This window comes from Salvelinus fontinalis, chromosome 14 (genome assembly GCF_029448725.1).
Source record: "Salvelinus fontinalis isolate EN_2023a chromosome 14, ASM2944872v1, whole genome shotgun sequence".
In the NCBI taxonomy this organism is placed as follows: Eukaryota; Metazoa; Chordata; class Actinopteri; order Salmoniformes; family Salmonidae; genus Salvelinus; species Salvelinus fontinalis.
In genome coordinates, this window is record NC_074678.1 from 33,547,743 (window position 1) to 33,836,100 (window position 288,358).

The following is a 288,358-nucleotide window of genomic DNA, read 5'->3' on the forward strand; positions in this document are numbered from 1 at the left end:
GTGAAGATGAAGAGAATTTTCTTGAATCTATGATTCATGATATTTACAGTATGCATGCAAGGAGTGGACTTTCTGGAACTGGCGGAGTCACACAGCTGATGATGGCAGTGTGCACTGCAGTGTAGGGGAGAACAGTGGCAATATCTGGAGGAACACATTGAGCAGCTAGCCCCTAAGCAGCACAACAACCTGGAGTGAGCTTGAGAGAGATGCCTAGCGCACACATCATTATTTGAGTTAAGTTGCTTGTTCAATACGATAGCATATATGCCTTGTTATTAGCTTGTACCTAGAACTGTTGATCAATTAGGTAGCATATTAACTAACTACCAATACACTGCTTAAAACTAAACTCAGCAAAAAATAAATGTCCTCTCACTGTCAACTACGTTTATTTTCAGCAAACTTAACATGTGTAAATATTTGTATGAACATAACAGGATTCAACAACTGAGACATAAACTAAACAAGTTCCACAGACATGTGACTAACCGAAATGGAATAATATGTCCCTGAACAAAGGGGGGGACAAAATCAAAAGTCACAGTCACTATCTGGTGTGGCCACCAGCTGCATTAAGTACTGCAGTGCATCTCCTCCTCATGGACTGCACCAGATTTGCCAGTTCTTGCTGTGAGATGTTACCCCACTATTCCACCAAGGCACCTGCAAGTTCCCAGACATTTCTTGGGGAATGGCCCTAGCCCTCACCCTCCGATCCAAAAGTTCCCAGGCGTGCTCAATGATATTGAGATCCGGGCTCTCCGCTGGCCATGGCAGAACACTGACATTCCTGTCTTGCAGGAAATCATGCACAGAATGAGCAGTATGGCTGGTGGCATTGTCAAGCTGGAGGGTCATGTCAGGATGAGCCTGCAGGAAGGGTACCACATGAGGGAGGAGGATGTCTTCCCTGTAACACACAGCGTTGAGATTGCCTGCAATGACAACAAGCTCAGTCTGATGATGCTGTGATACACCGCCCCAGATCATGATGGACCCTCCACCTCCAAATCGATCCCGCTCCAGAGTACAGGCATCGGTGTAACGCTCATTCCTTCCACGATAAACGCAAATCCGTCCATCACCCCTGGTGAGACAAAACCGCGACTCGTCAGTGAAGAGCACATTTTGCCAATCCTGTCTGGTCCATCAACAGTGGGTTTGAGCCCATAGACAACGTTGTTGCCGATGATATCTGGTGAGGACCTACCTTACAACAGGCCTACAAGCCCTCAGTCCAGCCTCTCTCAGCCTATTGCGTACAGTCTGAGCACTGATGGAGGGATTGTGAGTTCCTGGTGTAACTCATACAGTTGGTGTTGCCATCCTGTACCTGTCCCGCAGGTGTGATGTTCGGATGTATTGATCCTGTGCAAGTGTTGGAACAATCAGCTGTCTGTCCTGTCTCCCTGTAGCGCTGTCTTAGGCGTCTTACAGTACGGACATTGCAGTCCTCATGCCTCCTTGCAGCATGCCTAAGGCACGTTCACGCAACCTGGGCATCTTTATTTTGGTGTCTTTCAGAGTCAGTAGAATGGCCTCTTTAGTGTCCTAAGTTTTCATAACTGTGACCTTAATTGCCTACCGTCTGTAAGCTGTTAGATTCTAATAACCGTTCCACAGGTGCATGTTTATGAATTGTTTATGGTTCATTGAACAAGCATGGGAAACAGTGTTAAAACCCTTAACAATGAAGATCTATTTGGATTTTTACGAATTATCTTTGAAAGACAGGGTCCTGAAAAAGGTTTAGAGTTACAGTTTAGAGTTTATAATTGTTCAGAATGTGTCATGTGTAATTGTTCAATAAAATAAAATATCTGATCATATAAAATGTGTAGTTTTTGTATTACTTTTACAAATAAAAATGTGATAATAAACAAACAAATCTAAACTAACAAATGTCAAATCATATTTTTTGCAGAGATGGCCAGTCAATTTGAGTAACATTATTGCATGATTACGTATTCTACGTAATGACGCGGGTTTACGTTATTACGTAATGGCGTCATCACGTAGAGACATCACATCGTCATTTACCAACTTTTATCAACAAATTGACCTGCCTCAAGCAACTTCCCCTGAAAATTAGTTGGCAACACTGGGCCGTACATTCTGACCTAATGACAATCGGCAAATATCATTACACTTTCGTGTTTTGTGTAACAGATGTCTCTTTCCATCCACCACTGTTTGGAGTAGAGGTCGACCGATTAGTCGGAATGGCCGATTAATTAGGGCCGATTTCAAGTTTTCATAACAATCGGAAATCGGTATTTTTGGACACCGATTTGGCCGTTTTTATTTTTTACACCTTTATTTAACTAGGCAAGTCAGTTAAGAACACATTCTTATTTTCAATGACGGCCTAGGAACGGTGGGTTAACTGCCTTGTTCAGGGGCAGAACGACAGATTTTTTCCTTGTCAGCTCGGGGATTCAATCTTGCATCCTTACGGTTAACTAGTCCAACGCTCTAACCACCTGCCTTACATTGCACTCCACAAGGAGCCTGCCTGTTACGCGAATGCAGTCAGAAGCCAAGGTAAGTTGCTAGCTAGCATTAAACTTATCTTATAAAGAACAATCAATCAATCAATCATAATCACTAGTTAACTACACATGGTTGATGATATTACTAGTTTATCTAGCGTGTCCTGCGTTGCTTCTAATCGATGTGGTGCGCATTCGCGAAGAAGGACTGTCGTTGCTCCAACGTGTACCTCACCATAAACATCAATGCCTTTCTTAAAATCAATACACAAGTATATATTTTTTTAACTTGCATATTTAGTTAATATTGCCTGCTAACATGAATTTCTTTTAACTAGGGAAAATGTGTCACTTCTCTTGCAACAGAGTCAGGGTATATGCAGCAGTTTGGGCCGCCTGGCTCGTTGCGAACTGTGTGAAGACAGTTTCTTCCTAACAAAGACAGCCAACTTCGCCAAACGGGGGATGATTTAACAAAAGCGCATTTGCGAAAAAAGCACAACCGTTGCATGACTGTACCTAACCATAAACATCAATGCCTTTCTTAAAATCAATACACTGAAGTATATATTTTTAAACCTGCATATTTAGCTAAAAGAAATCCAGGTCAGCAGGCAATATTAACCAGGTGAAATTGTGTCACTTCTCTTGCGTTCATTGCACGCAGAATCAGGGTATATGCAACAGTTTGAGCCGCCTGGCTCATTGCAAACTAATTTGCCAGAATTTTACGTAATTATGACATAACATTGAAGCTTGTGCAATGTAACAGGAATATTTCGACTTATGGATGCCACCCATTAGAAAAAATACGTAACGGTTCCGTATCTCACTGAAAGAATAAACGTTTTGTTTTCGAGATGATAGTTTCCGGATTCGACCATATTAATGACCTAAGGCTAGTATTTCTGTGTGTTATGTTATAATTAAGTCTATGATTTGATAGAGCAGTCTGACTGAGTGATGGTAGGCACCAGCAGGCTCGTAAGCATTCATTCAAACAGCACTTTCGTGCGTTTTGCCAGCAGCTCTTCATTGCGCTGTTTATGACTTCAAGCCTATCAACTCCCGGGATTAGGCTGGTGTAACCGATGTGAAATGGCTAACTAGTTAGCGGGGTGCGCGCTAATAGCGTTTCAAATGTCACTCGCTCTGAGACTTGGAGTAGTTGTTCCCCTTGCTCTGCATGGGTAACGCTGCTTCGAGGGTGGCTGTTGTCGATGTGTTCCTGGTTCGAGCCCAGGTAGGAGCGAGGAGAGGGACGGAAGCTATACTGTTACACTGGCAATACTAAAGTGCCTATAAGAACATCCAATAGTCAAAGGTATATGAAATACAAATCGTATAGAGAGAAATAGTCCTAGAATTCCTATAATAACTACAACCTAAAACTTCTTACCTGGGAATATTGAAGACTCATGTTAAAAGGAACCACCAGCTTTCATATGTTCTCATGTTCTGAGCAAGGAACTTAAACGTTAGCTTTCTTACATGGCACATATTGCACTTTTACTTTCTTCTCCAACACTTTGTTTTTGCATTATTTAAACCAAATTCAACATGTTTTATTATTTATTTGAGGCTAAATTGATTTTATTGAGGTATTATATTAAGTTAAAATTAGTGTTCATTCAGTGTTGTTGTAATTGTCATTACAAATAAATTAAAAAAATTGGCTGATTAATCGGCATCGGCTTTTTTGGGTCTTCCAATAATCGGTATCGGTATCGGCGTTGAAAAATCATAATCGGTCGACCTCTAGTTTGGAGGCTGGAGATTTCTTGCGAGTGGATGAACGTGTGCCGGTAGCCCAGCCCATTGAAGTGATTGTTTGACAACATATGAAAACATGACTGCTTGTGTTTATGCCACAATAAAATGTAATAAATTGTAAAAGTTAAATGACAAATATTTACGACTAGGGCCACAGAGATCCTATTGAATGAATAGGGATTCTATATGTAATTCTATGATTAGGTACATAAAAAATGTTGGTCACGTACCAGGAAGAAATTAATTATACTTTCAACCCTGTACTAAACACACACACATATTGATTTGTTTAATTGAACTGAAATTACATATAGCAAATGTTACACTAATATTGGAGACCCAAGAGACCATCCAATCATGCAATGGTGTGTATTCATGGATGCCAAGGGAAGCCAGGCTTCCCCCAAAAATGTACAAATAAAAAAACAAATACATTTTTCTTTCGTCTCTGTGTTTCATAACTTTCTTTAAATTCGCAAGATGCTGAATGTATCTCACAGGAGAAATCATCTGAACGAACGAAACAGCGCCCCTCTGTCTCTCTACGTGTAGAACATCTATGTGATGCCATCTGATCCAAACGAGTTTGACATTGGTGCCGCCGGTAGCATTGAAGACAAGGGAAGCCAGCAAGCATCTGGCCTCCCTTGACAAAAAAGTATAAAAGATTAGCCAATCAGCATTGAGTTAAACTGAGCGGCCTCAACTGTGAATGGTCCTGGCGTACCAAAAAAAATTGCCAAGGGAAGCTATCATGGATTTGGCATCACTCCTATCAAATCCCATTGAGAACATATCTCATTGACAGAAAAACTTGAAATGTTGCATATCATTGTGTTGTTGTCCTCCGGTGGCTAGCTAGCCAGCGAGCTAAAATTGTCCCTTTCCTAAATTAGCCATGGATGGAGATAGGGATTTGGACTTGTGGTTTAACTTAATTCTCCATACTGGCCAATGATTATAATGGCAATTCTGATCCAACCATTAATTCATACATTGTTGTGCCACTGGTCTGAGAGGATGGAAGTTCAATATGTAGCTAGATGTAGAAATGTAATGTTAACTAGCCAACGTTGCCCATGAATGGAAGTTAGACTCGCGAGCAAGCATTTTAGCCAGGTAATCTAGAACAACAAAAAATAAAAGTGTGTACTGTATAACCGATTGATAGACCGTTTCGTCAACATGAGAGAGAGGAGGATGGTATTGACGTTTCTCTATAAGCACGGTGAGTCAACATGTTTTTCTACTTGCACAAACGCACACACACACAAAAATCCGAACCATGGACAGCCACATAATGTTTAGCTTACGTTGATTTTACTAAATTGTTTTTGGTATCCTTTAGTTGTCACTCTATTAGACTAAGCATAGATGATTTGATGATGATGTTTTCTTGCGACTTTCGGTAACTCTCTGTGGTTCTAACGCTTCGAACACACCGACTGTGTTTACGTTTCGATTCACCAGAAGTACGTTCATTTCCAATGTAACCCTGCGTTTGCCTTTCAGCATTGCGTTGCAGAGGCAGTTGCAGTGCGTTCTGTGTGGACAGAAAGTAGCAAAATGTGAATGTTGAATTTTTGTTGCACACATATCCAGTAAAACAAAATTTGGGATTACATAGTAAAAACAGTTTGACTGGAGAATTTATTTACATTTTTTATTCATTTATTTGCCAAGTATATTATTTATTCGATGACATCCACAAATTAATTGTGAGAGCCTATAATATAATTTCCCTCAAAATCAGTGGAGCGAAATGCAATAATAAATAGTCAAGATAGCAGAGTAGGCTCTTTCAACAATGAGACCAACGTTGAGGAAGGTGGTCTTGATCGTGCTGTTGGGCCGGGACCAGCCCCGCCGAAAGCGCAGGTCTGTGTGGGTCCAGAGATGGTTAGAGTCCCGAAAGCAGGCAGGAGAGTTCCACAGTCTCATTCAAGAGCTTCGAATGTTTGGAGAGGAATTCCGAAGTTACTTTCGTCTGAACCGAAGCCAGTTCGATCACCTGCTGCAGATGGTTGGAGCCAGGATCGCCCGGATGAATACCAACTACCTGGAGTCCATCAGCCCAGTTGAACGCCTGGCGATTTGTCTCCGGTAAGCTACATTCTAGTACATTTTTAAAGCCTTTGATACCATAATTGATTGATATTTGATACATTGTTTTTATGTGCAACCTAGCTAGCTAAAGGGCTCTCTAGTTAATAGTCCCTATTTGACACCAGATGTACTTTTACAGAATGTTTATTAGGACTATAACTTTTCCCAAAGTTGATTTATAATCCTTTTTTAATTATTCAATGTTACCAAATGAAAAGAAAGGTGCCTTCTGCCCTGATGAAGGTAGGCTAGTCTTCTCTAGGACCCATTTTTGTTCAAGACAGTTAGTCATTCATTACATTCTTATTGGACTCACATACACTCTTAGAGAAAAAGGTTCCAAAAGTGTCCTTCTGCTTTCCCCATAGGATAACCATTTTTGGTTCCAGGTATAACCCTTTGGGGAAAATGTTATACATGGAACCCAATAGGGGTATTACCTGGAACCAAAAAGGGATCTCCTATGGGGACAGCCGGAGAACCCTTTTAAGTAGATCAGGGGTGTCAAACTCATTTCGCATCGTGGGCCACATACGGCCTAGGGAGATGTCAAGTGGGCCGGACCATTAAAATTATACCATACTCTGCTATAAATAACCAAAATATCATGTCTTTCCTTTGTTTTGGTGTAAAGAAGCACAAGAACATTAGGAAAATATTGAAATTTAATGAACTATCCTTTTACAAAACATTTCATGAAACACCTCATATTTCCTTAGACAAATGTGCAATTTACTTTTATCATTCACAAATATGCATTGCAACTGATCCCACTGATTGTACAAAGGCACAAAACTTTAATTGGTACTGAAAAATATAGTAATGCACTTTAAGATTAAATGAGACTTTTAAAGAAAGGAATTTTTAAACCACTTACACATACGCATATAAAATCTAAATGTAATCCCTGCGTACACCTTACAAACTAAGGAGAGTGATTTTAAATGTGTAATGAAGAAAGTGTTCGCCAGTCCTGTAAATCTGTAAACTTCATACATGAAACATACATACACATACAATACATACTGAAAATTTATGGAGTTGTATGAACAGTAGAATTCCATCACACAACTTTTGTTTTGAAGCTGCTGACTAACATTAAAGTGCACATTTTTTAAATCACCACAGTAAGGATTCATCTTCACAGAGCTGTATTCTTTCAATGCAAACAGTATCTAAGGCAGCATTTTAAAGGTGTTAGTCTAGTCTGGACTTGTATTTGTTCCTGAAACTTGGCATCTTTTGGCCTGTACAAGTGCATCAACACCAGGTGTCATGTCCTGACTAGCTGTCACTTTCAGAATGTCATTTAAGTGCTTGTTTGTGAGCCTTGAACGCATTTTTGTTTTATTGATATTCATCACTGAGAAAATTTGTTCACAAAGGTAGGTTGTCCCAAACATGCACAAAATTTTAGCAGCCAGGGCTGTTAATTTGGGGTACCCTGGTAGTAGATACTGATCAAATCTGTCCAGACCTACAGAGGCAAATTTGCCCTTCAAATCTGCATCACACTGCAAATCAATTATCTCTAGCTGAATTTCGACCGGCAGATCAGAAGCTTTAACTGTGAAAGGTGAGCGAAAAACTGAAAATTCTGTCTCAAGTTCACCAAATACCTGAAAACGTTTCTCAAACTCCCGCAGTAGTCCTGCAATTTTGTCTTTGTACCGTTTCATGTCCGCATCAGGTCTGGTCACACACACATCTCTCAGACAGGGGAAATGAGCAGGGTTGCCATTTGCCAGTTGCATCTCCCACAAAGTCAGCTTCAACTTAAATGCATGTATGTTGTCAGAAAACTGTATGACAACTTTTTTGCGGCCTTGCAACATTTTGTTCAGATTGTTCAAGTGTTCAGTAATATCAACCAAGAATGCAAGGTCCCGTAGCCATTCCTGAGATTGTAATTCCAACACCGGTTTTCCTTTTTTCTCCATGAACTGTCCGATTTCCTCTCGTAGATCAAAGAAATGCCTCAGCACAGCGCCTCGGCTTAACCATCTCACTTCAGTGTGGTATGGCAGGCTGTGGGTAATGTTGCTGTCGCTGAGAAGTTTGTCAAACTGACGATGGTTCAGACCTCTGGACCGGATGAAATTTACAGTGCGAACAACCACCTTCATGACGTGGTCCATTCAGCGACTTGCAACACAATGCCTCCTGGTGCAAAATACAGTGAAATGTCCAGAAACGATCTCCTCCATTAAGGGCTTGTACTTTGTCTTTGAACTTTGTCGCGACACCTGCTTTCTTTCCGACCATGGATGGCGCGCCGTCTGTAGCCAGGCTGACAGCGCGGGACCAGTCCACTCCAACTCTGTCCAATGCAGCAACGACAGAGCCGAAAATGTCCTCGGCTGTTGTGGTGTCCATCATTGGCACCAACTCAAGAAACTCTTCAGTAACAGTCAATGTCTCATCAACTCCTCGAATAAATATGGCCAGTTGGGCCACGTCTGTGATGTCAGTGCTCTCGTCAATTGCCACGGAAAATGCAATAAATGACTTGACTCTCTGTTTCAATTGACTGTCTAAATCTGCCGATAGTTCCGAAATCCTCTCTGCTATAGTATTCCTCGTCAGGCTAATATTGGCAAAAGCTTGTCGCTTCTCGGGACATACAAGTTCAGCCGCCTTCATCATGCATCGTTTAACAAAGTCACCGTCGGAATACGGCTTCGATGCTAATGCTATTTCGCTAGCAATTAGGTAGCTGGCTTTTACCGCTGCTTCACTGACTTCTCGGCTCTGGATGAAAGTTGACTGCTGTTTCCTCAGACCCGCCAGCAATTCGTTAATCTTATCTCTTCTCAGTTGTCCTTGCAAGCCGTCATATTTTTCGCTGAGATGAGTCTCGTAGTGGCATCGAATATTATATTCCTTCAATACCGAAACTTGTTGCAAACACACCAAGCACGAAGGTTTTCCGTGCATCTCTGTAAATAAATAGGACGTGGTCCATTTTTCTTTGAAAATTCTACACTCCTTATCTACTTTTCTCCGTTTGGATAACGACATTTTGGCTAATGAGGGTGTAGCGGAGAGGTAGAGACCAAGGTATTAACAACGTCGTAACAAGCAGCAGATGGCGCATTGATACCGTCTGCTGTTTTCAGTCTGTCTCAGTGATGCGGCTTGTCTTCTACGCCCCTTAGCGGATAATCCATGAATTGCAGCGAATTAAAAATATTAATTCCATGTCTTTTATGCATTTTTTCCACTTTCAAATTATCCTGCGGGCCTGATCGAACCTCCTTGGGGGCCGGTTCCGGCCCGCGGGCCGTATGTTTGACACCCCTGAAGTAGATAGTACCATTCTTTCTAAGAGTAGAGTTGGCCTGGGCTACAGTTTATTGATATAGTCATAGACTGAATTGTACTGTTTCAAGGCATTGTTAATGATGGTTGAGGAGTATTACAATATAATTAGTAGAGCATAATAAACAGTAATGAGGTAGCTATATGAGTAGATATAATATGTGGGTGGAATTCAAGTTACACACAATATTGATCATTATTTTGAATTATATTTCAGATTCTTGGCGACAGGGGACTCCTACAGGACCATCGGATTCAGCTTCCGAGTTGGACTGTCCACGGTGGCAGGCATTGTTCCCTCTGTGGCACAAGCCATTTGGGACTGTCTGGTTGGTGAATACATGCCTGTCCCCAAGGAGGAAGACTGGAGGGCCATTGCTGCCGAGTTCCTGGAGAGGTGGAATTTCCCCAACTGTCTTGGCTCCATTGACGGGAAACATGTAGTAATCCAGGCTCCACCATGCTCAGGTTCGCAATTCTACAACTACAAGGGTACATGTTCAGTTGTACTCTTGGCTGTAGTAGATGCCATCTACTGTTTCCGTGTTGTCGATGTTGGTGCTTACGGCAAGGGAAGTGATGGTCCCTCCGGGACTCTGCCTTCGGCCAGGCACTTCAGGATGGCACCCTGGAGATTCCACCACCTGCATCACTCACTGGGGCTGAAGACCTGGGATCTATTCCCCACGTCTTCATCGGCAACGAGGCCTTCCCTTTAAGACCCAACCTCATGAGGCCCTGCGCTGGACGCCAGCTGCCATTGCCAAAGCCTGTAAGGATCTTTAACAAATGACTGTCCAGGGCAATGCGCCTTTGGGATTCTGGCAGCCCGGTGGAGAATGTATTGGAGAGTGCTTGGTCTCAGCCCCTCAAATGTCGATGCCTGCGTGAAGGCCACATGTGTTCTCCACAACTACCTGCAGAGGTCATTCCAGGAGCCGCTCCGGATCGAGATGGGCACGCCAAATGGTCACCTACCTGATGTCACCAGGGCAGGTGTCAACAACGCCCCCAGACAGGCACTCCAGGTGAGGGAGAAGCTGACCACCTACTTCTCATCGTCAGCAGGTTAAGAACCATCCACCGTTGTCCATAAAATAGCATTTTTCCCCCAGATTACTTTATGTATCATTGTCTCTCTTCATTTGGAAGCTATATTTAAGTGACATTTGGGAGTAAAGACCACACCTTAACCCCTTCCTTAACTCCGTTTACGTCAGTATTATACACACCTGGCATGGTACATCAGGTGAGCAGGAGCACTAATTAAGGTTATAACAAAGGGAAAGGGTAACCTAGGGTCCATACAAATAGTACAGTTTACCACCATGTTCACTGGCCTGACAAAATACAGGTGGAAAAAAAACTAATTAGGAAGAGAATGCAGACAGATACAAGGACTACTCATAAATGTGTTTTTACTTTCATCTTGTCTTAGATCTGCAAATATGTAGGGAAGAAATAAGCAGATTAAGTCTAAATTAGATATTTTTCAAACGGAGAAAAGTAGATAAGGAGTGTAGAATTTTCAAAGAAAAATGGACCACGTCCTATTTATTTACAGAGATGCACGGAAAACCTTCGTGCTTGGTGTGTTTGCAACAAGTTTCGGTATTGAAGGAATATATGTATTATATGTATTTTTGGCACAACTGCAGACAGATACAAGGACTACTCATAAATGTGTTTTTACTTTCATCTTGTCTTAGATCTGCAAATGTGTAGGGAAGAAATAAGCAGATTAAGTCTAAATTAGATATTAATAAACAACTGAAACAACTGATTATGAAAACATAATTTATTAAGTATTCAAATACAGGAAAGAACATGACAGGTGTGTGTGCGTGTACATTTTATTTTTAAATGAATGTGTAGCCTGTAATCTGTAAGAGAACAACAAGAGAATGTAAAAAGCCTTTATGAGTAGTCCTTATATCTGTCTGCAGTTGTGCCAAAAATACATTCTCTTGTTGTTCTCTTACAGATTACAGGCTACACATTCATTTAAAAATAAAATGTACACGCACACACACCTGTCATGTTCTTTCCTGTATTTGAATACTTAATAAATTATAATGTTTTCATAGTCAGTTGTTTCAGTTGTTCCCCTACGTAGAGAGAGAGGGCAGGGCACTGGAGATCTGAGGTACAGAGAGGAGAGGTGTGTGTGTGTCTCTGTCCTGAAAAAAATTAAATAATAGGTAGCCGTAACACAGCTAAACAAACAAATGGCCCCTGGACGTCATGGACCAGTCGATGGAACATAACTTCACAAACAGTTTCAACACCCTGGTTTTCAAGTGGTTTTAAATTAAAGAAATATTGACCTTTAGTCTCGTAAGAGACCAACAAGAGCATCTGTGAATTCTCCGGTGTATGAGTTTCAATTCAGAAATCTATGTAACACTAATAATGAATGGTATCCTAAGACTTTATAAACAAATGACTTTATGAATTGACTGAATTTAAACAGAACTGATGTGTGTGAAAAGAAAGGTACAATGAGGGAGGTCAAAACACCCAGACAACTCCTCTTCCTGTCCTTCCTGTCCTCTTCCTGTCCTTCCTGTCCTTCCTCTCCTCTTCCTGTTTCCTGTCCTTCCTGTCCTTCCTTTCCTCTTCCTGTCCTTCCTGTCCTTCCTGTCCTCTTCCTGTCCTTCCTGTCCTTCCTGTCCCTGTCCTTTTCCTGTCCTTCATGTCCTTCCTGTCCCTGTCCTCTTCCTGTCCTTCCTGTCCTTCCTGTCCCTGTCCTTTTCCTGTCCTTCATGTCCTTCTTGTCCCTGTCCTCTTCCTGTCCTTCCTGTCCCTGTCCTCTTCCTGGCCTTCCTGTCCCTGTCCTTTTCCTGTCATTCATGTCCTTCCTGTCCCTGTCCTCTTCCTGTCCTTCCTGTCCTTCCTGTCCCTGTCCTCTTCCTGTCCTTCCTGTCCTTCCTGTTCTTCCTGTCCTTCCTCTCCTCTTCCTGTCCTTCCTGTCCTTCCTGTCCTCTTCCTGTCCTTCCTGTCCCTGTCCTTTTCCTGTCCTTCATGTCCTTCCTGTCCCTGTCCTCTTCCTGTCCTTCCTGTCCTCTTCCTGTCCTTCCTGTTCTTCCTGTCCTCTTCCTGTCCTTCCTGTCCTTCCTCTCCTCTTCCTGTCCTTCCTGTGAGCTGGTCGGCTAAATGGACTCCATCTCTGGAAGGAAAGAGAAAAACAACACATACAAGCTTAACATAATAGAACACCATAAAAGGTGAGATTTATGTTAACTAAATACTGCTTGTATAGTGTAGTTAGAAGCATAAATATTGGAACAGTGCGGTAAAGTTGGTATTACTTGCTGTTTACTCATGGAATTTGTATTTCAGATCAAAAGATGAATATGACAGGCAAATATTTAGACAGCAAACTGTTGTTTTGGGATATTTTCTAACCTAGAAACAGCTATACATTTGCCTCATTAATACTTTGATCTGAAATACCAATTATCCTACATGACTATACTGTAAAAATGACCTACTTTACTTCACTGTCGCAACACTTATGACACTACCTGTGATGTGGAGAGAAAAACAAACGTACCATTGAACTCGGCTTTGAAAAGCAGCTGATACATTTTATCCTTGACTGCTGCTTTTCTTTGCTGAGGCAGCCTCTTCAGGGTTGGCACCAGGCTCATGGCAAAGAGGGTCTCTTCATCCTCCTTCCTGTGAGCATCAGGTTGGGCTGCATCCCTCTCGACGGCTTTGAGGAGCCTCTGCTGAAATGAGTTGAGTGGATCTGGGGGCTGGTACCTCCGATGACGCCTGGTGGGACGTTGCTCCTCTTTTTGTTTCTCTCTGTTTCTCTCCTTGTTTGTCTCCACGGCCACATCCTGTTCAACGATGTCCTCAGTGGTCACTTCCGTGAGGTTCATAATAATCTCAGGTGGTCCTAGATCCAGAGGTGCTTCCTCCATTTCATCATCTTCCATGGCTGCATCGGTGATGGTCATACTTGTGGATGATGTAGATGTTGTAGAGGGTCTCGCTGCACCGGTGGAGGCGATGGTCGCACTTGTAGATTACGTTGAGGGTCTTGATGCACCGGTGGTGACAACACTTGTGGATGACGTAGTAGAGGGTCTGGCTGTAAAATTGCCACTCGTTGCCATAGGCACAATAAATGGATCCAGAAAAGAATGTGGCAGAAGGGCCAAGGCTGCTGGCCTGAAGCTGCTGACCCAGACTACTTCTTCTCTTTCTCTGCACTTCTCTCTCTCTGATACCTGTCCCTGAGTCCTCTCCACTTCCTCCTACAGTCTTCTTCGACATAGACATGATAAGTCAAACCATTACCTAGTGTAAAGGGTTGCGTCAATCGAATCTGGTATCAGGATAAAATGTGATTCAGAGTCACCGAATATACTTTAAGTATTTTTATTTAATATAAGCAATAAATGGTAAATGCAATTTTCGTATATACGGGTTCACTATATCACCACGCAGGGTAAAGCAGAGAACTGACTGAAATAGTACAGACATCTTCTTTTATACTGTGACAGAGGTAGTTCCAACTTTTGAGTTGGCCTTTCACAGTAGAGGCTTAGCGTGGTTTAAACTTGCTAGCCTATCGGTGGTGCCCAGGCTGGTCCCAGCCTCACAGCACACAGGATCCAGATATCCGGAAGTATTTGTTTTGAAGTTTGAGCTGAGTTGTCGGTGGCTACACATTCCTCAGTTCCTATTTTCTTGTTATTCAGCATTTTTCCATCTTGTCTCAACCTTCTGGTTAGCACAGTCGACACCCTAGATTAGCAACAGCTTTTCTGCAGTCACGCTATGTTTTGTGATTAACATGTCCTATTTCTATAAGGCATATATTTTTGTTAAAAAGAGAACAAAACCATCCTTTACACTAGCATAACTATAGTTATTAGATAGCTATCATGAACATGTCACATACTGTACACACACACGGTTATCTGACCAAATGATCAGGGGTACAGTAGTATCTACCATTTCTATTACTATTTATCTAGCATACACACTCACACTCTTTCAAACATGATTATTTGGGAAAGTTATCAGGGGTAGTAACTAGCATAATTTATGACTATTTCTTTCACACACACACACACACACACACACACACACACACACACACACACACACACACACACACACACACACACACACACACACACACACACACACACACACACACACACACACACACACACACACACACACACACTCCTCATTGGCTAGGTTAGCAAGCTAGCTAACGTTAACTAGCCACATCTAGCACAAGCTCACTACTAAACTGACCTGGCAATCCTACTATCGTGGACAGTTGTCTTCAAGCAGCATTTTTTGTGTTTATGTCCCTGTAGCTGTCAGCAGTTGTGTCAAAAAGACACGGTTTTGTGAATACTGCGAAAATGATTCTCTCCTCCATGTGTCCATCCGCATGCGACCATCTGCAAAAGATACCTGCATCAGTATAGTTGCCTAGCTGCGTAAAATGTTATGCAGCAGTGATGCAAATGCAACAGTGATGAAAGACGCAGTCGGTGTGTTCGAAGCGTAAATCAATAGTTGTTTAGTGGTACGAAAATGTCGGAAACATTACTTGCTTGACCATGCTGTCATGTAACTGTCTGTTACTATACATGCAATGTGCTTTGTGGAATTCACTGGACAGAGGTTGCTACCCCCCCTTGCTGCTGAGGATAAATGTACGTTCTATGCCTGTGATAAGTGGTTGTCCCACATAAGAGAATCTGCTAAATGGCTAAAATGTAAATGTAAATCTAGAATTAGAGCACTGTCAGGGTTACACCAGCCCTATCCCTCAGTCTTGTTTTACAATGGAATTTGCTCCAGTACATGACCTATCCTATTACTGAATTAGCAGCCAACCTTTCCAGATCAATATCCCTACAGTGATGATGCTATAATCCTATCTACTCCAAACAAACATGCAGGACTTCCACCCTCAACCCCTTACTTAAGCCTTGAAAACAAATCTGATTTCTGGCCATGCGACTTGTGTCTGAACAGTCAAATCTGATTTATTTTCCTTGAAGTGGTTTTAATACTGTTATTTGGCATATCTAGCTACTCTGTTAAAAGGTTGACAAGAACATGTGGTTGCTAACTAGCTTGTGATCCTCTATGGGATCGGTGTCCTTATACCGGGACGGTTGTTGCTAACGTACGTTAATGTGACTAGAATGATGTTGTAAGTCACAGCCAACTTTCCACGACAAAGACATGTCTTATATGGGCAGAAAGCTTAAATTATTGTTAATCTAACTGAAGTGGCCAATTTACAGTAGTTATTACAGTCAAAAAATATCATGTTATTGTTTTAGGAGAGTGCGCAACAACAAGAAACTTTTATCATGGCAACTGGTTTGATACATTCACCTCTGAAGGTAAATTATGTACTTATCACCCTGAGGGTCCCAGAGATAAAATGTAGCATAGTTTTGTTTGATAAAATCCATGTTTATATTCAAATGTAGGAACTGGGTTCTACAGTTTGAACCTCTGCTGTTGCTACAGGCAGTTAGATTTGGGTATGTCATTTGAAGCGCAAATTGGAAAAAAAGGGTCCAATCCTTATTAATTGTTTCCCTCCCTCCCCTGGGTGCACGTTTAGTTTTTTGACCTAGCATTACTTACACAGCTGATTCAAATAATCAAAGTTTGATTATTAGTTGGTTATTTGAATCAGCTGTGTCGTGCTAGGGCAAAAACCAAAACGTGCACCCAGGGGGACCCCTGAGAAACCCTGAGCTAGTTGACTGCTGTGGCTTGTCAAAAATGACTTGTTTTGAAGGTTGGATCATCTTATCCATTGAGGCTTTAAAAGTGTTCTTACACTATGTTTTTGAACATTCAAAGCAACTGGGAAATGTCCGTTACAGGAATTGTTGTCACCTTAGCTTGCTGCATAACTTCTGAGTGATAGGAACCACAAGCACCTCCACCCGCCTACACCACAAGCACACACGTGTCATTACTATGACAACTAGCATAGCCATCATAGCCATGTCAGCAAATGACTGCTCTCTGAACACACACCAATCCGATTTGGTCACTTGTAACTTGTTGTTTGGAGAATCAGTATCCCTAAATTAATTTGAAAACCAAAACTGAGCATTAAGGTATGCTTTGTGAGCAAGGCTTTAGAGACAGGCTGGATCCAGGAACAACTCCTAGTCCAGCTATGAAATCTGCCTGGCTGTAAAGCTCACTGATTGGCCAGAGTCCACACACCTTGTATCTCATTTCCCTGATTAGACAGAGAAAATGAGAGCTAGCAGTACTTTGGTCCTCTAGTGTACATTTGAACAGACTCACTTTCAGCCAATTATGATGCAATCTGGATGCAACCTAGTAAAATGGATCAATTTGACTTTTTAATGTGGTTAAATTCTGAAACATCTATTAAAACGTGTTTGTCTTGTTTTAATTACAGATCCTTGCAATACCACCACCTTTCACGCCCTGACCTTAGTTTTTTATATTTTCTGTATTATTTTGGTCAGGTCAAGGTGTGACGAGGGTGGGTATGTGTGTTTTTGTCTTGTCTAGGGTTTTTGTTTATCTATGGGGATTTTGTATGTCTAGGTAATGTATGTTTATGGTGGCCTGAATTGGTTCCCAATCAGAGGCAGCTGTTTATCGTTGTCTCTGATTGGGGATCCTATTTAGGTTGCCATTTTCCATTTAGGTTTTGTGGGTAGTTGTCTATGTGTAGTTGCATGTCAGCACTCTGTTATTATAGCTTAACGTTTGTTTTGTTGTTTTTGTTAGTTTGTTTAAGTGTTCTTCGTTTTATTAAAGAAGAATGTATTCACATCACGCTGCGCCTTGGTCTCCTCACTACGACGATCGTGACAGAACTACCCACCACCAAAGGACCAAGCAGCGTGGAAGAAAGGACTCTACATGGGAGGACATCCTGGACGGCAAGGGATCCTACACATGGGAGGAGATCCTGGCTGGAAGGGATCGCCTCCCATGGGAACAGGTGGAGGCAGTCAGGAGAGCGGAGGCAGCAGGAAAAGGGAACCGGCGTTATGAGGGAACACGGCTGGCAAGGAAGCCCGAGGGGCACACGGGGAGTGTGGCTGAGTCAGGTTGGAGACCTGAGCCAACTCCCCGTGCTTACCGTGGCGGGCGTCGTACTGGTCAGGCACCGTGTTATGCGGTGGAGCGCACGGTGTCTCCAGTACACGTTCTTAGCCCGGTGCGCTACATCCCAGCTCCCCGCATCTGCAGGGCTAGGGTGAGCATCCAGCCAGGAAGGATTGTGCCAGCCCTGCTCTCCAGACCTCCAGTACATCTCTACGGCCCAGGATATCCTGCGCCGGCTCTGCGCACTGTGTCTCCAGTGCGTCTGCACAGCCCAGTGCGTCCTGTGCCTGCGCCCCGTACGGGCAGGGCCAAAGTCACCATCCAGCCAGGACGGGTTGTGCAGGCTCTTAGCTCGAGACCTCCAGTGCACCTCCACGACCCAGTGTATCCGGTGCCTCGGCCAAGGACAAGGCTTCCTGCATGTCTCCCCATCCTGGTGAGTCCTGTGCCTGCTCCCAGAGCCAGGCCTCCTGTGTGTCTCTCCACTCCAGTGATGATCCATGGCACGAAGCCTCCAGTGATGATCCATGGCACGAAGCCTCCAGTGATGATCCATGACAAGAAGCCTCCAGGGGTGAGACATGGCACGAAGCCTCCAACGGGGGTCTCCAGCCCGGAGCCTCCAGGGACGGCCTCCAGCCCGGAGCTTCCAGAGGCGCCCTCCAGTCCGGGGCCCGCTACGAGGGTTTGTTTAAGTGTTCTTCGTTTTATTAAAGAAGCATGTATTCACATCACGCTGCGCCTTGGTCTCCTCACTATGACGATCGTGACACCACCAACTGGACCAATGTTCCCAAGACAGTTGGTATGTACTATATAACTTTTACTGTCTTTACAAATTGTCTTGTCAAACTTAGATTATAATTGTTGGTTAGGGTGCTCATACACCACCGCTCACAGTCTCATGAGACTGGACTACCAGAGACCAAATGTCTTCAGAAAGGCTGAGGGAGGCAAGACCATATCTCATCACCTCATCACCCAGATGTCAACAGTGCGGTACCAACCCAGCTGTCGTGTGCTGTGGAGACCTTCCGTGTCCCTTCTTCAGTCCCATGGTGAAAGGCTTCCTACAGGCAACTGCCTCCCACTACAGGCATCAGTCATTGACGGCAGCCCTGCTCCAAACCAACTTGGCAAAGATCACTAATTCTATTTACCTTCCTTGCCATGTTGAATATCCTTTGTTGTTATTTGTATTCTGATATCTGATGTTTTTATTTAGCTCTTCTGCCTGTAGAGATCCTGCAAAGTTTTTGCCTTTCCACAAGCGGCAATTACGGTTTGCCCTGGCAGATCTGTTGCAATTCTAGCCATAAATACAGTATATCTTTAATTAGTTTCTCATTCCAATATGTTTGACTTTTAAACTGATTACCTTTACTGACCCATTCCTCACTTTAGGTCGTTTAAAGATGTCTTTGCCAGAGTTCCACTGCGAGACCTGCAAGGTGACTGGTACAGCTCTCATTGAGCGAGACAGGTAGGTGTCCACCCTACATGTCATGAGCGTGTTTCAGAAATCTAGCGTTGCCATCCGGTGCCTCCTCCACGCACCAGGCCTCCTGTAGGTCTCCCCAGCCTGGTGGGCCCTGTGGCAGCCCCACGCACCAGGTTGTCTCTCTGTCTCCTCCCTCCAGGTTCTCCCTCCAGTCCGGAGCTGCCAGAGCCGCCCGTCAGTCCGGAGCTGCCAGAGCCGCCCGTCAGTCCGGAGCTGCCAGAGCCGCCCGTCAGTCCGGAGCTGCCAGAGCCGCCCGTCAGTCCGGAGCTGCCAGAGCCGCCCGTCAGTCCGGAGCTGCCAGAGCCGCCCGTCAGTCCGGAGGCGCCAGAGCCGCTCGTCAGTCCAGAGGCGCCACTCACTCCAGACTCGACCATCGGTCCAGTGGCATCCTCTAGTCCGGGGTCGGCGGTGAGGGTTCCCGCTCCAGAGGCATTATTAAAGTGGGCCGAGCCAGAAGTGGAGCGGGGTCCACGTCCCTCACCAGAACCGCCACCGCGGAGTAATGCCCACCCAGACCATCCCCTATAGGTTCAGATTTTGCGGCCGGAGTCCGCACCTTTGGGGGGGGGGGGGGGGGTACTATCATGCCCTGACCATAGATTGCTTTCTATGTTTCTGTTTTTTGTTTGGTCAGGGTGTGATGTGGGTGGGCATTCTATGTTTGTATGTCTAGGTTTTGTATTTCTATGTTTTGGCCTGGTATGGTTCCCAACCGACTCATTCAAGGGTTTTTCTTTATTTGACTATTTTCTACATTGTAGAATAATAGTGAAGACAAAAACTACGAAATAACACATATGGAATCATGTAATAACCAAAAATGTGTTAAACAAACCTAAATATATTTTATATTTTAAAATCTTCAAAGTAGCCACCATCTGCCCTGAAGACAGCTTTGCACACTCTTGGCATTCTCTCAACCAGCTTCATGAAGTAGTCATCTGGAGTGCATTTGTAATGGTCCTGTGTGTAGCTGGTGTAGAGAGTCAGGCGCAGGACAGCAGTATGAGTAATCAACGTACTTTACTCAAAAAATACAAAGCAATATAGCGAGCCCACAATAACGGACTGATGTACAATGAACAATCACTCACAAGCAAACATGGGGAACAGAGGGTTAAATAATAAACACGTAATTGGGTGAGTGAAGCCAGGTGTGTAAGACAAACAAATGGAAAATGAAAAGTGGATCGGCGGTGGCTAGAAGGCCGGTGACGTCGAACGCCGCCCGAACAAGGAGGGGGACCGACTTCAGCGGAAGTCGTGACAGCATTTCAATTAACAGATGTGCCTGTTAAAAGTTAATTTGTGGAATTTCTTTCCTTCTTAATGCGTTTGAGACAATCAGTTGTGTTGTAACAAGGCAGGGGTGGTCTACAGAAGATAGCCCTATTTGGTAAAAGACCAAGTCCATATTATGGCAAGAACAGCTCAAATAAGCTGAGAGAAACGACAGTCGATCATTACTTTAAGACTTGAAGGTCAGTCAATGCGGAAAGTTTCTTCAAGCGCTATGATGAAACTGGCTCTCATGAGGACCGGCACAGGAAAGGAAGACCCAGAGTTACCTCTGCTGCAGAGGATAAGTTCATTAGAGTTACCAGCCTCAGAAATTGCCACCCAAATTCATTCTTCACAGAGTTCAAGTAACAGACACATCAACATCAACTGTTCAGAGGAGACTGCATGAATCAGGCCTTCATTGTCGAATTGCTGCAAAGAAACCACTACTAAAGGAAACCAATAAGAAGAGACTTGTTTGGGTTAAGAAACATGAGCAATCTGTCCTTTGGTCTGATGAGTCCAAATTTGAGATCTTTGGTTCCAACTGCCGTGTCTTTGTGAGACACAGAGTAGGTGAATGGATGATCTCCGCATGTGTGGTTCCTACTGTGAATCATGGAGGAGGAGGTATGATGGTACTTTGCTGGGGACACTGTCTGTGATTTATTTAGAATTCAAGGCACACTTAACCAGCATGGCTACCACAGCATTCTGCAGCGATACGCCATCCCATCTGGTTTGTGCTAAGTGGGACTATCATTCGTTTTTCAACAGGACATGGCCCAAAATACACCTCCAGGCTGCATCAGAGTGCTGCATAAGATGTGATGCATCACATGATTGAGATTGGTTTGGGATGAGTTGGACAGCATAGTGAAGGAAAAGCAGCCAACAAGTGCTCAGCTTATGTGGGAACTCCTTCAAGACTGTTGGAAAAGCATTCCTCATGAAACTGGTTGAGAGAATGCCAAGAGTGTGCAAAGCTGTCATCGAGGCAAAAGGTGGCTACTTTGAATAATAGAAATATTACATATATTTAGATTTGTTGTTTAACACTTTTATGGTTACTACATTATTCCATATGTGTTATTTCATAGTTTTAATGGCTTAACTATTATTCTACAATGTAGAAAATAGCTAAAATAATGAAAAACCCTTGAATGAGTAGGTGTGTCCAAACTTTTGACTGGTACTGTAAACACCTTTAGCATCTCCAGGCTTCCATGCATACAAGCTGCAGATGCACATATTTGGTACATCTATATTTTAAAAAGACTAATAAATAAATTGAATATACACCATCACAATAAATCCATAATTTTTTTTAGTCAGGTCTAAGGAAACATTATGACATGAAGACAATGTATTTCAGAAGAACAGAATATAAGTTGGCATACCCTACTGTATGTTATCTGGCTATGCTCCATGGCGTAAGCTTGTTCATTTTGCTGACAAGATATGCTTATAAGTCCCATGCCATTATTTTATATTACATGATTTTATAGTAAAAATAATATAATTCAACTTAACTGAATAAATTAGAAAGGATATTTTCCCCATTCCGGAGCGAGTGCGCATAGGAAGTGACTCTGTTGAGCGTAAACGTGATCATTTGAAACAGGTCCTATATGCTAGATTTAGAGTTATTTGTTAACTTTAGTTGTGAATGATACAAACCTTAGAATGTGTTAGAAATATACAATATATATCGGAAAGTATTCAGACCCCGTTACTTTTTTTTGTTACATTACAGCCTTATTCTAAAAAAATATATCCTTTAAATTATTTTAATCCTCAGCAATCTACACACAATACACCATAATGACAAAGCAAAAACTAGTTTTTAGAAATGTTAGCAAATTTCTTACAAATAAAAAACAGAAATACCTTATTTACGTAAGTATTCAGACCCTTTTATATGAGACTCAAAATTGAGAACGGGTGCATCCTGTTTTCATTGATCATTCTATTTTTTTATTTTTTTATTTATTTTTAACCCCTTTTCTCCCCAATTTTCGTGGTATCCAATCGCTAGTAATTACTATCTTGTCTCATCGCTACAACTCCCGTACAGGCTCGGGAGAGACGAAGGTCGAAAGCCATGCGTCCTCCGAAGCACAACCCAACCTAGCCGCACTGCTTCTTTAACACAGCGCGCCTCCAACCCGGAAGCCAGCCGCACCAATGTGTCGGAGGAAACACCGTGTACCTGTCCCCCTTGGTTAGCACGCACTGCGCCCGGCCCGCCACAGGAGTGCGATGAGACAAGGATATCCCTACCGGCCAAACCCACCCTAACCCGGACGACACTAGCCCAATTGTGCGTCGCCCCACGGACCTCCCGGTCGCGGCCGGCTGCGACAGAGCCTGGGCGCGAACCCAGAGACTCTGGTGGCGCAGTTAGCACTGCGATGCAGTGCCCTAGACCACTGCGCCACCCGGGAGGCCCTCATTGATCATTCTTGAGATGTTTCTACAACTTCATTGGAATCCACATGTGGTAAATTCTATTGATTGGACATGATTTGGAAAGGCACACACCTGTCTATATAAGGTCCCACAGTTGACAGTGCATGTCAGAGCAAAAACCAAGCCATGAGGTCGAAGGAATTGTCCGTAGAGCTCAGAGACAGGATTGTGTCGAGGCACAGATCTGTGGAAGGGTACTATAATGGAATTTTTTATGTTTATGCTTTTCTTATAACTAATTTCTGTGTTCTATTCATGTGCTGTTCTATTAACTAATTTCTGTGTTCATGCAAGTAGCTAACTGAACGAATCCTCACTATCAGTAGCTGCAATTTGTCAGTTCGCCCAGACCTTGTTTTTAAGAACAAAAGATATCTCAGTTTCAAGGTTTCAGCTTACAGAGAAGAAGCCTTGTGATATATTGGTCTGTCACATGTTATGTGACTTGGCTATGTGACAGTATTGGTCGGTCACATGAATCAAACAAAACGGTAATGATGAATTAATTATGTAAATATAACTTGTCTATGTACAGCCGTAAACAAGACAACTGCTGGGACTTCCCAGGCAGAGCTCCTGATTGACATGTGTACTATGGTGCATTGAGTTGGTTGGAACCTCTCCAGCGCGCTAACAAATAAACTATGATTCATATTAAGATTGACTTCGAGTGTCACTGTGTAAGAATTTCCACAACAGTACCAAAGCCAAGAAGACAGTGGCCTCCATCATTCTTAAATGGAGAAAGTTTGGAACCACCAAGACTCGTCCTAGAGCTGGCCGCCTGGCCAAACTGAGAAATCGGGGGAGAAGGGCCTTGGTCAGGGAGGTGACTATGAACCCGATGGTCACTCTGACACAGCTCCAGAGTTCCTCCGTGGAGATGAGAGAACCTTCCAGAATGACAACCATCTCTGCAGCACCACCAACCAGACGGAAGCCACTTCTCAGTAAAAGGCACATGATAGCTTGCTTGGAGTTAGCCAAAAGACCATGACAAACAACATTCTGTCATCGGATGAAACCAAGATTGAACTCGTTGGCCTGAATGCCAAGTGTCACGTCTGGCGGAAACCTGGCACCATCCCTAAAGTGAAGTATGGTGGTGGCAGCATCATGCTGTGGGGCTGTTTTTCAGTGGCAGGGACTGGGAGACTCGTCAGGATTGAGGCAAAGTACAGAAAGATCCTTGATGACAACCTTCTCCAGAGTGCTCAGGACCTCAGACTGGGGCGAAGGTTCACCTTCCAACAGGACAACAGCCCTAAGCACACAGCCAAGGCAACGCAGGAGTGGCTTCGGGATAAGTCTCTGAATGTCCTTGAGTTGCCCAGCCAGAGCCCGGACTTGAACCCGATCGAACATCTCTGGAGAGACCTGAAAATAGCTGTGCAGCAACGCTCCCCATCCAACCTGACAGAGTTTCAGCGGATCTACAGAGAAGAATCAGAGAAACTCCCCAAATACAGGTGTGCCAAGCTTGTAGCGTCACACCCAAGAAAACTCAAGGCTATAATCGCTGCCAAAAGTGCTTCAACAAAGTACTGAGTAAAGGGTCTGAATACTATGTAAATGTGATATTTCAGTTGTTCTATTTTTTTTAAATTAGCAAAAATGTATAAAAATAGTTTTTGCTTTGTCATTATGGGTTATTGTGTGTAGTTTGATGAGGATAAAAAACAATTTAATCGATTTTATAATAAAACTATAACCTAACAAAATGTGGAGAAATCAAGGGGTTAGGCTATTGATGATTTGAGAAAGTCGCAAAAAAAGCTTGCACTCTTTTCCTTGCCTCAGGCTGCCAAAGCTGTTCTCTCATCAAGTGATCATATTTTCAGATCAGACTATTCTCAATTTAATCTTGTTTTTACTAATATGTCAAATTTGTTTAGCTTTAGAATGGCTCATTATCAAATGGGCAGGAACATGGGTGGGGGGGGGGGAAACATGTAATCTGTATACACTCAAATAGAAAATAGAGGCTTTCCCACCAGTCCGTTTGTCAATGATGCCGGGTAGGCTACTTCAGTTTTATAGTGGAGATATGCTTAATATGAGCTGCTGAGAAATAAATATAACAACACTTATTTCACTCCAAGCATCATCCACTGTTTGAGGAGCATCGCTGCACGACAGGTGATATTCGGTCCAAACTCTGTATGCCATGGGCTCTCCAACCCTATTCCTGCAGCTACCCAGTGCTTAATTTGGGAAACCAAGTGAAATCTGTTCGGGAACATCGATAGTAACATGTTTTCGCAAAGGAACATAATTCACTAAAATGTTGACAGCACCTCTGCGCACTCGAGAAATGAATAAATTAGAGAGAGGAGGAGATGGAAATGCATGGTGGTGATATTCTGTATAGCTGAGGGTAATGTGTTGCCCAATTAATTATGAAAATATAAAAATTCCCTATTACTAGGCTATTCAAAATCAAATATAAATTCACTAATTGTAGGCTAACTGTAAGCAGCCCTGCACAATCAATGAACCAACAGCATCGCCTAGGGCTATACTTTCTCTCCCAGAGTCGTGGATTGACATTTTGGAGTGTAGCATAAGGTAACCAGTCCATCCAGTATGCATAATAATGAAGTCCACACTCAAAGACAATTACTCAAATGTGTTTCATTTTGTGGTATAGGCCTGACAAATTATGTCCCAAAGACATTTGAAAATCAGTTTTGTTTTATGTTTTTCTGCAATGCGTAATATATGGTAGGCTATGTATTGTACAATGGCACAATCATAAAAATAAAAAAAATAAAAAACGGCCTTGGGCTCATAAACACATGCGTATGCATAACCTATAATATGCATATGGATGTTTTGAATTAATCATCATCTTAGCGCTGTCTATTTCGTTGTGTTAGGCTTTCAAACAACATCCAGAACTCCTATGTTTTACACTCAGTTTCAACCTGTTGTTGAACTTCTTTCTTCAAATTGATCATCACAGTTATGTGAGTTTGATAGGCCTAAGTGTGTAAGTATGATAGACCTCCTGTTTTGTGTGATTGATGTGATTTTAGATAGCATTTGCATTGATGTCAGAGTGGTTAGAGGAACAATAGAGCCCTGAGTACCAGGCCATTAGGACCTGTTGGTTGTTACTGAGTTGGGTACTACCAAAGCATGTCCAGAGTGCATAAAAGGAGATTACCGTGACTCAATGGTCACATGGAATTTTACTGTGGTCATGACTTCTGATGACTGCCGGTGTGGCAGTAATATCATCACTGCAACAGCCCTAATAAGACCCAGAGAAAATGAAGGAAGATGGAGAGAGTACAGAGGTGGACTGAGCACATAGTAGGCTGGGGCAGCAGGGTAGCCTAGTGGTTAGAGTGTTGGACTAGTAACTGAAAGGTTGCCAGATCAAATCCCCAAGCTGACAAGGGAAAAATCTGTCGTTAACCCACTGTTCCTAGGCTGTCATTGAAAATAAGAAATTGTTCTTAACTGACTTGCCTAGTTAAATAAAGGTTAAAAAAAGCTGCTCTATAGATTCTAATTACTTGGATTTATTTTCACGTATTATAAGAAGTGAAATACAGACAGTGAAAGTAAAACATGGTGAGGTGAAATGACTATTAAAACAATTGTTTAGTTTTACACTTTTACAACGAGGACAGGATGAGAGAGGATGATAGACAAATGACAGCAACATAGAATACTAAGAGACAGCAACAGAAGAAGAGAGACAACAACAGACGACACAGAGAAAGTGAAGGAGAGAGGCAGAGGAAGGGTGAGCGCACAGTAGACTGTATCACTTAAAGCTGCTCTATGGATTCGAATTACTGCACAGTGTGTGTGTGTGTGTGTGAGAGAGAGAGAGAGAGAGAGAGAGAGAGAGAGAGAGAGAGAGAGAGAGAGAGAGAGAGAGAGAGAGAGAGAGAGAGAGTGTGTGTGTTTGTTTGGGTACTGTGTGATTCTTTCATCAGTTTTGGCTTATTGGACAGGTCAGAGTGTGTCTGATGTTGAGTGGTTTTTGGCAATAGCCTGTATATGTAGGCTATGTGTTCCAGAGTAGAGAGTAAAGAGTGTTCCAGAGTAGAGAGATCCACAGTAGGAAATGTAATTGAGTACTGGCAGTGTCTGCTGTGGAAGGTTCAAGTTACCTAAAAAAATATCTAACATCTCAATGTTCTAATCTCTCAATATTAATCTCAAAGTGCAACAAATTAATGCATTTAGCTGTTGAAATTCCGGAGGAGACCCCCCTACTGGCTTTGGGCTATGCTCCCAATGTCTTTAAATCCTAGAAAAGCTCCTGCTAAACACTGAATTTTGTATTCACTGATTACATTTGTATTTAAAGTTTTGCAAAGATGGTCTAAGATATGCAAGTCGGGTACAAAGGCAAGAAAATTATCAAAAGTTCTGTTTATGCATTTGAGCATTTGATAATTGCTGTTCTGCTATAGATACGTTTCAACATAGATCCCAAAATTGCTTGTACGCAATTGAGAATTGAAACGTATTTATTTCTTTGGAACGCAGCCGCATGATTGTACATCCAGACCACCAGAGACCGCTGTACATAATCTATCACAACTTCGTGGATAGACCCGTTTATCGTCCGTTTCCTCTTCCTTTGAGTTTCCACTAGATAGCATAGCCACAAAGTCCAAATGTGCTATATTGTAAAAATTGATGAAAACAAAATTTGCTTTTTGATCTTAATTTACGGTTAGGCACAAGGTTAAAATTTTGGTTAAGGTTAGGTTTAAAATCACATTTAAGAATACATTGTCGAAATAGGCGGAGTATGACTTTGTGGCTGTGGTAACGACCCTTGCATTTTGATGTAAAGAATACACTAAGCTTTTTTCATTCAGCTGTGCTGTATTTCAGGTTATTTTCTTGTGAAAAACAGTAAACAATGAAGAAATTTTTCGAGGACATAAAGAAAGATATAAAATTCAAGTCAGCGGGGCCAGGAAAGAAACTCGCAGAAGGCGGCAGGTAAACAAACTTTTCTAGTGAGCTAGCACGCTAACGTAGCCAGCTAACGTTAACGGCTTTGCTCATGTTGTTGACAGTTCAGTTGTTGAAAATATGTTTATATAATCGACACAGCAAGTATATGATATGTCTGATTCGTAGAGTTGCCTTCCCCGTGACCTGGATGGGCTCCGTTATGTTTGTTTTTCTAGTGTTCAGGACAGGGTGCATCATCGTTACATTAGCCTGGTTTACGCCACCACACAGCGAGGAAGACATAGTCAGGAATTGTAATACTTTAATTAAATTCTAATTTAATAGGGTCAGTGCTCTCCGTTATCCTTGGGACGGCCCTACCCTAACCAGTGTCAACTTCAATGGGGACATCCCGGGTAGCACGGACCAATTTAAATGGATCTCTATGGAGGAAGAGCTGTGACTCACTGGTCTGGAAAGGAGGCTGTTTGTTAATGCAATATTCGCTCAGTAATTGAGCGGAGGCATTGATTGGTTCTCTCAACAACAACAAAAATTCCTGGGGGGTTGAGAACAAAATATAATATTTCTATGTTTGAGACCTGATAAGAGAATGATGTTCTCCAGGTACATAACCCCATTTAATTATATTACTCAGTCTGCAAACCAGAATATGTAAGATCCTGGTCGAATGAAACAGACGGAGGCCCAGCTAAAACAGTCAAAAAGGTTTATTCACGGGAACGTTCTGAAGTCAAGAATACAAAACAATTAATTTTATACTGACTTCCCACGCACACACATACACACAAACAGACGCACACAATGTCCTGCTACCCACACACTGTCTCACTCCCCAGCCGACAGAGATTAGGGAGACCTTGTCTTTGAGACGTACTCCCCGTTCTCTCCCAAATCTCTAGTCAGGTCGGCACCGAGCTCAGACAGTCTGTGTTTAAAATACCATAAAGACATATTGTTTTACCCTAATTCTGACTAGGACTACACATTTATTGATTATGATTTTATACATTCTAATGAATTCCATACAATTATATGTTTCAGGGTGGAATATTCTAATCATTCAATTAACAGATAATTCTCAACTAACAGACCTCTCGTTTGGATTTGAAACTGTAACAGATATAATGGAAGGGGCAGCTCTCTGGGGCTGTGGGTGTTTGAGAGTATTCTAATGTAGCAGGCGTAAAAGAAAGACACATAGCGTGAGAAAGAGCCAGAGGAGAACCAAACAGTAAAAGCACAGCCCACTTCATTATCAACTCATCGTGACAATAAAATCAAAACAGCCTTTCCAGACTCTGAAGTCAGGAGGACTTTGAGTTTGGAATCAGCTAGACTACATCATCATAGCCTGTTCTATTAAATGCAAACCCTTGTGAGTTTAGCTAACAAGCCATATAACTTTATATTTCACAGCATGTAGTGTACGTGCAGTCAAATGGTGAACGTGTCCCCTTCTGTTCCCTGCAGCTCCAAGCCCCGAGTTGTGCAGAACAGTGGCCCTGCCAAGCCCCGTCATGCTGCTCCCACTGAAGGAGCTCAGAAGGCAGGGGCTGCAGCTCTGGCCAGGATCGATGGGCAGTCACGCCCACGGGCACAAACCTCACAGGATGCCATCCGGCTCCAGGGTGAGCGATTCCTATGCATCCAACAACTGCTGCTTAAATGACTGATGATGTCAAAGCCGTGCAGGTGTTTCACATCAGTGGTCAGAAATAAAGAACTGGGTTGTGGGTTAATGGTCTTTCTTTATTTATCACTCCACAGTGAAAAGAGAGCTTGAGGCAGAAGCTGCGGCAGTAGCAGCGACCGAGAAGGAAAAGATAACAGCTGTTGAGGCAAGGAATACATTACATTAATACATTTTCTCTTACATGCTGAACAGACCGCACACTCCATCGCGCGCATTTTTATTTTGTCCACCCACACCAGATGCGATCAGGACACGCAGTTTGAAATATCAAAACAAACTCTGAACCAACTATATTAATTTGGGGACAGGTTGAAAAGCATTAAACATTTATGGCAATTTAGCTAGCTAATTTGTCCTGGGATATAAACATTGGGTTGTTATTTTACCTGAAATGCACAAGGTGCATACTCTGACAATTATTCACAGATAAAAGGGTAAAGTTAGTTTCTACTAATCTTTCCTCCTTCAGGCTTCTTCTTTCGACTTTATATGGCAGTTGGCAACCATCTTTAAGGTGCATTACCACTACGGACTGGAGTGTGGACCTCAGTTCATCTTTCAATCACCCATGTGGGTATATGCTGCTAAAAAACAATGAGGAGGCGGGACTTGCAGCGAGTCAAGCGTCACAAATATAACCAAGTTCTATTTTAGCACCTGTCTACGCAGACGCGCGCGCACGACCAGTGTGGGTGCAATGATTGAATAACATGTATGTGTACATTTATTTACCAACGCGAGCGGTGTGCTCAGCATGTTACTGTTACTCACATACAAATTATTGTGCCACTACTGCCATTGAGTTGTTATTTATAGCTAGTATGTGTCATCTTTTGCAGGGCTCCAGTGTTAAGGATCCGGTATTTCTCTCAGTAACAGGTGTGTATTTCACCTGCCCGCTTACTGGAGCCACCTTAACTAAGAGCGGGAGAGAAGTGCACATTAAAGAGGCCATTTTCATGGTAGGTCTGAAAGTGATTCTTCTTTTTAAAGTCATATGATGTCATGATTGTATGATAATCATGATTGCATTATCTGATTTTGACTGACATGAAGAATTGATGTAAAAAGCCTTAACACTAATTTGCCACAAACCCTCCTTTTTCATTAGTATGGTCCTGACTGAATACACATGATAAACCTTGTCTTGTCCAACAGCGGTTTGAAGAGGATGCAGTGGAGGCTTCCATAATGATGGTTCATACCTTCAACAAGGACAGGGAGAAAGTCAAGGCTGCAGTGGACATCATAAGCAAGTGAGAAATGGAACTGTCCTATAATGCAGGGTTCCCCAAACTCTGTCCTGGGGCCCCCCTGAGTGCACGTTTTTGCCCTAGCACTTCACAGCTGATTCAAATAACCAATTCATCATCAAGCTTTGATTCTTTGAATCAGCTGTGTAGTGCTAGGGCAAAAACCATGTGCACCCAGGGGGGGAGCCCAGGACCGAGTTTGGGAAACCCTGCTATAATGTGTGATTTACATTGTCATGTTGACAAGAGTTCATGCGATGAGTGTCCTGACATCCCATAATTTTCTCCCATCTTTTCAGGTACATTGAAAACATCTGTAAGAACCCCACAGAAGAGAAGTACAGGAAGATCAAACTCAGTAACAAGGTGTTCCAGGTACATTTGAGTCATAAGGAGGGTAATGTGAGACTCAATGTTTTCTGTTGGTGTGGTCCATTCACCTCTCTCCCTGTCTGATCTCTCTCTCTCTCTCCCCCTGTCTGATCTCTCCCCCTGTCTGATCTCTCCCCCTGTCTGATCTCTCTCTCTCTCCCTGTCTGATCTCTCTCTCCCTGTCTGATCTCTCTCTCCCTGTCTGATCTCTCTCTCTCTCCCTGTCTGATCTCTCCCTCTCCCCCTGTCTGATCTCTCCCCCCCCCCGTCTGATCTCTCTCTCTCTCTCTCTCTCCCCCTGTCTGATCTCTCTCTCTCTCTCTCTGTCTGATCTCTCTCTCTCTGTCTGATCTCTCTCTCTCTGTCTGATCTCTCTCTCCCCCTGTCTGATCTCTCTCTCTCTCTCTGTCTGATCTCTCTCTCTCTCTGTCTGATCTCTCTCTCTCTCTGTCTGATCTCTCCCTGTCTCCCTGTCTGATCTCTCCCTGTCTGATCTCGCTCTCCTTAGGAGAAGGTGAAGACTGTGGAGGGCAGTCGGGAGTTCTTGCAGGCTGTGGGCTTTCAGAGCATCATGCTGGATGTGCAGGGACAAGGTAAACCCATCCAAATGCAACATCTGTGCTTCCTATTGTCTGTGTGGCCTAGTATGTTTTTGCAGAGGCAGCGATTCTCAGCTGGTGTGTCGCGGGAGGTTTTAAATGAGTGTCTAAAAAAAAAACGATATATACAAAAGTATGTGGACACCCTTTTCAAATTTGTGGATTCGGCTATTTCAGCCACACCCATTGCTGTTGGGTGTATAAAATCGAGCACACAGCCATGCAATCTCCATAGACAAACATGGTCAGTAAAAGGGCCTTCCCGAAGAGCTCAGTAACTTTCAACATGGCACCGTCATAGGATGGCACTTTTCCAACAAGTCAGTTCGTCAAATTTCTGCCCTGCTAGAGCTGACCCGGTCAACTGTAAGTGCTGTTATTGTGAAGTGGAAATGTTTAAGCGCAACAACGGCTCAGCCGCAAAGTGGTAGGCCACACAAGCACACAGAACGGGACCACCGAGAGCTGAAGCGCGAGGCTCGTAAAAATCGTCTGTCCTTGGTTGCAACACTCACTACTGAGTTCCAAACTGCCTGCGGAAGCAACGTCAGCACAATAACTGTTCGTCAGGAGGTTAATGAAATGGGTTTCCATGGAGCCGCACACAAGCCTAAGATCACCATGCGCAATGCCAAGTGTCGGCTAGAGTAGTGTAAAGCTTGCCATTGGACTCTGGAGCAGTGGAAACACGTTCTCTGGAGTAATGAATCACGCTTCATCATCTGTCTAGGAGAACGTAACCTGCCAACTGTAAAGTTTGGTGGAGGAGGAATAATGGTCTGGGGCTGTTTTGTAATGGTTCGGGGTATGTCCCTTAGTTCCAGGGGGAAATCTTAACACTACAGCATACAATGGCATTCTAGACGATTCTGTGCTTCCAACTTTGTGGCAACATTTTGGGGAAGGCCCTTTCCTGTTTCAGCATGACAATGCCCCCATGCACAAAGCGAGGTCCATTCAGAAGTGGTTTGTCGAGATCGGTGTGGAAGAACTTGACTGGCCTGCACAAAGTCCTGACCTCAACCCCATCAAACATATTTGGGATGAATTCGAATGCCGACTGCGGGCCTAATCGCCCAACATCAGTGCCCGACCTCACTAATGCTCTTGTGGCTGAATGGAAGCAAGTCCCCGCAGCAATGTTCCAACATCTAGTGGAAAGCCTTCCCAGAAGAATGGAGGCTGTTATAGCAGCAAAGGAGGGACCAACTACATATTAATGCCCATGATTTTGGAATGAGATGTTCGACGAGCAGGTGTCCACATACTTTTGGCAATGTAGTGTATATTATACTCAAGTCAAAACTAAAACCAGGTAGAAAGTTAGTAAAAAAAATTACAAGAAACCTATATTTTTTTTAACCTATGATTTATCCTCTGAACAATTTTACTCGCATTATTTTCAATATAGAGTTATTAGCGGCACTATTTAGCGGATTTGTTAGAATTTTTGGGGGGTTTCAAACCAGTGAGCTTAACATTTTTAATCAAGAATACAGTTGAAGTCGGAAGTTTACATACCTTAGCCAAATACATTTAAACTCAGTTTTTCACAATTCCTGACATTTAATCCTAGTAAAAATGTCCTGTCTTAGGTCAGTTAGGATCACCACTTTATTTTAAGAATGTGAAATGTCAGAATGATAGTAGAGAATTATTTATTTCAGCTTTTATTTCTTTCATCACATTCCCAGTGGATCAGAAGTTTACTTACACTCAATTAGTATTTGGTAGCATTGCGTTTACATTGTTTAACTTGGGTCAAATGTTTCGGGTAGCCTTCCACAAGCTTCCCACAATACATTGGGTGTATTTTGGCCCATTCCTCCTGACAGAGCTGGTGTAACTGAGACAGGTTTGTAGGCCTCCTTGCTCGCACACACGGTTTTTCAGTTTAGCCCACACATTTTCTATAGGATTGAGGTCAGGGCTTTGTGATGGCCACTCCAATACCTTGACTTAGTTGTCCTTAAGCCATTTTGCCACAACTTTGGAAGTATGCTTGGGATCATTGTCCATTTGGAAGACCCATTTGCGACGAAGCTTTAACTTCCTGACTGATGTCTTGAGATGTTGCTTCAATATATCCACATCTATTTTGTGAAGTGCACCAGTCCCTCCTGCAGCAAAGCACCCCCACAACATGATACTGCCACCCCCATGCTTCACGGTTGAGATGGTGTTCTTCGGCTTGCAAGCATCCCCCTTTTTCCTCCAAACATAATGATGGTCATTATGGCCAAACAGTTCTATTTTTGTTTCATCAGACCAGAGGACATTTCTCCAAAAGGTACGATTTTTGTCCCCATGTGCAGTTGCAAACCGTAGTCTGGCTTTTTTATGGCAGTTTTGGAGCAGTGGCTTCTTCCTTGCTGAGCAGCCTTTCAGGTTATGTCGATATAGGACTCGTTTTACTGTGGATATAGATACTTTTGTACCTGTTTCCTCCAGAATCTTCACAAGGTCCTTTGCTGTTGTTCTGGGATTGATTTGCACTTTTTGCACCAAAGTACGTTCATCTCTAGGAGACAGAACGCGTCTCCTTCCTGAGCGGCATGACGGCTGCGTGGTCCCACGGTGTTTATACTTGCGTACTATTGTTTGTAAAGATGAATGTGGTACCTTCAGGCGTTTGGAAATTGCTCCCAAGGATGAACCAGACTTGTGGAGGTCTACAATTGTTTTTTTATGAGGTCTTGGCTGATTTCTTTTGATTTTCCGATGATGTCAAGCAAGGAGGCACTGAGTTTGAAGGTAGGCCTTGAAATACATCCACAGGTACACCTCCAATTGACTCAAATTATGTCAATAAGCCTATCAGAAGCTTCTAAAGCCATGGCATAATTTTATGGAATTTTACAAGCTGTTTAAAGGCACAGTCAACTTAGTGTATGTAAACTTCTGACCCATTGGAATTGTGAATTATAAGTGAAATAATCTGTCTGTAAACAATTGTTGGAAAAATTACTTGTCATGCACAAAGTAGATGTCCTAACCGACTTGCCAAAACTATAGTTTGTTAACAAGAAATTTGTGGAGTGGTTGAAAAACGAGTTTTAATGAGGCCAACCTAAGTGTATGTAAACTTCCGACTTCAACTGTATGTGCAAAATGGAATTGTTGACAATGAAAACGGTGGGACTGTTGTTCCCTTGTCATATAATTGCTACATTTACTATCAAAATAGTTTTCCAGATTGCATCTTTGACGACATCAACAACAAAAAGCGACGCAAATATGGGATCGAGACAACCTGATTCAATTTGGATCCCAATACAAAACCAGTTGAGAACCACTGCTATAAGTGGTACCCGGGATAATAATTGCGGATTCATCTTGCCTTCCCAGAGGAGAGTGAAGAGTTCCTGGTGCTGATGGAGCATGACCCGGAGGCCCTGGAGGTGATGAAGGAGAGTATGGACCGGCTGCAAAGGGGAGAGCCAGTCAGAGCCCAGCTGGACCACCAGCCCCAGGCCTTCAGACCCTCCCCCAACGCCATGTGTTTCGAACTACCCCCAGAGTTCTACAACCTCACTGCAGAGGAGCTCAAGAGGGAGCAGCAGCAAAAGTATGGACAACTCACTGATGGCACTGATACTACTTGTATTTATTGTGTAAGGTACACTCCATTAGTGCACATGACATGTGTATTATTGTTGGGTGGTTTGTTCCAGTTATGACTATTTTGTTTGTAAGATAAAGTCATGGTGGTTGTGTGGTATTCAGGAGCGAGGCGGTGGAGAAGAACGCCATGCTGCGTACCAAGGCCATGCGGGAGAGAGAGGAGCAGAGGGAGAGGAGGAAATACAACTACACCCTGCTGAGAATACGACTGCCTGATGGAAACATACTGCAGGGTCTGTATCTGCCAGCAGACACCTACTTTATTGTGATAAGCAGAAATAGAGTTTTAAAAAAATATACATTTTATTTCACCTTTACTTAACCAGATAGGCTAGTTGAGAACAAGTTCTCATTTACAAGTGCGACCTGGGTAAGATAAAGCAAAGCAGTGCGACAAACAACAACACAGTTACACATGGAATAAACAAGCGTACAGTCAATAACACAATAGAAAAAAAGAAAGTCTATATACAGTGTGTGCAAATGACGTGAGGAGGTAAGGCAATAAATAGGCCATAGTAGCGAAGTAATTACAATTTAGCAAATTAACACTGGAGTGATAGATGTGCAGATGATGATGTGCAAGTAGAAATACTGGTGTGCAAAAGAGCAGAAAAGTAAATAAAAACAATATTTATTTATTTTTTATTTTACCGTTATTTTACCAGGTAAGTTGACTGAGAACACGTTCTCATTTGCAGCAACAACCTGGGGAATAGTTACAGGGGAGAGGAGGGGGATGAATGAGCCAATTGGAAGCTGGGGATTATTAGGTGACCATGATGATTTGAGGGCCAGATTGGGAATTTAGCCAGGACACCGGGGTTAACACCCCTACTCTTACGATAAGTGCCATGGGATCTTTAATGACCTCAGAGAGTCAGGACACCTGCTTAACGTCCCATCCGAAAGACGGCACCCTACACAGGGCAGTGTCCCCAATCACTGCTCTGGGGCATTGGGATATTTTTTAGACCAGAGGAAAGAGTGCCTCCTACTGGCCCTCCAACACCACTTCCAGCAGCATCTGGTCTCCCATCCAGGGACTGACCAGGACCAACCCTGCTTAGCTTCAGAAGCAAGCCAGCAGTGGTATGCAGGGTGGTATGCTGCTGACTTGCCTAATATGATGATGAGGTAGGTAGATTGGATGGGCTGCGTTCAGCTGCAGCGATCAGGTTAGCTGCTCAGATAGCTGATGTTTAAAGTTAGTGAGGGAAATATAAGTCTCCAGCTTCAGCGATTTTTGCAATTCGTTCCAGTCATTGGCAGCAGTGAACTGGAAGGAAAGTCGGTAAAAGGAGGTGTTGGCTTTGGGGATGGCCAGTGAGATATACCTGCTGAAGCGCGTGCTACGCGTGGGTGGGTGTTGTTATCGTGACCAGTGGGCTGAGATATGGCGGAGCTTTACCTAGCATAGACTTATAGATGACCTGGAGCCAGTGGGTCTGGTGACGAATATGTAGCGAGGGCCATCTGACTAGAGCATACAGGTTGCAGTGGTGGGTGGTATAAGGGGCTTTGGTGACAAAACGGATGGCACTGTGATAGACTGTACCAGTCAAGTTTAGACACACCTACTCATTCAAGGGTTTTTCTTTATTTTTACTATTTTCTACATTGTAGAATAATAGTGAAGACATCAAAACTATGAAATAACACATATGGAATAATATACTGACTAAAAAAGTGTTAAATAAATCAACATCTTTTTTTATATTTGAGGTTCTTCAAAGTAGTCACCCTTTGCATTGATGACATCTTTGTACACTCTTGGCAATCTCTCAACCAGCTTCATGAGGTGGTCACCTGGAAGCCATTAAAATTAACGGGTGTGCATTTGTGGAATTTATTTCCTTAATACGTTTGAGCCAATCAGTTGTGACCAGGTAGGGGTGGTATACAGAAGATGGCCCTATTTGGTAAAAGACCAAGTGCCTATTATGGCAAGAACATCTCAAATAAGCAAAGAGAAACGACAGTCCATGAAGGTCAGTCAATCCAGAACATTTCAGGAACTTTGAAAGTTTCTTCAAGAGCGTTGGGCCAGTAACCGAAAAGTTGTTAGATCGAATCCCTGAGCTGACAAGGTAAAAATCTGTTGTTCTGCCCCTGAACAAGGCAGTTAACCCACTGTTCCTAGGCCAGCATTGTAAATAAGAATTTGTTCTTAACTGACTTGCCTAGTTAAATAAAGGTAAAATAAAAAAGTGCAGTTGCAAAAACCATCACGCTATGATGAAACTGTCTCTCATGAGGACTGGCACAGGAAAGGAAGACCCAGAGTTACCTCTGCTGCAGAGGATAAGTTCATTAGTTACTAGCCTCAGATTGCAGCCCAAATAAATGCTTCAGAGTTCAAGTAACAGACACATCTCAACATCATCTATTCAGGGGAGATTGCGTGAATCAGGCCTTCATGGTCATATTCCTGCAAAGAAACCACTACTAAAAGACACATAAGAGACTTGCTTGGGCCAAGAAACACGAGCAATGGACATTAGACCGGTGGAAATCTGTCCTTTGGTCCAAGTCCAAATTTTAACTTTTTTGTTTCCAACCGCTGTGTCTTTGTGAGATGCAGAGTAGGTGAATGGATGATCTCCGTATGTGTAGTTCCCACCGTGAAGCATTGAGGTGTGGAGGTGCTTTGCTGGTGGCACGTTTGTGATTTATTTAGAATTCAAGGCATACTTAACCAGCATGGCTACAACAGCATTCTGCAGTGATACGCCATCCCATCTGGTATGCACTTAGTGGGAATGTCATTTTTTTTTCAACAGGACAATGACCCCCAAAACAAACCCACGGGCTGTGTAAAGGCTATTTTACCAAGAAGGAGAGTGATGGAGTGCTGCATCAGATGACCTGGCCTCCAGAATCACCTGACCTCAACCCAATTGAAATGGTTTGGGATGAGTTGGACCGCAGAGCAAAGGAATAGCAGCCAAGAAGTGCTCAGCATATGTGGGAACTCCTTCAAGACTATTGGAAAAGCATTCGTCATGAAGCTGGTTGAGAGAATGCCAAGAGTATGCAAAGCTGTCAAAGGCAAAGGGTGGCTACTTTGAAGAATCTCAAATATAAAATATACACTGCTCAAAAAAATAAAGGGAACACTTAAACAACACAATGTAACTCCAAGTCAATCACACTTCTGTGAAATCAAACTGTCCACTTAGGAAGCAACACTGATTGACAATAAATTTCACATGCTGTTGTGCAAATGGAATAGACAACAGGTGGAAATTATAGGCAATTAGCAAGACACCCCCAATAAAGGAGTGGTTCTGCAGGTGGTGACTACAGACCACTTCTCAGTTCCTATGCTTCCTGGCTGACGTTTTGGTCACTTTTGAATGCTGGCGGTGCTTTCACTCTAGTGGTAGCATGAGACGGAGTCTACAACCCACACAAGTGACTCAGGTAGTGCAGCTCATCCAGGATGGCACATCAATGCGAGCTGTGGCAAGAAGGTTTGCTGTGTCTGTCAGCGTAGTGTCCAGAGCATGGAGGCACTACCAGGAGACAGGCCAGTACATCAGGAGACGTGGAGGAGGCCGTAGGAGGGCAACAACCCAGCAGCAAGGACCGCTACCTCCGCCTTTGTGCAAGGAGGAGCAGGTGGAGCACTGCCAGAGCCCTGCAAAATGACCTCCAGCAGGCCACAAATGTGCATGTGTCTGCTCAAACGGTCAGAAACAGACTCCATGAGGGTGGTATGAGGGCCCGACGTCCACAGGTTGGGTTGTGCTTACAGCCCAACACCGTGCAGGACGTTTGGCATTTGCCAGAGAACACCAAGATTGGCAAATTCGCCACTGGCGCCCTGTGCTCTTCACAGATGAAAGCAGGTTCACACTGAGCACATGACAGACGTGACGGAGTCTGGAGACGCTGTGGAGAACGTTCTGCTGCCTGCAACATCCTCCAGCATGACCGGTTTGGCGGTGGGTCAGTCATGGTGTGGGGTGGCATTTCTTTGGGGGGCCGCACAGCCCTCCATGTGCTCGCCAGAGGTAGCCTGACTGCCATTAGGTACCGAGATGAGATCCTCAGACCCCTTGTGAGACCATATGCTGGTGTGGTTGGCCCTGGTTTCTTTCTAATGCAAGACAATGCTAGACCTCATGTGGCTGGAGTGTGTCAGCAGTTCCTGCAAGAGGAAGGCATTGATGCTATGGACTGGCCCGCCCGTTCCCCAGACCTGAATCGAATTGAGCACATCTGGGACAACATGTCTCGCTCCATCCACCAATGCCACGTTGCACCACAGACTGTCCAGGAGTTGGCGGATGCTTTAGTCCAGGTCTGGGAGGAGATCCCTCAGGAGACCATCCGCCACCTCATCAGGAGCATGCCCAGGCATTGTAGGGAGGTCATACAGGCACGTGGAGGCCACACACACTACTGAGCCTCATTTTGACTTGTTTTAAGGACATTACATCAAAGTTGGATCAGCCTGTAGTGTGGGTTTCCACTTTAATTTTGAGTGTGACTCCAAATCCAGACCTCTATGGGTTGATAAATTTGATTTACATTGATCATTTTTGTGTGATTTTGTTGTCAGCACATTCAACGATGTAAAGAAAAAGGTATTTAATAAGAATATTTAATTCATTCAGATCTAGGATGTGTTATTTTAGTGTTCCCTTTATTTTTTGGAGCAGTGTATTTTGATAACTTTTTTGGTTACTACATGATTCCATAGCTTTGATGTCTTCACTATTATTCTACAATGTAGAAAATAGTAAAACATTAAGAAAAACCCTTGAATTACTAGATGTGTTCAAACTTTTTACTTGTACTGTATAAACATTTGAGCAAAGAATGTTTAGGGTTTCCAACAGCTGGTGTACTGTAGGTGTTCACCAGTCAAATGCATTGGGGTGCTTCTAACATGACACTGACAATCATTCTTAGATTAATTTGGCAGTAGGACTCGTAGCTCTGTGAACCTTAATTGCACAAAACTCAAACTGCATTACAATGTAACTTCCATAGTTCGTTGGCGAATCAGCTTGAATAAAGTTAGGTGTAGGATCACTGATCTACAAATAGTATTCCTGACAAATAATAGGTTTTGTGCGATTTTAAGATTTGCAGTTAGGCGTCCCCTGGCTTAGGCGATTCCTCCCAAACTCACATGCACAACCAGACATTGATCGGAGACCGCTTGGGTCAAATACAGAACATTTAGTAGAATTTTCTACCTGCAGCAACGCTAGTGGATAATGCTGTAAATACCAGTAAAAGCACAGTGCCTCCATTTTCATTTTTTTTTTGCCTTTCAGGCACCTTCCTGGCCTGGGACAAGGTGTCTGTGCTCTTCCAGTTTGTGCGGGACTCCCTGGTGGACGGCTGGCAGCCCTTTGAGCTGGTGGCGCCAGGAGGACACAAACTCAGGGAGGCCCAAGAGTTGGCCCTGAATGAATGTAGCCTGGTAAGCAGTAATTTTCAGAAAATGTACATCAGGCAAAATAAGCAATGCAATCAATTTACTTTTGTTGTACAAAGGTGCTGACTAATGCTTCTCTCTCTCTCGGAGGTCCCTGCTGTTCTGCTGACATTTTCTTGGGATGCCGCAGTGCAAGCGGACATTTCTGCTGCCGTTGGAAAGGGTCCTGCACTCCTCAAGCCAGAGCTACTGAAGAATATTCGAACCCTTGGCTGAACTGTCCCTACAGGTTGGAGATGACACCATCTCCAAACCACATTTCAAAGGCTGTAGAAATACACAACTAATCCTTTAAAGGAAACAATAACAGGGGTTTCTAAAGAGGAGACATGCCATGCAGTGTTTTTTTGTATTGTACCTTGAATGTAGGATGATCTGAAATGGCTCCCTTACTCCCACAGAGAGCTCAGCATGGTATGAGATCCTGTTGTCAGTGTCACCCTTCTGCTCCGCTTCAACGTGCATCCTGCTTACGCAACAAATACTGACATACAATACTAGCTTTACATATGAGCGAATGGGTGATGGAGACCAGACTGGTTGTTGAGTGGTAAGGTTTCAGTTGCTGTTTTTGTGAGCCAGACTAGCTGTGGACCACAATGTTTAACGGTTAAGCTATTTTATTTAAGAGAACTTGTATTCTATTTGACCTCACTAACACTAAGGTTACAGCAGCAAGCATTAAGTTATACCAGTACCTTAAGTGAAGGTTACTGGACAGAGGTCCTGATGTTAACTTTCTTTATTGAATAAGGGTTTTGTAAGTCATTCAATTGAGTAATTTCCCAAACTATCAATAATGTGATTTGATTTCAGCAGCATGGAAATCTGTGATGGTTGTTTTTGGTTGGTTTGTACTGTATGTAACCAAAAACTGTTTTTTTTTGCTGAGGCTTATACCAGGTGATGCTGGAATGACAACCTACTTCTCCTCACAGCATGTCCACTGCTTCTGTATGCGTTCAGGCGTAACCTCCTATGTTTCAGTTCAGTCCGGACATGAACAGCAGCAATTAGCAAATGTACTAAGAAATGTTTTCCTAACCCTGTTTAAGAATAACTAGAAAATGAAGGTCTAGGTATCAAAGCTCAGTCATGTTGTGTTGCTTTTAAACCTGCCTAAACCTGTAATAAAGATGAAGGTTGCATCAAGATATTGCTGTATCCCCCATAAAAAAATTAACATTTAAGATTTGCAAATGGCTGCACATAAAGCATGTTCATTTTTAAATAATGCTTTATTTAAAGAAATTGAGACACCTTAAATCATACCTGCAAACTGCAACAGTTGTGACAGGAGAGCATTCTCTGCCACAAATGTAAGGCAAACCGCAATGTTTTTAATATTGGACAGCCATTTACTATTCCACCTCAACCATTATTAACACAAAATAGAGGTTTAGAATAGTACAATAAGCACTACGTTAGCAGCCTGAAAGACATCAGCACTTGCCATATTGAATGAAACCCATTAACTAAACATGAAGTACTTCTTGAAAGGATGGATGAGTGGTGGCGTGTTGATAAAAACATCCAGATAAGGCAGGGGGAGGGCATATAAAAGTGCAGTACATTTAATCATTATTTATTTTTAATTAATTCAACCAGTTCAAGTATATATATTTTTTTAACAAATACATATATAAAAGTTACTGGGCCTACGGTGAAGCAGACAGCAACTACTTCAGTGGGCACTGGTCCACCCAATCGGCTGTGGTAGAAGAGCCTTGACTGTCGGAGTCATCTCCAACTCCTCACCAAGCAAAGACATCCATATAAACATGTCTGACATTCCAACTGAACCAAGTAATGAATGGTTTAACATTGGAACAAAATACACCAATGAGTTTCTTTGTCAGACACTTTCCTTTTCACAGGCACTGTCTGGTACTTAACGGAGCAGAGAGGGGTTGTAATACCGTGTGGGTGGCATGTGTGCCACTACCAGTGTGTTATCTTGATTGAAGACCTGATTCTATTTCTGACAAACGCACACACCCAGAGTCAGGGGGCAGTCCTAGGCCAGGGTGGGAGTGGCCCGAGGCAAGAAGAGAGCAGCTGTGTCAGAGGGGGTCACCTCCATTTGTTCTGTGCTCTCGTTCTCTGTGGGGGAGGTATCTTTTCTGGAAGATCCTGCAGAGTAAGGCATTCAATGTCAATGCCTCCCCTCCTAGAAATATCTAGGACAAACTATTACCCTGTCTCTCAATTCCACTTAACTCCTGTCTAAAGGCAGACCATATGCCAGGAAACTGACCTTTCTGTGTGCTGATTATGACACAGTCTGCTTCATCCTCATCTTCCTCTGTGTCTGCCTGGAACCCATCTGTCTTCATCACCTCCGCCTTAAAGAAAGGAGTACTCATTAGAATCTGACATAACAGTCAAAGCAATAGGATCAGAACAAAGCAACTTCATATGAAGATTTCACCAGACGTGTCCAACCTGCTCAGGGTCGGCAGCCTTCTTCATGAACTTGGTGATGGACATGCTGCCGGCACTCTTTCTCTTGTTGGAGGAGGGGGTCTTGGAGGATGGCGTGTGGGACGGCTGGTGGGTGGTTGGGGAGTTGCCCTGTGAGCCTGTGGCCACTGGGGCCTCTTCACGGGGCACATGGGTCCCTGAAGTGAGGTAGTTCCACTGGCAGGGTACAGGGAGGGCTTCCTGGAGGAAGCGAGCCAGGACGTCTGATTTGACGTACCAGCAGCAGCGTCTGAAGGCTGAACGCTTCTCATACACAGCATTCCCCTTGATAAGGCGCTTTAGACGGATCCTAGAGCAGAAGCAGATGGGAGACCATTTCAGTAATGAAAAATGTATACTTTCATAAAGCATCTGCACAAGTTTAATAATGACCGTACATGACTTGACTAATTCTGTAAAATAGCAAGCGTTGAGTAAATCAGGTTTGAAGTCACCTGGTGGGGATGTTGTCTCCTGAGTTCTGAGGGCTGGAGATGGGCGAGGTCGACTGCTGGCGACAAAACACCTGGAACTCTGTGATGATCACCTTATTACTGTTCACATTTCCATGTAGCAGGGGCAACAACTGGAACAGCACTGAAGATATGGTTTGGGAAGGGAGATATGTAGAATGTGTTTTAAAAATCTTCCTCTAGGCTTATTCACGCAAGGTTTGGGCAAAAGGTGTCATTCAATATGAACAGATACTCCCTCAGGCAGCTATTGAGCAACTCAGGTCAGCCATGAAGAGTGTTGACAGTTCACAATCACTTGTAGCACAGTAAATACTAAGTAAATACTTTGATGACGCATATAAAGCTGGTCTGAAAACAATACAGATCTCTTATGTGATTGTGAATGGCCTTTAGTTTAGATGTCTCCCTTGCAGTCTAGACAGCTATCAATAAGTGCTTCATGATGAGTACAGGTACATCTCATATCAGTCTCGGGTGTTACATCCATCACCACAATCAAAAGATAGATTTTGGTGTAGACCAGGGGTGTCAAACTCATTTTGCCCCGTGGGCCGCTTTCGGTCTTTAACGAGGTCAGGAGGGCCACACTAAAGATGGGTTATATTTCCTTGCCATCAATTTATTTGCCATCAAAATTAGCAAAAAGATCTATCCCTTTGTATTTTATTTCAATTCTCCCTGACTGTCTAGCTTTTGTTTTGGTGATTGTTACCAAGCGGACAGAGTAATTATCATTATCACAATAAAAATTCCTCAGTTTCGAGTTGGTTTTAGTCATTTCAATGTAGATTGAGTTCATTCCCCCCAGGAAAAAGGCATAAATGCATGCTGGAGTCAGTCAGTGCTCAGGTAACTACAGTTTGACCATTCAGAGCTACTCAAAAAATGTCAGCCAAAACTAACCATGTCTCCATCGGAATGACTTTTCCAAGTTAAACCGTATACATTTTTTTTTTTTTTAATCACAACAGCTGTGATGGAAACAAAAAGTTTTGGTACAATTCCTAAATGCAGACAGATCATTTGTTCATTACACATTGTAGGATCTTTTTGTCTGTAAAATGTATTACGCGGGAAATGGCAGTGGAAATGCCTTTGTGAAAATATTGATATAACAATCATCATATCGAAGTAAACTTGTAGTCACGCGATGATATGGTGTGTTTTCCTCCCACTACAACATGGGAAACCATTTATTAGACTACAAACTAAATCAGTTCTGATGAACTTCAGTGGTGAAACTGCACAGTGATCTTGATGCTCCTTTCCAATAATAATGTCATCATGTAGACTAGCCTACCTGCAGTGTATCTGTGAGCTGTTGGCTAGAGTGCACGTGCCACGACCAGAGTAGCACATTTGCTAATTAACACAACAGCATGTGACAAAACTATCAGTAGAGTTGAAAGTGCGATGGAAACACACAGAACTTTAGATTTGTATTCGGTACATGAAAACTAGCACGAAAAAGTACATTGTGTGCACTACGTCATCATGCACATATTTTTTATCTGCAACAAGTCTGTTTGGTGGAAATACCACATTTTCTTCATGCGTATTTTAGAATATTCGTATGAAAATCTGTAGCCAATTGGATGGAAACCTCGCTAGTGACACTATTCGAACAGCACATGGCTCAACCAAATTACCAATGTACATCATTCTGTAAGAACTCAGATAAGCATATCAAAGACAAGCACACCTGGTCAGTTTTTCCATGCAAACCAAGACCTACATTTCATTACGGTTCAGTCAGTAAAACATGACTCAGATGATCACTTAGAGGTGACATGGCTAACCTAAAAAGGTTCTAAAGGACAATACTGCAGAAACAAAAGAACGCCGCTTACCTGCGTGATGTTCCCCCAGGCATAAGAATGTACTCACGCTGCTCATCTTCTTGTAGTTTCTGTGTGTTGTCCTCTGGGGTGGAGGACTCTGGCTTGGGCAGGGGTTCCAGCAGGCACACCGCAAACTGCTGCAAGAGCTCCAGATGGGGACCCTGTCCCTCCCACACACAGCCCCTCACCACAGCCTCTAGCACCTTAACCTTCTTCTTGGCCATCAGCTCATCCCACTCCCGGGCCTTCAGCTTCTGATGCACCTTCTGCTTCTCTGGGTCGCCACCCTCCTGGAATCACACCACAGGGATAGGAGCAATTAAGTGTGCTAAAAATAAGCCGTGGATAATGTCTCCACCTCTTACAATGTAAAGCACGTCAATCATTAGTCAAACCAGTCCACTGGAAAAGAACAGTAAATAAAGACATGAATACGGAATGACGGGCAACTGAAAGTACCTCTTCCTCCAATGCCCCCTCCCCGTCTGATAGGTATCCATGTGGTACGAAGAAACCATCCTCATCATCGTCATCATTTTCACCTCCATCATTATCATTATCCTCCTGCAAAAACAAGAGTCAGTTTAGGTCCTCACAATCAGCTAGAATGATTCAGTTTGTAACAATGAGCTAATCTTGATATCAAACAGAACAACAGAGCATCAAAAGCGGTGACAGAAGTGTATTGAAAAAGAGACCTACCCCTTCACTGTGTGACAGGGACTCTCCTGGCTCCTCTTCCTCCCACTCCTCATCACTGTCCACCTCATAATCCAACAGGTCCTAGAGGAAACACAGACTTTAGTCCTACATAGAAAGCGCATGAAACATGGAAGTCACAAAACAACTGACATCACCACCAGTTAGGGCTGGAAATTACCAGGGACCTCACGATATCACAAAACTTAGGAGTCGATATGATATGCATTGCAATTATCACAATTCTATATGTATTGCGATTAAATGATTGTGCTATATATGTCTGCTGCAGAGAGACAAGAGAGCATGACAAAACGAGTTTCGATCAGTCAGGGAAATAAGTGCTGAAAACATGTTGGCTCATTATTTAAAAAGATGGGAACAAGCTATAGGATGAAAAATACCAGAGTTTTGGCGCAGGTACATCTGACTAGCGCTAGCTAACGATACCTACGGTAAAAATAATAAAATAAAACAATTACAAATCTAAACCTTGAGTCAAACATGAATATATCGTGATTTGTAACTATCGATTGTAATATGGCAGAAACTAATAAGTAAAGAAGTGAAAGGATTGAAAAGGATCATGGTCAGAGAATGAGGGAAGCCTCACCTTGTCCTGTCTGAGAGGGCAGCGAGGGGAGATGTGGGGGCTGTTTTTCCTCCACGTGCCCCAGTAGGCAGGCCGGTAGTTCTCACGGAACTGAAGGAGCTTCATGCGGCCGTAGTGCTGCCGGTCAGGCACACCGTCCGGTTTGGGCCCCTCCACCACCGCTATACACTCCCTATGCAGACAACAGAAATAGGGGCCAACGTCAAAATAGGAGAGTACAGAAAATGGCTTCTTTCCAGTAGGAATCCCTGATTCTTCAGTTTCACAAAAATGTCAAGACTTGAGTAACTCAAGTCACCGCTGATTTTTTTTAGGGTGTGGTGGTCTCACCTCATAGGGTATGTGTTTCTGGCCTTGGTCTGGCCTGATCTGCGGGGCTTATTTCTGGTCCAGTCACTCAGGCCATCCAGGCTTCCATCAGGTTTAGCCAGGTACCTGTCCAGTTCCTCCAGGACCGCCTCCGCACATTGGACTCGGGTCAGCGGTGCCAGACACATGTGCTCCTTTATCTCAAACGGGGCAAACTTTTCACAGGCAGACGCAAGGGTCTGAAGTAGGAGAGACAAAGGTAAGAAATGTTTTACATTAAATGAACACCATTTTGTGTTCTTCTTGTTCAATTCAATCAGAGGTATCTTACCTTTGTGGCCTGCTGGGGAGTCTTGGGTTTCTGTAGAAATCTTGTGATCTCGGCTTTCTCTGCTTTGAGCCTCTGTATAGAAAATGTTAAGATGCATTATCAGGTCTGTTACAATTAAGTGGCATTTGTCAAACTTAAAAAATATCAGTGTCAGACATTACATTTAATTTTAGAGAATAGAAACAAAATTATCAACTCACATCCTTCTCTTCTTTCAACCGTTTTTCCTCCTCTTTCTTTCTCTTTTCTTCAAGTTTTGCCCTGGAGGACATTATATGTGAATATGTCAATTGCAAGGATTACATTTGCTTTAATAATTAAAAAAAACATTCAATCAATTTTTCTAGTCGAGTCAATATAAAAGTAACAAGACATTTCAGATCTGTAGCTAGCTGGTTTTTGATCAAGCAACACTCACTCTTGTTTCGATTTGCGTTGCTCCTCTTTCGCTCTTAATTTCTCTGCTTTTTCCTTTTCCTCTTTCTCCTTTTTCTCTCTTTTTTCACACTCTTCTTTCTTCTTTTTCTCCTTTCTTTCCTTTTCCCGCTCCTCCTTCAGTTTGCGAGCCTCCTCTTTCTTCTTCTCTTTAGCATCTTTAGCCTCCTCCCGCTGCCGCTCTCTCTCTTTGCGCTGGTGTAGCCTCTCCTCTTGCTCCTGCAAACTCTATGGAGAGAAGAAAACACAAATTCCGTTTCAGTGTCTAGATTAAGATGTTTAAATAGGCATTTGGATGCAAAAGTACGCCAAATACTGAAGTGACTTATTGCCGCTAATTATACCTTTAAAGATAGTCTTTTCACAGTTTTCTGCTCTATTTTAGGGGTGGTATTTGGCTCCTGTAAAGAGAGAGGAAGAAAGGTAACCTATACATTTATAATTTTTCATTTCAGAATAGTGATTTGAAAAGTTAATAGGAGCTTGCTGATGTACATTTATTCAAAAATCACTGCTGACATTGAGTGTTTATTGAATTTAATTGCCATTTTGTACTCACTGTGACAGTAGGAGTATTCTCTGTCTTAGCAGCCTCTGGGGAGCTCTCGGCCGCTGACAGAGAGCTGGTGGATGAAGGAGAAAGCATGGACCCATTCCCATGACTGGACATATCAGCCTCCTCTTGTTCTTCATCCTCCTCCTCTTCCGTGTCAGAACCCTGTGTGGTGTCTAACTGTGAGATGGATCCAGTGTCCCCCCTGTCCTTCTCCTCATCCTTCTGTTCATCCCCCAGCTTGTAGTCTATGGGCTCTGTCTTGGCAGTGTGATCTGTTTTGGTGGCTGTTACAGCACTTAGGGTTTTGCTCAGGTGGTTGTTTTGTGTCTGAGGACACGGGGCAACAATGGGTGTCGCAGGTTGCTGCTTTAAAAGGTCAGTTGAATTGGAGTCCTCAGTGAGATCAATAACTATGCTTTTGGCAGGGGACGCTTGGGTACTGCGACTCATGAATCCATCCAGGGGGCCGCGGCCGTTAACCAGGGCCGGTCCATGGCGCACAGGTAGGGGGGAGCAATCGGATTCATTCTCCCCATCTGAGAGCCCAGGCCGGGAAAGGGTGCAGGTCCTTTTGGGCTCACTGATCTCCTTGGGCTCTGGGTTTAGACGCTTGAATGGAAGACGAGCTGAGGAGAAAATATCCTTTATCATCACTGATGTTTAAGTTGGACTAATTCTATGTTATATTAACAAATCTTTGGGCAAACAATAATGATAGCTTTGAGTGATAAAGCAAAGACACTAAATTATTATAACAAATTTGATTCATTTGAAATATAATTTACTAAATCAGAATTTCATTGAATTGTTTCAAATACTTTGATAGCATTATGTATTATCAGTCTCCTTTTGCAAAATAAAACCATCTAATATGCATTCAAAACACCAGATTAACTTACCCTGAACAAGCTTCTTGTTAGCATTGCTGGGTTTGACTTTGCCATCCATACCTGTAACCAAAACAGGGTATGGAAGATGAGACGACAACAATCCCACAAGCATTCTCCTGTCATGAAACATTTTCTGAACAAAAATATAAAATACAACAATTTCAAAGATTTTACTGAGTTACAGTTCATAATGAAATCAGTCAATTTAAATATATTCATTGGGCCTTAGTCTATGGATTTCACATGATTTGGAATACAGATATGCATCTGTTGGTAACAGATACCTTAAAAAAGGTCGTAGATCAGAAAACTAGTCAGTATATGGAGTTTGGCGGGAACTGGAACATGCTGTCGCACACGTCAATCCAGAGCATCCCAAAAATGCTCAACAAGTATGTAGGCCATGGAAGAACTGGGACGTTTTCAGCTTCCAGGAAGTGTACAGATACTTGCGATATGGGGTCGTGCATTATCATGCTGAAACATGTGGTGGCTGCAGATGAATGGCATGACAATGGGCCTCAGGATCTCATGACAGTATCTCTGGATTCAAATGGCCTTGATAAAATGCAAATGCGTTTGTTGTCCGTAGTTTATGCCTGCCCATACCATAACCCCCCCGCCGCCATGGGGCACTCTGTTCACAACGTTGACATCGGCAAACTGCTCACCCACACAACGGCATACACTCTGTTTGCTATCTGCCCGGTACAGATGAACCTGTGATTCATCCGTGGAGAGCACACTTCTCTAGCAGGCCAGTGGCCATCAAAGTTTAGTATTTGCCTACTGAAGTTGGTTACGACGCTAAACTGCTGTCAGGTCAAGACCCTGGTGAGGACGATGAGCACGCATATGAGCTTCCTGAGACAGTTTCTGACAGTATGTGCAGAAATTCTTTAGTTGTGCCAGCCCAGTTTCATCAACTGTCCAGGTGGCTGGTCTCAGACAATCCCGTAGGTGAAGAAGCCTGATGTGGACCTACTGAGCTGGTGTGATTACACGCGGTCTGCGGTTGTGAGGCCATTTCGACATACTGCCATATTTTCTAAAATGACATTGGAGGCGGCTTATGGTAGAGAAATTAACATTAAATTATCTGGTAACAGCTCTGGTGGACATCCCTGCAGTCAGCATGCTAATTGCACGCTCAATCAAAACTTGAGACAGCTGTGGTGTTGTGTGACAAAACTGCACATTTTAGAGTGGCCTTTTAATTGTCCACAGCACAAGGTGCACCAGTGTAATGATTATGCTGTTAAAATCTGATTATTGATATGCCACACCAGTCAGGTGGATGGATTATATTGGAAAAGGAGAAATGCTCACTAACAGGGCTGTTAAACAAATTTGTGCACACAATTTGAGAGAAATAAGATTTGTGCATATGGAAAATGTCTAGGGAAATTTATTTCAGTTGCACAACACGTTGCATTTATATTTTTGTTGTGTAGATGGATTTGTTTTTCAAAGCACTTTTACTTCACTATCAATAATTGCAGTAGTACAATGGCTCCAGCTGCAAACATGTTACCAGTTCCTTTGTTGCATAACACTTACTAGAAGAAAGCATTCAGTGCAGTATCTTTATAAAATGTCCAAAATCAAAAGGACAACTACAAGAATAGCCACTACACATATGACTTAATCACCAACTACTTTATCCCCCACTGAACTGTATTATTGCTATAAGCTGACGTTAGTCCTTTGTTCTTAGTTTACTCATACTGTTAGTTTGACAAATGCATCCAGGTTATTCAAGGACATATGTAATAAATACTTGTCAGTCAACTAGGGAGCAATCAAAAGTTATCTAGACTTGCCACCAAACAATTAAACGGACAATCGATGCCGTTCAAATATAATTTTTAATCAAGTAGTAAAAATTAACTACGAGACGATGGCACAAGTGGTTGGGCAAACCACTGAGGTGTTAGCTTTGCTCTCCCGCCATTCGGTGAATCAATCGAAGCCCAGTGCAAAGGCCCGGCTATAGCTAACTTTACGGGGAAAGAAGGGGTTGCCTCAAATAAAAACATGCTTGTTTGTTAGTTAAGTTAGCTAACAAGCAAAGTTTGTTACAGTACGATAATATGTGACTCGATGTCTAATTAAACCACCGAAATCATTGAGTGTTTTGGTTCATATTAGTTAACGTTAGCTAGCTGAAGGCAATGGGGTGTCTAGCTAGCTAGTAAGGTTAGCACCAACTCATCACATCAAAGCCAACTGACGTTAGCTCCCAAGCTGGCTGACTAATAAATTATAAAGATTAACTAAAGGAAACTGCAAGGGTAGCTAGCTAACGTTACACGAAAGCTCATTTTACACTAACCTTACGAGCGTGGGAATCTTATGAGGGTCTGGCCAACGACAATAACTAAGTGTTAGCTAACTAACCTTACTTGAGGTTAGCTAGTTACAACATGCTACTAGTACAGTAGTTAGCTGGCTAAATACAGCATGCTAGTTAGCTAAACTAGCTAGCTAGACAGAAGTTAGCGTTGACTTGCTATGTGGTCGTAGAGAAATGCACATCAAACAGTATAAAGCTACCTTAGTTAGATAACTAAATAACCAAAACATTTGAAGGTTAAAACATAGCAAAATATCGTCGCTACCTCTCCTCCGTGGAGTGGATGCTAAATACCCGTCCACGGATGGATCTTCCGCCGCCAGCATCACCATCCGAGAACTTCCCTCACTTTTGATATCCTTGTGCGGAAAAGCGTTGAATTAACACAAAACCATATGAAGTAGCAATATTGACAGGTCTTCCAGAGTAACACTAATATCATGCAAATATAACGATGACTGGGTTGTATTACTTTTAAGACTAAGTTAATTTTATTCTAGCGGCATCTCCCACACACTCCCTCTGCCTGGATCCCGTTGCTGCCTCGCGCCCGTCAGTCAGATTTGGCGGGAGCGTGTCGCTGTCCTCACAATCCATTGCTGATTGGCCAGAACGCTGGATCACTACCCGACCGAAGGGCGGGATCTAGAAGTTTTTTTCTGGATATTTTGTCAGTCACTCCTTCTTTTGAGATTTTGTTCTTTATGATAGGTTGCTTTCTCTGTTTTCAAGAGAGTACGATCAGTGATTGGATGTCACTGAATAGTGTCGTGGAACAAATTCTAATAAAGTTGTGATTGGACAAAATCACTCAGTGGGTTTAACCAGTAAATACTCTAAACACGTTGACAATCAGAAACGATGTATGTACTATGTAGTAATCAAAACAATCAAATGCAATATTAAATCAATTAACATAATGTCTGTCTGAATGTCAGTTAATAATTTTAATGGGAAAATAAAAGGATGCCAAAACAGTTGACAATTTAGAAGAACTGAAAAATAATACAAAAGGCAAAACCTCTCTGACAAGAAGACACATGAGGTAGACACGTTGGACAGATGTCGCTGAAAGATATGGCAGCTCTGCTTCTAGCTCCTAAGCGCAAGGATTTCGCTACACCTGCAATAACATCTACTAAATATGTGACCAATACAATTTGATGTCATGTTTGTTTGACTAGGTAAGTCAGTTAAGAACAAATTCTTATTTACAATGACAGCCTACACCAGCCAAACCCAGATGACACTGGTTCAATTGTGCACCACCAAATGGGACTCCCAATCACAGCCAGTTGTGACACAGCCTGGATTTGAACCAGGGTGTCTGTAGTGACATCTCTAGCACTGAGATGCAGTGCCCTTAGACCACTGCACCACTCAGTTTTTACACATATTCTGTTTGGGTTTCTGCTACTGTGGAGTGCAAAAGGTGTGGTAGAAAATATTTGTAGGACACAGTATGGTACCAATATGCAGCCTAACCATATGGTATATACAATATAACGTATGTCAATCGGGCAATAGTAAACTCCTGACAATAGAAAATAATATTCAACATCAACTCCACAAAACTGATAGTTGATCAAGAAAATACATCATTGCCAATTTTCCATAATGTAGCTGTTATCATATCAAGGGACAAGAATCATCCATCTCTCTCTGAAGTCACGCGTCTTCCCTCCACGCACTATATAGGTCACGTGATCTGTAGTTTCACAATCGAAACAATCGTATTCAAATTTGCCTTGGTGGGACCTGTATTGAACTACCACTCCCTCAATGCAGTGCGGGAGATTTGGTTGGACGCGACCCCAACGGTTTCCTCTACTAGCTAGATAGCACAGACACAAAGTCAACATAGGCTATATCGTAAAAATGTATGAAAACAAAATGTCGCGTTTTGGTGTTAATTTAAGGTTAGGGTTAGGCATAAGGTTAGCAATGTGGTAAATGTTAGGATTGAGGTTAGGTTTAGCTGTAAAATCTGTTATTAAGAAGATAGATTGTAGAAATGGGCGGGGTTTATGACTTTGTGGCTGTGGTAGCTAGTGACGACCATCCCGAACCGAACTGGAGTTAGTGGTTTTCAGGTAGGTGCTAGCAAAACATTGAATTACAAGAAAATAAGTTACAGTCACTAGCTTTATTTCTTTAACATTCAATCTATTATCAACCAATTCATTGTATCCGCTCGGCAGCTTACCTTTTCATTACATTTCGCCTGAAGACCGCTAACAAATCATCATCTACATACTACTGTAGCTAATTAACGTTAGCTTGCTAATTTATTCTACGCGTGGTCTTATATTTTCTTGCCAAATTATAGCTAGCTACTTAACTTAATATAAGAAATGTATCAAAGTAGCGTACCCGTATCTAGTAGGGGCACGTGACCTGGCTATCTCATGCATATAATTTCACCTTTGTCATCATCTTGATATGACTGAGTGTTTTGTTGTTGTAAATTAGACACTGCACGTTCCCAGATAATTATTTATACTTTTTTTTAAATTTAATTTTATGAGATGTAAAGTATGCCAATTATTTGTATTATGTTGCAGGAAAGGACACGCATAGGATTTCATAATGACAGGTTTGTATCTAAATGTTTTGCAATTCGATCATGTTCTTCATGAAACATGACATGTACCTGCTACAAGTAATGCATATGCATGACACAGATTATAAGTGACACACTCAAACCTTTTATTCAAATAGCCATACCATACTCAGTAGGGGTGGGAATTGCTAGGGATCTCACGATATGATATTATCGCGATACATTGGTGCCGATACGATGTGTTGCAATTCTCAATATTCTATATGTATTGCTCACCATATGTCTGCTGCAGCTGGACAAGAGGGAGCCATGAGAAAACAGGTTTTGATCACTCATGGAAATAAGTTCTGAAATCTAATTGTCTCCCTATTTAAAAAGATGGAGAAATACTATTTATTGTCAAATAATATCCTGACATGTAACTGTATTTATTATTTTGTTGTATATTATAATTTAATCACGAATTCTCATAGTTAAATTGTGGACATAAAGATCAACTGATAACACTGACCACTTTCACTATTGTGCCTCACCATTTGTTATAATATAATCAAAAAAATCTCAAATTTCACTGTATTCTTGTTTTCCTGTGCCATCTGCACTGACATCCTGTTTTCCCACATGTAATCATCCGTTTTCAGAGCGGGTCAACAACTTCCCACTGCTGCCTAAGTTCCTGCGAATCAAGCCCTGCTTTTACCAGAATGTGGAGGAGGAGATCCCAGCCCCGCACCGACAGCTGGTGCGCAGGGTCTACAATCTCTGGATGTGTGAGTTACACCAACAAACTTTCTTGATTCACACATAGGCCTACTCTGGGAACTGGACTGTGTTTCATTCAATGCTGAGTGAATATGTTATTTTTTTCTGCTGTCTCTGCTCCTCTCTGCAGTGTATTCAGTCACACTGTGTGTGAACGTGGTGTCATGCATAGCTTGGTGGGCAGGAGGGGGAAGTGCAGCCAATTTTGGCCTTTCCCTGCTCTGGCTTCTTCTCTTCAGTCCATGCAGCTACACATGCTGGTTTAGACCTCTCTACAAGGCCTTTCGGTAAAGTCCACTCAACAAACGTCAAGCCGAACATCTATTATTTTGCACTCCAAATACAATTTTCTTGACTGACTTCATAACTCCCTTTGTCTTTCTTAGGGCTGACAGTTCCTTCAACTTCATGGCCTTTTTCTTCATCTTCTTCCTCCAGTGTGTTCTCGCTCTCATTCAGACTGTGGGCATCTCTGGTTGGGGTGCTTGGTGAGTATGAACATTTTATTTCCTCAATCCTGGAAGGGACTGTCTAGGACGCTGGCTGCTATATCTGAATGGCTTGTGTTTCACTTACCTCAGGAATATAGAAAAATCTTCAGTTTAAAATCTTCAGTTTGGCAATAAAGATCACCTGTAGATTATGTATCAATGCCACCTTAATTTTACTCACTGCAGTGTCATGCTGTGATAGGTGAATAACTACAGTTGATGTAATCCAGTATTCATGCCATTGACAAATACTAACCCCACTGCTCCACCACTCTGACGAACCCCCAAAGTGGTTGGATCGCGACAGTGCTGTTTTTCAGCCACAACGTGGGTTCTGCTGTAGTCATGCTATTCTCAGCTCTGCTCTTTACTCTGGTGACTGTGTTGATGGGACTGGTTCTCATCAGGGTGAGTCCAATGCGTGCACATACACACACCTGAAAAATGCACGAGCACCTGGAAACACACACACAAACCAGAAAAAATACACAGCCGTTTTGACAATTCTCATTGTAGGCAAGGAAAGATAATGAACTTTCATGACTGTATGACTGGTTGGTTTGTCTGCTCTGCTTCTATCAGGTTCATAGGATGTACCGTGGCGGAGGGGGCAGCTTTGAGCGTGCACAGGAAGAGTGGACCACTGGACTCTGGAAGAGCGCCCCTGTGAGAGAGGCCGGCTTCAATGCTATCAATGAAACTGGCCCAAGCCTACCCCAATACCCTGCTGCTGTGCCAAGCTACCCAGACAATGGCCCCTGGTAAATAAAACCCTAAGTGGACTCTAGATGGAGACAGAGCACTTTTTTCCATGGCACGCAAGATAGTCCACCACACCACACTAGTACAATCTCACCATGACACTATACGAAATGCATAGCTGGAATTTAAGTAAGAATGTTAAGGGAAAAAAGGCATAATCAGCTGATTTTATTCAGCAGTACTTTGTTTTAGATTTAAGAGGCCACTGTTATAGACATCGTTTACTGGAGTAGGAAGCTTTTCCAGGGAAACACATCTAAGCCTTATATTGTTGGAAAAATATGTGATGAAGATCCAAAATATGATCCATTACATGTTTACATTTATTATTTTCTACTCTCAAAATGAATCTGTTCCCTCATATTTGAAAGAGCGACTGAAATTTAAAAAAAATATGATTTTCATTTGTACTTGGAGAGCTAGGGGTCTTTATATTACAGTAGCAGAATTAATACTGTTCAACAAAATTGATATGTCTGAAACAGAAAAGAAGCAAGGTGATTCCAAAGTTGTTTTTGGATCAATTTTGGCACCCATATTCAGTGATCAATTCTTGCCAATACAATACTGTACTTCATGAAATCAACAAAAGCCTTAACACTACTGGACATGACTGAAGAATCAGGGTCTTCTCCTTGAAGTTGGAAATATGGATGTTTATATAGTGCACTTTTTATTTAGTGATGAGATGTATTTAGTTTTTTATTGATATCACAAGTGTTTGTTTTTGATACCTTTTCTTCTTGCTTGATCTGCTTTTGCCTTGTTTCTGAAAACTAAATGCGCCTTGATCGTACATGAGGTATTTGCATGTTAATTTCCCCCCCCCCTTGACTGTCGCCTTAAGTACTGCTACGAGATGAAGCCAATGAGAAATGTGCTTATACACATCACTAATGCTAGATACTGTAGCCTTCTTATTCAACTTGAGCCTTTTGTCTTTCACTCATCCTGTGCAGTGCACTGATCTTTCTTTGCTTTTGATGGTCAGTGTCCTGTTGTGGAATACCCCTTCTCACTAGCCAGTGCTCCAAAACAGCTCATCTCAGTCAGTGTGTTCCAGGCTGGAGCCTTGTGTTTACAATGTGGCTGGGAGAGCGGCAGCAACTCATCTTGAATAGAAAAATTTAAGTCACATTTAAGTGTTCCTCTCCAGGGTTAACTACCATAATGAGGTTTATTTTGAGTTTTTTGTATGGCTTGTCTGTAATGAATATTTAGAAGACATTCTTGAAAATGCTTCAAATGTGTTGCTGCAATGACTAAGCCTAGCACGAACCACCCTGATCTTGCAAGCTTTCATTCTGTTTTGCTACACAGATACTGTGTCCGTGTAGTGAAACAATGTAAGCTTGCGAGATCAGGGTGGGTCGTACGAGACTACCAATGGCTCACTACCTTAAACATTTCAGTAAATATTCTTATTCAGACCTTCTGACTGTTGTTATTCAGCTTCTCTTCCTCATTGACAATTATGTTTACTTCATACTTTAAAGTATGCATTTATTTTCAATAGAATCAAATACAGTACAAAATGCCATACCAATACTGTATTCACAGCTTTCAGTAGATCATAATGGCAGGGACATTATGACAGGCAGACCTCATCTGTCCGTCATTGTGTAAAACAAAAACAAATTCCCAGAAGGAAAACAAATTCCAGTGAAGTGACTGACATTACGTCAGTTGCTATACATTTTAATTTTTGTACATTTTTACCCATACCACTGAGGACCCTTTTTATTTATAGCTTTTCTGCTACATATACATACAGTACCAGTCAAAAGGACACAACTCATTCAAGAGTTCCTTTATTTTGACTATTTTCTACATCGTAGAATAAGACATCAAAACTATGAAATAACACACATGGAATCATGCAGTAACCAAGTGTTAAATCAAAATATATTTTAGATTTTTCAAAGTAGCCACCCTTTGCCTTTGACAGCTTTGCACACTCTGGCATTCTCTCAACCAGCTTCACCTGGAATGCTTTTACAACAGTCTTGAAGGAGTTCCCACATATGCTGAGCACTTGTTGGCTGCTTTTCCTTCACTCTGCGGTCCAACTCATCTCAATTGGGTTGAGGCTGGTGATGTGGAGGCCAGATCATCTGATGCAGCACTCCATCACTCTCCTTCTTGGTCAAATAGCCCTTACACAGCCTGGAGTTGTTGGGTCATTGTCCTGTCGAAAAATTAATGGTAGTCCCACAGCACAAACCAGATGGGATGGTGTATCGCTGCAGAAGGCTGTGGTAGCCATGCTGGTTAAGTGTGCCTTGAATTCTAAATAAATGAGACTGTCACCAGCAAAGCACCCCCACACCATCACACCTCCATTCTTCACGGTGGGAACCACCCATGCAGAGATCATCTGTTCACCTACTCTACGTCTTACAAAGACACGGCGGTTGTAACCAAAAATCTCAAATTTGGACTCATCAGCCAGATTTCCACAGGTCTAATGTCCATTGCTCATGTTTCTTCGACCAAGCAAGCCTTCTTATTATTGGTGTCCTTTAGTAGTGGTTTCTTTGCAGCAATTTGATCATGAAGGCCTGATTCACAGTCTCCTCTGAACAGTTGATGTTGAGATGTGTCTGTTTCTGAAGCATTTATTTGGCCTGCAATTTCTGAGGCTGGTAACTGTGCCGGTCCTCATGAGAGCCAGTTTCATCATAGCGCTTGATGGTTTTTGTGACTGCACTTGAAAGTTACAAAGTTCTTGAAATGTTCCCGGATTGACTGACCTTCATGTCTTAAAGTAATGATGGACTTTTGTTTCTCTTTGCTTATTTGAGCTGTTCTTGCCATAATATGGACTTGGTCTTTTACCAAATAGGGCAATCTTCTGTATACCTCCCCTACCTTGTCACAACAACTGATTGGCTCAAATGCATTAAAAGGAAAGAAATTCCACAAATTAACTTAACAAAGCACACCTGTTAATTGAAATGCATTCCAGGTGACTACTTCATGAAGCTGGTTTTGAGTTCTTCACTTATGCTACAATGTAGAAAATATTAAAAATAAAGGAAAACCCTGGAATGAGTAGGTGTCAACTTTTGACAAGTACTGTATATATAAAATATAGGAAAATCACATTGACTGCACTGGGCCTTTAATAGAAATACATAATATTTGAAATACCATAACTGTACAAAATATTTAGCACAGTACAGTGAGCTCCAACAGTATTGGGACAGTGGCACATTTAGTTGTTTTGGCTATGCACTCCAGCACTTTGAATTTTAAATGATACAATGGCTGAGGTTGAAGTGCAGAATGTCAGATTTAATTTGAGGGTAATTTTCATCCATCTCGGGTGAACCGTTTAGAAATTACAGAACTTTTGTACATAGTCTCTCTCTCTCTCTTCCACCTCCACCCCCCATTTTAGGGGACCAAAAGTATTGGGACAAATTCACTTGTGTATTAAAGTAGTTCAGTATTTGATCCCATATTCCTAACACACAATGATTATTACATCAAGCTTGTGACTGTCGTTCTGCCCCTGAGCAAGGCAGTTAACCCAGTGTTCCCTGGGCGCCGAAGACGTGGATGTCGAATTATGGCAGCCCACCGCACCTCTCTGATTCAGAAGGGTTGGGTTAAATGCGGAAGACAGATTTCAGTTGAATGCATTCAGTTGTACAACTTACTAGGTCTTTCCCTTTCTACAAACTTGTTGGATGCATTTGCTATTTGTTTTGGTAGTGTTTCAGAAAATTTTGTGCCCAATAGAAATTAATGGTAAATAATGTATTGTCATCTTTGTCACTTTTATTGTAAATAAAAAATAAAATATGCTTCTAAACACAGATAGTCCTGAATGAAATTGTGAATAATTATGAGTGAGAAAGTTAGATGCACAAATATACCCCCCAAGAAATGCTAACCTCCCCTGTTATTGTAAAAGGTGGGTATGATATTTGATTTGTAACTTTTTCTAATTATTCACAATTCATTCAGGACTATCTGTATCCACATTAACATAGAAGTGTTTAGAAATATTCTATTCATATTTACAATAAGTGACTCACAACAATGCATTATTTACCATTCATTTCTACTGGGCACAATACTTTTGGAGCTCACTGTATATTTGCATTATGGCATGACTATATAAAATAAATTCAACCTGGTGGGAAAATGTTTTTCTGGACAATTCCTAGAAAAATATAAAACATTCCCCTCTATCGCAAGTCCAATGTACAGAGCTTGACATTGCCATAGTGTCCTAAATCAGCTGCCTGGTGAGAGAGAAAGAGAGCAAACCCCAGAGAGTGGTTAACACTCAGGGTCAGATCTCTGACTCGTTGTCAATGTAACCCAACCCATCCATAGTGGAAATGTTGCCTCCCGGAGAAAAGTGGTGCTCCCCATTCCCTTTGAAAGCTATGACCGTGTGATGGTTATTGTTTGCGTTATGACTGGGTGTAGGTCCCAGCAACTTAATCACTGATGTCCTATTTTGAATGTAGTCAACTGACAGCCTTTTCACCTGGCCCGCACCTGAGTTCTCTGAAGATCTGTTTCTAAAGCTTCTTTTATATAGATTCCAGGCTACTAGACCAAGCAGCATCAGAGACAGGAGAGCTACCGCCACCTGCAGGCCTACCACCCTGCTGTCTACACTCCGTGACTCAGGAGGGAGAGGGGGCTCCAAAGTCTGTGGCACTTCTGGTAGTGGGGTATTGTGGCTATGGGGGGACTCTGTCGTCGTCTCACTCGCCGCCTCCTCATCCTCTGCGTTAGTGTGGTGCTGCAGTTGATAGACTGCCATAGTCCTGGTGTGTGGTCTGCTTTTCACCTGCTCTACAGACTCACAGGTGTACTGGCCCGCGTCGGAGGCAGAGGCATTAAGAATTAGGATTCCTCCATTGTAGATGTAATACTTAGCGTCAGCGTGCAGCTGTTGCCCTAAGAAGAGCCAGTGTACCTGAGCCAGGTTGGAGGCAGGATGGCACGGCAGCTTGATGTTGTTCCCAGGGACTAAGGTGTAGTTCTCTGGCTTCACAGTCTCTGCAACACACACACAAAAAACAATTATTTCTATGTGTATCTACTTGTCAAAGGAAGTGATGAGTAGATCTGTTCTTTGTTGGTAATGTGCTGAACATTTCAATATTGTGAAATCAATTTACCTGATTTTGGACATTTTGATATATCACCATCTTTTAGACTTTGAATCATATTCCTGAAAGACAAATATCAAGTGTATACTTAAATTCTAACATATAGTAAACACTTGTAATCTTTATTTAAAGTCAGAGGTTACTCTCCAGTGAAAATGCTAGTGGGGAGCGTACGTGTCAGAGGATGAACTGGCGACAGCAGAGCAGATGCCAGTGGAGAGGTCCCATCCACAGTAAGGGTCTCTGCCCAAGACACAGTCCAGACACGACTCATAGCGCCCACAGTCACTCAGAGGCATCTGTACTGCTCCAAAATCCGAGCCTGCATACAACTGACCCTGGGGAAACAAGAATACAAACAAGCAAATACCACATGAGTGTCAGCAGCTCGGTGAGTCAGCTCCACCCACTGTTAGTAACAGCAATGACAATGCCATTCTCCTTGAATACTCTATTATAAGTGCCAACGAAATAAAACGTAAATGAGTAACCATCGGTCTGCAGAAGTGCCTGTAGACAACAATAAACTGACATTGATCATGTAAAACCATTATGTTTACATTGTATGAATTACCTTTATCAGTAAAATGTTGTTTTGCAAAATGCTTTGTAAAATGTTGCTGCACCTTGGGGGTCTAAACCCGAGTTGCCAATAAGAAATTTGAAGAACGCATTTGTTAAATGCGCTATACAAATCAAGTTTGATTGACTTGAGTTAGTGTTACCGTGCTAGAGGAGAGGCGTAGCGTCCTGATAGCCTCTGGGGTCTGGTACAGCTGTATTTCCTCAATGATGAACATCTCCCCAGCATGGTTCACTGCCTTCTGCACATAGCCGTTCTCTGTAAGAAGAGAAGGACACCCATGTCATTGATATCCACTGCCAGAAGAAGTCTGTTCTGGGGCTGTGTGTGTGCTGTACAGTACCTGTGCCGATGAACATGACCGCGTATCTCTCTCCATCCAGAGCTAGCACGTTATCCACCACCAGGCGTGTGAACATGGCACCTTTTTTGACCAGCAGTGGACCCCTGGTCAGAGGGCGCACGGCCTCGTCCATGAGGGGTCGGTCCCTGATGAACTGCAGGGTCTTGTCTGGCAGGTCCAGGGAGCGCTCCATCCCAAGGCCCCGCGCTACATTGTTAATGCACTGAAAAACAAAGGATTGATGAGTGGTAATAACTTGATAATGATAATACATTTATTAGTGCTGAGTTAGTAGTTGAAATGTAGAAAAGTTGATCATTTCCTTTTGTGGCCCTAAACCATTTAGAGATTCACAATGATATTAAATTGGGACTTACGGCTCCTGGTCTGGGGGTGGGAACCTCTCCACTGTACATTACCCACTTCACATGGGATGTCTCCACAGTCACTGGCGTCTTAAACTTCCCCTTATTGAACACGTCTCCGATAGCTGACACACTGTACGCACACACTGCAGACATGTCGGACAAGCTCCTAGCGCAAACACACAGTCAGAAAAACATGTTTGATGTTTTCAAACCACCAGTATATATCATGGTTAGGGCCCTATGTCTTTCCTGACCACGCGATAAATACCCTAGGCCATAGTTAGCCCTCTATTAGCCGGGGCTTTTACCTGGTAAGGTCACATGGTCGGGGAAAACTCCTGGCCCTATGATTATGGTAAACATGCGTGTAAAGCAACCATTTAAAGCATAGTGAGAATCTCAGTCCACTTCCTACTGAAACAATGTTACCAACTTTAAAGCCACTGGATTCTACTGACAATACTCACGACTGTGGAGTGAACACCGCGTAGAAAACACTTTTGCTCCAGTCATCATTTTTGAGTAGGAAGACATCCTGTACAACGGAGGGCAGGCTGGACTCTGGCAGAGAGCAGTCCAGACGAGCCTTCAGGAAAGACGTCCACTTCCTCTGGAGCGTCCGCTGGCCGCCCATATCCCCCTACACAGTGAGTTCTAGTCAAACAAGTGAATACTTTTGGAGAGAAGAGACACATGCACACACCATACCCTTGCACTGTTTAAACAGTGTACACATACTGTCCTTTCTTTATATTTAAAATACCATGTATGGACCAATGAAACTTGTACTTCTTGCAGCTGAAAGTAAATTTGTAGCAAGTTGTTACCTTGCATACACGAGCCACTCGTGACACCATGAGCTTGTTGTAGAAGTCATACTCCATGGCGTTCTCGCTGAAGAACAGGTAGACCTTATCATCATCGCCCTCTGGGTTGTTTTTGCTCTCGGGGACAAGGTCCATGTACACAAAGTTGGGTTCTGAAATCAAACCATAATGAGCACTTATTACGCTACCTATCAGGAACTTTTACAGGAGTAGTTGAAGTTCAGTTTCATAATTCAACAACACAGAGACCTATAGGATCTAGGCTATTACACAAGGCACAAAGTATGTAAAATGCTATGGATACATTTTGCCATTCAAAGTTCATCTGCAGGTGTTAGGAGATATGGTGCACAAATTAATAGAATATAAGGCATGGTGTACAGCAGTATACAAGTTTATAACAAGTATGAACAGAGAAGGAGAGCTGACCGTTGAGCCAGGAGCTCTTGAACTCGGTGCGGAGAGCAGAGGAAGAGCTGCGGAGAACAACAGGCTCAGAGCCCAGGAAGTTGATTGAGGTAGCAGAGTACAGGTCATTTCCTGGCAGATCAGAGACATAACAAGAATTACAATGGGGAAACATAATGGATCTTCAAGCAAAGTAAACAATATTGTAAGTATTTGGAGAATTACAGGTGTAATCTTTAATTTTGCCACTGGCAACGCAAAGTAATACAAAACACATTGAGCCATAAAGCAGAAAACTTGTTCAATTCAAAGACCCAGCCCCCCCCCCCCCCCCCCCCCCCTTAAACAAGTGCAGCGGCAGCATTTTCAATAGAAAATGAAAGTTCTAGATTGCACCTCTGAAACCCCACTTTTCAGTTGGTGCACGTTGAACTTCAATGGATGCACAAGTCTGTTATTGTGTGAGAGCAGATAACCAGAAACAGACAGAGGGGCACAGTACATACCGACCATGATGGAGGAGTATCTCTGGAAGGGATCAAAGGGGCATTTCCCTTTTCCCTCCTCCTGCGCTTCCTCTAGTCTCAGCTGTCCTTCAGAATACGTCTGTCAGGGTCACAAACAAAGCCACTATTTAGTTGTATTCATTCACACTGTTTCAGGGAGTGAGAGGTAGGTATATACTTTACACTAATCCCCAGAGGTCAAAATGTGTTACTCTCAGTAGCCACTAACAGTAGAAAGAGTGAAAGCAGGTGTCTGTAGTATGCAAACATTTCACACTCACTGTAAATATTCAGTGACAACTGCCTGTCTGCAGCAGTCACATGATAGCTTCAAACACCAGAGCTATTCTTACAGGAAGATATCCTAGCTGTCCTGTTCTGGCCAAGCTATACTTACCATGTAATCACAGGTGGGGCTGAAAGCATTTGTCCCGCACACATACATTCTGCCATCATCCACTTTATGCAGCGTCCGGATGTAGTTACGGCATTCGATCTGCAAGAGAACAGGGATGAGAAATAGTCATTTATGGATTTCAGTGAATTTATCTGGTTCTGTTTGTCCTGTCTTCAGTTGATGTTCAGATAAACAACTCACTTCACAGATATCTGTGGGGAGAACCGTTTCATGATTGATGGAGCCACTTACTTCAGCATGTTTCCCTTTGTATGTGCACTCCACCTGTTTCTCCTTGGTGACCTGCCAGTACACCTAACAACAGAGAGCTGCACATCAAAGTATGTTCTAGGTAATGGATTTATGATTCCAAGGCATTGGTATTAGGTCATCGCAGAGTAGTTACAGGATTATTTTATTGCAGTCCATTTGTGATTTATAAAATGATGTATGCAAATTATACAGGATAACTGATAGCTAAAGATGATAACTGAATACCCATGACTTCTTGATGGAGATATCATTGATATCCAGGGCATACACAGCCTCTCGAGCCCCGAGCAGCAGCAGGCCCAAATCCTCTCGAACCAACATGGTGGAGTAGTTACAAATCCCTTCCTCTCTGAACAGCTTCATATTGTCTAAACAGGAAACCATTAGAAAACTCAATGATTGCTCTGTATCACAAACTGTGTGTGTGTGTGTTCATTCCAACTTTTTAGTATTTGAGGAAACAGATGCACTCCACTACACCGTTATGAGAAAACAGGGGACAAGTGAGAGTGAGGAACTTACCCTGGTAAAGGACACTCTTCCGTGGGATACAGTTGTGAGTGTTGTATTCACTGAGAGACAGAGGAAGGAACAATCCACAGAATACACCCAAAGCAGAGAGAGGAGACATGGCGTAGTGCCCAGGTGGGAGGGGGTGTGTGGGTGCACTGCTTAGTCCTGCTTACACAATAACACACTGTAGATCAAGGACAGCAGCTCATGTCTCTATAGAGAGACATGTATTAGTGTTCTGATGGTCGATAGCTATGTTGGTATCAGCCTCCAACATAAACACTTGCCGCTGCTGCTACCTCCTCTGTAGCTCAGGAGAGAATCCATACTGTCCCAGTATGTTGTAGGATGTGGTAGTTCAAACTTCCCAATTCAGGGGATCTTTATGCTGGTCCTGAGGCTCTCATCTAGGGACATGAGAACACAATACATGAGTGAGAGCGACTCAACACAGACGGCATGAAGTAGTCTACAGACAAAATATAGATCATAGTGATGTTATGATCCAACTGGCTAAAAGAAAGAAATTAAGAGGTCTCCACCTCCCTTACTCTCTCTTCCTGTCTGTCTGCCCCCAATGATAAGGACCTGGGTGTGTGCCGCTTCCTTCTGATTACCAGGATACTAGCAGCTGGGAATATGCTCAGGTTGGGGCATGCATGCAAATCACACTGATTATCTCATTTAACACTCAGAGGTTCCTGTGATTCACTGGTTTTAATAATTGGGTTGGATCCCTTCTGCTCCTATGACTGGAGCACTTGAGTTTTTCCTTACCATAAGACCTGACTAGGACAAACCCTGGGCCCTAGTTAAGGGCTCTCCACAGTGATTTCAGTCTACGGAAACAGAGTACAAAAGTACTAAGAATTATGTAGAGAGCTACACAAACGACCCTCCGTTGGATCCGTTGCGTAGACTGTGCTTAGACTGTCCTTTAGACTAAACAAGGGCCCATGCAGAGTTTTTCCAAGCCAGGTCACGTGCACAAGAAAAACCTAGGGCCCTATCCATGACAGGCAACACAAAACACTGAGGACTTATTTCTTTCGAAGATCAAAAACACAGAAATGCTGTTAAACAGACAAAAGAAAATTGCCCCTTGCAACAGAAGCTGGTTCCTTGTTGTTACTTTAAAAACACAGAAACGAGCTGGTGCATGCTAGCGACTGCTCAACTGTTGGCAGAGCAGGGAGAGCACACATACTTTACGCCTCAGGCGAGGGGGACTACAGTTAAGCACTACAGCTGGTTTGAATGACTACAAGTTGTTATTCACTGTGTTTGACAGATATTTTCAAGCATTGAAGACAAGCAGGAATGCCTACAACAGGGATCATCAACTAAATTCAGCCGCGGTACAACTTTTTAAGTGGATGTTTAGGGGGCCGGAACATAATTACAAATCATTTGTAGACTGCAAATTGATCGCAAAAAGCCCAAACAGATATAATATTTGACCAAAACATCATTTCAAACCTTGCTTACATTTGTATACGATCTCGTGTCTCTCTATTATGCGTGGGAATACTTGGGAACAGATTTCCGAAATTAAAATCACTTGGAGTTGAGTTCCTGGTGTTTTTAGTCTTTTATGGCCAACAATGAAACATTTAACAAGTTGAGCGAGTCAATGCTAAACACGTCGTCAAATGATGTCACTGGCCCTCCAGTCTGGTTTCACTATTCACATCACGCTGTTGATTCGTGAAGCTTTTATGTCACCTAAGCCACATCCATTCACATGATCAACCACCCTCACTTTTCGGTTGCTTTCAAATGATGTATGAGTTCCGATGACGAGTTCTTTTAATGGAGATGAATGGTAATTTTTCTAGTACAGCCAGTGAAACCAGATTGAGGATTTATATAACAAACTTTAGAAATTTAGAACTACGCAAAGCCCAAGTTATATAATTTGTACAATTTAACTTCTCAATTTGAATACATTTTTTAATACTGATTGCATCATGCCTGAATCAGTAAGCAACAATCGACAGCTCCATAACTGATGCAATTCACTTACATAGCAGATGTTGAGGGTAGGCTAAATGAGTAAAGTAGGCTACCTGCTGACTTGGTATACACTGAGTGTACAAAACATTATGAACACCTTCCTCATATTGAGTTGAACCCCTTTTTGCCCTCAATTCGTTGGGGTATGGAGTCTACAAGGTGTCAAAAGCATTCCACAGGGATGCTGGCCCATGTTGACTCTAATATTTCTCACACATGTGTCAAGTTGGCTGGATGTCCTTTGGGTGGTGGACCATTCTTGGCACACACGGGAAACTATTGAGCGTTAAAGACCCAGCAGCGTTGAGGTTCTTGACATGCTTATACCGGTGCGCCTGGCACCTACTACCATACCCCGTTCAAAGGCACTTAAATATGTTGTCTTACCCATTCCCCCTCTGAATAACTCACATACACAATCCCTGTCTCAATTGTCTCAAGGCAATTTTTTTATTTTATTTAACCCGCTTCATCTACGCTGTTTGAAGTCGATTTAACAATAAGGGATCATAGCTTTTACCTGGTCAGTCTCATGGAAAGAGCAGGTGTTCCTAATGTTTTGTACACTCAGAATATCATACCATCAGAAAGTATTCATACCCCTTGATTTATTCCAAATTGTGTTGTGTTACAACCTGAATTCCACATGGATTACAGAGTTTCTCACTGATCTACACACAATACCCCATAATGATATAGTGAAAACATTTGTAAAAAACATTTTGGGAAAATGAAATACAGAAATATTTAATTTACAACAGTATTCCCACCACTGAGTAAATACTTTGTAGAAGCATCTTTGGTGGCAATTACAGCTTTGAGTCATATTGGGTATGTCTGTATCTGCTTTGCACATCTGATTTTGGGGATTTTCTCCCATTCTTCCTTGCAGATTTTCTCAAGCTCAGTTAAATTAGATTGGGAGCGGCGGTGAATGGCGGTGATCTTCAAGTCTTTCCACGGGATTCAAGTCTGGGTCACTCAATGACTTTCACATTCTTGTTCTGAAGCCATTCTAGCATTGCTTTGGCTGTATGCGTAGGGTCATTGTCCTGTTGGAACGTAAATCTTTGCCCCCAGTCCAGTCTAAGGTCGTTTGCACTTTGAAGTAGGTTCTCATCAAGGATTTGCCTATATTTGGCTCCATTCATTGTTCCCTTTATCCTCACCAGTCTCCCAGTCCCTGCCGCTGAAAAGCATCCCCATAGCATAATGCCGCAACCACCACCATGCTCGCGGTAGGGATGGTGTTAGACGGTGATGAGCTGTGCCTGGTTTTCTCCAGACATAGCACTTTGCATTCAGGCCAAATAGTAAAATTGTTGGCTCAAGGCAAAAGATTATGCACTCAGTCTTTCACGTGCCTTTTTGAAAACTTCAGGCGTGCTGTCATGTACCTTTTTCTCAGGAGTGGCTTCAGTCTGGCCACTCTCCCATAAAGCTCAGATTGGTGAAGTGCTGTAGAGACTGTTGTCCTTCTGGCAGGTTCTCCCATCTCAGCCAAGGGACTTTGGAGTTCTATCAGAGTGGTCATTGGTTTCTTGGTCACCTCCCTGACCAAGGTCCTTCTTGCCTGTTTGCTCAGTTTGGTCGGACGGCCAGATCTAAGCAGTCTGGGTAGTCGCATATTTTTTCCATTTACCAACGATGGAGATCCTTCCCCAGATATATGCGTCATCACAATTCTCAGAGATCTGACAGTTCCTTGAACTTCATGGTATAATAGTTTCTGCTCTGACATGCACTGTCAACTGTGGGAATTTATATAGACAGGTGTGTTTCTTTCTAAATTATGTCTAATTGAATTGGTCACAGGTGGACTCTAATCAAGTTGTAGAGGATGATGAAAGGAAATTGGATGCAAGAGCTCCATTTGGAGTGTCATAGCATAGGGGTGTGAGTACTTTTGTAAAGTATTCACAACCCTTATTTTAAAAAAATTTGCAAGATTTTCTAAAAACATGTTTTCACTTTGTCATTATGGGGTATTGTGTGTAGACGGGTGAGAATATATTTTTGAAATCCATTTTGAATCCAGGCTGTAACAACAAAATGTGGAATAAGTCAAACGGTTTGAATATTTTATGAAGGCACTGTATATAGCGACAATGACATTGACATTCATTGAGTGTCAACACTATCGGCCTAGAGGGAGAAAGGTTGGAAAGGATTAGGGTTCAAAGGCCACCTGTAAAAAGCAGGAAAGTCTTAAGTGAGAAGAGATGTGGAGGTGATCAGACAATTTCAGCCAGAAAAGGTTTACAGGAATCAAACAGGGGTCAAGACCGCCACGCTCTCTAAACAGTTCTGGACTCTCCTGTCATTAAGATATTTTCAGTCGTGGATATTAAGTTCAATCACCTCTGGCATAGTTCAATATGTAGCGTTCCACTAGACTAGGCAAAGGGATTCCAAATGTGTACTTTGTGGCAGACCTGAAATGGCAGCCCCCAGAATACTAAAACCCAAACTTGTACTGACACTACAATTTCATAATCTGGAGATTGATTAGGTGCAGATGGTCTGAGAATAGGGCCTGGGCCGTAGAGCTTCTACATTTGACTTGAGCAAAAATGCCCTCTCTAATCTGTAGGCTACTGCAGCCCAGAATTGAGTTGTACTGTAACTGATTTACCAGAGCAGTGAATGGCAGTGACAGTGTGTTCCATGGGGCTGGGTTTGAACAGGAAACTGGGAGTTCACCTCTGACACTCCTTGTGTCATAGCCACTGTTGTGAAACACCATTGTGTGGAAAAAACACACCCAGTTCAGGACAAGGTTATGTTTTCACTAGCTCAGATTACTAAAATAAATAATTTTATCAAGATGACAATGGGCCACCAGATGTGTTATTAGGGTGATAAAGTTAATTAGCTGGAATAATACAACTAATTGAAAAACATTTTTTTCCATGAATGACCAGGGTTATGAATGACCAGGGCTTGTCGTCTTGTCCCCAAAAGCACTCACAAACTTCTACAGATGCACAATCGAGAGCATCCTGTCGGGCTGTATCACCGCCTGGTACGGCAACTGCTCCGCCCACAACCGTAAGGCTCTCCAGAGGGTAGTGAGGTCTGCACAACGCATCACCGGGGGCAAACTACCTGCCCTCCAGGACACCTACACCACCCGATGTCACAGGAAGGCCATAAAGATCATCAAGGATAACAACCACCCGAGCCACTGCCTGTTCACCCCGCTATCATCCAGAAGGCGAGGTCAGTACAGGTGCATCAAAGCAGGGACCGAGAGCCTGATAAACAGCTTCTATCTCAAGGGCATCAGACTGTTAAACAGCCACCACTAACATTTAGCGGCCGCTGCCAACATACTGACTCAACTCCAGCCACTTTAATAATGGGAATTGATGGAAATTATGTAAAAATGTACCACTAGCCACTTTAAACAATGCCACTTAATATAATGTTTACATACCCTACATTACTCATCTCATATGTATATGTATATACTGTACTCTATATCATCTACTGCATCTTGCCATCTTTATGTAATACATGTATCACTAGCCACTTTAAACTATGCCACTTTATGTTTGCATACCCTACATTACTCATCTCATATGTATATACTGTACTCGATACCATCTACTGCATCTTGCCTATGCGGTTCTGTACCATCACTCATTCATATATCTTTATGTACATATTTTTTATCCCTTTACACTTGTGTGTATAAGGTAGTAGTTGTGGAATTGTTAGGTTAGATTACTTGTTAGTTATTACTGCATTGTCGGAACTAGAAGCACAAGCATTTCGCTACACTCGCATTAACATCTGCTAACCATGTGTATGTGACAAATAAAATTTGATTTGATTTGGGTTATGAATAGTGAGATCAGCCACTGGGGACTTCATATAGGCTATAACAATATTTTATACAATGTCTTGAGTATAAACAGACAACCTTTTATTTACTAGGCCCTGTTCTAAAAACTGGAGCACAATCAGTGAAACATGCATGGCTAGGCTGCCTACACAAACACATCATGGGCAAGTCTCAGCATGAGCTGGGAGACAAAGGAAAATATGAACTCCTTCAAATCTCAGACTGCTCACAGAGGCTCCTCCTTACAGTTTCATGGGAATACCCAACTTCTGCCAACTGACACATTGACTATTTAATTGACCAGGTCCCACTTTGCCACTAGGAATATTGGCATACCAGGCTGGTCATGTCCAATGAGTTTCCACTGGTAAAATCAATCCCTATTGATTTAGAGAATTTACACAAATGTTTCTTGCCTCTGAGCTGTTATGCAGCGTACAAATTGCACTGGGATTTGACATCATGTGTCAAATCCCAGTGCAATTGTGTGTCCATAATACACAACAATGACAACATGTTCATAAAATCTCTTATGGGCAGATTACATAAACATAGAGCATTCTACCAATTATGCAATATGTTTAATGGGTTAATTACATATTCATTGACATAATCCCATTTCCATATTACAATGTAAACAGTCTTAAAATAAATTGAAAATATAGCTTATTGTTCAGATATTTAATGTCAGTCTGTGTTGATGACATCTTTGGGAGAATAGATTAAAAACAGTGGACAGCTAGTCAAAAATAGGTTCCATTTAATACAAGATTGAAAGCACTTCTCTTATAATTAATAGGACATATTGCATAATTATCTTTAGGACAGCTGGTCAATGTTTCCGACTTGACTGTGATGCAGCTGTTGATTCAACCTCACACCTGGACTATGTCATAAATCCGACGTAAAATATTACATTTCTGATTCCGATAAAGAAATTAAAGTAATGACAGGTGGGAAAGGTGAGTTATAAAAAGGACGTGCTATAACACTACTTTATTCGGACTAATATTGAAGTTTCTTAAATTATGACTGATTAGGACAGGTCAAAATCACTAACGTTACACATTAAAAATAGCCAAAGGTGTTCACTAAAATGAGTGCATGACGTTTATAATAATCTTGTTACACCACTTTACCTGCTACCAAGGTTGCTGGCTAGTTAGCTGAGAATAATTTCACTTGTTACAAATTGACCTCACCCTTGAAGAACAACCCAACAAATGCTGCTCGCGAAAATTAAAATACCAATAGGCCTACATGACTTACCTGTAACAGGTATATTTATTCTCAGTCTACACCGTTAGAAATTGATCCAAAGTATCTTCCATTTGACATCGATATTATCTTTCGGCTCCACTTGTAAGGTTTGCTGGCTAGTGTGCACGTTAGCGCGATAATCCCATGAAATTCGTCTCTACCAATGCCACATTCGAAACAACTGGGAACTCGGAAATCTCTACTTCCTACTACAGTGCATTCAAGACAACTAGGAAAAAACAAACTCTGACTGGGCAGAATCTTTTGAATGGTCATCCAACACGGAATTCCAAGCTGGAAACTCGGGCATATTTGTAGAACTCTGACTTCCGACCTGAAGGTCACAGTTCCCAGTTGTCTTGAAAGCACCACAAGTACCTAGCTGGGGCAAAGTATCACGTGACCATGTTTTTCTATTTTCGAAGGATGGACGTTGATTGACTGATACATTAGACTGATTCATTTGCTCTGTTTTTAGGATGACACCTTTGAAGTGGTCGTCTAGTAGGCTATCATTTTAAAGACTTTGTCCAAAACGAACTTGATGTATGTTTCTGTCCTTGCATACATGTATAGAACAATTGCCAGTCGCATAGTATTGGTTCACAATTTTGACACAACAATTGCAAGAAAATATTGAAATATGGAATTTAATTAATGCACTATTAACAGCTGTAGATATTTCCTTCAAGCCCACAGTGTGTTGTCCAGTCTTTTTACAAAGGCTACTGATACAATATACTGTAAATTCCAGAAAATAGCACTTATTTTCCTTATTGCTAAATTACGCTTTATAGAACTTGGAGAACTTTAAATGACCCTGAGAATAATAATTACACAACAATAATTTCTCCGAATTTAGTAGGCTAGCATGGCATTCCAATTGCTGGAGAATTAATCAACAGCAGTCCCCGAAAGAAAACATACTAAAGTGATAGCTCATGTAATAGAACAGGATAGGAACAAGTCAGACTACACTCACAAAACACGAGATAACAAATTATTTTCTGACATAGTTTCAGTAGAGGAAATATGATTAATTGGAATCATAAAAAGTCTTAGAATTTTAGGCTGTATTTGCTGTCATGGGCCCTGGCTGGAGTTGGGGTCCTGACATGTTCGCTGTAATGGGCTGTGACTGGGGTCCTGGTGTGTTTTAAAGGAGAAGGAATCTTCTGGTTGTCCATCTGTATTCCTGGTTGCAGAGAGGGCTGTTTTATTGCAGATCTTGGTGGAGGCATATTCGAATAGATAGGATTTTCTGGAAATACACAAGAGAAAAAAATACTCCAAAGTCATTGTCACACCAACAAATATTCACATCTGATTAACTGTTCTTGCTCAGCAGCCTGCACTGCCAAGAAGGTCGTAGACTGGTCAGAAAGGACAAGACACAGCTGAGAAGCTGCAAAGAATGAACCTGAGATGTTCCCCTATCCTTCGTCGCTCTGTCTCACAGCTTCTAACCACATACCACCTGCTCTCTCATTCAACCTCACTTTGTGAAAATTAGCTGCTCTGTAAATGAGTGCACAAGGCTTGCTGTTTTGTCATGTCTCTCTCTCTCTTATTCTCTCTCTCTCAGTGCTATGATACAGTTGAAGTCGGAAGTTTACATACACGTAGGTTGGAGTCATTAAAACTTGTTTTTCAACCACTCCACAAATTTCTTGTTAACAAACTATAGCTTTGGCAAGGCGGTTAGGACATCTACTTTGTGCATGACACAAGTAATTTTTCCAACAATTGTTTACAGACAGATTAACACACTTATAATTCACTGTATCACAATTTCAGTGGGTCAGAAGTTTACATACACTAAGTTGACTATGCCTTTAAACAGCTTGGAGAATTCCAGAAAATTATGTTGTGGCTTTAGAAGCTTCTGGTAGGCTAATTGACTACATTTGAGTCAATTGGAGGTGTACCTGTGGATGTATTTCAAGGCCTACCTTCAAACTGAGTGCCTCTTTGACTGACATCATGGGAAAATCAAAAGAAATCAGCCAAGACCTCAGAATAAATGGCAGACCTCCACAAGTCTGGTTCATCATTGGGAGCAATTTCCAAACGCCTGAAGGTACCACGTTCATCTGTACAAACAATAGTACGCAAGTATAAACAGCATGGGACCACGCATCCGTCATACCGCTCAGCATGGAGACGTGTTCTGTCTCCTAGAGATGAACGTACTTTGGTGCAAAAAGGGCAAATCAATCCCAAAACAACAGCAAAGGACCTTGTGAAGATGCTGGAGGAAACAGGTACAAAAGTATCTATATCCACAGTCAAACGAGTCCTATATCGACATAACCTGAAAGGCCGCTCAGCAAGGAAGAAGCAACTGCTCCAAAACCGCCATAAAAAATCGTACTTTTTGGAGAAATGTCCTCTGGTCTGATGAAACAAAAATAGAATTGTTTGGCCAAAATGACCATTTTGCAAGCCGAAGAACACCATCCCAACCGTGAAGCCACAGCATCATGTTGTGGGTGTGCTTTGCTGCAGGAGGGACTGGTGCACTTCACAAAATAGATGGCATCATGACGAAGGAAAATTATGTGAATATATTGAAGCAACATCTCAAGACATCAGTCAGGAAGTTAAAGCTTGGTCGCAAATGGGTCTTCCAAATGGACAATGACTCCAAGCAAACTTCCAAAGTGGCGGCAAAATTGCTTTAGGACAACTAAGTCAAAGTATTGGAGTGGCCATCACAAAGCCCTGACCTCAATCCCATATAAAATTTGTGGGCAGAACTGAAAAAGCGTGTGCGAGCAAGGAGGCCTACAAAACTGACTCAGTTACACCAGCTCTGTCAGGAGGAATGGGCCAATATTCACCCAATTTATTGTGGGAAGCTTGTGGAAGGCTACCCAAAACGTTTGACCCAAGTTAAGCAATTTAAAGGCAATGCTACCAAATACTAATTGAGTGTATGTAAACTTCTGACACACTGGGAATGTGATGAAAGAATTATAAGCTGAAATAAATCATTCTCTCTGCTATTATTCTGAATTTTCACATTCTTAAAATAAAGTGGTGATCCTAACTGACCTAAGACAGGGATTTTCTACTAGGATTAAATGTCAGGAATTGTGAAAAACTGAGTTAAAATGTATTTGGCTAAGGTGTATATAAACTTCCGACTTCAACTGTATTAATATTACAGAGCTTTCTTTCATCTGTTTCATATGCATTTCGCTACACTCGCAATAACATCTGCTTAACATGTGTCTGTGACCAATAAAATGTGATTTGATTTGATCATCCTCCCCCTCTACAAACTACTCCTCTCTGCTTTAGGTCACAAGATCTGGTTTGAAATTAAGTTCAAAGTATGTATACTAGGTAAATATATTTTTGGAACAAAAACTGTCTTGTACCTCTGCTCTTGCATTCCCTTCGTTGTAGTAAGATCCAGATGACCACTAGCAGTGTGACAAGTATGGCACTCACTGCTCCCACTGCTACCCACAGCCTCCAGTCTACAAGCATACCCCGATTGGAAGGGCGAGACAGAGTTACTGTTTGGAGGGTGAGGAGGGGGTAAACAGCAGTTATTTCATTCGACATCATCTCACCCACAAACACACACATTAGTGGTGTGCAGGTCAGCTGTTTGTTCACCCTTAACCATCCGCAATAGCTAATAACCCTACCGCAATCGTAAATATGTAAAGTGAAAATCTGAGGCCCGCACACGATCCTAACCCGCTAATATAGAAAATGCGCTGTCAAAGCAGCGGATTTAGCAGATTTTGTTTTTTACAGTTGAGGCCAGATTTTTTTGCCTGATTTAGATAGGCTTCTGCTTATAATTTCTGACATTTTGGTATATTATTTGTTAGTCAACTTCTCTTCTGTCATTATATGCTACCCTAGAAGACTAAATAAACCCTTGCTCACCAGAATAATGTCATAAATAGGTAGCATTAATGCTTCAATCTAGTCAATCTGGTCTCAGAATATTTGTATATTATTTTGTACATAAATCCGAGACAGTCCATTTAGTAGGATATGTTACATTTCTTATGGATGTATTATTTTGTGTATGTCCCATCACCCATTTCGTATGATATGTTACAAATTATAATTCATATTATATGTTACGAATTTGAAAAACGTACAATATGTTATGAATTTGCAAAACATAGTATATGTTACGATTTGCAAAACATATATGTTATGGATTCTAGCTACGTGGCTAACATTATCTAGCTGGCTAACATTAGCAAGTCTAGGGTTAGGGGTTTGGGTTAAGGTTAGTGTTAAGCCTAGGAGTTAGGCTAATTGGTTATGGTTAGGGTTAGGGGAAGGGTTAGCTAAAAGGGTTCAAGTTAGGGTTAGGGGAAGGGTTAATGTTAGGGGAAGTGTTAGCTAACATGCTAAGTAGTTGCAAAGTAGCAAAAAAGTAGTATGTAGTTGCAAAGTTGCTAATTAACTAAAATGCTAAAGTTGTCCGTGATGAGATTCAAACTCACAACCTTTTTTATAATGCAAACGTCTAGCAACTCAAAGGTTCCGAGTTTGAATCTCATCACGGACATCTTTAGAATTTTAGCTAATTAGCAACTTTTCAACTACCTACACATTTTTTTCTACTTTGCAACTACTTAGCATGTTAGCTAATCCTAACCCTAACGCTCCCAACTTTTGTTTTTGCCTTAACCACACCTCTTATGTAACCATACCAAATGTAACATATCATACTAATTTGAGTGTCCCAGATTTACATTTACAACGTTATGTCAAGTCTCTGAGTCCAGGTTGATCTAGTTGACATCAGCAAAGTTCTCTGTGATCTCTGCTTCTCTCAAGGAGCAAAGATGGTTAGGGACCAGGAAGAAAATGCAATAACAAAAAAAACAAAAAAACAGTCTTGTGACTGTCGAATTTGTATAGCGCAACCATCACACAATAATCTCATAACATGCTATCCTCCTCTTTTACCACTTCACCAAATCTTTCCCAAACATTTATTTTCTGGGTCTCCCTTCTCTTTATTTTAAATTTTAAATTTCGCAGCTTTTCTCTTACTGAATGTAACTTTTTTTTAGCCTTGATGGATCGACATCAACTTTTTCTGCCTGTTCCCAAAAGCATTTGGCAATTGACATGTAGGCTATTTCACATATACAGTTCGTTTCTAAAGCTTAGGCTTATGCACTAATGCCAGGTAACCTAAAATAATGAAATAAAAGCCTCAATGAAATTGCACAATAATTATACATTTATGGATTTTTAAGGTATTGTTTTCTCTTTATTCAACCCGCAGAATATTTTATGACCCTAAATCTGCCCGCGATGACTGCAGGTTGAGTCAACCCGCGCATCACACACACACACACACACTCACATACACACAGTGAAAACGCCTATGGTTTGGAGGATTTACCTGTCATCAATGGAGTATAAGTGGTACTTTTCATCTGGTTGTCCGCTGCAATAGAAAGACCATAATGAGGTTTTTTGATTATTTACAGTATATCATTCAGTAACAATCGTAGTGCTGCCACTGACGATACTGTTGTAAGACTCATCATCATAACATTTCTAAACATTTCACAGAGACTGATGAATGAGATAAAAATGGATTCCCTTCTCTACTTACATATATTAACTTGAGTTCCATTGCTACATGCTTGTTGAAGGATGGGAATCTCTACTGAGACTTTGCAAAAGTACCATCCACTGTTATTGTATGTGACATCTTTAAGAATGAATCTGGACCAACTCTTTCTAGATTCTTTAGATACATGACCCCCAGCATCCAGCTTCACAGTTTTGTCAGCCGAATGGGTACTGCTGTTCAGCAGTGTATTGGAGCTGCAGCTTGAGAGGCCAGTTGGGCTGAAATACCAGTTCACCCTGACACGAGTTTGGGGCATAAAACTGCAGTTCAGGGTAAGAGAGGAACCAAGATGAACTTCCACTGTCCTTGGTGGCTGATCCAGGATCACAGTGCTCAGACCAGGCTTCACCAACGTTCCTGTCGCAAGAGAATGCACACAATTGAGGGATTAGTTGTTTGATTATTTAGAAGCAAACAAGAGATTGTGTGAGTACAGATCAGGGAAAAAGCAAAGGAAAATCAACGAGCTATGAATATAATTGCAAAAAGCAAATGCAAATGTTTGTATGACCATAAAGGTTAAATAAATAATTATATAGTCAAATTGAAACCATGTATTGATGAGTTGAAGAGCAAGGAATAGTAATCCTACCTATAAGAAACAGCAAGAGGTTCACTTTTCTCCAGATGCCCATTTTATGGCTTAATGGTGGGCTTCTTAGTGTGTCCCCACATGTCATAGCTACAGTACCTTCCTGAGTGAGATGAGGAAGGACTATATGTGTGGGTGGAAGGAAGTGCTCATCATTTACCACATACTGAAACCAGACATTGAGGGGTGATGGGGGATGCACATATAACTACAAAGAGTGGTAGACTACACTACATTTGCTGAGTTACTAAACTCTACACACATAGTTGTCTTGCAGTCACATGTGTCCTCAAACGTTGGTACTGTAGGTGTGCACTGTGCAATTCAAGGGCATATTGTAAGTATGGCTCAGAGAAACTGGAAGGGCTTCCGAGAGTTTTGGGGTTTTGGTCCAAATGTGTCAACTCACTTCGCCACTACAATCATTCTAGAATATCCGTGTGACTTTCGGTCATAAAACAATACTAAGATCAAATAGCCATGCAAAGTTTCTGATTTAAATAGTTTATCAGCTTGGAGTGTCATGAACAATGAAGTAAGAAGATGAACCCACACAGAATGTGTATAATGTGATAATGAGTAAACAACATTGATGACACATTGTGTCTTTTCCTTTTCATTAAAATGTGTCACTTCTTATGGTAGGGAGAAGAAAGGGGTCAAACACAGGACAGGCAGCTTACTAAACCATGAAAAACCTCACGTGTTATGTAATCTATTTGGTGGAAACCCTGAGGGTAAACTAAAGAATACCATTTAGTATATGAAATAGGCCTTTTAAATTAATTATCATTTGCATTTTCTCCATAGCTGCTTTTCATTTACAAAGGAAAACGCATAGCTTTCACCCCCAGAAACAGACTGGAAACAATGTTTCACATACAAACGACAATACCCAGAGTTCTCCTCTACTGCGTCTGCGCAATACACACTACGGCCCTAGGCGTTGGACGAAAGATGCAATGCAGCCCGGCAGCATCAGTACCAGCCCAGTAGAGTGTGCTGCAAATAAACCAAAAATAGGGGACGGCGGCGAATAGCCTTTATAATTACTGATACACCGGTACCGGTTTCTTGGTCTGACAAGATGGGAGATCAGAAGGTAGGATAGAAGTGGACGAACAGGTGTTTTGTGTTTGCTGCGGTCGCAGGGCGTACAAAGAGAGGGGAGTAGCGCAGCACCGGGACTTTGTTGCTGTTATATATCATTGGATTGTATTCTGTCCTTTTAATACAACGTTGTATGTTTACATATTTTAGTTGATTTAAAAGACGATGCGTATTTCGCGGAGGCGCGTCGTCATAAAGATTTGCAGTACATCAAACAGTCGATGCACATGAGCATCACTTTCCGCCAAGAAGACTCCAATTCGTGCGCGAGAAAAACTGCGACAAACGAGGTCTCAGAATAGTCTTTATTGATTTAACTTGTAAATGCATACCAGTCCAAGACACATTAACAGCTGTCTGTTTTTAGATTTGACCGATTTGCAATAAGTGTAGTGTGTGTCGCATTATCCCTATTATTGGGGCCTGGCGCATAGCCTCTCGCAGGAAGGAGCATATTAAATGCTTCTTGGGCTGGGAGTGTATGATTCTATAAACCTGACGGGCGTGGGACTGGACTGTGGAAATGTTTAACATATTTTGCCTAGATCTTCTTAAATCAGTATTATATTGAATTTAGCTTGGCTGCTGCAGAGATAGGGTGCCCATGGTGCCTAGTGTATTATGATGGGTTAAACCTAACCACTGGAGAGGAGACACATTATTAAATGATGGATGCGTATCCTTATGGTTATGTAGCAAGATGCCACCCTTGTCACAATTTACACAGAAGTGGAAATTACTGGGAAGAGATTCGGGGGACTAAGTAGCCTACTAACCATTTATGATTCATCCTTACTTCTTTAAATGTACGCTAGTATTGTTAGGAGTCACTACTGATGTGTTATCTTGAAGCAAGGCATCTCAAGGAAATGTTATATTCTGCGTATTGAGAACTTGGTCCAATGTGATATGTAATAATGTTCTCTCTAATATATTCTTAGGCTTAATAAGCTTTTGTATGTTGTTAAGGAATCGCTTCGTAAGATCACCACCACCCTGGCCCTGAAGAATGAGGAGATTACAAACTTCATTTGCTGTCAGAAACAGAGCCTGGAGAACCTGGAGGTATTGTACAACGTGTCTGGATGTTCTAACATTAAGATGACAGCCTGACAGTAGGATATGTGCACAACACAATAGACACATGGTTTTATGAATTTGGCATGGCGTGACATACTAGTCAGACGGACTGGCTGGATGTACATGGTATCTATCAGTGCACTGATTCCTTCTCTATTGACCCCTGCAGGGTAATTCCAGCCGTGTCCAGGAGGACCTGGAGACAGAGTTCAGCTCCCTCCACTCAGTACTGGACGATATAAAGGACAGCATGGTCACCAGGATCAAACAGGAGAGGGCCAGCCGCACCTATGAGCTACAGGTCAGTTCAGCTTTATTGGGCTTTTACTGGATAAGGGCTTTACAGGCTTTTGCTTTGCATTTTCTTGAGCTTTCAAGATTTCAGTCATCAACATTCAACATTGGAACAATATTTTGATGACTTCTCCAGGCTATCCGATCATAAGATCAGCGTATGATCAATGTAGCGTGACTCATTCTCAGGCTCACAATTTGGGTGAACTTTTTGTGAAGACCGATTCAGAGTTGCTATGAAAGAAATGTTGCCATGAAAGGCTGTGTGTGTTGGGGTTCGCAATGTTATTATTCCTAGAGGATTATTGTGTCTGTGTATAATCCTGCTTTATCTCTTAGCCTCTGACTGTCAGTCAGTCAGACAAAGCCACGGCAGGGGCAGCTTTGTAATGACATCACTACACTGCATCCTTCTGTGCTTGATTATGTGAGTGGGTAGCCAAACGGATATATTGTACAGTTTCCAGTAGGTTAACTGAAAAAGAAAGTGATTCAAAGCTATTCAACCCAAATAACTTTTCTTATGAACTTTTCCTCTGATGGAAAGAAACAATACAGCATAGAAGACATTCATTATATTGAAAGGAAACAGTGTCTGGACTGTGATTAGATATATCATGCATGCTCTCTCTCTCAGAGTCAGCTGAGTGCATGCTCCAAAGCCCTGGAGAGTTCCGAGGAGCTTTTGGAGGTAGCCAATCAGACTCTCTGCTCCTCGGAAGCAGACGACTTCACTCAGGTAACGGTTGGCAAAATTTTCTACAACCTAACTTTCATTTACATATTTTATGCAATGATGCCACGATGGCATTGGTATTTAGCGTGAGGATATCCATAATGGTTCATAATGGTTTTAGTGGCATGACTGTTGTTTTAACACAGTTACTACGTGTTTCTTATCTTTATTTACATTTATTGTAAAGCAGTACAGTATGTTGATCTGATGTGGTTCGTGGTGATGTGTGTCAACTTATTAACACAGATGTGTTGTTTTTATTGTAAGGATGTGGCTGCAACTCAGTTCTGTTTGTCTGTATCTCCTTCATTTCCTTTTCCTTTCCCTCTCTGCTTCTCTCCAGGCGGCCAAAGACATTAAGGATAGGTATAGTACATTGCTGCCCATTTCTCAGAGTATCTTCTTAACTCCCTAACCATCTGCTCACCCACATGCTTTCCAACAAAATATAGATTCGATACAATCACTCTGTAGCACGCTCTTTCATCACCACTCTGGCATTTCATCTCCGCCTTTTCTCCCTCACCTCACCTGTCCTCTCTGTCTCAAACAGGTGTCAGTCCCTCATGGCACATGCACCAGTCTATCCCCTCTCTGGCAGTGTCAGTTTAGCTTGTATGTTTTGTGTATGTCAGTTCATGATTCATTAATGTTTTTGTGAGTAGTTAGTATGGTATTTTAGCTCTGTGTAGTGATTAGTTATGGTAGTACTACAGTACAACACTCACTGTCCCGTCATTTCTTCAGTGGGTTGAATAATGAGGCATGTCTCATTCTCTGTGTTTTTGTTTGTGGGAGAGCAGTGTGACAATGGCCCCAGCCTTCCGTTTGTCGCTGAAAGCCAAAGCCACTGACAGCATGAGTCACATGATGGTGGACTTCACCCAAGAGAGGGAGATGCTTCAGGCCATCAAGTTCCTCCCAGGTCAGTCTGTGAAATGTCATGTCTTTAAGAACTGAACTTTGTAGTTAATATGAATTGGGGTTTTTGAAATACAATACTGCTGCCATGTAAGTGTACAATTAGTTTGTATTTTCACTTGTGGCTGGTAGTCACAAATGAGTAGGACAATAAACCTAATCTCTCTCTTCCCCAGTGCCTGCGACCCCAGAGATTCTGGTGTCAGAGTGCCAGGTGTGTGACAACACGGTGACGGTACAGTGGGCTCTGCCTGAGCCCGACAGCAAGATAGACCACTATGACCTGGAACACCGCCGCACCAACCACGAGGGGCCGCCCCGCGCCCGAGAGGACTACCCATGGATGGTAGTGGAGGGCATCCGCGAGACCGAGTACACCCTTACAGGTAAGAGTTGACTCGAGAAGAGAAGTAACGGTTAGAGTTATGGCTAGGGTTAGGGTTGAACCGGAATGTACACATGAAACTAGGATTCATGTTAGAAATAGGATTATGTTTAGGATTAAGTTTGAGCCAGGGTGTGAACATAAAGCTAGGGTTAGGGTTTAGCCTGGTTGTGGACATTAAACTACAGTGAGCTCCGAAAGTATTGGGACAGTGACAATTTTGTTGTTGTTTTGGTTCTGTACTCCAGCAGTTCTGATTTGATTACTATGAGGTTAAACTGCAGAATGTCAGCTTTAATTTGAGGGTATTTTCATCCATATCGGGTGAACTGTTTAGAAATTACAGCACTTTTTGTACATATTCCTCCCATTATAGGGAACCAAAAGTATCGGGACAAATTCACTTATGTATATTAAAGTAGTCAAAAGTTCAGTATTTGGTCCCATATTCCTAACACACAATGATTACATCAAGATTGTGATTCTACAAACTTGTTGGATGCATTTGCAGATTATTTTGTGCCCAATAGAATTGAATGGTAAATAATGTTTTGTGTTATTTTGGACTCACTTTTATTGTAAATAGGAATATAATATGTTTCTAAACACTTCTTTTTATTTTTTTACCGCTTTTTCTCCCCAATTTCGTGGTATCCAATTGGAAGTCACAGTCTTGTCTCATCGCTGCAACTCCCGTATGGACTCGGGAGAGGCGAAGGTCGAGAGCCATGTGTCCTCCGAAACAAAACTCAACCAAGCCGCACTGCTTCTTGACCCAATGCCCACTTAACCCGGAAGCCAGCCACACCAATGTGTCAGAGGAAACACTGTGCACCTGGCAACCGTGTCAGCGTGCACTGCACCCAGCCCGCCACAGGAGTCGCTAGTGTGCGATGGGACAAGGACATCCCTGTCGAACCCTCCCCTAACCCGGACGACGCTGGGCTAATTGTCACCGCCCCATGGGTCTCCCGGTCGCGGCCGGCTGCGACAGAGCCTGGACTCGAACCCAGAATCTCTAGTGGCACAGCTTAGACCACTGCGCCACTCGGGAGGCATTTCTAAACACTTCTACCTACATTAATGTGGAGGCTACCATGATTATGGACAGTCCCGAATGAATTGTGAATAATGATGAGTGACAAAGTTACATACACACAAATATCATACCCCCAAGACATGCTAACTTCTCACCATTACAATAACAGTTTAGCATTTTTGGAAGTGGGGGTGATTTTTGTATGGCTGTAACTTTCTCACTCTTCATTATTCACAATTTCATTCAGGACTATCCATGATCATGGTAGCATCCATATTCATATAGAAGTGTTTAGAAACACTCTATTCATATTTACAATAAAATTGATACCATACATTATTTAAGTGTATTCATCCCAATACTTTTGGTCCCCTAATATGGAGTGACTATGTAATTTCAAAACAGTTCACTTGATATGGATGAAAATACCCTCAAATTAAAGCTGACAGTTTGCAATTTAACCCCATAGTCATTGTATCATTCCAAATCAAAAGTGCTGGAGTACAGAGCCAGAAAAAATAACAAATGTGTCACTGTCCCAATACTTTTGGGGTAGAGGGTAGTATGAAAAAAGGCCTGTCTTTGGATGCTGTAGCCTAGGAATAATACGGTGACTCTAATTTACCAACTGTAATTATCAAGTAGCCATCATATTCATTATCATTGTTATTATTATGTATTTTCAGGGCTTCGCTTCGACACACACTACATGACGTTCCGTGTGAAGGCGTGTAACAAGGCTGTGGCAGGAGAGTTCTCTGAGCTTGTAACACTGGAGACACATGGTGAGTGAACTGAACATAGTCTTCCACAGGGAGAATGTATGTAGCTGATTGTCCTTAATGTCCTAATGATGTCAAGATAAGAATGAGTCAGAAAACACTCTCTCCATCTCTCCTTGCAGCTTTCCTGTTCAAGCTGGATGCAGGCTCGGCTCATCAGAACCTGAAGGTGGAGGACCTCAGTGTGGAGTGGGACAGCTGCGGGGGGAAGGTTGTCCAGGACATCCGCAAGGACAAGAACAGAACCAACCAATCTCCAATGCACTCACCTGCCAGGTCAGAAACACTTTCTGACAAATCCTTTGTGCACACTTAACAGTTTATAGAATGAAAGTCGATGTTCAACTTTGGTGGCCTCCTCTCCTAGGACAGCCATGAATTCACCTAAGCGAGTGCCATCTGCTCGGGTCGGCAGAGACCGGTTCACGGCTGAATCCTACACTGTACTGGGAGACACGTTTATCGACGCAGGCCAGCAGTATTGGGAGGTGCGTTTCGATAAGGAAAGCAAAGCGTTCGCTGTGGGCTTGGCCCTGAGGAACCTGGGCCGCTTTGACCAGCTGGGGAAGAGCAATGCATCATGGTGCATCCACCTGAACAACTGGCTGCAGCAGAGCCTCACAGCCAAGCACAACAACAAGGCCCGCACCCTGGACTGTCCCATCCCGGACCGCATAGGGGTCTACTGCAACTACGAGGAGGGTGAGATGGATCTCCTGTTCCCATTGTAGTAGGTTTCCTCCATTCAGTTAGCATCACTTAACTCAGACTGACATACAGCACGTTGTTATCTCTACTTCATTAAAATGGTCTGAATTAAAGATTGGACCAGGAATGGGTTGGGTAATGTAATCAAATGAACACTAGTGAGTGGCTGCAGTCTGTATCTAGTCTGGAAGACACATTTCAGTTGAATGCATTCAGTTGTACAACTGACTAGGTATCCCCCTTTCCACTCTGTGTTCCTTAGCTATGCTGCTGTATCAAATTTCAAGCTGCGTTAGAGTACTGGGACATTCGTGACATTACCTTTCTCTCCATCCAGGTGCACTGTCTTTCTACAATGCCAGAACCAAGACACTGATGCACACTTTTAGAACCAAGTTCACACAGCCTGTCATACCAGCCTTCTCGGTGAGGAACTTAGATTTTTGGGTGGCTCACAGAGCAAAAAAGTTATGAAACCACTACTGGTAACTTAGATAAATCCTGCCTGTGAGTTAAGCATGTGCTTTATCTCCACCTACAGGTGTGGAATGGGAGTTTCTCAGTGCAGACGGGGCTGCAGGTGCCCAGTGCGGTGCAGAGCAGCCAGAGGAAGAACAGTGGTACCAGCAGCTCCAACACCAGCCTCACCTAGACCCAGCCAGAACCAACCGCTGCAGCAGAACTTTACCCCATTCAGGCTGTGTGGTGGTAGGAGCTCAAACTGGTCCCAGCGCTGCCGCTGCTCACCCAAACCCCCCCAATACACACCACACCTGCCTGGGGTGATGGGTCCTACTCTGCCTGATCCCAATCAGCTCACTACACTCCCTGTGTCTTCCAGACAGGTGCCCTCATCAGTGTATCAGGAGTGAATCATAAAGTAATTTAATTCATATCCCTAATTCAACAAAGGCCAAATGAAGATAAACCAGTTACCAATATATTAGGAGCTAGACACAATATATGTTAATATTTCAATGCAACAGACAGACCCCAATGCAACTAAAAACAGTCCCTATAACGTGGTTGTAGTACAGTAGTCATTAATACATACTGAATGTATGGATCCTCTGCCTCTTATTTTGCTAGTTGCTTCTCAGTACAGAAGCACCTAATTTACCTGTATAACCCAAATAACTTTGTAGCAAAACGACCTGCTTATAGTCACACAAGTTTATTGCTATCTAAGAATGTATTGAATTCTTAAATCACCAGCAGCTGTGTGGACCAGTGGAGACACAGAGAAATACAGTACTGCTGATTGGATTTTGGGGAAGGGTTGGTATGGGTCAGAGGGTCTGAATATTGTATTCTAACATGTGTCGCCCTGACATGTCACCGTTTAATCACCACCTGAAGTGAGGAGAGAAACCATTTTATGAGCTGGGTGAGGACTACCTGGAAGAGAGACATTCTGAGATGTTGTTGCTGCAAGTGTTTACCGATGTTACCACCAGTCCTTATTCATGTCACCTGATGTCAAAACTCAGTGCTGGGGTGCTATTATTTTAAATATTGTCTACATTTTTGTCATGTTGATGGTACGCATCATATGAATATAACCTGCAATGCGTTAAAGCTTCCACTGGAGAATATGTTTTACTTCACAGGTTAAAACATTTGACATGTAAATATGTTCCTTTAATTTTTACACTACAGTATGTATGTATGTCTGTCACACACAGTTAATAAAGCAGTAAGACAGCCCTGTGTTTCTCTCAGTCGGTACATTGAGGACCAGAAGTAAATTTCAGGATTCAAGACTACTACATTTTCAAAGATATCAGATCAACTCTGTTCTCACAAGAATAAACACAGGATATAATACCGGTGACTCCTTTTATTTCATTCAGGAGACATTGGCTTCATTGCCTTTGACAAAAGTCTGTTGTAGAATTGAGAGACAAATGTATAGCGATATCATTATAAATATAGAATACCGTAGCATGTCAAAAAACGACAAAGAAACAAAAACACTGACAGGTTTAGAATTGATACTGTAGGCCTATTGGATTACATAAAAAAATATCTTTAAAAATTACGTAGTTAGACTTTTTCAATAAATGTGCAAATATACAAAACAACCGTGGTGCGAATGTGACAATTAAATGCCGATTTACAGTCTGTTAAATTTGCTAGTGTCTGGTTTGGATGAAGCGATACTGGAAGGAGCAATCGATAAGTCATTCATCTCAGAGTCTGAGCATACACAGCCCAGCTGAGAAGGAACAGGGAGACCCAGGCACCCGGCCCAGGGGAGGAGGCGGCCAGAGTAGCCCAGAGCCTGAGTCTGACAGAGGGAAATACGGTCCATGTCTCTCTGTCTACCAGAGAAAGTGACATGTTTGGGCAGTAGTAGTAGAATGTTGAGTGTCCCCATTTTGTTGTGAAGCCATTGCTGTAGCAGGTTTTTCCACTTGCTGGTTGACTAAGCTGCCAGGAGAGGTTACTGTTATTGCGCCCGCCTCTTCTCCAACTTCAACTTGAGCTCCTCAGATATGGCTGAAAGGAACAAGAGTCAAGAAACCAGCATTTAACTTTGGAATGTTTTTGGTTTAATTTATATTTCAACAATACATACGCAACAAGTTCCCTGAGCGATTACCTCTCAATCATATTCCAGATGGATGGAACTCTTCTAAATGACGAGATAGTAAAAAAGGAAATCAAAATGGTTGACATACTCTGAGCCACAGCGTGTGGTGGGAGAGAAGTCACAGTGATGCTTCTCAACCTGGTGTCAGGGGTATCTGTGGAGGTCGAGTGGGAGGTATGAGGTGTACGAACAGAGGGCACCAGTGGTGGCATCAGGGCCTTCCTCTCAGGTCCTACAACACAAGGGAGAACAATTTCATTGACTGATTCCCAAAGGGAAGATTCAGTGGATAGCCTAAAAAATAAACACACAAGACAAAAACACCTCAGGGTGCCATGATAGGTATTTAAAAAAAAATATTTGCATGTCGACTGCCTTATAAAATGATACAATGCATTCGGAAAGTATTTAGACCCCTTGACTTTTTACACATTTTGTTACGTTACAGCCATATTCTAAAATGGATGACATGATGACATGTTAAATAGTTTCTCCCCTCATCAATTGACATTTTTGCAAATTTATACAAAATAAATAACATTTACATAAGTATTCAGACCCTTTACTCTGTACATTGTTGAAGCACCTTTGGCAGCGATTACAGCCTTGAGTATGACGCTTACAAGCGTGGCACACCTGTATTTGGAGAGTTCCTCCCATTCTTATCTGCAGATCCTCTCAAGCTCTGTCAGGTTGGATGGGGAGCGTCGCTGTACAGCTATTTTTCAGGTCCCTCTAGAGATGTTCGATTGGGTTCAAGTCCGCGCTCTGGCTGGGCCACTCAAGGACATTCAGAGATGTGTCCCGATGCCACTCCTGCGTTGTCTTGGCTGTGTGCTTAGGGTTGTTGTCCTGTTGGAAGTTGAACCTTGGCCCTGAGCAGGTTTTCATCAAGGGTCTCTGTACTTTGCTCCATTCATCTTTCCCTTGATCCTGATTAGTCTCCCAGTCCCTGCAGCTGAAAAACATCTCCACAGCATGATGCTGCAACCACACTTCACCGTAGGGATGGTGCCAGGTTTCCTCCAGACGTGACGCTTGGCATTCAGCCCAAATAGTTGAATCTTGGTTTCATCAGGCCAGAGAATCTTGTTCCTCATGGTCTGAGAGTCTTTGGGTGCCTTATGGCAAACTCCAAGCGGGCGGTCATGTGCCTAATTACTGAGGAGGGCTTCTGTCTGGCCACTACCATAAAGGCCTGATTGCTGGAGTGCAACATAGATTGTTGTCCTTCTGGAAGGTTCTCCCCTCTCCACAGAGGAACTCTGTCAGAGTGACCATAGGGTTCTTGTTCACCTCCCTGACCAAGGCCCTTCTCCCCCGATTGCTCAGTTTGGCTGGGTGGCCAGCTCTAGGAAGAGTCTTGGTGGTTCCAAACTTCTTCCACTGTGGTCTTGGGGACCTTCAATGCTGCAGAAATGTTTTGGTACCCTTGCCCAGATCTGTGCCTCGACACAATCCTGTCTTGGAGCTCTACAGACAATTTATTTCACCTCATGGCTTGGTTATCGCTCTGACATGCATTGTCAACTATGGGACCGTATATAGACCGGTGTATGCCTTTCCAAGTGATGTCTAATCAATTGACTTGACCACAGGTGTACTCCAATCAAGTTGTAGAAACATCAAGGATGATCAATAGAAACAGGATGCACCGGAGCTCAATTTCGAGTGTCATCGCAAAGGGTCTGAATACTTCTGTAAATAAGATCTGTTTTTCATTTTCAATACATTTGCAAACATAAAAAAAAACTGATTTCACTTTGGTATTATGGGGTATTGTGTGTAGATTGATGAGGGGAGAAAAATATATATTTAAACCATTTTCGAATAAGCCTTTAACGTATCAAAATGTGGAAAAAGTCAAGCGGTCTGAATACTTTCCAAATGCCCTGTATCTACTAAGACCATGAAAACAATGTTTTAAAAAAAATGTCTTTGCAAGACAGCAGAGGGCAAGCAAATAGGCTGCTCAACAGAGCTGAGCAGCACTTCACTTGGCAGAGATGTTTGAAGGGGCGTCTGACGGGGCATCACTAAAACAAAATGTTTCAAAACCTTGCTCCTCTAGATGTTTGTTTCAAGTACATAGTTCATTAAATATATTTCAGTTAATGGCTGAGGCAAGGTTATTATAGTTGTGATTTTATATTTGTCTTCATTTCTATTAGTTTATTTAAAAATTCAGTGTTCTGGACCTGTTAGTTGTTTAGCCCCTACTAGAGGCAGTTTAAGTGCAGCAGAGTAGAATTTACCTGTTTGTGTCATGTGACAGAAAGCAGTTTCAGAAGTGAAGCAATGTGTAAGATGTGACAGTAGTTACAATCCTTAAACATCCTTTATAAGCTTTGTATGACAATGTCTGTAAGTACATTTGTTTATTAACACATGACAAATGTTTCACATAATTACAGAAACATGAAAATTCAGTTAGCTAATGCAAAGTAGCTAACAGCTTCAACACTATTTCTCCCTGGGGACACCTAGCTGAGCAATATCAAGCATACAGTTGCATTCTAGCAATTTTATATTCGGCTCTAGATTGAGTACTCGTATTCCTTATTTCGTACATTTAGTGCAGTTATTGTGGAAGAAATTCTGTGCTCTATACCACTGTAACTGAAAACATGTACTTTTGTGTTTGTTGCAGTTTCACACTGATTCAAGTAAACTTCCAAAAAAGGCACCCTGCTTCTCACAGAGTTATATGAATGAGTGTTTAGCTAGATAAGGGCTACTGTACATTTAGCGAGTCCAATATATTCAGTTAGTTCAGATTTAGTCATTTTTATTTCGTTTCAGTTTGATAAAAACATTTCTATATTTAGTTTCAGTGTTAGAGACAGAAAGTAGCCTATGGATGGGAGGCTAGGACCATATATGTGTTGTAGGCTTATAGCAGGGCTCTCCAACCCTGTTCCTGGAGAGCTACTGTCCTATAGATTTCTGCCCCAAGCGCAGCCGAATCTAATAATTAGCTGGTTGATTAAGACGAATCGGGTTAGTTACAACTGGTGTTGAAGTGACAACCTACAGGAAGGTAGCTCTCCAGGAACAAGGATGGAGAGCCTTGGCCTATAGTTTGTTGATGCATGCACCATCTGAGCAGGGGGACGCAACCATTCTCTGCTTATTGCGAAACATCTCACTGGCAAATGTTTCTGGTCGGGGCGTGGCCACACTAGTCTGCTCACTGCCCCAACCAGAAATAAATAGCTAGCAAGATGTTTAGCTCTGGGGAACACCCTCAGTGGGGTGGGGGCAATAAGCAGACCAGAGTGGCCCTGATCAGAGAGAAAAGAAGAAAAAAAAGATGTATTGCTTTCTTTACAGTCTCTGCTTCGCATTTCTTTCCTGTTAGATAGTGATAGCAAAGATGAACATCTTGTCAATATAATAGCTCAAGTAACAGCTCTAACAATGAAAATACATGTCCTCAAAGATGGAGACCAGATCAGGTGGGACCATTCTAGCCAATGAGAGGGCAGATACACATGTGAACAGGCACAAATAAGTTGTTTTGTCCTTTGAGGAAAAACAACCTAAACATTACTCTATTTAACACTCATACACCTACTCATACACCTCCATGCAAACATGTCTGCTCATCTAGCAGGGAAAAATTTTGGGCAGATATAATCCTCTTGCTTCGCCTTATCCTCTCTGGTGATAGCTATCGAGTGATACACAAGCTAGGCCTATTTGAAACATTGCCATCTACTGGCAGCATTTACCTGCCAGAATCAGAAGCTCAAAAACCAAAATACAAAAAAGCTTGAAAACCTTATTTGATTTGCCAAAAAATGCAAAAAAAAAATAGCTGAGCAATTTGATGCTTTTTATTTTATAGTCAAAGAGAAGTTTCAGTATAGTTAACATTTTTTACAATTTTTATTTCAGTTTACCAGTGGTGTAAAGTACTTATGTAGTACTTCAAAGTATTTTTTACTTAAGTAGTTACTTTGGTTCTGCACTTTGTGTTTTACTTTATTCCAAAAGAAAATGATGTGCTTTTCACTCCATACTGACACCCAAAAGTACACATTACATTTTGAACGCTTAGCAGGACAGGAAAATGGTCTAATTTACACACTTATCAAGAGAACATCCCCTGGTCATCCCTACTGCCTCTGATCTGGCAGACTCACTGAACACATGCTTTGTTTGTAAAGTGGTGGAGTGTCCCTGGCTATCCTTATATAAAAAAGAAAAATGGTGCCGTCTTTAATTGAAGGAATTTGAAATGATTTATACTTTTACTTTTGAAACTTAAGTATATTTTAGCATTTACATTTACTTTGATACTTAAGTATATTTAAAGCACTTTAAAAAAAAACACTTTTACTCAAGTAGTATTTTGCTGGGTGACTTTCACTTTTTCTATTAAGGCATCTTTACTTTTACTCAAGTATGACAATTGGGTAATATTTCCACCACTGCAGTTTACTAAAAAGTATTTTCTCCAATTTTATTTTTTGTTTACTACAATAACCTTGGTCTGAAGTTGTTAGAGTAGTACGGTACCAGTAGTTAAGACAGTGGGACTCACTTGGCAGACGAAAGCGTGTGGGAGGAGTCTGAGAGGGGTGAGCAGGCTGCAAAGTAGTGTCTTTCTTTTCTTTCTCTGTAAAAGCACACAGACAAGAATAGCAACCGAGAGTGAGAAATTAAATCATACTTGAAGTGTGTTTGAAGACAAGAGGGGAGCGGGACAGAGGATAGTACTCACGGGTATCATTGAGGTCAAGGCTCACTCCTGTATCGGACTCAGGTTCTGGAGTTGGTACACGCCCTCTTGGACCTGGGATTAAAACACAATATTCCCTTTCTCTCTTCTTTAGCATAACTCATTGAATCTGTTCATTACTAAGGCAAAACATTAATTATTTGAAGCTTGAGATAGAAGTTGACAAGTAGATCTGGGATCAGATCCTTTCCCATTGTCTTACGTCAGATAGTCCATTTGCGTCATGTTAGACTCTATCTGTCTTGTCTACTTGTAAAAAATGTTGTTAGTGGCAACTACCTCTAATTCCTAATATGAATGAGAGCTATAAGTGGTCAAGTGCATTTGGTGACATTGTAAAGGTGTGGGTGTGTTTGTTAACAGGGTCAAGGAGGTCCCAGTAAGGGAGGTATGTATACCTGGTTTGGGAGGTAGAGCAGGGACTGACACAGGGTGCATGGGAGTACTGGGCACACACTGCAGACTCTCTCCATTCTCCTCATTTGCCTGAACAAACGCTGGGGAGACAGAGGGCATGAATGTTATGACCATGACTGATAAGCCAGAGCTATACTTAACTCAAGATGGACAATGAACAGAAACAGAGGGGAAAACAGGGAGAATGAGGAAGAATGTAAAAGAGAATGTAAGAGCGAATGAAAGAGCGCAGTAGTAAGTGCTGTGTGCTCAGTCTTACTGATGCTCTCTTCGTACGGTCCTTCCATAATGAAGGGTGTCAGAGTTCCATTAGTCTTGTCGACCAGACAGTTTATGACATCATGCAGTGTGGCACAGAAGATCTACAGGCAGAACCATCATTAACATTTTGCACACACCACCTCATACTGGAAATACAGTGAAACAGCTGAAAACAGTCAATATGGCCCATTTAGAGAAACATTTACCACGCACTCTGTGCCAGCAATCAGAGAAAAGTGCTCAGAGATTGGCTAAAGCAGAACGAAGCTATTATGCAGGTCATAACATCAAAAAGCACCAATAAATGTAAGATGTATTATCACAGTGATTGATTTGTCTGTTTTTCAGGAGAAAACAGGGGCAGGCAAAGACAATCTTATTGTTTGTCCTGTGACTACCAGCAGAATATTTCATCAATATCTTCCTTAACACTCCCTCACATTGGGTTAACCTGAGGTTCAATGCCTCTCTAGGGTCATAATGAGAATTCCCATTCATAACTTTAGAATGAGAAAAAGTGTAAGTTAACTGCCATAAAGAAAATAACTTTAAATTGATTATTTTATGTTCTATTATACAAATAAAACCTCTTTAAAGTATTGTGTTTAAAGTGTTGTGTGTGGCAGTGGACAAGCAGGTGTTCAGCAACAAGGAAGCAGGAATAATGATTCAGGAATCCCTTTGAAACACTCACTGGAGTATCTACATCGATGACGTATCCTCCGTCATGTTTCCTGGTCACGCGATAGTGTCTGAACACAGACCTGCCAGAAGAGAGAGTATCAATGAGTGGCACATTAATTAATTAGAAGAAATCTGTCACATGAACAAATAAGTACAGGCTTTCCTTCACTTGATTCAGCATGTGTTGCTTTCATGGACTATTAATCAAACTATCATGTGACGTGTATTTTCTTTGATTGAACTGGAGACAACACTGTCAGGAATTGAGGGGAATGGGGGAGCGTACCCATTGAGGTCCTGTCGAGTGGTGACAGCCAACGAGGCGCCATCCCTGCTAGGCCGAATCAGCAGGTTCCCACAGTCAGAGTGTCTCTCCAAAGTCATCTCTGCCTCAGTACGAGACACGGGCTGAAAACACCTGCACATAGAACATCCACATAACACATCTGAACAGTAGAAGAAAATTGGGCAAACAGAGCTAGCCAGACACCAGTAAACAGCCCAGCGTAAACCTCCGGCTACCAGCACTTTTGTCCCATAGATTTCTAATGTACATATAGGGCACTCACGCAGGCATGTCCCCTACGAGGCTGAGGTAAAGTTTGGAGCTGGATGCTGCAGCAGGGGTAGGGGACAGGGTCTTCAGTCTCTCCCTCTCGGCCTCTACCGTCTCTCTCATCATGTGGATCTGGCCTGGCAGCAGGTTGAGTGAGCTTGGCACTGAATGCTGGAGGGAGAGACAAGGAGTATTTACCATCATTTAGACCAAAGGCCATGAAACACTGGAAATGTTTGGGGCAATATTGACTAAGCTGTGTGCCATTATGCCATTGTTACCATTGCAGTTTCATCAAATTCCCCACAGACAGATAATTATATAACACCAATAAATATATGGCATGATATTATACTGTCTGCGCATGCCAGTGAGACAGACAGCTTGAGAGATGGGAAGCAAGCCAAGACGAAAGTGAAAAAAATAGGGTAGGAAAGAGAAAGATCAGGCTTAATTAAAATGCGCAATCATAAAAGTGTGATTTGGGGCCTCCCGAGTGACGCAGCGCTCTAAGGCACTGTATCGCTGTGTTGGAGCGTCATTACAGCCTGGGGTTGTTTCATCCGGCTTCCTGGTTAAGTGAGCGTGTTAAGAAGTGCGGCTTAGGACGCATAACTCGACCTTCACCTCTCCCGAGCACGTTGGGGGAGTTGCAGCGATGAGACAAGATCGTGATTGGATCGCAATTGGATATCACAAAATTGGGGAGAAAATGGGGCATAAAACAACAAGAATTTATAATAACTGACTTGATACATTTTATTATAATCCCTGCCAAGACTGGAGATAAGCAGGGCTTGATAAACTGGGCTTGAACCTGAGATAAAATAAATTATTCTCAGTTTACTTACCAGGTATTACCAGGAAAACTAGCCTACTGAGCCATATGTGGTATGATAGTGAATTAGCTGTATCATGTTTCACTAACCTCAACTACAGAGTAGATGAAACCTTTCCATAGTTCTCGAGCCTCTAGACTTGGGGCCTGTACAGTGAAGGAGAGAACCCATTAAACCATTAATAAAACAATCGTAACGCAAAACAAAAATAGTCATCCATGTCCTTACAGTGATTTTGATCTCCCCATCCTCCATGCGCAGGATGAGTCTGGCTGCCTCCAGGTTTCTGTCCCGACTGCAGTCATCCATCAAGGAGATGAGGCCACGGAGCTCTAGTTTCTCCACATACTGTTGAAAACACACACAGATGAGTATGCAGTGACAAATGAGTGGCCTACCATCCCAATACATCGACCACTGAGCTTTCCTCTATCTGATGTCCCACTTGTCCCATCGTAGGCCCCTTCTCTTGCCCATTCCAGTTAACTCACATAATTGTCATTGGTGTTGTTGTAGAAGAAAAGAATGTTTCCACACAAGCATGTCCATAGTCTCCGAGATGCCTAGAAAGACAGAGAGAGATGGCGGAAGACAGACAATGGCTATGACAGGCTGTATAACACCATAAAGATTTACAAGAATACTGCATGAGATGAACTATAGATAATGAATTCCAGTTTATGTCAGTATAGTTATGTGTAATGAGTTGTGTCATTTGAGTCACCAGTCTACACAAAGTGGCGCATAACATTATTGTTGAAAATCGTTCTCCCAGTGTAATTCATGTAAATCCTGTTGAACTGACTGACCGTGTCTAGTTCCCATCAAGCCTAACTTTGTGACAGGACTGGCTTGAATTATGAAGGCGGCTTTTGACCATTTTGGGGGATTCCTCATGAATTTCTCATTGGTAGGAAGATGTTTGGTCCATTTCAGAACTTGGGTACTATATTTAATATTATCTGAATCTTATTAATTAAAAAGGGTCAATTTGGGTGCAATCAATTAGCTACATTTCTCAGAGAAAATGTCAACAAAATAATGGCATTCCTGAAACAATCTTACCTGTTTCTAACTACAGAAACAATTTCATAACAATCTGAGATAGTGGGTAACCTCGCTTGCTGAAATGAAATGGAACGACTCTGGTAGTAGATAACAGAACAAAACAGGCTGAATGACAAATTAGGAAAACAACCACATATCATCACAGGATGCCAGTATTAGAGCCCCAACACTGTCCAGTCATGTCTGAAGCCCGGCCCATTGCTCTAAATCGGACAATACAGCAAATAATAATAAAGACCTGTCAATCATCTAATCTGTTACACCAGCCTGCTCCAAACTCAATGCCTTGTGGCAATAAGTAGTCTAACCAGTTCTGTCTCTGACATCCCGTGGCTCCTTCAGAGAAAACAAAGTCCAAAGAACCACCCAATTTACCAGAAACCATTTATAATGTGTGCTCCACCCATAGCACACATACTAGAGCCGGCATGCAGACATTCTCTGTGTTAGTTACCCAGGAATATTCCTGGGTAACTATCTCAAACAGTTAGACAATGTCTCAACTTTGGTGAATATGGCTTAAAAATGTTAAGGGGATTAAATTGTTGGTGCAAAGACTTCAGGGGAATCAAGACAACAAACGTTGATCGCACAAGACAACCCAACTTTAATTGTCCCATAAAACAAATTGTCAGCCATTTGGCTCAGAGGGATATTGTTGTGTTTTAATTGTTAAAAGTAGTCCTTGTGCAGAGTAGGGCTGGGAATTGCCAGGGACCTCACAATACAATATCACATTACTTAGGTGCCAATATGATATGTATTGCAATTCTCATGATTATATATGTATTGTGATTTGATAGTGATTTTACTGCAATTCGATGTTCTAAACATGTTGCTCACAATATATCTGCTGCAGTGGGACATGAGAAAACAAGTTTTGATCAGTCATGGAAATAAAAGTCCTGAAAACAAAATTGGCTTTCTAAAAGATGAGAACAAGCTATGAAGCAAAAATACTGGCGTTTTGGTGCAAGTAAAGGCAACTACCGCTAAAATAATATTGCTAGTCAAAACGATACAATATTTAAAAAATAATATTTTGATATCTACTATTTATTCCCCCTCCCTCCCATCACTAGCATAGAGTTCTATGGTTTGTTAAACTTTTAAAACAATGTTTTTTTTTTGGCATACATTTTAAGTGAAAAATCTAAGTATCAGTGCAATTTCGTAACCATGGAATTGCCCAACATCTCAACATGTAAGCTTTGTGTACCATGACGATAGGAAATATTACAGGAAACTCCAGGGAGTTTCCAGCTTGCTCAAGTAGTGGCCCAGGCTCATTCCACACATTAGTGAGATGTAAATCACTCATCTGGATCAGCCCTTCTTCCCCAGTCAACAACAATAGCCCCAAGGTTCGACAAAGTATATGTTGTCTGGTCTTTGGCATCCCAACGTAAGTAGCCTAGCAGGCAATAGGGCTGGGCGATACGGAAAAATATAATCTTATGGTATTTTTCAAATTTTTGACAACATTTTATGTTTTTGATTAATAAAAGTTCTACATTTTCTTTATGAATAGTGCGTGACCCTAGGGTGGCGACACATATTCTAAATTAATTCAAATGGGTCTTTCTCCATTCTTTATACTGTTCAATTCAACTTCAACCTAAAATAATTTCCTGCATTTCCATCAATTTCTGCATTTCCTGCACTCATTTGAGATAATTTCTACATTGCCACAATATGGACAAAAAAACAAGACCTTATTTTTAACAAATGTTACAATTGCGATTTAGATCAAAACACTTGGGTGAACTTTTGGAATCATGGAAATAGAATGTTTATTCTAGAATATAATGAATAGTGGGCACTTTGAATACAGTGTTGTTTGACATGACAACGAACGAAAATGCCATGAATGAGTTATTGTGACAGGGTAGGAACCAAAGTGATGTTCCACGTTTCCCAGAGGGCCCTACAAACTTTGGCTACATTAAATCTTTATTCAATAGCTAAGATATTCACCCTTCACCTAGTCCTCTTTGTTTTAGAAGATACTGTTGCATAAACAACATGCTGATGTAGGCCTCCACCAGCACTGGTATTAGGCTGTAATAGCTAGCTACGTTTGCTCTGACTCAGTACTTTTATTAGCTAGTTAGCATTAGTAGCTAACATGATTTAGCTTAACTTGCTAAGAAAATACAAACTAGCTGTTTGCAGATGTAAGAAACACAAACTAATATTGAAGTTATAGAACGCTTGTGGACTTCTATTAGATCAAAGTGGAAACAACATCGTTGTCATCAACATTGTTGCATATGCTGCATTGAACATGCAGACTAAACAAAAGGGTCTTGTGGTCAAGCAACAACAAATGCGTTCCTTGAGTGACAGGGGGTGGGACTAGGTCTGTGTGGAAAGCGGCATAGACAAAGAGAGAGAGCGGAGAGGAATGACTCAAGTAGTGAAGTAAACTATGCAAATGGACATTACCGCTACATTGTAAAATATGGTATACCGCCCAGCCCTAGCGGGCAATACACTCCTCACCCTCCGCATCCAGCGAGTATGTGTTTGACCAGATACAAGACTATTTTACAGTAAACAAAGTGACAAACTTTCAGCGCGCTTATAGGGAATGACATTCAACAAGCACAGCACTTAAATAAATTACTGATGATTGGCTGAGAGAAATTGATGCTGTTTTGTTAGACTTCAGTGCAGCTTTTGACATTATCAATCAGTCTGCAGCTGGAAAAATGTATGTGTTTTGGCTTTACACCCCTTGCTATATTGTGGATAAAAAGTTACCTGTCTAACAGATAGGGATGTTCTTTAATGGAAGCCTCAAACATAATCCAGGTAGAATCAGGAATCCCCCAGGGCAGCTGTCTAGGCACCTTACTTTTTTCAATCTTTACTAACAACATGCCACTGGCTTTGAGTAAAGCCAGTGTGTCTATGTATGCGGATGACTCAAATAAAGGTCGACCGATTAATCGGAATGGCCGATTAATTAGGACCGATTTCAAGTTTTCATAACAATCGGTAATCTGCATTTTTGGACACCGATTACGGCCAATTACATTGCACTCCACGAGGAGACTGCATGGCAGCTGACTACCTGTTATGCGAGTGCAGCAAGGAGCCAAGGTAAGGTGCTAGCTAGCATTATACATATCTTATAAAAAACAATCAATCTTAACATAATCACTAGTTAACTACACATGGTTGATGATATTACTAGTTTATCTAGCTTGTCCTGCATGGCATATAATCGATGCGGTGCCTGTTAATTTATCATTGAATCATAGCCTACTTCACCAAATGGTTATTTAACAAGCGCATTCGCGAAAAAAATCCCTGGTGCAACAACGTGTACCTAACCATAAACATCAACGCCTTTCTTAAAATCAATACACAAGTATATATTTTTAAACCTGCATATTTAGTTAATATTGCCTGCTAACATGAATTTATTTTAACTAGGGAAATTGTGTCACGTCTCTTGCGTTCTGTGCAACAGAGTCAGGCTATATGCAGCAGTTTGGGCCCCCTGGCTCATTGCGAACTGTGTGAAGACCTACTTCGCCAAACGGTGGATAATTTAACAAAAGCGCATTTGTGAAAAAAGCACAATCGTTGCACGAATGTACCTAACCATAAACATCAATGCCTTTCTTAAAATCAATACACAGAGGTATATTTTTTTTAACCTGCCTATTTAGTTAAAAGAAATCCAGGTTAGCAGGCAATATTAAACTAGGGAAATTGTGTCACTTCTCTTGCGTTAATTGCACGCACAGCCAGGGTATATGCAACAGCGTGAGCCGCCTGGCTCGTTGCGAACTAATTTGCCAGAATTTTACGTAGTTATGACATAACATTGAAGGTTGTGCAATGCAACCGGAATATTTAGACTTATGGATGCCACCCGTTAGATAAAATACAAAATGGTTCCGTATCACTGAAAGAATAAACGTTTTGTTTTCGAAATGATAGTTTCCGGATTTGACCATATTAATGACATAAGGCTCGTATTTCTGTGTTATTATTATGTTATAATTACGTCTATGATTTGATATTTGATAGAGCAGTCTGACAGCAGACTGGCTCTTAAGCATTCATTCAAACAGCAGCTCTCCCCTGTGCTTCAAGCATTGAGCTGTTTATGACTTCAAGCCTATCAACTCCCGAGATTAGGCTGGTGTAACTGATGTGAAATGGCTAGCTAGTTAGCAGGGTGCGCGCTACTAGCATTTCAATCGGTGACGTAACTCGCTCTGAGACCTTGAAGTAGTTGTTCCCCTTGCTCTGTAAGGGCCACGGCTTTTGTGGAGCGATGGGTAACGATGCTTCGAGGGTGGCTGTTATTGATGTGTTCCTGGTTCGAGCCCAGGTAGGGGCGAGGAGAGGGACGGAAGCTATACTGTTACACTGGCAATACTAAAGTGCCTATAAGAACATCCAATAGTCAAAGGTATATGAAATACAAGTGGTATAGAGAGATATAGTCCTATAATAACTAAAACCTAAAACTTCTTACCTGGGAATATTGAAGACTCATGTTAAAAGAAACCACCAGCTTTCATATGTTCTCATGTTCTGAGCAAGGAACTTAAACGTTAGCTTTCTTACATGGCACATATTGCACTTTTACTTTCTTCTCCAACACTTTGTTTTTGCATTATTTAAACCAAATTGAACATGTTTCATTATTTATTTGAGGCTAAAATGATTTTATTGATGTATTATATTAAGTTAAAATAAAAATGTTTATTCAGTATTGTTGCAATTGTCATTATTACAAATAAATAAAACATTTATTTTATTTAAATGGCAGATTAATCGGTGGGTTAACTGCCTGTTCAGGGGCAGAACGACATATTTGTACCTTGCCAGCTCGGGGATTTGAATTTGCAAACTTTCAGTTACTAGTCCAACGCTCTAGGCTACCCTACCGCCCCATGACCGATGGCTTTGTCCATTATACAGTCTTGTTTTGTTAAGCGCCTGGACGCTCGTTCTGAACGTTAACACGAGGGTGGGTATCCTTTCTGGAACGTTCCAACAGTAATATGTTCCAAAAACTTCGTATATAATTCAACGACCCTGGGTTTATAAGCGTGGATATAGACTGCTGGACTACGGGCTAGAAGGTCGAGTGTTCGAGACCTGCTTCATTACAATAACAAGCTTGACAACAAAGAACGCATACAAAAAGTTATATAGCGGCAGAATATGATACCGGTAAACCGTAGGGCATTTAGCCTCGGGGGATGCCTTGCTTGACCACACCCTCCCTCCTTCCTTGCTCCTGGCCTGCCCTGCCTCTTCCACCAATCCATTTGTTTTTATGGACTGAAAAGAGCAGAAGCTCTGAGCTGTCCGATCAGGTCCATTGTCGGTAGGGAGTGGGCTATTTCGTTATGTTTTTCACTCACCACGTTTATTCCGAAACATGTCTGTCCTCGTTCCCTACGGACAAACATTTAAGAAAAAGTTACGTGGTGATTTGATGCCTATTCGGTAGCTACTTTTCTAGGTGAATTGATGCCGTTTTTGGAACAGATTCCTGTTGAAACGTTCCAAAGGTTATACCCACCCCTAAATGTTAAATTACTACTCACTTATAGGGTTAGTGTTCCCACAGGACCATATATCCAGGTTGTTAACGGAAAACACACAAGTGCCACCTGTGCTAATTAGCTAGCTAGCATGATGGAACACCTGTGTGTAAGCGTAACTGGGTAGGAAGTGTTTGGAAGTTTAGTTTGTAGGCACACAGCCATATGGATCTGTGCAAACATGCTACAGGAAGTATATTTGATTATTTCGTGGTGTCTTAATCGACACCGGAAGCCTGTCTGACCCCAGTGTATTGAATTACTACTACATAATGAAGCAACATCCTTATACCTTGTCTTCGAATGACCTTTTTTCCAGGAATCCTTCGTAGTAGCAGTGTGGAAGCTGTTCGCGCTGTCGCCCAGCTCGCTTGGTCGCCGCCATCAGTGCCGAGTGCGACGAAGAGTTTACGCACGGGGACAGTGATTCCCCGCTCTCCTGGTTAAGTGGTTTAACAACACCTGGGTGGACTTATGGCTTGAAGTGAGAAAAAAAATGTATAACATAAGAAATCGACAGTCCCTGTCAGAGAAAAGCCACGAGGATTGGTTAGTCGTCCAGCTATAATTTGGAGAAGCTTTTGTTATGTGCTTAAGTATCATCTGGCGTTCCTCTCTTGACTGGAAACAATTGCTCTCTCTGTAGAATTGTCCGTAGAGTACTACAGGTGCCACTTGAGGCATGTGTCTGTCGCCAAAACACGCCCACTGCTGGCAAAACGCTCATCATTGGTCTATTTCACATTGGGCCATACCCATTTTTCCAGACGAGGAAGCGCACAGACGTTTTTACAAAAAGTTTCGGTGAGTGCAGGAAAGAACCGTAATAAAAAAAAAAGTTTCTCACTATAGTTTAAGTTTTAATTAGGCTACTTATTTAGTCTACTAAGCTCAACGCGTACAATATATCATACGCCTGTGTTAACCTCAGACCTTATTTTCAGCGTTTATTCCAAAACCCCATTCTTTCCCCATTCATGTTCCCCATAGGGATGGCTGAACGAACCAGAGGTAACTCATTTCCGTGTTTTAGAACTAGGCTACAAGCTGGCGAGATCTATTGTCACAGTGAAGGTTAACTTGTAAGTGGTGGTTTTGCTGCCCCCCACAGGATTTGTTTCGGTAATTTGCTCCTTTTCGAGATAGAGGAACCTCGCAAAGGAGGAAAGAGACGAGGGGGAGCGTGGGACTGACTGTAAGAGGAGGAGATTCTCTAGTGGCTAAATATAGGGGAATTAAGGGCTAGGGATGATGCGGTTTGGACAAGGTTAACTTATTTTACATATGTTTGATTGTAAATGTGTCTTTGGCTACTTGTGGTACGTGTTTATAAATGCCAGCAATTAAATGTTTTTATTATTTTCTCTTTGCTAGAATCATCGAATGGACTGACTGGCCACGTACATAGCGGCTGTCTCAAAGCACCGAGCGACACTATCTTTCCGGAAGCAGGAATTTATAAACTGATGATCTAATTCTACCATGTAATTACTAATTTATAGAAAAATATATATTTTGACTATAACAAACTATGTCCGATACCGAGTGGACATTGCATAGTAGTAGCCGAATAGTAGCCGAGGAGACATAGGATCAGAGAAACATCGCTTTTGTTTACGGGGAGAGTGACAAGGACGGGAGTGAGAGAAAGAAAGGGGAGGGGAATTGACATTAAAGCAACACAACAAGGAAACTACACTGCAGATACAGACGCCTTCATTTTATGTTTTTGAATAATAGCTCGCCAGCCAGTGTGGCGAATTGTGTTTATTGAACCTATTCTGTGCATTGCTCTAAAGTGGCCCGAAAAGAAAACCTCTTGGCGGAGTTGGAAATAAAGCCGCTCTCCGACGCTTTCAGAGAAATGGGTGAGAATGATAAAATAGTGATTTTAATTATAATACTCGGTGAAATTAATCTCGAGCAGCAGGCCTCGTGTTGCGGAGAAATGCAGAATGACCAATGGCCAGAAAAACAACAACAAAGCGCATACATATTTAATCTACTTTTAATAGTGGTAATTAATAAAATAGCAAATGAGATCAAATCAGAAGGCTATTCTTTTGTCCCTATGGAATTTCTTCTGCGTTTTTGGTTTCTTACTAACCATACAAAAGGAAGGTGTCTCACAAAGGCTCCGGCGTTAATTAGGGGCTATCACAATTATCACAAGTGGCAACTAATTAGCTATGTCAAACATCTCTAAATGTAACATGTCCTACATATTATTACTACATTTAAACAGTGACAGTAATTTATGTGCGTCAGTGGGTGACTTCTTGACCTCAGATGTCATGACCCCTGTATTTGTATTTATTAAGGATCCCCATTAGCTGCTGCCAAGGCAGAAGCTACTTTTCCTGGGGTCCAGCAACATGAAGGCAGTTATATACAATTTAAAATATTACATTTCATAACACTTTTCACAACACATTAAGTGTGTTCCCTCAGGTCACTACTCTGCTATCACATATCTACAATACAAAATCCATGTGTACTTGTGTGTAGAGTGTGTGTCTTATGTGCCTGTGTGTGTGTTCCATAAGGTGTATTTTTATCTGCATCAGTTACCGGATGTGGAATAGAGTTCCATGTAGCCATGGCTCTATGTAGTACTGTGCACCTACCATAGTCTGTCTATTCTGGACTGTGAAGAGACCTCTGGTGGCATGTCTTGTGGGGTATGCATGCGTGTCCGAGCTGTGTGCTAGTAGTTTAAACAGACACCTCGGTGCATTCAGCATGTCAACACTTCTTACAAAAGCAAGTAGCGATGAAGTCAATCTCTCCTCCACTTTGAGCCATGAGAGATTTACATGCATATTATTAATGTTAGCTCTTTGTGTACATTTAAGGGTCAGCCATGCTGCCCTGTTCTGAGCAGTTGAGGGAATCCTTTGTTGGACTCAAGGATATAATATCTTATTTTGGATTAATGACCATCTTTGGTTCTTCATTTCATGTCAAAATCATGGCACCTTATCATGTTTTCATTTGGACATGTTTTTGTTACATTGTAATAAGAGTGGTTCCTCTCTCTGAGCTCACCTTTATATTGTATACATGGCCTACAAATGCATCATACATAACATTTAATGTGTGTGTGTGTTTTCAGGCTCTGAGCCACCCTTGTCTCCACAGGTGGTGGAGGAGGGAGGAGAGGAAGAGGAGGAGGAGCTGAGTGGAGGAGAGGAGTCTGATCTAAGGACCCCTTCAGGGCGTGGCTCCCTGCTGACTAGGCGAGGCATCACCTTGAGAGTGCTGCTGAAGGACGGCCTGGTTGAGCCTGGGGATGGAGTGCTGTCCATACACTACCTGGTAAAAATACAGTAGTTGATAGTAGATGTCTTTACATTACCTGGTAAAAAGATAACAGTAGATATTTATACACTTTCTGGTAATAACAGATTAATGTACACTACCTGAAAATACATGTTCACACACTATCTAGTAATAATGGTTATTACTAACGCTACATACGTAATAAGCCTAATTGCATCCTTCTCTACCTGTTCTCTCCCCAGGGTAAGAAGTTTGTAGGTGACCTGTTGAATGATGGGAAGATCCGCTGGGTGGAGACGGGGCAGATCTTCAATTCTCCCAGTGCCTGGGCCACACACTGCAAGCGCCTGGTCAACCCTGCCAAGAAGTCAGGCTGTGGATGGGCCTCGGTGCGCTACCGGGGCCAGAAACTAGTGCAGTACAAGACCAGCTGGCTGCACAAGTATCAGCCCAGTGCAGACATGGTGAGAAGGAGGGAGAGATGGATGGTGGTGAGGAAAAGAGCAGGGTGGAAAAGAGGGGTAGTAAAAGGAAGCGATGGAGGTTTGTTGATACGGAAACTAAAAGCTAAAAGGGGACGATGAAAGAGGGAGAGAACTGCTGTAGAAGACTGTTAGTATGAATACTAGCATCTCACACCCTCCCTCTTCCTGTGATGTCAGAGCCTGGTGAGCGAGGGAGAAGATGACGAGATGGGAGATGAGGAGGAGGAAGAGGGGAAGACGGCAGTGCCGACAGATGACAAGAACAGGAAGAACAAACCTGAGCTGCATGGTGAGATTAAATCCACCAAGAATCTCTAGAAATGGCATTATGTAATTTTAACTGTGTATAGTAGAGAGTGATATGGGAAAGGGATAGATGCATCTAATGTGCTTTCTCTTACAGATATCAGCCTTGTGCCCAGGAGAGGAGACAGAGAGCGAATCCCCGTCAGATACTGCACTCTGGGTACCAGGGATGCTGCAAGGTATAATTGTGCTCATCCTAGCCTATGTCACTGTAATGCATACAAGTAAGCTTCAACACTAATCAAACACATACTGTATATCGACAGGGATCCACACACATTGGTGGAGTTATCAGCTTTCTCAGCCATTAACAGGTTCCAGCCTTTCAATGTTGCTGTATCCAGCAACGTGCTGCTTCTCATGGTAAGCATGAGTCACACAGTGGTAGTAAGAGAGGAAATGTGAAACCGGGGTGTAGGCTACAGCTTGAATCTGTCTTATTGGGGGAAATTGACAAAAGCGTGATTGTGTGCCCTCAGGATTTCCACTGTCACCTGACCACCAGTGAGGTGGTGGGCTACCTCGGAGGACGATGGGACACTAACACACAACGTGAGTATTTCCTATAAAAGCAGAGACCGTGAGCAAACAGGACATTGTACTTCCCCTCTGACATTACAGTAACGATCTTCAACATGTATGATGTTCATGACCTGTCTGTTGTGCCCTTTGCTTGCAGTTCTGACAGTTTTAAGAGCGTTTCCCTGTCGTACACGATTGGCAGATAGAGATTCGGCCTCTGCTGTTGAAGAAGAGGTAAGTCCTACTAACACTGCTAATACCAGGATGTGGATCAACATAAGTCAATTCCATAATATGATACAATCATACATGTTTGTGTAAAATACAAATGGTCTCTTCTTCCAATTACCTTACAGATCTGCCAGAATCTGTTCATGCGAGGGCTGTCATTGGTGGGCTGGTACCACAGTCACCCTCGGGGCCCCGCCCTGCCATCCCTGCAGGACATCGACTCTCAGATGGACCACCAGCTGAGGCTCCAGGGGAGCAGTAATGGCTTCCAGCCCTGCCTGGGCATTATCTGTGGTCTGTACTGGGCAATCAGTTGGCACCAATGGGGAAAAAACTTTTCATATAGAAAATGAAAATAAATAACCAGACATTGAACTAACATTCAAATGTGCCCCTGATTTTTAGGCCCCTATTACCATGGGAACCAGGGTGTGGCGTCCACTATAACACCGTTCTGGGTAGTGCCACCCCCTGAGGTGAGTGCAGTGGTAGTACATGCCTTAATGAATAAGAACATATTCCTCTAAGACAAGGTAAACGTCTATAACACTTATCACCATTCTATCATCCACAGCAAAGGCCCAATGACTATGGCATTCCAGTGGCGGTGGAGGTGACCTATGTACAAGATAACTTCCTAACTAGTGATGTCCTGAATGAGATGGTACTGTTCGCAAACTTATACTGAAGAAAAATATAAACGCAACACGCAATAATTTCAACGGTTTTACTGAGTTACAGTTGATCAGTCAATTGAAATAAATGAATTAGGCCCTAATCTATGGATTTCACATGACTGGTTCAGGGGCGCAGCCATGGATGGGAATGGGAGTAGGCCTATGCCTACCTACTGGGGAGCCAGGCCCAGCCAATCAAAATTAGTTTTTCCCCACAAAAGGGTTTTTATTACAGAAATAAATACTCCTCAGTTTCATCAGCTGTCCGGAAGACTGTTCTTAGGCGATCCCGCGGGTGAAGAAGCTGGATGTGGAGGTCCTGGGCTGGCATGGTTACACGTGGTCACACTTGGTCTGTGGATGTGAGGCCGGTTGGACGTACTGCCAAATTCTATAAAACGACGTTGGAGGCGGCTTATGGTAGAGAAATTAACATTAAATACTCTGTCAACATTCCTGCAGTCAGCATGCCAATTGCACACTCCCTCAAAACTTGAGACATTTGTGGCATTGTGTTGTGTAACTAGACTACACATTTAAGAGTGGGCTTTTATTACCCCCCAGCACAAGGTACACCTGTGTAATGATCATGCTGTTTAATCAGCTTCTTGATATGCCACAACTGTCAGGTGGATGGATTATCTTGGCAAGGGAGAAATGCTCACTAACAGGGATGTAAACAAACTTGTGCATAACATTTGAGAGAAATACGCTTTTTGTGCATATGGAACATTTCTGGAATCTTATTTCAGCTCATGAAACATGGGACCAACACGTTACATGTTGCGTTTATATTTATGTTCAGTATAGTTATAATCATAGTAACCATACCTATGCAAATAAATTCAGTGGTAGGACATTGGCCACTTTGTCACTGTTCTATGTTCAATTATTGTTCCACAGATGCTGCTGGTGGACTTCTACAGGGCAGCCCCTGACCTGGTGCAGTTCCATCAGTTCTGGTGTCCTGATACCACCATGATGGACAAAATCAAGGTCTGTTCATTTAAGAACTCATTAACAACAGGAAACTGCATACCAACTAACTTTTTGTCATAGATATCCTATTAAATTATTCTAATTCCTTATATGCTTTTTGGCCTTTCATCTAAGGCCAGATGCTAACTTGTGATCCGTGCGCGTTATCCAAATGATCACACAAATCTCTCATTGACATCTACAGTTGTGTGAAGTTCAGGTCATACATGTTATCTCCAGTTGGGATATGTCCTACAGAGATTTCCTCCTCACCGGTTTGGTTTCTCTCCCTCAGGGCTCTCTGAGCGGCCATGCACCGAAAGACCAGGCCTATTCTCAGATCCTGGAGCATGTCTACAACCAACTCATCAACACACACTAAGCTGGAGGAGAAACAAGGTTGTGTGTATGCACTGGCTTCAAATGAAAATCTCAAATAACCTATTCCCCATATAGGTCACTACATTTGTAGGTCTCTATATAGGGAATAGGCTCTACAGAGAATAGGTTGTCATTTCTGCCCTTTGTCTGTGGCACTTCAACTGCTGCCCTGACCTCAGGCATACTGTAAGTTGGATGTGCACTGTCCTGACGGAGGAGATGGTGACTCCTGAGTCCGGAGGGCGAGTACTGCTCTCCATGGCCTTTTCTGACTGAGGTCTGTATCACTGACAATGTTTGTACAGTATGACATGTGCGTGCTGTGAATGTGTCCCCTAGCGTCTGCTGCCAGTGCTTGACGTCAGACTGTTGTTACAGAAGTTGACATGGAAATAAGGATCTTCCTCTCTTCTCTATTACCTGTGGTGTATTTATCTAAACTGTGGTCTGTGACATGTGTTAGTACTAATATGTGAACAATCCTTTGAACCCCCTGAATACCTAATACATTAAAAATACGCACTGGAACTACTTCTGTGTTTGTCTGTGTTGGTGCTTTGGAAAGAGCTACACGGCCACCTTTCGTCCCAACAACCTATTCAACATTACAAGCCAAAAACAAAGGTAAAAATAATCATTAGTGTAAAATCCACCCTCTTTACATGCATTAACATTTTGGCAGCCAGGCAGTATAAGTTGAGCATTTTATTACCAAAACATTCCATACACTCAGTGCAGAATGCTTTTTTTTCTCCATTTATTTATACAAAGATGGTAGAAGGGGGAAACGAGACAAAGGAAGTACAAATATTTTGATAATACATGACAAGATATTGCAGTTAAATTTGACATACCAAAAGTAAAAAGAAAGCTTCAACTAAAATACATTTACAATGTATTGAATAGACCTACATGCAAAGATTAATAACAAGTATTAAGGTTTTGTATATAAAAAATAATACTATTGAATACAAGAACGACCTTTAGTTTTTAAAGAGAATTCTGGTACTCCAACTGATTAGACAGAAATAACCCTTTTAAAAAAGTGTAGTGTGACACAAAGACATGCACAAATGTATGTACACCACAAAGTGCCAAGGCTGGAAATGGCAACAGAACCCTTGGTACATAAATGTATGACCATTGTAAGTAGCTTGGTTATTTTGGTTGGTAGTATTATTCCTTCCTTTCCCAACGGCACTGAAGCACCCCTAACTATGGATTCTCTGTTGGTTCTGGACTTGTGTTGGTGTGATTCAGGCAGCACCAACCTGCTCTTAACCAGTCCATCACTCCACTCTCCCATTGAAATGAACTACGAGCAGGCCTGTAAACGTATATGGAAGAGATCTAACACCAGAGTGAGGTTTTGTGACAGAGCAGAGTGGTGGATGGAGGGAGCAGCCTGGAGCAGAGAAGAGTAGCTTAAACTCATGACCATTGAAAGTAGCCTGGACCTCAACACTGAGGGGAGAGGAATATGTGAATGAAAGAGTGCACTGCAGCAAGTGCGACTCAATCACATCGCCTCCACAACTATCAATCGTGGAGGGTCTCTTAGCGCTGATAGTATGCATCTTGGTAGTAGGGGCTTTTCCTAACAGAACAATCATCACAAATAAAATAAGACTTCTGCTATATATTATTCCTTTTCCCTTTTTGTCCTGTTCTGCATCACTAACCTGTCTTTCCCTCTTTCAGTATTTACTGTATTTGACGCCCTATGCAGTCCTGTCCAGCAGCACACATACCAACTCCAGAATAGAACCCAACCCATCCTAAGAGACCCAGCGAGGAGTATGATAATCAACGGAGTAGTAAATAATACTAAATACAGGAAGAAAGTGACTGAGGTGAATGAATGCGATTTACTGATCCAAAAGATGTTCAGTTACACACACACAACGCCGCCAGCAGCATTGTCATTTATGGAGGCACTGGGACAGACAGACGGGTACTATGACAGCTAAAACCCAACACTATGTACTCTATTCTATGTGGCATGTGTTTCCTCTATTGAACAGATGATGAGACAGCGAGGAAAAGTAAAACACACAGGCTTCGTATGTTGCTAACGTCACTAAATGTGCAGAAGCCCATCCCTGGGGAAAGCGGTTTCTTCTAAATGTTAGTGTTTGACTTTGGGTCTAGTGTTCTCCTCAGGGGCTTCTGTCTCAGTAGAGGCCTATAACTAAACAAAACTTACAGGCTCTCATACGTACAGCAAAAATCTCATTTGAGGACCAAGGTGCAATTTAACAGTTTAGCTGTACATTAAAAAACAATAAACAAGGCTGAAACCAAAACAAATCAAATACACACCATTGCAAAACTAAACAATGTCTGAGGCCCTTCAAGCTCTCCTGTGGCTCAGGCATACAGGATGTACATAGCGTTGTAAATCTACTGACTGTAAATGGATCATAACTACAAGGCATTACTGTAGTTGTTTACTGAGAAGGGGAGTGGTTGTCTAAGCCTGGCCGGCAGGGGGCTCCAAGAGACGTCCAGTCAAAATCCATCATTTGGAAAGGCTGTGCAGTTGCAGTGTGTCTGACATACTTGCCTTGGAAATAGGGACTCAAGTATTCACCAGAGTCCATACTGAAATGTGGGACCTACAGAAACTTTGGATGTGACAAATTACTTTAAAAATGTCTGTAGTTATGCAAGTAAGGCTTTACAAGTTGTACAGTTTTTACAGAGTCAGAAGCAGCTAAACTGCCGATGTAAATGTATTCTGCTGCTTACCTGTATGTAATTTAACGTTAAATAATTGATTTTGAACTGTTCAATTCTAAATTAATTTCATTTGAAACTTCCCTTTCTATTGGGATATCTGTGGTTGACAGAAAACATTACTTTAAAACATTAAGTCTGCTTTAGTTCGGTTCTTCATGTCTGTGTCCGTCTGTCCGTATTTATTTTTGCTTGGGGGGCAGCGGGGGTCATATTCAAATCTCTCTTTCTCAAAACTGGAATGCGAGAAACCACCATCTTCCAATGTCCTTCCTTCAAACGTCAAGATGACAAAGTGACAAAGAGTACAAGTACGTCTGTGATGATGGCGATGATGGTAAAGATGAGGACAAAGACTCTATAATCTGTTAACTGGCTCCTCATTCCCTCCCTCACTCTCCCGTTCCCTCCATCTCTCTCATGTACTCTGTACAGCACTCCTTAATGTGTTAGGGGGACGACGATTTCCACGTAGTTGAGAGGGAAGAATCCTGATTGACCATGCAGCATGCCCTCGTACCAGTTCTCATCGATCTGATTGGTCAGGGTGATGATGTCGCCCTCCTTGAAGCCCAGCTCTCCCTCGTTCTCTGGGTCAAAGTCAAACAGGGCCTTACAGGACGGCTGTTCTGAGACTGAATGACAGAAAGAGGAGAAAGAGAGGAGAGAGGGGTGGATAACAGGGGGAGAGAAGGTTGAAAGAGTGTACATCCCTGGCAGACCAGTCCCATGTCCACTCTCTGTCCCTCCCTCCTCCTTTCGGCTGGCTGACAGAGTTGGAACAGTTTCAGACTGATTGTGGTTTTAGGTTCACACGGCACCCTGTTTGTTAGCTTGTGATTCACACTGCAGTTTGAGTATTTGGGTGGCTGGGCTGGGATATTATCACACTGCAGGCTCAGACAGTGTTAGTGAGAGACAAGACGCTGAGTGATGGAGAGATGACCTGGCCCCCTCCATATAGTCCTGTGTTGTTCTTAGCTGGGGCCTGCAAGGGTTGGGGGACTACAGTGGCTAGGACTGGAGGGGTACAGGAAGTCTGTCTATGACTCATAGTGGAACACACATGTCGGTCAGTCTCACAACACACACGCAAAAGTAGTTGACCACACACTAATGGGTGTCCAAATCCCAATGTTTTGCATCCTCTCTGTGAGACACTGCCCTGCTCCCCCTCTCCATCCCTCCATCTCTCTCAGAGCTCAGGCAGTCATGGCCATGGCTCTATCCACACACCAGGCTTTTTGTCTCAAAACAATTTCCTCTTTGTGTCAGTTTACCCCACAGGGCATGATACAGTAAATATGGGGAGGGATCCATCACAGTCTCTGCCTGGGAGATTCACTTTCATTGTTGAACACAACACATCCCCTTCCCATAAATCTAGGAGACTTACAGAGATACAACTAACCCAAAGATGTATCATATCTCTATCCTTATTCAACCCGTTTATTTACCAGCATGACGGTGAATGTAGTTAGTATCATCTAGAATAAGCTTTACAGTTACACCAGCTATCTGTATGTGACAATGATCCAGCTGACAATATGGAGTGGGTTTAGTCCAATGGTACTATTGCATTCACTGCAAGTCATTAAACGGTGTCAATCAAAAAGCTCTAGGCTTCATATCTAAAAACAATTCTGGTAAACATTTAAACCAGAGAAACAACCAAACCCAATGAAGAACCGAATCAAATTATACATTTCTCAAATATCATGTGTACAAGATGATGGATCAGTTCAATCACAGAACTTCCAAGTCGAGAGCTTTTTGATTTGACACTTGGCTCACTGATAGTATTGCATCAACCATTTCATACAGGTAGCTTGGCTGCCATCTCTCTGACAAACACTCTCACTCTCTGACTCACATTTGGTTTTCTGAAATGATAATCTGGCGTGGAGGAAGTGTAACTCTGATGATGTCATAGGAAGAGAAAAACAAGGTCAAAAGGAAACAAGGGCAACCAGCTGACAGCACCCCCCTCCTGTTCATTATCTCCACACACACACACACACACACCTCATCCTTCAACAAACACACAGTCATACTACACTGCAGAAACAGCGTGAGTGAACCTCAAAACTGGCTGCAGTAGTAGAATAAGATTGAAATAAATGGCCTTCTCTTTGATGAGCTGATGTAGACTGTAGGTAGCATGGTCCAACTGTTACCTGAGTTGCGGGAGGATGGTGTGGCAACGGAGGTCGTGTAGCCACCATTGGTTGATTGGTTGTCACATTCTCCAAAGTCAAAGATGGGTTTGGGCTTGGGCGTATACTCGCGGCGTGGTCGGTTCTGGGCCTCGTTCATCCTGAAGAGAAAGAGAGTTAGATCAACCCAGCAGGTCCAGAGACCAAAGTTAATTTCTGTTTGTTGACTCAATGTTAAAAATAGAACATTTGACATATTTGTCATTTAGCAATTACGCTTATCCAGAGGGACTTACAAGAGCAATTAGGGTTAAGTGCCTTGCTCAAGGGCACAGACAGATGTTTCACCTAGTCGGCTCAGGGATTCGAACCAGCAACCTTTTCAATTACTGTCGCAACGCTCTTAACTGCTAGGCAAGTAGGCTTACTGGCTGTAAAAAATCAAGAACTCAAAATGTACACAAGGTCAACCAGTGTGTACTGTACGCTCTGTGATTGAGGGCCTTGAATGTGTTGTTTCAGATTCACAGGAGAACACATTGACACAGATATGGAAAGGACACACATGATTGTTATGACTAGACAGGGAGAAGGGGTTGGTGAGTGGGCCTACTGTATCTGTATGACGACACTTTGGACACATAACTTGCAGTGATTGAGCAGGGAAGAAAGGTTAGGGATAGAGATGGAGGCTGCTGCATTATGTACCTGTCCCTCAATTTGTCAGAGAGCTCGTCCAGAATCTGTGTGGCCTGTCTGTGGTACTGCAGCTGGGACTCCACCAGAGACGACAGCTGGCTCACCTGTTCTATCTGCACAGACACACACACAGAGAGCAGGCTATGGTTACTGACTGTACACACTCACACACAAACAGAGATACAAGCATGCACTCAGTCACGTACACAGAGACACACGCACAACGACCCAGCCCATGGTCACACTTGATACACACATGAGTAATAACAATGGCATTCCCCTGGATACCAAGTATTACACTGTGGTTAATGTGTAATCTGTCTAATGGTAAGTGAGAGCAGTACTGTAAATTAGATAAACAAAAAGTTATGAAATACATTTTACCAAGACAAATATGATTATTCATCTTCTGAATCGTTCAGTGTGATCTGTCTCTAATATATATCAAAAAGTCAAATGTCGTAACCTAATAAAGAAATGCTACAAAAATTATTTCCAGCAAGCTATTCTAGTCTAGCCTTTTCTACATGGTACTCCAAGAGCTAAATAGCGGTATTTAATGAGAGAGGCCAGTAGAGCACAGGAGCTTGCGTATTGCACAAGAGACAGAGGCTATAATTTAGAAGATTATTATGCATAACCCATCATTAATTAGCCTAATATAAAAGGCTAATACTGCATTGAATGTATTACCTGAAAGAGGTAGGCTAGGACATCTATATGTAGGGCTATATACTGTATCACTCTAGAACAGGATTATCTATTTTGGATGCTATTTTAATGGAGTTGACTGCACGAGAGTCCTCGCGCTGGCACTGATTTAAAGCAACAATATTCGAGTGATAGGCTGTTTTTAAACTCTGCAGCTGCAATGAAAAAAAATATTTTCTTTACAATTAAAAAACAAGGTGACTCCCTAAAGCCAGATGGATGGGTAAATTACTGCAACATAGGCTAATCTGCAGCAAATGTAGGCCTACCTGTCACAAGAAAAAAAGTGACCATGATGAGATGATAGGTCTACATGCATTGTGAACTGCTGCTCCATACTGAGATGGGCTGTCTGTCATGCAGAGGCTGTATAGAAGCCAGATTGACAGTGCATTTGGAAAGTATTCAGACCCCTTGACTTTTTCCACATTTTGTTACATTACAGCCTTATTCTAAAATGGATTTAATAAATAAAAATCCTCAGCAACCTACACACAATACCTCATAATTACAAAGCGAAAACAAGTTTTTAATAACTATTTGCTAATTTATATAAAAATAAAAAAAAGAGGACCCTTTGCTATGAGACTCAAAATTGAGCTCAGGTACATCCTGTTTCCATTAACCACCCTTGAGATGTTTCTACAAATTGATTGGAGTCCACCTGTGGTAAATTCTATTGATTGGACATGATTTGGAAAGGCACACACCTGTCTGTATAAGTTCCCACAGTTGACAATGTATGTCAGAACAAAAACCAAGACATGAGGTTGAAGGAATTGTCTGTAGAGCTCTGTGACAGGATGTGTCAAGGCACAGATCTGGTGAAGGGTACCAAAACATTTCTGCAGCATTGAAGGTCCCCAAGAACACATGGAAGGGGTACAGGAAGAAGATTGGAACCACCAAGACTCTTCCTAGAGCTGTATGCCCGGGTAACTGAGCAATCGGGGGAGAAGGGCATTGGTCAGGGAGGTGCTCAAGAACCAGATGGTCACTCTGACAGAGCTCTAGAGTTCCTCTGTGGAGATGGGAGAACCTTCCAGAAGGACAACCATCTCTGCAGCACTCCACCAATCAAGGATTTATGGTAGAGTGGCCAGACGGAAGCCACTCCTTGGTAAAAGGCACATGACAGCCCGCTTGGAGTTTGCCAAAGGCACCTAAAGACTCTCAAACCATGAGAAACAAGATTTTATGTTCTGATGAAACCAAGATTGAACTCTTTGGCCTGAATGCCAAGCGTCACGTCTGGAGGAAACCTAGCACCATTCCTACGGTGAAGCATGGTGGTGGCAGCATCATCCTTAATGAAAACCGTACCCAGAGTGCTCAGGACCTCAGACAGGGGTGACGGTTCACCTTCCAACAAGACAACGACTCTAAGCACACAGCCAAGACAATGCAGGAGTGGCTTTGGGACAAGTCTCTGAATGTCCTTGAGTGGCCCAGCCAGAGCCCGGACTTGAACCCGATCGAACATCTCTGGAGAGACCTGAAAATAGCTGTGCGGCAATGCTCCCCATCCAACCTGACAAAGCTTGAGAGGATCTGCACGGAAGAATGGGAGAAACTACCCAAATACAGGTATGCCAAGCTTGTAGCGTCATACCCAAGAAGACTTGAAACTGTAATCTCTGCCAAACAAAGTATTGAGTAAAGGGTCTGAATACTTATAGTATGTAAATGTGATATTTCAGTTTTATATCATTTCTAAAAAAAGCTCAAATTTCTAAAAACCTGTTATTGCTTTGTTATTATGGGGTGTTGTGTGTAGATTGATGAGGTAAAAAAAAGATTTAATCAATTTTAGAATAAGGCTGTAATCTAACAAAATGTGGAAAAAGTAAACAGGTCTGAATACTTTCCGAAGGCACTGTAGGCATCACCAATACGTCCCACAGTTGTGTCAGGTTGGCTGGATATCCTTTGGGTGGTGGACCATTCTTGATACACACGGGAAAGCATGATAAACACAGCAGCGTTGCAGTTCTTGACACAAACCATACCCCGCTCAAAGGATTTAAATCTTTTGTCTTGCACATTCACCCTCTGAATGGCACACATACACAATCGTTGTCTCAATTGTATCGAGGCTTAAAAATCCTTCTTTAACCTGTCTCCTTCCCTTCATCTACACTGATTGAAGTGGATTTAACAACATCAATAAGGGAACATAGCTTTCACCTGGGTTCACCTGGTCAGTCTATGTCATGGAAAGAGCTGGTGTTCTTAATGTTTTGTATACTCAGATTACTTTAGTCTAAGACTGCCACCATTGAAGTCATTTGTGGTGATCAGGGGTGTTGTACAAAACAAAGTCATCAGCGATTGTGTTCTGGCCCAACACATCGGTTCCGGACCAATCACGGCCTCGAATGTGTTCACATTTGGTGAAGTGTCGGGACTCAGATCATGACTCACGGAGAAGCAACTAACATCCGTGGGCATGGCGTAGTGTTTGGCAGGAGCAAGGAGTCTGGGTAGCCAAGCAAGAGGTTAGGACCATTGGTTTTCTTAGAGGATTATCTATTAACATTATTTTACTCATTGGTCAAAAGATGCGTTTTTGATTGGACACCCTTTATAAACCCTCCAGAGAAGGGCGGGTAGGGATAACCACAGTTAACATAGGCCACAAAGCTGATTAACGCTGTACATAGATGATATTTCATGTTGACCTAAGTTGGTTCATGCTGCAGGTGACACTCTTGTTATGGTGGAGAAGTGTGGATTTAAACAGTAAATCTAATTGAACAAATTACCTTTAGCCCATAGATCGCACCGCTTGCCCCCAACGGAACTGGTCTCTGTCACTGAGCAATCAGACCGATAATGAAATCACAAACATCAGATTGATGCTAGGCTGGGTATTCCCATTGACATTGTGAATGTTATGAAGGGACAGGCCCACACCTACAGACAGGTACTACTTACGTCAGTCTCCAGTATGTTGTACATGCTGATCTCAGCCACCTCTTTAGACTCGTGGAACTTCTCCAGGGCCTGTCTCAGCTCCTCATCTGGTATTTTCCCTTGGCGCTTCTTCTTATAGTCGTAGTCCAGACGCCTTCCCTCCAGCTTCTTCAGATGGTGCTGGGGGACGGGAGGAGGAAGAGGAGGAGAAGAGATGGGTAGATGAGGAGAGGGATGTAACTCACATTCAGTTAAAACTAGAGAGATGGCAAAGAAGTTGAGTTTTAGCAACAGATAGATAAGCGTGTAACGTGATACAGTACCTGTATCTCTCGGAGGTCCTTGTCACACAGGTTTTGTAATGGATCAATGAAGTTCTGTTTGACGTCGATGTCTAAAGAGTCCTTCACCTCCGCCAGCCTCTTCATGGTCTCCCCCGCATCTACTAGAGCCCCACCTGACACAGAGCAAAAGCAGACGCTGAGTCACAAGTGATTAAATTCACAACTCCACAAAACAGATACCATCTATGCACTGACAGACACAACGTACCAAAGTTGGTTTCCTCCCCTAGGTCCCGGCCGTACTTGACCATACACTCTCCCAGCAGGCCCTCAGCTTGGGGATAGCCTGGGTTCTTCACCTGGCCTCTGATCTTAGACACAGTGTTCAACATAGACAGCTTTGCCCGTGACGCTGAGAGGGATGGAGAAAGGGAGACAGTGAGAGGGAGGGATGGAGAGGTGGCAGTTATAGGACTTGTGTTCAAGCTACCTTATATCTGTGATATAGTACAAAATCAATATTTTACCACCAATTACACACTTTCTATACATTTTAATTGAAGGTCTAATTAAGACACTAAGAATCCCTTTCTGGTCCATTGCTTTACCTGGGTTAGGCTGCAGGTACTCTGAGGTTTTAGATATGACTTCCACCACAGCCTTGCTGGTCACATCTACTTTCTATAAAACACAGGGGAGGGGACGTCACTAACAACCACAACGAAATATGGAACACAATGTCTTTGCTTTAATTTCTTCCAAATCTTTTATTTGCGATGAGACTAGTTTCCAAATAGGCAATGAAAAAGATGATGAAATATTATCACTTCACTAATTGTACTGTTAAATGAAACTGACTTTGTAAAACAACCAAAGTTTATTCAGTGCAGGTGTGTACAATAGACCACTTAAGTGACGTCTTTTTCTGTTGATTGCTGGACTCCATGACAGTTGGCTGAAGCAGCAAAGGCAGGTGCGCTGCCACTCTATGTATCTATTCACAGGGCTCCCCTATGAATACTATACTGACATACTGTCACAGCGTGCAAACAGACTGCTCACTAACAGCTGCCTCTTCACTTCAGTCCACAGCTATGCATGATGCAACACTCCCTTCTAGTGCATGGTTGTCTAGACTCTATGGTCATATGTAAGTAAGGTGAACGAGACTGTATTATTAACATCATCACTACTGCATTATGTAACACTGTAGGGCATATCTATTCATGCACTGTGTTGTTGGGCTACATGTGTCTGGTTGTGTTAACTTATTAGCCTATGTCCTGATGCCTTTCTGTTAACCTGTAAATATATTTGCCTAATATATAGAATTCTAACTTTACTACTCTACTTCAGGTAACGGTAATTCATGTACAGTCAGAGGCATTATACCCTTTCCAAATCTTTGAAGTCTTCATCCAGTTTCGTTCCCTCTGCACCGCCAACCTTCTCACTGACCATCTGCACAGAGAGAGTGGGAGAGAAAAGCGTCATTATTAAACAATACATATGCCGTTCTTGAGAGCGAATCAGAAAGATCCCTCAACAGATGTGATCGTTTTCTTACTCTGTCAGAAAATACAGATGGCCAGTTCCGCCATTCACCCAGTAATGTTCTAATCGTGAAGGTAACAGTTGAATCTTAACTGACATCAGTCTGTACTGACTGACACCATCAAACAACCCTCTAGGAAACAAAAGTAGAGTTCTTCTTTATTCTCACAGATACACCCGTGCATAAATAAATACAGGCTTGTCTGGATATGACAATTGTAGATCACTGGAGCCTACAGTACAGAATTTGAGGTGGAATTATGTCTATACAGTAAAAGGACCAGATGCTAGAATCCTGTACAATATATTTGATCCTCTATAATGACCATGTACTGTAGGGTAGTGAATCACCTCATAACTGTAAACATCAGATATAGGACATTTCTCACATTCAGTTCAACATGTTGGAACTTGTTGTGTAAGACACCAATACGTGCAGGCCACCCAGCATTAAATGTAGCCTACAGGTTTACCTTCTCCCGCTATCTACCCCCCTGTGGAAAAAGACTGCTTTACATGTCTGCACTTTAAAGGGATACTTCGGGCTTTTGGCAATGAGGCCCTATATCTACTTCCCCAGAGTTAGATGAACTAGTGGATACCATTTTTATGTCTCTCGGCCCAGTATGAAGGAAGTTAAAGGTAGTCGCGAGCCAATGCTAACTAGCGTTAGCATAATGACTGGAAGTCTATGGGTATCTGCTAGCATGCTAACGCTAGTTAGCAACTGCACTAGCGCTAGTTAGCAACTTCCTGCAAACTGCATGCAGACATACAAATGCTATACACGAGTTCATCTGACTCTGGGGAAGTAGATAAAGGGCCTCAACAACAAAAAAGAAGCCCTCTCTCTACCGCACTTCTCTCCCTCAGTTTTGCTTCCCAGTTCCTCCCTCATAAAATGTCTCTCAACTTCACTACTTGGCTATATATAGGGGGACTACAATACAGTATGTAGTAACGTCAACATTCCAACTCAATTTCAGCTTTGACCTGCTGCAAGTACCATATGATGACCATGACACCATAACATCACAGTGATGCAATAACATTTTCACTCTCTTGATATTTCATTTGAATCTAGCTGCCAGTGCTTTGATACCTGTGTTGTAATTGTTTTTCATGGCAAAAATTAAAACACAAAGCAGACCAAACTCTTTGGTCCTTTAAAAACCTGCTGTATGTAAAATATTGTGTGCTATAGCTTGGAATATAAATACATGTGACTCTGAATGATGTTTGTTTCCAACATTAGGGCTGTTATTCTAAAGATGTTAAATCTGCTTCATGTTTTGTTTCCTTGCCATGACACTAACGAGTTTCGCAATACTGGTATCTTCCCCACCCTTCAAAACATACAGGGAAACTGTATATCTTGATTCTACCCCTTTCTGGATTTTGTAAATTTTTTATAATGACAATACCTAAATGTTTTTGAAGTGACGTACACCGCTATCCTAATTGAAAGTATATGCACTCTTTTATGAAGAAACTTTAGGATTCACATTCAACATTTTTTATGCTACGTACTGTATTCTGACATCCCAGTTTAAAAACTTCCCCATCATATCCCAAGAGCTTGAATACTTTTTCGTTCCCCATAGGCTACCGGTAATTCCTTGACATTCAAGTAGCCTACATTTCTCTCCCTTCTGCCATGTCAGTCCTAAATATGTTAGGGAGGTCTAGCTAACCCAGTTATGACCAGGAGAAAAACAACTGCCTGTGGGGACAAAGGGACGGTTCTGCAGCATACACTGCCAGTGGCAAGGCACAACATCTACCCACTACTCCTGTCCCACTGCCTGAGGGGCTTCACTCTAACAAGAGGAGTATAGGCTATTTGCATTTCTACCTCTCAGCCCTGGGAGAGGGATAATCATTGAAAGCCTTTCCTTGTGCAAATGTCACATTGTAGACTAATTAGGCTATAGGACTTTGGTGAGTGCAGCAGGTCGCCTACCTTTAGATTACAGTAATAAACTGTGGTATGTATGAGGTAAACATGATACCCTCTGGCTCCGTAGGACTGTTCTAACTTCAGGTTGAGAGCTTCAAGTTCCTTGGTGTCCACATCACCAACAAACTATCATGGTCCAAACACACAAAGACAGTCGTGAAGAGGGCACGACAAAGCCTATTCCCCATCAGGAGACTGAAAAGATTTGGCATGGGTCGTCAGATCCTCAAAAGGTTCTACAGCTGCACCATCGAGAGCATCCTGACTGGTTGCATCACCGCCTGGTATGGCAACTGCTCGGCCTCCGACGGCAAGGCACTATAGAGGGTAGTGCGTACGGCCCAGTACATCACTGGGGCCAAGCTTCCTGCCATCCGGGACCTCTATACCAGGCGGTGTCAGAGGAAGGCCCTAAAAATTGTCAAAGACTCCAGCCACCCGTGTCATAGACTGTTCTCTCTGCTACCGCATGGTGTAACAGTTTAACTTTAGTCCGTCCCCTCGCCCCGACCCGGGCGCCAACCAGGGACCTTCTGCACACATCAACAACTGACACCCACGAAGCATCGTTACCCATCGCTCCACAAAAGCCGCGGCCCTTGCAGAGCAAGGGGAACCACTACTTCAAGGTCTCAAAGCGAGTGACGTAACCGAATTGAAACACTATTAGCGCGCACCACCGCTAACTAGCTAGTCATTTCACATCCGTTACACTCACCCCCCTTTCGACCTCCTCCTTTTCCGCAGCAACCAGTGATCCGGGTCAACAGCATCAATGTAACAGTTTAACTTTACGTCCGTCCCATCGACCCGGGCGCGAACCAGGGACCTTCTGCACACATCAACTACTGACACCCACGAAGCATCGTTACCCATCGCTCCACAAAGGCCGCGGCTCTTGCAGAGCAAGAGGAACCACTACTTCAAGGAGCAAGTGGCGTCACCGATTGAAAGGCTATTAGCGCACACCACCGCTAACTAGCTAGCCATTTCACATCCGTTACAATGGCAAGCGGTACCGGAGTGCCAAGTCTGGGTCTAAAAGGCTTCTTAACAGCTTCTACCCCCAAGCCATAAGACTCCTGAACAGCTAATCAAAGGGATACCCAGACCCCTCTTTTACGCTGCTGCTAATCTCTGTTTATTATTTATGCATAGTCACTAACTCTATCTACATGTACATATTACCTCGACTAACCGGTGCCCCCGCACATTGACTCTGTAGCGGTACCCCCTGTATATAGCCTCGCTATTGTTATTTTACTGCTGCTGTTTAATGATTTGTTACTTTTTACTTAACACTTTTTTTCTTAACTTCTTAAAGCATTGTTGGTTAAGGGCTTGTAAGTAAGCATTTCACTGTAAGGTCTACACCTGTTGTATTCTGCGCATGTGACAAATAACATTTGATTTGATTAACATTCACTATAGTCACAGAAAGTGAGGTTGGTGAGAGTAAACTTACTGACATGATGTAGCGTTTGGTTTTACTTACTGAAACAGTTCAAAATGAGTTACGCCTATATACTTCAGGGGGGAGGACACGATTGGTACATTCTGTGCCCATTAATACAAACCACATGGGGGTGATAAAAAATATAAACGCAACATGTAAAGTGTTTGTCCCATGTTTCAAGGGATGAAATAAAAGATCCCAGAAATGTTCCATACGCACGGAGCATTTCTCCTTTGACAATATAATCCATCCACCTGACAGGTGTGGCATATCAAGAACCTTGTGCTGGGGACAATAAAAGGACACTAAAATGTGTAATTGTCATCACACAACAGAATGCCACAGATGTCTCAAGTTTTGAGGGAGCGTACAATTGGCATGCTGACTGCAGGAATGTCCACCAGAGCTGTTGTCAAATAATTGAATGTTAATTTCTCTACCAAAAGCCGCCTCCAATGTTGTTTTAGAGAATTTGGTAGTACTTCCAACCTGCCTCATAACTGCAGACCACGTGTAACAACGCCCGCCCAGGACCTCCACATCCAGCTCCTTTACCTGCAGGGTCGTCTGAGGCCAGCCACCCGGACAACTGATGAAACTCTGGGTTTGCACAACGGATTTCCTGCACAAACTGTCAGAATCTGTCTGAGGGAAGCTACTCTGTGTGCTCGTCCTCCTCCACAGGGTCTTGACCTGACTGCAGTTCAGCGTCGTAACTTCAGTTGGTAAAAGCTCACCTTCAATGGCCACTGGCACGCTGGAGAAGTGTGCTATTCAAGGATGAATCCACTGTAAACTGTACCGGGCAGATGACAGACATGTGGGCGAGCGGTTTGCTGATGTCAACGTTGTGAACAGAGTGCAGTGGGGTTATGGCATGGGCAGGCATAAGCTACAGACAACAAACAACTGCATTTTATTGATGGAAATTTTAATGCAGAGATACTGTGACGAGATCCTGGGCCCATTGTCATGCCATTCACCTGCTGCCATCACATCATGTTTCAGCATGATAATGCATGGCTCCTTGTTGCAAGGATCTGTACACCAAAATATGAAACATTTGGTTGGGATACTCTGGATCAAGGTGTACAACAGGATGTTCCAGTTTCTGATCCACGCCCATATCTTTTAAAAGGTATCTGTGACCAACAGATACATATCTGTATTCCCAGTCATGTGAAATCCATAGATTGCGACCTAATGAATTAATTTACATTGACTGATTTAATTACATCAACTGTAACTCTGTAAAATCTAGCATGTTGCGTTTTAAATTTTGTTCAGTGTATGTACTTCATAGTACCAGTTGTTGCTACAGACGTGTACACTGCTTTTACAGTGAGTGTCAGATCTGACGAGTAGAAATAGACACCCAGCAAATAGAGTGCTGACTTCCTGTGCATGCCAAGCTACCGATTCCCCACATAACGTGTAAACCAGAGAATGGATCATCTGAACATACACAGTATCTGGGGTAGAAAGTCCACTGACTGAGGGATGAGGAAAGTGACTCATATAGAGGAATCTGAATGGGGACGAAGAGGAGCCACAACGACAGTGCAAGAGCTAATAGAATCAGTGTCTAAGGCAATGGTGTTAGCCCATAAAAATGTGTTTGCTTTATACCAACAGGTGGGGAAATGGTGTGTTCAGCTCTTGCTAGCCACAAAACTGCTACTGTGGCAAAACATGGATGGTGGCTGTGCTTTTATAGGCCTAAAATATGTTGAGGGGAATAATGAGTGGCGCAGCGGTCTAAGGTACTGCATCTCAGTGCTAGAGGCATCACTACAGACACCCTGGTTCGAATCCAGGCTGTATCACAACCGGCTGTGATTGGGAGTCCCATAGGGCGGCGCACAATTGGCCCAGCGTCATCCGGGTTTGGCCGGTGTAGGCCGTCATTGTAAATAAAATAAAAATAATAACTGACCTGCCTAGTTAAATGAAAGGTAAAAAAATATATTTTAAAATAAAAATAAATTTGAATAAAAACAATATAAAAAAGACATTCACAAAAATACATTTTGAAAAAGTAACCCTACAGCTGAATGTTTTATATATTTAGTATATATTAAAAAAATACATAACCGCCACAGATTGTCTTGAAAGTAACGCGTAAATCTCCACCTGAAAAAGATATAGCTTTATTTAATAGAAATCTTCACAGAAATGTAGTCACATTTTAGTTATGCAGTGAGGCAGACACACAAGGCCACATACGTGCCGGCTACTGCTAGCTAGATAACGAGGGAGGAGAGCACAACACTGACGCCTGAAAATAGCATCTCTTTTACAGAGAATGGTGTGATTGTAATTTATTGGGAGAGAGACAGCTGTAGTGAGTCAGCTGCCTCCTTAACAATGGGCCAACCACTGCCAGGCTTTCTCCTTTTACACAACATTATAGAAAAAGATCTAATAACTGTCTGAAACCTGAATGGATCATAAACTGGCGTAATTGACCGTGAAGGGATAAAGGCAGTGAAGGACTTCGTAACACTGCTGGCAAAATAGACATGATACACCTATACATTTGGATCATGAAGTATGTATTTTGCTAATAGACCTATGTGAGATTATGCAGAAAAATACTATCCATGAGTTCATCTGACTCTGGGGAAGTAGATCAAGGGCGTCTGCCAAAATCCTGAAGTATCCCTTTAACCTTTTGAGCTGCATACGATCCTTCAGTTAGCCACTCCCTTGTGAGTGAATATGATAGGATCAGCCATCTGCAGACTCCACTCTGACCCACCATTTCCTCTAACATTCCCACCAACTTCCCTGTACATATTGCAAAGTATGCTGCTAGTGCAGGACAATGAAAGGCATTTCATTCAGATATTAAGTCAGATTAAGTATTATCTATGATACATGGTGCATGTGTGTAAACAAGTTGAATGTTTAGGCCATGTTTTGGAAATGTGTCAAAGGGGGGCAGTAAGTTAAAAAAACATGGGCGTGTGGGGTGCTGCATATATTATCTAAAGCCAACTTCCTGCATTCCATAAGTGCAGAAAAAAGTTCTGTTGAAAAAACAATAATAATCCTACAATTAGGCCTATTTCCAATCACATGCCATCATTGGTAGTAACGTCCCTGCGTGCTCTGAATAAGCATGTTATTTTGTGCCTTGCAAGGGAGCGTAATTTATTGTTGTCATCTGGCATTATTGACTCCTATGGAGTTTGCCAAGAAACCAATCCAATCTGGGAAAGCACTGCCTCATTCCTCTCTCTTCACCCCCTGTAAAACATGCACATACAAACACTGCAGTTCTGCCTCTCCATTTTCTCTTGCACTTTATTTCCATCTTCCCAATGGATTGACTCTTTTCCCACTTTCTCTCACCTACGGGGATCTACACTTGCTCCTAACAGGAAGTCGGGGTAGAAAGCAAATGGATTTTCTGCAGAGATCAGCAGGAAGAGTGACTCAAAAGTCTATTTTAATAATCAGCAACCAGAACTGAGATCAGACAGGGAGGGCTCCAACTAAACTGATGATTAAAAAAAAAAAAAAAAATGAAATTAACTACAAAAGAGAAACAATGTGTAAAAATGTATTATTTGATCAATACTTTTATAAAGAGATTTCCTATGCCATACAAGGCAGTTACTACCAACACCAAGCTACACAAAATCAATATCCCCAGGGCATACATAACCTAGTGCCTTCAAACAACTCTGGACATCGAAGACAGTTACTGCAATTTTTCCATTGTTCCCCTCTAATCAGGGACTGATTTAGACCTGGACACCAGACTGTGTGCAATTAATTATTTTTGGTAGTACAGAAAACCAGCATGCGCCGGACCTCGCAGGGCAAGAGTTGAATACCCCTGGCATTGTAGGACAAATGTGTTACTTTAAGGTGTGCATCCGCCCCTAGCATGCCTGTTGAGTGACAGCCTTGACACATGCACTGTGTAGTTAACGGTAGACTAAGTATCCCAGCTGTGCACTAGGATTGGATACCTGAAAAAGGTGTTTCTTGGTGATTCTAAGCACACAAAAGGCAGCTAATTAGCTGGCTAAACGTTAACTTGTCAAGTTTATCAAGGCATTATTTTGAAAGGCAAATTAAATCAAATGAAAGGCAAATGAAATCATAATGACATAGGTAGCTTACTATTTTCTTTTCTTAAGAATGTCTGTCTAGCTAGTGTGTAAGGAAAGTAGCTAACTAACTATCAAGAGAACTATTTAACCCGCTAATAGACGCATACAAGTAAATGCAAGCTAACGTTAGCTAGCTAATTTAGCAAACTATTACTTTATCTTGAACCCGTTGATTGCTAACGTTATAGCTATAACATTAGCTAATACTTATTTAAACCAATGTGTTAGTTATAGACGGACATGCAAACAAATACTATTACAGAACTTCAGAAGTGTATAAAAAGTAACTAGATAAGTTAACTAGCTGGCCACATGCTACCTAGCTATGTTTACTAGCTACAGTAACAGTTATTCTGAGGGGAGGAAAGTTGTTCGCTAACCTGGCTGGCTTTATAAAACTGCTTCTTGAAGCCCGCTACTGACATCTTGGAGCCGGACTGTTTCAATTTTGCAGTAAATTGAAGTTGAGAATAACTAGCTATTACGCAAAATTGTTAACTAGTACGCCGTGGTCATAAGATTGCGCTACCGTCGTTCAGTCAGGAGACGCCAAATGTCTGATTGCTGACCACGTCAACGAGGATTTCATGCGGACCGCGGTTGTACAAGCACGCAGATCTCTATAAGTGCAGATCGGTATTGAAAGCCTCTAGTAATACGTAGCTATGAGCATATCCACACAGTGTACACTTTTGCAAAATTGCACCAAGCGGTCAATCCCTGCACTGCACATTCCACAGTTTGCAGATGGTCTCTCCATAAACAAGTACGCAGCGCCCACTATCGCACAGAAGAGGAACAGGCCAATCAATACAATAGGTTCTATGTTCACTTTCCACCCCCCACAGGGTGCCAGAAGTGTTCTTCGATAGTTTTCTAGACGTGCGTTGTTGTCTCCAGCACTTTTAGGCTAGTTTTGAGATACATTTTGAGCAGTGGAGGGTAGTGGGAGGAGCTATAGGAGGACATACTAATTGTAATGGCTGGAATGGAATCAATTGGAATGGAGTCAAACATGTGGTTTCCAAATGTTTCTCTTTGATACCGTTCCATTTATTCAATTCCACCCATTACAATGAGCCCGTTCTTCTATAGCTCCTCCCACCAGCCACCATTGATTTTTAGATACCCCTACCCGAGGTGTAATGCAACAGAACCATATTTTTCTATATCTCTGAGGTCTCCCATATATTAAATGGATGGTTGTGTGAAAATATTTTACTGCAAAAGTGGTTAAATTTATAGATATTGTGGGGTGGACCAAATATGCTCATGTAACCCAATATTGCTGGTAGCTGTTCAATAGACAACTTCCCAAGTCAAATTTGCTCTCATTCAGTGCTGTATGGTCATGCCTGACAAAAACACATATAGTATCACCATCCATGTTGTGGCTATTGTAATCTGCTATAAAACACCCACCAAACTAAAACAGTGCAGAATAATGCCTGGCTGGAGGGAGGTGCGCCACATAAACACATGTGACTCAATATTTCAATCTCTGATATTGCTCATATGTGAAATACAACTATTCAGCTGTCTACCCTACATACACAAACAAACAGCATTAGAATATCTTCATGCATCTTGGAAATATAGACCTGGAAACACACAGATAGAATAGGCAGAAATATCAACTATGAATATTTATGATGAACTTCCCTTTTTGGTAGCTGTTCAATAGACACACTTCCAAGTCACATTTTCTCTCATCCAGTGATGTATGATCCTGCCTGACAAAAATGCATACTGTTACACGTTTTTTTAAATGTTTTGGCTATTGTAATTGTCTCTAAGGAAATCAAGTGGGCTCAGACATCAAAATAAATAAAAATTGGGTCCAAGGTTCCTTCAAGGATTTTGCATCTTCAGCCCCTAGTCTTGCAATTAAGTCAAAGGTGCAATCACAGATTATCTTTATATTTAGTCTCAATTCCAATATGGCGTCCAAGATCAAATATGGCTGCCATAATAACGTTTGATGGAAGTAAATAACATTTGATGGAGGTTAAATCACCTGCAAATAGGAATTTTGTAAATTAAAGGAATTCTTTTCAGTATTGTGAACAACACTCATGCCTATAAAGACTGTTGGTGTGAACCAATTTTATTCTGAATCCAAGATGGCCAACGTGATTACACTCAAACATCGTAGCCTGCATATAAGTATCTCTAGTTAATTTTGTATTGTGTTATTCTGCCTTTATAATGGTTTCATAACTCTTCGTATATCTAGTTAGGTTATTTAGAGTGTAACTAGGTAATAGACTATGACCAAGAAGCTTTGGTTGAGATGGACATAAACACAACTCCACACACTTACACATTTGAAGATGATCCCAGGGCTTGATGGACAGTGAAAGGGTTGCAGAGGAGGTGGAGCTGGTCAAGCATGGTGCACAAAGGCCACTATCTCACAGTCAATCCCTAGCCACCATAAACGATCACATACAGCAAGTTTGCTTCTTGTTTACCATAAATGCCATATGTCCTTATAGGGATATTGGTATTACTGCAGTTTCGCAGAACAATGCATGAGTCACCCCAGCATGAAAACGAATTATACACATGCGAGTCCAGTTCAGCTGTCACATGGGCTGACCAGTCCTGGTTGGTAGCAATAGGTACAGATGAGGACAATACACTCCAACAATTTCCAGACAGCATTTTGATGGAGGACTGATGCTAGAGTGGGCCTATCAATGACATTTCTGGGAGATTTAAGATGGCATTGACATTGGAGAGGTGCAATTCCAATGACATGTGAAGGACAAATAAGTTGGTGGCATTTCTTGTCAATTAGTGTCAGGTTGTGTTGGTTCACTATAGTTAACACCTACCTGCCTTATGCTCTTGTCATATGTGGTTGCTTCCTCCCCATACACCATAACGGTCACCAAGTCAACATATCAAGGGCAATGGTGACATAATTTAGGACCTTTAAGGTTGCAGTGACACATCCATAACCTGAGCGGAAACCAGATTGCATACCAGAGAGAATACTACAGACATCAAGAAAGCCACTCTTGATTATTAACACGTTTTTCCAATACTTTTGATAAACAGTGCAAAATAGAAATTGGCCTATAACAGTTAGGATCAGCTTGGTCTCCCCCTTTAAATAAAGGACACACTGTGGCTGCCTTCCAAGCAATGGGAACCTCCCCAGAGAGGAGAGACAGGTTAAAAAGGTCAGAGATAGGCTTGGCGATGATAGGGGCAGCAACCTTAAAGAAGAAAGGGTCCAAATCATCTGACTCAGATGTTTTTTGGGGTCAAGTTTAAGGAGCTCCTTTAGCACCTCAGACTCAGTGACCGCCTGCAGGGTGAAACTTTGTAGCAGGGCAGGGGGAAAAGAGGGAGGAGCATCAGGGATAGTCACATTGGAAGGGGTGGGAGATGAGAAAATGTTGGACAGGCGAGGAGGCATGGCTGAGTCAAATAGGAATCCTGACTTAATGAAGTGGTGATTAGAGCTCAGACATGTGCTCATTGTCAGTAACAACCACATCATCAGCATTAATGTGCATCACAAATGCAGTGAGCCAGCAGAAGGTAATGTTGGATTCAGGGCAGGCCTCGAATTTGCCGGCAGTATCAATGACCACGCCCCCTAGAATTTAAATATGAACTATCCTACATTATATTTGTCAAACATGACAGTATAAATTACATTTAACCTACAGTTGAAGTCGGAAAATTACATACACCTTAGCCAAATACATTTAATCTCAGTTTTTCACAATTCCTGACATTTAATCCGAGTAAAAATTCCTTGTTTTAGGTCAGTTAGGATCACCACTTTTTTTTAAGAATGTGAAATGTCAGAATAATAGTAGAGAGAATGATTTATATCAGCTTTTATTTCTTTCATCACATTCCCAGTGGGTCAGAAATTTACATACACTCAATTAGTATTTGCTAGCATTGCCTTTAAATTGCTTAACTTGGGTCAACCGTTTCGGGTAGCCTTCCATAAATTGGGTGAATTTTGGCCCATTCCTCCTGACAGAGCTGCTGTAACAGGTACTGAGTCAGGTTTGTAGGCCTCCTTGCTCGCACACGCTTTTTCAGTTCTACCCACACATTTTCTATATGATTGAGGTCAGGGCTTCGTGATGGCCACTCCAATACCTTGACTTTGTTGTCCTTAAGCCTTTTTTCCACAACTTTGGAAGTATGCTTGGGGTCATTGTCCATTTGGAAGACCCATTTGCGACCAAGCTTTAACTTCCTGACTGATGTCTTGAGATGTTGCTTCAATATATCCACATAATTTTCCTTAATTATGATGCAATCTATTTTGTGAAGTGCACCAGTCCCTCCTGCAGCAAAGCACACCCACAACATGATGTTGCCACCCCTGTGCTTCACGGTTGTGATGGTGTTCTTCGGCTTGCAAGCCTCCCCCTTTTTCCTCCAAACATAAGGATGGCCAAACAGTTCTATTTTTGTTTCATCAGACCAGAGGACATTTCTCCAAAAAGTACGATTTTTGTCCCCATGTGCAGTTGCAAACCGTAGTCTGGCGTTTTTTTATGGTGGTTTTGGAGCAGTGGCTTCTTCCTTGCTGAGTGGCCTTTCAGGTTATGTCAATATAGGTCTCATTTTACTGTGGATATAGATGCTTTGTACCTGTTTCCTCCAGCATCTTCACAAGGTCCTTTGCTGTTGTTCTGGAATGGATTTGCACTTTTTGCACCAAAGTACGTTCATCTCTAGGAGACAAAACGGGTCTCCTTCCTGAGCGGTATGACGGCTGCTTGGTCCCATGGTGTTTATACTTGCGTACTATTGTTTGTACAGATGAACGTGGTACCTTCAGGCGTTTGGAAATTGCTCCCAAGGATGTACCAGACATGTGGAGGTCTACAATTTTTTTTCTGAGGCTTTGGCTGATTTCTTTTGATTTTCCCATGATGTCAAGCAAAGAGGTACTGAGTTGAAGGTAGGCCTTGAAATACATCCACAGGTACACCCCTAATTGACTCAAATGATGTCAATTAGCCTATCAGAAGCTTCTAAAGTCATAACATAATTCTCAATGAATTTCCAAGCTGTTTAAAGGCACAGTCAACTTAGTGTATGTAAACGTCTGACCCACAGGAATTGTGAAACAGTGAGTTATAAGTGAAATAATCTGTCTGTAAACAATTGTTGGAAAAATGACTTGTGTCATGCACAAAGTAAATGTCCTAACCGACCTGCCAAAACTATAATTTGTTAACAAGAAATTTGTGTAGTGGTTGAAAAACTCGTTTTAATGACTCCAACCTAAGTGTATGTGAACTTCCGACTTCAACTGTATATAAAGGCAATTAAAGGTCTCAATAAAGTTTGGCCAAGTTTTCTGGCACCTTCCTCATGTCAGCATAGGTGTGGACATGAGAGGCTGTAGCCAATACGCATTGGCTATCACCTACACTTTGACAAGTAGGCATATTATTTATGTACATTTATATACACGTTTTTCTTAACAGAATACTTAATGGCAATGGTGCTCTAGCTGATTGTCTTGGTGCCCTGGCCTCTTGAAGGCCAAATGGCCTTGCACCTAAAATAATGAAATTCCAGGCCTGATTCAGGCAGACGTATTGGACTAGCAATGAATCAAAGCTCACTTCTAAATGATAAGTTGGTGACTTAAGATCCCAATCCTGGCAGGGCAAGTTATACCATATAGTTTGTGGCCTGGCGGTTGGGAGCTTGGGTCGGCGGCCGATAGGTCGCTTGTTCGGGTCCTCGTTTTGACTTCATGGGAGATCTGTCAATGTGCTCTTGGGCGGGGCGCTTGACCCTGGTTGCTCCTGTGGGTCGCTCTGGATGGGAGTCTGTTAGATGACAGAACGTAATGCAAATGTTGAGCGGCTTCACTGCAGGTAGATTGTATGTTTTAATGTCCATAATAAAAGTAGAAAATTACACCACAGTGGGGGAAAGTTGTAGAGCTAGGGAGAGAGTGTCAGAGTCCAGGGTTGGATTCTCTTTCCTTGCATTTGAGCCTCCCAGTTGCCTCATTGATCCTAAAAGTGGCTTGTGACTTGGAATAATTGGTGTTGCCATGCCAAGCAGTCAGCTGCCCTTTTTATATATCCAGACAAATGTGTTTGAGTGTTTATGGTGGGCAAATTGGATTCCTAACATACACTACATGCGTTTATACAACTATCCATTTCATATATGGGAGACCTTGGAGATATGGGAAAACATAGTCGTGCTTTGTTGTGGGGTATCTCAACAAATAAAGCCCTTTTTGCAGATTGGCCACTAGTCTATTTAGTTGAAAACCACTTCACACTCATGCTATATGTATGTCTTAATGCATTTGCATGATCATGATTACTGTAACTTTCATGAAGAGTACAGCATCAGTGCAGCAACACTAGCTAGTGTGCTCAGCCCCCTCCTGTACTCCTTGTTCACTCATGACTGCGTGGCCACGCACGCCTCCAACTCAATCATCAAGTTTGCTGACGACACAACAGTGGTAGGCCTGAACTACGAAACAGCCTACAGGGAGGAGGTGAGAGCCCTGGCAGAGTGTGCAAGGAAAATAACCTCTCCCTCAACTTCAACAAAACGAAGGAGCTGATCGTGGACTACAGGAGACAGCAGAGAGAGCACACCCCCATCCACATCGACAGGGCCGCAGTGGAGAGGGTCAAAAGCTTCAAGTTCCTCTGTGTGCACATCACTGAGGACCTGAAATGGTCCCTTCACACTGATAGCGTGGTGAAGAAGGCACAACAGCGCCTCTTCAACCTCTGGAGGCTGAAGAAAATTGTCTTGGCCCCTTTGACCCTCAGAAACTTCTACAGATGCACAACCGAGAGTATTCTGTCGTGCTGTATCACTGCCTGGTTTGGCAACTGCAACGCCCGCAACCACAGGGCTCTCCAGAGGGTGGTGCAGTCAGCCCAACGCATCATCGGGGGAGCACACTGCCTGTCTTCCAGGACATCTACAGCACCCGTTGTCACAGGAAGGCCAATAAGATCATCAAGGACCTCAGCCACCCGAGCCACAGCCAGTTCACCCCGCGACCAGAAGGTGGCAACAGTGTAGGTGCATCAAAGCTGGTGCCGAGAGACTGACAAACAGCTTCTATCTCCAGGCCATCAGACTGCTAAACAGTCATCACTAACCATTCTCTGCCCAGTCCTCTGCCCTGAATCTTAGACACTGTCACTAGCTGGCTACCAGCCCGTACTCTACCCTGCACCTTAGAGACTGCTGCCCAATATACATTCTTTAGATTAATTGAACACTGGTCATTAATAATGTTTACATACTGTTGTACCCGCTTTATATGTATATAATGTATATAATAATATTCATGGCTCATCCTATACAACTTCTGCTGTACACACCTTTTCAATTCATATACTGTCCATTTGTCTACACACCATTCACATACATATATATTTATATTCTGGACTCTGACATTGTTCGTTCTGATTTTGCTCATTCTGACATGTCTTAATTTCTTGTTATTTAAAAAAAAGGGATTATGTGTGTATTGCTAGATATTGCTGAATTGTTGGGGCTAGAAACATAAGCATTTCGCTGCACTTGCGATAACATCTGCAAAACTGTGTACGCAACCAATAAACTTCGATTAGCTAACAATCTTGTGAAAAGACTTGGAACTCAAAGAGCTATTCATTTTGATGTTGCAAGGTAGTTGGGTTGAGCACCGTTGGAGCTACCCTTGAATTTGCCACATCTGTGTCAGAAGTTGGATTGTGGTCCAGTGAGACCCCCAACAATTAGTAGGGAGCAAAGAGTCACAAGTGCTACACTGTAAACCGGTAGGCCTATGTATGCCATCGTTTGAAATACGATGATTCTATTCTCCGGAGATTGTTAATGTTTGTTTGATTGCAATAATACCACGGACTACTGTATACAAATAGGACCACACAGAAGAAACAACATTTTGGGAAATAGTTGATTGGTGTCAAGCAATGTCCCCTATAATTGTTTTAGGCACTAAGCAAATTTCAGGTCTGCTGAGTGCAAACTTGAACGTTGTGTAAATTCTGTGCAACTTCCAGTGCGTATTTACTGTGAACACTGAGGCTGTACCCACTTTAAGTTACAGTTTTAGACAGAGGTCAAGTAGGGCTACTGTGGCTATTTGATCATAACGTAGCTACCAGAGTGGCCTACCATCAAAAACAATGGAGAAAATAGATCCCATAACATTTTATCATAGAAATAGCTGTTCTATCATTCAGCCTACAGTAGCAGCCAATGTGTGGTGTTCAATGTAGGCCTACATTCCATAAGACTTTGAAAAAACATGTAGAGCTTAACATGAACCTGTTTATTCACGTGTCCTTCAGACAAGGAGGTGACTGAAAATGTTGTTGTGTTGTTTGATGCAAGAAACCACTTCACAAAATAAAATGCATTATTATTCCCATACCATTATTACAGAGAATCAGACAAACTATGCCATCCTCTGCCTATTGGCTCCTTAGCTTATTCAAGCCTGTCTCAAAATACAACACTGCCACTTTAAGACATAAAAAAGCTCTTTAGCTGACTTGCTTTTCAAAGACTCTAGAAATGTATATGTTTTGTGCTCTTGTAGGAAACAATCACTCCCTCATTGCTGACTACAAATGATCTATAACTGGGCTAATAACTCACCAACTAGCAAAGGATATGAACAAATGTGCACACATGGCTACATGCAGCTCTCGCTTTGATCTCAAAACAAGCACATCTACTCACGACATCTCATGCTGTAAAGCCAGTCCAGTTCAAAGTGAATGGAAAAGATCCATATGTGGCAACGGTCTATTTGCATATAAGCCTACTAGAGCTCTGATTGGTTATGGTGCACCGGTCTGTGTAGAGTACAGGCTGCAGGCTGAGTCATGCATGTCAATGCATTACAATCCTACTCAGATGCGTTCTGCCTACAACAAGATCTCTTGCATAGTTAGTTTTGCATATGTAACAGTATAACTTTAGTACGTACCCTCGCCCCGACACGGGCGCGAACCAGGGACCCTCTGCACACATCAACAACAGTCACCCACGAAGCGTCGTTACCCATCGCTCCACAAAAGCCACGGCCCTTGCAGGGCAAGGGGAACCACTACTAATAGGTTTCAGAGCAAGTGACGTAACTGATTGAAACGCTACTAGCGCGTACCCGCTAACTAGCTAGCCATTTCACATCCGTTTCACATACTAAGTCTTGCATAGTTCGTTTTGATTCGGTATTTTGCATTGAAAGATGCTAATATTGCGTTAATTCGATCACAATTCCCACAGTAAAGGGAAACGTTGATAGTGGTAATTAACTAAGGGTAAAACTCTAGAAAGTTGAGTGAAATTCAATCTAGTGCTTCTCTGAGCGGACTGATATTTCTTCTGAGCAAGCCCACAGCTAAAAGTTAACATTGTCATGAGAGCCCAGTGGCCCTCAACTTAATTGGACTGCAAGCTTGTATTAAGATATATTTGTACCTGGATGCCAAATTGCATCTGGACACTGTCATGTCCTGTAATGATTCTATACCTGACGTAAGACAATTCTTTAGAAAGGAACCCTGCTAAGGCACTTGGACTTATAATACATATACAAAAGTATGTGGACACCCCTTCAAATTAGTGGATTCGGCTATTTCAGCTACATGCGTTGCTGACAGGTGCATAAAGTCGAGCACACAGCCATGCAATCTCCATAGACAAACATTGGCAGATAAAATGGCCTTACTGAAGAGCTCAGGGACTTTCAATGTCATAGGATGCCACAATAACTGTTTGTCAGGAGCTTCATGAAATGGGTTTCCATGGCCGAGCAGCCACACATAAGCCTAAGATCACCATGTGCAATGCCAAGCGTTGGCTGGAGGGGTGTAAAGTTCACTGCCATTGGACTCTGTAGCAGTGGAAATGCGTTCTCTGGAGTGATGAATTACGATTTACCATCTGGCAGTCCGGCATACGAATCTGGGTTTGGCGGATGCCAGGAGAACGCTACCTCCCCCAATGCAAAGTGCCAACTGTAAAGTTTGGTGAAGGAGGAATAATGTTCTGGGGCTGTTTTCCATGGTTCCGGCTAGGCCACTTAGTTCCAGTGAAGGGAAATCTTAACGCTACAGCATACAATTACATTCTAGATGATTCTGTGCTTCCAACTTTGTGGCAACAGTTTGGGGAAGGCCCTTTCCTGTTTCAGCATGACAATGCCCCGGTGCACAAAGTGAGGACAATACAGTTAGTTGAGAATGGGGTGGAAGTACTTGACTGGCCTGCACAGAGCCCTGATCTCAACCCCATCAAACACCTTTGGGTTAAATTGGAATGCCGACTGCGAGCCAGGCCTAATTTCCCAACATCAGCGCTCAATGCTCTTGTGGCTGAATGGAAGCAAGTCCTCGCAGCAATCTTCCAACGTCTAGTGGAAAGCCTTCCCAGAAGAGTGGAGGCTGTTATTGCAGCAAAGAGGGGACCAACTCCATATTATAACCATGATTTTGGAATGAGTTGTTCGACGAGCTGGTGTCCATATACTTTTGGTCACCTTAGCATTGTTTCACAATTTGCACCACTGTGATTTATCAGTTTGTCTTAGAACAAGCAAAAACATCTATCTTTTTCAATGTTGTCGACAGATGTTAACTGTATATCTCTTTTTAAATATTTAACAAATGACCTATCTATATTCCATGTGATTGATATTCCTATACAGTTGAAGTCGGAAATGTACATACACTTAGGTTGGAGTCATTAAAACAAGTTTTTCAACCACTCCACAAATTTCTTGTTAACAAACTATAGTTTTGGCAAGTCGGTTAGGACATCTACTTTGTGCATGACACAAGTAATTTTTACAACAATTGTTTACAGACAAATTATTTAACTTATAACTCACTGTATCACAATTCCAGTGGGTCAGAAGTTTACATACACTAAGTTGACTGTGCCTTTAAACAGCTTGGAAAATTCCAGAAAATTATGTAATGGCTTTAGAAGCTTCTGATAGGCTTATTGACATAATTTGAGTCAATTGGAGGTGTACCTGTGGATGTATTTCAAGCCCTACCTTCAACTCAGTACCTCTTTGCTTGACATCAAGAAGATGATGGAGGAAACAGGTGCAAAAGCATCTATATCCACAGTAAAATGAGTCATATATCAACGTAACCTGAAAGTCCGGTCAGCAAGGAAGAAGCCACTGCTCCAAAACCGCCATAAAAAAAGCCAGACTACGGTTTGCAATTGCACATGGGGACAAAGATCGTACTTCTTGGAGAAATGTCCTCTGGTCTGATGAAACAAAAATAGAACTGTTTGGCCATAATGATCATTGTTATGTTTGGAGAAAAAGGGGGAGGCTTGCAAGCCGAAGAACACCATCCCAACCGTGAAGCACGGGGGTGGCAGCATCCTGTTGTGGGAGTGCTTTGCTGCAGGAGGGACTGGTGCACTTCACAAAATAGATGACTTCATGAGGAAGGAAAATTATGTGGATATATTGAAGCAACATCTCAAGACATCAGCCAGGAATTTAAAGCGTGGTCGCAAATGGGTCTTCCAAATGCACAATGACCCCAAGCATACTTCCAAAGCTGTGGCAAAATGGCGTATGGACAACAAAGTCAAGGTATTGGAGGGGCCATCACAAAGCCCTGACGTCAATCCTATAGAAAATGTGTGGGCAGAACTGAAAAAGCGTGTGCGAGCAAGGAGGCCTACAAACCTGACTCAGTACCTGTTACATCAGCTCTGTCAGGAGGAATGGGCCAAAATTCACCCAACTTATGGTGGGAAGCTTATGGAAGGCTACCCGAAAAGTTTGACCCAAGTTAAGCAATTTAAAGGCAATGCTACCAAATACTAATTGAGTGTATGTAAACTTCTGACCCACTGGGAATGTGATGAAATAAATAAAAGCTGATATAAATCATTCTCTCTACTATTCTGACATTTCACATTCTTAAAATAAAGTGGTGATCCTAACTGACCCAAAACAGGACATTTTTACTCTGATTAAATGTCAGGAATTGAGATTAAATGTATTTGGCTAAGGTGTATGTAAACTTCCAACTTCAACTGTATGTAATACCAATAAACTGTTGTGGAAGAATCTAATTTCAAGGGTTAATTAGTTTCAATACATGAGTAAACACAAAAACAGCATTAACTTACTGTAAAAAGCCTTTTATTACATTCTTAAATCCACATATTGTATCCCCATTGTACAACAAAACTCTTAAATGTGTCATATTAATAATATATTTGATAATATCTTATTCAAATCTATATTGATTTCAATAATAATCTTATAATAGAATGAAAACATGATAAACAGAAGGATCATGACAAAAGTGTAACTTTTATGGAGATATTCTTAAAAACATTCTTACATTTTTTTTAAAATTACAACTGTCCGACAAAAAGGACACTAAACTGTTGACAAAAAAAATTGACAGGTACCGGTAAATATAGAAATTAAGAAACAAAAGATCACGACAAAAACAACACAGGATTCAAAGATTAAAATCTATCTTTCAGTACATTTTAGATCCTATTTCTTCTACAATTCAAAAGTCCTGTAATAATATTGATATTAGACAGGGGTAAATCTTTGATACTTCTGTGATCAACATTCACAAGAACATGTACTATACACAGTGATCAAGGTTTGAGGGCTTCTATTCGGTGCAGTGTCTGACTTGGCTAACTGACGAAGACACTTTAGTACAGAGAGCCCAGCTATCTCCCTGAGTGACTGAGTGGAAATGTAACTGCATACCTTGAGAACTGCCTCCAAAGACGGAAAAAGCAGTTTTAGGTCTGCAAATTCCACTTTATGAATACAGAACAATCTAAGTTATTACAAAGCATTTACACCTTGTTACAATCTTCTCCCCTGCCTTACGAACTATGAACTCAAGTCAGTTAATATTAGTTCTGTGTAAAAGTAGAGTTGTTACGTCGAGAGAACTTGGCCTCTTGTGCTGTACTTTTAAAGGTCTCTGGCTGGAGTGCTTACTGAGTCTACTAGGCCATCTACCAGGACTGTTTAGGCCCTCCTAACTGAAATTGGGAAAGACATTATAGCACAGTCCCATTATGACACAGTTGTAAGCACCCAGAAAAGTGTATCGCCCTAAATGCCAACTATTTCATATATATAGTATGGCGAAGAGCACTGTTCCAGCAGTGCAAGGTGAAAAATATGATTTGATTTGGACAGAAAATATCCAAGGCCTGAAAGTGATTGTCTCTTTTTGTGGTAAATTATTCCACTCTGACCAAACTGTTCACACAGCAGCTTGTCTATGTACAAGCTTTGTACTGTGGGCGGTGAAAGCTTTTTTAAATCCAAAAAGCGCCTTCAAGAATTGTTAAAAAGTAACATCCTGCCACACCCGATGTCCCTCTCCCAAGATAGAGATGTTAATCTAACCATGACTTCCTGGTAGAGATTAATAAAAGGCTGCGCTCATTGAAGACAGAGAGGCAGATTTAGTGTTCTCAAATAAACAGCGTGGGAAAATATATCTGCATAAAATACATATTTTTGTATGTATATCATTGTCCTTCAAATTATGAAATATCATATACTCTATAATCTGAATGTAGAAATCCCTAACTCAGGGGGGTAGCTGATGGCTCTGTCAACCCTTTGTTGTGCCATACAGGTGTACTCTCTTAATTTGACCAGTTTCTCACAGCAGGAAAATAATCCTGCAGCAACTGGAAATGTGAATTATGTGGGTAAATCCATTTTTCGTTTGGAATTTACAAACTTTATACGATTTTTTAAACCTTGAATACACTACAATTTGCATTTACTGTTGTGCAGTAAATTATCTGCGACAACAGTGATCAAATTAAGAGATCACATCTGTATGTGTTTGGGAGAGGGTGAGGTAGAAGGGGGAGGGTTAGGGTGAGAGGGCATCATTAACAAATCAGCACACCTTCAGTTCAGTCTGAAACAGTAGACTGCTTGAACGCACAGGGAGGGCATGAGTCTCCAGCTTCCCCCTGCTGGTCAAAGGTCAAACCCCTTTTCCTATTACGGTTGTTACCTATGTGGGAGCACAGGAAAGTGTGTTTGCCACCTGTTTGTTTTCTTCTTATCATCTGCTTCCTTTCTCTGCTCAACAAAGTCTTGTATTGGACCCACAGATCCCACTTCTGTTAGATTCAGGAGGACAATCGGCAGTCTTTTGAGTTGGAACCCTGAGATTCTTGGTAGCACAAGAAAATGGTCCGGATCGGGTGGAGGGCTCTTAGATGGTAAGTGCTATTAATCTAATCATTTTTCATCCCAGTTCCCCAGAATATGGTCAGGCAGTCTTTGACTGACAGATGAACATTCATCACACTGTCATGGGGAATCTATTTATCTTTATTTAACTGCCTTTATTTAACTAGGTAAGTCATTGAAAACACATTCCCTCTTACAATAACGACCTGAATCATTCTATCTCTCCCTTTTATATACACTGTATATAAATCCCTGTCTAATTTTATTTTACATGATTAAATATAAGTGTATACGTAAGGAACGTTTAAAAATACTTTCAAAATACTTGTGTGATTCTCTCTTTCGCTCTCTAAGTGGCATTTGCAAGGGGAAAGGGTAGTGGGACCGAGGTCTATGATTGCATTTTTAAAAATAAAGTCAAGAGCTCAAAAATATCAGTGTCTGAATGTGTGCCTGTAAAAATACATATATAGGTCAGCATAAGTGCTTTGTCTTAGTGCTGTGTGTGCAAGTCTGCATGGATGGTAATAGACACCCTGGGTCTCTTTGTCCATGTCTTGCATGCAAAACAAATCTGTCCGACTATCTGTTTGATCTTGGTCCCTTTAAACAGTTTGTTCATAGGATACAAAACTGCAAAGTATGGGCACTACCAAATAAGAAACTAAAATTGAGCTGTAGAACTGCAATAAAATAAAGATCTACACAGCAACTCCTCCATGGGGCAGGATAGTAGGGTATATAGTACACTCTGTCTCAAACCTAGGGCTGTGCTTCATGTCTGTGGGGTACATTCAAAGAAGTCATACTCGTTTTACAGAGGACTTTAACTTGAGGGAGATCTCAAGCTCTCAGAACCGTTTTAGTCAACAACAAAAAATAAGTAGCATGCGCATAGTACCCAGCACCTAGTGTTGAATTTCATAGCCTGGACTGGCTTACAGTCCAAGCGACAGAGTAGTGTTCCTAAAGTGTAGCGTGCAGGATTTTCACTGAGCTGCTGGTTGCTTCGCTGTTGCCACGTTCCTCTTACTCTCTACCTCTCCTTCCCTACATCTTTCTGTCTCTATATGAATAACTTTCATATCTGAACAGATTTTTAGCCCATTGTGGAGTCTGGGAAGGTGATTTCACTGCTGAACACCTCGCGGTACAGAGGGGGGAAATTGTATGCCGTCTCTGGGTGGAGGAGACGGAAAAACTTGAGCTTGTCAATGTGGAGATTGCAGATGGACTTCATCATGGGAAGCTTGGACACCATCTTAGAGGTAGAAGAAGAGAGAGAGCGAGACAAGGGAAAAGAGACAGAAAATGTGAAGTTTTCACATTTCACCCAAAATCCACTAACAAAGGCCTGTTTGAGGAATAAAGGAATATATCATCTCCTGCAAGTCTGTACCTTTGCCAGTTTCTCCTCCGATGAGCCACATCTGTGTAGACAATGCTGCAGAGAGAGATATACTTTCTCTTGAAGCTTCTGCACCTGTTGGGTGTCTTTCAACCATGGTCGGTCTGGAGGAAAAAGAGAGCGACAACCACAGTTAGACTGTGCTGGTTTTCCTTCTTACATATTACTTAGTGTCTGATTTAGAACTGGGAGTGTGAGGATTACCTGGTGACAGGAGAACAGCAGCACTGAACAGAGCCATTTCCTCTTCAGAGAGCTGCATACGGCTCAGGCTCTTGGCCAGGTCAAATACGGCACCCACAAGGTCATCACAACCTGGGAGAAAACAGGGGGAAAAACAGGTGTCATCAAAACAAACGCCTTTTTTTAAATGGAAACCAATGAAAGGTTGACCTAGAATTTTGTGGGTGTGTGAATAAATATTCATGATTTGGTTTCATAAAGAGGGGACTCACCAAGAGCTTTGAAGGTCTGTGCACTGGCAAACTTGCCATCAAACAGAACAGTGTTGTTGATGGGGTTGTAGGCGCGACACATGCGAATCAGAAGCACATCCAGACATCCTGAAGAGATCATAAATATACCACAAAGATGAACAGGGAGAGACGGAGAGGGAGAGACAGAGAGAGAGAGATGAGAGGGTGAGACAGAGAGAGAGAGACAGAGAGAGAGAGACAGAAAGAGACAGAGAGAGAGAGACAGAGAGACGGAGAGAGAGAGAGACGGAGAGAGAGAGACGGAGAGAGAGAGCCAGAGAGAGAGAGACAGAGAGACAGAGAGAGAGAGACAGAGAGACGGAGAGAGAGAGAGAGAGAGACAGAGAGACGGAGAGAGAGAGAGACGGAGAGAGAGAGACGGAGAGAGAGAGACAGAGAGAGACAGAGAGAGAGAGACAGAGAGACGGAGAGAGAGAGAGACGGAGAGAGAGAGACGGAGAGAGAGACGGAGAAAGTGAGATGAGAGGGTGAGACAGAGAGAGAGAAACAGAGAGAGAGAGACAGAGAGAGAGAGACAGAGAGACGGAGAGAGAGACGGAGAGAGAGAGAGACGGAGAGAGAAAGACGGAGAGGGAGAGAAAGACGGAGATGGAGGGAGAGACGGAGAGGGAGAGACGGAGAGGGAGGGAGAGAAAGACGGAGAGGGAGGGAGAGAGAGAGACGTAGAGAGAGAGAGACGGAGAGAGAGAGAGGGACGGAGAGAAGGAGAGAGAGAGAAAGAAAAAGGGAACAAAGGATGCTCCAACATGTACACACAAACAACATTAAATAAAACATGAATTCCATGTTGTCAGTCAATAAAATACATATATTTCATATCATAACATCAAATGTATTTCAATAAATTATCAATAAAATTCTTTTTAAATAAATTGTTTTACAATTCAATCAATGATGATGAACAAGCATTTCATAATGAAAAACCAGCGTTAGAATAATAACTATTTTCTTCAAAATCGTTGGAAACAGAATGTGGTCTTTGCGTTATATGTTGTTCATTTATGTAGCAACCTCCAGGTACATGCAAAATGTAGTGGCCCTATATGCAAAATGTAGTGGCCCTATATGCAAAATGTAGTGGCCCTATATGCAAAATGTAGTGGCCCTATATGCAAAATGTAGTGGCCCTATATGCAAAACGTGACAAATACAGTATTTTGTGTGCACAAATTAGGTGAAATGATTTGTTTATGCTAAAATGTAGTCCAAATGCTGGAGTTTGTTTTTCTAACCATAGACACACATGTTTTTCAGATATACTATTGTGTATTAATGTTGTAGTACTATACTACAACATTAAGTACTGAGACATGTTAATGAAGTAAATGGATACATGCTCAGGTTGTGTGAACAGGAACTATGCTTTAAGGTCAGAGAAAGCTGAGGTCATGGAATAGTGTTATGAAATGCACTCCTCCAATGTCCTAACAGTAGGTACCGACCTGCTTTGAGAAGAATGATCTGGTCGTTCTGACAAAGATCCAGGAATCCAGTGATGCGCTTGGCAAACTCCACCACGTACTGAATGGCATTGGTGAGGTGGATGGCACAATGCTGCCACATGACTTCCGCAGACTGAAAGAGAGACCAGAGGGATGCCCATGTTATATATGACATTGGGAATAGCACATAGGGGTGTCAGAGTATATAGGTCACAGAGTACTAGGCCACTGAGGTAATCCTGCTACAGGACATTGATGTTTACCTTGCTCTGGAAGCTGCGTGTCTCCTCAGGGGTGTACAGGGACCAGACAAGTCTCTTCAGCTCCTCACTGCCGTGCTGACTGGTCTCTATGTGAGACTTTACCACACTAGCAGTAATACGCTCTGGAAATGGACAAGTCAAGTATGGGTTAGCTTTCAACCACACTCAATGAAAAACAATCTAGTGATCGTTATAGTGACACAAAGCAGATAACGATAAGAGTGACAGTTCCACTTACCGATCTCGAGTATTGAGAACCCCTCGGGTAGAGTGTTGAGCAGCGTGTGTGTGAACAGGCTGGACTCATGCAGCAGCTGGTACTCATGCTTGATGTGGTGGTTGCCATCTCCGAAGTCCAGTCCGTTCTGTTCGGGCGAACTCTGAGAGGAGGAGCTGCTGCCCCCTATCATCTCCAGATTGCAGTACTCTCTTTCGGCGCCCTCTGGTGTCAGGGGTAGGTCGAACAGCAGACCATCCGGCAGAGTGGCCATGTCGTCAAGGTCGCTGAGGGCGGCACTGGAGCCTCTGCTGTATGCCCGGCCATGACCTTCGACCTCGGCTCCCTCCTCACGGGCGGCAGCTAACTCCTGGGACGCCTGGTGCTTCTGGACCTCAGCGTATAGGCTGTCTCTCTGCTTTTTGGACATGCGGCCAAACTTCACAGCTGTACCAGCAAAGGAGATAAAGAGTCAGTCAATAACCAGGGAATGAATTATGAGCTCATACGCCCATATGGAGCCAAAATAAAACTAAATATAGAATAAAATCCACTGATAATTTAATTCCATAGCATCACTGCTGTGTCTCTGGCATGATTCCAGCAGTGATTTCACACAGTATAAATGAACTCTACACATGGCCTTTCAATAAGACCCAGAGAGCCCTAGCATCCGGTGAAGAGACTGACAGACAGTGATGCCTTCTGGACTGACCTTGTTGTGTTTGTGTTTGACACTCACCATCACGGCTCATGCCCAGGGCCAGGCACTTCTGCAGCCGGCAATGTTGGCAGCGATTCCGATTGGTGCGGTCAATCAGACAGTTCCTCTGCCGGGAGCAGGAGTACATAGCATTGTTTTGCTGGCTGCGTCTGAAGAAACCCTACAAACACACACACACAAGCACAAACACCATGAACACAGGCACAGAAGCAGGGAGGGCTGAAGTACTGGACAAGGGCATACAATATATAAATATCTATATTGATTGAATTTGCTGAGGGTATTCTTTAGGGATGAGAGTACGCAAAACTAAAATAGAACACTCAAGTGGAGTGAACAGATCTCCAAGGCACGCCGAGGTTGAGGTTGCTCACCTTGCAGCCTTCACAGGTGATTACGCCATAGTGGATCCCTGATGACTTGTCCCCACAGATCTTGCAGGGTATTACTTCAATTTGTGCTGGAAGGAGAGGAGGAACATTTTTTAAATGTTTTAATTTCACCTTTATTTAACCAGGTAGTCCAGTTGAGAACAAGTTCTCATTTACAACTGCAACCTGGCCAAGAGAAAGCAAAGCAGTGCGACACAAACACAGTTACACATGGAATAAACAAACGTACAGTCAATAACACATTAGTGCATTGCATACTTAACACATTTGAACATGTTAGGTGGATGTACATTATTGATTGGTGCTTCATACAAGTTGTTCAATAGCTGTGTTCAGACTGAAAGCACTGATTGTGCTTTAAAAGTCCCTAGACTAGATAATAAATTCTACTTTGATGGTGTCTTGGGTTGGGTTTATTAATCTCTAGTATGACATGGTTCAATCGTCTGGTGATAAGGAGTCTTGTGAATTGTGCCAGAACTGTGTGAGAAAGTACACGAGAGGTGGAGACATAAGAAACATCCCCATAAACGCTATCAAATAAAGAGGATTAGCCACCTTTTAATCTGTTTCATCTTAATTACCAACTGCCCTGATTTTGAACCCAAAAGAAACACTATCAAATGCAAAAGCCCATCTGCAACAATTTGCTGATAAAAACATTCCACCCAAGCGATAAAAATATAAAATGTAATATAAAATGTGTTCATATTAAAGATTGTTTAAATGTCAACTTGTGGGATGAAAGAAATTAGAAGAATGCATCCTGCCAAAATCTACAAATGGAACACAGACTACAACTTTAACAGTGTGTGCACAGCCCTGAGCCCTCTCTCCTTGAAACAGGCTGTTCTTTTCATTATGCTGTTTATCTAAGTGGCAGGGCCTCCTATGGCCCAGAGTAGCAGGTCAATATGCATTAGCTGGGGTCTGGGGTTATAAAGTTTCACTGGCAATGTTCCTCCTCCAGGGTGAACTAAATGTCAAGAGGTTAACAAAAGCCCCAGCTTCAGGAGAGCGTCCTCCGCTACAGAAGATAAAATGTCTACTCTCAAAAAAAATATTTTTTTTTCTGTTTGCTTTGACTGCTGGGTGTGTTGAATGATTTTTTCTGAACTACTTTGTGTTACAGTGACGCAAGGCGTTAGGTAACATTTAATTTGCAGGCAGCAACAGTATTAACTGCCCTTTACCAGCTCATCAAAAAAGGAAATAAATAAAGGCAGTGGGAAAAAACCTCTCTCTACCACATCCAGCACTCCTGGCCCCCACCCTCACCATGTTATATAACTGCTGTCTGGCTTTGCGCCACGAAAACACTCATTCAGGGAGGAGGTCACCCTAGCAATGCTGTGAAAAGCCTAGCCCTCCCCTTTCGCTCAAATTGGTTCCTGGGAGCATAGCTTTGTCTCTGATAAGTTAACTCACATGCCGCTCAGCTGCGGAGCAGTCAGGCTACGAGAGAGGAGCTGTTCTACTGACACACTTTCCCATTCAGCAAGGGGGAGGTACTTCGGGTGGCAGGGCATGTTATCCGATTTCTTTCTTTCCTGTTTTAAGTTGGAACCAAATCTGATTCAATCACTGACAGGGGAATGGAAATGTTCACAGGCTTAAGAAAACAGTCTATGTTTGATAAGTGAAAGATTAATGAGCACTTTAGAAACTGTGGAGTAAATACAGCTGTATTGCCATCCATTTTCCACTTATGTAACACCAGGCAGTACAAGAGTATTTTCAACATACAGTATATTCTGAAGGGGCCCTGGCTGTAACTTACACTGGTGCTCAACTTGTGGCAGCATGTCAAGTATTTGAGTGCATTTTCAGCTGTCCATAAAACTATTAATACCCCTAGCATGGCCAGAGAGACCTGCAGGAGTGTAATGGGCTGCCTGGACATAGTTACATAAAGTGCTCATGGATTCAACACTTGAAAACTTTTCACACAATTCAAATGGATGACTAATTCATTTGAGGACAATCTCTTAATCATGTGGAAGTATATGGCATGTAAAGTACACACAGCGCCATATTTTTTTCATTCATTTATTTAACCTTTATTTAACTAAGTCAGTTAAGATTTTTATTTTATTTTTTACAATGACCATACAGTAGTACGTAGCAGTTCAGAATGTCAGCAATGTTTCTGGACATTTTGTCAAGAATGATGAGTTCTCATGGGCCTTACATTTCTGGTTTGATCAATGGGTCAGGGACGTTTGACCTGTAGTCATACTCTGTCAAGTTTAGGCCAAGGACTATTTGTATGTTACTCTCATAAATGCACTCTCTCTAGGAAAACAAAAAGTAATAATTATGTAAAAATAAACATTGTACCATGGTAAATACCAGGTAATTAGTGGGCAGTAAAATAAAGTGGAACCAATATGAGTGAGATAAGATGATATTCAGGGCATTTGGAAAGTATTCAGACCCCTTCCCCTTTTCCACATTTTGTTACATTACAGCCTTATTCTAAAATGGATGACATGTTTCCCCCCTCATCAATCTACACATAATACCCCATGATGACAAAGCGAAAACAGGTTTTTAGAAATGTTTGCTAATTTATTAAAAATAAAAAACAGATAACTTATTTACGTAAGTATTCAGACCCTTTGCTATGATACTCGAAATTGAGCTCAGGTGCATCCTGTTTCCATTGATCATCATTGAGATGTTTCTACAACGTGATTGGAGTCCACCTGTGGTGAATTAAATTGATTGGACATGATTCGTTAAGGCACACACCTGTCTACATAAGTTCCCATAGTTGACAGTGCATGTCAGAGCAAGTTCCATGAAGTCAAGCCATGAGGTCGAAAGGAATTGTCCGTAGAGCTCCGAGACAAGATTGTGTCGAGGCACAGATCTGGGGAAGTGTACCAAAACATTTCTGCAGCATTGAAGGTCCCCAAGAACACAGTGGCCTCCATCATTCTTAAATAGAAGACGTTTGGAACCACCAAGACTCTTCCTGGACCTGGCCACCGGGCCAAACTGAGAAATCGGGGAAGGGCCTTGGTCAGGGAGGTGACAAAGAACCCGATGGTCACTCTGACAGAGCTCTAGAGTTCCTTCTGTGGAGATGGGAGAACCTTCCAGAAGGACAACCATCTCTGCAGCACTCCACCAAACAGTCCTTTATAGTAGTGACTAGACAGAGCCACTCCTCAGTAAAAGGCACATGACAGCACGCTTGGAGTTTGCCAAAAGGCACCTAACGGACTCTCCGACCATGAGAAACAAGATTCTCTGGACTGATGAAACCAAGATTGAACTCGTTGGCCTGAATGCCAAGCGTCACATCTGGAGGAAACCTGGCACCATCCCTACGGTGAAGCATGGTGGTGGATGCATCATGTTGTGGGGATGTTTTTCAGTGGCAGGGACTGGGAGACTAGTCTAGATTGAGGGAAAGATGAACAGAGCAAAGTACAGAGAGATCCTTGATGAAACCCTGCTCCAGAGAGCTCAGGACCTCAAACTGGGACGAAGGTTCACCTTCTAACAGGACAACAACCCTAAGCACGCAGCCAAGATAACACAGGAGTGGCTTCAGGACAGGTCTCTGAATGTCCTTGAGTGGCCCAGCCAGAGCCCGGACTTGAACGCGATCGAACATCTCTGGAGAGACCTGAAAATAGCTGTGCAGCGACGCTACCCATCCAACCTGACAGAGTTTGAGGATCTGCAGAGAAGAATGGGAGAAACTCCCCAAATACAGGTGTGCCAAGCTTGTAGTGTCATACTCAAGAAGACTCCAGACTGTAATCGCTGCTAAAGGTGCTTCAACAAAGTACTGAGTAAAGGGTCTGAATACTTGTGTAAATAATGTATTTCAGATGTTCATTTTGAATAAATTAGCAAACAACTAAAAACCTGTTTTTGCTTTGTCATTATGGGGTATTGTGTATAGACTGATGAGGGGGGGAAAACTATTTCATCCATTTTAGAATGAGGCTGTAACGTAACAAAATGTGGAAAGAGTAAAGGGGTCTGAATACTTTCCGAATGTACTGTAGGGTATATATATATATATATATACATATATAGAGAGAGAGGAACCAGTTTAGAAATAATGTATATTAAGGGACATAACTCATGTTGTAATAATCATCTACTTAGTGGGAGAGGAGTGTTGTCAAAGTCTGAAAATGTTCATGCTATCTCAATCTGCAGACAATTGTGATTGAGGGTGGGATTTGATTAGAGTTTTAGTGCCCTAAAGCAGTTAGTGGTACTGTCAGTTATCTGAGGTCATGTATCTTGAGGTATCTTCTGAGGCAACTCTGTGTCAGTGTGTGAGTCTCTGCCGGTCAGTTTGCTTGTCCCAGCAGTAAAGCCTGCAGTCAGAGACTTTGCTCTCTTATCTTACTCTAAACAGCTCATAGGGAGTCCAAAGGTCCTATTTACCTTGCACTTTGTATTTACTTGACACACTGTATGTTTAACCTACATTGCATATGCGTTAAGGGTTTAAGCTATATATACAATATAGAACATCTTGTGTGAAGTTCTCTTGTCCTAGAGCTTTATTGCAAGATGAAGGGGACATTTAGTTTATTAAACATAACCCTCTCTCTGGGCTAGGCTGCTGATGGGGCCTACAGTACCACCTAGCACCTGTTTTCGAAACAGCTTTGTCGATAGTGATAACTTCTCCCTCTCTCCACATCAGCATGGCCTACCTACACAAAGTAGTATTCTGTGAGAGTGTATGGCTGATACAGACTCTTTAAATATGCACAAGAGGATTGAGTAATTCCTCTGTAGAAGTAACAGGAGTGGACTGAGAGTGGACTTAAGTGTGTACAGTACCAATGATGGTGACTGATGATCTAGCCTAGCTACATTAGGTAACAATCAGTGATACTGTGTTAATACTAAATATTGAGTAGGAAAATAAATTATATAACCAGATTGCACAGTTTTTTTGTTTCCCAAAATGTATACTTTTTTGATAAATGTTTTTATTTGGTCGTTGCTTTGACAGTTTTTCATTTAATTTCAGCATTTATTCTTGTTTTATGGGTGTGGTTTGTGGCGTTATTTTTGGTGTATGAAACATCCACTTCTCTTTTGCTCTCTATGTATTTTACTCCACTGCCATATATCATTTTGAGTGTAACATACAGTTGAAGTGGAAAGTTTACATAGATTTAAAGTAAAAATTCCCTGTCTTAGATCAAATTTTATTTGTCACATACACATGGTTAGCGAGTGTAGCGAAATGCTTGTGCTTCTAGTTCCGACCATGCAGTAATATCTAACAAGTAATCTAACCTAACAATTTCACAACAACTACCTTATACACTCACAAGTGTAAAGGAATGAATAAGAATATGTACATAAAAATATATGAATGAGTGATGGCCGAACGGCATAGGCAAGATGCAGGAGATGGTATAGAGTACAGTATATACATATGAGATGAGTAATGTAGGGTATGTAAACATTATATAAAGTGGCATTGTTTAAAGTGGCTAGTGATACATTTATTACATCAGTTTTTCCATTATTAAAGAGTCAGTATGTTGGCAGCAGCCACTCAATGTTAGTGATGGCTGTTTAACAGTCTGATGGCCTTGAGATAGAAGCTGTTTTTCAGTCTCTCGGTCCCCGCTTTGAACAAGCAGTGGCTCGGGTGGTTGTTGTCTTTGATGATTTTTTTGGCCTTCCTGTGACATCGGGTGGTGTAGGTTTTCTGGAGGGCAGGTAGTTTGCCCCCGGTGATGCGTTGTGCAAACCTCACTACCCTCTGGAGAGCCTTACGGTTAGGGGAGGAGCAGTTGCCGTACCAGGCGGTGATACAGCCCGACAGGATGCTCTCGATTGTGCATCTGTAAAAGTCTGTGTGTTTGGTGACAAGCCGAATTTCTTCAGCCTTCAGGATATCTGTGTGGGTGGACCATTTCAGTTTGTCCGTGATGTGTACGCCGAGGAACTTAAAACGTTCCACCTTCCCCACTACTGTCCCGTCAATGTGGATTGGGGGGTGCTCCCTCTGCTGTTCCAGGTCAGGCTTCATCCGTACTATGACGGTGGATATTGCTCATCTGCCTGCCGCTAACTCTAGCAGGCTTGTACTGTAACTGCGCGTACATGTCACACATGGTTAGTCGAATGCCGAACTCTTCATTGAGACAATGCTGAAACAATCAATGGGCGAGTCAGTGCCACATTTTAATTTGTGCCGAAATCAAAATGAAAGAAAAGTTATCTTGCAAATTCAGCAGGCTATGGTGTGAAACAGGCTTTTAGAAGTGCCGTCTTTATTTTATCTTTATGTTATATACTGATGGCAGCATTACCGCAACATGGAGGTGGCAAGTGGAAGGGGGAGAAGGTAGGGAACTTGTTTGTCTGCCATATATTAAAGATACAAATTGGATGCTATATACTGTATATATGGAGCATAGAACAATCTTAGCTCTGCATATTTTGCTGCGAAGAGACAGAATCTTAGATAATTTATTCTGGTATTCCCCCATGTAGCTTATTTCGAGTAACAGGTTAAGGAATGGCTTAAAAATCACAACATTTAACATTGTGTTGGGCGATGATTGTGTTGGGTGATGATGGCAGTGTTGGGCGATTTGGAAAGCCATAGTCAATCAGTCAACAATATAATAATACTCTTAGGAAAAAATGTAATCTATAACTCACAATCTGTTGATACTATGTGATTAGAAAGGTTCAAATTTCCTGTAAGACATCACATTTGAAAAATATATGGCACATGGAAATCAAAAGAGGGTGGTCTACAGAGACAGGAGGGATGCGCTGAGAGCAGCTGAGGGTTGGGAATAAAAAGCACATGATTGGTAATAGTTAGTACTGAAAACACTATATACTGTATAATGACCCGAGATGTCTGAGTACTAGCTATCCAAAATATAATGTCCGTATAAAATAAACAATATCTCTGTTATGTGAATGCTGTGAAAGTACCATGTATGTAAAATGCGCGTAAAATGTATATGTAACAAAAAAGCTGTAAAAACAAACATTTTAAACAAATGTACTTTTTTCCTCTGCTTTGGACACCATATAATCTTGTGTGCTCACCCCCCCCTGGAACATATTTAGGGCTGTGCTACAACCACATTTTGACACATCATACATAACTCTGTCTTTACGACTCTGCTCCCAAACAAATAGTCAGACTATACTTTGGGCCAGCAGTTTTTCATTGTATGTAGCCTATAGCCTTAATCTGGGGTCCGTTGTTTTTTTCCTGGCCAGGCAAAATTCCCGGCACTAGTCTAGTTATACTGTATAGGGAGTCAAAGGAGCATGAATCAACTCTTGGCAGGGCAAGAGTTAAGGGAGTGGAACATTAGCAGCCAGTTGTCAGAGAGAGGCACCTTCACACATTCTGTAGCCCCACTGTGAACATCTCCTGACAGATAATGACTTTGAGCTTGATCAACAGTGCCCTTGGGAGCAGAGAGCTGCCTCCACTGCTCTACTTTGTCTTTGATCCTTTGCTAAAACTATGCACTACATGGCTGTACCACTTCAGACAGTGTGGCAGACAGAGTTCTCTTCTCACTTAGGAGAAGTGCACTTCATAAAAGTCATCACTACAGTGGCTGCATCCATTAAGTTTACAGTGGTCCTGCCATTGGCACCTGAGGGACCATGCATATCCACAGAGGTGTGGATCACGGGAGAGAATGAGAGCCAGGAATTACATAATATATCCTATTACGTACGCAAGCAGTGGTTAAAAAAAAACAAACGGGTGACATAGATTCTGGTTGCTTTAATCAAGTAGCTAAACTCACAATGGAAACAGAGTGAGGGCTGAGAGGTGAATGTAGGCAACTGGTTGTTGCTACCCATCATTAATGATTGATGATCTTTCAGTTTATGTAAATCATTTGCCATAGAAATATGATACATAACATAATCTGTTAAACACTGATATCTGTGTAGCCTATCAATAAAAAAACATAACCAATGTATCAAATAATATGTGGACTATAATAAACTTTATTGGTTTAATTTTCCTTGTTGGCCAAAGTTTTCACTTATGCATCAGCAAAATCTCTGTTGTTGACACACAACCCGCATTGGTTTGCACACGGCAACGTCCTCAGATTGAAGTAATGGCTAATGGATTGTTTTAGAAATTACAATACCCCTCAGAAACCATGCCTCCACAGTCCCCACCCATCCTGCACCACCTCTCTGAATGCTGTGTAATCCTCAATGACAGAACTAGGTCAATGGAACAGTGGACTCTCTCCCACAGTCCTCCATGCCGGGATGCAGAAAACAACAACGCGCCCTCAACACGCGATATCAAACACCCGCTGCGCACCACCAATTAGAACTGACACGAAATCAGCACTCTCGAGTTTTGAGGGGTTGGGAGCATTTTTTAAATATTTGTATTATCTTAATATTATATTATTACATATGTTCAAGTTCATTATGGCCAACAATAGTCACTCAGCCAGATAACCTATAACCTACCTAGTATCTAGGCTACATGCAGAACGGCAAACTGAGCTGAACGAACATAATCTCTGTAGGCCTAATAACAAATAGATTACACGATTATATAATGCTTTTCGTCAAAGCCATTTCAATCACCACCCCTCTTACATAACCAAAAACGATTGCTGCCAATTGCTGGCGAAAAAAAGTAACTACATCGAAATGATTCTTGTCATCCTGCATGCAAAGACAAACAAACAGATCACCTTCGAAGTTTATCTGCAGACTGATTGGCACACATTTACATGTCATATATGTATAGCCTAAGCCTATGGGAAACGGCACGCAAATATCCATGCAAATAGATGTATGTTTAAACTTGAATCTTATGTATTTAAAAAATATATCTGCTTTATAAGTGCAGTGGTTTAAGTATCTAAATACGATGTGTAAAATATCTTGAGGGGGGACATAGAGTAGTGGGTTATTTGTCTTAAAGCATGTCATGGTCAAATAGTCCGTTGAAGTTTATCTGAGATCTGTGTCGTCGTTCATTGCCAAGCGCGCCTGATTTCAACACGCGCACTTCAGAGCTGACTGTACAGTAGGCTACTTCAAAGTAATGCATCCACCACAGTTAACATTATTCCCATACAAAACTTTAATTAGCAAAATAACATTCTACATTTGTTTAAGTATTATTAGAATAAACTTACCTCTCATTTTCTTGCTGTATTAATTTTTTGTAATAAATCTCCAGGTAGGCTAATGAATATAAAATGGAGGAATTTAAACAAGCTTTTTCGCTCCAAAAAGGAGCTGTTGAGTAAAAAATAAAACAAACTCTCATATGTTTTCTAATAGCTGGTCTGTGAAACAAACAAAATATCAAACGAATAGGTTATTAGTAAGATTGTTTCTGTATTTACTCCGTGTAGCATAAGTATTCTTCCTGTAATAAGTATTCTTCAGCGTGGACTGTATGCAATAAAATATTGTAGCTCCTGGCCTTCCCACTTCGTTCCTGGACTAGAGCTCAATGTCTTTTTTCGCTCGCTGCTGTAACCTACTTTCGGCGCGTGGACTCACGTGCTCTCGCTCCACAAGCTCCGCCTCTTGCGCCGTCAGCTGTGCGCGCGCCTTTCCGCGCGCTTAAATGAGCATGCGTGGGAAAGTGTGGCAGTGTGTCACAAGAGCAACATCGTGGGAAATATTCCCACAAAGCAGACTGGTTCTAGGGTTTTCTTTTCCTCGTTAAAAGATTAATACATGCTGTGATTCAAAAATATATAAAATGTATGTCTCAAATAGACCTAAGCACTAAGGTGCTCTGATTGTGGGTTTTGCTTTTTTCTCCTCTCTCACTAAAATAAGGCTATTTTGTTATCAAATAGGTTGTAGTTCTGTATTCATAAATCAAACCTGTCTAATATCAAACTCGTCCTATTGCATTTACTTTAGTACATTTTTTCAAATGTATAATTAATTAACTAGCCTATACTTTTCTTCAGTTCGAAACTATGAACCTATTCATTATAAAACAGCATTATGCATCCATTATGGAACACATATGAGACCTGAAAACGTTGAACATTTTGGACACACTGGTAGTTTACTACAACGTTATTAAACGCATAGAATAAAAATCCATATAGTTCAATGGCCCTCAGAGACAATTGCTCAGCAATGTGCAAAACAATATATATAATATGTATAATAAACCTTTATATTAAATATGATTCATTGTTATGAGCTGCATAAAACATATATGCTGTGTAGAACACAATATTACTGGAAAGGGAATAAACATGTTGCTTATGAGATTGTAAAATAACTTTGTTATATAATGTTCAATTAGATGATCCCTTATTATTTGCAGTGGTGGAAAAGGTACCCAATTGTCATACTTGAGCAAAAGTAAAGATACCTTAATAGAAAATGACTCAATTAAAGTGAAAGTCACCCAATAAAATTCTACTTGAGTAAAATTCTAAAATTATTTGATTTTAAATATAATTCAGTATCAAATGTAAAAGTACAAGTATAAATCATTTTAAATTCCTTATATTAAGCAAATCAGACTGCATCATCATCATTTTCTTTTTTTCTTTTTTTACGGATAGCTAGGGGTACACTCCAACATTCAGACATAATTTACATATGAAGCATTTGTGTTTAGTGAGTCCACCAGATAAGAGGCAGTAGGGATGAACAGGGATCTTCTCTTGAGTGTGTGAATTAGACCACTTTCCTGTCCTGCTAAGCATTCAATATATAAGTACTTTTGGGCTTCAGGGAAAATGTATGAGTAAAAAGTCAATAATTTCCTTTAGGAATGTAGTGAAGCAAAAGTAAAAGTTGTCTAAAAATATAAATATTAAGGTACAGATAACCCCAAAAACTAGTACATTCGAGTATTTTTACTTAAGTACTTTACAAAACTGATTATTTGTATTGGATTAGGCTGCAGGTTTATGCGTTCATTGTTTTCTTCACAGATGCTCTTTAGAGGATTATGAAGTAAAACATATACTGCTTTTTATTTTGTACTCTCAATTTTAAATAAAGTGAGGGATAAATGCTTTACTTTAAGATAAAATTATCATTGCATAAAAAGGTATGTGGTAAGGCCTACATTATGTTCTTTAAATTAATATCTTATTATTATTCATAATAAACATAATTGGTTCAAATTTCAAAAGTGCATTCTTTCAAATCCCCCATTATATTCTCTGATCAAAGCTCAGTGCACTCTGCATAACACTTAATACATGCTCAATTGAAGTGTATGTGTCATTAATCACCAAAGGAGAGAACCTGACAATGAATTTATGTGTGTGCAGCGAGCTAATGAAGCCAAGAACAATAATAATACTGGTGATGAAAATAGAAAGGTTGTGAGCATGGGTATGACAAAAGTTAAATGACGTAGCTGGTAAGCCTAGTTATTAAATGAGTAGAGGAGAGGAGAGATCAGTAAGTAGGTTAGTAGAACAGCGCTCAAGCTGACAGAGCTCTCCGTTCACACCCCTCCCTCCCTCTCCCTCTCCACACACCCTTTTCTCTCAGTTCCTCTCAACAATTTTCTCTCATTTCCTATCTACAACTCCAGTTACACTCTGCTTTTGTTTGTCCTATGGACCTATTGAGTTGCTTTGCATCTGCTCCTTTTCTATGCTTTTCAATATCTGCATTTAACTTTACAAACATGCACATCTTAACCCATATTGTGTTCTGTATCTCAATGTCTCTTGTATGACCCCGAGTACGTCAGCCTGTTTGCAGGAGAACAGCAAAAACATTAATAAAAATCCAAATGGACACATTTGGGATTTTATTAGCTCAGAGTGCTTCCTGTGCAATGCTTACAAACACAGCCATGAAGAAAATACTGCAGGAATTTCTGCATTCTCCTCTTTCTAAACTTCTCCTTGCTCCTATTTTTCATGTCTGTGTATGTTTTCTTTCCTGTCTGAATGATTCTTCCTCTTCGTACTTCTTCCTCGGTTACTTATTCTCTGCCTCTCGCCTCTCTTTCCTCTGCAGCCACAGAGCGCGTTCCTCTGCCCAGGTGTTGCTGACGCATGCCAGATCTTACAACGCCTGGATAGGTATTTTAAATATCAGCTAACCACATCATATGTTATAGCAATTTGTCAGTTGATGACACAGTCAATGACATGGCGCGCAAACATTGGTTGATGCATGCCACATCTGAGCAGGGGAACGTGACCATAGTCTCTATCCTGCATTCACTGGTTTCGTCACTGACCCCCTGACCCGGAATCTTATATAACCACTGCAATGCCTGTAAATTAGAGTGGGAGAGAGGGGGGAGGAGCTTAACAACACACAGGCATGTAGGCCAAAGATCTCCAGATTATTACAGCATAGAGGAAGAGAGAGAAAAAGAGGGTGGGAGAGAGATTACAGCACATTGCGAAAAAAAGAGGGAGAAAGATTAAGCATAGAGAGAGGGGGAAAGATGTAGAAAAGAGAGAGAGAGGGATTACAGCACATAGACATAAAGAGATTTAGAACTATCACAGCATAGATAGAGAGAAAAGGGGGCGGAGGAGAGAAAGAAAGAAAATAGAGGGATGGAGAGAGATTACAACATATAGAGAAAGAGAGAGAGAGAGCTTATAACATATAGAGGGAGGGAAAGAGGGGTAGAGGCAGAGGAGAGAACAAATAGATTTAAGAGAGAAAGAAAGATGACAGAATATAGACAAACAGAGAGAAGAGATTGCAGCATGATACAAATAGTGATTTCAATACAAAGGTATATATGAAGTGCAAAAGGTTAGATGTGTGCTTTGACAGAGCACAGAGGATGAAGTGAGTTTGGAGGAGGACTAGAGGGCTCCCCGCCAGCCAACAGTGGATAAAGCACTGGAGTATTTTAGGATCCTGCTCTCTGTACTGTAATCCTCTCTCCTCCCCTATCCCTCATCCAGCTCAACCCCCTCTCTTCTCCTCTTTCAAATGCACACTAATCCATTACTGTTTCTCTAACGGGCCTGTAATCTATTTTGTCAATGCCCATCCACCACCTCCTCTCATCGACCCTGTCCATTCATTCACACCAATAGATAAGTGAGCCAAACTCCAGCACAGCCATGCGGAAATCCTTTATCACCTCACTGGCCAGGCCACGCCTCTCCTCCACAGCCAAAGGGTTTGTGGGTCATCTTAGAAACAGGAATGAGAGTTGGGTGGTGCGTGCTTTGGAGGGGAGGCTAGCGATTTCCATCTATCTCGTTGGCAGCTGTCAGTCTCCAAGATATCAGAAATGAGTTTTCCTGAGATCCATATGGGTTTTATCCTTGTCAAAACGATCCATATTATTTTTATATTGATGATCTCGTCTGGCACAGGCGTGTTGGGATGGAAAGCAGACAATAAAAAATTACATTTACAATGATGACATCTGTGCCGCTCTACCACGGTTTTTATTTGACCTTTATTTAACTAGGCAAGTCAGTTAAGAACTTATTCTTATTTATGATGACAGCCTACCCTGATGACGCTGGGCCACGCCCTATCACGGCCAGATGTAAAGCAGCCTGGATTTGAACCAGGTACTGCAGTTACGCCTCTTGCACTGAGATGGACCACTGCGCCACTCGGGAGCCTGACCCCCAGACTTATTTGTGTGGCAGGCCGTGTGGTAGTTTGCTTCTGCTCCATTTTGATCAACATCAAAACCATCAGTTACTATACATGGGACTGACTGTTTGCTATGAGAATAGTAATAAGAAAAATACAGAAGTATTTACAAGTCTTTTGAGGGTCTGGGAATTCTTCCATTTCCTAAATTGGTGGTGAGATTGGTGGTAAAATGTCCATTATTTGTTGGTTGAAATGACTGTCTCTTCCAAATGGTAAAGTAATGGAGAAGAACTATTCTGATTGGTCTTGGCTTGGTTCTGGTCCTTCTGGGAAACCTCTGGTTAGGTCTTCCATTGTCTCAATCTTTTTTAACTCAACATATTGACTCATTGACTAACCCCTTGTTATTTTCGATATTTCTTTCTTCCTTTCTTTCCAGTGCTATCTAATGGACACGTCATTAATAAAGAAATGTGGCGCTATCAACCTATAGTATTGAAATAGCATTTTGAAGAGATATTGGGTGCACAAATTCCATTATAAGTTGATTATAAGTTATTTAAAGTAGTCTAGTCTTTCTGGGCAGTTATTCTCCTTTCTCCTACCTCTGGGTTTCCTCAAATGATAATATTGCCTAACATCCAACAAGGTACCCAGGCATCCACTCTGTCAACAACCAGAGAGAAGAAGTCAATGAGGAGGTCAAGTTTAAGGGCTACAATAAAATGGGCAAGTACCAGGAAATATGTCAGCCATCCCAGGGGTCAGAGGTCATGCTTTAGGCAGGGGGCCAGTTGGTCTTGCTATAGAGTACTGTGGAGAAAAAGAGAGAGGGAGGTAGAAAGGAAGGGAGAAAAAAATGAAAGCGTTAGAGAGTGAAGAGAGAAAACCGAGTGGACAGCCTGTTGCTCTGAAGAAGATACTGAAGCGTGATCTCCTCTTTCCTGCAGGTTTCCATGACAATGGCCAGGGCACAGACCCTGTGGCCTGGCAGTAATGAATCATCTGGCTCGAAGGTCATCTAGCTGAGATAGCCATGTTTGTTTTCCTATCCTCAGAACAGATTCAATTTTTATGAAATGCCAATGCCATGTATCTTCCTCTCTGCCAGCTGCCAGCTACAGATGAGAACAATAACTAAACTGACTGACAAAGAGCAAGGCACACACTTGCTATTGACTCACTGCATTAACACACAGGCAAACGGGCTCAACCATACAATGAACAGGAATATTACACTGAAAACCTGACAACCAGATAAAACAGATGTTAAAAATAGAATTATACATTTAAATGAAAATATACATTGGATTCTGTTGTACAGTACAAGTTACAAAGAGTAGGCCTCTGTATGATTTCTTAGCACTTTCTGAAGTTTTTGTTGTTGTTCAACGGAGGCTTGTCCTGATCCATCCATGCCAAAGCGCTACCAATGGCCTCATGGTAACATGGTGATGAGGATTTGTTTATCTCAGATGACTCAGCATGATATGACATGTATGACTGACCCACTTACCAAGATGACACCCATACTCACTGTGATATATACCTGCAAAAAAACACATTTACAATACCTTGCAAAAGTATTCAGACCCCTTGTATTTTTTCACATTTTATTGTGTTACAAAGTGGGATTAAAATGGATTTAATTGTCATTTTTTGTCAACAGTCAACACAAAATACTCTAATGTCAAAGTGGAAGAAAAATTATGAAAAAAATTATAAAATACTAAATCCATAACTATACTGAACAAAAAAATATAATCACAACATATAAAGTGAAAGCGTGTTTCATGAGCTAAAATAAAAGATCCCAAAAATGTTCCATACGCACAAAAAGTTTATTTCTCTAAAATGTTGTGCACAAATTTGCTTACATCCCTGTTAGTGAGCATTTCTCCTTTGCCAAGATAATCGATCCACCTGACAGGTGTGGCATATCAAAAAGCTGATTAAACAGCATGATCATTACACAGGTGTACCTTGTGCTGGGGACAATAAAAGGCTATTCTAAAATGTGCAGTTTTGTCACACAACACAATACCACAGATGTCTCAAGTTTTGAGGGAGGATGCAATTGCCATTCTGACTGCAGGAATGTCCACCAGACCTGTTGCCAGAGAATTTTATATTAATTTCTCAACCATAAGCCACCTCTAACGTCGTTTTAGATCATTTGGCAGTATGTCCAACCGGTCTCACAACTGCAGACCACATGTAACCACACCAGCCCAGAACCTCCACATCCGCATGTTCCACATCCGCTTCTTCACTTGCGGGATCGTCTGAGACCAGCCACCCGGACAGCTGATGAAACTGAGGAGTATTTCTGTCTGTTATAAAGACCTTTTGTTGGTAAAAACTAATGTTGATATGCTGAGCCTGACTCCCAAGTGGGTGGGCCTATGCCCTCCCAGGTCCACCCATGGCTGCGCACCTGCCCAGTTATGTAAAATACATAGAATAGAGCCTAATGAATTAATTTCAAAGGATAAATGTCCTTATATGAATTGTAACTCAGTACAATTTAGGAAATTGTTGCATGTTGCGTTTATATTTTAGTTCAGTATAAAATATAGTATTCACCCCCTTTGTTTAGGCAAGCCTAAATTAGTTCAGAAGTGAGATTTGGCTTAACAAATCACATAATAAGTTACATGGACTCACTCTGTGTGAAATAATAGGGGTTGAGATCATTTTTTAAAGAATAATGGGCAAATATTGCACAATTACAGGTGTGCAAAGCTCTTATAGATTACCCAAGAAGACTCATAGCTGTAATACATGCCAAAGGTGTTTCTAACATGTATTGACTCAGGGAGCTGAATACTTAAGCAAAGACTATTAGTTATTTGATTTTTTACGACAGTCCATCATTACTTGAAGACAAAGGTCAGTCAATCAGGAAATTTTCTAGAGCTTTGAAAGTCTCTTCAAGTGCTGTCGCAAAAAACATCAAGCGCTGTGATGAAACTGGCTCTCATGAGGTACGCCACAGAAAATGAAGACCCAGAGTTACCTCTGCTGCAGAGGATAAGTTCATTAGAGTTACCAGCCTCAGAAATTGCAGGCCATATCAGTGCCTACATGTGTGAAAACTGCGTGTTTCTATGATCTGTGGTTAAAATGATAAGAAGAAAGGGTAATATATATACAGTTGAAGTTGGAAGTTTACATACACCTTAGCCAAATACATTTAAACTCAGTTTTTCACAATTCCTGACATTTAATCCTAGTAAAAGTCCCTGTCTTAGGTCAGTTAGGATCACCACTTTATTTTAAGAATGTGAAATGTCAGAATAATAGTAGAGAGAATGATTTATTTCAGCTTTTATTTCTTTCACCACATTCCCAGTGGGTCAGAAGTTTACATACACTCAATTAGTATTTGGTAGCATTGCCTTTAAATTGCTTAACTTGGGTCAAACGTTTTGGGTAGCCTTCCACAAGCTTCCCACAATAAATTGGGTGAATTTTGGCCCATTTCTCATGACAGAGCTGGTGTACCTGAGTCAGGTTTGTAGGCCTCCTTGCTCGCACACACTTTTTCAGTTCTGCCCACAAATTTTATATGGGATTGACGTCAGGGCTTTGTGATGGCCCCTCCAATACCTTGACTTTGTTGTCCATACGCCATTTTGCCACAGCTTTGGAAGTATGCTTGGGGTCATTGTGCATTTGGAAGACCCATTTGCGACCACGCTTTAACTTCCTGGCTGATGTCTTGAGATGTTGCTTCAATATATCCACATAATTTTCCTTCGTCATGAAGCCATCTATTTTGTGAAGTGCACCAGTCCCTCCTGCAGCAAAGCACCACTACAACATGATGCTGTCACCCTCGTGCTTCACATTTGGGATTGTGTTTTTCAGCTTGCAAGCCTCCCCCTTTTTCCTCCAAACATAACGATGGTCATTATGGCCAAACAGTTGTTTTTTCTCCAAAAAGTACAATCTTTGTCTCCATGTGCAGTTGCAAAACATAGTCTAGCTTTTTTATGGCGGTTTTGGAGCAGTGGCTTCTTCCTTGCTGAGCGGCCTTTCAGGTTATGTCGATACAGGACTCGTTTTACTGTGGATATAGATACTTTTGTACCTGTTTCCTCCAGCATCTTCACACAGTCCTTTGCTGTTGTTCTGGAATTGATTTGCACTTTCCGCACCAAAGTACATTAATCTCTAGGAGACAGAACGTGTCTCCTTCCTGAGCGGTATGACGGCTGCGTAGTCCCATGGTGTTTATACTTGCGTACTATTGTTTGTACAGATGAACGTGGTACCTTCAGGCGTTTGGGAATTGCTCCCAGGGATGAACAAGACTTGTGGAGGTCTACAATTTTTTGGCTGATTTCTTTTGATTTTCCCATGATGTCAAGCAAAGAGTCACTGAGTTTGAAGGTAGGCCTTGAAGTACATCCACAGGTACACCTCCAATTGACTCAAATGATGTCAATTAGCCTATCAGAAGCTTCAAAAGCCATGGCATCATTTTCTGGAATTTTCCAAGCTGTTTAAAGGCACAGTCAACTTCATGTATGTAAACTTCTGACCCACTGGAATTGTGATATAGTGCATTATAAGTTAAATAATCTGTCTGTAAACAATTGTTGGAAAAATTACTTGTGTCATGCACAAAGTAGATGTCCTAACCGACTTGCCAAAACTATAGTTTGTTAACAAGAATTGTGTGGAGTGGTTGAAAAATGAGTTTTAATGACTCCAACATAAGTGTATGTAAACTTCCGACTTCATTTGTATATATAAAAAAAATGTTTTATCTAAATCTACATAGAGTTTCTAGCCAGAAGGAGGGTATTTTCTTATTCCCCACTCATTATGTTTCAAAATCGCTGTTTATAAAATGTTTTGAACTTTTGATGATGTCATTGGGTAGAACATAAACAAGTTATTTTGTCTACAAATCCTTGTCAATTCAAATGTTTCACATTTTAGTAATTTAGCAGACACTCTTATCCAGAGCGACTTACAGTAGGGAGTGCATACACTTTCGTACTTTTTCATACTGGTCCCCCGTGGGAATCGAACCCACAACCCTGGTGTTGCAAGTGCAATGCTCTAGCACACAGGACCCACTGTTGATGTGTTAACCTGGCCACTCACATCCTCTCTATCCCCTTATTACAACGTGGTATCCAAACCACAAAGTTATCCTGTCAAGTTAGCAAATGTGACTGCAGCAATGTCATATCGCTGTACATTTAGCCTTATTTAGCCTTATTTAAAGTAGTCTACTTTTCTAACTCCATACACACTTCCTCTTTTTATTCTAATTGTTCTGTTTCTTAGTTGCTATGTCTTGTCTTCTATAATATTCTTTGTGGCTCAAGGATTGTTGTCGTCTTCATAGCATTTTGAGTGTGTTGTGCTACAGGGCCCCAAATGCGGTAGTCGGGCCCTGCCGCACGCACGCACGCACGCACGCACGCACGCACGCACGCACGCACACACACACACACACACAAAATAATTTCTGAATCACCAGTCAGCACAATTGTTCAGGCAATAATTACACTGTCATTCCCCACAAAATTGTATACACAGCAAGTCCAACAGAAAAAAACACAGACTCCCAGTAATTTGAAACATATTGTAGACTTAGATAGACTTTACCAGATGGAAATTAATGTACTGTACTTGCAATGAAAGGTTGATTTAGTGTGTGTTAACTCCTGTGTTTGCTACCTTACATAGGTATGTATGTGTAATGGGGTTTGCAGTGAGTGGTATATGAGACAAGGGCTGGTGGACTTCAGGAGACACCATGTCCTGCTTTCCAAACTCAGTGGAAAAGTGTGAAATGGAGTGGAAGTGTGGTCTCACACAGGAGAGGGAGGAGGGGACAGGAACAGGGAGGGAGGGGAGGGGACAGGAACAGGGAGGGAGGGGGACCGCTGCTCTGACCTACTTACAGCAACAGTGCAGTGAGAGGAAATTCACCATACTGCTGCACCATCCCTCTCTCTCTAACACACACACACACACACACACACACACACACACACACACACACACACACACACACACACACACACACACACACACACACACACACACACACACACACACACACACACACACACACACACACACACACACTAATGGTCAATGGATGGACACAATAGCTTTCTGAGACTGGGTTATAAAAGTAATCAGTGAATCTGATTTTCCAAGGTTGTTGTTGTAGGAATTACATGTACAGCTGCAAAAGCAATTCTAGATGTTTTGTTTTGAAATCATTATTCTCTGACCCCTTTAACATTTAAGGGTAATTACGTTTCTATAATTTATGTTTCTAGATTAAATTGTGGTAATTATACTATTATTTCAAAGATGTGAATAAGTCCCACTTAAACTGTTCTCTTTTTCTAGGATTGTTTTCTGTCAATTGAAGATAAAATTATATTACTTAAACAAGTGTGGAGGGTATGTAATTTCCTGCTAATAAATCTGTTGATTAATTTCAGAAATTTCCCCAGATGGTTTAATTTAATCCTCGTGGGGAGATTTAATTTAGAACTAGATTAGATCTCCAGTGACACAATGGCCACATTGGCTTTTTCATTATTTGCAGGTACCTGTAGACGAGAGGGATCTGCATTTATTTTATTTCTCCCTTGAACTCAATGCTCCCATTCTGTAATAAACATACTTGACGTTCCAATTCTATATGATACTAGACCTCTTTTATTACCTTTCTCATTCACTGCATCTTAGAAGACACCTGTTGGGATCTTTATTTCTGACACAGAAATCCATGGCATACTTTTATTTACTTCCACTGCTATATGTTCTCACTGTTTGACACTTATTTTGTCTTTTAACTTTTATCTTTATTTTCTGCTTGCCTTTTATCAAGTGGTGTACACTGTGCTGTGTAGTCTACACTGTCATGTAGTCTGTGACGTGCAGTTCAATCAAGGGACATTTTCCAAAGAGCAGTGGTGGTTTGAGCTCTCTAGAGGATATAAGCATTACTTACATTATCAGTGTGTGTAGAATTTCATCTTATGCAACGCCTTCTAAATAAACAATCAATTAGTGTGGCTCGATGCAAGCCTTGCCAGAAGCTCTGAATAATACATTGGTGTTGTCAGAGAATAGCTTGGATAACCAGGATGAGGATTACCTTATTCATCAAGCCCTCTACATCATCCCGAGGTCCTATAATAACCCCATTCACTCTCATTCCCTCTTAAGCCCCATTTATACCTGGTTCTAACATACCTCCTTTGCCCTGATCTTGTCCACATTCTAATTGTGCCCACATTTTTAGACAGGTGTAGACAATTAAAAGACACATTGTGATCTGATTGTGATTAGATTTCCCTGACTACCACCAGAGGTAGTCAGACAGGCATTGTGTCTGGATACATTATCTTACAAGTGTGGTCGTATCTGGACAGTGGAACCATTTAAATCTTAATTTGTCCCGCCTCTAAAATCATTGACAGGTGACGCCATTGACTCATATTTGTCAAATCATTTGCATACAGGGAGACACTAGGATATCTGGTCACAATGCAAATACAGTAGATGGATAAGAGACACATTTTACTACCATGAGTAGATTCCATGGCTACAATGTGGGCAAAATCAGAATGTGGATAACTTTAGGATAAAGGATGCATGTTAGCCCCCGCTATAAACAAGGCTTTAGTTCCTCTACAATGTATAACATAAAACAGATAATATTCAATATTATGTGAAATGTAGCACAGTCCTAACAGGCTGGCACTGAGCAATGAGAACACACAAGACAACAAGGGCTGCACTGTTGTGTTTAGAGGCCTTATGATTATTAGGAATCTTGTGATCAGACCTTGTGATCAGTTTTACTGTTTGTGACTAAATGCAGTGAGCGTACAAATCGAGAAAGACTCTATGTCATTCATCTTCGATGGTAGAGGAGAGGGGAGTGGGGGTATGAAAGGGCAAATCTCAATGCTTCAGCCTGGTCTCATAGACTAGACATGGTAAACAAAAATCCGGGACACTCAAATTAGTACGACATGTTACGTTTGGTATGGTTACATAAGACAGAAGGTTACTTAAGGCAATAACAAATGGAAGGTGGTCGGTTGGGTTGCATGTTTAAATCTTATCACGGACAACTTTAGCATTTTAGGTAATTAGCAACTTTGCAACTACTTACTACGTTTTAGCTACTTTGCGACTACTTAGCATGTTAGCTAACCCTTCCCCTAACCCTAACCGTAACCTTAACCTTAACCCTAGCTAACATTAGCCACATAGCTAATGTTAATGTTAGCCACATAGCTAATGTTAGTGTTAGTCATATAGCTAACCTTAGTGTTAGCTCCTTAGCCATCTAGCTAACGTTTGCCACAACAAATTGCAATTTGGAACATATCATAAAAATTGTTATTCGTAACATATCATACAAAATGGAGGATGGACATCCACAAATTAATACATACCATACCAAACGTAACATATCATACTAATTTAGGAATCTCTAATTTTCGTTTACTATGTTATGTCTACCCCTGAGTCCAGGTTGATGGCTTCCACAGGTCTACAGGTGAAAATTTAATGAACCTACACATAAACCACAAACACAGGAAACAGAATGTACTGAATGTTCCCATAGAATAGGGTGAGACAAGTAAAAAAGGCATCAGAGTAAGTGTCTTACAAACGTAGGAAATAGATAATTCATTAACAGGGGTTATACAACAGAGCCACCTGTCACAGCCTCCCCCATTACCAGTCATGGTCTCTCAGGACCATCTTCAGAACAACATGCAGGCTATCGACTCGGTTATCTCCCACTTTCTACCTCTCTCTTTCAATCGTCTTCTCACTCTCATTCTCTCATTCTCCCCTTCTCTCTCTCTGACCTCTTTCTTATTATCACTCCATCAGCATAACATTTGTAATTAAATTGTTAGTTAGAGTGTTCTATGGTTATGTTTCTTTGCGTCACAGAGACATAAGCCTTGTAGTGTCTCGATCTTATCCAATACACCTGCTACTAGGTCAGTTAGCCTGTGCCTTGTTATCGTCATAGTCATGGAGATGCAGTAAATGGCGGTCCGGGTGATTAGAAGTAACATGGGGATCAATGACCCAATACTTCACTAATTGACCAAGTGCTTCTGGATAGCTGTGCCTACCAATGAGATAACATGGCCTATCATTACCTGATCCCAGGCATTGTGTTTGTTCAACATCTGCTCATGAAAAAGGGCTACAATAGAGGGTACAACTGTTGTTCCCACCCGAATTAAGCCGTGTAAATGGAAAGTGATCCGTTTTTATGCACTTTTCTCTCTATGTATATTCTGATCTTGAATTTAAGCATGAGAAAATCATGCTATTCACCCGCTATTCGTTTGGGGTGGAGATCAAGGAAATGAAGGTGTGGCGGAGGTGTGTCTACAGAAAATGCTGTATTCTGACCTTGACTTAATTCCCTCATAATTCCACCACCTTTACGCATGATGAAACGATGAATAAGGTCAAGCAACCTGTCAGTTCCAAGTGGAACAACATTTACTTTCTTTGTTCTGATAGAAAGAACACCATTCTCCATACCCTGTCATTTACAAATTGATAAGTGCTATTGATAAGAGCCAGGTAAATGATTAAGGTGTTTGGATAATGGGATTGTAAATATAAATTACACTTGTTTCAGATCTATTTTACCTTATGATCGCTGGAGGCAAATGTGAAACCAGTCATATGCAACAAACTGAAGCATGTCAACATATCACCTTTTCCATAGTGAAGTTAATGAAATGCTGGACTTATGAAAAGTTAATGAAATGCTGGTCTTATGAAAAGTTAATGAAATGCTGGTCTTATGAAAAGTTTATGAAATGCTGGTCTTGTGAAAAGTTTATGAAATGCTGGTCTTATGAAAAGTTTATGAAATGCTGGTCTTATGAAAAGTTTATGAAATGCTGGTCTTATGAAAAGTTTATGAAATGCTGGTCTTATGAAAAGTTAATGAAATGCTGGTCTTATGAAAGTTAATGAAATGCTGGTCTTATGAAAAGTTAATGAAATGCTGGTCTTGTGAAAAGTTAATGAAATGCTGGTCTTATGAAAAGTTAATGAAATGCTGGTCTTATGAAACGTTAATGAAATGCTGGTCTAATTAAAAGTTAATGAAATGCTGGTCTTATGAAAAGTTAATGAAATGCTGGTCTTGTGAAAAGTTAATGAAATGCTGGTCTTATGAAAAGTTTATGAAATGCTGGTCTTGCAGGGATGACATTTGGAGATCCAAGCTATACTCTTCTGTAGCCATGTGCAAATGACAGCGTAGTGCCAAACCTAGCAATTAGATTTATGAATTCTAGAATGTTTTAATGATATTCCTGGACATTTCACTCTATTTTTTCAAACAATTTGTATCATGTTAAATATTAACCACTATCGGTAGCCACCGTCAGTTATACCCAAATACATTTATAACTGCCACATTGTTAGTTTCCTTACATTTTGCCTCATTCCATTACATAGTTAGTTTACCTTTCCTTCGTCTGTCACGTTCACATGGTTGTTCCTATGGACCGCTAGCAATAATGGATCATGTTAGGCTAATGTTTTACAAGTTGTGCAATAATTTGGGACATGTAGCCTATTTTAATCCTTATGGAATGCAGGCCAAACATAGCAATTTAGATCTGGAGCCTGGCACATGGTTCACGACGACTGGGCCGTTGTCATCACAGTTCTGTGATTAGTGAAGATTATTTGGGTAGATTTATAGGACTACTGTTCAAACCCTATTGTACATTTTTCTTCATATTGTACATACCTTCCAATATGTCACGGATTGAACAATTGCATATGGCAACTTTCCGGATGAATCAAACCACTGTATTTTTGATTCACAAATATATTTTGTGTGTAAAGGCTCGCCAAACAATTTTTTATTATTATTCATCAATACTTTCCTAAATTGAAATAATATATATTTATATTTAAATCCACCAATTGGTGCTGAAAAGGAGGTGAACATGTGTTTATTTACATGGCATTCTTTCATTGATCCCTAATGTCCTGAACTGTTTTCTCCATATATTCTAGTGCCTGTCGAGAACATTCTAATTAAAGCTACAACACCTAATTTGAAGGGATAGCTTTAGATAAAAGTACTGAAACCCCTATTGAATGAAAAAAAAATATGAAAAAGATCTGTTGGTCAGCAAGCACACGCAAGGGAACCACGCCTGCAAAGCCCAGTGTGCACCTGCATAAGTTACAGTGAGGGAACTAAACTAGGACATTAACAAAGAGAGAGTGTAACGGCAGCCTTCCTTCTCTTCAAGAGAAGAGGAGGTGTAACAGGGATCGGACCAAGACGCAGCGTAGCTTGTGCTCAACATGTTTAATTACGAAAGAATAAACGTGAACACTTAACACAATACAAAATAACAAATGTGGCAAACCGATACAGTCCTAGCTGGTGCAGAGAAAACACAAAGACAGGAAACAACCACCCACAAAATCCCAACACAAAACAAGCCACCTATATATGATTCCCAATCAGAGACAACACAAAACATCTGCCTCTGATTGAGAACCATAGTAGGCCAAACATAGAAACAGACAAACTAGACACACAACATAGAATGCCCACCCAGCTCACGTCCTGACCAACACTAAAACAAGCACAACACACAAGAACTATGGGCAGAACGTGACAGAGAGGAAGTTTTTCCATCTCATTGACCAGGTCAAAGTGAGACAAAATATTGTCTATGTTGTTCTATACAATGTATAGTATAACATAACACAGCAGAGAAGAATGGAAAAGGGAATAATGCTGTGGGGATATAACAGCATTGATAGTGACACAATGTATTGTATGTCATAATGGAGACAAGGACTTTCCATTACGGGTAGAGGGTGGTGTGAAAGAGTCCCTGTTCTGGTGTGTAGAGTACAAAGCAGTATCATCTATCTGTCCAGCCCTTATATTTGCCTCATAATTTAGTGTTTTACCATGTTCATTTCAGGACAATCAGGGCTACAAGTAAAACACAGAACAATTTGACAAAAATAGTTGCATTCATAAGTTTAATGTTGTTAAAAAATAAGGTCTGGCATAGCAAAAACCTGATAAAAATAAATGTATATGAATGTTGTAAGTACAGAAATGTTCAGTGGGAAATTAATATCCAACTAGTCAGTGACAACTGTGTGGAGTTTGTAGCTTGTTGACAGCAACTATGTGCGCTTATGACGGTATTATAGACACTATGTCCTTGGATTTCCTATGATCTTCTATGTAGAAGAACCCCTTACAGTATTATAGACACTTATCCTTGGATTTCCTGTGATCTTCTATGTAGAAGAACCCCTTACAGTAATATAGACACCTATCCTTGGATTTCCTGTGATCTTCTATGTAGAAGAACCCCTTACAATATTATAGACACTTATCCTTGGATTTCCTATGATTTTCTATGTAGAAGAACCCCTTACCTTCTAACGACAGAGCAAAATATGTTACATCAAATCAAATCAAATGTTATTGGTCACATACACATATTTAGCAGATGTTATTCTGTAGCAAAATGCTTGTGCACCTAGCTCCAACAGTGCAGTAGTATCTAACAATTCACAAAAATACACACATCTAAAAGTAAAAGAATGGAATAAAGGAATATATGAATGTTAGGATGAGCAATGTCGGAGTGGCATTGACTAGAATACAGTAGAATACAGTATATACATATGAAATGAGTAAAACTGTATGTAACATTATTAAAGTGACTAGTGTTCCATTATTAAAGTGACCAGTGATTCCATGTCTATGTACATAGGTCAGCAGCCTCTAAGGTGCAGGGTTGAGTAACCGGGTGGTAGCCGGCTAGTAATGGCTATTTAACAATCTGATGGCCTTGAGATAGAAGCTGTTTTTCAGTCTCTCGGTCCCAGCTTCGATGCACATGTACTGACCTCGCCTTCTGGATGATAGCGTGGTGAACAGGCCGTGGCTCGGCTGGTTGATGTCCTTGACGATCTTTTTGGCCTTCCTGTGACATCGGGTGCTGTAGATGTCCTGGAGGGCAGGCAGTGTGCCCCCGGTGATAGGTGGGCAGACCAGATCACCGTCTGGAGAGCCCTGCGGTTACGGGCGGTGCAGTTGCCTGTATCAGGCGGTGATACAGCCCAACAGGATGCTCTCAGTTGTGCGTCTGTAAAAGTTTGTGAGGGTCTTAGGGGCCAAGACAAATTTATTCAGCATCCACTACACTTCAGCCTCCACAACACTGTCTGTGTGGTTGGACCATTTGAGAATGTGATGTGTACACCGAGGAACTTAAAAGCTTTTTAGGGCAAGGCGTCCCGCCAGCGGGATACCTGTCGACAACTTCCGGTGAAATTGGACGGCGCGCAATTCAAATAAATAATCATAAAAATTATGGATATTAAACATCTAGGTACATACAAGTGTCTTATATCAGCTAAAAGCTTAAATTATTGTTAATCATACTGCATTGTCCAATTTACAATAGGCTTTACAACGAAAGCATGCCATGCGATTGTTTGAGGACGGCGCCCCACATCAAAATATTTTTTAACCAGCACAGGCTTCATAAAATCCCAAATAGCGATTAAATATTCACTTACTTTTTGAAAATCTTCCTCTGATTTACAATCCAAAGGGTCCCAGCTACAACATGCATGGCCGTTTTGTTAGATAAAATCTTTCTTTATATCCCAAAAAGTCCGATTTGAGTAATCCTCTCGTTCAACATGCAGAGAAAGGAATCCAAAAAGCTACCACTAAACTTTGTTAAAACAAGTCAAAATACATTTCTATTTAATCCTCAGGTACCCTAAAATGTAATTAAACTATAACATTTAATACGGAAAGAAGTATGTTCAATAGGAAAGTAAAATTAGCAGATGCGTGTCCTCTTCGTCACACGCGCATAGACTGATTACCAAAACTATAAATTCTTCCTCGTTTGGAAGAAACAAGCCTGAAGAAGTTTTAAAGCTTTTCACCTTTTCCACTGCAGTCTCGTCGATGTGGATAGGGGCATGCTCCCTCTGCTGTCTTCTGAAGTCCACAATCAGCTCCTTCGATTTGTTGACGTTGAGAAGTTATTTTCCTGTTACCACTCCGCCAGGGCCCTCAACTCCTCCCTGTAGGCTGTCTCGTAATTGTTGGAAATCAGGACTACTACTTTTAGGTCGTCTGCAAACGTGATCATTATAATTGAGTTGGAGGCGTGCGTGGCCACGCAGTCATGGGTAAACAGGGAGTACAGGAGGGGGCTGAGCATGCACCCTTGTGGGGCCCCTGTGTTGAGGATCAGTGTAGTGAAGGTGTTGTTTCCTACCTTCACCACCTGGGGGTGGCCCGTCAGGAAGTCCAGGACCCAATTGCAAAGTGCGGGTTTCAGACCCAGGGCCCAGAGCTTAACCTGTTTGGGCTGCAAACCCGATGTCGGAACGAAAATGACAACAGCTGCAGGGCGCGAAATTCAAAATCTATTTTTTTTAAATATTTAACTTTCACACATTAACAAGTCCAATACAGCATTTGAAAGATAAACATCTTGTCAATCCAGCCAACATGTCCGATTTTTTAAATGTTTTACAGAGAAAACACCACATATATTTATGTTAGCTCACCACCAAATACAAAAGTGGACAGACACGTATGATTATGATTATGATGTATGAATTATGATTCAAGTAGCATGCACAAGCCAACCGAAATAACCTAAAACCAACCTAAAGAACCCAGAAAAAACTACCTCAGATGACAGTCATATAACATGTTACACAATAAATCTATGTTTTGTTCATAAAATGTGCATATTTTAGCTATAAATCAGTTTTACATTGATGCTACCATAAATGCTACAGTCTGAAATCAGACGGGAGTAGCCAGAGAAAATACAGACACCAACGTCAACTACTAATTACACCTCATAAAATATTTCAGAAAAACATATGGTGGATAGCTAATGAAAGACAGATATCGTGTGAATAGAGCCAATATTTCCGATTTTTGAAGTGTTTTACAGCGAAAACACAATATATCGTTATATTAGCTAACAACATAAGCTAGCATAAGGCAGCATTGATTCTAGTCAAGCGCTAGCCTAGCACAGTTAGCACAGTTAGCATAGAACAGTTCGACAGATATATGAAAAAGCATCCCAAATTGGGTCCTTATCTTTGTTGATCTTCCATCAGAATGTTGTAACGGGGTCCAATGTCCAGTACAGTCTTTAGTTGGGTTCCAGAACGAAATATTTCCCTCTTTGGTTAGCAAGCACCACGGCTGTGCGGCGCTAATCTTTCTGTCTTCAAAAAATTCTTCCAAAACATCACGTCTAAAGTCCAGAATAAATTGCAATAATATAATTAAAGTATATTGAAAAAACATACTTTAGGATGATTTTGTGACATGTATCAAATAATATCGTAGCAAGAGATCATATTCACCGTTATCGAGCTTCTTCCAGGAGCCGAGTCTAAATTCTGCCTCGCGCCCGGAATTTTTTTTTAACTGCGCAGGTCTCACAAGAAGGTGTGGTATTCAGTCCATGGACGAGATATTCGACTGCTTTCAAGTCTCACTTCCGCATTACATCCAGATGAAGGCGTATGACATGTTTCTACGGTCCTAAGTGTCATGTCCTTGTATAGACAAGGTCTTAAAGAGACACATCGCATTTTGGAAATCTCAATTCGGCTGGGAAAATGGCTGCAAAAATAGTTCTGTTCGACTTAGAGAAATAATTCAAACCTTTTTAGAAACTATAGACTGTTATCTATCCAACAGTAGTAAATATATGCATATTGTAAAATAAAAAATTTCTTAAGAGGCCGTTTGAAAATGTGCACATATTTTCCAGTTTTTTCAATATTCACCCTGCAGCCTGAAGAAGTTTTTAATGATGAGCTTGGAGGGTACTATGGTGTTGAAGGCTGAGCTACATTCAATGAACAGCTTCCTTACATAGGTATTCCTCTTGTCCAGATGGGATAAGGCAGTGAGAAGTCCGGTGGCGATTGCATCGTCTGTGGATCTATTGGGGCAATATACAAATTAAAGTGGGTCTAGGGTTTCAGGAAAAGTAGAGGCTATATGATCCTAAACTAGCCTCTCAAAGCACTTAATGATGACAGAAGTGAGTGCTATACAGTGAGATAGGCATTTAGTTCAGTAACCTTTGCTTTCTTGGGTACAGGAACAATCGTGGACATCTTGAAGCAAGTGGAAACAGTAGACTTGGATAGGGAGAGATTGAATATGTCCGTAAACACTTGAGCCAGCTGGTCTGCGCATGCTCTGAGGACGCGGCTTGGGATGCCGTCTGGGCCGGCAGCCTTGCGAGGGTTAACATGTTTAAATGTCTTACTCACGTTGGCCATGGAGAGCGAGAGCCCACAGTCCTTGGAATTTCATTTATTTATCTAACCTTTATTTAACGAGGCAAGTCAGTTAAGAACAAATTCTTATTTACAATGATGGCCCACCAAAAGGAAGCGGGCTGCATCGGTGGCACTATGCTATCTTCAAAGCGGGCGAAGAACATTCTAAATGAAAGAAAATTTCAACCTATTATTTAGTATATGTAAAGACAAGATTAAGTCAATAGGGGGGCGCTGTTTTCACTTTGGAAAAAATCGTGCCCAATTTAAATGGCCTCGTACTCTATTCTAGATCATACAATATGCATATTATTATTACTATTGGATAGAAAACACTCTCAAGTTTCTAAAACTGTTTGAATTATATCTGTGAGTAAAACAGAACTCATTTGGCAGCAAACTTCCAGACAGGAAGTGAAAATTCTGAAAATGGGGCTCTGTTTCAGGGCCTGCCTATTCAACTGGCTTATATTTATCGATATACATGCACTTCATACGCCTTCCACTATATGTCAACAGGCAGTGGAAGGTAGAATGGGGTGTCTAGCTTGATCTGAGGTCGAATGAGAGCTTTTGGAGTGGCAGGTCAGGAATTTCCTTTGTCTACCAAGGCGCGAGGCGGAGCTTGACATTAGCTTCTGAAAAGCTTTCGGTTTACACGGCGAATATCTCCGGCTCTGATTTTATTTGATATATGTGATAATAACATCGTAAAGTAGGTTTTTTCAACCGAGTTTTATTAGTTTATTCAACGTTTATTGGGACTTTTGGAGTTTTCCATTCTTTGCGTCAAAAGAGGGTGGGAACGTTATCAACCTTGGCTAGCATTGTGGCGCGAATTCGACAGAAGAAAAGGACATTCTAAAACCAAACAAAGATTTATTCTGGACCAAGGACTCCTTGTACAAGATTCTGATGGAAGCTCAGCAAAAGTAAGAACAATTTATGATGTTATTTCGTATTTCTGTGGAAAATGTTGATTCCTATTCTCCGCCGTTTTGGTAAGTGCTGTCTCGTAATAACGCAAGCTGTATGTTATGGTAAAGTTATTTTTAAAAATCTAACACGGCGGTTGCATTAAGAACCAGTGTATCTTTCATTTGCCATACAACAAGTATTTTTATGTAAAGTTTATGATGAGTTCTTTGGTCAGATTAGGTGAGTGTCCAAAATAGCTCCGGACATTCTGGGGAAATGTTGCTACATATTCACAATGTATAACCATGGTTTGCAGCTCTAAATATGCACATTTTCGAACAAAACATAAGTGTATTGTATAACCTGATGTTATAAGACTGTCATCTGATGAAGTTGTTCAAGGTTAGTGATTCATTTTATATCTTTTGCTGGTTTTTGCGATAGCTACCTTTTGCGGTGAATAAATGCATTTGTGTGTTTGGCTATTGTGGTAAGCTAATATAATTCTATATTGTGTTTTCGCTGTAAAACACTTAAAAAAATCGGAAATATTGGCTGGATTCACAAGATGGTTATCTTTCATTTGCTGTACACCATGTATTTTTCATAAATGTTTTATGATGAGTATTTATGTATTTCACGTTGCTCTCTGTAATTATTCTGGCTGCTTCGGTGCTATTTGTGATGGTAGCTGCAATGTAAAACTATGATTTATACCTCAAATATGCACATTTTTTTAACAAAACATAAATGTATTGTTTAACATGTTATAAGACTGTCATCTGATGAAGTTGTTTCTTGGTTAGTAACTAATTATATCTCTATTTGGTCGTTTTTGTGATAGCTACCTATGCGGTAGAAACGTGGTGAAAATATGCGGTTGAGTCTTTGGCTATTGTGGTTAGCTAATATAAATACATATTGTGTTTTCGCTGTAAAACATTTTAAAAATCGGAAATGATGGCTGGATTCACAAGATGTTTATTTTTCATTTGCTGTATTGGACTTATGATTTCATGAAAATTATATTATATGATATCCCTGTCCCGTTAGGCTAGGCTATGCTAGTCAGCTTTTTTGATGAGGATGCTCCCGGATCCGGGATGGGTATCACTGAAAGGTTTTAAATGAAGAATAGTCTGATGGGTGAATGATGCCCAGCTTGTGTGTAGTAAGGCAAGAAACAGCGCATGGGATCTATTGCATTCCACAACTATCCCAGACTATGTTTGGAATATTTATTTCTCACACAGAAGGACAAGTTGACCAATAGAATAGATCAACTGTTGTACTATGTGTAACGCTCGTCAGAAGGAAGAGACCAAGGCACAGTGTTCTTTGAGTTCCACGTAATTTAATAGCGAAGTGAAACTTTGAAAGGACTAAACTAAAAGAATACAACGACCAAACAGCTTCGATGTGCAAAATACCTGCACACAAACAAAGAACAAGATCCCATACAGAAGGAGGGAAAAGAGCTGCCTAAGTATGATCCCCAATCAGAGACAATGATAGACAGCTGCCTCTGATTGGGAACCACACTCGGCCAGAAACAAAGAAATAAAGAACATAGAATGCCCACTCAAATCACACCCTGACCAAACCAAAATAGAGACATAAAAAGGCTCTCTAAGGTCAGGACGTGACACTATGGGGGATAATAGATTGACATATGCTAGTGGACAGTTCTCCCAACATCTTCAATATGCCCCTTGATAAGGACTCGCTCCCCGATGTGTCTGTCTTCACTTCTATCCTGTGAGAAGGACCCGATCACATGACGGCATTGGCTAATGAGAATTGAGATATCTTAAAGGGAGCCATTTGAGTGCGAGGTGTTCGGAGCATGCAGACGGGAGAAGGGAATTATAATTATTATATTCTGCCCATTGACACAACGGCCACTGGTCGCAAAAGGCATTGTATTTCTTTGGTGAGCATTACAGCCACACAAAGGGGATGCCACCTGTAAATTCTAGGCATTATCAAGTGCTTGTCAAATTGTATGAATGAAAAAAAACAAAGCAGAACTCATGTCTTTTATGCAACTTTTTTAAAACCATCATTAGAGTCACATCATGCAGCCTTAGAATGTATTAACATTCTAAACATATAGCCCTACACTTGTATCACAACACAATTTCATCACCGCCACGGCCCTAGCTACGGAAGGGACCTTCATTTTACATTAATATTTTAGTCATTTAGCAGATGCTCTTATCCAGGTGTGAGGAGGGGGTGCGAGGGCGGTGTTCTGTGAGATTATTTAAAATATTATTTGAAGAGGTAGGGTTTCAGATGTTCTTGGAAGATGGGCAGGGAGTCTGCTGTCTTAGCTTCAGGGGGAAGCTGGTTCCACCATTGGGGTGCCAGGAAAGAGGAAAGCTTGGGCTGACCTCGGCTGAGAGGGCCAAGAAACGAGGTGGCTGGGTTGGGGTGTAGGGTCTAAGCATAGCCTGAAGGTAGGGAGGGGAAGTTCTCTTGCTGCTCTGTAGGCAAGTACCATGGTCTTGTAGTGGATGCGAGCTGCGACTGGAAGCCAGTGGAATGTGTGGAGGTGTAGGGTGACATTGGAGATTTTGGGAAGGTTGAACACCAGGCCTTCGGGATAAATTGCAGGGTTTGACGGCACAAGCTGGGATCTCATCCAACAGTGAGTTGCAGTAGTCCAGACGGAAGATGACAAGTGCCTGGATTAGGACCTGCGTCACTTCCTGTGTGAGGTACACTTCTCAAGCTCAGTCCATGTTAATCGCACAAAGTTGGTACCAACGGATGTAGAGTTTGTAGCTCAAACACACAATGTTTAAAAAGGGGTAGAAGTCCAAATTGCACCAGCATAGCGGTGGGACCAATTTTATACTGCAGTTACCAACCAAGTAGCACCAACCTTAGTCTAGGACTAAACTTGTCGTGCTCTGGTGAGGGTTAGCACCAACAATTTATGGCTAACCAATCAGAGAGTTCTGTTGCATCATTTATAAAATGATACTACAATGGTATTTCGATTTGAAATTGTGTGTATAATGATAAATATATCTTGAATTTGACATGAAAATATGCAACTGATTGATTTTGCATGACATTTTGTGATTTATAAATTACAATTATTTCTGAATGTCCCTACACAACTTTATTAATGGGTTTAGACATATAAAATAAATGAACCTACACAGAAATGTTGTAGGCTAGACAAACCATGGACAGATAACCCTGGGTATAGTCTAGGATTATCCTGAGGACACGCATGGTGAAAAACAATGTGTCTTTGTGAGGTAATCGGAACCAAATGTGACTTTATGCCAACGGTGTGTTGGCATCAGGGGACTGCAGGCATGAGCTTCAGTAGCTAGGCAGTAGAACAATATCAGAGTAGTGCACTACATGACCAAAAGTATGTGGACACACGATCGTCGAACATCTCATTCTAAAATCATGGGCATTAATAGGGAGTTGGTCCACTCTTTGCTGCTATAACAGCCTCCACTTTCCTGGGAGGCTTTCCACTAGATGCTGGAACATTGCTGCGAGGACTTGGTTCCATTCAGCCACAAGAACATTAGTGCGGTCGGGCACTGATGTTGGGTGATTAGGCCTGGCTCGCAGTCGACGTTCCAGTTCATCCCAAATGTGTTGGATGGGGTTGAGGTCAGGGTTCTGTACAGGCCAGTTAAGTTCTTCCACACCAATTTTGACAAACCATTTCTGTATGAACCTCGCTTTGTGCACGGAGGCATTGTCATGCAGGCATTAACCATTATTCCTCCTCCACCAAACTTTACAGTTGGAACTATGCATTGGGGCAAGAAGCGTTTTCCTGGCATCTGTCAAACCCCCAAATTCTTCAAGCTCTGTCAAGTTGGTTGTTGATCATTGCTGGACAGCCATTTTCAAGTCTTGACATAGATTTTCAAGACTATTTAAGTCAAAACTGTAGCTAGGCCACTCAGGAACATTCAATGTCGTCTTGGTAAGCAACTCCAGTGGAAATTTGGCCTTGTGTTTTAGTGCAAAGTACAAAATTGTGTCAAGTACAAATTGATCTCTGAGATTTCTGCCATGCGAGTATACGTGCAAGGGAGGGTCCGAAAACACATTAGGGACACTGTCATCAGATCTTAGAATGTGCCAATGTTTGTGAACGATTCCCTTAATTTGTTCAGAGCACTTTGAATAGTGCAGACTGGCCTTGAAAGAGATCATGTCTTGATTGATTTTGGATTTTCTCAATGGCAGTACTGATCTGAACATTGTTGTACCCCCTTTCAGCCTCAGCCATGTTTCTGTTGAAATCTGATAGTTTTTCTTTTGTTTCTAGAGAATTGGCTGTAGGGCAAACTGTTTTTCAAGGGAAGCGGTTGACAGCTATCAGTCCTCAACAAACTGTTACGATCAGTAGGATTCCTGTAAAGATCAGTGTATAGAACATTATCCTCTCACAAAATCTAAAGATCAAGGAAACTGATTTGAAGTATCTCCGATTGCATAGTGAATCTCAGGTGCTCAGAACAAGAGTTAAGAAAAGCATGGAATGCCCGGAGCTGTTTGTGCAGTAACTACAATGCTGTTCTTCCATCCTCAGATTTTTCCTATCACAGTCATTAACTCTGTAACTGTTTTAAAGTTAGCTTTTAAAGAAATCCCTAAGTGATTTCCTTCCTCTCCGGCACCTGAGTTAGGAAGGATGCCTGCATCTTTGTAGTGATTGGGTACACAATCCAAAGTTTAAAGATTACTTAGGCATGCTCAAAGGGATATTCAATGTCTGCTTTTTTTATACCCATCTACCAATAGGTCCCTTCTTTGGGAGACCCACATTGGAAAACCTCCCTGGTCTTTGTGGTTGAATCTGTGTTTGAAATTTTCTGACCTCCTCCGTATAGGCTGCCTCGTCATCGTCAACAAACTTTATGATGGTGTTGGGGTCGAGTGCGGCCACGCAGTTGTGGATGAACAGGGAATACAGGAGGATCTAAGCACACACCCCTGAGTGGCCCCCTTGTTGATGATCAGCGTGACGGATGTGTTGACCTTATAGATAATTATATGTGTGGGGTACAGAGATGAGTTAGTCATTCAAAAATCATGTTAAACACTATTAGTGCGCACAGAGTGATGCAACTTATTATGTGAATTGTTGTGCACATTTTTAGTCCTGAACATATTTAGGCTGGCAATAACAAAAGGGGTTGAATACTTATTGACTCAAGACATTTCAGCTTTTCATTTTAAAGTGATTAGTATGCATTTCTAAAAACATAATTCCAGTTTGACATTATGGGGTATTGTGTGCGGACCAGTGACAGAAAATATACACTTTATATTTTTTTAGTCAGCGCGGCTGATAGTCAGCGTGGCTGATGTGTTGTTGCATATCCTCACCGCCTGGGAGCAGCCAATCAGGAAGACCAGGATCCAGTTGCAGAGGGAGGTGTTCAGTTCCAGGGTATGATGTTGAATACTGAGCTGTAGAGACGTAGGATCTTAATTTGATCACTATTTTGTTGCTGAGAATGTTCCTGTACAGCAGGTAATGCAAACTTTTGGTATCTGCTCTTCCTGGGGTCCACACGAAACATAATACAGAATAACTGTAACGGTTCTCCTCTTCCTCTTCATCCGAAGAGGAGGAGCATGGATTGAACCAAGACGCAGCGTGATACTTAGACATGATGTTTAATAAACAAAACAGAAAACACGAACGAACACTTGAAGTTACAAAACAAATAAACGATGTAGACAGACCTGAACGATGAACTCACATGAAACACGAAGAATGCGAAAACTGCCTACATAAAACGAACGAACAAACAAAACCGAAACAGTCCCATGTGGCACAACGACATACACAGACACAGGAGACAACCACCCACAACAAACAGTGTGAAAACACCTACCTTAATATGACTCTCAATTAGAGGAAACGCCAAACACCTGCCTCTAATTGAGAGCCATACCAGGCAACCCTTAAACAAACATAGAAACAGAAAACATAGACTGCCCACCCAAACTCACGTCCTGACCAACTAACACATACAAAAACTAACAGAAATAGGTCAGGAACGTGACATAGCCCCCCCCTTAAGGTGCGAACTCCGGGCGCACCAGCACAAAGTTTAGGGGAGGGTCTGGGTGGGCATCTGACCACGGTGGTGGCTCAGGCTCTGGACGAGGTCCCCACCCCACCATAGTCAATCCCAGCTTACTTCCCCCCCTCAGAATGACCACCCTCCTATTCCACCCACCTAATATAAGAGGCAATACAAAAATAAGGGACAGCTCCGGGACAAGGTAGCTCAGGACAGAGAGGTAGGTCAGAATAGAGAGGTAGCTCAAGATAGAGAGGTAGCTCAGGATAGAGGGGCAACTCCGGACTGAAGGGCAGCTCCGGACAGAGAGACAGCTCTGGACTGAGGGGCAGCTCTGGATACATGGCACCTCTGGACGCTCATGACTAGCTGACGGCTCTGGACGCTCATGGCTGGCTGACGGCTCTGGACGCTCATGGCTGGCTGACGGCTCTGGACGCTCATGGCTGGCTGACGGCTCTGGACGCTCATGACTGGCTGACGGCTCTGGACACTCATGGCTGGCTGGCGGCTCTGGACGCTCATGGCTGGCTGGCGGCTCTGGACGCTCATGGCTCGCTGGCGGCTCTGGCAGATCCTGTCTGGTTGGCGGCTCTGGCAGATCCTGTCTGGTTGGCGGCTCTGGCAGATCCTGTCTGGTTGGCGGCTCTGGCAGATCCTGTCTGGTTGGCGGCTCTGGCAGATCCTGTCTGGTTGGCGGCTCTGGCAGATCCTGTCTGGTTGGCGGCTCTGGCAGATCCTGACTGACGAATGGCTCTAGCGGCTCGGGACAGACGGGCGGCTCTAATGGCTCGGGACAGACGGATGGCTCAGACGGCACTGGGCAGACGGATGGCTCAGACGGCACTGGGCAGACGGATGGCTCAGACGGCACTGGGGAGACGGATGGCTCAGACGGCACTGGGCAGACGGATGGCTCAGACGGCCGGATGAGACGCACTGTAGACCTGGTGCGTGGTGCCGGAACTGGAGGCACCGGGCTAAGGACACGCACCTTCATGCTAGTGCGGGGAGCAGGGACAGGGCACACTGGACTCTCAAAGCGTACTATTTGCCTGGTGCGTGGTACCGGCACTGGTGGCACCGGGCTGAGGGCACGCACATCAGGACGAGTACGGGGAGAAGGAACAGTGTGTACAGGGCTCTGGAGACGCACAGGTGGCTTAGTGCATGGTGCCGGAACTGGAGGCACTGGGCTGGAGACACGCACCATAGGAAGAGTGCGTGGAGGAGGAACAGGGCTCTGAAAACGCACTGGAAGCCTGGTGCGTGGTATAGGCACTGGTGGTACTGGGCTGGGGCGGGGAGGTAGCGCCGGAAATACCGGACCATGCAAGCGTACTGGCTCCCTTGAGCATTGAGCCTGCCCAACCTTACCTGGTTGAATGCTCCCCGTCGCCTGACCAGTGCGGGGAGGTGGAATAACCCGGGCTATGTAGGCGAACCGGAGACACCATGCGTAAGGCTGGTGCCATGTATGCCGGCCCGAGGAGACGCACTGGAGACCAGACGCGTTGAGCCGGCATCATGGCACCTGGCTCAATGCCCAATCTAGCCCTACCAGTGCGGGGAGGTGGAATAACCCACACCGGGCTATGCACATGTACAGGAGACACCGTGCGCTCTACTGCGTAACACAGCGTCTGCCCGTACTCCCGCTCTCCACGGTTAGCCTGAGAAGTGGGTGCAGGTCTCCTACCTGCCCTTGGCCCACTACCTCTTAGCCCCCCCCCCCAATACATTTTTGGGGTTTCTTCACGGGCTTCCGTGCTAGCCGGCTTCCAGCCACGTCTCCTTGCTGCCTCCTCATACCACCGCTCTTGGGCTCTCGCTGCCTCCATCTCCTCACGAGCGCGGCGATATTCCCCAATATGTGCCCAGTGTCCTTTTCCCTCCAAGACTTCTTCCCAAGTCCACGAGTCCTGATTGTTTGGTCGCTGCTCGTAATCACACTGCTTGGTTCTGGTAATTTGGTGGGTGGTTCTGTAACGGTTCTCCTCTTCCTCTTCATCCGAAGAGGAGGAGCATGGATTGAACCAAGACGCAGCGTGATACTTAGACATGATGTTTAATAAACAAAACAGAAAACACGAACGAACACTTGAAGTTACAAAACAAATAAACGATGTAGACAGACCTGAACGACGAACTCACATGAAACACGAAGAACGCATGAACACGAAAACTGCCTACATAAAACGAACGAACAAACAAAACCGAAACAGTCCCATGTGGCGCAACGACATACACAGACACAGGAGACAACCACCCACAACAAACAGTGTGAAAACACCTACCTTAATATGACTCTCAATTAGAGGAAACGCCAAACACCTGCCTCTAATTGAGAGCCATACCAGGCAACCCTTAAACAAACATAGAAACAGAAAACATAGACTGCCCACCCAAACTCACGTCCTGACCAACTAACACATACAAAAACTAACAGAAACAAGTCAGGAACGTGACAATAACATAATACAGAACATCAATAGACAAGAACAGCTCAAGGACAGAACTACATACATAAAAAAAGGCACACGTAGCCTACATATCAATGCATACACACAAACTATCTAGGTCAAATAGGGGAGAGGGGTTGTGCCGTGAGGTGTTGCTTTATCGGTTTTTTGAAACCAGGTTTGCTGTTTATTTGAGCAATATGAGATGGAAGGAAGTTCCATGCAAAAAGGGCTCTATATAATACTGTACGCTTTCTTGAATTTGTTCTGGATTTGGGGACTGTGAAAGACCCCTGGTGGCATGTCTGGTGGGATAAGTGTGTCAGAGCTGTGTGTAAGTTGACTACACAAACAATTTGGGATTTTCAACACATGAATGTTTCTTATTAAAAGAAGAAGTGTTGCAGTCAGTCTCTCCTCAACTCTCAGCCAAGAGAGAGTGGCATGCATAGTATTTCTATCAGCCCTCTGATTACAACGAAGAACAGAACGTGCTGCTGTGTTCTGTGCCAGCTGCAGCTTAACTAGGTCTTTCCTTGCAGCACTGGACCACACGTCTGGACAATAATCAAGATTAGACAAAACTAGAGCCGGCATAACTTGCTTTTGGGAATGTGATGTCAAAAAAGCAGAGCATCTCTTTATTATGGCAAGACCTCTCCCTGTCACGTTCCTGACCTATTTCTGTTAGTTTGTTGTATGTGTTAGTTGGTCAGGACGTGAGTTTGGGTGGGCATTCTATGTTGTCTGTTTCTATGTTGGTTTATGGGTTGCCTGGTATGGCTCTTAATTAGAGGCAGGTGTTTGGCGTTCCTCTAATTAAGAGTCATATTTAGGTAGGTTGTTTCACAGTGTTCGTTGTGGGTGGTTGTCTCCTGTGTCAGTGTTTGTCGCACCATACGGGACTGTTCGGTTTGTTTGTTCATCGTCATTTATGTGTAGGCTATTTTCCCTGTTCGTGCGTTCTTCGTGTTTATGTGAGTTCGTCGTCCAGGTCTGTCTACACCGTTTGTTGTTTTGTTAGTTTATAGTCGAGTTCGTGTTTTCGTGTTTTCTTTGAATAAATTATGTGTTCACAACCCGCTGCGCCTTGGTTCCATCACTACTCCTCCTTTTCGGTTGAAGAGGAGGAGGACCACCGTTACAGAACCACCCACCAATCCAGAATCAAGCAGCGGTGTAAACGGAGTAAGGGACAGCGCAAGAAGGAGGAATGGACTTGGGACGATGTATTGGACGGTAAAGGTTGTTACACATGGGAGGAGATCCTGGCTGGAAGGGATCGCCTCCCATGGGAACAGCTGGAGGCACTGAGGAGAGCAGAGGCAACCGGAGAAGGGAACCGGAGTTATGAGGGGACACGTCTAGCACGGAAGCCCGAAAAGCCCGTGAGTACCACCCAAAAATTTCTTGGGGGGGGGCTAAGAGGTGGTGGGCCAAGGGCAGGTAGGAGACCTGCGCCCACTTACAAGGCTAACCGTGGAGAGCGGGAGTACGGGCAGACGCCGTGTTACGCAGTAGAGCGCACGGTGTCTCCTGTACGGGTGCATAGCCCAGTGCGGGTTATTCCACCTCCCCGCACTGGTAGGGCTAGATTGGGCATTGAGCCAAATGTCATGATGCCGGCCCTACATATCTGGCCACCAGTACGTCTCCTTGGGCCGGCTTACATGGCACCAGCCTTACGCATGGTGTCCCCGGTTCGCCTACATAGCCCGGTGCGTGTTATTCCACCTCCCCGCACTGGTCGGGCGACGGGGAGCATTCAATCAGGTAAGGTTGGGCAGGCTCGGTGCTCAAGGGAGCCAGTACGCCTGCACGGTCCGGTAATTCCGGCACTACCTCCCCGCCCCAGCCCAGTACCACCAGTGCCTACACTACGCACCAGGTTTCCAGTGCGTTTTCAGAGCCCTGTTCCTCCTCCACGCACTCTCTCTATGGTGCGTGTCTCCAGCCCAGTGCCTCCAGTTCCGGCACCACGCACTAAGCCACCTGTGCGTCTCCAGAGCCCTGTACACACTGTTCCTTCTCCCCGTACTCGTCCTGATGTGCGTGCACTCAGCCCGGTGCCACCAGTGCCGGTACCACGCACCAGGAATATAGCACGCTTTGAGAGTCCAGTGTGCCCTGTCCCTGCTCTCCGCACTAGGCTTGAAGTGCGTGTCCCCAGTCCGGTGCCTCCAGTTCCGGCACCACGCACCAGGCCTACAGTGCGTCTCTGCCGGCCAGAGTCTGCCGTCTGCCCAACGGCGCATGAACTGCCTGTCTGCCATGAGCCTGCAAAGCTGCCTGTCTGCCATGAGCCTACAGAGCCTTCCGCCAGACAGGAGCAGCCAAAGCCTTCCGCCAGACAGGAGCAGTCTGAGCCATCCTTCTCCGCAGCGCCATCTGAGCCATCCGTCTCCGCAGCGCCATCTGAGCCATCCGTCTCCCCAGCGCCGTCTGAGCCATCCGTCTCCCCAGCGCCGTCTGAGCCATCCGTCTGTCCCGAGCCATTAGAGCCGCCAGTCTGTCCCGAGCCGTCAGAGCCGATAGTCAGTCAGGAGCCGCTAGAGCCAGTCGTCAGTCAGGATCTGCCAGAGCCGCCAACCAGACAGGATCTGCCAGAGCCGCCAACCAGACAGGATCTGCCAGAGCCGCCAACCAGACAGGATCTGCCAGAGCCGCCAACCAGACAGGATCTGCCAGAGCCGTCAGTGAGCCATGAGCGTCCAGAGTCGTCAGCCAGCCATGAGCGTCCAGAGCCGTCAGCCAGCCATGAGCGTCCAGAGCCGTCAGCCAGCCATGAGCGTCCAGAGCCGTCAGCCAGCCATGAGCGTCCAGAGCCGTCAGCCAGCCATGAGCGTCCAGAGCCGTCAGCCAGCCATGAGCGTCCAGAGCCGTCAGCCAGCCATGAGCGTCCAGAGCCGTCAGCCAGTCATGAGCTGTCCCTCAGCCCAGAGCGGCTATTTATTCAGAACTGCCCCTCAGTCCAGAGCTGTCTCTCTGTCCGGAGCTGCCTTTCAGTCCGGAGTTGCCCCTCTATCCTGAGCTACCTCTCTATCCTGAGCTACCTCTCTATCCTGAGCTATCCCTCTGTCCTGAGCTATCCCTCTGTCCTGAGCTATCCCTCTGTCCCGGTGCTGCCCCTTGTGTCGATGTTACCCAAAAGATTTAGTGGATGTAAGATGAGGGTGGTCATTTGTAGGGGGAAATGTAAGCTGGGATTGACTATGGTGGGGTGGGGACCTCGCCCTGAGCCTGAGCCACCACCGTGGTCAGATGCCCACCCAGACCCTCCCCTAGACTTTGTGCTGGTGCGCCCGGAGTTCGCACCTTATGGGGGGGGTTATGTCACGTTCCTGACCTATTTCTGTTAGTTTGTTGTATGTGTTAGTTGGTCAGGACGTGAGTTTGGGTGGGCATTCTATGTTGTCTGTTTCTATGTTGGTTTATGGGTTGCCTGGTATGGCTCTTAATTAGAGGCAGGTGTTTGGCGTTCCTCTAATTAAGAGTCATATTTAGGTAGGTTGTTTCACAGTGTTCGTTGTGGGTGGTTGTCTCCTGTGTCAGTGTTTGTCGCACCATACGGGACTGTTCGGTTTGTTTGTTCATCGTCATTTATGTGTAGGCTATTTTCCCTGTTCGTGCGTTCTTCGTGTTTATGTGAGTTCGTCGTCCAGGTCTGTCTACACCGTTTGTTGTTTTGTTAGTTTATAGTCGAGTTCGCGTTTTCGTGTTTTCTTTGAATAAATTATGTGTTCACAACCCGCTGCGCCTTGGTTCCATCACTACTCCTCCTTTTCGGTTGAAGAGGAGGAGGACCACCGTTACACTCCCAATCTTTACAACCACTGAATCTATATGTTTTGACAATGACAGTATACAATCTAAGGTAATTCTATTCCACCTATTCCAAAACAGACTGCAACTCTTTGTTAAGGGTTTCCGTGACTTCATTAGCTGTGGTTGCTGATGCGTTTATGGTTGAATCATCAGCATACATGATTCATCATGATGATGATTCATCATTCACACATGCTTTGTTTAATGCCAGTGGCTGGTCATTGGTAAAAATAGAAAATAGTAGAGAGCCTAGAGAGCTGCCCTGCTGTACACCACACTTTACATGTTTGACATTAGAGAAGATTACATTAAAGAAAACCCTTTGAGTTCTATTAGATAGATGGCTCTGAATCCACGATATGGCAGAGGTTGAAAAGCCATAACACATACGTTTTTTTCAACAACAGGTTATGGTCAATAATATCAGAACATGTAGTGTATTTGAGTTTTAAAAAGGCCTCTGAAGTTTGTAATTTCCACTTTGAAATGTCAGATTTGATTTGCCCTAACGAAAAATGTATCAACCCCTACAAAAATGTTCATTAATTATAATCCACACAATAATTCACATTTCCTGTTCCTGGATAATTATTTTCTTAAACTGGCTCAAATTAAGATCGTATATCTTTACAAGGAATAAATGTACTCTTTGTAACGCCCCCCTGAAACACACTCAATTGTATGACACCAGGGTCATTCAGCTCACATATGTTATGGTGAGAAGGGGATGATTGCTTCTAATTCAACACCTTTACAACTTGAGTTATGTTCATTTGTAAAGTCCCAGAAAAGGGGCCAGGCTAGCATCATTCTGACTTCTAGTGATCACCTTAAACAAACACAGTGGATCATGAGCAGGCATTCCCACCCCTCTGACCTTGAGAGTAGCTTTTAATGAAATGACAGCTACAGTGCTACAGTAGGCCAGCTCATAACACTACCTTGGAGGAGAGCCAAGGCTAGTCGCCCCGTCTTCAGCAGCATGTGGGTAGAATGACCCTGATTCACACCTCAACAAGATGGGAGCGTTAACCTGCTGGCTGGCTGCCATCCCATTCTGCTGACTCTCCACCGGTGGTCTTCAATCATTCATGATGTTTCTCTCCACAGGCCAGACTGAACGTATGGTGTAGGGGAGCCCAGCCCCAGAAGTGACTCTTCTTATCAACTGTATGCAAGAATTTGCTTTGTGTTGTCTTAGGAATTCAACATTCTCCGTGTTGGTCTTGTCAACCCCCATTGTCACACCTCTGAGAAGCAGAGGTTACATCATGGAGGTCTGATAACTGATTGGAGGTTAACTTTACAGTGATACTATTGGTCAACAACTCAGGTTTTGAATCCAAACAACTCAGGTGCTTATAAAAGGGTCTAAGATGCATTGTTCTTTCTCTTATTTGTTCCTGACCTGCTGTGCTGAGATACTCTTTCTTTCTCTCTCCACCCCATTAACTTTTGGGGCTTGGCCTTTCAGGCTATGGTTTCTCTCTCTCTCTCTCTGACCATGCTTAGAATAATGCCTTGTAATACTTGTTAATGCTTTGTACCTTAATTTGTGCCTTGTATGTGAATCCATTAATTTTACGAAGTAACTATATACAGACACGCTCAGACATTTCTCCATTGCCTATTACTCTAACTCAACCATAGTCTCCTTGCATATTCCTATAAATCCTGTGGATAAAATTAATTCATTGAATCAGCTAATTGCTTCGTCTTAATACAAGTCACGTGTGAGCTATTTCTACTTGCAACACGACTTTGACACCAATGACTCGTGACTTGACCTGGACTTGAGCCTTATGACTCGACCTGACTTGATACCCTCCCCGAGCCCAAATGTTAAAAATGATGCAATAAAAAAAAGTGTGCAGCGCATCAACTCTTCATTTAACGGATTACAGTTTGAATCGGACAGCAGCCAATCAAATTGTGCCAGCTGAGAAAAAGTTGTGCGTGGCAGTGCAGAAGAACATTGGCGGGTGAATTCAGATGGAGCCCTTGGAAAGATGATACCCAAAATTATTATTTTCGGATATAAAGATAACACTGTATCAACAAAAAACGGATTGCAACTTGCAAAACATGCTGGAAGAAAATTACAGATGGAGGTGCAACAATTTCCAACTTTGTTCGACATTTGAGGCTGCACAAAGAACGGTAAGTCGTGGCTAATATAGCCGATAGCTATATATTTTATTACTTTACTAGTGTATCATGTAGGCTAACGTAACGTTAAATCAATGAGCCTCCACACAGTCAGTCAGTGCGGGAACGTGATCCTTACACCAGTTGGTAGCCTAAATCCTGCCGGATGTTACTGTTGTTCCAAAAACCATTGACATACTTTAGCCTACTGTAACCACAGGGAGAGAGAGAGAGAGAGAGAGAGAGAGAGAGAGAGAGAGAGAGAGAGAGAGAGAGAGTGTGTGTGTGTGTGTGTGTGTGTTAAGGTTGGGCGATTGTGTACAAGCCTACATTGCGCCCCATAGAGATCCTCGATAGTCGATCACTATTGGGGGGGTCTTTCTCATGGCTACCCATGTATTTCCATGGAAATATAACGTTTATTTGTTAAGTAATAAATGTATAGATATTTTTTAAATCATTCATAATTTGCGTAAATGTAATTTACTAACTATTACTCTTGTTAAAAATATGAAATGGTATTACATTTGGTGAAGAGCACATTATGACTTGTTTCGGACTCGAAACTCAAAGTTGACTTGAGACTTGACTCGGACTTGCCTGTCTTGACTTGGGACTTGAGTGCTAAGACTTGAGACTTACTTGTGACTTGTAAAACAATGACTTGGTCCCCCCTCTGGTATTTAGAGTACACTGTGTTTTTGAACCATTATAAAGAATTGCTTGAAGTACATTGAAAAACATTTTATTCATATTTAACTCATACTTACTAATCTGCATGATTTTTGGTTCAACTTCTAGCAGTTGTCTAAGAGAGTGGCTCATCGGCTCAACAGTACATGAACATAGATCATGCTAAGTGCTTGTCAGTGAGACAGGGTAGGGCTGTGGTTGTGTGTTGTTGTGGTATTATCTATCCAAGTGGAGCACTGGCAGGGGGATTCATTCCCTTTTCTCGTTGGGGTTTCTTGTGTCACCTCATCACGGTAAATGTCAACAAGAAAATCTAGAGGCAGAAACCCAGTTTCCTGTTCTATTTTATGTCTAAATGTCAGACAGGACATACGAAAAACAATCACTTTTATTTCTCAAGGAAAAGATGCTTTACAACAGCAGACACCAGATCAACAGGAGGTTGAGTTCTGAGAAAAAAAGGATGAAGTGTTTCTCAGGATAGGTTTTCCCCACTCAAACTCTGTGGCCTCTGAATGTTCTTTCCTGCGTCCTATGTTGAGACGGAGGAAAGGTGCACCACATCTCATGATCCCTGATGAATCAGAGGGGATTGCTTTTCAATTACTCTAACCCTCATTAGATTACAACGCAACAGCACTCAGTGCTAATCAGCAAGCCAAGCCTCGACACACATTTACAGCAGCCTCAACAACACTGCTCTTTAATTAACTATATTGTGAGTGAGAGAGTCGTTATATGGTGTGTGTGTGTGTGTGTGTGTGTGTGTGTGTGTGTGTGTGTGTGTGTGTGTGTCTGCTCATTCATTGTACTTCTCTTTAACTGCCATTTCCCAAAAGTCAAACTCTTCCCACATGCCAACAAGGACCTGCATTCACCAAATTTTATGTGGTTATCCTTAGATGAATAACCCTGTCTTTCAAAGATAATTTGTAAAAATCCAAATAACTTCACATATCTTCATTGTAAAGGTTTAAAACACTGTTTCCCGTGCTTGTTCAATGAACCATAAGCAATTAATGAACATGAACCTGTGGAACAGTCGTTAAGACACTAACAGCTTACAGACGGTAGGTAATTAAGATCACAGTTATGAAAACTTAGGACACTAAAGAGGCCTTTCTACTGAAAAAACACCAAAGGAAAGATGCCGAGGGTCCCTGCTCATCTGTGTGAACGTGCTTAGGCATGCTGCAAGGAGGCAGGAGGACTGCAGATGTGGCCAGGGCAATAAATTGCAATGTCCGTACTGAGACGCCTAGGACAGCGCTACAGGGAGACAGGACGGACATCTGATCGTCCTCGCAGTGGCAGACCACGTGAAACAACACCTGCACAGGATCGGTACATCCGAACATCCACCTGAGGGAAAGGCACAGGATGGCAACAACAACTGCCCGAGTTACACCAGGAACGCACAATCCCTCCATCAGTGCTCAGACTGTCCGCAATAGGCTGAGAGAGGCTGGACTGAGGGCTTGTAGGCCTGTTGTAAGGCAGGTCCTCACCAGACATCACCGGCAACAACATCGCCTATGGGCACAAACCCACTCTCGCTGGACCACACAGGACTGGCAAAAGGTGCTCTTCACTGACGAGTCGCGGTTTTGTCTCACCAGGGGTGATGGTCGGATTCGCGTTTATCATCGAAGGAATGAGCATTACACCGAGGCCTGTACACTGGAGCGGGATCGATTTGGAGGTGGAGGGTTCGTCATGGTCTGGAACGGTGTGTCAAATCAAATTTCATTGGTAACATACACATGGTTAGCAGATGTTAATGCGAGTGTAGCGAAATGCTTGTGCTTCTAGTTCCGACTGTGCAGTAATATCTAACAAGTAATGTAACAATTTCACAACAACTACCTTATACACGCAAGTGTAAAGGTATGAATAAGAATATGTACATATAAATATATGGATGAGCGATGGCCGAACGGCATAGGCAAGATTTAGTAGATGGTATACAGTACAGTATATACATATGAGATGAGTAATGTAGGGTATGTAAACATTATATAAAGTGACATTGTTTAAAGTGACCAGTGATACATTTATTACATCCAATTTGTAATTATTAAAGTGGCTAGAGATTGAGTCAGTATGTTGGCAGCAGCCACTCAATGTTAGTGATGGCTGTTTAACCGTCTGATGGCATTGAGATAGAAGCTGTTTTTCAGTCTCTCGGTCCCAGCTGTGATGCACCTGTACAGACCTCGCCTTCTGGATGATAGCGGAGTGAACAGGCAGTGGCTCGGGTGGTTGTTGTCCTTGATCTTTTTGGCTTTCCTGTGACATCGGGTGGTGTAGGTGTCCTGGAGGGCAGGTAGTTTGCCCCCGGTGATGTGTTGTGCAGACTTCACTACCCTCTGGAGAGCCTTACAGTTGTGAGCGGAGCAGTTGCCGTACCAGGCGGTGGTACAGCCCTACAGGATGCTCTCGATTGTGCATCTGTAAAAGTTTGTGAATGTTTTTGGTGACAAGCCAAATTTCTTCAGCCTCCTGAGGTTGAAGAGGCGCTGTTGCGCCTTCTTCACCACACTGTCTGTGTGGGTGGACCATTTCAGTTTGTCCATGATGTGTACACCACAGCATCATCGGACTGAGGTTGGATCTCAATATCATTGAGCACGCCTGGGACCTGTTGGATCGGAGGGTGAGGGCTAGGGCCACCCCCCCCAGAAATGTCCGGGAACTTGCAGGTGCCTTGGTGGAAGAGTGGGGTAACATCTCACAGCAAGAACTGGCAAATCTGGTGCAGTCCATGAGGAGGATATGCACAGCAGTACTTAATGCAGCTGGTGGCCACACCAGATACTGACTGTTACTTTTGATTTTGACCTCCCTTTTGTTCAGGGACACATTATTCCATTTCTGTTTAGTCACATGTCTGTGGAACTTGTTCAGTTTATGTCTCAGTTGTTGAATCTTATGTTCATACAAATATTTACACATGTTAAGTTTGCTGAAAATAATCGCAGTTGACAGTGAGAGGACGTTTCCTTTTTTGAGTTTATATTGTCCAGACTTGTAAGGAGGGAATTGTTGATATGTTGTCAAATGTTGATTCTGGATAACATTTTGTTTGGAAATATGTGCCCAAAATGCTGTTTACATACATGTCTTTAGTATTTGAAAATCTCCTCTATACAATGCCGGTCCTGGAGTGTTTTAATAAAACTAAACCAAAATATTTAGCTGACCTTTTCCATTGTCCAGAAAAATAGATTTGCTGTACATGCAAATATGTACATATTTAATGACATACCGCCTAATTTGCATATTTTTATACATTAATTCAGAAAAGTTGCAACACAAAAAAGTATTATATTGGTGTGTATTTTCAACTAGTAAAAAAAGTTGATTGTGATATGATTAATGGGGAAAAAATACCCTATTAGGGTGTGGTGCCTGGGCCCAAGAACACTAAGGCAGTCCCTCTCAAATAGTGGGGGGCGCGTGTGACCCCGGGGAACATGCTTTTTTTTGCCGCAGGGAGTAGTTTTTTTTTGCACCAAACAAGAGCACACAGCACAGAGCAGGAGATATGAAGTGCAGATAACAAACCCTTAAGAGACACCATGGAAAAATATTTAACAGGGATGAAAAGAAAGGCGGAGAGAGACGGGGATAATGAGACAAACGTAAGTCTCCCGAAAGCTAAGACGAGGAAATATGACGACGCGTATGTAGCGCTTGGCTTCCATGTGACTACGGTGGGAGACGAGGAAAGACCGGTATGTTTACTGTGTCTAAAAATGTTGGCAGCGGACAGCATTAAGCCAAATAAATTAAGGCGTCACTTAAAGACATTACACCCCAATCACGCTGATAAGCCGCTTGAGTTTTTTCAGCGAAAACGTGCCGAATATTGCCAACAATCATCTCACTTTGTGAATGCTACTTCAGTAAAACAGCGAACACTGTTAGCATCATATAAGGTGGCGTACCAAATTGCTCAGTGCAAAAAAAAACACTCCATAGCAGAGGAGCTGATACTGCCTGCAGCATTAGACATGGTCTCTGTCATGCTGGATGACGCAAGTACTGCAAAAATAAAAACTATCCCTCTGTCCAATGACACTGTCGCCAGACGTATACATGACATTGCTAACGATCTTAATAAAGAACAGCTGGTAGATAAACTCAAAGACAAACGTTCTGCCTTACAGTTCGATGAAGCAACTGACAAACTCCCTGTGTGAGGATCTACTTTTTTGTAAATATGTCAGAGACAGAGCCACAGCTGAAGAGCTATTCAAAATGCAAGACTGCTTCCTGACTGAGAATGGGCTAAAGTGGGAGAACTGCATTGGTGTTTGCAGTGATGGTGCACAGACCATGGCAGGGATGAGAAAAGGACTTCGGGCACTCATCAAGAAGGCCTCACCTAATGCTGAGTGGACACACTGTGTTATACACAGAGAAGCACTGGCATCAAGGCACCTTTCCTCTGAATTAAGTGAGGTTATGACTGACATTGTAGGTGTAGTCAATTTTATAAAGACCAGACCACTAAAAACAAGAGTCTTCTCTGCTAACTGTGAGGAGATGGGAGCTGAACATCAAGCTGTGCTGTTTCACAGTGAAGCAAGGTGGCTGTCACGAGGAAACGTCTTGTCCAGAGTTTTTGAGCTCAGAGAGCAGATAAGAATGTTTTCGGAGAAGGAGCACAAGTATGACCTCGCAGAAAGAATTTGTGATGAGAACTCCCTGGCAAAACTGGCCTACCTGAGTGACATATTTGGAAAGCTAAATGAACTAAATCTACAGCTTCAAGGGAAAGATAAACACCTCCCTCAGGTCACAGACAAGATCAGCTCTTTCACTCGAAAGCTTGCAATGTGGGGCAGGCGACTTGATGAAGGAAATACTGATTCATTCGAGAACCTGCATGAATTTGTTGACACTACTGACTATGATGCCACCTCAGTGATTCCATATATTAAGGAGCATATTTCATCACTGATGGGATTCTTTAAAAAGAACTTCCCTGAAACAGTTCCCAATACGACTGGGTGAGAGATCCTTTCAATGCACCAGCTCCAACTGGTTTCAGCTCTGCAGAGGAGGACCAGTTCATTGATATGACGTCTGACTCCACATTGAGACTGAGGTTCACATCACAGACACTGAGTGAATTCTGGCTGAGTGTAGAGAGGCAGTATCCACTCTCAGGGCAGAGGGCCATGGGTATTCTTCTTCCTTTTGCAACATCTTATCTTTGTGAGACTGGCTTCTCTGCTGTTGCTGCACTGAAGACCAAGTACAAGTCCCAGCTAAACATTGAGCAGGAGCTGAGAGTTGCAGTATCATGCTTCAAACCCCGCTTCGAAAAGCTGTGCTCTGCAAAACGTGCTCATTGTAGCCATTAATCCTGACTTCCTCATTTTGATTTTAAAAAATCGGCACAAATTGTTTTATTCATTTTTGTTTTATAGGTCAAAGTGTTTCATATATTGTGCTCCTGAGTTAATGTTGCTGATCAATTTGAATGTATTATTATTTATTGATTATATTTCATTTCATTTTTCATTATCAAATGGTCAAAAAATGCTTACAGTTTAAATAAGACTTGATATTTCTTTTTTAATTTCAGGCAAATTGATGCACTTAAAGTATTTTCTGTTACAGACTAAAAAACAATGTTAATAAAGTTATTCTTTGTTGTAAGTTGATCTATATATATATATTTTTTTTTTCTTTAATGTTAATAAGGATACAATGTTATGCAGAGGTGTACTTATAACAATTTTATAGACAAATGATACTATTTACAGTCGCGGTGGAGAGTTGGGGGATGCAAAATGTTTTCTTCTTCCTAGGGGGGGGGGGGGCGTAACAGAAAATAATTGAGAAGCACTGCACTAAGGTAACCTGCCTAAATGACTACAGACCCGTAGCACTCATGTCTGTAGCCATTAAGTGCTTTGAAAGGCTAGTCATGGCTCACATCAACATCATTATCTCAGAAACCCTAGACCCACTCCAATTTCCATACCGCCCCAACAGATCCACAGATGATGCAATCTCTATTGCACTCCACCCTGCCCTTACCCACCTGGACAAAAGTAACACCTATGTGAGAATGCTATTCATTGACTACAGCTCACCGTTCAACACCATAGTGCCCTCAAAGCTCATCAATAACCTAAGGACCCTGGGACTAAACATCTTCCCCTGCAACTGGATCCTGGACTTCCTGACGGGCTGCCCGAGGTGGTAAGGGTAGGTAACAACACATCTGCCACACTGATCCTCAACACAGGAGCCCCTCAAGAGTGCGTGCTCAGTCCCCTCCTGTGCTCCCTGTTCACTCATGACTACACGGCCAGCCACGACTCCAACACCATCATTAAGTTTTCCAATGACACAACAGTGGTAGGCTTGATCACCGACAACAATGAGACAGCCTATAGGGAGGAGGTCAAAGACCTGGCCGTGTGGTGCCAGGACAACAACCTCTCCCTCATCATGATCAAGACAAAGGAGATGATTGTGGACTACAGGAAAAGGAGGGCCGAGCATGCCCCCATTCTCATCAGAAGGGCTGTAGTGGAGCAGGTTGAGACCTTCAATTTCCTTGGTGTCCACATCAACAACAAACTATCATGGTCCAAACACACCAAGATAGTTGTGAAGAGGGCACGACAAAGCCTATTTCCCCTCATGAGACTGAAAAGATTTGGCATGGGTCCTGTTGTGGAAATTCAGTACTGAGAGATTTGGTCATTTCTTCAAACAATCATCTTTATTTAATATCGATTAATTATTGCAATAATGAGACTGGTCGACCCCCCACCCTTGAGTGTTGGACCGAGTAACCTAACCTTTACACAAATGCAGAGTACTATACATAGCTGACACTAACAATGCTCAGTCATGGTTGGTTCAACCCCCCTCATGCAGACCAAGGAGCATCATAAGCCACTCTGGCTTCATCCTGTCGTTATCTGCACGTGGGTTGTTGTCGTAACCTGTTGAGGATAGAGGGCGCTATTTTCACTTTGGGGGAAAATCGTGCCCAATTTAAACGGCCTCGTACTCTATTCTTGCTCGTACAATATGCATATTATTATAACTATTGGATAGAAAACACTCAAGTTTCTAAAACCGTTTGAATTATATCTGTGAGTAAAAGAGGAGTCTAGCTATATCTATGGTCAAAAGAGAGGTCTTGGAATGACATGACCCCAATTTCCTTTGTTCAGGAAGACGCGGGAAGGACATCAGCTTTGGCTTCTGAAAAGCTTTCCTTATAGACGGCTAATATCTCCGGCTTTGATTTTATTTGATAAATGTGATAATATCATCGTAAAGTATGTTTTTTCAATATAGTTTTATCAGATTATTGAAATCTTTTCGGGAGTTTTGGCGTGTTCCGTTCTCTGCATTTGGTGACGATGGACAGCTTCGCGCCACTTGGCAAGTTTTGGTTGCTAAATCAACAGACGAAGAGGACATTCTAAATCCAAACAACGATTATTCTGGACAAAGGACCCCTTGTACAAGATTCTGATGGAAGCTCAACAAAAGTAGGACCCATTTATGATGTTATTTCGTATTTCTGTCGAAAATGTTTACTATTAGTTTCCGCCCAGATTTTGGGCGCTCTCTCGCTATAACGTAAGCTGTATGTCGTACTAAAGTTATTTTTAGAATTCTAACATGGTGATTGCATTAAGAACTAGTGTATCTATCATTTCCTGTACAACATGTATTTTTTAGTAAAGTTTATGATTAGTTATTTGGTCAGAATAGGTGTGTCAGAAATATATCCGGAGATTCTGGAAAATAGTTGCTACGTTTTCACAATGTATATATGTATTGTGTAATATGATGTTATAGGACTGTCATCTGATGAAGTTTATGAAGGTTAGTGAAATAATTAATATATTTTGCTGGTTTTGTCGCTATCGCTACTGTTGCCTTGAATCAATGCTGTTGTGTGGTTGGCTATTGTAGTAAGCTAATATAATGCTATATTGTGTTTTCGCTGTAAAACACTTAAAAAATCTGAAATATTAGCTGGATTCACAAGATGTTTGTCTTTCATTTGCTGTACACCATGTATTTTTCAAAAATGTTTTATGATGAGTATTTAGGAATTTCACATTGGTCTCTATAATTACTCTGGCTGCTTCGGTGCTATTTGTGGTGGTAGCTGTGATGGTAGCTGCAATGTAAAACTATGATTTATACCTCAAATATGCACATTTTTCGAACAAAACATAGATTTATTGTATAACATGTTATAAGACTGTCATCTGATGAAGTTGTTTCTTGGTTAGTTTGGTTGGTTCTTGGTTAGTTTGGTTGGTTTTGTGCAAGCTACCTGTGCTGTGAAAGAAATATCTGTACTTTTTTGTATTTGGTGGTGAGCTAACATAAATATACGTGGTGTTTTCGCTGTAAAACATTTTAAAAATCTGACATGTTGACTGGATTCAAAAGATGTTTATCTTTCATTTGCTGTATTGGACTTGTTAACGTGTGAAAGTTAAATATTTCTCAAAAATATTTTTTGAATTTCGCGCTCTGCCTTTTCAGTGGAATGTGGGAGGAGTTCCGCTAGCGGAACCCCGGGGCTAGACAGGTTAACCCCACCCTGACTTAGTTTCCCAGATGCAAGGATGATTTTGAGACAATGAGGGATTGTTCTACTCCTAAACTATCTCTAGTAAAACACATTCTTGTCTATGTAATACAGTCTTTAACTCATTTGTCAGCTCAAGTCATCTCCAGGGACCATACGCCCAGATTAGCTGCAGGGACATGATGATGCAGGACAGAAATGTCTCACTATTAGTTAAATATTAATTGTTAACCATTAATATCAAATAAACCAGGTAAATATGTCATTTTTCTATCACAGTTATCAGATCCTCAAAAAGTTCCACAGCTGCATCATCAAGAGCATCCTGACTGGTTGCATCACTGCTGGTATGGCAATTGCTCGGCCTCCGACTGCAAGGCACTACAGAGGTCACTGGGGCCAAACTTCCTGCCATCCAGGACCTCTATACCAGGCGGTGTCAGAGGAAGGCCCTAAAAATTGTCAAAGACTTCAGCCACCCTAGTCATAGACTGTTCTCTCTGCTACCGCACGGCAAGCGCCAAGACTAGGTCCAAAAGACTTCTTAACAGCTTCTACTCCCAAGCCATAAGACTCCTGAACAGTTAATTAAATGACTACCCAGACTATTTGCATTGCCCCCCCCACCCCCCTTTACACTGCTGCTACTCTCTGTTTATTATCTATGCATAGTCACTTTAACTATACCTACATGTACATATTGTAGCTCCCTCCAGTAACCACAAGCACAACCGTTCCTTGATTTTAACTGGCGGCTTTATTCTGTAGATTTAGTCAGAATTATCACCTTCCGTGAGAACTATAAAGTAAATGAAAAATACAGTTAAGCATACTCTTACAACCTTATCTTACGAGTGACTTATTAGCTTGGTATAACTCTGAAGTGCTTACATACATAAACAGTTTAGCCGGCGCTTTAACAGTATTAGATTAAACACATGAATAAAGGAAAAATACCTCATTGGCTGCTTATTACAGAAGGGAGGAAATCAAACTTCACACTTATTATTCCTGGCATGAATTCACGCTTCATCCTTAATTATTATAACGTTACCATCCTAACATATACGCTTCAAACTTTATGAACTACACCCGATGACATGAAAACTTAGCTAACACAGTGCGGGATTGCCTTCCCTCCAAAAGTGTGTTGCTACAATAAGAATCCCCGTTACAACAGTTATTAGCTACGTAGTTCCGCTTGTCTTATCATTTCCCCGCACAGCGGACACGTAAACAATTCAAACACAAAACAACGACATAACCTGTAAGTCTAACTGTCAGTTACACAATTCAAACACAAAACAACGACATAATATGTGTAACTGACAGTTAGACTTACAGGTTACCTCAATTAGCCCGACTAACCGGTGCCTCCGCACATTGACTCTGTACCAGTACCCCCTGTATATAGCCTCACAATTGTTATTTTACTGCTGCTCTTTAATGATTTTTTTTTTTTTTTTTTTTTTACTTAACACTTATTTTTCTCAAAACTGCATTGTTGATTAATGGCTTGTAAGTAAGCATTTCACTGTAAGGTTGTACCTGTTGTATTCAGTACATGTGACAAATAACATTTGATTTGATTTGACTTAACCAACAGTGCAGTTCAAGAAAATGTATTGTGTATGTGTGCCATTCAGAGGGTGAATGGGCAAGACAAAAGATTTTAGTGCCTTTGAACAGGGTATAGTAGTAGGTGCCAGGCGCACCAGTTTCTGTCAAGAACTGCAATGCTGCTGGGTGTTTCACGCTCAACATCTTCCTGTGTGTGTCAAACTGAATCAAAGAATCAAACTGTTGGGGAAGCTACTCTGAAAATATACGGAGTTCACCAAGCTACCAGTTACTTCACACTGGAAGAAGTTATAAACTTAAACTAAAGCTTAGAAAATATATATAGTTTACTTAACTGAGCTTACTTTGAAAAATGTTACTTCACACTTTTTTCCCCAAAATAAAATAAAATATGGCTGAAATAGGCAATACTTTACTTTCTTTTTCGGTATCAGACCTGCCTAATTCTCACTAGATTTAATGGCGAGAAGGCAGAAAAAAAGGGGACAATATGCGTACTTTCTTATTGAAACACACTTTTCCACCACCATGCTAAAGTGGCTAATGCCTAGAAACGCTAGTCTCGGATGTTGCGTATTGCGTTCAGACAATCAGGTTGCAGCAGTCTGTTGTTTACCCCTGGCTGAACGCAGGGCCCAACATCAGGAAGTAGCAACTAGCAAGCTGGTGGAAAATGGTGTTTCATAAAGGAAGTATGCATATCTTGCCTGTTTTTTTCCACCTTCTCGCCATTAAATCTAGTTAAGGAGGAAATCCAATGCAGTCTGAATGGAGAATGTTTTAGGTACGAACCTGTCCACGGGTGTCATGACTTCCGCCGAAGTTGGTGCCTCTCCTTGTTTGGGCGGAATTCGGCGGTCGTCGTCACCGGCTTTTTAGCTGCCACCGATCTACATTTCTTTTTCCATTTGTTTTGTCTTGATTGTACACACCATGTTCCCATTATGTTATATTTTTTTCCTTATTTAACTCTCTGGTTCCCATGATGTTTTGTGCGTGATTGTTTCTTGTTTAGTGTTAGTCTTCTGTGTTATGGTGTGTTTTCCCTGCGTGGAATTTATGGTTGTTTATTTTTTGAGTAAAGTACGTTATTTTACTCAGTTCTGTGTCCTGTGCCTGACTCCGTCCTCACCTCTGCACACTGACACTTGATAACGGGGGATATGAGTGTATTGCCGGCTGCCATCAATACCAGATCAATATCATCATATGCCAACCTTTGGTCTAGGGCTAATGGTAACTACTTCTAAACTTCCAAAGATCTAATCAACCATGGATGAATGATAGTATACCTAGCTAAAGTTGAAATTATGGCGTCCTTTGTTGGGCAAATTAGATGTCAATGTAACCTTCATAAACCCAACCTCCAGTGGCGACCCGTTTTGAGCCCCACATTTTTAGCAAAATATTTGGCTTATGTAGGAGGGCTTTCCTGTTTTGCATGTTATTTTGGTATTCATTCGTGTCACATATCAGTTTGCAAACAATGCAAACAATATATCATTGAGTTAATAAAGCCGCATACAAACATAGTCTCTTTTATGTTTTCTTGAGTAAGGAAGCTCCAAAATGCGGGTGTTTCAGCCTAGCTGAGTGCTTTCTGTGGTGGTGGGGCAAGCCAACAGAAAATACGAAGCGTGCGCTGTGTTTGGCTCAGTATTTTGTCACTTATGGGGACACTACATCACCGCCAAGTCTAAGGGTAGAGCTAGAAATTTCAAGCCCCTTGGATGCTGCCATAGAGTTACATTAGAAGTGCCCATCCAAGAATGCTCAAGGTCAATGGCCACAAATAAAATGATGTCAAATCACATTATATCTACAGCAGCTTTGATTGGACTGATCATGTCAACATCATACTTTCAAATCTTAGCTAGCATCATCAAATCAAATCAAATGTATTTATATAGCCCTTCGTACATCAGCTGATATTTCAAAGTGCTGTACAGAAACCCAGCCTAAAACCCCAAACAGCAAGCAATGCAGGTGTAGAAGCACGGTGGCTAGGAAAAACTCCCTAGAAAGGCCAAAACCTAGGAAGAAACCTAGAGAGGAACCAGGCTATGAGGGGTGGCCAGTCCTCTTCTGGCTGTGCCGGGTGGAGATTATAACAGAACATGTCCAAGATGTTCAAATGTTCATAAATGACCAGCATGGTCAAATAATAATAATCACAGTAGTTATCGAGGGTGCAGCAAGTCAGCACCTCAGGAGTAAATGTCAGTTGGCTTTTTTAGCACGTCCGGTGAACAGGTCAGGGTTCCATAGCCGCAGGCAGAACAGTTGAAACTGGAGCAGCAGCAAGGCCAGGTGGACTGGGGACAGCAAGGAGTCATCATGCCAGGTAGTCCTGACGCATGGTCCTAGGGCCCAGGTCCTCCGAGAGAGAAAGAAAGAGAGAAGGAGAAAATGAGAGAGAGCATACTTAAATTCACAGAGGACACCGGATAAGACAGGAGAAGTCCTCCAGATATAACAAACTGACCCTAGCCCCCCGACACATTAACTACTGCAGCATAAATACTGGAGGCTGAGACAGAAGGGGTCAGGAGACACTGTGGCCCCATCCGACGATACCCCCGGACAGGGCCAAACAGGAAGGATATAACCCCACCCTTTGCCAAAGCACAGCCACCACACCACTAGAGGGAAATCTTCAACCACCAACTTACCATCCTGAGACAAGGCCGAGTATAGCCCACAAAGATCTCCGCCACGGCACAAACCAAGGGGGGGCGCCAACCCAGACAGGAAGATCACGTCAGTGACTTAACCTACTCAAGTGACGCACCCCTCCTAGGGACGGCATGAAAGAGCACCAGTAAGCCAGTGACTCAGCCCCTGTAATAGGGTTAGAGGCAGAGAATCCCAGTGGAGAGAGGGGAACCGGCCAGGAAGAGACAGCAAGGGCGGTTCGTTGCTCCAGAGCCTTTCCGTTCACCTTCACACTCCTGGGCCAGACTACACTCAATCATAGGACCTACTGAAGAGATGAGTCTTCAGTAAAGACTTAAAGGTTGAGACCGAGTCTGCGTCTCTCACATGGGTAGGCAGACCATTCCATAAAAATGGAGATCTATAGGAGAATGCCCTGCCTCCAGCTGTTTGCTTAGAAATTCTAGGGACAATTAGGAGGCCTGCGTCTTGTGACCGTAGCTTACGTGTAGGTATGTACGGCAGGACCAACTTGGAAAGATAGGTAGGAGCAAGCCCATGTAACGCTTTGTAAGTTAACAGTAAAACCTTGAAATCAGCCCTTGCCTTAACAGGAAGCCAGTGTAGGGAAGCTAGCACTGGAGTAATATGATCAATTTTTTTGGTTCTAGTCAGGATTCTAGCAGCCGTATTTAGCACTAACTGAAGTTTATTTAGTGCTTTATCCGGGTAGCCAGAAAGTAGAGCATTGCAGTAGTCTAACCTAGAAGTAACAAAAGCATGGATAAATATTTCTGCATAATTTTTGGACAGAAAATTTCAGATTTTTGCAATGTTACGTAGATGGAAAAAAGCTGTCCTTGAAACAGTCTTGATATGTTCGTCAAAAGAGAGATCAGGGTCCAGAGTAACGGCAAGGTCCTTCACAGTTTTATTTGAGACGACTTTACTGTCACGTTTCTGACCTTATTTCCTTTGTTTAGTCTTTATTTAGTTGGTCAGGACGTGATCTGGGTGGGAATTATCTATGTTGTCTGTTTCTATGTGGGGTTTCTTGTTTGGCCTGATATGGTTCTCAATCAGAGGCAGGTGTTAGTCATTGTCTCTGATTGGGAACCATATTTGGGTAGCCTGTTTTTGTAGTGTGTTTTGTGGGTGATTGTTCCTGTTTGTGTGTTCATCTGGTCTGTTTTCACTAGTTCGGGGCTGTAGCGTCTTCGGTTCTTTCTGTCAGTTTCTTGTTTTTGTTCGTTGTTTAAGTAGCCTATTAAAATATGGATTATCATCACGCTGCAGTTTGGTCCTCCTCTCTTTCACCCGAAGACAGCCGTTACATTTACAACCATCAAGATTAATTGTCAGATTCAACAGAAGATCTCTTTGTTTCTTGGGACCTAGAACAAGCATCTCTGTTTTGTCCGAGTTTAAAAGTAGAACGTTTTCAGCCATCCACTTCCTTATGTCTGAAACACAGGCTTCTAGCGAGGGCAATTTTTGGGCTTCACCATGTTTCATTGAAATGTACAGCTGTGTGTCATCCGCATAGCAGTGAAAGTTAACATTATGTTTTTGAATGACATCCCCAAGAGGTAAAATATATAGTGAAAACAATAGTGGTCCTAAAACGGAACCTTGAGGAACACCGAAATGTACAGTTGATTTGTCAGAGGACAAACCATTCACAGAGACAAACTGATATCTTTACAACAGATAAGATCTAAACCAGGCCAGAACTTGTCCGTGTAGACCAATTTGGGTTTCCAATCTCTCCAAAAGAATGTGGTGATCGATGGTATCAAAGGCAGCACTAAGGTCTAGTAGCACGAGGACAGATGCAGAGCCTCGGTCTGACGCCATTAAAAGGTCATTTACCACCTTCACAAGTGCAGTCTCAGTGCTATGATGGGGTCTAAAATCAGACTGAAGCATTTCGTATACATTGTTTGTCTTCAGGAAGGCAGTGAGTTGCTGTGCAACAGCTTTTTCTAAAATTTTTGAGAGGAATGGAAGATTCGATATAGGCCGATCGTTTTTTATATTTTCTGGGTCAAGGTTTGGCTTTTTCAAGAGAGGCTTTATTACTGCCACTTTTAGTGAGTTTGGTACACATCTGGTGGATAAAGATCCGTTTATTATGTTCAACATAGGAGGTCCGAGCACAGGAAGCAGCTCTTTCAGTAGTTTAGTTGGAATAGGGTCCAGTATGCAGCTTGAAGGTTTAGAGGCCATGATTATTTTCATCATTGTGTCAAGAGATATAGTACCAAAACACTTAAGTGTCTCTCTTGATCCTAGGTCCTGGCAGAGTTGTGCAGACTCAGGACAGCTGAGCTGTGGAGGAATATGCAGATTTAAAGAGGAGTCCGTAATTTGCTTTCTAATGATCATGATCTTTTCCTCAAAGAAGTTCATGAATTTATTACTGCTGAAGTGAAAGCCATCCTCACTTGGGGAATGTTGCTTTTTAGTTAGCTTTGCGACAGTATCAAAAATACATTTTGGATTGTTCTTATTTTCCTCAATTAAGTTGGAAAAATAGGATGATCGAGCAGCACTGAGGGCTCTTCGATACTGCACGGTACTGTCTTTCCAAGCTAGTCGGAAGACTTCCATTTCCGTTCCAATTTTCTGGAAGCTTGCTTCAGAGCTCGGGTATTTTCTGTATACCAGGGAGCTAGTTTCTTATGACAAATACTTTTTTGTTTTTATGGGTGCGACTGCATCTAGGGTATTGCGCAAGGTTAAATTGAGTTCCTCAGTTAGGTGGTTAACTGATTTTTGTCCTCTGACGTCCTTGGGTAGGCAGAAGGAGTCTGGAAGGGCATCAAGGAATCTTTGTGTTGTCTGAGAATTTATAGCACGACTTTTAAAGCTCCTTGGTTGGGGTCTGAGCAGATTATTTGTTGCGATTGCAAACGTAATAAAATGGTGGTCCGATAGTCCAGGATTATGAGGAAAAACATTAAGATCTACAACATTTATTCCATGGGACAAAACTAGGTCCAGAGTATGACTGTGGCAGTGAGTAGGTCCAGAGACATGTTGGACAAAACTCACTGAGTCGATGATGGCTCCGAAAGCCTTTTGGAGTGGGTCTGTGGACTTTTCCATGTGAATATTAAAATCACCAAAAATTGCAAAATTATCTGCTATGACTACAAGTTCCGATAAGAATTCAGGGAACTCAGTGAGGCACGCTGTATATGGCCCAGGAGGCCTGTAAACAGTAGCTATAAAAAGTGATTGAGTAGGCAGCATAGATTTCATGACTAGAAGCTCAAAAGACGAAAACCTTTTTTTTTTTTTTGTAAATTGAAATTTGCTATCGTAAATGTTAGCAACACCTCCGCCTTTGCGGGATGCACGGGGGATATGGTCACTAGTGTAACCAGGAGGTGAGGCCTCATTTAACACAGTAAATTCATCAGGCTTAAGCCATGTTTCAGTCAGGCCAATCACATCAAGATTATGATCAGTGATTAGTTCATTGACTATAACTGCCTTTGAAGTGAGGGATCTAACATTAAGTAGCCCTATTTTGAGATGTGAGGTATCACGATCTCTTTCAATAATGGCAGGAATGGAGGAGGTCTTTATCCTAGTGAGATTGCTAAGGTGAACACCGCCATGTTTAGTTTTGCCCAACCTAGGTCGAGGCACAGACACAGTCTCAATGGGGATAGCTGAGCTGACTACACTGACTATGCTAGTGGCAGACTCCACTAAGCTGGCAGGCTGGCTAACAGCCTGCTGCCTGGCCTGCACCCTATTTCATTGTGGAGCTAGAGAAGTTAGAGCCCTGTCTATGTCGGTAGATAAGATGAGAGCACCCCTCATCATGAATCAAGTCGACAATCTACTGGCAAATCCTTTTTAATCCTTGTCATAGGATGATAAATAATGAAGAGATATTATAGATAAAACGTATTGGTGCTCATCAACCATTGGACATAAACATAAGTTGGAAATTCAACAATGAGTGGTTTGGAAGGAATCAGTGGCTAACTGCAAGCATTGCAAAGCAATCACTAGCCTACGATACAGTGGAGTGGTGGTGTGATCTCAAGTCTAAGATTAAGGGTCTCTTTTCCTGGTTTAAAATTATAAAAATTCAACATTGGACATGCTGTCAATGAAGCATGACATGTGCTGCACTCAAAACAACTGTTAACTCTGTACTGCAAAATCTGACTTTAGTGAGTTCAAGACAACTGGGAACTCTGGAAAAACGAGCCAAGACTGGGAAAATACGTTTTGAACTTTCATCCAACTCGGAATTGTACATTTGGAACTCGGGCTTCTTTCTATAGTTACGACCTGAAGATCACTGACGTCATCATGATTCAACCTTTTTTTCCCCAGAATTCCCAGTTTTCTTGAAAGCACCATAAATCCAGAGAATGCCAGACTTTGATGACAAAGTTTGATGACAAAAGTTGCCCACAAAGGACCGCTGCGCCACCTTCCTGTTCAAGTGAGTACAACACAACAAGGTGAGTCCAAAAATGTATTGTATGCTGCTGCATAAATTATGTAATATGGCAGGGAGATATGTACACTGTAGCTAAGAAAGTAATACTAAGTGTGTGTTGTGTAGTAAGCTGTTAGTAGCCCATGTGCCCCACCCTAATAATTTAGCCTATTTTCACCTCTTAATTTCACCTCCTGTTCTGACTTGGTGGTGCACATGTAGCCTGTAATCTGTTTTTGAGAAATGTAATCATCGAATATTGTACGAGTTTTCATTGTGTGCTTATATGCCCTCTTTATCCTATGCTTCTGTCACGTGTGCTCCCTCTCCAGGCCTCTGGGTCACCAGGCTGCTCATTATGGCGCACACCTGTCACCATCATTACACGTGTAATGTGTCATCAGACTCACCTGGACTCCATCACTTCCCTGATTACCTTCCCTATACATGTCAATCACTTTGGTTCCTTTCCCAGGCGTTATTGTTTCTGTTTCTGTTTCTTGTCTGTGTGCTGTTAGTGTTTCTTGTTTTTTATTATGTTCTATTAAAACACTCACTCCTTGAACTTGCTTCCCGACTCCCAGCGCACATCGTTGCAGCTTCTGACTTGGTGTACAGGGAGAATACTGTAAGAACGGCCCATGTTCTGAATTCTGTCGCTGTACATTTCAAAAGTGCAGAACAAATAGTTATATTGACTACGTCCGTCCTAGCTCGCTCATGAATGTCTTAATCGAAATTACGGATTGCCTCTTATCTGCTTGTCGTCCCCTTATGCCATAGTTTGTACATCTCAATTGTCAGTAGAAACCACATTTGTTTAAGCAAGTCTTCCATATCAGCTATGTTTTTTAAAAGGCAGTAAATGAGGCTGTATGAACTGTTTCGCTGCTTGACAAGGCTCCACTGATAGCCAGGAGTAGCAGTGGTAAGGTGCTGGGACTGCTGTTGGGACAGCTTTGTGTAGGCCCTAACAGTTTGTGGGCACTGTTTGTCACCATTATAGTGCAATTAATGTATTGTTAAGTGTTGTGTTTTGTAGTGGCTTTGCTGGCATGCATCCCACATCTTATTTTTTTTGCCCCACGAGGATTTACATTCTAAAATCGCCACTGCCAACCTCACTCCGAATTTACTTTTACATACAGCTTGTGTAAGTTATAGGAGTTACTTTCAACTATTCAATGCTATTCAGGTTGTCTATGGAAATGAGTATGGAAGCTGATCAATATCTACATTTTGTATTTATTTATTTAACCTTTAATTAACAACGCAAGTCAGTTAAGAATAAATTTGTCACGTTCCTGACCTGTTTTCCCTTGTTTTTGTATTTGTTTAGTATGGTCAGGGTGTGAGTTGGGTGGGCATTCTATGTTGTGTGTCTAGTTTGTCTGTTTCTGTGTTCAGCCTAATATGGTTCTCAATCAGAGGCAGCTGTCAATCGTTGTCCCTGATTGAGAATCATATATAGGTGGCTTGTTTTGTGTTGGGGATTGTGGGTGGTTGTTTCCTGTCTCTGTGTTTGTGTTCTGCACCAGATAGGACTGTCTCGGTTTTCACGTTTGTTGTTTTGTATTGTTGTAAGTGTTCACAGTTCGTTAAATTAAACATGTTGAACACTAACTGCGCTGCATTTTGGTCCTCTCCTTCATCCCAGGAAGAAAGCCGTTACAGAACCACCCACCTAACCCGGACCAAGCAGCAGCAGCAGGAGAGGCTGCAGCAGCAGCAGCAGCAGCAGCAGGAGAGGCTGCACTATTTGGAGGAATGGACATGGGAGGACGAATTAGACGGCAAAGGACCCTGGGCAGAGCCAGGGGAATATCGCCGCCCCAAAGAAGAGCTGGAGGCAGCGAAGGCGGAGAGGCGCTATTATGAGGCGCTAGCACGGCAGAGCGGCTGGAGGCCCGAGAGGCAGCCTCATTTCTTGGGGGGGAGGCACACGGAGAGTGTGGCAGACTCAGGAGTCAGACCTGAGCCAACTCCCCCTGCTTACCGTAAGGAGCCGGTCAGGGCGGAATTGGAGGTGAGCGACGCAGAGACAGTGAAGGAGTTAATGGGGAAATTGGAGGAGAGAGTTATGAGGGAGGGGCTGGTTTGGTGCATGAGGCACGACATCCGCCCGACTGAACGTGTCGGGGAGTTGATGTCACCGGGAACAGCTCTCCATACTCGTCCTGAGGTGCGTGCTAGCCGTCTGGTTAAGACTGTGCCAGCCTCACGCACCAGGCCTCCTGTGCGCCTCCCTAGCCCTGCACGTCCTCTGCCAGCTCGGCGCTACAGCTCTCCCAGCCGTGCTTCCAGTGGAGAGAGAGGGCCTCGTACTGGGCAGGCACCGTGTTATGCGGTGGAGCGCACGGTGTCCCCGGTGCGTGTGCTTAGCCCGGTGCGCAACATCTCAGCTCCCCACATCTGCCGGGCTAGGGTGAAGATCCAGCCAGGGCGGATGGTGCCAGCCCTGCTCTCAAGACCTCCAGTGCCCCTTCACGGTCCGGTCTGTCCAGTACCACCAGTGCCTACACCACACACCAGGTTTTCAGTGCGTCTCCAGAGCCCAGTTCCTCCTCCACGCACTCTCCCTGCGGTGCGTGTCTCCAGCCCAGTACCTCCAGTTCCGGCACCACGCACCAAGCCTCCTGTGCATCTCCAGAGTCCTGTACGCACTGTTCCTTCTCCCCGCACTCGCCCTGAGGTGCGTGCCCTCAGCCCAGTACCACCAGTTCCGGTACCACGCACCAGGCCAACAGTGCGCCTCGAGATTCCAGTGTGCCCTGTTCCTGCTCCCCGCACTAGCCTTGAGGTGCGTGTCTCCAGTCCGGTACCACCAGTTCCGGCACCACGCACCAGGCCTACTGTGCGCCTCAGCAGGTCAGAGTCGGTCGTCTGCCCAGCGCCGTCTGAGCCATCCGTCTGCCCGGCGCCATCTGAGCCATCTGTCTGCCCAGCGCCATCTGAGCCATCCGTCTGCCCAGCTCCATCTTTGCCATCCATCTGCCCAGCGCCATTAGAGCCGCCCGCCTGTCCTGAGCCGTCAGAGCCGCCCGTCTGTCCCGAGCCGTCAGAGCCGCCCGTCAGTCAGGAGCTGCCGGAGCCGTCCGTCAGTCAGGAGCTGCCGGAGCCGCCAGCCAGTCAGGAGCTGCCGGAGCCGCCAGCCAGTCAGGAGCCGCCAGCCAGTCAGGAGCTGCCAGAGCCGCCCTCCAGTCATGAGCTGCCTTCCAGTCATGAGCTGCCCTCCAGTCATGAGCTGCCCTCCAGTCATGAGCTGCCCTCCAGTCATGAGCTACCTCTCTGTCCTGAGCTACCTCTCTGTCCTGAGCTACCTCTCTGTCCTGAGGTATCTCCTCTATTTAGGAGGGACCTTTGGGAAGGTTCCTAGACCAGGGTCGGGGGCGAGGGTCGCCACTCAAAGGACGCTAAGGAGGGGGACAAAGACAATGGTGGAGTGGTGTCCTCGTCCTGCGCCGGAGCCGCCACCGCGGACAGATGCCCACCCAGACCCTCCCCTTGAGTTTTAGGGGTGCGCCCGAAGTTCGCACCTTGAGGGGGGGGGTTCTGTCACGTTCCTGACCTGTTTTCCCTTGTTTATGTATTTGTTTAGTATGGTCAGGGCGTGAGTTGGGGTGGCCATTCTATGTTGTGTGTCTAGTTTGTCTGTTTCTGTGTTCAGCCTAATATGGTTCTCAATCAGAGGCAGCTGTCAATCGTTGTCTCTGATTGAGAATCATATATAGGTGGCTTGTTTTGTGTTGGGGATTGTGGGTGGTTGTTTCCTGTCTCTGTGTTTGTGTTCTGCACCAGATAGGACTGTCTCGGTTTTCACGTTTGTTGTTTTGTATTGTTGTAAGTGTTCACAGTTCGTTAAATTAAACATGTTGAACACTAACTGCGCTGCATTTTGGTCCTCTCCTTCATCCCAGGAAGAAAGCCGTTACAAAATTCTTATTTAAAATGACGGCCTACCAAAAGACAAAAGGCCTCCTAGGGGGACAGGGGCCTGGGTTTAAAAAATTTAAAAATACAATATAAATGCCTTGACATGATAGCTCAGCTGAAACGAACACAACTCGTTTCCAAAATAAGCAGCGTACATAGAGGCAATGGCGCAGAAGAAGAAGGCTGACGTCTTACCTGTCCCAGACCTATTGTGTTTTTTTGTTCGTTTATTTGCGTTGTTTGAAACTTATTTTTTTACCTATTTTGTACAGTCATGGTCAAAAGTTCTGAGAATGACACTAATATTAATTTTCACAAAGTTTGCTGCCTCAGTTTGTATGATGGCAATTTGCATATACTCCAGAATGTTATGAAGAGGGATCAGATGAATTGCAATTAATTGCAAAGTCTCTCTTTGCCATGCAAATGAACTGAATCCCCAAAAAACATTTCCACTGCATTTCAGCCCTGCCACAAAGGATCAGCTGACATCATGTCAGAGATTCTCTCGTTAACACAGGTGTGAGTGTTGACGAGGACAAGGCTGGATATCACTCTGTCATGCTGATTGAGTTTGAATAACAGACTGGATGCTTCAAAAGGAGGCTGGTGAAACACGTACCGTCATCATTGCTTTGCACAAAAAGGACTTCACAGGCAAGGATATTGCTGCCAGTAAGATTGCACCTAAATCAACCATTTATCGGATCATCAAGAACTTCAAGGAGTGCGGTTCAATTGTTGTGAAAAAGGCTTCAGGGCGCCCAAGAAAGTCCAGCAAGCGCCAGGACCGTCTCCTAAAGTTGATTCAGCTGCAGGATCGGGGCACCACCAGTACAGAGCTTGCTCAGGAATGGCAGCAGGCAGGTGTGAGTGCATCTGCACGCAGTGAGGCGAATACTTTTGGAGGATGGCCTGGTGTCAAGAAGGGCAGCAAAGAAGCCACTTCTCTTTTGGAAAAACATCAGGGACAGACTGATATTCTGCAAAAGGTACAGGGATTGGACTGCTGAGGACTGGGGTGAAGTCATTTTCTCTGATGAATCCCCTTTCCGATTGTTTGAGGCATCCGGAAAAAGCTTGTCCGGAGAAGACAAGGTGAGCACTACCATCAGTCCTGTGTCATGCCAACAGTAAAGCATCCTGAGACCATTCACGTGTGGGGTGAATCAGCCAAGGGAGTGGGCTCACTCACAATTTTGCCTAAGAACACAGCCATGACTAAAGAATGGTACCAACACATCCTCCGAGAGCAACTTCTCCCAACCATCCAGGAACAGTTTGGTGACAAACAATGCCTTTTCCAGCATGATGACGCACCTTGCCATAAGACAAAAGTGATAACTAAGTGACTCGCGGAACAAAACATCGATATTTTGGGTCCATGGCCAGGAAACTCCCCAGACCATAATCCCATTGAGAACTTGTGGTCAATCCTCAAGAGGCGGGTGGACAAACAAAAACCCACAAATTCTGACAAACTGCAAGAATGGGCTGCCATCAGTCAGGATGTGGCCCAGAAGTTAATTGACAGCATGCCAGGGCAGATTGCAGAGGTCTTGAAAAAGAAGGGTCAACACTGCAAATATTGACTCTTTGCATCAACTTCATGTAATTGTCAATAAAAGCCTTTGACACTTATGAAATGCTTGTAATTATACTTCAGTATTCCATAGTAACATCTGACAAAAATATCTAAAGACACTGAGGCAGCAGACTTTGTGAAAATTAATATTTGTGTCATTCTCAAAACTTTTGGCCACGACTGTACATAATGTTGCCGCTACCATCTCTTATGACCGAAAATAACTTCTGGACAACAGGACTGCGATTACTCCCCACGGACTGGCAGAATCCTTTTTGTCCTTTAATGAGTCTGACACAAATTATATACTGCTTTCTCGGGAACAGTCCCAGATCCCCGTGATATGCATGAAGAGGAGGCAGAGATAACGGGGCCAGACGGCGGGCTGCCTTCTGAGAATTCGTAGGCGATCGAATAAACGGCCACTTCCTTCCATTCTTCAAGCAAATGTACAATCTTTGGAGAAAAAAATCGATGACCTACGCAGAAGATTAAACTGTCAATGGGACATTCAAAACTGTAATATCTTATGCTTCACGGAGTCGTGGCTGAACGTCCACACTATCAACATACAGCTGGCTGGTTATACGCTGTACCGGCAGGATAGAACAGCAGCGTCTGGTAAGACAAGGGGCGGTAAATAACAGCTGGTGCACAATATCTAAGGAAGTCGAGTATCTCATGAAGCTGTAGACCACACTATCTACCAAGATAGTTTTCATCTGTATTTTTCGTAGTACATACCACCACAGACTGAGGCTGGCACAAAGACAGCATTGAATAAGCTGTATTCCGCCATAAGCTAACAAGAAAACGCTCACCCAGAGGCGGCGCTCCAAGTAGCCGGGAACTTTAATGCAGGGAAACTTAAATCCATTTTACCTAATTTCTATCAGCATGTTAAATGTGCAACCAGAGGGGAAAAAACTCTGGACCATCTTTACTCCACACACAGAGCTCTCTCTTGCCCTCCATTTGGAAAATCTGACCATAATTATATCCTCCTGATTCCTGTTCACAAGCAAAAAGCACCAGTGACTAGATCAATTAAAAAGTGGTCAGATGAAGCAGATGCTAAGCTACAGGACTGTTTTCCTTGCACAGACTGGAATATGTTCCGAGATTCGTCCGATGGCAATGAGGAGTACACCACATAAGTCATTGGCTTCATCAATAAGTGCATCGATGATGTCGTCCTCACAGTGATCGTACATACATACCCCAACCAGAAGCCATGGATTACAGGCAACATCTGCACTGAGCTAAAGGCTAGAACTGACGCTTTCAAGGAGCGGGACTCTAACCCGGAAGCTTACAATAAATCCCTCTATGCCCTCTGACGAAACATCAAACAGGCAAAGCTTCAATACAGGACTAAGATCGAATCGTACTACACCGGCTCTGACGCTAGTCGGATGTGGCAGGGCTTGCAAACCATTACAGACTACAAAGGGAAGCACAGCCGAGAGCTGCCCAGTGACACGAGCCTACCAGACGGGTCTATGCTCATTTCTTAGGCAAATAACACTAAAACATGCATGAGAGCACCAGCTGTTCCGGAAGACTGTGTGATCACGTTCTCCGCATCCAATGTGAGTAAGACCTTTAAACAGGTCAACATTCACAAGGCCGCAGGGCCATATGGATTACCAGGATGTGTACTTCACTATATATTTGACCTCTTGGTGATGTCATTCAATTTTCACTGCTATGCGGACAACACACAGCTGTACATTTCGATGAAACATGGTGAAGCCCCAAAATTTCCCTCCCTGAAAGCCTGTATTTCAGACATAAGAAAGTGGCTGGCGGCAAATGTTCTACTTTAAACTCGGACAAAACAGAGATGCTAGTTCTAGGTCCCAAGAAACAAAGAGATCTTCTGTTGAATTTGACAATTAATCTTGATGGTTGTACAGTCGTCTGAAATAAAACTGTAAAGGACCTCGGCGTTACTCTGGACCCTGATCTCTATTTTGACGAACATATCAAGACTGTTTCAAGCTTTTTTGCATCTACGTAACATTGCAAAAATCAGAAACTCTCTGTCCAAAAATTATGCAGAAAAATTAATCTATTCTTTTGTCACTTCTAGGTTAGACTACTGCAATGCTCTACTTTCCGGCTACCCGGATAAAGCACTAAATAAACGTCAGTTCGTGCTAAACATGGCTGCTAGAATCTTGACTAGAACCCCAAAAATGTATCATATTACTCCAGTGCTAGCCTCTCTACACTGGCTTCCTGTTAAGGCAAGGGCTGATTTCAAGGTTTTACTGCTAACCTACAAAGCATTACATGGGCTTGCTCCTACCTATCTTTCCTATTTGGTCCTGCCATTCATACCTACACGTAAGCTACGGTCACAAGACGCAGGCCTCCTTACTGTCCCTAGAATTTCTAAGCAAGCAGTTCGAGGCAGGGCTTTCTCCTATAGAGCTCCATTTTTATGGAATGGTCTGCCTATCCATGTGAGAGATGCAGACTCGGTCTCAACCTTGAAGTCTTTATTGAAGACTCATCTCTTCAGTAGGTCCTATGATTGAGTGTAGTCTGGCCCAGGAGTGTGAAGGTGAACGGAAAGGCACTGGAGGCAACGAACCGCCCTTGCTGTCTCTGCCTGGCCGGTTCCCCTCTCCACTGGGAGATCTCTTGCCTCAAACCCTATTACAGGGGCTGAATCACTGGCTTTCTGGTGCTCTACCATGCCTTCCCTAGGAGGGGTGCGTCACTTGAGTGGGTTGAGTCACTGACGTGATCTTTCTGTCTGGGTTGACGCTCCCCCTTGGGTTGTGCCGTGGGGAGATCTTCGTGGGCTATACCCGGCCTTGTCTCAAGATGGTAAGTTGGTGGTTGAAGATTTCCCTCTAGTGGTGTGGTGGCTGTGCTTTGGCAAAGTGGGTGGGGTTATATCCTGCCTGTTTGGCCCTGTCCGGGGATATCGTCGGATGGGGCCACAGTGTCTCTCGACAACTCCTGTCTCAGCCTCCAGTATTTCTGCTGCAATAGTTTATGTGTCGGGGCTAGGCTCAGTCTGTTATATCTGGAGTATTTATCCTGTCTTATCCGGTGTCCTGTGTGAATTTAAGTATGCTCTCTCTTGCCTCAACTTTTTTTCGCTTTCTTTCTTTCTCTCGGAGGACCTGAGCCCTAGGACCATGCCTCAGGACTACCTGGCCTGATGAGTCCTTGCTGTCCCCAGTCCACCTGGTCGTGCTGCTGCTCCAGTTTCAACTGTTCTGCCTGCGGCTATGGAACCCTGACCTGTTCACCGGACATGCTACCTGTCCCAGACCTGCTGTTTTCAACTCTGTAGAGACAGCAGGAGAAGTAGAGATACTCTGAATGATCGGCTATGAAAAGCCAACTGTGCTCCTGGGTTGTTGACCTGTTGCACCCTCTACAACCACTGTGATTATTATTATTTGACCCTGCTGGTCATCTATGAACATTTGAACAACTTGGCCATGTTCTATTATAATCTCCACCCGGCACAGCCAGAAGAGGACTGGCCACCCCTCATAGCCTGGTTCCTATCTAGGTTTCTTCCTAGGTTCTGGCCTTTCTAGGGAGTTTTTCCTAGCCACCGTGCTTCTACACCTGCATTGCTTGCTGTTTGAGGTTTTAGGCTGGGTTTCTGTATAGCACTTTGTGACATCAGCTGATGTAAGAAGGGCTTTATAAATACATGTGATTGATTGATTGATTGTACTGCAAGCATGCGCTGACCAACTGGCAAGTGTCTTCACTGACATTTTCAACCTCTCCCTGTCCGAGTCTGTAACACCAACGTGTTTTAAGCAGATCACCATAGTACCTGTGCCCAAGAACACTAAGGTAACCTGCCTAAATGACTACCGCCCCGTAGCACTCACATCTGTAGCCATGAAGTGCTTTGAAAGGTTGGTCATGCTCACATCAACACTATTATCCCAGAAACCCTAGACCTACTCCAATTTGCATACCACCCCAACAGATCCACAAATGATGTAATCTTTATTGCACTCCACACTCCACACTGTGGATCTGTTGGGGCGATATGCTAATTGAAATTTGTCTTTGGTTTCTGCGATAATGGTGTTGATGTGAGCCATGACCAGCCTTTCAAAGCACTTCCTGGCTACAGACGTGAGTGCTATGGGTCAGTAGTCATTTAGGCAGGTTACCTTAGTGTTCTTGGGCACAGGGACTATGGTGGTCTGCTTGAAACATGTTGGTATTACAGACTCAGTCAAGGACAGGTTGAAAATGTCAGTGAAGACACTTGCCAGTTGGTCAGCGCATGCTCGGAGTACACGGCCTGGTAATCCGTATGGCCCTGCGGCCTTGTGAATGTTGACCTTTTTAAAGGTCTTGCTCACATCGGCTATGGAGATCGTGATCACACAGTCATCTGGAACAGCTGATCCTCTCATGCATGTTTCAGTGTTACTTGCCTCGAAGCAAGCATAGAAGTAATTTAGCTCGTCTGATAGGTTCGTGTCGCTGGGCAGCTCGCTGCTGTGCTTCCCTTTGTAGTCCGTAATAGTTTGCAAGCCCTGCCACATCCGACGAGTGGTCTTAGTCCTGTATTGACGCTTTGCCTGTTTGATGGTTCGTCGGAAGGCATATCGGGATTTATTATAAGCTTCCGGGTTAGAGTCCCGCACCTTGAAAACGGCAGCTCTACCCTTTAGCTCAGTGCGGATGTTGCCTGTAATCCATGGCTTCTGGTTGGGGTATGTACGTACAGTCACTGTGGGGAGGACGTCATCGATGCACTTATTGATGAAGCCAGTGACTGATGTGGTGTACTCCTCATTGGAACATATTACAGTCTGTGCTAACAAAACAGTCTTGTAGCTTAGCATCTGCTTCATCTGACCACTTTTTTATTGACAGAGTCACTGGTGCTCCCTGCTTTAGTTTTTGCTTGTAAGCAGGAATCAGTAGGATATAATTATGGTCAGATTTGCCAAATGGAGGGCGAGGGAAAGCTTTGTATGCGTCTCTGTGTGTGGCGTAAAGGTGGTCTAGAGTTTTTTTCCCCCTCTGGTTGCACATTGAACTTGCTGGTAGAAATTAGGTAAAACAGTTTTAAGTTTCTAGGGCAGTAAAGTACCTGGCCACTTGGAGACCACCATCTATATTCTTCGTAGTTGTCAATATACATAGACCGCCACCCCTTGTCTTACCAGAGGCTGCTGTTCTATGCTGCCGAAAAAGCGTAAAACCTACCAGCTGTATGTTATTCATGTTATCATTCAGCCACGACTTGGTGAAACAAGTTATTACAGTTTTTAATGTCCCGTTTGTAGTATATACGTGCTCGTACTTCGTCTATTTTATTATCCAATGATTGTACGTTGGCTAATAGGACCGATGGTGAAGGTAGATTACCCACTCGCCGTCAGATCCTTACAAGGCACCCAGACCTACATCCCCGATATCTCAGTCTCTTTCTCCTGCCAATGACAGGGATAAGGGTCTTGTTGGGTGTCTGGAGTAAATCCTTTGCGTTCGACTCGTTAAAGAAAAAATCTTCTTCCAGTACAAGGTGAGTAATCGCTGTCCTGATATCTAGAAGCTCTTTTCAGTCATAAGAGACAGTGGCAGAAACATTATGTACAAAATAAGTTACAAATAACGTGAAAAAACACACACAATAGCACAATTGCTTAAGGGACCGTAAAACGGCAGCCATCTCCTCCGGCGCCATCTCTTGTAAGTAAGTATTTCATGGTAAGGTCTCCACCTGTTGTATTTGGTGTATGTGACAAATAAAATGAATGTCAAAATGTGTTGACATGATAGCTCAGCTGAATCGAACACAGTTTGTTTGCTAAGCAACATGTAGGTAGGCATCTGGATGGTATACTTGTTCTCACTGAAGTGCATTATCCCTCATATACCAGTCGGAGTCACTGTTCAGTAAGGAATTGTTGGACTGTGGCTTCACATGTTATTTAAATGTTTCTCTTTATTTAGATTGATGGCATGACGTTAAAACGATGTTGATTCAAACATACCAGGTAGTAGTTAATAACTTTTTTTCCATGTAGTGGTATACCTAACTACTGGAACTACACATTACTCTTTTTTTATATAAAATAAAATATGGGTGAAATAGGCAATGCTGTCCTTTATTTTTCGGCATCAGACCTGCCTAATTCTCACTTGAAACATAGTTTTTGTGTTTAATAGGTTAAATTACACATTCTGTTAACATACGACCCCAAAGTGATCTGCTCTTGCAATTTATTGCCTATGACATTTCAGATTTACACATGATAATTTTTCACGAAGTTGTTTTCATGTAGTGAATAACTTTTTCAAAGTAACTTTAGTTAAGAAACCTATATATTTTCTTCAGGGTAGCTTTAGTGTAGCTTAACTTCTTCCAGTGTGAAGTAATTGGTAGCTTGGTAAACTATATTTTCAGAGTAGCTTCCCCAACACCGGATTTTAGAACGTGTAAATAGACATGTACATGCATAATGTAGCATATACTGTATTTATAAATCATGGACCACAGTTGTTTTGGAAACACGTTTTTCACCAGTTGACTTCGATAGATCATGCTTCTTGTCATGTGTCTTTGAACATTCAACATTCAACACAAACAAAAAGACATTAGAAGTGAATCTCCAAACCATGATGAGACACAAATATTACACCAACAGTCTAAATTTCCCAAACATTTACACTACAGACCATATAAAGGAAATAACATTGTCTTGAAGTAAAAAGTACTTCTCATATTGTGACTGTGTATAGTGAGGAGGTAATATAAAACAGAAAAATATCAAGGCAATTTCAGAGCTTTTGGCTCTTTCCTTATTGTTGAAATATTCTTAGGCTTTAATGTATTTCTGTCAAATTGTTCATCTCTGGTGATAGTATACCTACGCAGTTCTATACTTTGAAATGCAAATAGACTGCAGTCTATCAAACACAACTTCCCTTTTCTGTTGTCAAGGGGAAACTGCTTGAAAGAAATGTCTATCTTCTCACACAGCTTCAAGAAGGAGACAGTAAAAGTGGACTCTTAACTTACAGGTGAAAAACATCTGTATGCTTGGTGGCTGTCAATCACATTAAAAAACTGCCTTTGTCAGAGTTCCTCTCATTTTAAGGTAGGACATTTATTAACAGTCAGAACCAACAGAAAGAACGATGTGTTTTTAATTGAAGTGGGAAGTACAGACCAAGTGAGAACTGTTATAGTAGTGTGTGTCGCAATTCTTAACCTCTGAACCATAAAACAGCAGTCAGCTCAATGATGTTGATTGCAACTTTGACTTTTAGTAATACACGCTTGAAATAGTAACACATTACTAACTTCATAAGAATGTAAAGACCACAATTTTAGCCTTCATCAGTAAAACATCATAATATTATCCTAACTGACCATGCTCTTCACCATAGTGAGAATGATGTCCAACCACTCATATGGACCACACCTCTGTAAAACCAACATGTTGGAGGAGGTGAGGCTGTTTCAGAGGGTAGTGTACAGCCCTGTGTTTCTGCTGGGTCTGGCCCTGAAACTCTCTGCTCTGAGGGTGTTCTACCGTAAGAGAGCCAGCTTTACAGACACACACATCTACATGTTCAACCTGGCTGTGGCCGACTGTGCCCTCATCACCTTCCTGCCCTTCAGGATCTACCACACCTTATTCAGCATTACCTCTCCTGGCCTCTGTGCTGTTCTGGTTCTCATTCATTTCACCTACATGTACGCTAGTATTTTCACTGTTATGGCTATTAGTGTTTAGAGATTCATCGCCATTCAGTTTCCCTTCCACTCCAGGAGAATGGGCTCCAAGAAACAAGTGGCTGTTGTAGTGTGTGTGATGATATGGGTGACTATTGTGTTCCTATGTGTGATATTCAGGGAGCACAATAGACCTGAGCACAATCTGGCCTGCTTTGAGAGGGAATTCCATTTGTTTCCACTGGGCTACATTCTGACTCTGGAGATACTGGGATATGTGGTTTCTCTTCTCACAATGCTGCTTTGTTCATGTCAGACGATCTGCACTCTGCTGGCCTACAAGGACATGCACTCATATAAGGACAAGAGGAAAAGTATTAGAATAATATCAGCCAATTTGGTAGTCTTTTTCATCTGTTACACTCCTATCTGTATAGCATTTTTCATGAAATTCTATGTTGCCTACAAAGTCCCAACTGACTGCCAACAGTATAATTTGATGCATAACTTTTATCATGTCTCAGAAGGGATTGCCACAACAAACTGCTGTTTAGATGCTATTGAATATTTCTTCTTGGTAAAGGAGTTCCGCAAGGAACTGGTCCCAGGGAAGTCAGAACCGAGGCTCTCCAGATAGAATTGCTCTCTCTAGAACCGGATAGGAATTGAGAGGGATTATCAGCTACTGTATATTCTGTTTTGGCCTAGTGAATGCTGTAACTTGAAAAATCATAAAAAATCTGATAGTTATACCAATATATTAATTATATACATATTTTCCAGCTGTGTCGTCTTTTTTGAACAATTGAAGGGTAGCTTATGTTAAAAACGGTTCTGTTTTTCTGGACTTAACTTTTGGCAGGCTATTGTCTCCCCCCTTGTGTTCAGGCTGGTCATCACACACTGCTTTATGCTAAAATACATTCACATTTATATTGAATGATAGATATTTACATGGTTTATATTGAATAATCAATATTGACATTGTTTATATTGGATAATGGATATTGACATGGCTTCTAAAATCAGGAAAAAATTGTTGAGGCAATATAAGTGAGAATTGTACAAATTATATACAGTTGAAGTCAGAAGTTTACATACACTTAGGTTGGAGTCATTAAAACTCGTTTTTCAACCAAACTATAGTTTTTGCAAGTCGGTTAGGACATCTACTTTGTACATGACACAAAGCTTGGAAACAGCTTGGAGAATTCCAGAAAATTATGTTGTGGCTTTAGAAGCTTCTATAAATAATTGACATAATTTGAGTCAATTAGAGGTGTACCTGTGAATGTACTTCAAGGCCTACCTTCAAACTCAGTGCCTCTTTGCTTGACATCAGGAATGGGCTAAAATTTACCCAACTTATTGTGGGAAGCTTGTGGAGGGCTACCTGAAACGTTTGACCCAAGTTAAACAATTTAAAGGCAATGCTACCAAATACTCATTGAGTGTATGTAAACTTCTGACCCACTGGGAATGTGATGAAAGAAATAAAAGCTGAAATAAATCATTCTCTCTACTATTATTCTGACATTTCATATTCTTAAAATGAAGTTGTGATCCGAACTGACCTAAGACAGGAATGTCAGGAATTGTGAAAAACTGAGTTTAAATGTATTTGACTAAGGTGTATGTAAACTTCCGACTTCAACTGTACACTCAACATTGAGAGTCATGTACACTGAGTGTACAAAATGTTAATGACGCCTTCCTAATATTGAGTTGTACTGCCGAAAGCGCTCCACAGGGATGCTGGCCCATGTTAATTCCAATGCTTCCCACAGTTGTGTCAAGTTGGCTGGATGGACCATTTTTGATACACACAGGAAACTGTTGAGTGTGAAAAACCCAGTGAAAAACCCAGCAGCGTTGCAGTTCTTGACACAAACCGGTGCGCCTGGCTAGGGCGTCACGAAATGTCGTCAGCCAGTGATTGTCAAGTAAATACCTGTCCGTCTCACGGTAATTGACCGTTAATTAACAAACATATTTAGCACCTCCTGGCTTCCACACATGACGTTAGCCTACAAGCCACTGATGCAGACCTTTGGAACATTTACATTTTAAAAAGTCTAATAAATCTATGTAATATAGCCTGCACCTTCACAATAAATCCATTATTTATTTTAGACAGGTCTAAGGACACATGATATGAAGAAAATGTAGTCTATTTCTGAAGAACAGAATAGCATACTCTGAGTTGTCCTTATGTCAGGTCCTGATCTGGCTATGCCATATGGCTGTGGGCTACACTAGTTCATTAAGCAGACAAGATTTGTTTAGAATTCCATGGCATTAAAAAAATATATATATATATATATGTGTATATATATATATACTGTATTATTTTATAGTATGAAGAACACAATTGAACAAAGCTGAATAAAATAGAAAGGATATTTTCTCCAAACGATTTGAGGGAGAGCGCACATGCGGCTATTCTGTGTTGAGTGGTTAACAAAGAAATAGGTACTCCTATATGCTAAATTTAGATGTATTAATGTAACTTTAGTTGTTCTACGTTGGGCAAATGTTGGGCTATATGTTTTGATTTTTAATACATTGTAAGGCTGCATGATGCGACTCTAATGATGATTTGAAAAAGGTTCATTGAAAGACATGAGCTCTGCTTTGTTTTTTTGCGCAGGCTGTCATCAGTCTCTCACTCACAACTTGACAAGCACTTGATAATGCCTCGAATTTCCTAGCGGCATCCCATTTGTGTGGCCATGATGCACCCTAAACAAATCCATGCCTTTTGCAGCCAGTGGCCGTTGTGCCCATCTCCCTGAGTGCTGCGTACTCCGAAGCACATCTCACTCACATGGCTCTCCATCAGGTGATCGGGTCTTTCTCACAGGCTACAAGTGAAGACAGACACTTCAGGGATGCAACTCGGCACGTCCTTATCCAATTCTGAGGTGTATATTGAAGATATTGGAAGAACTGTCCACATTTACTTTTCATCAGCCAACAAGATGAGTAGGCCTAACAAAAGCACTAGCCTCTATCAATCTACTATCCCTCATAGTACAAAAGTGGACCTATTCTATTCACCTATTCTATTCTGTGCGAGAAATAAATATTCCAACAAGTAGTCTGGGACAGTTGTGGGATGCAATAGATCCCAAATTAATACAACAACTAGCTTCAAAAAAACGTTTTTACTGAAGCAACAGATCAGAACATTTAGTTTAAAATGTTGATCAACTATTTGACTATTTCTTCACATTATAAGCGCAGCAATGCGCACACTGCAGTAGGCTATAAGCACAAATGTTCCATTACGGGGAAAACACTATTAACAAAAGTGACCACAAATGAGATTATGCATGTAATGCTTTTATTATAAAGGTGCATTTTTTGGTGAAAATTATCTTCCCCAAACTTGAAACTCACCCGCTGCTTGTATGCCAGTTAGGCTCTACACCCCTTGTAGAGCGAATTGTGCTTAATTTTAATAATTTATTTGGCATGTAGACCAATGTCCACACTTATATTGATTGTGTAATTCTATGGTCCTTTACTGGATGTGTTGTTGTCAATCTTACTGTACATCTGTCCGGCCCTCTGTGCTTGATTGTCTGTGTTGGTGCCTGAAAGCAAACAGATAGAGCATTAAACAGAATGACCTTTTCCTTCTCTCTCTCAGAGGTGCCTGATAAATATGTCAGATAGATGGGCCTCAAATTACACACTGTGTCTTGTATCATGTTCATGATGTTAACACCATTCAGCCCTGTAATGAATGCAAAAAGACAAGGTGTGGCTGGAATCTGAATACACAGAACAGGGCTGTGAAGCTGTGAGTTAGCCTGCAGTGAGCTCAGCTGTGGGTCAACCTGACAGTGTCCGCTGGGCTGGCATTGGTCCAATCCATTAATGAATCAGATTCATCACATGAATGTGCCCCTGGCTCGGCTGATTGATTTTGAGATTTATGATTACGTGATGGCCAGCAAGGGCTGCGGTGGTGGAGGGAGGGAGGACTGCGGGGCAGGCAGGGCTCCAGCTTCATACTGCAGCACCAGGGGCTGAGGACACATAAAGCAGCACCAGGGAATGGGCGGCTCTGACAGGCCTCACAGCCCCTTTACCTGTCAACAGATGTGTTACTGTCTCATACACTCCCCTGAGATAGAGAGGTGTGCTCATATCATTAATACTGACAAAGCTATTTTTGTTAATTTCTATTATTCATTCTGATGCTTTTCGATGGTAATCCTCAGAATTGTCAACAGTGGTATTACTCATGTTGGCAAAATGGAGGACCACACTGGACTGCCATGGCATACGAAGAGGCATGGTTCAGGTCTTATTTTATGGCTGTTAAAGGCCGTTGATGGACCAACAGCACCATCTGCTGGACAGTGGGGGTATTTTCAAACTACGCCATAGCTACAAAGAGAAGTGTACTAATGTATTTGACACAAGTGATAGCAAAGTATTCATTTTTGTGTTTTATTTAACCTTAATTTAACTAGGCAAGTCAGTTAAGAACTCATTCTTATTTACAATGGCGGCCTACCCCGGCCAAACCCTAACCTGGACGACGCTGGGACAATTGTGCGTCGTCTTATGGCCAGTTATGATACAGCCTGGAATCTAACCAGTGTCTGTAGTGACACCTCTAGCACTAATATGCAGTGCCTTAGTCCGCTGCTCCACTTGGGAGTTAAGAGAATGCCAAGAGTGTGCAAAGCTGTAATCAAGGCAAAGGATGGCTACTTTGAAGACTCTGAAATCTGAAGTATATTTAGATTTGTTTAACAGTTTTTGGTTACTACATGATTCCATATGTGTTATATCATAGTTGTGATGTCTTCAGTATTATTCTACAATGTAGAAAATAGTAAAAATAAAGAAAAAACCCTTGAATGAGTCGGAGTATCCAAGCTTTTGACGGGTACTGTATATATACATGTATCCTTGAGGAGGAGAATAAATAGTCAAAATAACTGGAGTAAAAGAAGATACAAGAAGATAGTTAATGTCTGAGTGGTTTATTAGAATAAGAAAGTTGACAGAGAGCAAAGTCTCCATGCTAAGTGACAGGCAGAGCTGAGGACAATGTTGAAATGGTGTTCAACTGCTGAAGGGTGTGTGTGTGTGTGTGTGTGTGTGTGTGTGTGTGTGTGTGTGTGTGTGTGTGTGTGTGTGTGTGTGTGTGTGTGTGTGTGTGTGTGTGTGTGTGTGTGCTGTTGTTTGAGGGTGCATGCATGTGTTTGTGTGATGGACAGATTTGCAGACACAAGCACACACACTTGCATGTACTGTATAAATTCACACGTTGCTACTTCTGTACACACAGAGGCTGTGTCATGCAGCTACTGCACTTAAATTACATTTAAGCATTGAGATTATGTACACACAGGGACACGTTGTGTCATTTAATGACAGTGTCCCTGGTCACAGGCAGGGACAGACAGCCTCTGGTGAGAGCCACAGGACTGCAGGAGTCTGTCACTGTAGCAGGAGACTCGACTCTGGAGGAGTGGAAAAGTTCTCTTTGTTGTGATTCCAGTCTGTATCCCCTCCTCCTCTCCTCTCCTCCTCCCAGACACAACTCAGACACAGCACAGGCATCAGAGTGGGAGCAAATACTGAGATGCTGTTCACAGTACAGAATCTTCATCATCATCTTCGTCAACTTCATCATCAAACTCACACACCAAAGAGGAAATAGAAAATCCAATACAACAAATCCCAAAAACTCAAACCAAATATTACCACAGAAACAAAAAAAAAAAACATGACAAGAATGATCAGTGCGGACTAAATAGAATGCTCTCTACAACTTTACAAAAATGCTAACATTTTTTTGTGCTTATCTTTCGATGATAAATATGTCTGCTGCCCGTGTTTATTCCTTAACAGATTCGGTTACATGTCTTCTTATTTGGTTTGGGTCTTTCTAGGGCATCCCATCCTGGCATTGGCAGTTTCTGGCTGGGGGGCATTAGCTAAATCACTGGGTTACTCAGGAAAACAAGCCAACAACAAACAATGGCATGGTTTCAGGGACACACACAGTCCATGATATTTATACACACAGATCAGGTCATGTGGGTTGGGGGTGGGTGGTGGGGGTGGGGGGAGAGAGAGGAACACTCTGTGAGCTACATATCATGTCCAGCAGAAAGTAATGGCTGCCAAAGAAAGCAATTTACTGCATCAGCGGATTGCAAATGTAGATAAAGGGTTAAAACATTTCAAAACTGATTTCAAAAGAACAAAGATTTTTGAGCGCTTCACAGTAAATTACCCAGATTTCTCATTCTGGTGTTGACACATTTAAAACTACCTCTGTTTGATTGTAGCTGCTAATACAACATATAGAGAGGGAAAGGCTGATTGTGTGTATGTGTCTGTTTGTCTCTCTGTGTGCAAACCTGAAGGGTTGTATTATGGGGAACCACAGATTCCTTAACTGTTTAGTCATGGTGGACTAAGATAATCATGTGTGGCTCTTCCAACGAGCAAATCCCTGGGTCTGAGCCACAAGTTTGGCCTCCCTCCTCCCTGGCCTGGGGATAACAGCGGATCGTAATTCAATCGCATCCTGAATTTGATTAGGGAGCAGTGTGTGTGTTTGAGTGTGTCTATGTTTATGTGTGTTTAACTGTGTGATTGTGTGTGTATGGGGGGATAGCTGCAGAGGAGAGTGGGTGCTCGTCACCCTCTTGATGTGTCTGTGCTAATCTTCTCAGGGGCTCATCACGCCATTAGGGGCTGGGATGTACTTTGCCTAATCAAGCATGTTTAGTGAAACAGTGTAAGAGAGGGAGCTGGAGCACGCCTGGCTGGGCAGGCAGAGTAGGCCTCATTCACTCACTGCACTTAGGGGACACCACTGGCTGGGAGAAAGAGAGGAGACAAGAGGGGGCACCAGGGGGCCACTACTGCTTCAAGGCCCCATGTTCTCAACCAATACTCCTCTCGGGGCTATAATGGAGATAGGAGGAGGACGACGACAACGTGGAGGAGTGGTTTTGTCTACTACAGTATGGAATGTGCTATTTCAATATACTCCCCAACTCCCGACTACTTTACTCATTCATGGCAACACTCACTACTAATATACTTCAAGTACACACAAACCAACACACACACATGAACGCACACATGCATACACACTCATTCAGTTGTTGCTTTGTCTCCCTGGACTCAGCCATGAGTGGGCATTTTTACACAGCTAGATCATGTGTTTACACTCTATGAATCTCTTTTAGTATTCTACCTCAGTGGTTTAGCCCTTTACACATTAAGACAAACAAATCCACCGTCCAACCTGGCTCCTCTCCTCAGCCCACCACACAGCTGGCTTTCTATACAAGGCCAGGCCTCCCCTCTATCTGCTCCCCCTGTTTCAGGGCAGCTCTGAATGTAGCCATAGCTTTGTATTGAAGCCCTGCTAAGATTTATGTTTGTGATCTCTGGCTCTGTTGTGTGTTTCTCTAACACCACTCTCTGCCAGTCCTACCCAGATCAGCCCAGCCTCTGCTCCTCCCAGCCCACAGACCCACTAATGAAGCCAGTCTATGCGCTCCCATGCGTGTTGTCGACGAGCGCTCAGGGTGAGGGTGCAGTTAACACTGATTTGTGAATGTTGGGGGATTGAGGCAGAAATCACTCAGATAATGGCTACCGGGCCAGAGAACTAGAGGGAGAACAAGGAGATTATGGACAACTTCCGCTGTAGCCTGAAACAGAGCAGCATCCACACACACAAGTCATGACACAGATGAAAAAACACGAGCCACCGGATCTACAGACAGGGGAGTGAGCAGAGAGGCGGACAAAAGGAGAACATCAAACAGAGAGAGAGAGAGTGGAGGGAGACAATCCACGCCCAAACAGTTCTACTTTGCTTTGTTGAGCCAGTGTCCCTTGTGTATAGATGCTGAAAGGCAGGGATATAGAAGTGATAGCAGTCTGAATGAGGCCAGTCTCCTAGCCCCAGCCCTATCGGCCCATCCCTGGCCTACCACCCTGACTGGTCCCAGCCCCAGTCCCAAACGGTGCCAGTGTCTGTGAGGGGGGCCGGAGGGATGGGCAGGGGGGCACTGCTGTCTTCATTGATATTCCGCTGGGCTGGGGCACTGGGTTCGCCCCTCCGGCCCTGACTCTTAACGGCTATTTGTTGCAGCCATCTCCTCCTGCTCTGGGGCACAAAGAGGCTCAGTGTCAGGGAGAGGAGCCTGAATGGAGCTCCCCAGTGGCAGGGCCCTGGGCCCGCTAACTCCCACAGCCAGGCTCACATTCCCCTAAATGGGCTATGTGCACTTCTCTCCTGTCCGCTGGCCTGCCGGGTAGCCCAGGCCTCAGGTCAGGTCACATAGATCCAGGGAGAGACAGACAGAGAAGGAGGAAGGGAGTGGGAGGGACAAGGTTGTCTTATACCACTGTGCCCTCTGACTGTCTTTTGCTGTTCCCTCAACTTCTCCAAGGAAACACAGAGATATTAAGGTACCATCCTCTCATCTCCTCCCTGCTGGTTTTTGTCCCCTCCACCTTAACATGTTCAAGTCCAGTGCTGTTGTTGCTAGGTCTGGGCTGCAGACTGGGGGAGGAGACCGTTACAAGGTCTGATTATAAACACATAATAGAGCTTTAGAAACACACTAGAAATGTGTGGTTTTTCCATGATTGTTAACACAATGGGATGGATCGTTGACATCATTATCAAGCATATTCCAATAAAGATCCAGTGTGTTGTATGCCCACATTAAGACAGGAACCCTTTCCCATACTGCATGATCCAGTGCCACCTGGCATTGCTAATATCTATCAAACACAAGCTGACTGATAGAGCTGACTGATAGAGCTCACTGATAGAGGTGACCAGAAAAAAAACAAGGAAAAGCACATGGTTGTCTGCTGGATGCTGGCACAAAAGCAAAGCAGAAATAAAAATGTCACACCCAAAGAATGACTTGCAAAGCACAAGATAGTAGAATGAGACCTTTCACAACTGGAACTGAACTAAATTATCAGTGAAGCAGTTCTCATTTCTTTTTGTTTTTCCTTTTTCACAAAATGTCCTTTCCCTTGCACCCCTTCCTAGTCCTTGAGGTTGGTTTTATGGTGTCCAGTCCATGCTCTGTGGGTTAAACCACGTATGGAGCAGAGGGGTGCACCTCTCAGGGGGATAGCAGAGCTGCAGCCATGAGGAGAATAACCTCATCTCTTTAACTCTCTCTCTCTCTTTCTCTCTCTAAACTGCTGGCTTCTGGAGACCCAGTCTCTTCAGTCAGTTAGTCAGTCAGGCTTGACGCCGGGGGATGTCAGAACATTGAATGACAGTGAGAGAGGACAGACAGGGCAGGATTCGGGAAGGGAGAGTCTGAGGGGTATTCCAGTTGCTGAGGGGAAATGGGTTTCAGAGGGGGGTTCATTGCGCTCTTCTCCTCACTGGCCACTAGGGGTGGGCTCGCCCACGCTCTTTCCCATTAGGTGACTGAAGTCGGCAAGGCCGTGGTGGTTGGCCCGGATCAGGCTCGGGCGCTGGGAGGGGTAGGGCGCTCCGTTATTGCTGTTATAGTTGAGTCCCTCGTGAGGCCAGCGGGGAGGCTCCCCAAAGTCCATCTGGGTGCTAGGGGCTGAGACCACCCTCCTGCGGTCTGGGGAGTCCTGTGGCGTGGCTGGGTAGTTGTATTCACCTGCAGAGTTCCTCAGGGTGGTCCTGGGTTGTCCCCCATGGGGCTCCCGGTTGCTGGCCAGGACCAGGTAACGTGTTCGCTCCGTGTTGGGGGGCCCCACATCCCCTGGGCCCTCGTGCCTGCCACCTCTCTCCTGCAGGAACTTGGAGCTCAGGTAGATGACGGAGTTGGCTGGGCAGGGCATGCCCACTGAAGTGAGGAAGGTCTGACTCTGGTCCCAGTCTACATCTCTCATGCTGGGTGGAGGCCGTTTCTGCTGCAGGGGGGTCTGTTCTGGAGTAGGTAGGCCTGGATCCATCTCTCCTTTAGGCCAGCCGTTGGGCATTACAAACGGGTTGTCTGCCTGAGAATGTGACCGGGGTCTCTCGCTGCCGCTGGTACGTGTCACGCTCATCACTGAGCCGCTCCGGCCCTGACCCAGCATGTTCTGCTCCTTGTCCCCTTTACGGCTCCTGTTGGCTCCTGCCCCTCGTGTGCGGTGGCGATGACTCATGATCCAGCAGACAGCCAAGCCCGACAGCACCGCCCCCGTGGCGAAAGCTGAAACTGCAGACACAACCAGCAGGTTGACTGACACCAGACCATCTGGCTCGTCAATGAAAGACTCCTGCAGGAGACCTACAGACAAAGAGAAAGACAGACAGATGAACAGAAAAAGCTGTAAATGAGTCAGTGGATACGGTGGATATGTGAAAGAGGGTTCAGACACTCCTGGGGAATAATGATGTTGAAGAGAAAAATACATTATAAAACAACAATACGTTTCTGCATTTAGCCTTCATCAGGGTTCTAAAGTCTGTAAACAGAGCACAGTTAACATCATCTCAGCTCTGGCCTTAGTAAAGTGGGAGATTACAGCTTGAGAAAGTGGCCTATTTCCCTGTGCCTCAGTGGGTGGGGATGAATGCTCTTCTGCGAAGATATGCTATTGGTGTAACGGCTAATTGTGTTCATTACCTAAAGTGGATGGTGATTTTAATGGCTGTAATAACTGTCTTCCTGATTGAGAATATCTCCCAACCCCGAAGCGTTGCAGAACATTTACTTTGCAGCGGAAGATGCCTGTACATTCCGGAATTAAAGGGATAGTCCTGGACTCTGAGAAGTGGATAAAGGGCTTCATTAAACTATCCCTTTAATAGTGAGTAATTTTTTATATTTTTATTTTTTATTTCACCTTTATTTAACCAGGTAGGCTAGTTGAGAACAAGTTCTCATTTACGACTGCGACCTGGCCAAGATAAAGCATAGCAGTGTGAACAGACAACAACACAGAGTTACATATGGAGTAAACAATAAACAAGTCAATAACACAGTAGGAAAAAAATCAAAATATAAAATGAGTCTATATACATTGTGTGCAAAAGGCATGAGGAGGTAGGCAATAAATAGGCCATAGGAGCGAATAATTACAATTTAGCAGATTAACACTGGAGTGATAAATCATCAGATAATCATGTGCAAGTAGAGATACTGGTGTGCAAAAGAGCAGAAAAGTAAATAAATAAAAACAGTAAGGGGATGAGGTAGGTAAATTGGGTGGGCTGTTTACAGATGGACTATGTACAGCTGCAGCGCTCGGTTAGAGTGAGAATTGCTTTAAGTTGCATACTGTATTAACACATGAACTTCAAAGTTATTTTCTTCTAACGGCATGAGAAATGGTTTTAAAAAATACAATCACATCTGAAAGAGGACCACGACAATATGCTTATTTTCCCTGCAAAGAACTTGAGAGAAGCTCCTCTGGAGAACAGAATATATGAATTACTAAAGCAGTGGAAAAACAGCAGAGCACAAAGCTGCTGCCATGGATCAATTAAGAAAATGTCAGGAGAAAACTTGTTCTTTGCAGTGCAAGCACCAGGGACAATACCAATAGAAAACAAAGAGCTTACTCCCAGCCAGAGGAGGAAATGAGGGAAAAACTATGAAAGAGTGAGCGAGAGAAAGACAGAGAGGGAGAGCAAGAGAGACAGAGTGAGAGTGAGTGAGTGAGTGAGTGAGTGAGTGAGTGAGTGAGTGAGTGAGCGAGAGAGAGAGAGTGGAAGAGTGAGAAAGACAGAGGGAGAGAGAGGAGAGAGGGATGAAGAAAGAGAAAAGAGGCCTTCAGCAAACTACTGCAATAGAGGCCCCAGACAAACAGTAAATGTTTCTTAAATTACTAGAACAGCAAAGGGATGGTGATGGGTGTGTCAGGGAGATAAGATAAGTCCCCACAGGAAATAGATGGATGTCATTAATGGATGTTGGGAGCCACTTATTCACCCTGCAAAAAAAGCAGAGAAAGAACATGCCAGAATGCAGGGAGCAGAGGTCTGCTTTAAACAAACATACCTTTATCATCTGATACATTTATTGTAATGGAGACAAATGGCAATAATTAGGAGCAGGTAGGATAAACTAGCTAGTAGCTAATTAGTGGGTTTTGGGGCTTGGCGAGACACAGTATTGTTCTCCATGCGTTGACAGGCAGAGAATGGGGACGGCCTACATTAATAAAAACCATAACAATAGAAGGTGCGAATTGAAAGGCCACAGTGAAAAGGATTTAGTGCTAATCAAGTTGCCATCTTGGTCAATCTAGGTCCTTTTATACTCTTATTAGTGTTTGATCACTTATTTAATAGACCTCGGAAATACATGGCGGATCGCTGGGTACCATAGTTACAGTGAGTGAAATATGTGTTGTGTGTCTATTGCATCTTCAACTATAGAGTGGATATCCACAAAGTACCTGTATGGGTTTTTGGTTTCATATTAACGTGACTGATTTTCCCTTTTCTTTCTTTCCCTTTTACTTCCCTCTATCTGTCACATAGAGAGCTCATCATTCTGCTGGCTAAGCATAGTCCTTCCCATTGTGCTTGTGTTTTCTGCTAAACACTCATTTATCTCTCTCTCTCTCTAAACATATCCCTGATCCATCATCACCAGGCCAGCCTAAAAATATCCCTGATTCATACACTATTTATTTTCTCTTTTTGGACCAATATTCAACTTGGATTCACTGCCAGTATCTATTACATTACTCTGGAAAGTACTGTGCTCTTAAATGATGATGTTCAGTGGCAGCCAGGCAGCAGAGAGCGACAGTGGAAAAAATGACAGGATATGGCACTGCTGTCATATTTATTTACTGCGACCTGTTTTATTCCTAAACCAATGAGGTAATGAATTGGTTCATGGGTTTGGTAATTCCTAAAAACCACAAGCCTTGATGGCTCTCTAACAACTTTGGACCATAATTTCATCCACATCTGGAAATGTTCATACTTCACTTACACTGAGGAGTTCCCATTCCCTTTTCCCTTTCACATTTCTCCCTGAAAATGCACGTCCGGGGTTCACTATGGAACATCAGATTCAATTCTGTACGCTGTCGTTTCGGTGTGGGGAGAGGTTGTGATGAGCGTCTGTGTTCCCACACCTCAACTAGAGAATACGGCGAGGAGGGTTGCCCTTTCCTGGTAATGATACTGAACCACCATTGAAATGCATCCGCCCTATCTGGAGCAGCATCATTCTCCTCCCATTCAGACCCAATGTGTCTCCTTTTTGCCCCTCACAGTGAGACGATGCACATCGCACTCTGAAAGGCCTAGGCCATTAGTGATTGTCGCCTTTGGAGCCACTCTGCTTTGTGTCAATGGCTGGGGGAGACAAAGCAGCTGGAGGAGAGATGGGTGAAGAGTGAGGAGAGGGGAGGGGGACAGGTCTCTCTCTCTGTCCCACCGGGCTGACAGCAACCCTCTCCTCGCCGACTCACTTATTAAACCTTAATGGAAGCCGCCCTGACTGTCAGCCTGACGAACACTGAGCACGTCTTGGGCTTGCAGCTCCAATTACAGGAGAACAACACTGAGGCAGGAGCAGCCTAGTTAGTGGAGGAGATGGGGAGGAATGGGCCAGGCGGAGGGATATGGCGCTATGAAGGCAGACTAACTAACTGTCATGTGTTTGTGTTTCTTTCAGGGGGAAGTCACCAAGCTACGGAGCGCACACTCGTTCACAGTCTTTCATTTCTATGTTGCGGTTAATCTTCCCCATCTCTCTTTCCATTTGTCTGCAGCCACCGTCTTCTGTTCCCTCGCTTCCCTGATCTTCTCCTCCTCTCTCCTCCATTCCAGTGGCATGTCCTTTAATCTTCTTCTCTCTCTCTCGCTCCATCTCTAGGGATATCACTCTGATTCCTTCCCTCCATTCCTCCACCCTCCATCTCAACCTCAGCCCTCCTGCCCTCTCTCCCTCTCCTTCTCCCCCATGGACCCTGGCTCGGAGTAGCCCAGCCTAATGAAAAGCCACAGTGGCCCTGGCTCTTGGTTAAGATTCCCTTCATTAAAACACTGGCAGCGTATGGATTTGCTCTGCCCATGCTTGCAAATTGGCTGGCCTTTTAACGGTGGGGTTATTGATTTTCAAACCCAACATAGTGTCAGTGAGGCCGGGTATGTTGTGACTGGAAACATGCAGTTATTAACTGTGATGCTGCCTGCTGCAGTGTAGGGGGATAGAAACTACTGTACCAGCAAGTGGGTTGGCTCACACATGAAACCCATCCTGCTTTCAAACTACAGCACAAAAGCAGCAACACACTCCCGATGGACATGCATATGACACAAACTGACCGAATACAAACAGTGTAGCTATTCCCTCCGCAAGGCAATCAAACAAGCTAAGCGTCAGTATAGAGACAAAGTAGAGTTGCAATTCAACGGCTCAGACACAAGAGGTATGTGGCAGGGTCTACAGTCAATCACGGACTACAAAAAGAAAACCAGCCCCGTCACGGACTAGGATGTCTTGCTCCCAGACAGACTAAGTAACTTCTTTGCTCGCTTTGAGGACAATACAGTGCCACTGACACAGCCCGCTACCAAAACCTGCGGACTCTCCTTCACTGCAGCCGACATGAGTAAAACATTTAAACGTGTTAACCCTCACAAGGCTGCAGGCCCAGACGGCATCCCCAGCCGCGTCCTCAGAGCATGTGCAGACCAGCTGGCTGGTGTGTTTACGGACATATTCAATCAATCCTTATCCCAGTCTGCTGTTCCCACATGCTTCAAGAGGGCCACCATTGTTCCTGTTCCCAAGAAAGCTAACGTAACTGAGCTAAACGACTACCGCCCCTTAGCACTCACTTCCGTCATCATGAAGTGCTTTGAGAGACTAGTCAAGGACCATATCACCTCCACCCTACCTGACACCCTAGACCCACTCCAATTTGCTTACCGCCCCAATAGGTCCACAGACGACGCAATCGCAACCACACTGCACACTGCCCTAACCCATCTGGACAAGAGGAATGCCTATGTGAGAATGCTGTTCATCGACTACAGCTCAGCATTTAACACCATAGTACCCTCCAAACTCGTCATCAAGCTCGAGACCCTGGGTCTCGACCCCGCCCTGTGCAACTGGGTACTGGACTTCCTGACGGGCCGCCCCCCAGGTGGTGAGGGTAAGTAACAACATCTCCACCCCGCTGATCCTCAACACTGGGGCCCCACAAGGGTGCGTTCTGAGCCCTCTCCTGTACTCCCTGTTCACCCACGACTGCGTGGCCATGCACGCCTCCAACTCAATCATCAAGTTTGCGGACGACACAACAGTGGTAGGCTTGATTACCAACAACGACGAGACGGCCTACAGGGAGGAGGTGAGGGCCCTCGGAGTGTGGTGTCAGGAAAATAACCTCACACTCAACGTCAACAAAACAAAGGAGATGATTGTGGAAAGTTTTAAGTTCCTCAGCGTACACATCACGGACAAACTGAATTGGTCCACCCACACAGACAGCGTTGTGAAGAAGGCGCAGTAGCGCCTCTTCAACCTCAGTAGGCTGAAGAAATTTGGCTTGTCACCAAAAGCACTCACAAACTTCTACAGATGCACAATCGAGAGCATCCTGTCGGGCTGTATCACCGCCTGGTACGGCAACTGCTCCGCCCACAACCGTAAGGCTCTCCAGAGGGTAGTGAGGTCTGCACAACGCATCACTGGGGGCAAACTACCTGCCCTCCAGGACACCTACACCACCCGATGTCACAGGAAGGCCATAAAGATCATCAAGGACAACAACCACCCGAGCCACTGCCTATTCACTCCGCTATCATCCAGAAGGCGAGGTCAGTACAGGTGCATCAAAGCAGGGACCGAGAGACTGAAAAACAGCTTCTATCTCAAGGCCATCAGACTGTTAAACAGCCACCACTAACATTGAGTGGCTGCTGCCAACATACTGACTCAACTCCAGCCCACTTTAATACTGGAAATTGATGGAAATTTATCAAAAATGTATCACTAGCCACTTTAAACAATGCCACTTAATATAATGTATATGCATATACTGTACTCTATATCATCTACTGCATCTTGCCATCTTTATGTAATACATGTATCACTAGCCACTTTAAACTATGCCACTTTTATGTTTATATACCCTACATTACTCATCTCATATGTATATACTGTACTCGATACCATCTACTGCATCTTGCCTATGCCGTTCTGTACCATCACTCATTCATATATCTTTATGTACATATTCTTTATCCCTTTACACTTGTGTGTATAAGGTAGTAGTTGTGGAATTGATAGGTTAGATTACTCGTTGGTTATTACTGCATTGTCGGAACTAGAAGCACAAGCATTTCGCTACACTGGCATTAACATCTGCTAACCATGTGTATGTGACAAATAGAATTTGATTTGAACATATCGGAGGTTGAGTGGGACTGACATTATCGGTGTTATAGAATGATCTGAGGGACTTTGATCTAGGAACCTACTGTTTCTCTGCATGGCAACGTATTTTATATGTACCCTGTGCATGCACGTGTCAGTGCATGTGTGTACTATATATATGGACGTGATTGTGTGTGTGTGTGTAATAGATGAGAATAAGGGACTGCACTCATGGTTCAGTGATTTAGCTCATTATCCTCTCTTTCTTTATCTTGCTACCATTCTTTCTCTCTCTGTTAAAAGACAGACTGCAGGCTCTATCTTGTTACTTTCTCTCTTTGTCTCTATTTTTCTTTCTCTGTCTTTCTCTCGCTCCCTCTTACTCTATTGGAAGTCTGCAGGCTCTTTCTGGGCCGTTCTCTCTCCCTCTTAACCTCTTCCTCTCTCGCTCTCCTGCTGTAATCTGGGTCCCCCTCCTCCACTGCTCTTCGGTCAGACAAATTGGAGTTTCAGAGTCTAAGCCTTGCTACACCATAAACACTGTGTTTACTCATAGGGCTGGTGGTCATGGCATTTATAGTTCCTCTGACTACATTACCAAGGTAGAGTAGTGACTGAGTGAGATTTCTGGAGGTTGTGTAGAACCTTATAAGGTCTGGTCTGAGGTGCCTTTACTGATCAATATGGTAAAACATTTATGAACCCCAGCATGTGTTTTCAATTAAAATTCCATAGCATTTCCACAAAAATCTGCTATTGGAATCAGGCTTTCACATTTCTATTAGACATATTAAAGTTTTACTTAAGGTAGCTAATTCTGTTCTAATTGCATCCACTCAGTAGTCCACTGTGCAGCTACAATGCCCGCTCTGCTGCTTGGGGTAAATGATAGAGTACAGTTGATTTAAATAAGGGTGTGTTAAATTCATATCCATTGCAGGAAGTTAGCGCCCTCCCATGCTGTGGACAATTTGTTGAGCGGGAAACCGTCAGTCAGTTAAGTGGTTTGTTTGTGATATACAAAGCATGATTTTTTTTATTTTAATACATTCTAACCTTGCTTTTCATATCATGCCAGCCTTTTGCAACAACTTAACAAGGTGGATGCTGTTAGCGCTTTCAGCTGCATTCAATCCAAACAAAACAGCTGGGCTGTGGATTGTTTTTCAGAAAAGTGTGTCTCGGAGGGATACCGTTTCCAATAACACCCTGTAGCCTACAGTTATGGTTTTGGCTGGCGTTGGGTAGTAATTTATATCCTCAATTTAGGTGTAAAGGAAAAGAACACAGTGTAAACTATTAATAAATATTCAGGAGATACGTCACAGGCAATAAATTATAAACTTGGTCCGTGTTATTAGTCTAACGATCCACCGGGAGTTTCAATCTCTCATTCCCCAATCACGTACATCGCAATTTCAACTTAATCTTTCTCACATGCTAAAGACATACATCTAGTGTGCCATGGCTGTATGCACCATGATATATGACCGCAGGGGAAAACGCACTTCTATTTGTTGAGGTTAACACCTCAGTGTTGAAGTGTTGGATTTGTTCCCATCAACATTGCTGAAGGTTTATTAGGTGGATGATTAAACCATCCAGCCTTGGTTGAGACTCCAGCCCATCTGGTTGACTGATTTAATCTTTTCCTCTGCCCTGCTCCTCTGATTTAAGACACACGTTTTATAAAACGTCTCCTGCACCATACCTTCTACGCTGATCCTCAAAATGGGGGTCCCCCAGGGGTGTGTGCTCAGCCCCTTCCTGTACTTCCTGTTCATCCATGACTGAGTGGCCGCGCACGACTCCAAATCAATCATCAAGTTGTAGAGGCGCAACAGCACCTCTACAACTTCAGGTGGCTAAAGAAATTTGTCATGGCCCCTAAGACCCTCTATTACCAGGCCATCAACCTGTTTAACAGCCATCACTAGCGGTCTACCAGGTGATGCACACTCACTCACACAAAACACACAAGCTAGCACACACACCTCATACTCACAAACAATGTTTCCTCTAATATTTTTCAGGCACTGAGCAAATTTCAAGTCTGCTGAGCACAAATTTGAACATTGTGAAAATGCTGTGCAACTTCCAGCGTGCGTTTACTGTGAACACTGAGGTTGTGTTTAAGTTACAGTTTTAACAGTGGCCATGTAGGCTACCGTGGCTATTTGATCAACATGTAAGCCTACCAGAGTTGCCTACCATCAAAAACAATGGAGCTAATGTATCCCATTACATTTTAACACGGAAATAGCTGTTCTTTCATTCAATCTACAGTAGCAGCCAATGTGTGGTGTTCAATGTAGGCCTACATTCCATAAGGAGTGGTTGGAGCGTTGGGCCAGACACCGAAAGGTTGCTAGCTCGAATCCCCGAGCTGACAAGGTAAAAATCTGTCATTCTACCCCTGAACAATGCAGTTAGCACACTATTCCTAGGCCGTCATTGTAAATAAGGATTTGTTCTTAACTGACTTGCCTAGTTAAATAAAAAATAAAAACATGCAAGGCTTGACATTAACCTGTTTATCCACTTGTCCTTCAGACAAGGAGGTGACTGAAAATGTTGTGTTGTCTGATGCAAGAAACCCCTTTACAAAATAAAATGCATTATTATTCCTATACCATTATTACAGAAAATCTGACAAATTATGCCATCCTCTGCCTTTTGGCTAATTAGTTTCTTCAAAATACAACACTGCCCCTTATTTTTTTTTTTTTACCTGACTGGCTTTTCAAAGATGTCTAGAAATGTACCCATTTTGTGCTCTTGTAGGAAGCAATCACTCCCCTATTGCTGACTAGAAATTATCTATAACTGTGCTAATAATTTAATTTGCTAGTTAGTGAGTTAACAAAATGTGCACACGTGGCTACATGCAGCTCTCGCTTTGATCTCAAAACGAGCGCATCTACTCATAAAATGGCACAGATCCATACAGTATGTGGCAATGGTCTATTTGCATGTAGGCCTACTGCACCTCTGATTGTTTATGCCACACTGGTCTGTGTAGAGTACCGGCTGAGTGGTGCATGTCAATGCAATACAATCCTACTCCGATGCGTTCTGCCTTCAACAAAATCTCTTGCATAGTTAGTTTTGTATACTAAGTGTTGCATAGTTCATTTTGTTTCGGTATGTTGCATTGGAAGTGGCTAGTATTGCGTTGATTCGATTACAATTCCCACAGTAAAGGGAAACGTTAATAGTGTTAACAGGGAAAACTCTAGAAAATTGAGTGAAGTTCAATCTTGTGCTTCTCTGTGGGTTGATACTGTATTTCTTCTGCGGGGCAGTCGCACATACACTTACACACACACACTCCCAGCCAACGCTGCTATCCCATGTTATAGAGACATTGAACCACTGGTCAATTCCTGTTTCACACTGTGTATTTAAATACTGTATCCCCGACATAGCTTATTCTAATATTTATTCTACTGTACAATGTATTTTAGTTACACTGTTTATACACATCGGATATTTATTTATATACTGGATTCTTGACATAGCTCACTCTATATTCTATGTACTGCTGTACATTCTTGACATTCGACTGCATGCTTAGGAGGAAGCAACATAAGCATTTCGCTACACCGCTATAACACCTGCTAAACACGACCAATAAACTTTGATTTGATTTGTTACCTGCGAACAGAGTGCTGGATTAGGGACAGTGCTAATCCCATGGGTCTCAAAAGGATGTCACTCTGTGGGGGTTAAGAATGAGGCATTATGGGGGCTCTGGGACCCAACTAACTGCTGTTAAGAACACTATTTCTCAGCCATGCAGCATAAAGATGTCGGATCTTAACTTGATCACTCTTTTGCCGGGACTCATGAGTCCCTGAAAAAGAGCAGTTCTCTTTCTCTCCATGTTGGGGCAGTCGAGTCATTGGGATCAGGGCTTGCGATCAAAATCATTTTCTCTCAATGTGTAATTACATGAGTCTGACATGCACAAATTTGGTATATTTGGAAAGAAGCCATCTGGGAGATTATGAGGAAATGATCAGAAGATAGATAATAGTTACATAGTTCAGAATACACAAGATCAAGCACACACAAAATCACAGTTTAACATTTTTCATTGACAAGCGATAAGTGAATTATTGATGGCTAGAGCTGGAAACATATCAGATGGCTTCCACAACATGTGAACAATATCAGAAAAAAATGGGATTGATAGATCTAACAACTAGAAATGGGCATATGTGTTAATAAGTGGTGCCAGGTGTGGTCACAGGACGTTTCCAAGTGTCCTTAAACCTCTCCAAAGTGGCATATGTCTGTAAATTAGATAATTCCAGCGCTTTTACATATTTGCAATCCCTAAATGCCATTTGTTCAGTATAAAAACATAATTTCTACCATATCAACCTCACTCAAACATTGTGGTGTTATGGGGTATCCAGGATACATTCAAGTGTCCTCTCAACCTCTCCAAAGTGTCCGAATGTGGTAATTGCACTGTTTTTACACACTGGATGTGCCTAAAAGGGACACTTTACTATAAAAACTAAATTTCTACAACAACAACCTCTCTCAAACATTGTGGTGGTGTTGGGGGACATACAGGGGATATGGATACCTACAGCGCGTAAGCAGGCAACATCATATTTTTGATGCACAAAGATAGTCACTCGTTGGACATTCAATGTTGCAATTAAGTCATACATCCCTACCAACCTAAAGATGAATTTGATACCCCCCATGTAGCTAGAGCTCAAACACAGAACGTATCAAAGCTTACCTTGAATGTTTGCTGATCAATAACAGTAGGTCACAGGCGGACAAATAAGATATCCTCATGATCTGTGGCGTCTTGGCTTTCGTTGTGTATCAACGGATTCTGTGTTTATTTCATTTATGCTTCACAACACTGACCGGAATGTAGATAGCAGCCATCTTGAAATGAGGTCATCGGCTCGGCCTGCCCTTATAAATGTGTTTGCCCATATATGGTAGTAAGTCATTCCAAAGATTTGAAGGTACCGATCAATAACCAATATACTCAGCTTTCCACAGACACCCTGCTTTTGCAGATAGGGGCTACCGTTCTCATACCAGACTGAATAAAAAAAATCAAAAATCAAATAGGGTCCCCAAATATGTGGACTTTACATTTAAGAACATAACATTAATAGGAAAATAATAAAATAATAACAAATAGGCTACACCAACATTAGTTTCCATTCATACAGTAGATTTGACATGGTAAACGATGAAATACTTTATTTCTATTGTAAATCGCCCTTAGTCTGTTTGAAAAAGTTGTTCCAATACCAACTAGAGGGCGAATGTACAGTACCAGTCATAAGTTTGGACACATCTACTCATTCATGGGTTTTTCTTTATTGTTTACTATTTTCTACATTGTAGAATAATAGTGAATACATCAAAAATATGAAGTAACCAAAAAAGTGTGAAATGTCTTTCCTTCTTAATGCGTTTGAGCCAATCAGTTGTGTTGTGACAAGGTAGGTGTGGTATACAGAAGATAGCCTTATTTGGTAAAGACAAAGTCCATATGGGAAGAACAGCTCAAATAAGCAAAGAGAAACGACAGTCCATCAATACATTAAGACATCAAGGTCAGTCAATCTGGACCATTTCAAGAACTTTGAAAGTTTCTTCAAGTACAGTTGCGAAAACCACCAAGCACTATGCAGTGGTGTAAAGTACTTAAGTAAAAATACTTTAAAGTACTACTTATGTCGTTTTTTGGGGATATCTGTACTTTACTTTACTATTTCTATTTTTGAAAACTTTTACTCCACTACATTCCTAAAGAAAATAGTGTACTTTTTACTCTTTACATTTTCCCTGACACCCAAAGGTACTTGTTACAGTTTGAATGCTTAGCAGGACAGGAAAATTGTCTAACTCACGCACTTATCAAAATAACCTCCCTGGTTATCCCTACTGCCTCTGATCTGGCAGACTCACTCAACACAAATGCTTCGTTTGTAAATTACATCTGACTGTTGAAGTGTGCCCCTGGCTTTCCGTAAATGTTTTTTTTTTTAAGTGCCGTCTGGGTTGCTTAATATAAGGAATTTGAAATGATTTATACTTTTACTTTTGATAGTTAATTATATTTAATTAAAGCCAAATACTTTTAGACTTTTACTCAAGTAGTATTTTACTGGGTGACTTTCACTTTTACTTGAGTAATTTTTTTTAAGGTATCTTTACTTTTACTCAAGTATGACAATTGGGTACTTTTCCACCACTGGCGCAATGATGAAACTGGCTCTCATGAGGACTGCCACAGGAAAGGAAGACCCAGAGTTACTTCTGCTGCAGAGCATTAGAATTACCAGCATCAGAAATTGCAGCCCAAATAAATGCTTCACAGAGTTCAAGTAACAGACATATCTCAACATCAACTGTTCAGAGGAGATTGCGTGAATCAGGCCTTCAGGGTCGAATTGCTGCAAAGAAACCACTACTAAATGACACCAATAATAAGAAGAGACTTGCTTGGGCCAAGAAACATGAGCAATGGACATTAGACCGGTGGAAATATGTCCTTAGGTCTGATGAGTCCAAATTTTAGATTTTTGGTTCCAACCTCGGTGTCTTTGTGAGACGCAGAGTAGGTGAACGGATGATCTCTGCATGTGTGGTTCCCACCGTGAAGCATGGAGGAGGTGTGGTGGTGCTTTGCTTGTGACACTGTCAGTGATTTATTTAGAATTCAAGGCACACTCAAGGCAGCATGGTTACAACAGCATTCTGCAACAATACGCTATCCCATCTGGTTTGCGCTTAGTGGGACTATCATTTGTTTTTTCAACAGGACAATGACCCAACACACCTCCAGGCTGTGTAAGGGCTATTTGACCAAGAAAGAGAGTGATGGAGTGCTGCATCAGATGACCTGGCCGCCACAATCACCCAACCTCAACCCAATTGAGATGGTTTGGGATGAGTTGGACCGCAGAGTGAAGGAAAAGCACCCAACAAGTCCTCAGCATATGTGGGAACTCCTTCAAGACTGTTGGGAAAGCATTCCAGGTGAAGCTGGTTGAGAGAATGCCAAGAGTGTGCAAAGCTGTCATCAAGGCAAAGGGTGGCTAGAATAATCTAAAATCTAAAATATATTTTGATTTGTTTAACACTTTTTTAGTTACTAAATTATTCCATATGTGTTATTTCATAGTTTTGAGGTCTTCACTATTATTCTACAATGTAGAAAATAGTAAAAATAAAGAAAAATCCTTGAATGAGTAGGTGTGTCCAAACTTTCTACTGGTACTGCATCTTGAAAGACTTTGTTTGCAAGCAGGACTAATGTAACACTGACATCTTTTAGGGAGCGGTAATGGTGACCAATAATGGTTGCAATTGAGATCAGCTGTGCGGGTGAATTTAGCGTGTATTGATGGTTTAACGAGACATCAGCTTGTGATAATCTTAGTGCGATCGATGGTTGCAATAGGCCCCTTGTGATTTGGTTTATTTTCCATTAGGCTACATTCTGTAGGCTAACCGTTAGCCTACCCATTGTTACACAATGAAAGGTGTGAAAACTAATGATAGGCTGCTATGTTTCCCTGGCTGAGTTGATGAGCTGATTTGGGCCATCAGTTGATTGACAGATGTAGGCCTACTGTAGAACGATACATTTTCCTCCAGTGTGGATGCTCATCCACGTTTTATAGTTAGGCAGCAGGCTATGTATAATGTATCAATATAGTTCTGGTCTTTGGTGTAGATTGAAAGCCTGTATTGTGTGGCTTTAATATTTCATTTCATAAAGCTGTCAAGTTGTTTATGCATTTGAGTCTATCCAAAGACAATTTTGGTGAGCTGAGACACTTTATTTAAATCTTTTTAAGAAGTAAAATGAATAGTCTGATCATTTACACATCAAAGAAACCACAATTAACTTTTGGACCTAATGTAGGCTCAGGCTGGTCACTACAGTATAATCACCCAGCATTGGGTGTGAACTCATGAGGCTTTGACCCTGGAGCGTGCTACGTAGACCACTGCACTACGTCAGTTCACAATGCTCTAGCAAGCACTAAGAATACTATGAATACTGATGATATATAGGTGCGTCGTTTTTTAATGATTTTATTTTAAGCTTTCCCGAAACCTTAACCACTCGGAATTAATGCCTAAACTGTTAACATTTGAGTTGTTTCTGTTTTAACTCTGTATCCATGCGGAATTAACCCTGTAACCACACAGAATGAATGCATCAAAAATAGACCTTCATCTATGAGTCAAAGGGCAGTAGGCTGGACTCAAACCCATGTTGACTCTGGCATATGTGTGCCGGGTCAGTGGCTGGAACCGCTGGAACACACAGGCATTGTGGAAAACCAATAATTGACTCTGCCTATTGCTTGCCTTCAACATATAATAAAACAATCGATCTAAAACAATTGCTTTTCCCTAACATAAAATACATCTACCCCCTACAAATATGTCCATTTATTATAAACCACATTAGAATTCACACGAGATGCACTGTAGCCTGCATGTACCCTAAATAAGGTAGAATGGAGGTATGGTGGGCATTGTATATACAACCCCCACTTCCAGCTGCCCCCTGGCGGCGGTTATAAATATTTCTTCAGCTATTCAAATCTTCCTGCTGCAGGATTATTTTCCTCCTGCACAAAAGGGATCAAATTAAGATCTGACATCTGTAGAACGCAGTTAACCATCACCAGATCAGCACTCTGCAGTTCGACATGAATGTGTATCGTTGGGGTTCTTTATTTCCTGTTGACATGCAGCAGCCCAATGGTGGTGTGTTAGCCAGCGGTTGGGCCCCTCACGACCACTGTTTGCTCTCTCTGATACCAGCTGACGGATAAGAGCTGCTAGCCTATCAGTTTTCACCCTGCTATCTGGTCCCTCTCTGCTCTCCCTGCTCTCTCTCTCCTGCAGGTGGCTGACACACGACTACCCATCTCTCCTGCCTCTCTCTCCTCATCACACTCCTCACAGGAGAGACCCACGTGAAAGAGCAGAAGCCATCCAGGAGTCCTCACATCTCTCCAGATATTCAGGATTGATGCTGCACTCTTTGAAACGAACTGCACCCACCCCCTTCCCACCACCCGCTCATCCTCTGCGGAGGAACGTAGGCCCTCACATTTCACAAACCCGCACCTCTTGTGTAGCGATGGGCGTCAGTCAGAGCTGCAGTTCAAGCATCTCAGATCTTTGCTCCATGGCTGAGATGTGTGTGTGCAATGGTAGGCTGGCGTCTGCTGTGTGTGGGTCGCGTCACCCTCCCGCTCGTTGTGTGAGGAGCGGAGCGAAGACAGCCAAGCAGGGATGACTTCAGCGTAGTCAAGGTCACCAAGCTCTCCCATAGCAGACTTCTGCAGTGTCTCAGCCGGGTTCAGCATCAGGGAACACATTTGTCATCTGGAGGTTTAAAAGCTGTACTTACTACTCCCACAATGTAAATATAAAGCACTAATCTTTATCCCGATGTAAATATATAGCACTAGTCTTTACTGGCTCCTTTCAGGCCTCAAAGAGGAACACTCCCTAACCCACACCAACCCGCACCAATTAGAATGACCCGATGTCGTAAATTTGCCAACTAATTTTCTCTCCCTCCCGCTTCCACTCCCCCGGAGTCCTTGCTCTGCAGTTGTCACCCGCTAACATCACGCAACTGCTTCGGTTCACTCATGCTCTCGCTTCATTGATGTGCTGTGGACCTCAATTAAACTGATTGCAACCCGCTGTTCTCCAAGTCAAAACACCGGCTTACTTCTGAAAATATTTTCACAGTGCCATAATTGCTTCCATCTGTAACTGCTCGGCTCGCTGGTGAAGGCATGTCATTATGCCTGAGTGCTTTCACGGCGGCGGGGAAGGAGCGAGTGGCGAGAGAGTGACAAAGGAGCGTAAGAGTTGACTATTGCCTTTTGTCTTTGTTCACACCAGTAGTGGTACGTGGGTAAAATCGCTGGGGAAGCAAAGCCAGAAAATAATCCATATTACAACCTATGTGTTGTGATAAGTGCGTTGTTTGCTCTATAACCTGTTAGTTCATATGCCTTGACACCGTGATATACAGTATAGGCCTAAGGCCGAGACAATAAGAAGACATAGTGGCAGAATAAATTCAACCACACATTTGTTTCATTAAAAAACTGGAGAGCAACCTCTGTCCGGTGAAGTCCACAAAGCATATTGCATGTAACAAACAGTTACATCATCTACAGCATGGTCAAGCAAGTTGATGTTTCTGACATTTTTTGACTACTAAACAACTATTAATTTAGAACGACGTAGAGTTACCGCAAGTCGCAAAGAAAACAGAAGCTGCCGCCACTATTCCAGCACCATTTCAACATCATCAAATAATCTATGCTTAGTCTAAAAAAGTGACAAGTCAAAGATACCAAAAACTATTTAGTCCAATAAACATAAGCTAGATATGATGCTGCTGTCTATGGATCTGATTTCTGTGTGTGTGTCTGTGCGCGTGCCTGTGTGTTTGTGCAAGTAGAAAAAGGTTGACTCCCCCGACTTGTAGAGAAACGCCAGTGCCATCCTTCTCTCTTTCATGTTGACGAAACGGTCTATCACTCTGCCATACAGTACACAAATGTATTTGTTGTTGTCCTGCTACCTGGCTGAAATGCTTTCTCGCTAGCCTAACTTAATTTGATGGACAACGTTAGCTAGTTAATATTAGCATTCTACATCTATCCACATAATGAACTTCCATCCTCTCAAGCCAGGGGCACAACAATGTATGAATTAATGGTTAGATCAGAATCACAAGTTATAATCATTGGCCAGTATGGAGAATTAAGTAAAACCACAAGTCCAAATCCCTATCTCCATCAAATAAAATCGCATTCTCACATATGTGTTCCTCTTGTCCAGGTGGGAAAGGGTAGTGTGGAGTGCAATAGAGATTGCATCGTCTGTGGATCTGTTGGGGCGGTATGCAAATTGGAGGGGGTCTAGGGTTTCTGGGATAATGGTGTTGATGTGAGCAATGACCAGCCTTTCAAAGCACTTCATGGCTACAGACGTGAGTGCTACGGGTCGGTAGTCATTTAGGCAGATTACCTTAATGTTCTTGGGCACAGGCACTATGGTGCTCTGCCTAAAACATGTTGGTATTACAGACTTGGACAGGGAGAGGTTGAAAATGTCAGTGAAGACATGCTCGCAGTACACGTCCCGGTAATCCGTCTGGCCCTGCGGCCTTGGGAATGTTGACCTGTTTAAAGGTCTTACTCAAATTGGCTGCGGAGAGCGTGATCACACAGTCTTCCGGAACAGCTGGTGCTCTCATGCATGTTTCAGTGTTATTTGCCTCAAAGAGAGCATAGAAGTAGTTTAGCTCGTCTGGTAGGCTCGTGTCACTGGGCAGCTCTCGGCTGTGCTTCCCTTTGTAGTCTGTATTTGTATTTGTATTTTGTATTTATTATGGATCCCCATTAGCTGCTGACAAAGCATCAGCTACTCTTCCTGGGGTCCAGCAAAATTAAGGCAGCTTATACAATTTTAAAACATTACAATACATTCACATCACACTGTGTGCCCTCAGGCCCCTACTCCACCACTACCACCTATCTACAATACTAAATCCATGTGTATGTATAGTGCGTTTGTTATTGTGTGTGTATGTGTATGTGTGTGTGTGTGTGTGCCAATGTTTGTGTTGCTTCACAGTCCCCGCTGTTCCATAAGCTGTTTTTTAAATCTATTTTTTAAATGTAATTTTACTGTTTGCATCAGTTACTTGATGTGGAATAGAGTTCCATGTAGTCATGGCTCTATGTAATACTGTGTGCCTCCCATAGTCTGTTCTGGACTTGGGGACTGTGAGGAGACCTCTTGTGGCATGTTTTGTGGGGTATGGATGGGTGTCCAAGCTGTGTGCCAGTAGTTTAGACAGAAATAAAAGTAGTGATGAAGTCAATCTCTCCTCCACTTTCAGCCAGGAGAGATTGACATGCATATTATTAATATTAGCTCTCTGTGTACATCCAAGGTCCAGCCGTGCTGCCCTGTTCTGAGCCAATTGCAATCTTCCACTTTTTTTGTGGCACCGGACCACACGACTGAACAGTAGTCAAGGTGGGGCCTGTAGGTCCTGCCTTGTTGATAGTGTTGTTAAGAAGGCAGAGCATCGCTTTGTTATAGACAGACTTCTCCCCATCTTAGCTACTACTTCATCAATATGTTTTGACCATGACAGTTTAAATTCTAGTGTTACTCCAAGCAGTTTAGTCATCTCAACTTGCTCAATTTCCACATTATTACAAGATTTAGTTGAGGTTTAGGGTTTAGTGAGTGTTTTGTTCCAAATACAATGCTTTTAGTTGTAGAAATATTTAGGGCTAACTTAATCCTTGCCACCCACTCTGAAACTGTAGTAGCTGGCTTGTATAGTGTTGAGTCATCCGCATACATAAAAACTCTGGCTTTACTCAAAGTCAGTGGCATGTCGTTAGTAAAAATTGAAAATAGCAAGGGGCCTAAACATCTACCCTGGGGAATTCCTGATTCTAACTGGATTATATTTGATAGGCTTCCCTTAAAGATCACCGTCTGTGTTCTGTTAACTCTTTATCCACATTATAGCAGGGAGTGTAAAGCCATAACACATCAGTTTCTCCAGCAGCAGACTATGATCAATAATGCCAAAAGCTGCACTGAGGTCTAACAAGACAGCCCCCACAATAATTTTATCATCAATTTCTCTCAGCCATCAGTCATTTGTGTAAGTGCTGTGCTTGTTGAGTGTCTTTCCCTATAAGCATGCTGAAATTCTGTTGTTGATTTGTTTACTGTAAAATAGCATTGTATCTGGTCAAACATTTTTTCCCCCAGAGGTTTACTAAGGGTTGGTAACAGGCTGATTGGTCAGCTATTTGAGCCGGGGGCTTTACTATTCTTGGGTAGCGAAATGACTTTAGCTCCTTCCAGGCCTGAGGACACACGCTCTCCAGTAGGCTTACATTGAAGATGTGGCAAATAGGACTGGCAATATCATCTGCTATTATCCTCAGTAATCCAGATTGTCAGACCCCGGTGGCTTGTCATTTTTGACAGACAACAATAATTTTTTCACCTCTTCCACACTGACTTTACGGAATTGAAACGTACAATTCTTGTCTTTCATAATTTGGTCTGATATACTTGGATGTATATTGTCAACGTTTGTTGCTGGCATGTCATCCCTAAGTTTGCTTATCTTGCCAATGAAAAAGTCATTACAGTAGTTTGCAATATCAGTGGGCTTTGTGATTCAATGAATGAAGGAGCTGGCTTTTTTTGCCCAAAATTTCATTTAAGGTGCCCCAAAGCTTTTTACTATCATTCTTTATTTAATTTATCTTTGTTTCATAGTGTAGTTGATTTTTATTTAGTTTAGTCACATGATTTCTTATTTTGCAGTACGTTTGCCAATTATTTGGGCTTCCAGACTTAATGCCATACCTTTTGCCTCATCCCTCTCAACCATACAACCATTTCAATTCATCATCAATCCAAGGGGATTTAACAGTTTTTACAGTCATTTTCTTAATGAGTGCGTGCTTATTAGTAACTGGAATAAGTAGTTTCATAAATGCATCAAGTGCAGCGCCTGGTTGCTCCTCATTACACACCGCAGACCAGCAAACATTCTTTACATCATCAACATATGTCTGTAATAGTTTGCAAGCCCTACCACATCTGACGAGCATCAGAGTCGGTGTAGTACGATATGATCTTAGTCCTGTATTGACGCTTTGCCTGTTTGATGGTTTGTCGGAGGGCATAGCGGGATTTCTTAAAAGCTTCTGGGTTAGAGTCCCACTCCTTGAAAGCGGCAGCTCTAGCCTTTAGCTCAGTGCGGATGTTGCTTGTAATCCATGGCTTCTGGTATGTACGTACGGTCACTGTGGGGATGATGTCATCAATGCACTTATTGATGAAGCCAATCACTGATGTGGTGTACTTCTCAATGCTATCGGAGGCATCCCGGAAAATATTCCAGTCTGTGCTAGCAAAACAGTCCTGTAGCTTAGCATCTGCTTCATCTGACCACTTTCTTATTGATCTAGTCACTGGTGCTTCCCCGCTTTAATTTTTGTTTGTAAGCAGGAATCAGGAGGATATAATTATGGTTAGATTTGCCAAATGGAGGATGAGCGAGAACTTTGTATGTGAAGTAAAGATGGTCCAGTGTTTTTTTCCCTCTGGTTGCACATTTAACATGCTGATAGAAATTTGGTAAAACGGATTTAAGTTTCCCTGCATTAAAGTCCCCGGCTACTAGGAGCGCCGCCTCTGGGTGAGCGTTTTCTTGTTTGCTTATGGTGAAATACAGCTAATTCAATGCTGTCTTAGTGCCAGCTTTTGACTGTGGTGGTATGTAAACAGCTACGAAAAATACAGATGAAAACTCTCTAGGTAGATAGTGTGGTCTACAGCTTATCATGAGATACTCTACATCTGGTGAGCAATAGCTCGAAACTTCCTTAGATATTGTGCACCAGCTGTTATTAACAAAAATACATAGGCCGCCGCCCCTTGTCTTTCCAAGACGCCGCTGTTCTATCCTGCCGGTACAGCGTATAACCAGCCAGCTGTATGTTAATAGTGTTGTCGTTCGTCGTTCAAGTATTACAGTTTTAAATGTCCCGTTGGCAGTTTAATCTTCCGCGTAAATCATCGATTTTATTCTCCAAAGATTGCACGTTTGCTAGCAGAATGAAGGAAGTGAGGGTGGATTCGATCGCCTACAAATTCTCAGAAGGCAGCCCGCCGTCTGGCCCCTTATTCTCTGCCTCCTCTTCACGCAAATCACGGGGATCTGGGCCTGTTCCCGAGAAAGCAGTATATCCTTTGCGTCGGGCTCGTCGGACTCGTGAAAGGAAAAAAAGGATTCTGCTGGTCCATGGTGAGTAATCTCAGTCCTGATGTCTAGAAGTTATTTTCGGTTATAAGAGACGGTAGCGGCAACATTATGTACAAAATAAGTTTTAAAAAAAAAGTTACAAACAACGCAAATAAACTAACAAGAAACAATAGATTGGGGACGTCTGCCTTCCTCTCCGGAGCCATTTTAGAGCTAGCTCCATTTGACAGCTCCATCCATGTATAATTTAGGAAAAGGCCAGTTTTAGCTAGCTAGCTAGCCACTGGAGGGCAGAAACACAAAGAGATGCAACAATTCAAGTTGTTTCTGTCAATGACGTATGCTCTCGATGCGATTGGAGAGAAGCCAAATCCAAACTTGCTTCCCTTGACACTTTTTTTTGGTGCACCAGCACCATTCACAGTTGAGGTGACAACAATGTCATACTCTTTGCACCAGACAGCATCAGATAGATGGTCTACACATACAGAGACAGAGGGGCACTGTTTTGCTCGCTCGGATGCTTTCTCCGGTGAGATACATTCAGCCTCTTGTGAATTGAAGGAAAATTATGAAACACAGAGAGCCAAAAGAAAAATAATTGTATATGTTTCTTTTTGTTCTTTTTTTGTAATTTTGAATACATGCCACTGGTTCACACAGACGGAAACACACTCGGCTTCCCGGTGACGTCTTTCTGTAAAAAGGCAGATTTGAAATGTGCTGACTTGGAACAACAAGGGATTGTGCCAGTGGGACTCAGTGTTAATTGCGTCTATGAAAATACTGACAAAAATATTTGTCAAACTGTAACAAGTGCGCTGACAGTCGGGAAGCAAGTTCAGGGAGTGAGTGTTTTAATAAATAAAAGAAACAATGACCACGAAACACAAACAACGCACAGATATGAAAACAGAGTCAATAACACCTCAGGAAAGAACCAAGGGGAGTGACAGATATAGGGAAGATAATCAAGGAGGTGATGGAGTCCAGGTGAGTGTCATGAGGTGCAGGTGTGCGAGACGATGGTGACAGGTGTGCAGGATAATTAGCAGCATGACGACCTAGAGGCCGGAGAGGGAGTATATGTGACACAAACACCTATTTCTCAGTGGCAACTGACGAGACAATAACTGACTAAATAGACTCAGAACAAACTATAACTAAAATAATTGTTCATTTCAGTAGACAAAAACGAGACAAGACAAAATCATCTCTGTGACTAAACTATGACTAGTAAGTGGACTGGACAAGAGTTTTTGGAGCGATTGAGAGCTTTTCAGTGTTATTTGTTTGGTCTAATCAAAAGCGTGCATGACATTAGCAGAATTGTAAGGCTTCTCATTGCAATGTTGCAATGCTGTTATTATTGGAAAACAAATATCATGACCAGGCCATTCACAAGTCACCTCTCTGCCCGGCAACCGTACTCCAATCTGGCAGCAAAAAATCATTGATGCAAATAATGCACACGCCATAGCTACTCTCCCGGTGGTACAAGCTCCACGTAGAAAAGTGGAGCCACTTTACTTATCGAGCCAATTCAAACAAGATCGAATACTACATTTCTACACCCACAAGTTGACTCAAGAGACATCTGAAAGTACATCATTCCAATATATAATCTCAGGTAATAACCGATTGATAATTCTAGCTAGTTAGTTTGTTGCAACCTATCAGACCACTACTTATGACAGAACTTTGATTACAATATATCTACAGTATAACTAAATGGTCAAGACTGCGACCATTTAGTCACATTTTGCAACCCTTTGACTTGGCTGTGCGAGTAAAACATTTAATTAGTCGCATCAGTGCGAGCTGAACATTCATTACAAGGTCACCTCAATCAAATGTCTGAAATTGTTGTATTTTTTTGGTGGTTAAAACCATTATTTGGTCCAACAGTAAAGTACATTATCCTCATTATTCCTGTAATGAAAGTGTCAGCTCAGCCCCTATGCCTGTTTCCCTAGGGCCTGTTTCACTAGAGAATGTTTCCATAGGGCCTGTTTCCATAGGGCCTGCTGCTGTGAGGAGTGAGCCTCTCCCTCTCCCCCGACAATCACTGGATGATGTTGCACATCAAAATATCTTGTATCATGGATTCCTGCTTAGACATGTTAGATGAAATGACGTACTTATTGAATAGCCATCGCAGTAGTCTATTACACAGTCTAAAGCACTGAATGACTTTATAAGGTGATTACACATTTTTTCGACAACATTCATGTGTCAAGTTTTCTGAGGGTGAGGAGAATATTTCATCAATGTCCCACCAAACATACATGGTTCCCACGTTCTCAGAACATACGATAATGTTCTAGCCATGTTTCATGGGAACTTAAAAAAAAAAAAATCATTACACAACATGTCTTGTTACTGTTGCCAAGCCAATCAAGGCCCTGATTGGTGAACTATTGATCCATTCATTGCTCTTTGTCTGTTGGCAAGGTTAGGGATACTCAGATACACAGTGCTTTTAAGATACTGTGTTTTCAATGTATATATTTGACATTAATGATTACATTGTGCATGTTCAATTAATCTTCATCATCTTCTTGAAATCCACATCACATACTATGTACAGTGGGGAGAACAAGTATTTGATACACTGCCGAATTTGCAGGTTTTCCTACTTACAAAGCATGTAGAGGTCTGTAATTTTTATCATAGGTACACTTCAACTGTGAGAGACGGAATCTAAAACAAAAATCCAGAAAATCACATTGTATGATTTTTAAGTAATTAATTTGCATTTTATTGCATGACAAAAGTATTTGATACATCAGAAAAGTAGAACTTAATATTTGGTACAGAAACCTTTGTTTGCAATTACAGAGATCATATGTTTCCTGTAGTTCTTGACCAGGTTTGCACACACTGCAGCAGGGATTTTGGCCCACTCCTCCATACAGACCTTCTCCAGATCCTTCAGGTTTCGGGGCTGTCGCTGGCCAATACGGACTTTCAGCTCCCTCCAAAGATTTTCTATTGGGTTCAGGTCTGGAGACTGGCTAGGCCGCTCCAGGACCTTGAGATGCTTCTTAAGGAGCCACTCCTTAGTTACCCTGGCTGTGTGTTTCGGGTTGTTGTCATGCTGGAAGACCCAGCCACGACCCATCTTCAATGCTCTTACTGAGGGAAGGAGGTTGTTGGCCAAGATCTTGCGATACATGGCCCCATCCATCCTCCCCTCAATACGGTGCAGTCGTCCTGTTCCCTTTGCAGAAAAGCATCCCCAAAGAATGATGTTTCCACCTCCATGCTTCACGGTTGGGATGGTGTTCTTGGGGTTGTATTCATCCTTCTTCTTCCTCCAAACACGGCGAGTGGAGTTTAGACCAAAAAGCTCTATTTTTGTCTCCTCAGACCACATAACCTTCTCCCATTCCTCCTCTGGATCATCCAGATGGTCATTGGCAAACTTCAGACGGGCCTGGACATGCGCTGGCTTGAGCAGGGGGACCTTGCGTGCGCTGCAGGATTTGAATCCATGACGGAGTAGTGTGTTACTAATGGTTTTCTTTGAGACTGTGGTCCCAGCTCTCTTCAGGTCATTGACCAGGTCCTGCCGTGTAGTTCTGGGCTGATCCCTCACCTTCCTCATGATCATTGATGCCACACGAGGTGAGATCTTGCATGGAGCCCCAGACCGAGGGTGATTGACCGTCATCTTGAACTTCTTCCATTTTCTAATAATTGCGCCAATAGTTGTTGCCTTCTTAACAAGCTGCTTGCCTATTGTCCTGTAGCCCATCCCAGCCTTGTGCAGGTCTACAATTTTATCCCTGATGTCCTTACACAGCTCTCTGGTCTTGGCCATGGAGAGGTTGGAGTCTGTTTGATTGAGTGTGTGGACAGGTGTCTTTTATACAGGTAACGAGTTCAAACAGGTGCAGTTAATACAGGTAATGAGTGGAGAACAGGAGGGCTTCTTAAAGAAAAACGAACAGGTCTGTGAGAGCCGGAATTCTTACTGGTTGGTAGGAGATCAAATACTTATGTCATGCAATAAAATGCAAATTAATTACTTAAAAATCATACAATGTGATTTTCTGGATTTTTGTTTTAGATTCCGTCTCTCACATTTACATGCTTTGTAAATAGGAAAACCTGCAAAATCGGCAGTGTTTCAAATACTTGTTCTCCCCACTGTATATCCTAAATTGAAAAGTAACAAAAATGGATGTAGCATGGATGTTTATACTTGGTGGGATGTTGATGGAATATTCTCCCAATCCTCAGAAAACTGAACACAGGAATGTTCTTGCAACGTTCTCATAAAACATGTCAGGAACATTAATATCTTATATTCTGAGAACATGGTAATCATGTTCTGTGTATTTGTGGTGGAACATTGATGGAATATTCTCATAACATAATGCTCACATTGTATATAGACTTATTTTTCTACTGTATTATTGACTGTATGTTTGTTTTATTCCATGTGTAACTCTGTGTTGTTGTATGTGTCCAACTACTTTGCTTTATCTTGGCCAGGTCGCAATTCTAAATGAGAACTTGTTCTCAACTTGCCTACCTGGTTAAATAAAGGTGAAATAAAATATATAAAAATAACCTTCAGAGAACTTGACACATGAATGTTCTTGCAACGTTAATGAAACGAGTCATCAATACTGTATATTCTGAGAACATTAACCACATTCTAGATTAGTTCTGTTTGACATTAAGGGAATGTTCTCCTAACTTTAACACGAAAACATGCTTAAAATGTTCTCAGAAGGTTTTTGCTGACATACAGTTGAAGTTGGAAGTTTACATACACTTAGGTTGGAGTCATTAAAACTTGTTTTTCAATCACTCCACAAATTTCTTGTTAAAACAAACTATAGTTTTGGCAAGTCGGTTAGGACATGTACTTTGTGCAAGACACAAGTCATTTTTCCAACAATTGTTTACAGACAGATTATTTCACTTATAATTCACTATCACAATTCCAGTGGGTCAGAAGTTTACATACATGAAGTTGACTGTGCCTTTAAACAGCTTGTTAAATTCCCCAAAATTATGTCATGGCTTTAGAAGCTTCTGATAGGCTAATTGACATCATTTGAGTCAATTGGAGGTGTACCTGTGGATGTATTTCAAGGACTACCTTCAAACTCAGTGCCTCTTTGCTTGACATCATGGGAAATAAAAATAAAAATCAGTCAAGACCTCAGAAAATAGTTGTAGACCTCCGCAAGTCTGGTTCATCCTTGGGAGCAATTTCCAAACGCATGAAGGTACCACGTTCATCTGTACAAACAATAGTACGCAAGTATAAACACCATGGGACCACGCAGCCATCATACCGCTCAGGAAGGACACGCGTTCTGTCTCCTAGAGATTAACATACTTGGGTGCGAAAAGTGCAAATCAATTCCAGAACAACAGCAAAGGACCTTTTGAAGATGCTGGAGGAAACAGGTACAAAAGTATCTATATCCACAGTAAAACGAGTCCTATATTGACATAACCTGAAAGGCCGCTCAGCAAGGAAGAAGCCACTGCTCCAAAACCACCATAAATAAGCCAGACTACGGTTTGCAACTGCACATGGGAACAAAGATCGTACTTCTTGGAGAAATGTCCTCTAGCCTGATGAAACAAAATAGAACTGTTTGGCCATAATGATCATCGTTATGTTTGGAGGAAAAAGGGGGAGACTTGCAAGCCGAAGAACACCATCCCAACCGTGAAGCACGGGATGGCAGCATCATGTTGTGGGGTTGCTTTGCTGCAGGAGGGACTGGTGCACTTCACAAAATAGATGGCATCATGAGGCAAGAAAATGATGTGGATATATTGAAGCAACATCTCAAGACATCAGACAGGAAGTTAAAGCTTGGTCGCAAATGGGTCTTCCAAATGGACAATGACCCCAAGCATACTTCCAAAGTTGTGGCAAAATGGCGTAAGGACAACAAAGTCAAGGTATTGGAGTGGCCATCACAAAGCCCTGACCTCAATCCTATAGAACATTTGTGGGCAGAACTGAAAAAGCGTGTGCAAGCAAGGAGGTTTACAAACCTGACTCAGTTACACCAGCTCTGTTAGGAGGAATGGGCCAAAATTCACCCAACTTATTGTGGGAAGCTTGTGGTAGACTACCTGAAACGTTTGACCCAAGTTAAACAATTTAAAGGCAATACTACCAAATACTAATTCAGTGTATGTAAACTTCTGACCCACTGGGAATGTGATGAAAGAAATAAAAGCTGAAATAAATCATTTTCTCAACTATTATTCTGACATTTCACATTCTTAAAATAAAGTGGTGATCCTAACTGACCTAAGACAGGGAATTTTTACTAGGATTAAATGTCAGGAAAAGTGAAAGACTGAGTTTAAATGTATTTGGCTAAGGTGTACGTAAACTTCCGACTTCAACTGTAGATAGAATGTTCCCATAACTAACGGAAAACTGGACACTCAAACATTAGGGATTACATTACAAAAACATTCTCTCTCCCTTGAATTGTTAGCTGGTACATCACTTTAGGGTTCTAGCCTTTTCTTATTGACTTTGTTTCACATTTTGCGAGAGCTAAAGGTCCCTTACAACAAATGAAATAGTAGATGGTTGAAGTCTAGCCCGACACTTAGCTGAGCTTACCCTGCTGAAACCAATACTCCTGCCAGGCAGGTCACGACCTGGAAAACCTGAACTCTGCGGCCGCGTGGGGCAATAACCGCTGGTAAGTGGAGCTGACATGTTAGATCATCCGTTGACACCAGGGATAAATCCTGCTCATTATTGTTTTTACACCTCTGGAATTTATTACCTGACATGTTTAGAGGAGGTTTCAGAACTGACTGGGCTCAATGTAAACATGATTAGAAGTATACATCCAGCATTAGGCTTAGAAAACTCTGGGGACAGAGTGATTGAGTTGTAGGCTGTGGGTCTGATGCGAGGTAGGATAGGCCCAGGCCCTAAGTATGCAGAGCCACGCGCATGCAAAAGCGCACACACACACACACACACACACACACACACACACACACACACACACACACACACACACACACACACACACACAGAGCTCTGATTGGACTCAACTGACTGAGCAGCCATTCACCACAGGTCAGCTCAATTAAAAGCTGTGTTGTCTACATCTGCTTTGATCAGGCCTGATTTAGAGGAGACAAGCATAACAAGCTCCTGTCCTGATCTCTGAAGAAGATCTCTGTGTTGATGTGTAAAGGAAGAGAGACAGCAACCGCTGCCGTCTTCTCTTGGACTGGGCTGAGGTAGACCACCATGGGATATACTGTGCATGCACTGAACCTTTGATACCACAGAGGGAGAAGTTGAGGTAGAGGGAGAGGGCGAGAGAGTGTGAGAGTGAGAAAGAGAGCGAAAGAAGTGGGAGCAAAAGCGAGGTGAGAGAGTAGGAGCAGGCAGCCTCCATGTGTCACCTGGCAGAGTTACTGCCTCATCACGCTGTTGGTAACGGGAGCATTGACAACTTGGTGACACCAGAGATGGCGGTAGCCTCCTCACTCCATCTGTTGCGCCCCTGTCCAGGACCCCAAGCTCTGCCATGCCTCCGTCCTCACCCCCCTCATCACCTTCTTCCCTCACCCTCTCCCCTCGTCACCTTCTTCCCTCACCCTCAGCTCCTCATCACCATCTTCCCTCACCCTCTCCCTCATGGCTGCAGACTGCTTTATAGATTCACTCCTGATATTTATTTGACTCAAATCGAGCTAAAGAGCAGATGAAAATCGATTCCCCCTCCTTTCCTTCGTGCGGCTACTTTTCTCTGACTAAGGAGCGGGAGAGGCAGTTAAAGGCAAGTTATCAGAACTGTCCATCCATCTCCCTCTGTGGGCCGCCGACAGGCCTGGACTGGGGGGAGGGAGTGTGGTCTGGTTTGCGCTTGGCTGTGGCTTCGGCTGTGTGCAGTGTCACCACTGAGGAGCTGCAGAGCCCAGCTATGCTCCCTCACTCAGGGAGAGTGAGGAGGAGGGAGGGAGAGGGTGATGAATGTTGCATTATCCCATAATTATCCCGTGCGTGCGTGCGTGCGTGCGTGCGTGCGTGCGTGCGTGCGTGCGTGCGTGCGTGCGTGCGTGCGTGCGTGCGTGCGATGGACTTATGTGACAATTCACAGGTTTCAAATAGTAACACTGAATGATGAAAGTCATAACTGGTTTCCTTTCTACTTGCAGCTTTTTGTCTTTTTCAGACTGTCTATTGAGTCTGTTGATGGCTACAGAGATCTGTTTAGACCATCTGAGTGTTGTACACTGGGGAAGCTATGTACTGTAAAAACTAAAATAGCATCAATATCAGACAGAGGAAGAAATTAAAGCACAAGTTCATCACTTTCTAAGACACAGAGCTTAATGATTCTGGCAGCCGATATGATGCTAGCGCATCCTTTTGGCAAGCGTACACAGGGCTATTCAGCACCATTCATCTTGTGACAACCAACAGCACCTTTGTCAGCAGAAGTCAGGACCGCCACGCGTTTGTCATGTCAGTATCAGAACCATTATCTAAGACAGATCAGATGGGAGAATCCTGGCAACATCCTCAAAGAGACGCTGGGTGCTGAGGCTAATGCACCTTTATGTATACTGGCCGACACAGGGTCAAGCAAGCTTAGAGGAAGAGTCACAAGCCACCGGACCAGCACCCCCAGACAGACAGGGACCAGGGTCCAGGGGGGTGCAGAGGGCTCCAGGGGTGAGGGAGCATCTTCAAACAGCCCCTCTGAAGACTTATGTAATAATGATCTGTGTGGCTCTCCAGGTGCATGGCAGATGAACTTGGAGAACTTGAAGAGGCGGAGGATTCATTTGCACGAATGCCTCATCAGAAGTAGCGGTGGGATCAAAAGAGCCAGGGAGTCGAGGAGATTTCTGTCTGAGGGATCGCTTTGCTTTGCTGTGCCGCCGTCATTTTCATATCAGAAAACAACTAGGAAAACATCAAGGCGAGGCTATCCAGAGACGCATAATAATTAACCAGAAGTATAAACAACTACAAAGCAAAGCTACGGAAGAGCAAAAAGAGAGCTTCTGAACATTCCCAAAAGAAAGAGTAAACAGAGGAGAAAACAAATATGGGTAAAACATACATGGGGATTTCTACATCTGCATTGCTTGCTCTTTGGGGTTTTAGGCTGGGTCTGTATAGAATTTTGTGACAACTGCTGATGTAATAAGGGATTTATAAAATACATTTGATTGATTGATTAATGATGATATGGAGCTAGACAGCAGTAGTAGCAGCTGGTAGCATAGAGGTTAAGAGCGCTGGGCTGAAAGGTCACTAGTTCAAATCCCAGCGACGACTAGGTGAGAAATATGTTGATGTGCCCTTGAGCAAGGCAGTCAACCCTAATTGTGCCGGTAAATCGCTCTGGATAAGAGTGTCTGCTAAATTACTTAAATGTAAAATGTAGTGTATGATGTTCTACCCTAGAGTAGGCAGTTATGCAAGAAACACTGAATCAACACAAATACAGCTTAACATTAGAGGATGGCAATAAACAGAAAGAAACACTTCTCTTACCATCACAGTCGCCCAAGTGGGACACGTTCCCATGTTCTATGTCCTGCTCGAACGGCAATCTGGAAGAGGGGAAAGACGATCATTTATCAATCCACACATAAACAATACATAGGCCTACTGCAAGCTTTGGTCACTGACAGAAACCTCTGCTTTTCTCTGGTAAACAAAACATTGTACCAGCAAAGGACAGGAATACTTTTTTTGTGTGGAGTTGAGAGAAATAATACTGTATTGTATATCCCCAACTCTGAAAGCAGGTCTGGATCTTTCAATTCGTATTAAAAAAATAATTGACCATTTCTACTTTTTTAATACGAGACCTTGGAAAATCAAAAGGGGCTTTGACATTATATGATGAAGCGACAAAATTAAAATTAAATTAAAATGGGTGTGTTCCAACGGCAGTGAGACCAGACCAGGTGCATTGACCTCCCCTGGAGACAGCCACCCTTAGTCATGGGCCATATCCACAGAAACATCAGCTAGTTAGACTGTGAATGTATACCATAAAGGTCATCTAAAGAGGAGAAATAACAGCAGTTTGTGCTTCAAAATGGCCCTTGTCCAATGAGGTAATTTAAACATGGGAAGTGCTCAAGGCTAGAGGGAAGGCTGTATCGCCACAGCCACAGCCACAGCCCCAGCCACAGCCACAGCCTCAGCCTCAGCCTCAGCCTCAGCCTCAGCCTCAGCCTCAGCCTCAGCCTCAGCCAGAGACAGCTCACTGGGATGTGTCTCCTGCTCTACAATTAGTTGAAAAGGCCCAAACAACAAGCAGGCCAACAGAGTGTTTCACTGCCTGAGAATAAGTTTACACTGGAAGTGGTTGGAGGGTTATTGTGGATATATTGCTCACCCTGATAGGGTATATTGTGTTGGGTAAATGAAGGCTGCAGGCTGTAATCTTTAGTGTAAGAAGGCAATGTTTTGTCACAATACCCTCAATGGTGAGAATGTGAATAAGTTTAGGGATTTATTGTCCCCGAGTCTAAAGGAGACCAGATTACAGGTACATTTATAATTGAAAGAAATATGAAGGCTAATAAACAGACGCAAAACACCTACAGTAATAAAACAATATCAACAGATAGACTAATCAGTAAGGAGCCTAATTATCTTTGTTCCAATATAGTCCATGTTACAGTCTTACATTGCAAACAACGGGGAGTTTTTTCATCACCCAGCATCGTCTTCACTTTTCCAAATGGAATTTATCCTCAAACTGGAGCATCACTTGATACAGGATCAATGGACAGGTTGACCGCCCTTGCTAAATCAAATCACAACACAGGGCCCTTAATTGTATAACGGTGAGGCTGTAAGGTGCTCTTTAAGGCTCTGTTGTCTGTAACTGCTGGCACTGTACCTGTGTTTGCACACATAATTCAATAAGCAGCCTCTCTAAAAAGAGATTTGATTTCACTGGGCTGGGCGGACGTGAGGCAGAGCGGGAGGGAGTGGGAGGGTTTACAGCCCAGAACAAGAGGTGAGCTGCCAAGACAGCCAGGAATCGTTCTGTGGCAGGCGTACAAGAGCAACGCAACACTGACAAAGATGTACACCCAGCTCTGGAAATCAAGCTGTGTTGAAGAATGCAGCATTGTTGTGAACACACAATGGCAATAGCAGATATCCTGGATGAATACATGTACACAGCTCGCTCTGACAGGATAACTAAATGAGGACATGTTTGCCTAGCCACAGCTTGTGTTGCAGGCTTATAACTGTAGGCTCTGTCAGAGCTTAGGCCTAACACTCAGTATAAATAGAGAGTGTCACAGCAACCCAGGTGGTCCAGGCATCGACTAGACAGAGAACCGGACAGAGAACCGGACAGAGAACCGGACAGAGAACCGGACAGAGAACCAGACAGAGAACCAGACAGAGACCCAGACAGAGACCCAGACAGAGACCCAGACAGAGACCCAGACAGAGACCCAGACAGAGACCCAGACAGAGACCCAGACAGAGAACCAGACAGAGAACCAGACAGAGAACCAGACAGAGAACCAGACAGAGAACCAGACAGAGAACCAGACAGAGAACCAGACAGAGAACCAGACAGAGAACCAGACAGAGACCCAGACAGAGACCCAGACAGAGACCCAGACAGAGACCCAGACAGAGACCCAGACAGAGAACCAGACAGAGAACCAGACAGAGTACCAGACAGAGAACCAGACAGAGTACCAGACAGAGTACCAGACAGAGAACCAGACAGAGACCCAGACCCAGACAGAGACCCAGACAGAGATCCAGACAGAGAACCAGACAGAGAACCAGACAGAGAACCAGACAGAGAACCAGACAGAGAACCAGACAGAGAACCAGACAGAGACCCAGACAGAGATCCAGACAGAGATCCAGACAGAGACCCAGACAGAGATCCAGACAGAGACCCAGACAGAGACCCAGACAGAGACCCAGACAGAGACCCAGACAGAGACCCAGACAGAGACCCAGACAGAGATCCAGACAGAGATCCAGACAGAGATCCAGACAGAGAACCAGACAGAGAACCAGACAGAGAACCAGACAGAGAACCAGACAGAGAACCAGACAGAGTACCAGACAGAGATCCAGACAGAGATCCAGACAGAGATCCAGACAGAGAACCAGACAGAGAACCAGACAGAGAACCAGACAGAGAACCAGACAGAGAACCAGACAGAGAACCAGACAGAGTACCAGACAGAGTACCAGACAGAGTACCAGACAGAGAACCAGACAGAGTACCAGACAGAGACCCAGACAGAGACCCAGACAGAGATCCAGACAGAGATCCAGACAGAGACCAGGTATAGATATGACAGAGGTCAAACGGAAGCCAGACAGAAACAAGACAAAGGTACAGGCCAGACACGGGGCAGGTCGATAGCAGACAGGGACCATGCATAGAACCAGACACAGGCCAGTGCTGTGCCCTCGTTCCCCCCTAGCATCTCACCTGGTCCCGGGCCTGAGGAAGGAGCAGGTGCTTCCTCTGGTCCAGCCACAGTAGGGGTCCCTGGAGGAGATACAGTTCCTGGAGATAAACAGAGTAAACACAGTCTTTAGTGATGCACCACCCAGGGCAGACCGACACCATGGATTCATTGAACACATTACACGTTTGACACATAGGTTACTGTATGTCACGCCTCACTAGGTTTAGAGTCTGCTGGCATCAAGGCAATACGACTCATTGGTGAGTCGTCAGCAAGGCCAAAGAGCAAGAGAGTAAGACGTGTGTGTGTACGTGTGTATGTGCGTGTGTATATGCGTGTGTGTGTTGAACTACTGTGCCGAATAGATTTACTGATCTGTCGAAGAGCACTTGGGGATGTGGTAAAGTAGTTTGGTGCACCGAGGGTAGGCTGTATAAGTTGGCGGATGGTTTAGGGCCTGACTAAAGGTGTGATTGTAATGATTGGTGGTGGGCGGGGCTTAGGATGTGTTACAGATATACTGTATGTGGCTGAGAGGTGTGTGGGGGCTACAGAGGTGTGGGTAAGAGGTGTGTGTGGGCTACAGAGAAATGGGTGAGAGGTGTGTGTGGGCTACAGAGGTGTGGGTGAGGGGTGTGTGTGGGCTACAGAGAAGTCGGTGAGAGGTGTGTGTAATGTGTGTGTGTGTGTGTGTGGAGCTGAAAGGTGTGTGTGATGTGTGTGTGTGTGGAGCTGAAAGGTGTGTGTGATGTGTGTGTGTGGAGCTGAAAGGTGTGTGTGATGTTTGTGTGTGGAGCTGAAAGGTGTGTGTGATGTGTGTGACTTACTTCATGCAGCGTGAGTAGAGCTGGCATCGTGCCACAGGGACCCTGACCACACAAGAGGGGAAGGCCAGCAGCAGAGACTGGCTCACCCAGTCCAGAGTCAGGGACAACAACTGCCTCGCCTGCGGAGAGTCCTCCCCACACCTAAAAACACATACACACACAGAGAGACAGTGAGAGTGTTGCCTTATTGCACCTGCACAACACACAGTCGGCTAAGGCGCACCACACCATGATGAGGTCAAGCTGACCTCATCATATCACACACTAACTGAACACAACACTACTCTACATGATCTCACTGCACATCATATCAACACAACACATCACTGCTTCATTAAGTATAACTCAAACCAGTTTATAACTAAAAGCACAACAATAAAAGGGAAAGCAGTAAAAGGCCTTCGGAAGCATGGAAATGCCTGTTTGTCACAGTGTCATCTTTAGTATGCAGTGTGTTGATGGCTGATGACTGAGGCCTGGGGTTGGATGGGCATCAAAGCCACCAGCTACATCCTGCATTAGCTCTAATTGGTACTTAGCACTTCCATATTATCCAAACACCTGCCTTTGTAGGCTGGATAAATATATATTTATATACATATGTGCACTCCTGCATGGGCTTATTTGGATGGTTTATGGTAATAAACATGGCTGACAGCTGAGGAGTCATTAGGGGAAATTTATCACACACTACAGTACCAAGTTGTTAGTCATACCTCACAGCAAACAAACTGTGAGAAACCAGACTGACGGAAGGAGAGCGCGAGCGATGGGGAGGGAGAAGAGCATGAGCGATGGGAAGGGAGAAGAGAGCGAGAGATGGGGAGGGAGAAGAGAGCGAGAGATGGGGAGGGAGAAGAGAGCGAGAGATGGGGAGGGAGAAAGAACAACTAAACAAGTAAACAAAATAAGTAAGATGGAGACAGGTTGAGAAATAATGAAAGTGTGGCCCATTAATCTCTCCGTTTCCCCCGGGTCATTTCATGGTTCATTACCAGGTCGAAAATATAAAATATAATCATTATGTCAGACAGCCAATCAAAAAACAATTTGGGCTTTGAGGATCTCTATCTGTGATGTGTTCCCGTTGCCCCTGCGATGGTGGCGGGTGCCGTCTATCTACCCTGGGCCCATTAAGGGAGTTCGTCTGGGGTTAAGGAAGGGCAGGCTGGGAGAAGGCTGATCTGATTACTCCAGTCCCTCTCTCCTGATTAGCTGGCTCCTTGCGTTGAGGGAGAATGCCAGCCCTGTCACACACCCCTATACCAGGCTCACAGCCACACCACTATCACAGCACAGCAAATCACCCCCAAACACACCGGCAACACCGCCGCTATTGCTGCAGCCTTAACTCATCTGCCCTCTGATCTGATTCCTCTGCTCCCCATTTAGTTGTTTGTGGAATGGAACCTCACATTGACGCCTACATGAATGCGTTGTTTTGAAGGGTGGGAAGTAACGGTTTTAACCTCCTTTCACCTGCCAATGAGGTTTGTGCTACAGTGTTTCTTACTACAGTGAATGAGCCCCGTTTTCCCCTCAGTCTGAGCAGAGAATAGATCAGGGGGCACAATTAGCAGCCCCGCCGCCATAGCTCTAGTTAGGAGACTCTTGCTTAAACATTTCTAATTGGGCTCATTGAAAGATAGCCAAGTAATACCCCATCTGTTTGCTTCCTATCCCCCCCGCGGTCCCATGCATGTGTTACAGTGAAACACTTAGAGATAATTAATAAGACCATCACAACAACACCCATTAGAGACTGTCTGTAACCCGTTAACTCTTACTTGTCAGGGATGAAGCCCTCCAGCTCCTCCAGGAAGACATTGCTGCTGGACACGGTGTTGTCCCGGTTGGGGACGATCAGGAACTTGAGAATGGTCCCCCGGCTGGAGCCCAGGAAGAGCACTGTGCGGTTTCTGTAGGGGCCAGCCTCCGTGTCCATCGCCATCTTATTCAGCTGGTACCTGAGGGGAAGAAGACAAGATGATGATATAGAGACACTGTGTTTTTCACCCAATCCTCTCTTGACCCCTTGTCCTGATTAACCAATAGGCTATTGCGTTGATCTGACAGGATTTGAGTTAGCAATATAGAGATAAATCCATCTAGCCTATCAAACAGCATAGTGGAGCTTCTGTTACAATAACTAAGCTTACATGATCCTATCAAATAGGGTAGGGTCTAGGGCTCAATTTGGGACACAACCAATCTGCATACCTCTTACTGTCATTCACTAAATGAAATTCGCACAGTAAAATATTCATCCAATTTACATACAGAACTAATTACCAAGAGCAGTCATTAATATCATTCAGATGAATGGACTTGTCTTGAAACAATAGGACCGTAGCTGAACTACACACGTCCTGTGTGTATGAGTCAATGTTCTAAAATAGAAGAAGTCGTTCCACTGGGTAATTCATATTCCACATACAACTTGTCACAGTAATAGTCTCCTCCCTCTGGCTCGGCTGGTGGCCATTGTAGTTTGATGCATCCCAGCTGCTTGCCTCCTGGAGCAAACTCTCACAGCGAGCGGATCAACCGACCGGCATAAACAGAAGGAGAACCAGCCCAGAGGCTAATTTGTGTCCATGCAAATATGTGTGTGTATGTGTATGAGTTTGCCCTGAGACATGGCTGTAGACTCCTATGGTGTCTAATGGTATGAAGCCATACAAGTGTACATGTCTCAGGGAAACAGCACAGGATGTGTGCGAAAGGTTTCCTAGTTCTGAGTCTGTGATGTCCCCTGATGCGATCACAGAGACTCACCTGACCATGGTTCTGACGATCCAGGGCCTCTGTCCCAGTGAGGGCACGGCCTCGTCCATTAGGGGGTGGGTCTTCACAAAGTTCAGCATCTCATCAGGGAAACCATTGGATGAGTTGAACCTGGAGCCCTGAACAGCACAGCCCCCTGGCCTGTTGGAGGAGGGTGAAACACAGGGTTTAGCACAGGCTCCCCCTTACTGAGGCACAGGCTCCCCCTTACTGAGGCACAGGCTCCCCCTTACTGAGGCACAGGTTCCCCTTTACTGAGGAACAGGTTCCCCTTTACTGAGGCACAGGCTGACCCTTACTGAGGCACAGGCTGACCCTTACTGAGGCACAGGCTCACCCTTACTGAGGCACAGGCTCACCCTTACTGAGGCACAGGCTCACCCTTACTGAGGCACAGGCTCACCCTTACTGAGGCACAGGCTCACCCTTACTGAGGAACAGGCTCACCCTTACTGAGGCACAGGCTCACCCTTACTGAGGCACAGGCTCACCCTTACTGAGGCACAGGCTCACCCTTACTGAGGCACAGGCTCACCCTTACTGAGGCACAGGCTGACCCTTACTGAGGCACAGGCTCACCCCTACTGAGGCACAGGCTCCCCCTTACTGAGGCACAGGTTCCCCTTTACTGAGGCACAGGTTCCCCTTTACTGAGGCACAGGCTCCCCTTTACTGAGGCACAGGCTCCCCTTTACTGAGGCACAGGCTCCCCTTTACTGAGGCACAGGCTCCCCTTTACTGAGGCACAGGCTCCCCTTTACTGAGGCACAGGCTGACCCTTACTGAGGCACAGGCTGACCCTTACTGAGGCACAGGCTGACCCTTACTGAGGCACAGGCTCCCCCTTACTGAGGCACAGGCTGACCCTTACTGAGGCACAGGCTGACCCTTACTGAGGCACAGGCTGACCCTTACTGAGGCACAGGATCCCCCTTACTGAGGCACAGGCTCACCCTTACTGAGGCACAGGCTCACCCTTACTGAGGCACAGGCTGACCCTTACTGAGGCACAGGGTCCCCCTTACTGAGGCACAGGCTCACCCTTACTGAGGCACAGGCTCACCCTTACTGAGGCACAGGCTCACCCTTACTGAGGCACAGGCTCACCCTTACTGAGGCACAGGCTCACCCTTACTGAGGAACAGGCTCACCCTTACTGAGGCACAGGCTCACCCTTACTGAGGCACAGGCTCACCCTTACTGAGGCACAGGCTCACCCTTACTGAGGCACAGGCTCACCCTTACTGAGGCACAGGCTCACCCTTACTGAGGCACAGGCTCACCCTTACTGAGGCACAGGCTCACCCTTACTGAGGCACAGGCTCACCCTTACTGAGGAACAGGCTCACCCTTACTGAGGAACAGGCTCACCCTTACTGAGGCACAGGCTCACCCTTACTGAGGCACAGGCTCACCCTTACTGAGGCACAGGCTCACCCTTACTGAGGCACAGGCTCACCCTTACTGAGGCACAGGCTCACCCTTACTGAGGCACAGGCTCACCCTTACTGAGGCACAGGCTCACCCTTACTGAGGAACAGGCTCCCCCTTACGGAGGCACCGGCTCCCCCATACTGACCAATTTCAGTGTTATCTGTGGTCAGTTAATGGTGTCTTACACTCTTACACTTTAGACTCACATAAAGTACATCAATATGAGCCAGGAGATGATTGCCAGGTAAGGCAATACTGTACCTTGGTTTGGGAATGAGCTCGTCAGGAACAGGGGTCCATATAGACTCAGGTGACTTCTGCTCCTTGAATCTCCCATCAAACACCCCAGCCAGCTGCTCCATGTCGAAGGCACACACAGCCGAACCAGGGATACTACAGAGAGAGAACCAGATACAATGGATAAGGCAGGGGTGGATAGAGTGGCGCAGCGGTCTAAGTCACTGCATCTCAGTGCTAGAGGTGCCACTACAGACCCTGGTTCGATTCCAGGCTGTATCACAACCGGCAGTGATTGGGAGTTCCATAGGGCGGCACACAATTGGCCCAGCGTCGTCCGGGTTTGGCCGGGGTAGGCCATCATTGTAAATAAGAATTTGTTCTTAACTGACTTGCCTAGTTAAATAAAGGTTAAATAAAAAAATATATATAAATGGACAATTAAGGTTATATCCTGAATGAAGTTGGCATACAAAATTGAAGTTTTGTGTTAGAATCCGGGAATACACAGGAAATAAGTAGTCAACAAATGAGGAATTACTCAGAGGAAATACTGTAGAGACCACACAACATGTTCCAGTAAAATGCTTGCACACCTTGGCTGTTGCTAAACTCCTATTGAACTCACTGACCCAGAATGGAACATCTGCTGTGAAAAGAAGCTAAGTCCCCCCACACTGAACGAAGCGCTACAATACTGTTACTGTAGTGTCGAGTGTGGTAGTTAATGGAGGTGTACACAAGAGAGATGGAGAGAGAGAGCAATGTCAGGACAACAGGGGGTGAATACTAGCGTCTCTCTTTCTCTCGTCTCCTGCTCCGAGAGCTTCTCTTCCCTTTGAGACATCATGTTTTTGCTAAGAAGTTGTGTGAGTCTGTGGAGTGACTAGGACTTCTCTGGTACAGCACAAAGTGAACCTTAGGGAGTGACTCAGTGCCTGCCGAGCACTTCACGCCTACTCTCTTTTCCCTTTCCTAACTCTGACACTACGACCTGAGAGAGGGAGGGAGAGAGAGAGGGAGAGAGAGGGTGTGAGAGGGTGAGAGAACTCTAGAGAGGGAGAGAAAGTGAGAGAGCACTGCAGAGAGAGGGGAAGAAAGAGAGAAAGTGAGAGAGCACTGCAGAGAGAGGGGGAGAAGGAGAGAAAGTGAGAGAGCACTGCTGAGAGAGGGGGAGAAGGAGAGAAAGTGAGAGAGCACTGCAGAGAGAGGGGGAGAAGGAGAGAAAGTGAGAGAGCACTGCAGAGAGAGGGGGAGAAAGAGAGAAGGTGAGAGAGCACTGCAGAGAGAGGGGGAGAAAGAGAGAAAGTGAGAGAGCACTGCAGAGAGAGGGGGAGAAAGAGAGAGAAAGCAGCAGAGAGAAAGGCTCTCTCACTCTCACTTTGCTGCTCACTCCAACACTCCATTACTCCAGTGTTAAGGTCAAGTAGTGCCTGTGCTCAGGTCTTGACACAAACAGACAGATGGGCTTATGGGCTCTCTCCCTGCGCTGCCCCTGTGCCCCTAGGCCTGCTGGAGTAGGTATCCAGGGATCCTCTGAGAACTGTTTGTTTGGGTAAGCTGTCTGAGTTTTGCCTCTCTCTGCTGCGAAACCAGAGGCTTTTTCCAGCAGGTGACATGCTAACCTAATACATCATTTGACCAGGTCAACCTCTCTCCAACTGTCTGGCAGCCTATCCTGCCTTTGCCTCTATATTTCTGTATTCTCTTCTCCTTCTTCTCTACCTGTATAATTTCTCTGTCCTCTCTGCTCTTTCTTGCTCTCTCTCTCTCTCTCTCCCTCTCATCCCTTTCATCCTCTGTTTCTCTTCTGATCTCTCTTTCCTCATTTGTTTGAAATGAATTGGCATCAGTTTGGCTATGTACAGCTGTTGAATTGTGGCCGTTCAAATTTGATGTACAGTGAGAAGGGTTGACTGACAGTTAGTACAGGCTGGGGAGGCTGGTGGAGGGGTCAGACTTCGTGCCAGACCACACCCTCACAGTTTAACCAGCTCTCTGACAGCTCTCTATAGCCCAGCTCCGGTGACAGCATGACAGCTGATGGAGGCTAGTGGAGGGGAATCAGTTCTTCAGTCTAGGCTAAGGTTCAAGGAAAGGTGAGAGGATTGTTTATTTTATTTTATCCACCTGGGTCTTTACATCTTTTACATCTCTTCCACCTCTCTGTCTATTCCCCCTCTCTGCACACACATTTACCTTCTTCAACCTTTCTGCTTTGTCTTTCTCTACTTCTCTCATCTGCTTTCTCTCCACCTCTCTCTGTCTCTCTGTCTCTCTCTGTCTCTCCACCTCTTTCTGTCTCTCCACCTGGTAAGGACCAAGTATGTATTCAGCTCCTGCCTCAACCCAGGGCCCAGGGGAGGTATCCAGCTGTGACTGCCACCGCATCTCCCTGGTGGCACAGCCTCAGTGCTCTCCTGTCAACTGGAGACGCCTCCCTCTGACACCATGTCATCTTAATGGCTCCTATGAGGCTGGGTCTCCAGAGGGCCCCCTGCTCTGACTAACTCCGAAGCGCCGCCGCAAAGCGTTATATTTTACAGTGAATGCTGCAGAAGAAGCGGAACTCCTTTGTAGGCGACTCTTTCGTCCACGTGCACACGGCTGGCTGGTGGGGCGCCCCGGCTGACTGACAACAGGCTATACTATATCTTTATCTATAAAAATGTATCTGAGCTGCATGTGATTGAACAGGAAGCATATGCAATCCTTTCATTTCCTTCTTTGTAGACAGAATAAAACATGGTTGTGAGGAATCTTTGAAAAATGTACTAGTCTAATCCGTAAGTTTACTAATACATTAATTAACTAATACAGGAAAAAAATGAACATATTCAATAGTCTACAAGAAACAAAGAAAAGTTATTTTAACCTGGTAGTGATTTATTTTCTTACAATTTGCAATATAATATTATTATCAATAATAAAACTAGGCCTAGGGTATTTCATTGAAAACTAGACTCAGACAGCATATGTTGGATAGGAAGTGCCTTCAGCAAGGCACTGAGGCTTGTTCTGGCCGATTCCCTCAAACTTGTCAGCAGCACACCAAATCGCTCCATCCATTGGAGGAGTATTAGGCTACTAGTGATTGGCACCAATATGTCAAGTCTCACTGTAGCCTATTAATAGACTACCAGTTGCATTTTTTTTCGATTCGAAAAGAAGACAGAATGTGACTGACCTGGACAGATAGGAAAGTGTCCAGACAACTGTGTGCTGATTGACCATAGGCTAGGTGTGTGTGTTCTGAAAGATTATTCTAACCAATCATCTGAATACTTTAAGAGCCCCTATCGACACCTGATGGGCCATCAGCGGGACAATTAGTCAATATCCCTAAATTGCTGTTGGTCATCTGCTATTGCCTGTTTGATTTAAAGCAGCATCTAGTAAGATTTAACAGAGAAAGCAAGGATGTTTCGAATGGGATTTGCTTCTTCAAACAGCCCCCTGTAATTCATTTTTTTACATTTTAGTCATTTAGCAGACGCTCTTATCCAGAGCGACTTACAGTAGAGTGCATACATCATCATACATCATACGCAACATTGTTTCACATCCTTTAATAACAGACTCATAAACATGCAATAGGCTACAGCTCGCTTCACAGCTGTTCCCCGACGAAATGGAGGGAAAGTCGAGGTAGGCTATTGTAGCCTACGGTGCGCTGAGAGCTTTGTACACAGCGTTGGAAAAACAAAAAGCAGCGTAAGTGACTAACTCACCCCAGAGCCCTGCACTTCCCTGGAGGAACTTCTCCAGCCGAGGCCCAGGCACCATCTTTTCAGGCCATGTCTAGTACTGCTAAGCCCACCTTGCCCAGTAGCCAAGTAGCCTAGCCCCAGGCTAGTGTATAGCATAGCCTAGCCAGGCTTGGCTCACCTCCATGTTATCTTCTCAAATAGTCTGTCTCCCTATCCTGCTGCTATAAAAAGCACCCTTCCCCTTTATCTGCAGGCTCAGAGGCTCTCTCATATCCTCCTCTCATAGCCTCCACTGCTCCTATAGATCCCAGACCTCCTGCAGCTCCGGGAGGTTTGGCTGGGCTGTGCAGTGAGAAGGATCAGGTGCTCAGAAGAAACCCAAGCCTACTGTTCATCCCCTCAGACAGGAATCACCAGAGGTGGGAGAGGTGGACACACTGAACTGTCAACCAGTCAACCAAGGAGGATTTGGTGTTGCTAGGCTAGCTAGCTAACGCCACAGACCAGGAAGCTTCATGGGGCTGTAAACTCTATCCTGGTTTTATAGGCATGATAAAATAATTAATAACAAGCAAACATTGAGGGATGCTGGTGGGAAACTATTAAACCAGAGCTCTTTTTCCACAATTCCCACAGTGGTAGCAAATGTGCACATGCGGGAGATGATACACTATCTCAAAATGGCCACTCCAGATTTCCCAAAACCTCTCCCCTGCTGTGCTCACCACACGCAACCGGCAAAAGCAATATGTCTGGTAAGAGCTTTAAAAGTATGCTGCAGCGGACCACACAGTGTTGGGGAGGTTTACAGCGTACCTCTCTCGCTCTCTCTCTGATTTATAATGGAGCACAGCGGCGGAGTGGTGCCTAGGCAGGTAGTGTGTGTTCAGCTGGGCCTCTCCCTGACACGCTGGTCACAGTGTTATCTGTAAGCCGTTGTTGGCCCTGTATAAACCATCCATCTCTCTCTGCAGGTGCACCGCTCCCATCTAGCTCCCATCCCTCTCCCAGCCCTCCCAGCCCAAAGATAAGATGCAGCTGATGAAACAGTTTTAACTCTTAAAGGGTGGCGGGGGGTAGCGCTGCAGATGTTTCCCATTATTGACTTCCTTGTCCTTGAACGGGTTTGAGAGGGTCTTCCTCCTCTCTCTCTCTTCCTCTCCTGGCTGCCACAACAGCAGCCATTATGAGTAGAGGATGTTATTAGAGCTGGCATTAGTTGAGGTTTGCTCTCTGCTGATAGGCATCCTGCTGACTCATCTGCATGGGAGACCTGTGTCGAATCCCTTTTAGAGTCTGCTCTGTATTCAACACACACACACACACACACACACACACACACACACACACACACACACACACACACACACACACGATAGCCTGAAACTTCTGCATGATATATGGTATATAACACAGGAGGCACATATGCATGCGTGTGTATAGGCGTCCGATCACACACCACCCTCATCTTTCCTCTACTCCCTTGTGCTGTTCCGTCTGTTTATTGTGCTCTCTCATGCTTTCTCTGCAACCATCTTCAGCCTCATCTAATCCTCCTCTTACCCAGCAGCATCCCTCATTCCTTTTCTTTCTATTTCATCACTCCAATCTGTTAACATAACTGTCTTCCTCTCTAAAAGTAAACCCATGAAGCAAATAAATGTGTTCCGCCTAATCGAGAACTGTATCTCCCCCCATAAGCCCTAACCATCTCCCTCTCTTCAGGGACCTCCTCTGTCTGTCAGTGTGTGTGTACCTGTTGGCGGGGGTGGAGAAAACTCCCAGGATGATGTCCCTGCCATGCATCCTGATGACAGGGCTGGTGGAGTGGAGCACATTGAAGTAGAAGTGGGAGTCTCCAGGGACGGAGCAGTTCAGTCTGGCCTTCAGGAACGACGTCCACTGCTTCTCCAACACCCTCTGAGAACCACCCAGGTCCCCCTTACACACCCGAGCCACCCGAGACACCTGTACCTGAACACACGTGCACGCAAGTACGTGGAACAGATAGAACAGTCAATGAACTTGCACCATACTACACATCAATGACTATGCACAGAGTTTTCAGCGCTGGGACAGTTGGAAGCACACATATTTCACACAGTAGATTTAGTGGTTGCAATATTCATGGAATCATATTCATGGAGAATGTATAATAAAGTTTGGCAGATTTAAGTCAGAACAATCGTTCAAAATGATGATAAAAACCTTTGGGTGAACTCATAAAAATGTTAAGTATTTGCAATGCATGATACCACATTTGACAGATCATTGTTTTAAAATGGTAAATTAAGATCTAGTATTCATGAAAACGTCAGTGCATTTGAAAACTGCTTCTTTGGACAATCTCATCACAAAGTACCGTGGTACAGTGTAAGTATCCACTTACTGGGAGCCCTACAAACATGCAGCATGAAATGCCTGCGCTAGCACATTTACACCAAATGTGAATTGCTAATTTATTAGATAAAAAGGATTCTTGTTATGATCATATTTTCTGCATGAGCACGTATTTCCACTCTGATATGACTGATGCCATTTGGAGCGGTTATGAAAAAGCTTTTCCCCGTCTAGATATGTAACAGCACAGATACACAGAAACACAGATACACAGATACACAGAAACACAGATACACAGATACACAGATACACAGATACACAGAAACACAGATACACAGAAACACAGATACACAGAAACACAGATACACAGATACACAGATACACAGATACACAGATACACAGATACACAGATATACATAAACACAGATACACAGAAACACAGAAACACAGATACACAGAAACACAGAAACACAGATACAGGGAAAAAGATCATTAGAAGTACTAGGCTGGTATTGACATTTGAATAATAACATGAGATGGAACAGCAGACACACGACACAGAGGGGCGTGTCCAAAGCTTTACCATTTTGTCTCGTACCTTCTCCAGGTAGTTAAACTCCACGGCCATCTCTCTGAAGAAGAAGTAGATGTGAGGACCCCACTCCACTGAACTGACAAAGTAGGGCTCTGGAAAGGACGGGAGAGGACCATGTTACACAGCAAGAGTAGCTTGAACAAACACATCTCCATAGAGCTGTAAGAGACAGAGTAAGATACCTCCCTAATCCCAGACACAAACACAAGCATTGCTAAGCAGGCATACACTTTGAGGCTCATTTTTGTTGTCAGTTTCAAAACCTGTTATTGTTTGTTTGGTTCCTACTGAATAATACTCAGGCCATCCAGCCACATACAGACACAGAGCAGACCTGATCTCTCAGCCCTGGATCCTCTGACCTCAGCAGGGATGCTGCTGACTAAGGCAATGCAGTGAGTCTGACACAGATATTGATCCTGATAGTAAGTGATGTAGACATAAACAGAGCCTTCTAACAACAGAGGCAACACACACACAAACAAATACAAACAAATACACACACGCAGGCGGATACATACACACACAGATGCACACACACGAACACACAAATAAATACACGTGGAAGTACCTCTGAACCATTTGGAGTCATGTTTGACTGTGCGGAGTGCAGGACTGTCCCCCAGGCTACGGTAGATCACAGCGTCTATCGCCAGGAAGTCCGTCACAGTGGCCGTAAACAGATTCCCCTCTGGCAAAAAACACAGAGTCAGATACAATGGGAACAGCTCAAATCACAGCATAGAACATCGCAGAAGGTAGTTTGACATTACATTACACAACTCAATGCATTCGACTGTTGATCAATGAACAATGTATAAGTACATTAGAGATAATTACAGTGGTGCAACAGAGCCTCTAGTGCCGAGTGGACAAATCACTCTATTTCTACTGCTCAGTAATGTGCAATAAAGGCTTCCTATTGTTTCAATCACGGCCAAAGATTATGTGATGACGGGGAACTACTGCAGCTACACCACGAGGTGTTTAAAGCAATGAGTGTTTCCAAACCTGCGAACAGAGCCACGTTGGCGTGTTTAGGATCATAGGGACAGCGGGCCATCCCACTGACTGTCTCTCCCACCATCTCCAGAGTGTCTCCCTGGAAAACACACACACAAACAGTTCACTATACTGTATAATGTTGCTGGAAAACAGAGTGAGGTTCACCTTCACATACAGTAAACATTCATGCAACTGCCAAAATGAAGAAAACTCCAACATAAAGTGTCTTAATTGGGCGCTGGGCCACCACAAACCAGAACAGCTTCAATGCTGTTTCTGGAACTCTATGGTGGAAAACGCTGTCTGAGGTACCACTCCAGAATCTCCCACACTGTAGGTGTTCAATTGGTTTGAGATCGGGTGACAGATGGTTTACATAATTTTCATGCTCATTAAACCATTCAGTGACCACACGTGCCTTGTTGATGAGGGCATTGTCATCCTATGGGGGCATAGCCATTGTAGTCAAAATAATCGCCAAAATAATGACCTGCCCAAAATTGTTATACATGACCCTAAGCAAGATGGGATGTTAATTGCTTAATTAAGTCAGGAGACACATCTGTGTGGAAACACCTGCTTTCAATATACTTTCTATCCCTCATTTACTCAAGTGTTTCCATTACTTTGGCAGTTACCTGTACATGCCCACAGAGTATGGCAATTAGCATATATTATAAAATATTCACTATTATTATTATTCACCCTCTGCAATTATGCAAATGGTACAAATACACAAACACAACCTTTTGAAACGCATGCAGCTAAACAACCACAGGAGAAATCGTCACACAGACACACCATCACCGATTGAAAATTAATTAAATTAATGAAATACTGCGGTTGTCATTAAAACTAGCTGTAAATAAACCCTAGGTTCTCTAACTAGTCCCAGGAGAAGCCCTAAGCACGTCAGCCCAGCGCAGGTTGCATTGCTTAGTGTCATTAACAGCCAGAGATAATGGGTCAGGTATAGAGGAGGGAGTCAGTGTGCTGGTATGTTGGAGACGTGACAGACTGAACATATCACTTATCTGAAAGCCTTTGATGGTGAAATTGGACCCCCCCTCCATCCACCTCCTCCTTTCTCCCTCCCCGTTTCCCTCTGCTAATAGATATTCTGGAGGAACGTTGAGAAACCGACTGAGCAAATGATTCATATTTATGCAGACGTTTTTGTTGTTGTCTGATTGGCAGAGCAAGGATGTGGTTGTGATATGGAGCAGGTCAATGGGGTACATCTGAAGAGGGCTCTTTCAGGAAAGAGTGGGTCGGGTGGTGAGCAGCTCCAGGTACATGAGCAGTGCAACCACTTAGCGTTTTCCTTCCAACTGGCCTGGCTGGGTTTCACCAGAGGGGAAGAAACTAACCATCCAGATACATCATAAGCACAGCCTCCTCCTCAGTTCTGGCTCACACTCTCCCAGCCCTCATCTCTGTACTCGGATCATCTTGTTAGGTTATAAATTAACCTTATAAAATTTCACGGACGCTTAATAAAGCTCAAACCATGTTTATTCCCCGATTGGGTCATACAGCTGCATAAGACAAAAAACACATTCACACAAGCACTGATATTTAACCCTACCTCCTATGCTGAGTCTCCTCCTACACATCTGAACAGCCATTGCATCTCTGTTGCTAGACAGAACCTTAGTGATATCTGTTCATCCTCACTTCATCTGACCTGACTTCTGCTCACTCCTCCCCAACTCACGGCTGGCATGTTGACTCGTACCAGACTGTGTCTCTTTTCCTCTCATAGGATCCCTGAAGGCTAACAGTAACATATCCGGACAGAATGTAAACATTATACAATCCCCTCTCTCCCCCAGTGACATGAATAAGAACATTTCATATTTTCAGAACCCAACAATCTGCAAGCTCCACATACAAGTGTAAGCATTGTACAACAGCAACCGATATCTGAGGAAAGCAGGCCTTTGTTGCCTTGCTAAGGGCCTCTGTCTCTCTCTGCCTTAGGTATCGAACAAATGAGGCAAATAAAATGTAAATGTGCAAGTAAGCAATATGCCTAATGGTGTTTGTGATTGAGCTCTGGGTTCCAGGAAAAACCATAGTCCATTAATCAGTGACGCACCAATCATTCAACTCTGATGCATGACTGACCTGCTGACAGGCAGAGATGTGCTCAGCTTCCCCAAGCAGTAATGACTGCTGTTTGAGCAAGAGAGATAGTGTATGTGTGTGTGCGTTCTATAGGTACTCACAGTATAGTTGGCACACAGCGGATTGAAGGCATTGGTCCCACATACAAACAGACCTCCTTGTCGACTCAACAAAACCTTCATGAAGTTCCGACACTCGTCCTGATAGGAGACAGAGAGGGAGAAGAAAGGGGGGTAGAAATCGGTATGGATCGTCTGTGACTTATTATCCTACTGCTAGGTGAAATTAGGCTTCTAAATGCATGATGGGAGGAATTATCACATCATTAACACTGTCAATCACCTCATTATTCAGCCCTATGGAGGCTCCCTGTCTGCATGCCTGCCGCATCAAAGAGTTTCCATTGGCTCACAACAGCTATTGATTGACAGATGGTAATCCCAGCTAACCTTGAGTTTTCAACCAGCACTCGTTTAACTGCAGTAGTACGACCCTTATTACCATGTCATGTTAATAAGCAGCATGCCAATCCCTAGCAGATACAACATGTCATTGATAGTTGAACAGGGACCATGTATATTATTCCTGTCACCTGTGTGAGTGTGTCTGCAGTGAGTACTATCCCTATACAAGTAAATCCCTAGTGACCCGCTCCCCCCCCCCTCCCCTCTCCTGTCCCAGTGAGCGTGGCTCCAGCTCCTGGCCCTGCACCTGGTGCCTCAGCCTCTGACCCTCCACCACGGGGGTCCACTCACCGAGCAGAGCCTCTGATGTCATTGGAGGGAGAGGGGGAGCGGGGATGGGAGGAGGAGGGGCTGATACTCCAGATGCTCCAGTCCCCAACAGGGTTCTCGTTTTTCCACGGCCGGGGGGGGGGTTACGTGAGGGGGCGGCAAAATGTGTAGAGTGAAGCGTGGTGAGAATTCCTCACACTGCGGTGGTACTAGACAGGGAGACGAGTGACATACGAGGAGCCACTGCTCAATGCATACTAAATCATGACTGTGTGTGTGTGTGTTGTGTGTGTGTGCGTATATCTGTATCTGTGTGTCTCGGTCTGTGTGTTTGTGTGTGTCACTCCACAGATTCAGTGTTCGTGTCAGTATGATTTGCATGTTTGTTTTTCAGTGGGACTGCAGTCTGAGTGGAAAGCTTAAAGCCAGATGTAACACACTGCACGTACGCTTAATGACAAACGAGACGCAGTGCCAAAATCAATAAATACTTATAAGAGCACATAAGCCTAACTAACACACAAAGTGTGGGCTTTTGGCATGGCCCTGCAGCGTAAATTGAAATACAAGATGTCTGCAGTATAAACAACAGGGATTTATACTGTTTGGAAGCCTCTAATCTCTTACATCATTGTGATCCATGGTGTATCGCTTTATTTGCTTGACTTTTCATTATTTTATTGTCATAATCTGCCTTCATATACAGAATTTATTTGGCTCCTATTTTAAACCATACAGCCTGAAGTCTACAGTACTGTATATAGTGCCACATTCAGCTCCCCTTCCCCCTGTTTCCCTACTCCTCTCCCCTCTCACCCCTCCCTCTCCATGGGCACACTCCAGACAAAGCGCCACCTGTGCTGGCTGGCAGTTCTTTCACTTGACCCAGACCCAGATGATCGCAGCTCCACTTCTCACTGTTTGTGTTACACCACTGCATTATTAATACAGAGCAGTCCGGATGAATTATGCAGTGTGCTGCACATATGAATACAAACACCTTGGTGTTTGTGGTATTGTGAGTGCATGTGTGTGTGCTTCCACAGGGTTCAACAGAGTACATAGGCAGCAGGGCTACAGTACAGTATGACTCTGAGCTTTGAGCCAGATGTGTGTGTGGGACTGAACACACTGAGGGTTCGTTCCTCTACAGATGTTGACCTGAACAAGTGCATTCATCTCCCTGCTGATTTCCAGCATGTAACCCATCCCTCAGTCTTTCCCTTCAGTCAGACCCAGGTCTTGCTCAGAGGAACAAGAGCCCTCTGTTACCACAACACATCTGCTCACAACCCACCACAGTCAGAGAGCATTACTACTGAAGACTCCCTCCAACAACCCACCACAGTCAGAGAGCATTACTACTGAAGACTCCCTCCAACAACCCACCACAGTCAGAGAGCATTACTACTGAAGACTCCCTCCAACAACCCACCACAGTCACAGAGCATTACTACTGAAGACTCCCTCCAACAACCCACCACAGTCAGAGAGCATTACTACTGAAGACTCCCTCCAACAACCCACCACAGTCAGAGAGCATTACTACTGAAGACTCCCTCCACCTAGTGCATCTGGTTTCCACTGATCTAATCCTCCTGATGTTGAACTGGTTGCAAAATCGTACACGTCCCCAGTGTGTCTTCCCTTTGTTTCATAAACCTACAGTATGCTATTCACTAAGCATAGAGACTTAAGAAACTCCACTAAATGAAACGTACTTCCTTGGACCATGATGTTTTCACTAAACTGAGGATGAGCTAATTACCATAGCCAAGTTTAGAAATGCTCGAACAACACTGAGCAGAGATACATTTTGTACATTTTTAAAGCTAGTTTCCTGCAATTCTACACATTTTGTCATGGCTTATGCCGTGTTCTTATGCTATCAGCGACTCAAACATTAAAACCAAATCATGGCATTTTTGGAATTTTAGATTCTTCCTGACCGTCTAGTTTTTATTTTGGTGATTGTTAGTTCTCAAAAATATATATTAAATTATATTTTCTACATACTTTATCAATGTTTTACCATCCCAAAAAATATTGAAATTAAAAATATATACAGTACCAGTCAAAAGTTTGGACAATAAAGAAAAACCCTTGAATGAGTAGGTGTGTCCAAACTTTTGTCTGGTACTGTATATTTTTTATCATATTTTTGAGACCGCCGCAGCTAAATGAATATAGGGGAAACATCGTACCATCACAGCTTCTCACTAAAGCCTCAAAAGTTTCCCTAGCATGCTCGAATGGCCCCATCACTGCTGGGACCTGCCAAGAGCTCAGAGAGAGACAGAACTCTTTCCACGCTCCAGCAGGCTACTTTCCTTTTCTCCTCTCTTCTCACTTCCCTCTCCTTGGGTGATTCACGATTGACTCTGATCATCAGAAGCAGATCTGTCATTTCAAGGCAACATTCTGACTTAAACTTTGATGTAAGGCAGAGTGACTGGGGCACGAGAGGGTGGGGGGTGGAGGGTGAATACGGAGGACAAATTAACAGCAGTGCTAAATTAGCACAAATTTGCCCGTAAAAAGGCGGTTCCTGCCCACGTCCTCTCTTACTCAGCATGTTAGTACTAATCCTCTCCCAAGCTCCTCTTGTATCTCACAGAGGCTGTTTGATGCTAATCCTGTGTGAATGCACTACAGGCCAGCATCAACATCTCCCCTGAAGAGGAGGAGGAAGGGGGAGTGAGATTCAGAGACTATCTAAGGCAGCTATGTGGCAGTAATGGTTAGGACACCTGACGGCTGACCCAGAGTTGCAGGGTCAGCTCCCTGTCGGGTACACTGTGATCTCTCCTTGACCAAAACACTTAACCCAAATTACTGCAGTATGTGGCCTGCTAAGGAAATGAGAAGCACGTTCATGTTCGGCTGGAGAGTTGGTATATTTAGGGCATCTGCAGAAACACAATACAACAAACATACAATAAGATGTGAAACCATATCATGGCGAGACTGGTCTTGTCTTGTTCAGAGGACTGAAATGCAGACCGCCTCTGAGAGTTGGTATTAACATCATATTGATCAAACAATCTTACTAAGTGCTGCACATAAGAATGCAAAACTGCTCTTTAAAAAGCCTATATGGAGTTTCCTTTGTTTGCATACTGGCTGACCATGCCCTTCAGCCAGCTGAGGCCAGGGATTGCTTGATATTCTCTCTCTCTCTCTGAATCTGAATTCAGCTGGACAATATAATGGCTCCTTTAAGGTCCACCAGGAGGAGAAAAGGCAAAGGATCAGGATATTGAATTTACCGCACTTTCTGATCAACCAACCCGGAAACATTTAATTACAAAACCAATTACTTTGGTGGCGAATGTATCACATTGGCCAAAACCATCCCGGGAGCAGGACAGGACATTTGCAAGAGGTGAAGTGGATGAGTGGAGGTTTGGGGTGGAGGGTGTGAGTGGAGGGAGGATTAGGAGAGCAGAGGGTGAGTGGGTGACAGGGGCCTAGAGGATAGAGGCTTGAGGGAGTGTGTGCAGGGCTGGATTAATGCAGGGGTTTACCGGGGATGAAGCCCCTGGGCCCAGACCTGTGCGGCACCCGAGAGGAAGCAAAACAAATATATATATATGCATATACACACACACACACACATGTACTGTATATAGTATTTTTTTTACTGCAACCGCCAACCACAGGAGGACTCAGGTGTAGACAACCTGCTGCTGCCTGCTGTCGCACTGCTAATCATAAGATGGGGAGAGGAGAGGGGGTGGTGCCCTCATTGTGACTGGTTAGTTGGGTGTCAGGGGCTGAACCCAATCCCATAAGGGGCCCAAGAGACAAAATATTAAGAAATAATGTTATTTAAAAAAAAAAATCCAACAATAGGAGTGTGCTCTCAATGTTCAAAATACTCCAGATAGCATAAAAACAGAGGAGCAATCATTTATTAAATAATAACTAGGGATTAAGCTTTATCACAAATGCAAACAGGTATCTGCCAAAATAAAGGATGCGCCTTAATGCGCATTGGAATAGATTCTACAAGTGGACGTAAACCGTACCAGGAAAATACACCCCACAACATACAGTAACATATACTTAGTATCCCTTGTTTACTCAAGTGTTTCCTTTATTTTGGCAGTTACCGGTTTGCCAGTTGAGAAGGCCACAGTTTGGGCAGCATGGTTGTCAAATATACAGCTTGTTGCATTGTGGCCATAGACTTATAATACATAGAAGGGTTTTGTAACCTCTTAACCTGGGAATTTGACAGTTAAACTCATGGGTACACGAGCAAAGGATGTCCTTACTTGAATGGGAACTGGTTGGTTGTGTGAAAAACGCGTGAAATTGCGTTTAGAACGTACAATTGGGAAAGCAACTGCTGAAAAGAGAAGACTAATCTGTCCGTAGAACCAATATACTTTTTTTCTCAACAACTCTTAGTTAACATAGGCACTGATTTTCAAGTAGCTCATCTTGAGATAAGCTATTTCCACAACAAGTGCATCGGCCATCACCGTGAGTAGCCTAAGGCTTCATCTTCATCATT

The 288,358-nt window shown here is 42.9% G+C and overlaps 11 protein-coding genes, 1 long non-coding RNA gene and 1 pseudogene across 21 annotated transcripts in view; 5 read left to right on the plus strand and 8 right to left on the minus strand.

Annotated features, from left to right (window-relative positions):
• Window positions 1-27,636: 27,636 nt before the first annotated feature.
• LOC129810685 (UBX domain-containing protein 6-like) lies at window positions 27,637-42,164 on the plus strand. The gene is made up of 11 exons (XM_055861451.1): window positions 27,637-28,032; window positions 29,482-29,639; window positions 29,779-29,849; window positions 30,544-30,666; window positions 30,863-30,960; window positions 31,257-31,332; window positions 31,838-31,922; window positions 35,277-35,496; window positions 35,655-35,785; window positions 40,847-40,995; window positions 41,101-42,164. The coding sequence occupies exons 1-11, from the start codon at window positions 27,950-27,952 to the stop codon at window positions 41,224-41,226; spliced, it is 1,320 nt and encodes a 439-aa protein (XP_055717426.1). The 5' UTR covers window positions 27,637-27,949; the 3' UTR covers window positions 41,227-42,164.
• Window positions 42,165-42,229: 65 nt separating this feature from the next.
• On the minus strand, window positions 42,230-52,558 carry chaf1a (chromatin assembly factor 1, subunit A (p150)). 2 transcript variants are annotated; one of them, XM_055861450.1, is made up of 17 exons: window positions 52,452-52,558; window positions 52,245-52,338; window positions 49,633-49,683; window positions 48,737-49,359; window positions 48,522-48,578; window positions 48,161-48,405; window positions 47,943-48,003; window positions 47,743-47,814; window positions 47,433-47,650; window positions 47,103-47,274; window positions 46,493-46,573; window positions 46,250-46,354; window positions 45,837-46,080; window positions 43,929-44,070; window positions 43,456-43,783; window positions 43,268-43,355; window positions 42,230-43,143 (listed from the first exon to the last, which is right to left on the minus strand). In XM_055861450.1, exons 2-17 carry the CDS (start codon window positions 52,309-52,311, stop codon window positions 43,028-43,030), a joined length of 2,670 nt encoding a protein of 889 aa, XP_055717425.1. In that variant the 5' UTR covers window positions 52,312-52,338; window positions 52,452-52,558; the 3' UTR covers window positions 42,230-43,027. The 2 variants fall into 2 exon arrangements, with proteins under 2 accessions (XP_055717425.1, XP_055717424.1); XM_055861449.1 differs by having other exon boundaries at window positions 52,245-52,554.
• Window positions 52,559-53,794: 1,236 nt separating this feature from the next.
• LOC129810687 (secretory carrier-associated membrane protein 4-like) lies at window positions 53,795-57,987 on the plus strand. Its single transcript, XM_055861453.1, has 7 exons — window positions 53,795-54,072; window positions 54,544-54,575; window positions 55,184-55,312; window positions 55,435-55,591; window positions 55,691-55,792; window positions 56,086-56,203; window positions 56,378-57,987. The coding sequence occupies exons 2-7, from the start codon at window positions 54,569-54,571 to the stop codon at window positions 56,558-56,560; spliced, it is 696 nt and encodes a 231-aa protein (XP_055717428.1). The 5' UTR covers window positions 53,795-54,072; window positions 54,544-54,568; the 3' UTR covers window positions 56,561-57,987.
• A 56-nt stretch (window positions 57,988-58,043) lies between these two features.
• On the minus strand, window positions 58,044-73,418 carry LOC129810686 (semaphorin-4E-like). The gene is made up of 15 exons (XM_055861452.1): window positions 73,052-73,418; window positions 65,926-66,323; window positions 65,629-65,771; window positions 65,383-65,445; window positions 65,131-65,229; window positions 64,734-64,833; window positions 64,249-64,359; window positions 63,820-63,971; window positions 63,460-63,632; window positions 63,002-63,158; window positions 62,625-62,847; window positions 62,424-62,539; window positions 61,873-62,036; window positions 61,708-61,760; window positions 58,044-61,585 (listed from the first exon to the last, which is right to left on the minus strand). The coding sequence occupies exons 2-15, from the start codon at window positions 66,032-66,034 to the stop codon at window positions 60,864-60,866; spliced, it is 2,385 nt and encodes a 794-aa protein (XP_055717427.1). The 5' UTR covers window positions 66,035-66,323; window positions 73,052-73,418; the 3' UTR covers window positions 58,044-60,863.
• A 258-nt stretch (window positions 73,419-73,676) lies between these two features.
• On the minus strand, window positions 73,677-79,353 carry LOC129810688 (transmembrane and immunoglobulin domain-containing protein 2-like). Of its 2 annotated transcripts, XM_055861454.1 has the most exons (5): window positions 79,270-79,353; window positions 78,657-79,034; window positions 78,441-78,485; window positions 76,429-76,530; window positions 73,677-74,303 (listed from the first exon to the last, which is right to left on the minus strand). In XM_055861454.1, the coding sequence occupies exons 1-5, from the start codon at window positions 79,310-79,312 to the stop codon at window positions 74,101-74,103; spliced, it is 771 nt and encodes a 256-aa protein (XP_055717429.1). In that variant the 5' UTR covers window positions 79,313-79,353; the 3' UTR covers window positions 73,677-74,100. The 2 variants fall into 2 exon arrangements, with proteins under 2 accessions (XP_055717429.1, XP_055717430.1); XM_055861455.1 differs by lacking the exon at window positions 76,429-76,530.
• Window positions 79,354-80,194: 841 nt separating this feature from the next.
• LOC129810689 (fibronectin type III and SPRY domain-containing protein 1-like) lies at window positions 80,195-88,030 on the plus strand. 2 transcript variants are annotated; one of them, XM_055861457.1, is made up of 12 exons: window positions 80,195-80,371; window positions 81,349-81,444; window positions 81,629-81,760; window positions 82,391-82,492; window positions 82,833-82,855; window positions 83,293-83,414; window positions 83,587-83,796; window positions 85,521-85,619; window positions 85,739-85,892; window positions 85,984-86,318; window positions 86,662-86,750; window positions 86,866-88,030. In XM_055861457.1, the coding sequence occupies exons 1-12, from the start codon at window positions 80,357-80,359 to the stop codon at window positions 86,974-86,976; spliced, it is 1,488 nt and encodes a 495-aa protein (XP_055717432.1). In that variant the 5' UTR covers window positions 80,195-80,356; the 3' UTR covers window positions 86,977-88,030. The 2 variants fall into 2 exon arrangements, with proteins under 2 accessions (XP_055717432.1, XP_055717431.1); XM_055861456.1 differs by lacking the exon at window positions 80,195-80,371 and adding an exon at window positions 80,420-80,669.
• A 116-nt stretch (window positions 88,031-88,146) lies between these two features.
• LOC129810691 (signal-transducing adaptor protein 2-like) lies at window positions 88,147-103,726 on the minus strand. The gene is made up of 13 exons (XM_055861460.1): window positions 103,367-103,726; window positions 96,916-96,987; window positions 96,653-96,772; window positions 96,514-96,570; window positions 95,599-95,756; window positions 95,316-95,447; window positions 95,040-95,109; window positions 94,344-94,446; window positions 94,066-94,164; window positions 93,650-93,721; window positions 93,470-93,544; window positions 89,009-89,152; window positions 88,147-88,826 (listed from the first exon to the last, which is right to left on the minus strand). The coding sequence occupies exons 1-13, from the start codon at window positions 103,457-103,459 to the stop codon at window positions 88,777-88,779; spliced, it is 1,245 nt and encodes a 414-aa protein (XP_055717435.1). The 5' UTR covers window positions 103,460-103,726; the 3' UTR covers window positions 88,147-88,776.
• A 494-nt stretch (window positions 103,727-104,220) lies between these two features.
• mpnd (MPN domain containing) lies at window positions 104,221-110,467 on the plus strand. Of its 2 annotated transcripts, XM_055861459.1 has the most exons (15): window positions 104,254-104,341; window positions 104,449-104,558; window positions 104,874-104,942; window positions 106,190-106,392; window positions 106,599-106,820; window positions 107,019-107,130; window positions 107,245-107,326; window positions 107,414-107,510; window positions 107,627-107,699; window positions 107,827-107,903; window positions 108,026-108,194; window positions 108,306-108,376; window positions 108,475-108,564; window positions 109,481-109,573; window positions 109,851-110,467. In XM_055861459.1, exons 3-15 carry the CDS (start codon window positions 104,939-104,941, stop codon window positions 109,935-109,937), a joined length of 1,380 nt encoding a protein of 459 aa, XP_055717434.1. In that variant the 5' UTR covers window positions 104,254-104,341; window positions 104,449-104,558; window positions 104,874-104,938; the 3' UTR covers window positions 109,938-110,467. The 2 variants fall into 2 exon arrangements, with proteins under 2 accessions (XP_055717433.1, XP_055717434.1); XM_055861458.1 differs by lacking the exons at window positions 104,449-104,558; window positions 104,874-104,942 and having other exon boundaries at window positions 104,221-104,341.
• Window positions 110,468-110,628: 161 nt separating this feature from the next.
• LOC129810692 (endophilin-A2-like) lies at window positions 110,629-129,219 on the minus strand. 2 transcript variants are annotated; one of them, XM_055861461.1, is made up of 10 exons: window positions 128,919-129,219; window positions 120,834-120,902; window positions 120,050-120,122; window positions 119,710-119,853; window positions 119,481-119,614; window positions 119,179-119,337; window positions 115,540-115,643; window positions 114,853-114,992; window positions 114,549-114,593; window positions 110,629-113,310 (listed from the first exon to the last, which is right to left on the minus strand). In XM_055861461.1, exons 1-10 carry the CDS (start codon window positions 128,961-128,963, stop codon window positions 113,117-113,119), a joined length of 1,107 nt encoding a protein of 368 aa, XP_055717436.1. In that variant the 5' UTR covers window positions 128,964-129,219; the 3' UTR covers window positions 110,629-113,116. The 2 variants fall into 2 exon arrangements, with proteins under 2 accessions (XP_055717436.1, XP_055717437.1); XM_055861462.1 differs by lacking the exon at window positions 114,549-114,593 and having other exon boundaries at window positions 128,919-129,215.
• Window positions 129,220-140,708: 11,489 nt separating this feature from the next.
• On the minus strand, window positions 140,709-157,255 carry rorca (RAR-related orphan receptor C a). The gene is made up of 10 exons (XM_055861468.1): window positions 156,900-157,255; window positions 147,712-147,797; window positions 147,356-147,497; window positions 146,635-147,060; window positions 146,397-146,518; window positions 146,134-146,266; window positions 144,650-144,757; window positions 144,399-144,509; window positions 144,186-144,298; window positions 140,709-144,047 (listed from the first exon to the last, which is right to left on the minus strand). The coding sequence occupies exons 1-10, from the start codon at window positions 156,904-156,906 to the stop codon at window positions 143,886-143,888; spliced, it is 1,410 nt and encodes a 469-aa protein (XP_055717443.1). The 5' UTR covers window positions 156,907-157,255; the 3' UTR covers window positions 140,709-143,885.
• A 45,916-nt stretch (window positions 157,256-203,171) lies between these two features.
• On the minus strand, window positions 203,172-206,385 carry LOC129810695 (uncharacterized). The gene is made up of 2 exons (XR_008752768.1): window positions 203,391-206,385; window positions 203,172-203,232 (listed from the first exon to the last, which is right to left on the minus strand). It is a non-coding gene; the product is annotated as an uncharacterized LOC129810695 (long non-coding RNA).
• Window positions 206,386-223,969: 17,584 nt separating this feature from the next.
• Window positions 223,970-225,016, plus strand: LOC129869314 (G-protein coupled receptor 55-like; annotated as a pseudogene).
• Window positions 225,017-227,734: 2,718 nt separating this feature from the next.
• The window catches only part of sema6bb (sema domain, transmembrane domain (TM), and cytoplasmic domain, (semaphorin) 6Bb), a 144,463-nt gene continuing 83,839 nt past the window's right edge, over window positions 227,735-288,358 (minus strand). Inside the window, exons 6-17 of one of the 5 annotated variants that reach the window (XM_055861467.1) lie at window positions 283,204-283,302; window positions 280,979-281,069; window positions 280,539-280,658; window positions 279,956-280,059; window positions 278,789-279,006; window positions 273,347-273,478; window positions 271,643-271,792; window positions 270,652-270,831; window positions 268,865-269,005; window positions 268,058-268,135; window positions 265,111-265,169; window positions 227,735-227,953 (exon numbers count right to left, since the gene is read on the minus strand). In XM_055861467.1, coding sequence (XP_055717442.1) covers window positions 227,871-227,953; window positions 265,111-265,169; window positions 268,058-268,135; window positions 268,865-269,005; window positions 270,652-270,831; window positions 271,643-271,792; window positions 273,347-273,478; window positions 278,789-279,006; window positions 279,956-280,059; window positions 280,539-280,658; window positions 280,979-281,069; window positions 283,204-283,302 — 1,455 coding nt within the window. In that variant the 3' untranslated portion in view covers window positions 227,735-227,870. Of the gene's footprint in view, window positions 227,954-229,344; window positions 234,638-265,110; window positions 265,170-268,057; window positions 268,136-268,864; window positions 269,006-270,651; window positions 270,832-271,642; window positions 271,793-273,346; window positions 273,479-278,788; window positions 279,007-279,955; window positions 280,060-280,538; window positions 280,659-280,978; window positions 281,070-283,203; window positions 283,303-288,358 lie in introns of those variants that run through there. The other 4 variants (XM_055861466.1, XM_055861465.1, XM_055861464.1 and 1 more) reach the window with 4 other exon arrangements.

Bases quoted from the DNA above. Each gene is read 5' to 3' on its own strand.
- chaf1a (XM_055861450.1), bottom strand. From the start codon at position 52,311: ATGGTGATGCTGGCGGCGGAAGATCCATCCGTGGACGGGTATTTAGCA. The intron at 47,815-47,942 runs GTGAGTTGATAA...TTTTCTATACAG, and splicing joins GGTTGAAAGAAGAGAAGGAT to AGGCTCAAAGCAGAGAAAGC. The intron at 43,356-43,455 runs GTTGGACACGTC...CCTTTCTTTAAG, and splicing joins AGGCTGCCGACCCTGAGCAG to GCGGAGGTGATGAAGACAGA.
- LOC129810691 (XM_055861460.1), bottom strand. From the start codon at position 103,459: ATGGCGGCGACCAAGCGAGCTGGGCGACAGCGCGAACAGCTTCCACAC. The intron at 95,110-95,315 runs GTACGCTCCCCC...CTCTTCTGGCAG, and splicing joins ACTCGACAGGACCTCAATGG to GTCTGTGTTCAGACACTATC. The intron at 93,722-94,065 runs GTATACATACCT...TTTTAATCCCAG, and splicing joins TGCTCTACCTCCCAAACCAG to GTCCAAGAGGGCGTGTACCA.
- rorca (XM_055861468.1), bottom strand. The intron at 147,498-147,711 runs GTGAGCAACCTC...GTGTGTTTGTAG, and splicing joins TCACCTGTGAAGGCTGCAAG to GGTTTCTTCAGACGCAGCCA. The intron at 146,519-146,634 runs GTAAGTGGAACT...GTCCATTTCCAG, and splicing joins GTTCTCAATACTCGAGATCG to AGCGTATTACTGCTAGTGTG.
- mpnd (XM_055861458.1), top strand. The intron at 106,393-106,598 runs GTAAAAATACAG...TTCTCTCCCCAG, and splicing joins TGCTGTCCATACACTACCTG to GGTAAGAAGTTTGTAGGTGA. The intron at 107,511-107,626 runs GTAAGCATGAGT...GTGTGCCCTCAG, and splicing joins GCAACGTGCTGCTTCTCATG to GATTTCCACTGTCACCTGAC.
- LOC129810692 (XM_055861461.1), bottom strand. From the start codon at position 128,963: ATGTCAGTAGCGGGCTTCAAGAAGCAGTTTTATAAAGCCAGCCAG. The intron at 119,615-119,709 runs GTACGTTGTGTC...GCTCTGTGTCAG, and splicing joins AGGGGAGGAAACCAACTTTG to GTGGGGCTCTAGTAGATGCG. The intron at 113,311-114,548 runs GTGAGTCAGAGA...TCTGTCATTCAG, and splicing joins ATCATTTCAGAAAACCAAAT to TCTCAGAACAGCCGTCCTGT.
- LOC129810685 (XM_055861451.1), top strand. From the start codon at position 27,950: ATGAAGAAATTTTTCGAGGACATAAAGAAAGATATAAAATTCAAGTCA. The intron at 28,033-29,481 runs GTAAACAAACTT...TGTTCCCTGCAG, and splicing joins AAACTCGCAGAAGGCGGCAG to CTCCAAGCCCCGAGTTGTGC. The intron at 30,667-30,862 runs GTAGGTCTGAAA...CTTGTCCAACAG, and splicing joins TTAAAGAGGCCATTTTCATG to CGGTTTGAAGAGGATGCAGT.
- LOC129810686 (XM_055861452.1), bottom strand. From the start codon at position 66,034: ATGTCTCCTCTCTCTGCTTTGGGTGTATTCTGTGGATTGTTCCTTCCT. The intron at 65,772-65,925 runs GTAAGTTCCTCA...TTTCCTGTTTAG, and splicing joins GAAGAGTGTCCTTTACCAGG to ACAATATGAAGCTGTTCAGA. The intron at 63,633-63,819 runs GTAACAACTTGC...CTCACTGTGTAG, and splicing joins GAGTGGCTCGTGTATGCAAG to GGGGATATGGGCGGCCAGCG.
- LOC129810688 (XM_055861454.1), bottom strand. From the start codon at position 79,312: ATGGGCATCTGGAGAAAAGTGAACCTCTTGCTGTTTCTTATAG. The intron at 78,486-78,656 runs GTAAGTAGAGAA...TTTCTATTGCAG, and splicing joins TGGAACTCAAGTTAATATAT to CGGACAACCAGATGAAAAGT. The intron at 76,531-78,440 runs GTAAATCCTCCA...GTATGCTTGTAG, and splicing joins TTATACTCCATTGATGACAG to ACTGGAGGCTGTGGGTAGCA.
- LOC129810689 (XM_055861456.1), top strand. From the start codon at position 80,601: ATGCACATGAGCATCACTTTCCGCCAAGAAGACTCCAATTCGTGCGCG. The intron at 80,670-81,348 runs GTCTCAGAATAG...TATGTTGTTAAG, and splicing joins GAAAAACTGCGACAAACGAG to GAATCGCTTCGTAAGATCAC. The intron at 82,856-83,292 runs GTATAGTACATT...GTGGGAGAGCAG, and splicing joins GCCAAAGACATTAAGGATAG to TGTGACAATGGCCCCAGCCT.
- LOC129810687 (XM_055861453.1), top strand. The intron at 55,313-55,434 runs GTGAGTTACACC...TCCTCTCTGCAG, and splicing joins GGTCTACAATCTCTGGATGT to TGTATTCAGTCACACTGTGT. The intron at 55,793-56,085 runs GTGAGTATGAAC...GAACCCCCAAAG, and splicing joins ATCTCTGGTTGGGGTGCTTG to TGGTTGGATCGCGACAGTGC.